Raw genomic sequence first — 270,344 nt, 5'->3', positions numbered from 1 at the left:
TATATAAACAGCTCATGCAGCTCAATATTAAAAAAACAAACAACCCAATCAAAAAATGGGCAGAAGACCTAAATAGACATTTCTCCAAAGAAGACATACAGATGGTCAAGAAGCACATGAAAAGCTGCTCAACATCACTAATTATTAGAGAAATGCAAATCAAACCTACAATGAGCTATCACCTCACACCAGTGAGAATGGGCATCATCAGAAAATCTACAAACAACAAATGCTGGAGAGGGTGTGGAGAAAAGGGAACCCTCTTGCACTGTTGGTGGGAATGTAAATTGATACAGCCACTATGGAGAACAGTATGGCGGTTCCTTAAAAAACTAAAAATAGAATTACCATATGACCCAGCAATCCCACTACTGGGCATATACCCAGAGAAAACCATAATTCAAAAAGACACATGCACCCCGATGTTCACTGCAGAACTATTTACAATAGCCAGGTCATGGAAGCAACCTAAATGCCCATCGACAGATGAATGGATAAAGACGATGTGGTACATATATAAAATGGAATATTACTCAGCCACAAAAAGGCACGAAATTGGGTCATTTGTAGAGACATGGATGGATCTAGAGACTGTCATACAGAGTGAAGTCAGTTAGAAAGAGAAAAACAAATATCGTATATTAACGCATATATGTGGAACCTAGAAAAATGGTACAGATGAACCGGTTTGCAGGGCAGAAATTGAGACACAGATGTAGAGAACAAACGTACAGACACCAAGGGGGGAAAGCAGCGGGGGTGGTGGTGGTGGTGGTGTGATGAATTGGGAGATTGGGATTGACATGTGTATACTGATGTGTATGAAATGGATGACTAATAAGAACCTGCTGTATAAGAAAATAAATGAAATAAAATTCAAAAATTCCAAAAAAAAAAGTTATTGTATAGATTAATGACCCAAGAGAATCTCATGATTAAATCACTTGTGCTAAAAGCTCTTACAAGTAAATTTCCCCAAATGAACAGTCTATTCTCCGGCTTCTCTTAGTTCTTAACCACAAGTGGTTTTCCATATTTTGAAAATAAGTTATAAAGGTACACTGGAAAGCACTCAGTTCTATATCATATACAGGTCAAGAAACAGCTACGCAATAGTGAGAGTTCCAAAGCAGAGTCAATCACACTTGTCTTTACGAATTCTGTAAGCCTCAATTAAAAAAAAACCTCTACAAAATCAATTCTTACAATGATTTGCTCTCAACACTAAAGGTGCAAAATTCTTACATTATAGTTTTACCCATTACAATGTAGCACAGAAATAAGTTTGATTTAGAATATGATCTCATCAAAATGTAATGAACATAAATACATTTCCAGCTAATAGAAAATGAAATGTGAAGAACTTATTAGTAATGTTTCAGAGCATTGCACAATAAGCTACCTAACAACTATACGACAGCATGCCAATGCTATCATGGTAGTAAGCAAATGCTAAATTTTAACTTCTCATATGATTATACTACTTAAATATTTCCAACTAATTTAAGGAGAAAAAGTAACCATACACATTATGGAGATTATAAATAAGTCTTCTAACTTCCCCATGCATCTACTTACAGCTCAACAGCCTCTATTATACACAGGCAATAGGAATAGGAAAAAGGGGGGCTTCCTGCTCCACTTTTAATAAATTGCAGAGGCATAACATTTTCTCAGCATCATTTTATTAACAAAAAGTGCAAACTGTTTTGAACAAAAGCAAACCATGAATCACAGCATTCGGCAAGACACTACACATGGAAAAGGGAACAATATTCATTAAGTAAAAAATAAGCAGATGAGATGCCTCTCACGTGTATATATTCATGCTTTTTCAATAGTCTCTTAGTCAACTTTCAGTGTAATTTTCACAAATAGTATAGCAGCTCAGAAACAAATGCAAGAGCACAATGATAAAGTTTGGCAATTATTTTGGACTAATTCTGAGTATGAAAGTAAACTTTATACCACAGTTTCATGTAAGCCACAGTACAATATGTAGGAATCTTTAAATGTATTGACACTGAAATCAATGTCCAACTAATGAAAATAAAGGAGAAAACAGGGTTTTAAAATACTCGTTACATTATAATTGTTTAGTAAGAAGCAGAAAAAACGAAATAATTTTAAATGTTCTTACATGTGTTCATACGACCAGGAACATAACCAATCCATACTAACTTAATTCATTTAAAATTACATTTGTAAAAGTCACACAAAAGAAAGCTTAGGTGTCATTAATCAGTGTGCCTGCACTTGAAGAAACAAGAAAAGATAAATAAATTAACCTCAGTCAGTCAACATATTCCAAAGAGGAGATTCAGTCTCGTGTTACTTCAGTTATTCACATAAAGTGTCTGCAGGGAAGAATCTACACATTAGTAATATTTCTGCCCACTAATCTACAGGCACTAGTGAAACTATAAACTATAATTAAAACCCAAAATATAAAGGTGGTCATTTAAACGCAACTGAGTGTCTAGCCAAGACAGAAAAGCACCGATGCTGAGCAGGTTACTGAGTGCGTGCACTGTCTCCAGGTACGTTTCCTGGCAGTTAATTGCCCTTCTGTTATAGTAGACAAACTGCCTTTTATGAATATACTATTTACTAAATTAATTGAGGCTACACTGTTATTTCATTACATTACACAGAATTCTTCCCACACAACTTTTTCCTGTGTACTAATGTCTTACACTAGAATTGTGCTACTTTCTAAAGTTTCAGAATTACTATTTCAAGTAGAGATGATGAAAAAAATAAGACCAAATCTGATTATCTGACTGTTGATAAATTTGAGCACCAACTACAGCAAAATTCAGGGTCAAGGTAGCTTGCAAGTCAGTTTTCTTGATTTGAAAATTACCTTCCACTGTTTTCATCAGTATTGAAGCTGAGATCTTCAGGGCCTATTTGTTCACCATCAGGAAAACTGGAATGTGTATCTAGGAGAAAAAAAAAAGAGTTAACATTTTTAAAAGACCAGTATTTTCTTTTCCTTATCTCTAAATGATCTTACCAAGTGTGTTATTTAAGTGATAAAGATGTGCTGGGGTGTGAAATCTCTATTTTTAGAGAATTTTTGATCTGAGTCAAGTGTAAGCAAACTCAAAGGGAAAATAAAGGAGAAAAAAACAAAATGTGTAATAGACGCCCACAATTAGAAGATGAAAGGCATTGCCTGACTTTGTCGTCCTTGGGACACTATGGGAGCAGCTAAAGAAGGGAATAGGAAACGATGACGATGTACACTCTAAAGACTGATTTTGTAAATATAAAATGTATTTCAAAGCCAATTAAACTGCACATGCAAATATCACTACAAAAACTCATCAGCACTCAAAATAACTTGCCTGAAGTTTGGCTGCTTCTTTTATAAACAGAGAAGATTGCTAAGAGTACCTTAATACTTAAAAAATCATCAAATGACTGAATCTGTACTAAAAAAGACACTAGAATATCAGGGAAATATGTAAAATATAAAGCTGACAATTAACATAAGCCTGACAATGTTGTTATTCTAGGAACTCTTATAGAGGAATGCTCAGATTGACCATTAAGGTCTCTGGATAAAATATTAACAATGGGTGATGGATGTTAAACTTATTGTGGTGATCATTTTGCAATGTATACATATATCAAATCATTATGCTGTACACCTAAAATAAAACAAAACAAAACTACTAACAATGGGTTTCTCTCAGTGAGTTTTTTCCTAAGACTTCTTTAGGAGGAAGTGGTAATAAAATCAATGATTCCATAATCAGCATGCATTTCTGTAAGTCAGAAAGAGTTATCTTTAAAAAAGCGACCTTATTAGCTAGGCTACAAATATCTCCGAAAAGAAAAAAAAAAAAATCTGAAACCTCCCCAGGGGCTGGCAACATTTTCTATAAAGGAGCAGACAGTAAATATTTAGGCACTGCAGGCCACAAATGGTCTCCGTTGAAAATTCTTTTTTGTTTGGCTTGTTTTCTTTTTCCATTCTCAGGTCATAGGCTGTACCAAAGCAGGTTGCCAACACTTGCTCCACCCAGTAAGCAGCACGCATCAGATGGTGTCTGACCAGGCAAATACTACCTACCAAATGTTTTCAGTACTCACCATTTAGTTTACCCCACAGAATGTCGTCTCACAAATGACAATAGTTTAAAAAAGAAAAAGAAGCAGAAGCAGCAAAGCAGAAGAAGCAGAAGCAGAAAGAGAAGCAAAGGAAGCAGCAGCAGCAGCAGAAGAGATGGTTTTATTAATCCCCGTGAAATGACATCACGTGTTGCACCTTCATCTGGGGGCTGTGCCATGAAAGCGTCGCTAAATCTGCCCAGGCTGGTGTGCTCTTCCTGCTCCTCGTTCTCAGTGTCACATTCAATATCACTGTCGCTACTCATTCCTGGCGGGAGAGAAGGGGAGAACGTGTTTCTGACAAGAAACCACTGCAAGAAAAAGGCAATCTCCCTATCCTAAATTGAGATTCCTAGTGAATTTTACACTGAATGCCAAGAAAACAGAAGATACCAAGCAAACAAAACAAAGAAAAAAGTAACCACACAAACCTAAGTTCCCTTAGTTATTTAGAGCAGTATTTATTTTTGTTCTCAAAAATTAAAACTGCCCTTTCCACAGTACCTGAAAAGTTATAATTTGAAGCCAGTATTAATTTCATTATACTGAGAACACTTTTTCCAAGGCAAACATAGGTTTTTTCCCCCCCTAAAGAGTCATAAGAGATAACAGCTCTTTTAATCCTGATTCGACAGTTTCTAGCCTAAAACATATATAAATATAAACACTCATAAATACAAATACACATTTACACTTATATCTAGCTGTGTATATAAAAAAATTCCAGTAATTTTAGCAATAAATGAGTTACTATCCCATTTGGGCCTCCAATTTTGTTTTTCTGCATATGAGTAGGTTTTTAAAAGTAAAGTTCTATAGAATTTTTATAGTACAGAAAGTACTTCTGTTTCAACAAGACAGTGATCAAGAAAATCTGAAAATCTTTCTGCTACAAACCCTTATAAATGCTAGATAAAATATAAACTTAAAAATTTTAATGAACAGCTATATTTAAAAGAAAGAACGGAAATCCATAGGTATAGAGACAAAAAGGATAAGGAAAACTAGTGGGGTAGATGCAGTTGCCCCAGAGAGCTTGATGCGAAAGTCTTTAATACTCTGTTGGGGATAGGAAAAAGAACTTTGGATCCACCATAGAAAGGGAGTTGAAAGTGAGACTAAAACTGCACTCCCCGCCAAAAGCTAAAACTCTTACTGAAAGAATAAACTAAATAATTCTGTCTACTGTCACAGGAAGACAGCAGGGAATTTTGTCTTGTTTCTGGACTCAGCTCACCTCAGAATTCAAACTAAGGCCTGTGTGCATAATTTAAGTTTGGGATTAAGGTTGAGGTTCAAATCTTAGGAAAGTAACATAAAAACTGGTCAGGAGCTAGTGTGATCCGAATAAAGCAATTTAAAATTGCTTTATCCGAATAAAGCAATTTATTCCTCTAGAGGGAAGGTTCTAGGTAAGATGAAGCAAGCACATTCCACCCCATCTTTCCCACTGGATGCAGCTATAAAACCTGGACAGAATGCATGAAGTGGCTATTTGAGGATTCTGAAAAGTAAATAGGGACAGGCATATTGGTGTAGACAAGAATTAGAAGTACCAACAGATTGGCAGATTTAAACAAGACCCAGAGTCTCATAAAATCATATTAAAAATGTCCAGGATACAATCCAAAACAGCTTCACCGTATGAAAAACCAGGTAAAGACAAGAACGAACATCAGTGCTGAGATGACAGAGATAATGCTGAAATTACCTAACACAGACTAAAGCAGATATAAAAATGCTCATGAATAGTCTTGAAACATATTTAAAAGACCTCTCTGGTGGGAAGCTTCCACAATCCAGGTCACAACAATTATAGTGGCGGGCCGGGGGGGGGATGATTCTCACAAGGGGTAGAAAAAGTCTCAAAAAGTTATGTTCCAATCAAAATTTACAAACAAGGCAGACAATCTACTTGAAGTAAGAGTCAGCAGATATACAACATAGGACAATACCACAAATTTTTTCACAAAATAAAATAAACTGAGAGTACAAAATTCTGTTTAATGTGGAAAAGAAAAGGATAGATTTTTTTTTAATTACTAGACTTTTCAGATATAGTCATTAAACTTAAACTATTAATAGATGAATTTAGGCAAGGTTGAAAAACTTAAAGACAGAACTGAGAAAATTAACCAGAGTTTTAAAGAACAATGAGATTGCCATTATAAAAAAGAGGTTAAGAAACACAGGGATAAAAAAGGAATGGTTCAAACTGTGTCAACTAGACAGCCATAAAGACAGCAAAGGAGAGACAATATATTAAGAGAAAATGGCCAAGAATTTTCCATAATTAATGAAAAACATTCTGAATTGAATGGAAATAAAAGTACCACATATCAAAAGTTTGGGGATGTGGCTATAGCAGTGCTTAAAAGATAAAGTTACAGCATCAAATGCTTATATTAGAAGAGAAAAAGGCCTCAAAGTAATGGTCTAAGCATTTACTTTAAGAAACTAGAAAAAAAAAAAGAGTAAATAAACTTGGGTAAAAGGAAATAAAGAACAGAAATTAAATTAGCAGGAAAACAAAAGAAAAAGAAATCATTGAAACAAGATAGTTGCTTGAAAAGGTCAATAAAACTGAAAAGCTTCTAGGCAGACCAAGACAAAAGAGAGCAAAAAAAAGGAATAAAAGAGGGGACATCACTAGAGATTCTACAGACATTAAAAGGGTAATAAGGGAACAGTATAAAAAACTTTATGCTTTTGAAATCAAGAACACTGATGAAATGGACAAATTCTTTGATAGACACAAACTACCAAAATTCATTCAGGTAAAAATAGATAACCTGAATAGGTATTTTAAGTATTAAAGAAACAGAATTTGTAGCTTAAAAAACTATCAACAGGGACTTCCCTGGGACTTCCCAGGTGGCGCAGTGGTTAAGAATCGTCCTGCCAATGCAGGGGACAGGTTCATGCCCTGGTCCGGGAACATCCCACATGCCGCGGAGCAACTAAGCCCGTGCGCCACAACTACTGAGCCTGCGCTCTAGAGCCCGTGAGCCACAACTACTGAAGCCTGCGCACCTAGAGCCCGTGCTCTGCAACAAAAGAAGGCACTGCAATGAGAAGCCTGTGCACCGCAACGAAGAGTAGCCCCTGCTGGCCACAACTAGAGAGAAAGCCCGCTCGCAGCAACGAAGACCCAATGCAGCTAAAAATAAATAAATAAATAAATAAATTTTAAGGGGAAAAAAAAAAGATCAACAAAGAAAACTGTAGCCCCAGATGGCTTTACTGGTGAATTCCTCCTATTCTGTTTTCAGTAAGAGTTTGTGTAGTACTATTTCTCCCTGAAATATTTTGAAGATAGGCTGGATGTATGGACGTTTCTGAAATTTCCTTACTAAGCAAAGGAAAAAACTTTCCTGCTCTCAAGAGTCAAGAGTGATACTTACTGTTTAGAGACTAACCCAGCCACTTGCATGAAGCACCACCTCCACCTTCTGGCCCTTCATGGAACTGCTGCTGAAAACCCTAAAACCCACATGAGTTACCGAAATTCTAGGCACAAATTTGACCTCTTGGTACTAGTGTTTCTGAACTCCTGACATATATTAACCTCCAGGATTCACAAATGAGGAACTGGAATTCTCAGGAATTCCCCAAATCTCAAGTTATTCTTTAAACACTTACAATATTTTTCAAACTCTAATAAATTTATATATCTTTTAAAATTTTTGGTTTGTAGTATTTACAAGAACTGTAGCCTACAGTGAATATTCAAATAATGGAAAATGCTGTGAACATTACTGGGTAATAGTTGAATAATGTACACTTAGAACTCTTAGTAAGGTTTATAGCACTACATGGAATCACATCAAAAATGCCAATATGGGGACTTCCCTGGTGGCGCAGTGGTTAAGAATCCGCCTGCCAATGCAGGGAACACAGGTTCGAGCCCTGGTTCGGGAAGATCCCACATGCCGCGGAGCAACTAAGCCCATGTGCCACAACTACTGAGCCTGCGCTCTAGAACCTGCGAGCCACAATTACTGAAGCCCGTGCGCCTAGAGTCCGTGCTCCGCAACAAGAGAAGCCACCGCAATGAGAAGGACGTGCACGAAGAGTAGTCCCCGCTCGCCACAACTAGAGAAAGCCCGTGCGCTGCAATGAAGACCCAACGTAGCCAAAAATAAATAAATCTATTTAAAGAAATGCCAATATGAGGAATTTTGCTTTTGAAACTTCCTGTTTCTTGGAGCACCACTCACAGGATTCCTGTATAGCATAGACTCATGAATATTTACACAGCAGCAGACAGGGCCATGAACACGTACTTATAAAACGGCAACAGCTATAGCCAGGACTGATTTGACTGCAATTGCTTCTTTTCAAGGTGCTCCCATTGATCTTAACCTTTGATTCTAGGTACCAGCATTTCCAGTTTATACTTTCAACTTGCCATTAGTGGATTCTTCCAAAGCAGTCATGTTTCTGTGTTTTTTCTGTTTTGTTTTGTTTTTTTTTAATTCATTTTTTGGCCACGTCATGCAGTATGTGGGATCTTAGTTCCCCGACCAGGGACTGAACCTGTGCCCCATGCAGTGGAAGCGTGGAGTCTTAACCACTGGACTGCCAGGAAGTCCCCATGTTTCTGTGTTGACTGTTAAGATTAACTCTAACGGGAGAACTAGAATAATTTTTTCCAGTTTTTTGATTTCTTGACTTACTTTTCTTAGGATTCAGAAAAACATGCATTTCCCAAGAAGTGTTGGAAACAAATTCCTGCATGAAAACACTACTTGGTTTTTTATCAAGTCCTAAGATCTGAAGTTCCCTAGCTCTGTGAATGTAATGAGAAAAACAAATTGGTCTCTTGACCTCTAGCTTAATAGTTGACCTATGGGGTCACCAGGTCCTGTACAACCCATTGACATCAGTGAGAGCAAGTAAACACAACATAAGGTCAAATACTTTCATTTTTTGGAAATGAAAGTAGCTACTGTCAAGCAACAGGTCACAAGCTATTTGCTATGTGCCTTGCCCCATACATTGCAATGTCTACCCACTGCATTAAGTAAAGGTTAAAGCAAACTAGTGATATTTCACCAACTATAAGAAATTTGAATACAGGACCTTTCTTAATCTCACCAGAAGGTGTCAACAAGTTTTCACAAAACTGGCTGTCAATGATAATTATTGTAAGATACCATTAAATGGAAGATGCTTCAGAGAAGTTCATGTGGGGGAAAAAAACCCAAAATCAACCCTGTATCTTAAAGTAAAATGTGAAATAGGGTATTTCTATATCAATCACCTACCATATTTTTTGAGTATCCGCTATATGCTCAGTAGTCCAAAGCTAACTTTTGAGTTATAACGCCCTTATTCAGGGGTGCTCAAACTTCAGCTGCTTGGAAAATACATTAACCACCTGGTAGACCAAACACTAATGCTTCACTTGCCTTCCTCCTTTCCAGCAGAACCTCAATATTGTTCAGCTGGCTTCCCTTCTCCAAGTAGCCACGTGGAATGGATAAGGGAGGGGAACCAAATGTTTAGACTTTGCCAAGTTTCCTTTTTTTTCCATTACTGATTAATGAGATGTGCTCTCATTGATAAACACTGATAAACAGAGACATATAAAATGAAATAACCCTCCCCTACTCCCAGAATGTTTTTCTGACTCCACATAAAGTTTGGAGCTGCAGCAACCACCTTGCCATCCTGAGGGGAGCTAAGCCAACTCACTTAGAATGGCAGAGCAAAAGATGGGGGGATGGGGTTGGTGGGAGGAAATGAGTTCTTGATGACATTAAGCAGCTAAATTTTCCAACCTTGAAACTGCCCTACCAGAGTTAGGTGAGACTTCTTGTTAATACAAGACAGTAAATCTTCCTATTGCTTAAACCAGCTGATTGGGTTTTTGTAACTTATGTCTTCATTGATATACCAAAATGGATCAGCAATGCTGGAGCATCAGACTTGTGTATTACTCTTAGATAGGGTGCCAGTAAGGTTTGCAGTAGGCATGCCATGGCTTTCCCTGGGATGGGTGACACCCCTGACTTATTTGAAAAGGACTGTGCTAATTCAGCAGAACTCAATCGCATAGTCTCCAGTTTTAGATAGAACAAGGAAGAGACCAGTCTACCTAAGGAATTCTGTATTGGGGGAGGGGGGTTGTGAGGAGGAAATCAAGATTTTTGCAATCCAGCCATTAACTAGGAGATTAACACAAGGTTGTCCCATATGATCCCAGTTAGAAAGGAAAAGGCCTGCTGATGACTGTCAAGTCTAAGAAAAGTCACTTTTTATTGACTCTCAGGAACATTTAAGAGACCACTTTAGTTGTCCCAAATTCCCAACTAGTAACACAAAGAATTTTAAAGTTTTAAAAACTTTAAACTTTAAAACTGGAAACTTTAAAAAAAATTTTAAAGTTTCTTCAAACAGCCTGGCAGTAGGGAGGGAGGGAGGAGGAGGAGAGGAGAGAGAGACCAATTTACAGTGACCTACCACAGAAAATTTTCTTTTAGGAATTCTGCTTAAGAATAAAGAGGCTCGTTATTCCTAAGCACAGATGTAAGACAACCCCACTCAACTTTTCACCAAGGCTTACCAGTGTGAAAAATAAAGGTTTTCTTGAGAACTGGCTCCTGCTGATGACAGAATATACCCACAGCAGTAAGTAAGGCCCCATTCTCCTCTCACAAAGCAAATTTCAAAAGGCACAGAGCTCCTTTAGTTTACCTATTCCCCTCTTCCAGCCTTATCAATTAGTCTCCTCACTGCCTATCCTGGGACTCTAGTGGTAAATAAGCTGTTTAGATACCAACAAATTGCAATAGTGGACTTTCCTGGCACTACTGATTTGCATGTTTACAGTAACTTTTCTTATTGAGTTCTAGGTGCTTTGCATCACTACAACGTTCCTTACATAAGAAAAAATGTGTTACTGAGTAACACTGACAGCACTAAATCTCAGATTCAAAGACTTGAAAGTGCAGAGCAGATCCTAAATGTGGCCAAGCAAATGCCTTTCTCCAGTTTAGGATAAGCTGTTAATGATTAGCTTTAAAAAAAGAAATGGAACTAATGTCAAAACGTATGGGGTTTTTTGGTGCTAACTAGCTATTTCCATAGAAAAACTGCTGAGAAAATGTGAATTTATGAGATGAAGGCTGAAATTTAAAAGTCCAAGTTGAATTTAACATGCTTCTTTTACCAGTCTTCCTGTCCCCAGAGTTCCACACCCCATTCCCAGTCCCCAACTCAGCTAGAGTAGGAATTTTAAAACATAAGTTTATTATTTCTCTCCTTGCTTATATTCCATTCAAAGGACAAAGTCCAAATTCTAGCTAGACATACAGTATAATTCCTCATGATCTGACCTCTGCCTCCACTCTGGCGTCATCTTTCACCAGTCTTCACAACTCATACTAACTCATACTCATCCCTTAGGATGATCTTTCCAAGTGTGGACTAGGTTAGTAGAGAGGTGACAGTTAAGAGCACTGGCTCTGCGACTTTGAGTAAGGTAAGTTACATCTCTAGGCCTCAGCCTACTCACCTGTAAAATCAAGATAATAAAGTAACCATGTAGGTCTGTACTAAGAAAACGTAATACTGGTAAAGTCTTTAGCAGTCTTAATACCTAATGAGGGCTTGCAAATATTATCTATTATTTTTATTATTACATACCTGTTAGTTGAGCTCCCTATATACCCCATCACAGCACTCATCATTCCATATTATAATTGGCTATTAACTGGTCTCTAACACCTGTTTTTTGGTTTTCAATTGCTCTCCCTCCTCCATTCCCACCACCACCAACACATACCCAGCATACTTGAGAACAACTGGCTCCCATTTGTAACTATGACCCACTCTGGCAAGTGATTCTTAAGGAGTGTCACCCCTGGTTTGACTTTTCAACTCAACCAGTGGTTCTCAACTGGGGATGATTTTGCCTCCCAAGGGACATTTGGCAATGTCTTGAGACATTTTTGGTTACTGTAATTCAGAGGAGGTACTACTGGCACCTAGTGGTTAAAAGCCAAGAATGCTGCTAAACATTCTACAATGCACAGGGCAGGCCCCTAATACAAAGAATCACCTGGGCCAAAATGTCAATGGCACCAAGGTAGAGAAACCCTGAACTAAACAGTAGGTTCAGGAATTACTTTATCACCAGCATCAAAACAATGCCAGGCAAATTAGAAGCATTTCACAAATGGTGCAAAAATAGAAGGAGACTATAATTCCAGCACATGCTATAACAATTTAAGCCACTACAATCTATAATCAGTATGTATAAATACATGGAAACTAGCTAATCCCTACTAGCTAATCCTTATAGGTCCTTTCTATAAAGATCAATCATAATATATTTTTCCTGTTGTTTTAACAATCAACACTTCACTTTAAAAATCCTTTCCATTTAATTTCTACTGAAATAATGCTGCCCACCACAGGAGCACCAACTAAGATGGAAGACCAAAATGTTTAGTGTTCTTTAACTGAAAAACCTGAAAATGCCACCACCCACACACACTCACAGAGCAGCCAGAGGTAGATGCTGGCACCTTTTATATATGCTTTGAGCTACAATTCATCAATCGTTGAAATTCAAATAAGTGCAGACGTGGTAGGTGGCAGAGTTTCACTAAGAAATGAAAAATCTCAGTGTCAAATATCATTAATAAAGTTGACACGCTTTTCTGCTAACATATAAAGGACAAGCAAGGGCAACACACATAGCCTTGTTTCAAGCACCTTCTGTTAACTCAAAATTACAAAAAAGTCTTCTACGCTTTCAGATAAAGAATAATGGACCTGGAAGAACATGTAGACAAACACTAGAAATGTAACTGAGAATGAACTGGCAGAGTAGAAGTCGGTTACCATAAAGGATTTTTTAAATGGTTAAAGTTTGGAATCCTTCTAAAAGAGCAAAGTAATCTACAAACATTAATCAAGACTGACTTTAAAAGACGAGGTACTTAACATTTAATATTCTAATTAGTTGTTTTGGGGCATGTTTTTCCCATAAGACACTGAACATATCCAATTTAATCTTTTCATATCTAGCAAAACTTCAATGCCTATCATGTAGGTAGCATAACACATTTAAGGAATGAGCACATGAAGTATCTGCAGACTTTCCCCCTGTAAATGCCTGTTCTAGTAAGATGTCCTTTTATGTAGTCAATTATCCATTTTGCCTTCCGTCGTGCTTAATGTCCTAGTAAATCAAACTCAGTGGCACAACGAATGCTGTTTTCAGATCAAGCATCTCAGATAGTAGATAACATCTCAGTAACTGTTTTATTAAACCAACCACTCCCGACCACCACCAAAAAAAGATTATTATTCTGCCTCCCGCCAACTATGACTTTATCATTCCTTACCTTCCTCTGGGGCAACTGAAGCTCCTTCAGGTAGTATAGGTTGTAATTCCCCAGTTTCAGAATTATTTTCCAAATCAGTCATTTGCATTCCTTCCAGACGACCTCCTTTAACACTAGTCCTCAAAGAGGGAGAAAATAACCTGATATTTTTGTATAACTAGTCACTGATACAATAATCTAGATTTTTTTCCTGTCCAGAAACTGAGCAAACTAAGTAGGGTATAGGGCACTGGTGTTTAATACTAAATTTCAAGTTTTACTTTTAGAAGACTCACTAGAAGACTCACAATGAAAGGTTATAAAGTGGTAGATTGCATCAATGTCAATATCCTGGCTGTGATAATATATCAGCGTTTTGCAAAATGTTATAATTAGGGGAAACTGGATAAGGTACACAGGCTCTCTCTATTCTTTCTTATAATTGCATGTGAATCTACAATTATCTCAATAAGAATTCCAATTTAAAAATAAATATAAATAGAAGTCCTTAATAACATGTTCTCACCAATATGGAAAGACTTTTGAGGTATACTGAGTGAGAAAACAAGGTGCACGTTTTGTATTAAAAAAGCTATATGGTCACTTAAATATTGCTTAAATATGCATGAAAGCTGAGAAGACAGCATATACAAAAAATTAAAAACAGCAGGAATGTGTGTGGGCAGAAGGCTGGAAAACAAAGCAGATGGGAGACAAAGATGGGGAAATTTTAACTTAATATTCTTTTTTTTAACTACCATTTTTGAACCATTTATTACTAGCATTTAAAATTTTTGCTTACACTACCTTAAATCAGGCAAGGAAAAAAAACACAAGCTGGAAAACACCACATGACCTAGGTTGGCAGTATAATTAACTGTAAAATGAGGGTTATAGCTATGAGCTTTACACATTTATACAGGATTTTACAATCTAGAAAAAAGTGCACATTCGTACATATTTAATCTTTATGACTAAAGGCGGACATAAATCTTCTTAAAAAATATAAAAACTAGTTGCAGCTTCATCTTGAAAGGAACATGTATAAAACCAGGCTAGGAGATGGGGAGGACAAGACAATCTCCAATGATTATAACGCCCTTCCACTGCTTAAACTTGAGCTAAAACAGAAAACAAAGCCACCAGTTGTCCTATTAGATTCGGTAATTATCCAGATCTTAAAACTCTATACAATTAAGTAAACTTAAGGGATATTAATCTTTCTCTAAATTTAATTCAAAGTTCTTTTCAAAGCCTCCAAGGTAGAATTATTCCATTGTTTAAAATTAGAAATGTATTTAATATCCATACAGCAGATGGATATTAATGGCTCACTTAGCACATTCACAGACAATACATTCCATAATCACTCTCTTTTAAATGGATGGAAGTTTAATTGACAATGTCGACTGGGTGACATGACTGGGATTTGAGTTTATGTTTCCTGGGAGAGAGATAAAGGTACTGATGACCATATATATATATCCTTTTGGGAAACTCCAACTATGTGTTTTGAGGACACTTTCATAAAAGGGAAAAAAAAGGTGAGATGAAAGCAGAAAAGCAGTTTTAAAATAAAATCGCCAGAAGTGCTTTGTTCTATACAAAATTCATGTAAAAGACCTATGGGACATAATATATAGCATAGCACAAATGTCTTTGAAAAATATGGGACAGATGGAAAAAAAAGTTGACCCAAAAATCTCACAAGGCAGAGGTCACCCAAGGTTATATAACATTATTATCCTAACTTCACTGAAAATGAGCTCTAATGTATTTAAACTGAACTTCTGGTACTATCTCATTCTGTTAAGAAAGAAAAAAGTAAGGTCTCTGATGCTTTAAAAGTTACATTTTAATACAACAAATAAACTGTCTGCTAAAAAATTAACAAACTAGAAATTTATTATGTTCATTACGTTGTAGACTTGAAGTGCCAAACAAAACTATTAGCTATTATTCCATTACATAAATAAAAGAACTTAATTTACCCCAAGGTGACTGTTTTTCTCCTTTTTTCAATAGTAGGTAAGCCACTGAAAACTGCAACCACAACAGCATCTGAATCCAAAGCCTGACACTGCCGGTCTTCAGATTTTGGCAGAATGTCACCGATACTGCCATGTGTCAAGGCTCGGGGAGAACTGTGCCTGCTCCCAGACTGAGAGCTTCCTGGGGAGCCTACAAAAAACGAAGGGGATATTCAGAAAGAAGGCAAACAAACAAAAAGTTCTCTCTCTAGTTTCCACGTTAGGAGATCTCACTATACATATATTTTTAAATTGCAGGAAAACTCAAAAACAATTTTAAAATATATCCTAGTCTTCTTGATGCCAGCTATTTAAAATTCAGGGCTCCAGAATATGGAGTCTAATGGCTGCACTTCCTTACTGACGGGTCTGTTCTGCGTGATCAAGGAATTTTCAAACTGAGTTTCAGCATTTTTGGTGCCTTTAGAGGTCTAAAGCTATACCATAAGATCAATTTCGAGTAACAGACATCTACCCACCAAAATCACATTCTGAACTCTCCAAACTTACCTTCAGACAGAGTTTGACAGTCTCCCTTTGAACGGCTATTTTCCCCAGAGTCTACTGCTCTTCGAAGTGACAGACTACCTGCTATACTGGACCGAGCTGGTTTGGGTGAATTACTCTTCTTATTTGTGGCTGTAAAGACATTTTAAAACATTTCTGATTATGATAAAATAGCACAAAACTTATTACCTAGGCAGTCAGAGAAAGATTTAATCTTATCATCCATCAGAGGTATTCCCATCTACTGTGTCCAAAAATAAACAGAACACTCTGGTCCCAACTGGTTTATTTGGGGTTTTATTCCAAAGGTATTCCTATTTTGCTGCTTGTGGAACAGCCTCAACTTACAAAAGTAGAAAATTATCAGTGAACTCCAAAAGAAGAATCATACCAGACATGAACTCTAGTCTCAGTTTAAACTAAGTATTAACAACAGAACAATAACCACCAAAACACTTGGAAACTGTAGAACATTATTGGATTAAAAAGAAATGAATGCTGAATTAGAAACAAGCCACAATTATAATACTTCAAGATGTTTGTGGCTAAAACAGTAATCAGAGGAAAATGTATAGCCTTAAAATGAATTAATTAGGGCTCTCACTTTCCTGCCGGGGTCCTGCACTTCCCTGGCGCTGGGGCATCTCAACCTGCCGGCTCCACTGCCCCTGGTGATCTGGCATGGGATGGGAGACAGCTGTTGTAATCCCTTAAGCACGGGCGCTATTAAACAAATGGTCGAGAAGAAAATACCTGGAATTTACGTCTTATCTTTACAGATTGGGAAGATCCTGGTAGAGGATGTGGAGAACAGCTTTTTTTGAATGTCAACTCCCAAGTAAAAATGGTGTGTCAGATTCTTGCTAAGGATCCTAAATTGCAGCAAGGCTACAATGCTATGGGATTCTCCCAGGGAGGCCAATTTCTGAGGGCAGTGGCTCAGAGATGCTCATCACCTCCTATGATCAATCTCATCTCAGTTGGGGGACAACGTCAAGGTGTTTTTGAACTCTCTCAGTGCCCAGGAGAGAGCTCTCACATCTGTGACTTGATCAGAAAAACGCTGAATGCTGGAGCTTACAACAAAGCTTTACAAGAACGCCTGGTGCAAGCAGAATATTGGCACGACCCCATAAAGGAGGACATAGCAACCACAGCATCTTCTTGGCAGATATTAATCAGGAGAGAGGTGTCAATGAGTCCTACAAGAAAAACCTGATGGCCCTGAAGAAGTTTGTGGTGGTGAAATTCCTCAATGATTCCACTGTGGACCCCGTGGATTCTGAGTGGTTTGGATTTTACAGAAGTGGCCAAGCCAAGGAAACCATTCCCTTACAGGAGAGCACCCTGTACACACAGGACTGCCTGGGGCTAAAGGCAATGGACAACGCAGGACAGCTGGTGTTCCTGGCTCTCGAAGGGGACCATCTTCAACTGTCTGAAGCATGGTTTTATGCCCACATCATACCCTTCCTTGAGTGAAACCCTTGTAGTTTGCACCAGAGCTCAGGGAACCCTCACACTTCCAAACCAGTTCCCTCCATGCCCAAACCTGAGCTCAGATCCAGCTAGCAACTAATCCTTCTCTCGTCACCATCTAACATGCCCTGCTTGGAAAGATCCAAGATTGGAATCTTATACTTTGCCTCATCCTATCAGCATATGGTGTTGAATGCAAGTTTAATTAGCTAATAACCATGGAGATTGTTTTACAACCCTTTGATGTGGTCAGACTGTTTTAGGAATTAGGAGTTTGCTGCAGGTCAGTGGCAGAACTGTGCCCAGGCCCAGAAGAGACTGAACAAACTAAACCAATGAGATAGAGTCTAAGGCAGATGCCTTTCTCAGGAAAATCTAGCCACATCTCAAACCAAGAGGCCAGTACCCAGGCCTGAGGTATTCACGTAAATGCTTTCTCAGTTGTGCTGGTGGAGATTTGACCAGTGCTTGGAAAAGTATTACTTGGATGATGTGTCCACATTATTTCTTGAGGCTGTCCTCCTCTCTTTGGGTGTGCTGCTTTCTGTGGTGTCTTAGCTATTATTAGACAAATTCCGGCAGCCCACCATCTTGCCTTGGTAGCACTTTTTTTTGTCTCCTCAGGTAGTGATGAATTAGTTGCTCTGTCACAAAAGGAGGGAAATAGCACCCAGCGATTGCTTAAGGGAGGAAGTGTACGTATTGCTTAACTTAGACGGGGAGGGGGAGGTTTAAAGAAAAATGTAAAATGAAAAAGGAGGAGATAGTTGGTTCTTTCCATTCCATCCTTGATGAACCTGTCCTTTCTAAATATGACTAGTGCTCTGGATTCTAGAGTCACTCTATTGCTGGCATTAGCAAAGAATGGGAGGAAAAATGTGAAGAGATCAGGCTTTCTAACTTCCGTCTCAAAAATTTGAGATTACTGCGCACTTCAAACTGCTTCTGCTGTGTTCTGTGAAAAAAAAAGATTGTTTGCTCAAAAAGCTTCGGGAGTATTCCACATCCCTTTTCTCCTCTTGAAGATCAACCCACCTTAGAATATTAAGGACTCTGAGAATTCCTGTTACAGTACAGAACACTAACCTTAATTTATGGTTTCCCACACTATTTGAGCATGGACGTCTTAGCCCCCACTCCCTTATCCCATGAAAACCTAGCAACACTTTTTGGAAGACTGTTCTGCAGGATGACAGTTTGCGGAAATGGTTAGCTATACTTGGAGGAAGCACTTTGTTACTGCTGCAAAGTTTACCCTCTGTGATTTTTCTTTCACCTCTCTCAAGACTTTTCAACTAAGAGGATGAAAGGTAAGAAGTGGGGACGTGTGCAAATAATTTTATGAAGTTGTCTAAAATAAAGAGTAGTTTCTTAAAAAAAAAAAAAAGAATTAGAAAAAACTGAAACTAAATGGCCTAACATGCATAAACTCAAGGAGATGGAAAAATGATAAAAAGAAATAAAAAGAAAGCAGAAGAGATGCATTAAAAGGTAATAAACAGGTTCAACAAGGTAGTAGGATATAAGATCAACAATCAACTGACTTTTTATACATCAGCAAAGAACAATCCCAGAATGAAATTAAGAAAACAATTCCATTTACAATAGCATCAAATAGAATAAAATACTTAGGGAAAAATTTAACAAAGAAATGTTAAGACCTGTATATTTTTGAAAGAAAATAAAGAAAAAAGGAAAAATATTCTGTGTTCATTAACTGGAAGACTTAATATTGTTAACATGGCAATACTCCCAAACTTGATCTACAATACAGATTCAGCACAATCCCTATAAAAATTCCAACTGTCTTTTTTTTTTTTTTTTGCAGAAATTGACAAGCTGATCCTAAAATTCATAGAAAAATGCAAAAGATCCAGAATACCCCAAAACACTCTTGTATGGAGGAATCACACTTATGATTTCACAACTTGCCATAAAACTACAGTATTCAAGATTGTGGTACTGGTGTAAAGACAGAAGTATAGACCAATGGAACAGAACTGAGAGTCCAGAAATAAACTCTTACATTTATGGTCAATTAATTTTTGACAAGGAGGCCAAGATAATTCAATGGGCAAAGAAAAAGAAAAGATGGACAATAACAAGTGTTGACAAGGATATGGAGGAACTGGAACCCTATATACTGTTGAAGAATGTGAAATGGTGCAGCTGCTTTGGAAACAGTATGGCTGTGCCTCAAAAAGTTAAATATAGTTCTCATATAATCCAGCAATTCCACTCCTAAGCATATACTTAAATAAAAACATATGTCCCCACAAAAAACTGTACATGAATGTTCATAGCATCATTATTCATAATAGCCAAAAAGTGGGAAAAAAAATCCAAGTCTTCATCAGCTGATGAGTAGATCAAACAAAAAGTGGTACCCACATACAATGAAGTATCATTCAGCCATAAAAAGGAATGAAATAATACATGCTACATTACAGATGGCCCTTGAACACATTATGCTAAGCCAGAGAAGCCAGATACAAAAGGCTTCATATTGGGTGATTCCATTTATATGAAAAGTCCAGAAGCAAATCCACATAGACAAAATAGATTAGCAGTTACCAGGGGGATGGGGGAAGGGGAAGATGGGGAATAACAGCTCATGGGTATGGAGTTTACGGGAAGAGTGAAAGCAGCTCTTTTGCCCCTTTCCTGTTTGCCCATTTCTGTTCCCCTCTAACCTTAAAAGAATCTAATTATAGGAATGAGATCACTAGGCAATTTAACCCAACTCTTGACTTTTGCTCTCCTGAATGCACACCATGCCTTGTTGATTCTTTTCCTAGAAAAAAAGAAGTAAGAACGAAGAATTTAGCAGTTTAAAAAAATGACTAGCTTTCTACTCCCAACAGCCCCCCTAAGCAATCCTGCTTGGGATCCCTTGGGCAAGATAACATCTGAAGGGAGAGTCAGCCAATGTGCACACAGACTGGAGAATGATGCAGAACCCAACCTCCTGCCTCGATGATTCACTGAGGTTCCCCCCCACCCCCCCACGCCATTTTTCCCCTTAAAAACTGTCATGGCTAAGCACGATCTTCGCACTTGGGCTCTAGACACAAGTCTACTGTCCCCCCAGACTGCCGGCTTTTCTGACTAAAGCACCTTTCCCTTCTACTGACACTTGCCTCTCAAATTATTGGCTTTGGAGCAGCAAGCAGCCAAACCTAAGTTCGGTAACAAGAGGAGGGATGAAAATGTCCTAGACTTAGATAATGGTGACTGTCACACAATTCTGTAAATATACTAAAAACTGCTTAATTGTACATTTGGGGAAAAAAGGTGCTGTGAGAAAAAATTATGACCAATTTCTCCACTGCAAGGTATACATAAACTATTGGTTAAGGGAAAAAAATGAAGAAGAGACGCATTAACAGAAACAAAGGCAGAAATTAACATAATAAAAAGAAGACAGTAGATGAAATAAATCTAAGAACTAGGTCTTTGAAGACATGAATAAAATGGACAAGTCTCTAGCAAGTCAAATCAAGGGAAAAAATAAAACACAAATAAGCAATGATATAACTGAAAAAGTTAATATCCCATATGCAGAGGAAGTTTCTAAAATTTAAGGGAACAGAATAAATGACTTTATACCAATACATTTATCTAATAAAATTAATTTTCTAGGAAAATTAATTATGAAAACTGATTTAAGAAGCAGCAGAAATATGAGACCAATAAACACACAGAAATGAAAAAGGCTGTTAAAGTTTTATCCCTAAAAGAACCACTAGATAGTTTTATGGATGAGTTTCATTACACTTTTAACGAGCAGATAACATGTTAAAATAATTTTACAGCATAGAAAAGGACAAAAGCTTCTGAATTTATTCTATGAGATTGGCATAAATTTGGAACTCAGATGTGTTAAGGATAGTAAAATGAAACTATAGCTCAATTTTACTTATTGACTACATAGTCAAGAATCCTAAGTATTAGCTGGGACTTCCCTGGCAGTCCAGTGGTTAAGACTCCACACTTCCACTGCAGGGGGTGCAGGTTCGATCCCTGGTAGGGGGAACTAAGATCCCGTATGCCGCACAGCCAAAAAAAAAAAAAAGAATCCTAAGTATTAGCAAACTAAAAACAGCCAGTACAGTTAACTCTTGAAAAATAGGGGATTAGGGGCGCCAACCCTCCGCGCAGTCAAAAATCCAGGTATAACTTTTAGAGTCAGCCCTCCTTATCAGTGGTTCAGCATCTAAAGACTCAGCCAACTGCGGATTTATTGAAAAAAAAATCTGTGGATAGGAGGACCCACACAGTTCAAACCCATGTTGTTCAAGGGTCAATGGTATATTAAAAAACTACAAACCAAAACCAAGTAGAAAGACTCATGCTAGAATTTCAAGAATGGTCAGTATTAGATAAATAATATAATTCTCTGTGTTCACAAAGTAACAGGGCAAAATAATGATTATTTTGACTGACAATAAAAAAGCATTTGATGTAATTCTACACAACTTCTTGACTTAAAAAAACTCTTAGTAAGTAGTGTTGACTGAAAAAAATGCACACCCTAAAAGTTGAGAATTATGTTTTATTTGGCAGAGTTTCTGAGGACTTCAAGCCTGGGAGGCAGCCTCTCAGAGAAGTTCTGAGGGACTGTTCCAAAGAGGCAACGGAGGAGCCAGGATATATATGGGTTTTTTCAACAAAGACCAGGTAGTTGGCACATCAAAAGATTACAGTTAGTTACAAAATATCAAAAAAACAAAAAATCCCACAGATATCTCAAGTTAATGAATTAGCACTTTTCTACATGTGGGAAGATGCAAGAGTCTGGGCTCATTGAAATCATTCCTTTCTTTCTCATCCTGAATTCCTTCAGGACTCTTTCCCATTCTGAATTTCCTCAGGCAGCTGCAACATCCTTTGTTTACTGATATGGCATGCAACATATTTTCATTCACAGTAGGAAAAGAGGTAGTTTGGTGTAATGGTGAAAGCCACAGGCTTTAAGGTTCAAGTTCTTAGCTCTGCAATTACCGCTGTGAAACTCTAGGACCCTTTAATGCCCTGTGCCTCAGTTTCCTTATCTGTAAATTGGGGATAAAAATAACTTGCCTCATCGAATTGTTGTTGGGATTAAGTGAGTTAATACATGTGACTCAGAATAGTTAGAATGATACCTGGTACATAATAAACACTTAGTAAATGTTAACCATTATAGTAAATGTTAACCATTATTGTTGTTAGGAATAGAAGGATATATTTTTCAACTTGATAAAAACTACCTTTTGAAACATATAGCAAAATTTGAACTTAATGAGATTAAAAACTAAAGGAATTCCCAAATAGAGTTGAAAACATTACAAAAATTCTATTATTGCTATTAGTTAACATTGTTCTGAGGTCCCAGCCCAGGCAATGCAATATGAAAAGTAAATAAGCAGGAAAGGAGTGGATAAACTATGACTATTTCCTGATGATATGATTGTCTACATAGAAAATTCAATATAATTGACTAAAAAACTTAACAATTTAAAAAGTTCACTAAGTGGGTTGAATACATATTAAAACCAATAGTCTTCCTATATGTCAGTAACTAATAATTAGAAAATATTATGGGGGGAAAAAGAGATCCCATCACAACAGCAACCTAAATTATAATATACCTAGAAATTAATAACAAGACACATGCAGAACTTATATGAAGACAACTAAAACTCTGAAGAAGTATATGTCCATAACAGACAACTTGAATAAATGGAAACACCACATTCCTAAATTTGAAAGTTTTAGTACTGAAAAGATGTCAATTCCTCAAATTAAATGTTAATTAATGCATTAAATGTAACACAATTCCAGTCAAAATTAATTTCTGGAAGAGTAAACATCAAAGACATTGTGAAAACAAAAATAAAATGAAGCCTACAATAGCCACGAATGGAAGCAACCTAAATGTCCGTCAACAGAGGAATGGATAAAGAAGATGTGGTACATATATACAGTCAAATATTACTCAGCCATAAAAAAGAACAAAATAATGTCATTTGCAGCAACATGGATGGACCTAGAGATTCTCATGCTGGGTGAAGTAAGTCAGACAGAGAAAGACAAATATCGTACGATGTCGCTTATATGTGGAATCTAAAAAATAGGCTACAAATGAACTTATCTACAAAACCGAAATAGAGTTACAGATGCAGAAAATAAACTTATGGTTACTGGCTAGTGGGGCTGGATAAATTGGAAGACTGGGATTGAGACATACACACTACTACATATAAAATAAATAACTAACAAGTACCTACTGTATAGTACAGGGAACTCTACTCAATACTCTGTAATGGCCTATATGGGAAAAGAATCTAAAAAAGAGTGGATTATATGTATTTGTATAACAGATCCACTTTGCTGTACAGCAGAAACACAATATTGTAAATTACCCCCATAAAATTTTTTAAAAAAGAAGGCAAACATATCACAGTATTACAACTATAAAACTACAATGGTTAAAAAAGAGTGTGGGTCTGGTAGACAACAAAACAAATATCTGGTTGAACAATATCAAATTGCTGTTTTTATATGTTAAAAAAAAGTCTCATGGGACTTCCCTGGTGGTCCAGTGGTTAAGAATCCGCCTTCCAATGCAGGGGACGCGGGTTCGATACCTGGTCGGGGAACTAGGATCCCACATGCTGAGGGGCAACTAAGCCCGCGTGCACAACTACAAAGCCCATGCACTCTGGAGCCCACGCGCCACAACTAGAGAGAAGCCCGCATGCCACAACAAAGAGCCCGTGTGCCGCAACTAAGACCCGACGCAGCCATAAATAAATAAATAAATATTAAAAGAAAGAAAGAAAGAAAATGGTTTCTTGGGAATTCCCTGGCAGTCCAGTGGTTAGGACTCTGTGCTTCCATTGCAGGGGGCACAGGTTCGATCCCTGGTCGGGGAACTAAAATCCTGCAAGCCGAGTGGTGTGGCCAGAAACAAACAAACAAACAAAAAGTCTCATATTGGCAATTTCACCTGGTTCAACCTCTGTGAATGAATTTAAAAACAGAACTATGTAAATACAGCAATTTGGTCTATAATATAAAGGATGAGTTCCATATTGTTGAACAGAGTAGATTCTTCAAAAAACATGTTTCGTTTGGGTGGGTGGGTGGGCAGGGGGGTGGATCACTGAACTTACCTCACACACCATCATGGAAAAAACAAATTATATATGGAATAATGACCTAAATGTAAAAAAGTTAAAAAACAAAAATAGAACCAAGAAAATAAGTGTTGTTTTTATAAACTTGGAGTTGAAAAGGCCTTCCAAATAAAAACATTAAATCCCCAAACCATGAATACTATTAATAGATCTTGAAATTTAAAAATTTAAAACTTCACGTTTAGCAGAAAACAAAAACAAGTGACAACAGGGGAAGTATCTGCAGAAATATGTAACAAAAACTTTTTGCAAAAGTCCATCCAAAAAGCATTATTTCTTTTGGTTTTAAATTTTCATTTCCTTGACAACTAAATATGGTTGAGTATCTTTTCATACATTTACTGACTTTTTGTAGTTCTACTTATGTTAACAACCTAATCATAACCTTTACTCATTTTTCTATTATATTGTCATCTTTATTTAAGAGAGTCCTACGTATCTGGCCATTATCCCCTTTCCTATTCATCTCTACTGTATTATTGCCATCAGTACCAAGCATTAATATATCCCATTTTAATAAACACACATATGGAGAGCCCAGAAATAAATCCTCATATACATGGTCAACCCAAGTATCCGTCAAAAGATGAATGGGTAAACAAATGAGTATATACACACACAGTGGAATATTATGCAGCCATAAAAAGGAAGAGAATATCAGCATCCCACAAGATATTCCTTGTGTCTGTTCTAGAAATATCTATTCTTGAACAGATATTTGCACTGAATGGTACGACATGGATGAACCCTGAGAAGCTTATGCTAAGTGAAATAAGCCAACCACAAAAGGGAAAATACTCTTACGTTTTCACTTATATGAGGTACCCAGAGTAATCAAATTCACACAGACAGAAAGCAAAATGGTTGCTGCCAGGAGATGGGGGGAGGAAGAAGGGAGAGCTACCATTTAACAGGTATAGAGATTCAGTTTTGCAAGATAAAAGAAAGTTCTGTGGGTGGATGGTGGTGTTGCTGGCACAACAACGTGCGTGTACTTAATGCCATTGATAGGTACACTTACAAAGGTGAAGATGGTAAATTTTGTTTAACAAAATGTGGTAAAATTTACCATGATCTAAAAAAAAATTTTTTTTAATTAAACACAATTAGCATATGAACCAGCAATCCCACTCTAGGTATATACCCAAAAAAATTGAAAGCAGAGACTTGAACAGATATTTGCACACACGTGTTCATAGCTGCATTATTCATGACAGCCAAAAAGTGGAAACAACCCAAATGTCCATCAACAGATGAATGGATAAACATAATGTAGAATATACATACATACAAGGGAATATTACTTGGCCTGAAAAAGAAATGAATTTCTGACACTTGATACAATATGGATGAACCCTGAAGAAATTATGCTAAAGTGAAATAAGTCAGACACAAAAAGACAAATATTGTATGATTCCACTTATATGAGATATCTAGAATAGTCAAGTTTATAGAAACAGAAAGTATAACAGTAGTTACCAGAGGGTAGGGGAAAGGGGGAATGCCCAGTTACTGTTCGAAGGATATAGAATTTCAGTTTGGGATGATGAAAAAGTTCTGGAGGTGAATAGTGATGATGGTTGCACAACAGTGTGAATGTACTTAATTTAGCCACTGAATTGTACAGTTAAAAATAGTTAAAATGGTAAATTCTATGTTATGTATATTTACCACCAAAAAAACCCAGGTAAGAAAAGCATATATGTTTAAGAAAATGAAAGAAAACAACACACAGATAACAAACTCTTTCCTGACTCCACAACCCCTCCAGGGACCACCCAATTTATTGTGACAGTTCTTGAAGGAGCTGCGCAGACATGCTCTGCTTTCTCACCTCATTCACTTCTGCTATACCCCTCCATGGAAATGGTTCTTAAAAGGGTCACCCGCCCTTCATTTTGACACCTCTCAATGATACAACCACTCCACTGTTTTGAGATGCATTTAAAAATTTTTTTGAGATTTCATTTCTTCTAGTTTTTCTCTGCCCTTAATGATTGCTCTTTTCAATTTCCTTTGCTGGCTTCCCCTTCATTACTAGGTCTTTAAATATTTAAGTGCCCAGAACCAAAATTTCTCTATTTAAATTCCCTTCATACTTGATCCCTGGCTTTAAACAACATCTGATACTGTTGACTTCCAACTGTTTATATCCAGCTTTAACCCCATATCCTTCAGACTTATGTAGCACTCAACTGCCTATGAGATATTTACTAGAGTATCTAGCAGACATCTCAAACCTAATATGTTTAAAAAAGAATTCCCGACTTCCTGCCCCTATGGCACAACAATCCCCACACCTGCTTCTTCCTTATTTGATTTGTGTCTCAATTAATGACACCACCCGTCACTAAGTTGCTTAGACCAAACACTGAAACATCATTCTTAGTTTTTTTCTTTCCCTAAAACCTTTCTTACCAGGTTTGTGGGAAAGAACTGAGCCCTCCTGGTCTAAAATATCTATTGTATGTAATAGATTAACTTCTGTCCTATGTATCTAGAGTAGTACTAGTTATATACCATCCTTGGGAGAATTAAGAAAGGCTGGAAGACTATGAGCAAGTCCACCTACCCAGTGTAGTAACTCCAGAATAAGTCACCGTATTTCACACAAGCTATTGTTACAGGCTGTTTACTGGTCTCACAACTCCTACTCTCAACCCTTTTCAGACCCTTCTCCACACAACAAAGAAAGTAATCTCTGTAAAAAGGTATATCAGATCATAAACACCCCCCTGATTTTTATTCTCTAGAGACTTTCTCCTAAAATCAGAATAAAACTCAAACTCCTTATTGAGGTCTTATAAGACCCTACCTGATCTAGATCCTGCCTACCTCTCTGACTTATTTCCTGTCACTCTCGCCTCTGCTTAGTTCACCATGTTCAGCCAAAATGGTCTTCCTTCGAGCCTTCAAACATGCAGAGCAAATCCTTTATATGGGACTTGGCATTTTCCATTCTGTTCACCCTGAAGAATGCTTCCCCCAGATCTCTGCATGGCTGCCACCTTCTCAACCTTCAGATATCAGTTCAACCGTTGCCTCCTGAGACACTTTCTGACTACCCTAACGAAAATAGCACACACCTCACTTGCTCTGCCCATCTCACTCCTCAGTTGTTTCCTTACGTACTTTTTACCAACTGAAATTATCTTTACTTGTCTACACATTTTAATGTCCAATTCCTATCACATGAATACATGAATGCAAGATCCACGAGGTTAAGGATTTTGTCTTGTTTGTTGACCCATATAGAATAAGCAACCAAGAAATGTTAGCTCTATTACACAGCAGAAAATATACAGAGTCAGTTATGGATGGGAGAAAAGGCTGTTTGCATTTGTAGTCTTAATTCATTGTGAGGGAGATGTTTGGATATTATTATTCTGAAAATAACCTGTCCTCTAGCTTCCCAAATGACACATGGAGAAATAAAACTAATAGGATCTTTTTCACTTACAGTTTCGTATGTAACAACTGGCAACTGATGACTTTGCCAAGAGCTCCATTCCCAAATCCTGTAATCTGCTAGAGTTTTCGGTTCCACATGCAGCCAGAGCTGCCTGGTCAGCAGAAAGAAGGCTTGCCGCCATGTCTCCAGAAGCAGCATTGCTGCTTTTTATTTCTGGAAGTGTATTCTTTACATCAGTTTTCATACATCGAACTTCAGCTATTTGAGTTTTGAGTCTTTTTAGCATCTTTAAATCAGAGGGAACTCGCCACATTGCCTGCTGCTTCCTTTGGTCTTTATCTTTTCGAGAATATGATGCTTCAGAGAGAAAGTGACAAGTCATGTTAATATAGACTTTAACATTCATGAAACCATTCTATACTGTGACTATAAGCAAATTTGAGGTGTAAATAACTTAAGGTGCTTTAGGTGGTATCAACATAAAAGCATGCATTAAATCCCATTAATGAAAATAAAAATAGACACAAGTATCCTAACTCTATTCACACCTACAAAGTTAAAATCTGGGTCACATTATAATCACTCAAATCTGAATTATGTATTTACTTCTAAAAGTTTTAAAAGCTGCCCTACTGCCTGGGCTTTCTCCTTTACACTTTTCCACTTTTCTCAAATTTTCTATACTGAGCTTTTATTATGTTCACAATAAAACAAACAAACAAAACAGAAAAAACATAAACCTAGAAGCCACTTAGTCTAATATGCTATACATAGTATATAAAAAAAAATATTCTAACTGAATTTAAAAAATTGATTTACTGAACTATCATCCAATGTAGATACAGCTATTAAGTGCCATGGAATATCATAAAAAACTAGTTCCTTGTCACTGAGTCTTTGCAGCCACTAAACTAACAATGCTTTTCTCTTCCAAGAGAAAGTAGTTAAAGTTGTTTTTAATTTCTTTTCGCCCACCCAAATATTAAGAAGAGAGGAATGAGCAAGGAAAACGCACACTTTCTATGCAGGAAGAGCAAATGAGGTAGATGTTTTGGAAATCAAAGAACATTATGACTGACTCAAAGCAAAAAGAAACCAAGTTCCCTACCCAAAAAAATAACACCCCCCCCCCAACAAACAGGGGACCAACAGGTACCCTAAGTAGACAAAAGAACAATTCGGAATGACAGCTGAACCTGCTTACACACTGTAACAATCTACTGCCACATAACAGGGCAAAGGTAGCATCGTAGTGTGTCCAACAGCTATCCCCCCACTTCTACCATGCGAAAAGAACCCAGATTGTGTTCAGGTATTAGGTGGGCAGCAGTGTGCTCTGGACAGTTAGGTCCATCCTTTGTTCGGCCCCAGAGGATATGAGTCTAGGACTGGTCTAAGCTCATTCCTCTTTGAGCATTTAGGGTGGGCACATGACTCAGAGTTTCAGCCAAAAGCTGGGCGGAGGGGAGGCAGAGATTTTCTATCCTGATAGGGAGATTTTATTATGTTGGGTGATACAGATAATAAGTAGAGGAGCTTGAATTCAAACGAAGGAGTCTACCTCCAAAGTCAGTGATCTTAATATTAATAACTTTGCTCTCCAGCATCACGGAATAAGTCTCTTTTCCATCCAGTCTTTTCTTTCCTGCTAGTGACACATTCTTGTGAATAAATGATGTATGAAGCTGTGGCAGTCATCTTATTGCCATGACAGAAGAGGCAAGAGAACTGCAGGAAGACCATCCCTTGCCCTGCCTTTAAATACCTGATGAACCTGGAATCACTTACCTCCAGACTTAATATGCATAATAAAGTGCCTTTATTATTATTAGTTAAGCCATGATTAGCAGCATTTTGTTACTTGCAGTTGAAAGCAAGAATAAGAGAGAGGTTTTAGAAATCCAGGATTTGGTCGCAGATCTACCATTTAGTTGCTGTAACTTTCTTTAAGTCCTCCAACTTCTGAGTCCACTTATTTATTTGTAAAATGAAGACAATAATATACATGTAACGGGACTGTTGTGAAGCTCAGAAGATTCAATGTCTGTGAAAACACTCCGTAGCACATTCCCATTCAACCCATTGTCCACCAAGATGTCAGGGCAGTTTTCTAAAACCCAAATCAGATATTACTTTCCCGCTTAGATTCACTGAGGAAAGCACCAGCATGGCACACAAGGCCCTACATTATCTGATTCCACCTTCACTCTCAGTGGCTTTATCTTCTGCCTCTATCCCAAACATATCCAATCTTTTGGAACTGTTTGCATCTCTAACATACCAGCCATGTTCTATCTCGCTTTCATCCTTTTCACACGTCCTCCTTCCTTTGCTCTACTAACCCAAACTCATCAGGTATAATCTGAAATGTCTCCTTCTTCAGGCACCTAAACCACCAACTGCTCCCCTTCTTTCAAACCAATTCTCACCTAATTTTGTAGAGCACAGGGAGTCCACTTCTACTGCAGCACTTATCACATTACAGTAAGGAAGACACACATGTAGAATGTGAACAACTTAAGGCCTGAGATTACATCTTAGTGATCTTTATATTCCAGGCCGAGCAGCCTATGGCACAAAATACTCAAAACGTTTTGCTAAATAAAATCTTTGTGGCTCCCATTTCCCACCCCACATCTACCTGGACTTAAATATGAAAACCTGTATTAAACCACATGGTTCAGTTTATTATTACTAGAAACTGACAAGAATTTTTAAAAGTAGGAAGCCCAAATGGGAAAATACAAAACAGACTTAAACAAACCTCTATCATCTGAAAAATCAGTTAATAAACAATCACTGAGTTTGTTTCAAATGCTAAGCACTGTGCTAGGCAGGGGATATAACAGCGTACAAGACGAACACCCAGTCTTTGCCCTCACAAAGCTCTCAATCCACTTCAGTACTGTGTGGTTAAGTGCTAAGACAGGAGAGTGTAAGGTGCTGTGGAACTTCACCAAAGGAACCTGACAACTTAAGGATACTTACTGCACTGATGATGAGAAGCCTTCCTGAATTTGCCAAGTTATAAGGTTAATAGAACTGAGAGTTTCATCTATAACACTTCTTTCATATCATTCAGTTGTACCTTTCAAGAAAGACAATTCTCTACAGCTTCTCCTCCAGACTTCAGTATCTGTCAATGCTGCCACCCTTCTCCTGGTCACCTAAGCCACTTCAGAGTCCTCTTTACCATGTTACAATTAGTTGCCAAGCCCCATAAAATCTACCTTTACAAGCATAACTGTTTGCTATAAGTAAAATCTTAATTATACATTGCCTAGGTTAATCTGTTCCCTAGAGGTTAAGTAGAACTTTTATAATGTCAAAAGATTCTGAAGACCTTATCCCAGCTCCACATATTTTTAAGCATATAATGATTGAGAAAATACAAAGACATGTAGGAATTTGTCCTCTCATACTAGGAACCACAAATAAACTTCTACAACTGTACCCTGATTAGATTTTCATGTCTGATAGCTTTCTCAGCCCTGCAAGCTTTCTAAAATACAGTTTGAATCAAACTATTCCTAAACTGAAACAATGGCTCCCCACTGTCCACTATGAATACATTCCTCAGGCAAGCATGAAAGGCCTTCCACAGAACAGATCCAACTTGACTTTCCACTTCTATTTACCACCACATGTACCTTAAAATCTAGTTCGGCTACATTATCTGTTGTTCAAACCCTGATGCCCCTTACGATGTTCTTTTTATGGCACAGTGGTTAAGAACAAAAACCTGCAGTGAGTCTGATACGTGATAGGTGTTCACTCAATATGTGTTGAAAGAAACAAAAGGATAATAAAGGAAAACTATGAACAACTCTATGCCAACAAATTTGATAATCTAGATGTAATGGACCAATTCCTTGAAAGGCAATCTGCCAAAACTCACACAAGAAGAAATAGACAATATGAATAGGCCTGCATCTATTATAGAAATTTAATCAGTAACGGATACCTTTCCAAAACAGAAAGCATCTGGCCCCAGATGGGTCCACTGGTGAATTCTACCAAACATTTAAAGAAGAAATTATATAAATTCTCTACAATCTCTGCAAGAAGCAGAGGGAACACTTCCTTACTCAATCTATGAGGTCAGCATTACTCTAATACCAAAACCAGACAAAGACATTACAAGAAAACTACAGACCAGTATCTCTGATGAACACAGATGCCAAAAACCCTCAACAAAATATTAGCAAACTGAATTCAACAACATATTTAAAAAATCATACACCACAACCAAGTGGGATTTATCCCAGGTATGCAAGGCTGGTTCAACATTTGAAAATCGGGGCTTCTCTGGTGGCGCAGTGGTTGAGAGTCTGCCTGCCAGTGCAGGGGACACGGGTTCGAGCCCTGGTCTGGGAAGATCCCACGTGCCGTGGAGCAACTGGGCCCGTGAGCCACAATTACTGAGCCTGCGCGTCTGGGCCTGTGCTCCGCAACAAGAGAGGCTGCGATAGTGAGAGGCGTGGCGCGCGCACCACGATGAAGAGTAGCCCCCGCTTGCCACAACTAGAGAAAGCCCTCGCACAGAAACTAAGACCCAACACAGCCATAAATAAATAAATAAATAAATTAAAAAAAAAAAACATTTGAAAATCAATTAATGTAATCCATCACATCATATCAACAGATGCAAAAAAAAGCATTTGACAAAATCCAACAACCATTCACGATAAAACCTCAGAATAAAGGGGAACTTCCTTAACTTGATAAAGAATATCTATGGAAAACCTACAGGGCTTCCCTGGTGGTGCAGTGGTTAAGAATCTGCCTGCCAATGCAGGGGACACGGGTTCGATCTCTGGTCTGGGAAGATCCCACATGCTGTGGAGCAACTAAGCCCGTGTGCCACAACTGCTGAGCCTGCACTCTAGAGCCCATGAGCCACAACTACCGAGCCCTTGTGCCACAACTACTGAAGCCTGCGCGCTTAGAGCCCGTGCTCCGCCACAAGAGAAGCCACCGCACTGCAATGAAGAGTAGCGCCTGCTCATCACAATTAGAGAAAGCCTGCGTGCAGCAATGAAGACACAACGCAGCCAAAAATTAAAAATAAAATAAAATAAAATAAATTTATAAAAAAAAAAAGAAAACCTACAGCTAGTACCATACTTTACGGTGAGAAACTTGAAGCTTTCCCATCAAGATCAGGAACACCTTTTCACCACTCCTTTTTAATCTCTACCGGAAGTTCTAGCTAATGCAGTATGACAAAAATAGGAAATGAAAGTATACAGATTGAGAAGGAAAGAATACGCAAAGAATCAAAAATGAGCATCGAAATCCAAGCAATCTTTTTAATAAAAAGAAAGCTGGACCTTTTTCTAACATTAGCCTTTAAATATCCTCTCATAGAAAGGTTATTTTCATTTGGCTTCCATGACTCTGTTCTCTCTCCTTTCCAAAGCCTCTTCATCTGACTCACCTTCCACACACTCAATAAAAATAGACGTTCGCCATGATTATGTCCCTAGCCCTTTTCTTTGAAAAACTTTCTTGAAACTCACCCCTTTGCAATCTTACTCCCTTAGTTTTAATTAGCCAGTATCACTTCTAGGCAAATAACTGCCTGTATTCCAGTTCTTAATTTTTAGCTGTCTACTGGGCATCTCTACTGTGATATCCCACTGGGATGTCAAACTCAAGATGTTTAAATCCAAGCCTTGCTCTTTCTCTCTACTATTTCCCCCATCCTCCTTGTCGTCAGCATTTTAATCACCTGGATTTGAAACTCAAGTCATGTCATTTATATTATTAATTTTAACAGTAAGCTAAACTTTCAGAGAATCAAGGTCTTACTCTGTTTATGAAGTCTGCATTCTTTTTTTTCCGATGACATTGAATATTTTTCAAAAACATGATTTTACCTGCCTATAAAATATGCTATTCCATGGCAAAACTGTAATTTTTCAACCATAACTGTATTGTTGGATATTTTCAACAACTCTGATTATTTTCTCTTTGGAATATATTCCTAGAAGTGAAGTTACAGGATTAAAGGATAGAGGTATTTTACACCTACTACAAAATTTTCCTTCAAAATGGTTAAACCAATGTATACATCTACCTACAGAAACAGAACTTGTCTGTTTCACAAGGTCTTTGCAAACAACACTGGTTATAATTTAAGCAAAACCTCTGCCAATGTGATTTTTTTTTTTAAGGGTATTTCTTTGTTGATCACAAGAACTATGTGTAATTTTTATTTTCTTCTTTACAGTTTTCTATATTTTAAAAGTTTTCTAAAACAAAAATGCCTCAGAATAAAAATGTAAAATTATATACAATGTGGTAAGTACTACAAGAGTACAGGCATAATACAAAATGTACTTGGACCATAGATAAAACGCAACTGTTTCATAACCTGATTGGAGACAGTCAGATTGAGGACCCAGGCTTCCAGGAAGTATACCTTAGGAAAAAAGAGGCCTAAATAATCCAAGCTCTGATCTATCCCCCACTAGAGCAGCTCTATTTCTCTGTTTTCTACACTGCCTTAAACTCTACTTGAAAAATGAGTTCTGCTGCTTTAAAGAAGCATCAAAATCACTGTTGTAAATCATTGATTTAATCTGTACAGTAACTGTTGTTTAGGAAGGTAGAAAAATGTTCAGTAGGGACTTCCCTGGTGGCGCAGTGGTTAAGAATCCGCCTGCCAATGCAGGGGACACGGGTTCGATCCCTGGTCCGGGAAGCATCCACATTCTGCGGAGCAACTAAGCCCGTTTGCCACAGCTACTGAGCCTGCGCTCTAGAGCCCGCGAGACCTAGCTACTGAGCCCACGTGCCACAACTACTGAAGTCTGTGCTCCTACAGCCCGTGCTCCACAACAAAGCAAAGCCACTGCAATGAGAAGCCCGTGCACTGCAACGAAGAATAGGCCCTGCTTGCTGCAACTAGAGAAAGCCCACACACAGCAACAAAGACCCAACGCAGCCAAAATATAAATATTCCTTAAAAAAAAAAAAAGAAAGAAAAATGTTCAGTATATTTTAGGAAGCTTTCCAACAAAAACGGTTTTTAACATGTGTCATTTTAAAGTAAATGCCTATGTCTAAAAGTTTCAGAAAGTCCAGGGTTGACTATACATCTAAATTGTGTATGTGTATACATTGTATTACAGTAACACAAATGTAACTCCTCTTTAACAAATAATTTTTCAAAAAAAATACTGCTAACTGGTATACATTTTTAGGCTATTAAACATCAAAACATGAGTAAACCTTCTTTTTCTATTTTTAACTTAGACACAGTTCCACTAAGAAGTTAGTGTATTCATGAAGCCTGCAAAACTTGAAGTCCATTCAGAAAGAGGACAACTGTACTTCATATGGATCAAACTGTCAATCAGTCACAATCTAAAAGGCAAATCATATAAAAACCTTCTTACAGGCATTTTGCCATTATTTTTGCACAAAACACCTTTGAACAATAACAACAAAAAATTGATTTGATTGACATATTTTTATAGCATACAATGAAAAATCAATTTGCTACAGAAACATATCATGTTCCAACACTTAAGATACTTGGGTTCAAATTTAAGAGTTCTTTTGGAGAAGCACAGAAAAATGGGAAATTATTGTTAATATTTTACCTGTGGGCTGCAAAAGTGAAGCAGGCGGGTGAGGCTGTAAGCCCCACAAATTTTCCATACTGCTCCGGTCCTTAAGGTCCAACAAATGTATTAATATTAAAGGATCAATGTCTAATAAACTACTGGTAGCAGCAGAGCAAAAATGTGCTCTTCTTGACATTCTGCTACTGGCACCCATATAGCCATGGTTACTACCTGCAAAAGAAGGAGATGTAGAAAATGAAAGCTATATAATTGGACAAATTTAATAAGAAAGAAAGAAAGAAAGAAAAAGTAAAATGGCTGATGTTGTTTGAATACTTGTCTATGGACCTCTGAGGAGTTGGTGTTCATGGTAAGAAGCACAGAGAAGAAACCATATTGCCCAGAGAGGTGTACAAAGAACAGTGACTGACGACTGGCCTCATTACTACTCAAAATTCATGTGTAATCCTCAACCCCATCCTGAACCCTAGAAATAAAAAGGTGACAATGTGTACAGTATATATGGTTACGGGTATGAGGGTAAGGAAAAGAAGAATATATCGCATAGCCCAGTGGTCTTGGATAAAAGTCAAGCTCCCTGGTATAACAGATCCCAAGAAACTAGACACCAAAATAGCAGAAGCCTTCTCCGGTCTCTGGACAGCAAAATGCTCAGGTCATGACGGTTTGGCAGACATTTTTTCTAGTTTGATTAAATACTGAAGTACAATTTGAAGATTTCAGACTTACCTTGTTAATGACTGATGCATAATATAGACATCTGAAAAATAATGTCATCTCTGTATTACCTGTATTGAACTAATAAGCTCCTTAAGCCAAGGAAACCATCTGACTTCTCTCCAGCGCCTAGTACAACGCCTAACAAGTATTAGGTATGGAAATGTTGGTTAAAACTGACCTCCTTAAATAAAGCTATTTAAATATATTCTAAAGAAACACAACATTAAATAATGTTACACGCAGCAAAGTCTTAAAGTAGATAATATAAAAATAGCATGAAATAATCAGGTTCTGACTATTCATGAGTGTTTCCAAAGAGATATGGGGGGGAAAAAAAAAAGAAAAACTTAGGAGAGAAGTTTAGTTATTCAGAAGCTTCAGGCTAGTTATTTACTTGTATGTTTTTCATCTATGTTCACATTCTTATGTCCTTACCTTCTCCTACTTCTTCATTCTCTTCCTTTCTTTTTTTTTTCTTAAAATTTATTTATTTTATTTATTTATTTTTGGCTGCATTGGGTCCTCGTTGCCGCGTGCGGGCTTTCTCTACTTGTGGCGAGCGGGGGCTTCTCTTCGTGGCAGTGCGCGGACTTCTCATTGCAGTGCCTTCTCCTGTGGCGGAGCACGGGCTCTGGGCACGCGGGCTTCAGTAGTTGTGGCTTGCGGGCTCTAGAGCGCAGGCTCAGTAGTTGTGGCACACAGGCTTAGTTGCTCCGCGGCATGTGGGATCTTCCTGGACCAGGGCTCGAACCCGTGTCCCCTGCACTGGCAGGCGGATTCTTAACCACTGCGCCACCAGGGAAGTCCCCATCCTCTTCCTCTTCTAAGGATTATCCCATTGCCAATTTTTCTTTTAGCCCCTGTACCCACTGCAACTCCTATTTTAAAAGGCAGAAAACTATCCCCCCTCCACCTCGAAACTGTTTCTTAGCCCTTTTCCTTTACTAGGGAGTTCCCAAATCAGGCTGCATATCAGTCAGTTGGAGGAATTTTTAAAATTCTTGGCCCTACTCCAGATGTACTGAACGAGAATATTAGAGTGGGATCCAGGACCTTTTTCCAAAAAGCTACTCAGGTGGTTCTGATTGTTTAGTAAATAAACTCAGTAGCCCAGAGTATGGTATCTACCACCCGGATATCTAGTTCTTCTTTAAAAACAAAATTTGCTCATTCTCCTGTGTTAAATGGATCCCCAGTACGGAAAGGAGCATTAACAGTCTTCTGTTTCTAACCACTCGTCCAGGTCACTACTCTCGCCAATGAACAAAAACTCCCTTCCTTTGTGGTTCATGCCCTTCAGCTACTCCCTCCTCCCATGTTCCCATCCTTTCTACTCACTATCACATTCATCCACGGGCATCAAAGACTTTAGCATCTATTTCAGTTTCTCTCTCTCAGAGCTAACACTGCCATCATTCTGGGTGTGTGTGTTTGTGTGTATGTCTGTCTCATACATAAGTATACAGCCTAGTGTATGGTCACAAATTAATGGCACCCCAAAATTCCTCCATGCCTCCTAAAATTGCTCACTAACCTTCCTCCTCAAAGGTAACTTCCATCCAGAGTTAAACACCATAGATTAGTTTTGCCTGTTTTAGAACTTTACATAAATGTAATGATAGAGTTGTACTCATATCCTGCTTCTTTGCTCAACATGATATTCATAAGATTCATCTATATTGCTATATATAGCAGTTTATTCATTTTCATTATTTCTGTGCAGGGCTCCAAAATGTGAATATATCCAGTTTCTTTCCTTATTACTATTAGGAAAGAATTTGGGTGGCTTTTAGCTTTTGGCTACTAGGAATAAAGCTACTGAACTTATAAGCCGATATCTGCTCTTGAACTTCACTCGGAAAAAAAAAAAAAACACCACCTCATAAAAAAGAAAATGGATCCTCTCCTCCTAAGCCAAGCCAGATTAATCCTGCTAAAATATTACATTGATCTAAGCTCTGTGCCTGTATGCATTAGCATGACATTCAAGGTTCTACACAGTCTAGACCCAAACTACCTTTCTAGTCTTCTCTAGTTTTTCACATCCTTTCCTTTGTTATAAATTACATTTATATTTTTTAAATTAAAAACACAAGAAAACAAAACCACCTGAAAAAGAACAATGCTGCTCTAAATTATCTTGTAAAATTCGACTGGCAAACACCACCTCCCACTCTGTTGGAACTGGGAAAGCCATAGGATGTGTTTGTTCAGCTTCAGCCCATATTGCCCAACAGTTTTCCAAAGGAGTGGTATCAATTTTCATTCCTACCAGCAGGCTATGAGAGTTTCCATCTCTCCAAATGCTTTCAATATTTAATATTGCCAGTTTAAAATGTATTAGCCATTACAGTGGGTATGCAATGGTATCATAATGTGGTTTTTATCTGGCATTTCCTGAAAAAGAGAATGAACAGAATCTCAGAGACCTGTGGAACCCCACCAAGTGTACCAACATACACATAATGGGAGTTAGAGAGGAGGAGAAAGAATATTATTTGAAGAAAAATGGATAAAAATTTCCCACATATAATGAAATCTATTAATCTAAACATCCAAAAAACTCAACAAACTTCATGTAGGACAAACAAACTCAAGAGATCCACACTGGGACACATCACAATTTGTGTTTCTCTGACAAAAGAGGCTGAGCACCTTTAAAAATGTGCACTGGTCATCTAGACAGCCTCCTTTGTGAAGTGTCTATTCTTGTCTTTTGTCTTTTTTACTAAGAGGTTGTCTTATCTTTTTCTTATTGATTTGTAAAAGTTCTTTAAATATTATGGATAAATCTTTTGAATAATATTTTTAATTAATTCATTTATTCTAATGAATAAAAATTGATACTTATTTTTAAAAAGCAATATACATTAATAGACCAGACTGAACACCTGTGGTCTTCTAAGCAGCCAGTTATACGGGTCTGGAGATCAATACATGGGGGTCCCATAGGCCTCTCAAGATCAACATGGATCAAACGGAATATACTATCTTCTGCTCCTTGACTCATTCGCTTATGTAATGGCACGGGCTAACCTAGAAACATTAAGGATCATCCCCACATCTCCACCAACTCCAACCAATCCAGTAAGACACTCCCAAGTTGTGTAGATATTATTTAACATCTCTCAAAAGGTTTCTTCTTCTTTACCTTGTCTGCTATTACCTTATTTTAGGCCTTGAAAATTTCTCTCCTGGAATATTGAGGTAGTTTTTTTCTTTTTCTTTCTTTCCTCCTTTCCTTCTTTCCTTCCTTCCTTCTCTCTCTCTCTCTCTCTCTCTTTCTTTCTCTCTTTCTGCCACACAGCTTATAGGATCTTAATTCCCCAACCAGGGACTGAACCCGTGCCCTCAGCAGTGAAAGCACAGAGTCCTAACCACTGGACTCTCAGGGAATTCCCGTGGCAGTTTTCTTTTTTTTTTTAATTTTATTTATTTTTTTATGGCTGTGTTGGGTCTTCGTTTCTGTGCGAGGGCTTTCTCTAGTCGCAGCAAGTGGGGGCCACTCTTCATCGCGGTGCACGAGCCTCTCACTGTCGCGGCCTCTCTTGTTGCGGAGCACAGGCTCCAGACGTTCAGGCTCAGTAATTGTGGCTCACGGGCCTAGCTGCTCCGCGGCATGTGGGATCTTCCCAGACCAGGGCTTGAAGCCGTGTCCCCTGCATTGGCAGGCAGATTCTCAACCACTGCGCCACCAGGGAAGCCCACCATGGTAGTTTCCTAACTAATCTTATCTCATCCATTTTCCACTATAAAGACAAATCTGATCATATTCCCTTTTAAAGACCTTTAGTGGGGACTTCCCTGGTGGCGTAGTGTTTAGAATCCACCCGCCAATGCAAGGGACATGGGTTCGAGCCCTGGTCCGGGAAGATCCCACGTGTCGCGGAGCAACTAAGCCCGTGTGCCACAACTACTGAGCCTGCGTGCCACAACTACTGAAGCCTGTGCACCTAGAGTCCATGCTCCACAACAAGAGAAGCCACCGCAATGAGAAGCCTGCACACCACAACAAAGAGTAGCCCCTGCTCTCTGCAACTAGAGAAAAGCCCACGTGCAGCAACGAAGACCCAACGCACATTTATTTATTTATTTAAAAAAAAAAAAAGAAAGAAAAGACCTTTAAAGCCCAAACTCCTTAGTCTGGCAAATAAGACTTTCCATTACCTAATCTTGTTCCTGCTTACCAATCTCACACTGGCCTGCCCCCATATAAACTAAACTCTCAAATATTTGAAGTTCCCAAAAAGGACAATGCTGCGACTTCTGCCTAGAATGCCTTTGCTCTTTAATCTCATTATTTCCCTGTTCGCCTAATGAACTCTTAGCTCATCTTTAAAGAGCAAGATCAAGCATCACTCTTTCTCTCTGAAACCTTTTTTCACCCATTTCCAATTAGCTGTTCTTTCCATTTTTGGTGTCACCCTGTATCTATATTTATAACCACAAAGTTTTACAATGACTAGTGCTGCAAAAGTGATGCTCATTCATTTTATAAACCCAATGAACAACACAATGGCTGATACCTAGTGGATATTCATTAAACATTTGTGGAACAAGTAACCTTAAAAATCTTTAACCTGAAATATATAACAGATGTTTTGGGTAATAACTTTATACAATGTCAATTTGTTTTACAAATGTATTATACTGCCAAAACTTTTTAGTTCTCAAATTAGAAGTATTATTGCAGTGTTTCATAAGTTACACATGGCAGGCAATTATAGCGACAGAATAGATTTCTCATACTCAGCTGATTCAACTAGCTAATGTTCTACATTAGAAAAATATTTAAAACCCTTTTCAGCACATATTATTAAGCCTAAATTCTCTTGCAACTAAAAGAAAATAACTGAATAAACTAAAAGCAATTCTTATGGGAATGAGGCCACATGAGTCACTAAATATTTGTTTTAAGCTATATCATTATTTAATACTGTCTAAAAAATTAAATTTAGTAAATACTATTTTACTATATACCTAGGCTTCTGTATAAGAAAGATCCCCTGTTTAATGGACATCTTAACATCTTAATTGTAGTAGATCAAACACTTATAAGGCAAGTACGAAGGATAAAAGCTTATTAGGTCCACAATAAGCAGTTAAGAGGTACACAAAACAAAAGAGGTAAAATATAACATAAAAACATTAAACATGGAGCGGGGGTAGGGAGGGGAATAAAAATTCAGGGTTGTTAGAATGTGTTCAAACTTAAGAAATCAGCAATTTAAAATAATCATGTGTCTGTATGTATGTGTGTGTGTGTTACCTCATGGTAACCACAAACTAAAAAGCCATAGATACACACACAAAAAAGAGAAAGAAATCCAAACTAACACTAAAGATAGTCATCAAATCATAAGGGAAGAGAGCAAAAGAAGAATGGAACAAAAAAGAAATACAGAAACAGAAAACTATTAACAAAAAGGCAGTAAGTACATATCTATCAGTAGTTACTTTAAACGTAAATGGACTAAACCCACCAATCAAAAGACACAGAGTGGCCCAGGGGATACAAAAACAAGACCCATATATATGTGCCTACAAGACTCACTTCAGATCTAAAAACACCCACAGACTGAAAGTGACAGGATAGAAAAAGGTATTCCATGGAAACGGAAATGAAAAGAACCTGGGGTAGCAATATCTACATCAGACAAAACAGACTTAAAACAAAGTCCATAACAAAGACAAAGAAGGTCAATATGTAATGATAAGGGGATCAATCCAGCAAGAAGATATAACAATTGTAAATAAATATGTACCCAACGTAGGAGCACCTAAATACATAAAGCAAATGTTAATAGACATAAAGGGAGAAATTGACAGTAACACAATAATAGTAGGAGACTTTAACACCCCATTTACATCAATGGATAGATCATCCAGACAGAAAATCAATAAGGAAACACTGGCATTAAATGACACATTAGACCACTGGTCTTAAATGACACATTAGTCCATCTATTAGATGGACTTAATAGAGATATATAGATATAGATCTCTACATACAGAACATCCTACCCAAAAGCAGCAGAGTTCACATTCTTTTCAAGTGCACAGGGAACATTATTCTCCAGGACAGATCACATGCTAGGCCACAAAACAAGTCTCAGGAAATTTAAGAATGAAATCATAACAAGCACCTTTTCCGACCACAACACTAAGAGACTAGAAATCAACTACAAGAAAAAAACTGCAAACAACACAAACACGTGGACGCTAAACAATATGCTACTGAACAACTGAAGAAATCTAAGAGGAAATAAAAAAATACCTGGAGACAAATGAAAACAGAAACACAGTGATCCAAAAATCTACGGAACACAGCAAAAGCAATACTAAGGGAAAAGTTTACAGCAATACAAGCCTACCTCGGGAAGTAAGAAAAGTCTCAAATAAACAACATAACCTTACACCTAAAGGAACTAGAAAAAAAAAGAAAAAAAAAACAAAACCCAAAGTTAGTAGAAGGAAAGAAATAGTTATAACTGACACAACAGAAATACAAAGAGACACATCAGATCATAAGAGATTACTACAGACAATTATATGCCAATAAAATGGACAACCTAGAAGAAATGGATTATTACTAGAAATGTACAGTCTCCCAAGACTGAATCAGGAAGAAATAGAAAATTAGGAACAGACCGATTACCAGTAATAAAATTTCAACTGAATCAGTAATAAAAAAACTTAACTCCCAACAAACAAAAGTCCAACACCATATGGCTTCACAGGTGAATTCTACCAAACATTTAAAGAAGAGTTAACACCTATTCTTTTCAAACTATTCCAAAAAATTGAAAAGGAAGTAATGCTTCCAAACTCATTATATGAGGCCAGCACCACTCTGATACCAAAACCAAAGACACCACCAGAAAAGAAAATTACAGACCAATATCAATGATGAACGTAGTAACAAAAACGCTCAACAAAACTTTAGCAAACAAAATTCAACAAAACATTAAAAAGATCAGACACTGTGATCAAGTGGGATTTATCCCAGGGATGCAAGGATGGCTCAATCAATGTGATACACCACATTAACAAATTACAGAATAAAAATTGCTCATCTGAATAAATGCAAGAAAAGCTTCTGACAAAATTCAACATCCATTTATGATAAAAACTATAAACAAAGTGGGTATAAAGGGAACATATCCCAACATAATAAAGGCCATATATAACAAGCTCACAGCTCACATCATACTCAACAGTGAAAAGATGAAAGCATTTCCTCTGTGATCAGGAACAAGACAAGGATGTCCACTCTCACCACTTTTATTCAACATAATACTGGAAGTCCTAGCCACAGCAATTAGACAAGAAGAAAAATTTTTTAAAAATCCAAATTGGAAAGGAAGAAGTAAAACTGTCACTGTTTGCAGATGACATGATACTATACATAGAAAACCCTAAAGATGCCACCAAAAAACTACTAGAACTCTTCAACAAATTCAGTAAAGTTTCAGGATACAAAATTAATACAAAACAAAAATCTGTTGCATATCTATACTATAGTAACAAACTATCAGAAGAAGAAATTAGAAAATAATCTCATTTACAATCTCATTAAAAAGAAAAAAATACCCAGGAATAAATCTAACCAAGGAGATAAAAGAGTTGCACTCTGAAAACTGTTAAGACATTGATGAAAGAAACTGAAGACAACACAAATGGAAAGATACACTGTGCTCATAGATAGGAAGAATTAATATTGTTAAAATGACCATACTACCAAAGGCAATCTTAATATTTGTATGGAAACACAAAAGACCCTGAAGAGCCAAAGCAATCTTGAGAAAGAACATAGCTGGAGGTATCATACTTCCTGATTTCAAACTACACTACAAAGCTACAGTCATCCAAACAGTATGGGGGACTTCCCTGGTGGTCCAGTGGTTAAGAATCCACCTTCCAATGCAGGGGACACGGGTTCGATCCCTGGTTGGGGAACTAAGATCCCACATGCCGCGGGGCAACAAAACCCACGTGCTCTGGAGCCTGCGTGCCACAACTAGAGAGAAACCCACACACCACAACTACTGAGCCTGTGTGCCACAACAAAGATCCGGCGTGCCGCAACTAAGACCCAACGCAGCACCGGTAAAGTAGAAGCAGTACAAACTAGCTGATAATTGTTCTAGCCGAGATTCCCATGCTTAATTAAATAGGTCCAAGAACACAAAAGAAACATCTACTATTTAAGTAAGGTTATCCTAGGAGGAGCAGTGTACTTTGGCAAAAAACTGGGTCCACGAAGACGATGTGAGGTTCTAGTCTGGCTATACCAACAACTACCTATGTGATCTAAGCAACTAAATCTCTGAGTTCTTTCCACATATAAAATGAGTTCTCAAAAGGTCCTTTGTAAGTCAAAGATTCAACAATTCTATTCAGATTATTCTTATAATTGAGATAGATATACAAGTAAGACTTATGTATTGTAAAAAGACAGTTAAGTATATAAAAGTAGATAAGATGATGAGCTTTGGATTCAAATAAACTGAAAACTCTAATTCCTCTCTTCCATTTACTTAATTGTGAAAAGACAGCAAGTTGCTTAATTCCTTTACACGTCAGTTTCTACAACTATAAAAAGAAGATAATATTAAGACCTATCTCCAAGAATTTTATAGGCAAATGAGATAAGGTACACATAAAGTGCTTCTGCACAGTGCCTGGTACATAAGAACACATCAAATTTTAGCTATTATTACTGTTTTAAATACTATTTAAATACTATTCACTCTAAAATCCATACATAAAATATAGTCCTTCTAACACCATGAACCATGTAGAGCAATGGCTGCCACATATCAAAATATGATACATTCAGAGAAGAGCAAAGAGAAGGCAGAACAGCTTGTGGGGCCTGGCCTCAGTACCTGGAGGTCCTGCTGCAGCTGCTTCTTCCATGAGTTCTCCCTCTTCCAATTCCATGTTGTTGTATTCCACATCATTTTCTCCAGACCTAAGAATATACAAAATTCATCATTCCACATAGTAAGTACAATTAACATTACTTGTCACACCTCAGTGAACTTCGTAACAATTGTGTATAGCTTTCTCCTGTGAAGTAATAGAATATTTCTAAATACAAAATTGAGGGAAAAGATTTTTGTCATTATCACATGTATGGGCAGTATTATTAATGTTCAATCTACCTTTTTAAAATACCAAGATACGTTGGCAACATTTAATTTTTAAAATAGAAAATCTGAGAACCATTGTAAGCAGAAGAGATTATAGCTTCAAAGAATTCGTAACTTAATGGTAGTAAATTAGGCTTAACACAGTACACGTTAAGGTTAAGAAAGATGTTTAAATTACTGTATGTGACTAAACACTATTTTCTTAAAATACTATTTCAGAAAAGAGGGTGTTGTCTATCAAAACACAATCACCTTATTTTAAATGACAAAGTACTATACGGAATAGCACTAATCAATGCTAGTTTTGAGTATTTAAAGAAGTCTTAAAATCAGTTCCCGGACTGACAGCACGAGGAGCTCTACTGATCTGCTTTCCAGTGACATTGGTGAAAATTATTTTTTAAAGCAACCATTTAGAGACTCTGGAAATGGTTCTAAGAGCATATAGCAAATGAAAACATTTCCTCAAGAAAATGTACTAAAATTTGGTAACAACAGTGAGTCTGTGGTACTTGAACCAAGACCACTCCCCACCCCATTCAGTGATACAGATATTCCACTTCAGACTGGTGCAGCCAAGAACATAGGGCTCCCACTTCCCACAGCTCCCCAATAGAAGGGCTATATTCCCAGGAGGAGCAAGACATCAGCATTTCTCATCCTGTTCCCAGCTACCTGTGGCTGAGGCTAAAGTCAGGTGTATGTGGCCAAGAGGTAGGGATTCCCTTCTTCTACCCAGACCCAAGGCTCTACCTTGGATGCAGCATGTTGAGGTAACTGGGGCCCAGATCCCCATTGCCCCAATTCACTCATAAAGTAGAAGTCCCAGGCCTGAGAAGACAAACTGAAAAGATCTGAGGTTATAGCCCCCAACTCGCCGATCCACAATGGGTCAGCATCTAAAGTGGGAGAAATAAGCACACCTTTGTGCTCACTCCAGCTTCAGAGCTCTGGCTCAGAGATTTTGCCTGCAGGAGGAAGCAGGCTCTAAAAACAGAGCCACAGAGAAAGGTGTAACACTATTAAGAACATAAAAAAATACTCTCAAATGGAATCCAGCAAAACATAAAAAGAATTACACACCATGGCAGAGTAGAATTTAACCAAGGAATACAAAGTTGGTTTAGAATCTGAAAATCAACTAATGTAAAACACCATACCAACAGAATAAAAAAAAAAAAAACTACATGATCATCTGAATAGATGCAGAAGGAGAATATGACAAAATCCAATACCCTTTCATAATAAAAACACTCAATAAACCAGGACTAGAAGGGCATCTATGGAAAACCCACAGCTAACATCACACTTAATGGTGAAAGACTGAATGCTTTCCCTCTAATATCAGGAACAAGACAAGAAAGAATGTCCACTCCCCGCAGTGGTTAAGAAGCCACCTGCCAATGGAGGGGACACGGGTTCGATCCCTGGTCTGGGAAGATCCCATATGACGTGGAGCAACTAAGCCCCTGTGCCACAACTCCTGAGCCTGCGCTCTAGAGCCCACGAGCCACAACCACAACTACTGAGCCTGCGTACCACAACTACTGAAGCCCGTGCGCCTAAAGCCCATGCTCCGCAACAAGAGAAGCCACTGCAATGAGAAGCCCGTGCACCGCAACAAAGAGCCCCGCTCGCCGCAACTAGAGAAAGCCCACGTGCAGCAACAAAGACTCGATGAGGCCAAAATAAATAAATAAATAAATAAATCTATTAAAAAAAAAAAATGTCCACTACCACCAATTCTATTCAACATTCTATGCAGTGAACTTATGCAACAAGAGATAAAAGGCACCCAAATTGGAAAAAAAGAAGTAAAACTAAATCTATTTACAGATGTAATACTGTATATAGAAAAACCTAAAGAATCCATTAAAAATCTATTCAAACTAATAAACGAGTTAGCAATGTTGCAGGATACAAAAGTCAACTGGATTTTCATGTAGTTGCAAAAGAACAATCCACAAAGGAAATTTAAAAAGAAAAGTCAATTGCATTTACAATAGCATAAAAAATAATAAGATACTTAGGAATGAATTAAACAAAAGATGTGTAAAACATATACTCTGAAAATTACAAAACACTGTTGAAAGATTAAAAACTTCTGATTGGCAAAAGACCCTGTTAAGAATATGAAAAGACAAGCTACAGAGTGGGAGAAAGTATTTGCAAAGCATGTATCCAAATCCAACAAAGGACTGGTATCTAATATGTAAAGAACTCTCAAAACTCAACAGTAGTTGCTAGGGGGAAAGTGAACGTTATTGTTTAATGGGTATAGAGTTTAGTTTGGGAAGATGGAAAAAAGCTCTGAAGATAGATGGTGGTGATGGCTGCACAACAGTATGAATACTTGGGACTTCCTTGGTGGCGCAGTGGTTAAGAATCCGCCTGCCAATGCAGGGGACACAGCTTTGAGCCCTGATCCAGGAAGATCCCACATGCTACGGAGCAGCTAAGCCCGTGCACCACAACTACTGAGCCTGCGCTCTAGAGCCCGCGAGCCACAACTACTGAAGCCCATGAGCCTAGAGCTCGTGCTCCTCAACAAGAGAAGCCACCGCAGTGAGAAGCCCGCGAACCGCAACGAAGAGTAGCCCCCGCTTGCCGTAACTAGAGAAAGCCCGCAGGCAGCAAGACCCAACGCAGACAAAAAAAAAGAATATTTAATGCCACTGAACTGCCCTGAGAAATGGTTATGTAGATTTTACCATCAAAAAAATTCCAATTAGAAAATAGGCAAAAGACATGAAGAGAAATTTCACCAATGAGGATATGCCTATGGCAAATTAAGCAAATGAAAAGATGTTCAACATCATTAGCCAATAGGGGAATGTAAATTAAAACCACAATGAGATATCACTACACACCTATCAAAAATGGCTAAAATTGGGACTTCTCTGGTGGTGCAGTGGTTAAGAATCCGCCTGCCAATGCTGGGGACATGGGTTCAATCCCTGCTCCGGGAAGATCCCACGTGCCACAGAGCAACTAAGCTCACACGTCACAACTACTGAAGCCCACACGCCCCAGAGCCCATAGGCCACAACTACTGAGCCCACATACTGCAACTACTGAAGCCCGCGCCTAGAACCCGTGCTCCACAAGAGAAGCAACCGCAACAAGAAGCCCGCGCATCACAACAAAGAGTAGCCCCCGCTCACTGCAGCTGGAGAAAGCCCACGTGCAGCAAAAAAAAAAAACGACTAAAATAAAAACTACTGGCAACACTAAATGCTGCTAAGGATTTAGAGAAACTGGATCACGCATATATTGCTCATTGGAATGCAAAAACTAGAAAACTATTTGGCAGTTTTCTCAAAAACTAAACTTTCAATTACCATACAATCCATCAGTTGCATTTACCCAAGAGAAATGGAGACTTTAATGTTCACATGAAAATCTGTACATGAATGTTTACAGTAGCTTTATTCATAATAGCCCCAAACTGAAAACAATCCAGATATCCTTCAACAAGCAAATGGTTGAACAAATTGTAGTACATCCACAACACAGACCACTACTCAACATTAAAGCGAGCGAACTACCTATACACATGATAACCTGGATGAATCCCCAGAGAACTATGCAGAGTGAAAAAAAGCCAGTCCCTAAGGGTTACATACTGTATGATTCCATTTACATAACATTCTTTAAATGACAAAATTATAGAAATGGGGAAAACATGGGTAGTTGCAGGGGAGGAAGTTAGGTAGGGGGAAGTGGGTGTGGTATAAAACAGCAACATAAGAGATCCTTGTGGTGACTGAAATGTTCTGTATCTTGCTTATGTCACATCAATATCCTGGTTGTGATGTACTATAGTTTTACAAGATGTTACTTACTACTGGGGAAAACTGGGCAAAGGGTATATGGGATCTTGTATTATTTCCTCCAACTGCAAGTGAATTTACAATTACCTCAAAATAAAAAGAAAAAAACAGCAGGAAGAAAATATAAAATACTATCATAGAAAGACTGAGGTGGAGGAAGAGAAGAAAGGCCTACTTGATAAATGTGTTCTAGTTAACTAAAAGCTGTTTATAATAACCATTATCCAAATCAACTGTGTATCTATTTCCCCATCTGTACAAGGAACTGACCTTAATTTGTAAGAGCTAACAATTTATGATTCCCTAGATGCTCAAATTAGCTCAAGATTAACTGTGCTGTTTCTATGAATTATATAAAACAGTTTGGATCAAGATATTATTGTAGATGTATGTATATAAGGGGAACATAATCAAACACCTTCTAGTAGAAAAAGCATTAAAAAGTCAATCTAATGAGATGCTGTGAATCCAATTTTACGTAAAATCCAATTGCCCTCAAAACTACCTTGAAAAGAGTCAAGAGACCTAACAGTCAAAGGAATTAATTCAGATAGAACCATATATTTAAGCTATTATCAAGGTGGATTCCACTTTATAGAATCACCATCTAAAAGAATTTTCCATGTCAATTCAAATTAATCAGTTCTATTCTATATATTTAAAAATATCACTAATAATGATTTCTGATTTGGTGACTTAAAGGCTTCACATTTTAACTAACCTTTTTACGCAATTTGCCACGTATGCTAAAGAGGGAACATTAAATGAAAAAGGTCTATTTTTGAGGAGCTAATTTGTGGAAATGGGGGTGAGGTCAAATAGGGGGTTTAAAACTCTCACCTGACTCTTGTGAAATGGCTGGTGCCAGGGCTGGGACAGAGAAAGTACAAGATGAACCTGGAATGTCTTGTAGTGCCAGAAAATAAGAAAGTGCTTATAAAATAATGAGGACATCTAGAAAGGACACAGGAGTTTTTAAAAGGCTGCCACTGGCCAAATCTGGGACAATCTGAGCAATAAATTATGATAGTAAGTGGATTAAATGATTTAAAAATATGAAACTCCATGAGTCTATACTAATGAAATTAATTAGTTAATTAATGAATGGGGCAGAGGGGAAAGTTCTTCCTTAGAATTCCAATTAATAAACGTAGAAGGAATAATGGCATTAGAAAATCATCATTCAGCAATCAACACAGTAATCTTGTTCAAGCAAGAATCACCAATGAATGATAAAATTAGTGGACTAAAGTACAACAAGAAATAAGATATTTACAGTCTCCAAATATGTCCCCACATGATACTTATTAATTACAAAGGGGAAAAGTAGAGAGATCTGGCAGACATCACCTTAACCAAGTATTCTAAATCAATCAGCCATAATGGGACAGATTGAAGACATGCGCCCTCCACTGTCCCCTCATATTGATGCGCTGAAAAAGCTACATCATCACTTCTGTCTTATTCCTGCCAAAAGTGCATATGAGGAAATATCAGACTACTCCAAATTGAGGGACTTCCTACAAAATAACCTCTCTGTATTTCTCTGAAGTGTCAAAGTCATGAAAAACAAATTAAAAAAAAAAAGACTACACGAACCAGACTGAAGCAGATTAAAGAGTCTTAACAAAAAGCAACATGTGATCCTGAATTGGATCCTAAACCAGACAAAGGACATCACTGTCAAAATTTCTATAAGGTCATAGATCATAGCATTACATCAATGTTAACTTCCTGATTTTGATAATGGTACTGAAATTACATAAGAAACATACTTGTTTTTAGAAGTACACATGAGAAGTATATTCACTTAATCTCAAATGTCTCACAAAAAAATTATATAGAGTGAGAGAGAGAAAAGAAACATAACAAAGCAAAATATTAAATTTGGGGAATTAATCTGGGCAAAGGAAATACGGGAATTCTGTTAATTTTTTTGCAACTTTTCTTAAATATGAAATAATTGCAAAATTAAAAGCTAAAGCAAAAACTAAAACTCAGTTTGGAACCCAGAGATGAGAGGGAGGAAATTAGTTCACTCTTCCCTTCAAGTTCCTTTATTTATTTATATAAGATACTGTAGATCAAGAAAAAAAAAAAATCCTTAATATCCACACTTTTAGGCCTAACTTAATATGCTTCTAATAATTACCACTTAGATGATTTATACTGGTAGTTAATGTGAAACACTCACATGGTTTCTTCATCAATGTCATTTTCTTCCGTGTTACTTGTTGCTGTGGAACTGGCAGAAGAACTGCTGCCATCGAGATGATTTACTTCATCTTCACCAACAAGATCCAGATCCAGATCTCCATCTGAAAGCTCATGCTAGATTAAGGCAAAGAAAGAAGACTTCTATCTCAAATGTTTTGACTCAGCCCATGGCCCAAGCACCAGCACCAAAGAATAAGGTAATCATCAGAATTCTCCGCTCCTGTGCCTAGACTGCTGCGCCCTGCAGAGATAACTCACATAACCTCACTACCTGGTACCACTAATAAGTTATTTCTGCCAGTGTCAGCTGGGCCTTCGATATGACTAGAAATGCTTCATAAAGTCCACATCAGCTTCCTCACAAAGTAACATTTCAAACCATCACTCCTTGAGACCTATCTAACCTCTATTATCCTCAACGTGATTATAAAACCCTGTCACCCATCTACACAGAAAAACATATTGGCTATTAAGCATAAATGCCCACAACTTTCAGCTGCCCTACCTGCAAACTCCACCCTACCTTTAACTGATTCTATCAAAGGTTAACTGCTTCACCTGAGTGATCCATTCCAACCTCTATTATCTCCTTAAATAAATGGTTTTGTTAATACCTGGACCTTACTTTCAATCTTTCTCCCCACTGGCTCCTTCATTATAACATATACCTGAAGCCTCAAAAAAAGCTTATCTCTCCATCTCTCTCTCACCTTAAACAATAACAACACTTCTTGAAATCTCATTCCAGTTGTAGTTTAGCTGGGACAAAACCTGGCTATCTCCCAAAACCTAAATCATCCTATCTACATAGGCAATGATAAGGTACTTTAACTAGATTCAGTGAACGGAAAGCGGACACCTTTTTTTTTTTTAAGATTTTTTAAAAAAATTTATTTATTTTTGGCTGCGCTGGGTCTTCGCTGCTGGGCACAGGCTTTCCCTAGTTGTGGTGAGTGGGGTCTACTCTTCGTTGCGGCACGCGGGCTTCTCATTGCAATGGCTCCTCCTGTTGCAGAGCATGGACTCTAGGCATGTGGGCTTCAGTAGCTGTGGCACGTGGGCTCAGTAGCTGCGGCACACGGGCTCAGTTGCTCCGCGGCATGTGGGATCTTCGCGGACCATGGCTCGAACCCGTGTCCCCTGCATCAGCAGGTGGCTTCTCAACCACTGCGCCACCAGGGAAGCCCCAGGACACATTTTAAAAATCCACAACTTACACAGCTTCTAGAATGTACATCACAGTTTGTTTTGTAGAATGTACAGTTTTCTATAATAAATTAATTTTTAGAACCCTGAAATAATTTTGATGCAACAACTTCTGACTTATTAACAGTTACAAAAGGGCATACACTAATAATGAAAATATAAGTGGACAAGATTTTCAGCACATTGATTCCCCCTCTCATATGTTGGAAACCATGATATCATTTCTCTTTTCAAACACAAAATGAATCTAAAATAGGTCTAATTATTACATGATAATCTTCATTCTGAATCTTCTCCTCATCTTCTTCATCCTCCTTGGCCTCTCTTACAGAAGGTGTAGTAGGACCACCTTGGAGAAGCATGTCAGCACATGATCCAGACTTCTTAGCTCGTGTCTCAGGAGTGTCATCATTTTGGGGGCTAAGATGATTATCTGGTGGTGACAAATCTCTTGATTTCTGAGTTCGAGACAACTCAATAGTAAGTCTCTTTTAAAACAAAACAACACAAACAGAGTCATAAGCAGTCCTCCACTTGTACAGTAAAATTATTTCAAGCAAAAAAAAAAAAACAAACCATATATCCAGATGTTCATAAAACCATTTCCTGAATCATCTATCTCATACCTTCCTGACTTCTGCTTATGGAAAAATCTATGACAAAGAAAAACTGCCCAATTTATTTTCATCTTTCTTCTCATTTCTAGCCCAAGCTACACAATTAGCAAACCGCGTAGTAAATACAGGCAGTTTAACTTAACATGAAAATTTTTGAAAATATTCATCTTTTCCTCTCTCATATATTAACCACTCTCAGCACTTCAAACTTCTCATCGCATCCCCATATCCACTTGTAGAAAGAAACATTCCTTACATAATTTAGTTTACCATTGTAAAATAAAAATTCATTAATCTGATCCTCCCCAGCGCTCAGTTCAACAATAGTGAGACTTCAAGATAGGGCAACATTCAATTGTTCCATAGCTTATAATCCTCTAAATTCAAAACAGCATGGGGAAGAGAAATACCCAAGTCACTGAGAGAAACACAGAGTTTGCCTCAACTAGAGAAGACTGCCCAATACAATTTTATGCAATGATGGAAATGTTCTACATCTGCAATTCCCAATACAAGCTAGCTACTGTAACTAAGGAACTGAATTTTTAATTTTAATTATGTCTACACAGCCACATGTGGCTAGTGGCTAGTGGCTACTGAATTGGACAGTCCAGAGTTAGAGGTTCAAAGGTAGTGAGAATAAAGAACAAGTGGATTTTTCTACAAAATTACAAACAGCAATAATATCCAAAATCTAATTACAAATGTAATACGCCGGTAAGACAATATTAAACACTAAAACCAAAATATACGTTTTTTTGCTTACCTCTTTAAGGTTATTTATTTGTTGGATATAGCTAGTCTGTGCAGCTTCCAATTGAGTAATATACCAATGCTGGTCCCGGCATTTTTGAAAGAAAGTTGGTGAACGAACCTGAAACCTTAAAAGAATAACTGCACATGAAAAATAATCCAAACAGTAAAATATTATGAACCAAGCCTTAAATCTATAACTATAAATTCTAGAATTTTAAGTTTACTTGATTACATTATAAGGCCAAAATTCAGAACTCAGGGCTCCTGGTATTTGCCATTTATATATGTAGTCCACAAATTATAATGACATATGGTTCTGAAAAGTCAGTTGTCTAAATTCAAACTGTATTTAACATTACACATCACAGTTAAACTTCCAAACTAATCTACTAAAACATATTTACTATAATAATCTAGCTCAAATACAGTGTTGATCATAAGCTGGGAAGAAGAAGACCATACTATGCAGGAAGGAGACAGCTAATGCCTTCCTTCTCCTTTCTTGCCTAGGTCAGACCCTAGTAAAATAGGCGAAGTTTGTTTTAGGCACTGCTCTTTTTCATTCCTTTTCTATCTCCCGTTCCCATATTTCCTACTCCACAGCAAAAAAAAAAAAAAAAAAAAAAAAAAAATCACGTAAAGGGTCAACTACCCAGGACTGCTTTACTGTCCCTCAAAGAGTTACATGCTCTGAATAACCTACATTCCCAACCCCATCCAGATAGCAGTTTAAAATCAAAACTCTCCATATATCACAGTATGGCATATTTCAGCTAGGGTCAGGAAAAAAACAAGTATCTCTATATATTAAAGCATATAAATGGATACACGATAGAATCTTGATCTCTTCAGAGTTATCTGTACTTTAAAAAAACTAATACTTATTAAAGCAAAAAAAACCCGTCCCTACCTTTGTTAGACAGCTGAACATAACTCCATTTACATTACTATGACTCCAATAAAGAGATGACTAAGGTCATAAAAAATGGCTCTTTTGCAGGCTGGTAAAATTGGTATTTGAATAATTTTACAATCCTCTCTGGTTAAAGTGTGAAACAGGAACAAATTATTGATATTTCTCTTAGTGAATAATTTAAGAAAACCTAAAAGATTATAAAATGATACTAAAATAATCCCCCAAAAGAAGAGATGACAAAAACATGAATTTTTCTCTACACTCAAAATGCAATAATCTCTTTTTATACTTCCTTATTCTCCCAGAAAAGTTATGAAGAACACAAATAGTAAAGGGTGATATAACTGCAACTCGTCCAGCATGCTCAAGGACAAAGAAATCAGAATAAGTGAAATTTAAGAGTATATTCAAATCTCTTTTAAGGAAAAAAGCTTTTAAAATTATTTGATGGAAACTTACTAAACTGTTAAACATTCTGAAACCACTCAGTTCAAAACATATTTGAATTTTTTTTTTTTTAATTTTTAAATTTTTAAAATAAATTTATTTTTGGCTCCATCTGCATTGGGTCTTTGTTGCCGCGTGCAGGCTTTTCTCTAGTTGCGGCGAGTGGGGGCTACTCTTCATTGTGGTGCATGGGCTTCTCATTGTGGTGGCTTCTCTTGTTACAGAGCACGGGCTCTAGGCACGCGGGCTTCAGCAGTTGTGGCTCGCAGGCTCTAGAGCGCAGGCTCAGTAGTTGTGGTGCATGGGCTTAGTTGCTCCACGGCATATGGGATCTTCCCAGACCAGGGATCAAACCTGTTTCCTGCATTAGCAGGCAGATTCTTAACCACTGTGCCACCAGGGAAGCCCCTGAATTTATTTATTTTTTAATACTCAAGCTCGCATTTTGATCATCAAATTAAACCATGGTGCAACGATGCCCCAAAACTGAATTATAAGGGTTACCCCAATATTAAATAGGGCTGTAGCTTTATAGTCACTGTTTATGTTCTGTCCTTTCTTGCAAATAACACACCAACTACCATCACTTAGTTTATTTTCATCAGTTTTCATCTCTATTCCCTTACTTTTAATTTGCTGTTATCTAGAAGAAACTGAAAATCTTTTTGTTAAATTAAGCTTTCAAAACCAGTCATCCAAATATAATACACAATGTCAAGTGGAAAAAAATAATCACTTGATCCCACACTATTCTTGGATTTCCAAATGGTGAGGTTGCTAGAAGTTCAATAGATAAATGGGACATTACCACATTTACTGGAAGTAGGAGTTTACTTTTTTTTTTTAATTTATTTTTGGCCGCGTTGTGTCTTCGTTGCTGCACACGGGCTTTCTCTAGTTGCGGTGAGTGGGGGCTACTCTTGGTTGTGGTGCGTGGGCTTCTCATTGTGGTGGCTTGTTGCGGAGTATGGGCTCTAGGCACTTGAGCTTCAGTAGTTGTGGCACGTGGGCTCAGTAGTTGTGGCTTGTGGGCTCTAGAGCACAGGCTCAGTAGTTGTGGCGCACGGGCTTAGTTGCTCCGTGGCATGTGAGATCTTCCCAGACCAGGGCTCGATCCCGAGTCCCCTGCATTGGCAGGTGGATTCTTAACCACTGCGCCATCAGGGAAGCCCCAGTAGTTTACTTTTTATGGAACTACTAACTAGATGTCAAACACATTTCTGACTAACTTATTCACTGACCACACAGGACTTCTGAAATTAAATGGTTAAGAACATGGTAAGGTTAGAGTTAGTATGAATTTCGATATTCATCTTTGTTAAGTGAAAAGACTTTAAAATTCTGATGACATTATTCCCTGTGATAAAAGCCATGATATAAATGTTTCCTGTTACCTTAAAATCACTGTATCATTTTGTCGATTCAAGTATCCTTCATTTGCAAGTAAGTCCAAACGGAAAAATCGATTATAACCCCAACATTCTCCAACTTCAAAGTCAGATGCAAATTCTCGAATGATATTTTTGGTAGGATCATTGCAGGACTGATGAACCATCTCTACACGGTATTCGTATCTAAAATTGAAAAGACTATTAATATAGAGTTAGTAAAGCAAGAATAAATGACATCAAAACATTAAGGTGATTAAGTACCTAAGAAGAAACTTATTGACATACACAGCTACATGTCTTTCAGAAAGGACTGTCACAACAGTATTATAAATGGGCTACCACAATATGATTGGCACTAGGTCCTTCTTCCCCTTTAAAAATGTTTACCAATATAGCAGGTATAAAATACCACCTCAAATAATGAATAAATTTTGTATAAAATAGTACTTTCAAAGTTACACATTTTAGCAACACTATGTATTTTTCCATATATTCATTACCTATGTTTCCTCACAATGTTCTGCCATTTTCTTTGAGGTAAATAAATAATAAATTTTGAATACTCTGCTATATTTTTCCAATTCAAGTTATCATAAATCAACTGTGTATTCAGCAATTCAAGCCTATAAAATTTTCTAATAGAAAATAAGTACACAATGGGAAAGCCAGTACATTTAGATTTCCGTATCTTATATAGTATAAAACTCTCAAGTCTTCAAAGTCATTTTTACTAAGAAAGTACTGCTATTTCAAGAAAGAGAAGTGAAAAAATAAAGGTCATCAGAAGGAACATCCAACAGTAGCCATAAAGCTTCTTTTTTAGTGGAGATAAACTTTTAAAAGAAAAACCCAATACCTCAGTCTGCTATTTCTGCTTGCAAAGGCAAAAGAAAAAATTACAGCTCTTTATCTACAAATAAACGTAAGTACAGGTGACCCTTGAACAACCTAAGTTCAAACTGCAATGGTCCACTTAAATGTGAATTTTTTTAAAATAGTAAATACTACAGTACTACACAATCTGCAGTTGTTTGAATCCAAGAATGTAGAACCATGGATATAGAGGAACCCAGGATACGGAGGGCCAATTATAAGTTACATGCAGATTTTTGACTGTGTGGAGGGTTGGCGCCCCTAAACCCTGTGTTGTTCAAGGGTCAACTGTATTTAAGTACTGTCAAATGATTTTTATATTAGTATCTCTCACAGTGCATTACACAGATTGATGGCACAAACTAATACAAAAGCTGTGATATTTTGTCTGCCTAACTATTATGGCAGTTGTAAGGCAAAGGGTGCCATTAAATGCCCAGAAATAAACCCCAGTATCAGTGTGCAATTGATTTTTGACAAGCGTTCTGATTCAACAGGGAAAAAAAAGTTTCTTCAACAAACAGTGCTGAGGGAATTCCCTGGTGGTCCAGTGGCTGGGACTCTCTGCTTTCACTGCTGTGGGCCCAAGGTTCAATCCCTGGTCAAGCAACTGGGATCCCACCAAAACAAAACAAATCAAAACAACAAAAAACCCAAATGGTGCTGAGAAAATCTGATTGCTACATGCAAATTTCACATACAAATTTCATATGTATATTTCATATACAACTTTCTAATTTCATATACAAAAATTAACTCAAAATGGATCAATGACCTAAATGTAAGGGCTAAAACTATAAAACTCTTAGAAGAAAACACAGGGGTAAATATTCATGAATTCGAATTTGGCAATGGATTCGTAGATTTGACTCCAAAAGTATGAACAAGTAAAGAAAAAATAGGTAATTTGGACTTCGCAAAAATTTTAAATTTTTGTGTATCAGAGGACACTATCAAGAAAGCAAAAATACAACCCACAGAATGGGAGAAAGTTTTCGAATCATGTCTGATAAGGGTTTAGTATACAAAATGTAGAGAGAATTCTCAGAACTCAACAATTAAAAGACAAGCAACCTAATTTAAAAATGGAAAATAGACTTGAATTTCAGACATTTCTCCAAAGAAGATATACAAATGGCCAAAAAAACAAATGAAAAGATGTTCAATTTCACCGGTCATTAAGGAAATGCAAGTCAAAACCACAATGAGATACCACTTCATATTCACTAGGATGGCTATAAAATGTAATCTGAAAATGGTAGGAACAGAGAATGGTGCAGCCACTGTGGAGAACAGTTTGGTAATTTCTCAAAATGTTAAAAACACAGAATTAACATATGCCCATATAGAAACTCATACATGAATATTTATAGCAGGATTATTCGTAATAGCCAAAAGATGGTAGCAACCCATATGTCAATCAACAGATGAATTGATAAAACGAATGGAGGTCTATACATACAATGGAATATTGTTTAGCCATATAAAGGAATGAAGTTTTGATATATGCTTCAACATTCGGTGAACCCTGAAAACACTATGCTAAGTAAACAGAAGCCAAATATAAACAATCCCAAATTGTATGAACTTTTATATGAAATATCCAGAAAAGGCAAATACACAGAGAAAGCAGAGTAGTAGTTGTCTAGGATTGGGAGAAGGAAGGGATGGGTACGAGGTGTGCTAGGATGATGAAAACATTCTGAAACTAGAGAGAGGTGGTGACTGTACAACACTGGAAATGCACTAAGTTCCACTGAATTGTGTATTTTTTATTTATTTATTTTTGGCTGCGTTGGGTCTTCGTTGTGCGCGGGCTTTTCTCTAGTTGAGGCGAGTGGGGGCTACTCTTCGTTGCGGTGCGCGGGCTTCTCATTGTGGTGGCTTCTCTTGTTGCAGAGCAAGGGCTCCAGGCGCACGGGCTTCAGTAGTTGTGGCGCACGAGCTTAGTTGCTCCGTGGCACGTGGGATCTTCCCGGACCAGGGCTCGAACCCGTGTCCCCTGCATTGGCAGGCGGATTCTTAACCACTGCGCCACCAGGAAGTCCTTAAATTGTGTATTTTTAAATGGTTAATTACATATTATATGAATCTCACCTCAAAAAAAATTTTACTTTTATTTTAAAAATGAGCAATAAAAAAATTCAAAATTCAGAGAAACAACCAAGAATATTGAAAATCTAAGAAGAAAGACATTAATGCAGATGGTTAAATACATCCAGGATCAAGACAGGTTAAAGTTTAAAATCAATACAGAACACTTTTTGAACAATCAGTTTTTTATATGAAAAAGCATATAATGTTTGAAAAAAGATCATTGTTTCATCTGCATTAGTTCTTTAAAATCATGACAGAGATATACCTATGTTTCTATTAAATACAGCAATTAATCCAAGTTAAATTATTTATACAGCATCTCAACCCTAATCTTAGATAAAACTAAAACCTCAAATTTGAATATTCCAACTTAAATTCCCTTCTTTTATCACACTGAAAGTCTGAATGAATTTAACAATTATTAACTTAAAATTTTAGTCTCATTAATATTACTCCCCAAGGGAAAGTTCTACTCTTTGCTTAAGCAACTCAAAGAAATTTCCTTCTCTAAAATAAAAGTCAGATCAGTAAATACTGTTAAGAGTCAATTCAAGGATGTCACTCATGCACAAATTTCCTCAGAAAGCCTACACAGGTGTATTATAACACACACAGTGAGAAAGATATTTAAGTATAATGAAATTATGAAAGTACTTCTGCAGGGTCCCAAGTGTTATTAAAATCTACTAGATAATACAATGATTTACATTTTTATTTCATATTTTGACAGTAAAACTACCTCACTGTTAAACTCTCAATTCCGTAATTGAATGACGTTTCAATAATTAATAAGAAAGTATTCAAGACTCTTCTCTAGGCTTGCCCAAGTGTTAAGAGAATTAACAGGTAATAAGGGAATTCCCTGGCGGTCCAGTGGTTAGGACTCTGCGCTTTCACTGCCGACGGCGCGGGTTCAATCCCTGGTCAGGGAACTAATATCCCACAGGCTGCGTGGCATGGCCAGAAAAAAAAAAAAAAAGATGATAAGATGTCTGTTTTTATCCAAATAGAACATTCTTATTAAGGTATTCAGATAATATCTAACAAATACACAAATTCTAATCTCTTTCAACCTTAGTATCCTGAATGATAATATTTCATTACCACTGATAATGTTATTACTGCTTATAAGACAATGTAAACTTTAAGTTCCCGAAGTGTATATGTCAACAATAAAAGCACCCAAGATGAAACCTGTACCAAAAACAATAGAAATGTCACAAAATCTACATATCAGTAAGAGAAGGAGAATCTTCCCAAGGCAAGAAACAGAGGTACAGACACATCTTGTTTTATTGTGTTTTTGCTTTATTGTACTTCACAGATTTTACATTTTTACACATTGAAGGTTTGTGGCAACCTTACATCAAACAAGTCTATTGGCTCCACTTTTCCAACAGCATTTGGTCACTTCATGTCTGTGTCATTTTGGTAATTCTCACAATATTTCAAACTTTTACATTATTATTGTTACATTTGTTATCATGATCTGTGACCAGTGACCTTTGATGGAATTGTTTTGGAGCGCCACAAACCACATCCATGTAAGACGACAAACTTAACTGATCAATGTTACGTGTGTTCTGATTGCTTCACCTATCAGCCATCTGTCCCGCCTCCCCGCCCATCTCTTTCCCTCTTCTTGGGCCTTCCTATTCCCTGAGACACAACAATACTGAAATTAGGCCAATTAATAACCCTACAATGGCCTCTAAGTGTTCAAGTGAAAGAAAAAGTCACATGTCTTACTTTAAATTAAAAGCTAGAAATGATTAAGGTTAGTGAGGAAGACATGTTGAAAGCCAAGACAGGCCGAAAGCTAGGCCTCTTGTGCCAAACAGTTAGCCAAGTTGTGAATGAAAAGGAAAAATTCTTAAAGGAAATTAAAAAGTGCTACTCCAGTGAAAACATGATTAAGAAAGCTAAACAGTGTTATTGCTGACATGAAGAAAGTTTTAGTGGTCTAGATAGAAGACCAAACCAGCTACAACACTCCCTTAAGCCAAAACCTTAGTCCACAGTAAGGCCCTAACTCTCAACTCTACGAAGGCTGAGAGAGGCAAGGAAGCAGTAGAAGAAACGTCTGAAGCTAGCAGAGGTGGTTCATAAGGTTGAAGGAAAGAAGCTGCCTCCATAACATAAAAGTGCAAGCTGATATAGAAGCTGCAGCAAGTTATCCAGGAGAAGTAACTGTCTGGATCCGAAGCGTCCAAGGACATGCTGACTCTCTTGTCAGGAGCTAATGTAAGCTGGTGACTTAAAAGTTGAAGCTAATGCTCATTTACCATTCTGAAAATCCTAGAGCCCTTAAGAATTATGTTAAATTTACTCTGCCTGTGCTCTATAAAGAGAACAACAAAGCCTGATGACAGCCCATCTCTTTACATATGGTTAACTGAATATTTTAAACCCACTTGAGATTTACCGCTCTGGAAAGAAAGATTTTTTGCAAAATATTACTGCTCATTGACAATGCACCTGGTCACCCAAGCGCTCTGATGGAGATGTACAAGGTTAATGTTGTTTTCATGCCTGCTAACACACATCCATTCTGCAGCCCACAGATCAAGGAGTAATTCTGACTTTCAGGTCTTAGTATTTAAGAAATATATTTCGTAAGGCAATAGCTGCCGTAGATAGTGATTGCTCTGATGGATCTGGGCAAAGTAAATTGAAAACCTTCTGGAAAGGATTCACCATTCTAGATGTCATTAAGATCATTCATGATTTGTAGGAAGAGGTCAAAATATCAACATTAAGAAGACTTTGGAAGAACTTGATTCCAAACCTCACAGATGACTTTGAGCAGTTCAAGAACTCAGTGGAGGAAGTAACTGCAGATATTGTAAAAATAGCAAGAGAATGAGAATCAGAAGTAGAGCCTGAAGATGTGACTGAATTGCTACAATCTCATGATAAAACTTTAACAGATGAGGAGTTGCTTTTTATGGATAAGCAAAAAAACAAAAAAAAAAAACAGGGTTTCTTGAGATGGAACCTACTTCCAGGTGAAGATGCTGTGAAGATTGTTGAAATGACAACAAAGGATTTAGAATATTACATCAACTTAGTTGATAAAGCAGAGTCAGGGTTTGAGAGGATTGAATCCAAATCTGAAAGAAGTTCTCCTGTGGGTAAAATACTATCAAACAGCATTGCATGCTACAGAGAAATCATTCATGAAAGGACGAGTCAATCAATGCAGCAAACTTTACTGTTGTCTTGTTTAAAGAAATTGCTACATCCACCCCAGACTTCAGCAACCACCACCCTGATCAGTCAGCAGCCATCAAACATTGAGGCAAGACCCTCCACCAGCAAAAAGATTATGACTCAGTGGTGGTTAGCATTTTAGAGCAATGAAGTATTTTTAAATTAAGGTACGTACATTGGTTTTTTTTCAGACATACAGCTAGTGCACACTTAATAGACTGTAGTATAGTTTAAACATAACTTTTATATGCACCAAAAAAGCAAAAAGTTCATGTAACTTGCTTTATTGTGGTGGTCTGGAACCAAACCTGCAATATCTTGAAGTATGCCTATATATAGGAAATAAATTAATCAAGAGACAAAAAGAGAACCAAGATTAACGGTAGCAACGGGGTTATGAACAAAATCCTATAATCACTAAACTTTTTATAATTCTGCCCAAGATCAACCACCTTCCCAATCACAAGGGCTGATTTCAGGGAATAAAACAGAGCTTGGTGGTTAAGAACAAAGAATACAGAGAAAGAAAAATCTATGTTAAAAAGACTGCACCTTAACAATGCTGAACTTGAGTGAATAACTTAGCTATGATATTTCCATCTGTGAAATGGGAGTGATAAATAACATTTAACAGCTCATGAGGTGGTAGTAAAGCAAAATGAGTTATACAAGGCACAGTGCATAGCACAAAGTATATATTCAGCAGATGTTAGCTGTTATAATAACAATACAGGTAAGTCCACTGTTTCAGATCACACAGGAGATTTGGAACAGAGCTATGACTAAAACATACTTACAACTCAGAGGCCAGAATCCTTTCCGTATTACTAGCATTATTCATAGATTGACTCACCAGTCATGGCAAGAATATTCTGCACTAAGGTTAGTCTATGTCAGAAGTTGTGTCACTGGGGGTCAGTTCCCATGATCCTTTCAGTGATCCAAAAAGTCAAAACTATCTTCATGATAACGTTAAGATGTTATTTGCCTTTTTCGCAGTGTTTGACATTTGCACTAACGATGCAAAAGCAACGGTAGTTAAAATTTACCAGTAATCATTATATTATTCACTGCTACACACTTTCAGATGGGAAAAAATTTTTTCAATGTCTCTCAAGAATGTCTTTGGGCTTCCCTGGTGGCACGTGGTTAAGAATCTGCCTGCCAATGCAGGGGACACGGGTTCGAGCCCTGGTCCGGGAAGATCCCACATGCCGCGGAGCAACTAAGCCCATGCACCATAACTACTGAGCCTGAGCTCTAGAGCCCGTGAGCCACAACTACTGAGCCCACGTGCCACAACTACTGAAGCTTGCACGCCTAGAGCCCGTGCTCTGCAACAAGAGAAGCCATCACAATGAGAAGCCCGTGCACCGCAACGAAGAGTAGCCCTGCTCGCCGCAACTAGAGAAAACCCATGCGCGGCAATGAAGACCCAACATAGCCAAAAATCAATAAATAAAATAAATAAATTAAAAAAAAAAAAGAATGTCTTTGAAGAAGTAGTAAAAATAATAAATGTTATTAAACCTCAATGCTTGGTGTCACAAATGGGAAATATACATAAAGTACTTATGCTGCATTGTGATATGCAATGGTTGCCTTGGAAAAATCACTTTGTTCAGCTGAGTTCCAAGATCATCAGTCACTTTTTTTGTGAAACCTCAAATTCAGAGAACTGACAAACAATGGTTATTTGGTTGTGGATACCCAGCAGACATTTTCTGTGCCAAAACAGCTACGGAAAAGAACTGTCAGTGTTTGTTGCCAATGATAAAACACACTTTCAAGTGAAAAAACATAATCCTGGAAAATCTGTATGTACCACATGAGCTTAAAAGCTTTCCAATACTTCAAGACTTTCATTGTGAAAACGGTGATATCAATGAATGTGACTGATACTGCATAATGAAATGTGTCAACACTACTTAGTAAGTCGTTATTTTCCAAATGATTAATCCATGTTGTTACAAAATCACGCATGAGTAAAAGATCCATGCAAAGTATAAGACAGACCAATGACGTTTTAGTTGTTGTTTTTTTGAGTAAAACAACTTTAATGAAGTGTAACTGAAATGTATAATTTGGTAAGTTTCACACATATTTATATATACCCATAAAACCATCATCATTATGACAATCAAGATACTAAACATATCCATCATCCCCAAAGTTTCCTCTGCCTTTTGTAATTCTTCCCTCTTACCTTCTCCCTCCACCCTCCACCCAACCTTAGCCCAGCCTGTCCCATCGCTAAGCAACCGCACACCTGCATTCTGTCACTATAGATAAGTTTGCATTTTTCTAGAGGTTTATATAAGTGGAATCATATATATGTGCCCTTTTTTATCTGGCTGCTTTCACTAAGAATAATTAATTTAAAAGTCATTCCTAGGGACTTCCCTGGTGGTGGGTAAGACTGCGTGCTTCCAACGCAGGGGGCCTGGGTTCGATCCCTGGTCAGGGAACTAGATCCCACAGGCATGCTGCAACTAAGAGTCCGCATGCTACAACTAAAAGATCCTGTAACTAAGACCTGGCACAGCTAAAATAAATAAGTAAATATTAAAAAAATAAGTCATTCTTATTGTTGCACGTATCAACAGTTCATTACTTTTTATTGCTGAGTGTTATTCCACTGTACAGACACACCAAAATTTGCTTATCCAGTCATCTGTTGGTGGCAATTAGGGTTGATTTTATTTGGCTATTCCAAATAAAGTTACCATGAACATTTCTGAAAGTCTCTGAATGGACATCTAGTTCCTTTTCTCTGGGGTGAATATCTAGGAGTGGTTTAGCTGAGTCACACAGTAAGTGTATGTTTAACTTTTTAACAAATCACCAAATGGTTTACAAAAGTGGTTGTATCATTTTACATTCCCACCAGAAACATATAAGACTTCAAATTTCTCTATATTCTTGCCAACATGTGGTATGATCTTTGTAATTATAGCCACTCTAATAGGACACAGTGGTATTGTAGATAAATTTCTTTTTTTTTTAATTTACTATTTTTTAAAATTTCTTTATTTTATTTATTTATTTTTGGCTGCGTTGGATCTTCGTTGCTGCGTGCAGGCCTTCTCTAATTGTGGAGAGCAGGGGCTACTCTTTGTTGTGGTGCACGGGCTTCTCATTGCAGTGGCTTCTCTTTGTTGCAGAGCACGGGCTCTAGGAGCGCGGGCTTCAGTAGCTGTGGCGCGCGGGCTCTAGAGTGCAGGCTCAGTAGTTATGGCGCACAGGCTTGGTTGCTCCGTGGCATGTGGGATCCTCCTGGACCAGGGATCGAACCCGTGACCTGTGCATTGGCAGGCGGATTCTTAACCACTGCGCCACCAGGGAAGTCCTGTAGATAAATTTCTGTTTCCCTAATGACTTATACTATTAAACATCTTACACAGGATTATTTTGCCATCCATAAATCTTCTTTAGTGGGGTGTCTGACAAACTATTTGCCCTTACGGAAAAGAGACCTTGTTTATTTTTTTATTGTTGAATTTCAAATTCCTTATATATTCTTGATACAAATCCACATAATTTGAAGAGAACTTTGCAATTCTCATGATGTCTAATTTACAAATGTGTTTCTTGATGGATTGTGTTTTTGCATTGTAACTAAACTATCATTGCCCAACCCAAAGGAAAATTTTCTCCTATGTTGTCTCCAGTACGTTTTATTGTTTTAGGATTTAAATCTAGGTCTACGATCAATTTTCAGTAAGTTTAAGTATATAGTGTGAGGTATGGATCCAAGTTCAATTTTTTTGCATATGTATAGCCAAATGTTCAAGCACAATTTGTTGAAAAGACTACACTTTCCCCATAGCACTGTCTTTGCATCTTTGTCAAAAAATAGTTTCCTAATGAATGTGTGTTTATTTCTAGAATCGTAGTACAGGTATCCTCCATTTTCGAACATTCTCTTTATGCCACTTAACTTTTACAAAAGGACCTACACTAGTACTTGTTTTTGCTAACCAAAAGAAAACTGAACAGAAATTTTGTTTCTACAAAAAAAGCTGAAAAGTGAAAACAGCATTCAGTGCTTATTTTGTAGAAAGCCATTAGAGAGGCATGCTCCAAGCAGCAAGAGTGGCACCGCCAAGCTCCTTCCCTGGGAATCATACCCAGCATCTCAGTATCAAGCCGCCATAGCTTTGAACTGTGTCTCTGAGTATCTATGCTTTGTCCTGATATATTTTGTGCATCCATTAGCAAGATGTGTCCAAAGGTAATTGTTCCTTCACTTTATGCCATTTCAGTCTACAAAAGGTTTCATAGGACCGTTCTACTTTTGGATAGTGGAAGAAATCTGTATATTCCATTCTTCATCTGTCTATTCTTATGCTAATACTATGTTGTATTATGCTGATACTGTGGCCTTATTATAAATCTTAGTCATATAGTATTAGCCCTCAAATTTTGTTGTCCTTTTGATTTCAATGATTTTCTCTACAGCATTTGTTTATTTCATTGCACTCTTTGATCTTTATTTCCTTTCTTCTGTTTACTTTCCATTTAACTTCTTCTTCTTTCTAGTTTATTAAAGTAGACATTGACATCACTGATTTAAGGCCTTTCTGCTTTTCACTTAAGTAGGCATTTAGTGCTGTAAATTTCCCCCTACCTACTGCTTTAGCAGCATTCTACAAATTCTGGTATGTTGTGTTTTCATTTTAATTCAGTTTAAAACACTTAAAAAAACCCTCTTATAATCTCCTCTTTGACCCAGGGGTTATTTAGAAGCATGTTATTTAACTTTAAAATACGTCGGATTTTCAAAATATCTGTTACTAACATCTAAATTAATTCCATTATGGTAAAAAAAAATCTGAATGATTTGAATACTTATGAATTTATTGAGACATGTTCTATGTTCCAGAATATGGTCTTTCTTGGTAAACATTCTGTGCACACATAAGAATAATTTGTATTCTGCTACTGTTGGATCACATGGTCTATAAATGTCAATCAGGTCAGGTTGGTTGATAGTGCTGTTCAAATGTACTATATCCTTGATGATTTCTGCCTACCTGTTATATCAATTGAGAGAATAGTTTTTGTCTATTTCTCCTTATACTTCTATCAGTTTTTGTTTCATGTATTTTGAAGATCTGTTATCAGGGTATAAACAGAAATGTTTATAGTCGTTATATGTCCTCTTCATTAACTGATCCTTTTATTACTATGAAATAAACTTCTTTATCTCTGGTAATATGCTTTCCTTTGAAAGCTACTTTGATATTAAAACAACAGTTCCAACTTGGTTTTGATTAGTACTAGTATGGTATATCTTTACATTTAAAGTATGCTTCTTGGGGTTAGCATACACTTGAGTTTTGCTTTTTTAGGCAACCTGACAATCTCTGCCTTTTAATTGGGGGTATTTAGACCATTTATAGTACCGCGTCTTGGTATCTGTCCCATCTGTTTTTTGTTACCTGTTATCTTTTCCTGCCTTCCTTAAGATTAGGATTTGTTTCAATTTTATCCCCTTTGTTGCTTTATAAACTAAATGTCTTTGTCATTTTAGCAGTGGCTTTATAGTTTATAGTTGTGGGAGGCTGAACAGTGTCCCCAAGATATCAATATCCTAATCCCTGGAACGTGTGAATGGGAATATACAGTTGTGATTAAGCCAAGGATCCTGAGATGAGGGGACTATCCTGGAACATCCATGTGGACCCAGAATGTAACCATGAGTGTCACTGTAAGAGAAAACAAGAGGAAGATTTGACAGAGACAAAAAAAAGATAAGGCCATGTGACCAAAGGCAGAGACAGGAGTGACATGGTCACAAGCCCAGAGATGCTGGCAGTGAGCAGAAGCTGAAGGAGGCAAGAAATGGACCTCCCTTAGTGTCTCTGGAGCTAGTACAGCCCTGCTGAAACCTCGATTTTGGCCTAGCAATAGTTTTTGGATTTCTGGCCTCCAAAACTGTGAGGGAAATTTTTTCTATTGTTTTAAGCTGCCAAATTTGTGGTAATTTGTTACAGCAGGCAACAGAAAGTAATAGGATAGTACATATCTTTAACTTATCACAGTCTAGCTTTAATTGTTATTCTAACACTTCACATATACTGTCAGAATCTTACATTATACTTCCACGCTCTACTCTTTTGGCCTTTATACAGCTGTTGTTATCATGTATTTTGCTTCTACATACGTTAAAAATCCCAAAATACAATGTTATAATTTTTGATTAAACAGTCAATTATCATTTAAAATTACTTTGGTAACAGAAAAAAAAATTTTATTTATCCAGGTAATTTCCATTTCTGATGCTCTTCATTTCTTTGTTTAGATTCAGAGGTCCAACTGGTATTATTCTCCTTCTATCTGTAGCATGCACTTTAACATTTCTTATAGTCCAGGTCTGAAAATGTCTTAGTTTCACTATATTTTTTAAAATATATTTTTGCTGATTATAGAATTCTAGGTTAATATTTCTTTCTTTCAATCCTTTAAAAAATGTTGCTGTATTATCATTTCACTTGTATTGTTTCCAGTGAGAAACCTGATTTCACCCTTATCTTTGTGCCTCTAAATATAACATCTTTTTTTTCACTGCCAGTTTAAGATTTTTTATCACTGGCTTTGAGCAATTTGATTATCATGTGCTTTGGTGTTTTCTTCATGTTTCATGTGCTTGTAGTTCACTGAACTTCCTCGATCTGTGGATTTAAAGCTTTCATCAAGTTCGGAAAGTATTTACTTTTTTCTTCCCATCCCCTCCTTTGAGGACTCCAGATATCTGTACATTAAGCTACTTCAAGCTGTTTTTCAGTTTTGGAATTCATTTTTCTATGTTCACATTTTGAATAGTTTCTACTGCTAACGCCTTCAAGTTCATTAATCTTTTCTTCTGCAATGTCTAATCTGTCGTTCATGCCATCCAGTGTATTTTTCATTTCAAATATAGTTCATTCTCAAGAAGTTCAATTTGGATCTTTTATATCTTCCATATCTCTATTTAACTTCTGAACAAATGGAGTGGTTATAAAAACTGTCTTAAATATTCTCTCATAATTCTCACATGAGAATTCAGTTGTCTTTTTTTAAGCCATACAAAGATTTCCAAAAACGCAAAACAGTACAAGTTTTCTCATCAAATATTATTTTGTTTTAGAGAAAGTTAATATTCATTGAAATGTTATTTATGTTAATATGCAACAAGTTTATTATTATAAGTGAATTAATTTTTAAAATTTGTTTCAATTTCTAATTCAGAAAATACCAATAGATATAACCCACATTAAAAAAACAAGCAAAAAAACAGTTCTTGCTCAATTTAAATTGACTGATCACTCTCCTCAGTATTGGTTATGTCTTCCTGCCCCTTTGCATGCCAATTAATCTTTGACTGAACAACAGACATTGTAAACTTAACTTTGTTGGGTGCTGGATATTTTTGTAATCTTATAAATTTTCTTGAGCTCTCCTCTGGGATGCAGTTAGGTTACTTGGAAACAATTTGATCCTTTCAGGTCTTGCCTTTATTTGTTAGATGGGTCTGGAGCAGTGTCCAGTCTAGGACTAACTGTTCCCCACTAGTGAGGCAAAAATTTCCTGAGTACTTCACCCAGTGTCCCATGGATTACAAGTTTCTCCACTATAGTGGTAGGAACAGACACAGTTACTGGCACCAGGCACCACTCCCTCTAATCCTTTCAGATGGTTATTCTCCCAACCTCAGGTAGGTTCCTTCACGTGCATGCCCTACTCAGTACTCTGCTGATATGTGAAGAGAACTCTCTACAAATCTCTGGAGTTCTTTGTGCAGCTCTCTCCTCTGGTGTTCTGTCCACTGCACTCTAGGTGTGCTGGTCTTCCTAGACACTCAGCACTGTCTCCTCAACTCAAGGAATCAGCCAAACTCTTGCAGTCTGCCTCCACGTGTTACAGCCTGAAAACTTTCTCAAAGTTAAGCGAGGCAATCATAGATCTGATTTATTTATTTCTTGTCTCTAGGGATTGCTTTCATTTGTTGTCTCATGTCCAGTGTCTAGGAAATGTTGTTTTTCTTTTTAGTTGTTGCAGAAGAAACGGTTACTTCCATTACTCCATCATAACTGGAAGCAGACATCTCATACCAAACCAACAGATTTTAGTGTAACAGAGTGAAATAAATTCACTGATATGGTTCCAGATTTCATATTGCAAATTACATTTAAGAAACAACCACTTGTTCAATTTTGGGGTAAAATCAAAGATAATTCATAACTATCTAAAACTGCCTTTTAAAGTGTTCCTCCCTAACAAAAAGATTAATGGTTGTCAGGGACTGGGTGGGGAGGGGAAAGGGAAGTGACTGCTAATGAGTACAGGGTTGCTTTGTGGGGTGATGAAATGTTCTGAAATTAGATATTGGTGATAGCTGTAGAACTCAGTGAATATACTAAAATCTACTGAATTGTACACTTATTTATAAGGTGAATTTTATGGTATGTGAATTGAATCTCATTTAAAAAAAACTTTTCCCAACTACATATGAAATCCAAAATCCCTGAGGCCAGATTTTATACATATACTTCAACCAAAACAACTTATTACAGTAAATTGAAAAGCCATACATTAAGAGATTTTTTTAAAAACATAAAACAATAAGTTTTCTCACCAAGTATTATTTTGCTTTAGAAAAACAGTTATTCTTCAAGAAAATGTTATTTATGTTAATATGTAATAGGTTTATTATTACTTTAAACTGAATTAATAAAAATTAAAAAATTTTTCTCAGTTTCAATTTCTAATTCAGAAAATATCAATAGATAAAACCCACATAAAGAAACACTCTTTGGGATTCCCAATAAAATTTAAGAGTATAAAGAGTCCTGAGGCCATATAATTTGAGAACTGTCAGTCTATGCCATCATACTATGCCAGGGATTCCATACTAGTATACATCTTGGGCTTCCCTGGTGGCGCAGTGGTTGAGAGTCTGCCTGCCAATGCAGGGGACACGGGTTCGAGCCCTGGTCTGGGAAGATCCCACATGCCGCGGAGCAACTGGGCCCGTGAGCCACAATTACTGAGCCTGCACGTCTGGAGCTTGTGCTCCGCAACAAGAGAGGCCATGATAGTGAGAGGCCTGCGCACCGCGATGAAGAGTGGCCCCCGCTTGCCACAACTAGAGAAAGCCCTCACACAGAAACGAGGACCCAACACAGCCATAAATAAATTAATTAATTAAATTTAAAAAAAAAAAAAAAAAAGCTTGCCTTCAATTAAAAAAAAAAAACAAAACTAAGAAGGTATGTAAACACACACTAAAGTTTGTTACTTAATTGCATGTCTTACTTGGAAGTTTCTGGCAAGCCAGCTGAGAGTTCCAGAAACACAGATAAGTAGTAACCACGAACAACTCCATTTCCATCCTTAAAAAAAAAAGAAAAAGATGTTATACAAACTCCAGATCAATTTAAATGTAAAAATTTAAGCCACAATGAAACAAACAAAATACAGATTAGTACCTGATATCTGGATGGCAAAGTAGTTTTAAGCTTAAAAGCAATAAGAGATAATAAAAAGACCAAGAAGTCTGAATCTGTAACAATTTAAAACTTTTGCAATTACAAAAAAATATTAAAGCATACAAACTATAAAGAAAATATCAACTACTATGAAAAGAGTTAAGAGTTTTAACACATGCAGAACTCTTAAAAATGAGCCTCCAAGAAAAATCAAAACCCCAAAGAAAAATGCCAAAAAAAGAAAAGCCTCAATTTCACTAGGAATGAGACAAAAAAAAAGATATATAAGATCAAAAGAGAGTAAAATAGAAAAAGGTAACACTTGATTGATGTTGAAAGTAATTAAATATAATTTCTATGTTTTATATGTTAGGATTCCACATAAGATTCTGTCTGGAGATTGAAAAGCTGTTTAAATTTCTGTTACAGAGATTTTTATGAGTACAATTATTCCCCTCTGTATTTCTCCAGTACTGTGTGAGAAGATTACATTTGTTATAACTATGTGTATAAAGATCTGTTTCCCCAACTAGACTGTGAGGGCTGAGGGCAGGAATATGTCTATAGAGGGGTACATGCACTTCTTAACCCCTTCATTTCTAGGCTACTTTGCTCCAAAATGTCCTGAGGCAGCTTTCAGGGTTTGACATGATAATCACTCAATAAATACTACGAATAAATGAATCATCACTTAAGTGAAAAAAGCTGGACACAAAAGATTATATGTTGTATAATCCTACTATATGAAATTCTGGAAAAGCAAAACTATAGTAACAAAAACAGATCAGTGGTTGCAGAGGGGCCAGGAAAGGAGAAAAAAGGATTAGCTGAAAAGGATAAATTACGTAACTTCTGAGGGTGATAAAAGTTATGATTGTGACAATGATTATACAACTGTATATATCTGTGAAAACTTGCTAAAATTAGTGAATATTACTGAACATAAATTATATAGCAAATTACACTGATTTTTAAAAATCAACCAATATCCTTGTTCAAATAGCTGGGGGTTTTTCCTTCTTTTAAATTATGTTCCTAAAACGATTTCCCTGGAATGAAATCCATTAATAAAAGATAATGAACATTTTTCACTCCTAATTTTAACAGATAATAAGATTAGATATTTCTTTGACTTAATTTTTATCATAATTTTTTTAAAAAATAAATTTATTTATTTATTTTCGGCTACATTGGGTCTGCGTTGCTGCGCGCGGGCTTTCTCTAGTTGCGGCGAGCGTGGGCTACTCTTCATTGCGGTGCGCAGGCTTCTCATTGCAGTGGCTTCTCGTTGCGGAGCACAGGCTCTAGGCGCACAGGCTAGTATCTGTGGCACGAGGGTCTCAGTAGTTGTGGCGCACGGGCTTAGTTGCTCCGTGGCATGTGGGATCTTCCCAGACCAGGGCTCGAACCCGTGTCCCCTGCATTGGCAAGCGGATTCTTAACCACTGTGCCATCAGGGAAGCCCTATCATAATCTTAAGGAACAAAATTTTTACTACTTTTATTGACATGCCATCTGTACCTCTAACAAAATACTAGCTTTAAGAATTTTCTTTTCTTTTCTTTCTTTATTTTTGGCTGCGTTGGGTCTTCGTTGCTGCATGTGGGCTTTCTCTAGTTGTGGCGAGCGGGGGCTGCTCTTTGTTGCAGTGTGCAGGCTTCTCATTGTGGTGGCTTCTCTTGCTGTGGAGCACGGGCTCTAGGCGCATGGGCTTCAGTAGCTGTGGCACGCGGGCTCAGTAGTTGTGGTGCATGGGCTCTAGAGCACAGGCTCAGTAGTTGTGGCGCACGGGCTTAGTTGCTCCGCGGCATGTGGGATCTTCCCGGACAAGGGCTTGAACCCATGTCCCCTGCATTGGCAGGTGGATTCTTAACCACTGCACCACCAGGGAAGTCCCTAGCTTAAGAATTTTCAATAGGCAGAGGATTCTGGAAAGACTGCCACAATGCCAGCATAGTTTTTACAACTCTCTAAATCCAAACATAAAACAAAACAAAACAACTGAACAACCAAACCAAAAGCTCACAAACAACATTTACAACAAAATTAAATGACAGGTTATCTCCACAGCCCCCAAAACACAAGCAGGTAAAGACATACCAATTATAATCACAAAGACCTGCATGATATCAACAGTGTGGGAGAAAGGAGAGAGAAGCAATGGGACATCTAATGGACCAGAAAGAAGGAAAACCACAAAATGGCCAAAAGTTAGTCACTGAAAAGCATCATAAGCCACATACGACAGCTGAAACTGAAGAGTTGCTCAATATAATACCAACTGAGTATAAGGGGGCCTAATATAAAAACGTCTGAAAACTAAATGCAGTCTAGTCACCCTAAACTCTTAAAAACGAATATGTAGGCCTTTTAGGACAGGTCAAAAGACTGCAAAGGAAATGCTAGGAGGAAAATAAAAGATAAACAGCATAGAAATAATACAAACAAAGGAAGGAAAAGGTCCAGATGAGAAGGGGAGAAGAACCAGGAAATCTCTCAGAAAGCAAGGCACCAGATTTCTGATTGTTATCACACTGGCTGGCTATCCACATGCAAAAGAATGAAGTTAGACCCCTACATCATAAAAAAATTAACTCAAAATAGATCAAAGATCTAAATATAAGTCCTAAAACTATAAAACCTTAGAAGAAAACATAGGGGAAAAGCTCCATGACATTGGAGTTGGTAAGGATTTCCTGGATATGAAACCAAAAGCAAAAATAGACAAACTGGACAACAACAAAATTAAGAACGTCTGTGCATCAAAGGACACAATCAACAGAGTAAAAAGAAACCTTACAGAACAGGAGAAAATACATGTAAATCAGGTATCTAATAAGGGGGTCAATATCCAGAATATATAAACTCCTACAACTCAACAAAAAACTTGATTAAAAAATGGGCAAAGGACTTGAATACACATTTCTCTAAACAGGATATACAAATGGCCATGAATAAGCACATGAAAAGATGCTCAACAACATTAATCATTAGGGAAGTGCAAATCAAAACCACAATGAATTAGCTCACACCCATCAGGAGGGCTACTATCAAAGAAACAGAAAACAAAAACTACTGACAAAGATATGGAAAAATTGGAACCCTTGTGCATTGTTGGTGGGAATGTAAAATGGTGCAACCATTGTAGATAACAATATGGTTCCTCAAAAAACTAAAAACAGAATTACCGTATGATCCAGCAATAGTATTTCTGGGCATATATCTGAAAGAATCAAAAGCAGGATATTGAAGAGATATTTGCACACCCATGTTCACAGCAGCATTAGTCACTATAGCCAACAGGTAGAAACAACCCAAGTGTCCACTGACAGATGAACGAATAAACAAAATGTGGTATATACATACAATGGAATATTATTCAGCCTTAAAAAGGAAGGAAATTCTGACACATGCTACAAAGTAGAGGAACCTTAAAAACATTATGCTAAGTAAAAGAAGCCAGTAACAAGAAGATGTTACTGTGTTACAATTCCACATATATGAAGTATCTAGAGTAGTCAAATTCATAGAGAAAGTAGAATGGTGGTTGCCAGGGGCTGAGGAGAGGGGGAAATGGGGAATTACTGTTTAACGGGCAGAGAGCTTCAGTTTTGCAAGTTGAAAGAGTTCTGGAAGTTGGTTACAAAACAATGTAAATATACTTAACACTACTAAATGTACACTTAGAAATGATTAAAATGGTAAATTTTATGTTATGCATCGCTTACCAAAATTAAAAAAAGAGAAAATAAAGAGCAGAATAACATCCCTACAGACACTGAAAGTACCCTAGAAAAACATACTCAAAGATCAAAATTGTAACCTATTTCAAAACAACCTAACAGACACTAAGAAAGTAATATGATGGCCCACAGGAAGAAAAGAAAATAAAATTATATGAAAGAATAACACAAATCAGTATTAGAAAAACTCAGAAATCAGGTAATAGGACTAAGGAAAGAGAAATAAAAGGAAAAGTTATTTAAGAAATAAAGACTGAACTAAAAGGAACACAAAAGCAAATAAGCACGACAGTTTATATCTTTCAAAAAATAAGTGAACAAAAGAAAATTGTAAAAATTAAAAAGAAACGAAGAAAAAGCTGAAAAGATCAGAGAGAAAGTGGTAAATATTGAAGACAGGCAAGGAAGATGCAAAATGAAGATAATACAAGTCCCAAGAGAGAAAACCAAAGATAGAAACAAAGTAAATATTTAAAACTATAATTCAGGAAACGTTTTCTTTAAAAAGCCTAAAACTTCATATTGAAAGAGCCCAGCATGTAACTGAGAATACTGACCGAGAACAACCAAAACATATAGTAGTAAATTATTGGACTTAAAAAGAATTAGATTATTTGGGCATCTAGACAATATTAGCAAATGACTTTTAAGGATCAGTTTATCATCAGACTTTACCAAAAGAAAATGGAATTGAATATTTAAGATAGCCAGTGAAAGAAAACATGAGCCAAGGATTTTGCATCCAGCAATACTGGCTTTAGCTTATAAAGGATACAAACTATTTTCAACACACAAAAATTCAGGAAATATTGCTTCCATTAGCCCTTCCAGTTGAATTTACTAGAGAACAAGCTTTGAACACCCTAACTGTTGTCCAGACATGGCATAGTGAAATGTGGAGAGTATATTTCCAAATAAAATTTTAAACATTTCTCAGTAATCAAATCAATGATAGAATTAGAGTTCCCCTTCTGAGATTTTTGTGTTTGTAAGGTGAAATAAGGCAAATAAGTGATTGATTATGAGATTATAATTCTATCATTTCCTATGGCTTCAAAAAGTAGGATTCCTAGAATAGAAGAAAGGAGATACAGGTGTAATGTAAAGAGATTATGTTTAAAAAACTCTATAATCCTTAATTTGAATTGTAAACATGAGCATTAACTCAGGAGTTATTTTATCTCTAAAAAATACATACATACATGTGACACCCCGATATTCTACAATTATATAGCAATTTTAAAGTGTTCATAAATATTTTTTCTCTATTAAGATGGCTGGAGTTTTTCCACTTCAATTTTAAGCACACTCCTACCCAGTTTTTCTCAAAGTATGGTCTTTGGGCTAAAAACAAACAAATAAAACTTATAAAATGTATAACACCAAGAATGAACTAGGACTTTGGGTGATAATGTGTCAATTCACCAAGTGCAAAAAATGTACCACTCTGGCACAGGGCATGTTGATAGTGGTGGAGGCTGTGCATGTGCGGGGGCAGAGGGTGCGAATAGAGCTCTCTGTACCTTCCACTCAATTTTGCTGTTAACCTAAAACTGCTCTAAAAAATACAGTCTATTAGATAAATCTTTAAATACATACATACTTACATATTAACCCCTCCCCCCTCCCAAACCCCCACATACATTTGCCTATGTAATTCCCTAGTTCTGTTCATGAAGAAAGCCTAGAAACAGCGACTAACCTGGTAGAAATGAGCACCCTTAACGCCCAGTTTGGTCTTGAAATACAATTCTCCCACTAAAAGAAATCAGGGCTTTTTGGATAAAATGACCAATTTCAGGTACAGAGTAGGAAATGTACAAGATGAGACTAGAACATCTTGCCATGGAAGAGGACAAGAAAGCTAACTACTAAAGTCACTACTAGACTATTAGGGTCAGAGCAAAGTGACACAGAAGCCAACTTAGAGAGACTAAATATGTATAAATCCATGAGTTCATAATGATATTTTTTTAAAAACCTAGTTAATTACTTTCAGAGAATAAGGAAAATCACTAAATAACAGGAAAGAATCTTGCCTATTCTATATGAACTGTAATACTGGATAACCAAACAATAGGTAAAGGTAAGCATCTCTTTATAAAAGCATTACACCTAATAAGCAAAAAAGAAACAAAATGAGAATCACTATTCTGCAACTTCCAGTGAATTAACAGATGTAGGCAATGCACATCAATATGACAAAAAGATATGCAACTAGATATGATGTGATAAAAGCACACACTACTGCTTATATTCTTGCCACAGGAATTGACTATGCATCTCATCATACTACTGGGTCCAGATGCCAATATGCAGCAAATCTACAGGTCAAAGAAACATACTGGAATGCACCATGAGTATGCAGTCAGCACACATGTGTTTTTGATGACCATCTGTGAATGTATTTTTTTTAATGATTTTTAAAATAAGAATTTTAAACATTTCTTCTAAATGTTGTTAGTGAAATAAGATTCAGTAATATGTCAGTGTTTACACTGTTTATATTTAACTCATTTTTTTCACAGATTTAGCAACATACCCTATAAAGAAACATAAAATTGTCATTAATTCCTTTCTCCACTAAAAAAGTGAACCAGTGTACTATAAAACCCTGAAAGAAAGATCATGGTCTCAAAATTTATTAGAAATAATGAAAAACTTACTGGGTAAACTTTTAACCTCCAACAAAGTCCTGAAACTTGAAGAGGTAGACTGTAGACAGGATCTGCTCTCTGGCGCAAAGTACTAAAGTAAAAGAAAACCAACTGAATCCCAAAATCAAAACTGCTGTGAGATAGCAAACAGGCAAAACCAAAACCCAACCACTTTATTTATGTTACTTATTTGAAGTCCTGGACCAGTAAATGAAGGTGACTGAAAAAGTCAAGATTCCACTGTATAAATTTGTATACACTAACATTCTGAAATAAAAGAAACTTTAATGATACAGAAATATTCAGCAGTATCTTTTAAGTTTCAGGTTGAAAAAAAAAACCCTCAAAATTTCGTCATTTAAGGGAAAAGAAAAATATAACTAAGTGCCTTGAATCTAATTACCACTTCAACAAGCAGTCTTCCACCGTTAAAGGAAAAAAAAAAAAAAAAAGTTTCTTCCTCACATCCCGCAGTATAATTATCCTTTTTTAATATGGAAAAAAAATGTGGGGTAATCCTCGGTTTATATTTTAGCCACAAAATTACCCCATAAGAAAAAACAAATTAAATGGGGAGTGGTATAAATTCTCAGTTTGGCCTTAGTTTGATGGTTATCACCTCTTGGGATTTTCTCTTCCCAAGGCAAGACCTTTTATATTCTTCATTCCCCACTTCCATGCTGCCCTTTAAGACAAGTCCCTTAGGACCTTTGTGTTTTAATATCTTGGCTTCTAATCTTAGAGAAAAAGCAGTAAAAGCTAATGAACTTAGCATGCAAGTTACAAAGCTTACAAATTTCTTACAATAATACCCTCTCATCCACAATTTCTTACTTTGCACTGAGATAAATGGACCCAAATGGACTTCTGAGGATGGGTAGGAGGGCTCATTGCTCTATCATCCCATTCACCTTACCTTATTAGCAAAGGCTAAGTAGACACTCTTCTTTAAAAAAAAAAAAAAAAAAAGTTCCATTCCCCACCCTAGAGAAGCAATCCATCTAGAAGATATAAAACAATCCAGACAAATGACCTCTATGTTTCTAATACAAAACTTGTTTCTTCTAAGACTACACGCTGAGTGACAAAGTTCATTAGGTCTGTACGCTACCCAGGAACGACACCTACCTGGCTCTTACTTACGTATACATACAAAAAAACACTAAAGTTGTCAAAAACTCTTACCTGAAATTCTCTAAAACAAAAGTAGCTGAATCATAAGATGGTACCAATTCACTAAAAAGAAACAAAAGAGAAAAAAAATTATTTGGCTTATACAAGTTTAACATTTCATTTAATTAAGAAACAAAGTCAGACTTCCCTGGTGGTGCAGTGGTTAAGAATCTGCCTCCCAATGCAGGAGACATGGGTTCGATCCCTGGTCGGGGAAGATCCCACATGCCAGGGAGCAACTAAGCCCATGCGACACAACTACTGAAGCCCGCGTGCCCTAGAGCCTGCGCAGCAACTACTGAGCCCACGTGCCGCAACTACTGAAGCCCACGCACTGCACCTACTGAAACCCGCGCTCCTAGAGCCCATGCTCCGCAACGAGAAGCCCGCGTACCGCAACAAAGAGTAGCCCCCACTCGCCACAACTAGAGAAAGCCCGCACTCAGCAATGAAGACCCAAGGCAGCCCCCCAAAATAAATAAATCTTAATTAAAAAAAAAAAGAAACAAAGTCAAATCTCTCAGTAACATCTTGAAAATTTTATTAAACTAAAATAAGGCCTTAAGAAATATTTTTAAAACTTTATTAAACAACATTAAATCAAATGAATTCATAAAACCATCAAAAGCTGACATCAAAGGTTTGTAATTAAATTGGAGACTCAACAAATACTTTATAAAATAGCTTTTTTAAAAAAAGGCAATATATGATTAAGTATTAAAATAACCATAAGAGATATTTAAAAAGTAATATGGAAATAGGAAAAGAAAGAAATTAGGTGCTTAGGCTGGACACCTGAAATAGAAAACATATAAACTGTTTTAAAAAATCAAAAGAAACAACAAAAGGATAAAATATTACAATAAATCCCCAAACTTCCTTCTTCGGAACAAATTATGAGGAATATTGACAGACCCTAAATACTTTGAGACTATTTACTAGCAAATAAATCTATACAATTTTATAGGATAAGAATACATAATCACATAGGGGTCAAGCAGGATAAGCACATTAACAGTTTCATGGCAAGGCAAGATTACCTAGGGAACTTTAGTTCCATACAGTCTTCTCCAAAGAGAACTAAACTACATCCACAGAACTAAACTACATCTTCAAAGAGAACTAAACTACACCCACAGCACGCTAATAGTCTCTAGCACTGTCATTAGAACACCTCAAAAGTCAGAGATAGTAAAACATTTATGATAAAGACACTATCACACATAGTGTTGTAATACAGTGTAATATATTTAATATATAAAATTATAAATTTACCAAAAAGATAAACTGCAAGCCATTTCACCACATATTCAGATATATTTTCTAAAGTTCAATTCATGAAAATGTGTTATTACCAAAATAAGATATAAAATGCATCTAAAGCATTTTCACACTGTGATAGTACCTGAAGAAATTAGTGGTTTGCCAGTGAAAATATAGTATACATTATTAAAAATACATCAGTCTTATTTTATGGTTAAGTATATGTAGCTAAACAGCTCACATCTTTTTCACGAGTAGGTGTGGTTTGCCTTGCAACTATTAACTGTATAGCTATTATCCAATTGTCAAGCACCCCTAACCATAGCCTTAGGCAGTAGTTACCTTTTCTCACATTCCTCATTCCTAGATCCTTCTGTCTGGTTAATCCTTACTCTTCCTTCAGATAACAAATTAGAAGTCACATAGCTTTGGAGGTCTGCTCTAACTTCTCCCCATGATATGCTCTCTTAGCATTCAATATACACAAAACTCCAATTATCAGGACCAATGCAATTAATGCCTGGGAAGCCTTCCTGGAACCAAAAACTTAATCAGAGCTCCAAGGAATCTCTCCAGGATAGTCTTCAAATTTGGTCAAGTTATAATATGCTTTTGGCTATAATTTTGTGCAACTTCCAATTGCACAAACGTTGTTCAGTTCTCCCACTAAACATCTTTCAAAATGTCTACAGACATTATGCACGCAATCCTCAGTTGCCTGCTGATCTTCATACTGTTTCTTCCACCATGTCCTTAATATCCAGTGTGATATATTTCCTTTGTCGTTATAGTTGTTTTTGTTCTAAGACCAGACTATCACTGTCATATTTTTAATCAGCTCTTGAAGGCCAAAGAGCTCACCAAGACACAAAATAAACAGAAGATGAAGAGGACATGTTTAACTTAGAACAGTGAGATAGAAAGCTTACAAGTTAAAGCATACAGGTCGCTAAAGCTTACTAACCAAGAGGGTACAGTATGGCTCTCACTTGCTGAGAATAAATGTTAACATTCAGAGCACAGAAAACAATTATCAATCCTACTATGACATACTCCTACATATGTATAATTTTTTAGCCAAAACTTTTCAGACACAAATAACATTATAATAAATTAGTGCTATAGGGAAGCATTAAAACAGGATACATATACTTCCCCTATCACCAGTCATCACATTTTATTTTATTACTGCTTCAATCACCTATCTTTTTCACTAAATCATAATATGAGGAAACAAGAACTCTCTATTGTGCTCTCTACTTGTACCTGGCACATGCCTGGAACATAGCTGGCATTCAAATATTGACTGAATGAATGGATATTTACAAATATTTGCTGGAAAATTCTTGTAATTTGGTAGAAGTATTTACTCAAAATTTCTTTTGCATTCTTTACATATATACACAAAGCCACAACAAATGCTAAGCCATCTATCAACTCTACCATCCTTAAGTATTTATTAACATCTCTACATTATGCCCACTTGTTCAGAAGTTATCTATAATCAGACTGGTGTTACCACTCTGTGCCTGCAAATAAGGCACAGCTTTATGTTCTCAAACTTTTCTTTATTTCTATACCTCTTCTACGCTGGTCTTTATGATGACTGGATTCATCTCACGATGGTGTCAGTGAAGCTTCATGGAATATGGAGAGGCTAGCCTCAAAACATCTCTAGCCCAGTATTCTGAAAAATACTGATTTGCAAATCTTTAGACCAGAGACTTCATCATGACTTAATGAATGAACAGAAGAAAAATAGGATAAGTATCCATTGTTCCCTTGAGAAAACAGACTGGTCAGCTACATAAAAACTGGTTTTCCATCCCAACTTGACCATTCTCCCAGAAACTAAAACTCTTTATGGACTGAGAACTGTACTTTTCTGCTATTTGAGTCCTCCCTGAGAGACTTAAATGCCCCAACAATACAGCCCTTCAAATTCTGGTTGAAATGATTTCTCTGCTGACTTCCAAATATAGCATCTCTTATCACATCCCCATATTTTTGTTCATGTATACATATCCTATTCTCATCTGCATAATGAAATTCTAAGTATCTTTCAAGGTCTTCCACAATTCCTTTCTAGGCTATGAAGTCATCTTGACCACAGCAGTCTACCCTGACTTCTCAGAATTTGTGATGTAACTAAGTAACAAATATTCGATTTTAATGCACAATTCTCTACCATTTCATGTGGAATATATATCCAGTAAGATTACTTCCTCTTCCATGTCTCCTATGCAGCACTTACAACAGTGCTGAGCATATAGATGATCTTTAATAAATAACATTACTTTGTTTAATGACCTTTTATTCGCCATTGTGGCTCTATCACAAATCATCAACTGATGGGATATAAGGTAATCAGTTCCATGATCTCAAAGCTTAGAAACAATCACCACTGCTTTGCACATCTAAACTTTGGCCTGTAACTTAATGTCCATAAATGCTAGCCTTTCTTTCTTCTTTTTTTTATGTATGTATGTATGTATTTATTTATGGCTGTGTTGGGTCTTCGTTACTTCACGCGGGCTTTCTCTAGTTGCCGCAAGCAGGGGCTACTCTTCGTTGCGGTGCACGGGCTTCTCATTGCAGTGGCTTCTCTTGTTGTGGAGTGTGGGCTCTAGGTGCACGGGCTTCAGTAGTTGTGGCTCCCAGGCTCAGTAGTTCTGGCACACGGGCCCAGTTGCTCCGCAGCACGTGGGATCTTCCCGGACCAGGGCTCGAACCCGTGTCCCCTGCACTGGCAGGCGGATTCTTAACCACTGTGCCACCAGGGAAGCCCCTAGCCTTTCTTATTTGGCCCTCTTTTCTTTGCTGATCAATGAATCAACAGATGGAACACCTGCTTCCTCTATACTGCAAATCATAAACTAAGTTTCTAATAAAAATTACAGTTAAGTTATAAGGCAAGTTTTCCAGTAAGACAGTAAGGTTTACTAGAGAGGGAGAGGGCCCTAAGGTGACCTTTTCCCAGGGAAATCTCCTTAATTATCAGACTTTTATTTATTTATTTTTGGTGGTTTTTTCTTTATTGATGTGCCTACTACCTCCCCCATCCCAACCCCAGTTTCAGTCCCTTCCATCTATACCCAAAAAAGCAGGTAGTGAAAGGAAGGTATAATTGGGGTTCTGAGTCCCTTGGGCAATTAGAAAGAAAAAAGAAATCAAAATAGGGACTTCCCTGGTGGCACAGTGGTTAAGAATCCGCCTGCCAATGCAGGGGACATGATTCGAGCCCTGGTCTGGGAAGACCCCACATGCCGTGGAGCAACTAAGCCTGTGCACCACAACTACTGAGCCCGTGTTCTACAGCCCATGAGCCATAACTACTGAGCCCGCGTGCCATGACGACTGAAGCCCGCACACCTAGAGCCCGAGCTCCACAAGAGAAGCTACCACAATGAGAAGCCCACGCACTGCAACGAAGAGTAGTCCCCGCTCGCCGCAATTAGAGAAAGCCCGCACGCAGCAACGAAGACCCAACACAGCCAAAAAAAAAAAAATAAGTAAATAAATAAATTTAAAAAAAAAAGAAATCAAAACAGTCACTGGATGTGACAGAGACTGACACTCAAGAAGTCAAGCAGAGGGACTTCCCTGGTGGTCTGGTGGCTATGACTCCTCGCTCCCAATGCAGGGTGTCCGGGTTTGATCCCTGGTCAGGGAACTAGACCCCCACATGCCTCAAGAGAAGATCCCACATGCCACAACGAAGATCCCACGTGCGGCAACTAAGACCTGGCGCAGTCAAATAAATAAATAAATTTTTTTTTTTAAAAAAAGAAGTCAAGCAGAGTTGCCTGCCTGATAACCTGTTGCAAGTAGTATCAGTATAGGAGTTTACCTCTATCAATGGTACCCAAACTTTACTGCAGAGTTACTTGAGGTGCTCAAGATTCATTTTCTAGATACCATCTCCAAAGACTGTCAGGGAACAGGCCTGAGAATTTTCATTTTGGAACAACACTCCTGCTGGCTCTGATACAGGAGATCCATGTACCCTATTCTGAACTGTAAAACCCTTATCGTCATATATGGTATTTATATCAAAACTCGTTTCATTCCACTGGTGATGGACAGAGTAATTCAGAAAAGGTATCTTCAAAACTGAAATGGCTGACCACACTATCAAAGAGGCAGCCTTGGAATATTAATGAATATCCTTAGTTGACTCAAATCTATTTAACAAGAGCAAATACCCAGCCCTTCTATTCATATTCAGTGCTTGAATAAAATATAAATATTTTATCTGGTTTGTTAATTCACAAATGAAGACTTACCTTATTGGTCAGGGAGAACTACCTGAGTTCTAGTTGTCAGCAATAGCTTTCTTTTGAAACAAGTATACGCATTTGCACATAAACTTCAAAAGAAAATGAAGTAAAAAAAAATGTGTCGTACCTGGTAAAGTCTGGTGGAACAGGAGTGGTAACAAAGGACGCCATGGGCTTTCGATGAACTTGCTGAAACATCATGAGGATCTCTGAGCTCTTAGATATCAACTCACTCTTACTACAAGATCGCAACTGTTTGAGGAAAAGAACTGTCTGAATAAAAAAATTACTATGCATTGGCACCCCCAAAATCCTTAATAAAGAAGGAAAATGGAAATTATTCTGGTTATATACTGAAAAAACTGAGATAAAGAAAAATATTGGGTTGGCTAAAAGTTTCGTTCGGTTTTTTCTGTAAGATGGCTGTAGTAGCACTTATCTTTAACTTCATTCAAAACAGTTTTGTTAGATTGTATGTGACAGCTGTCATATCAGGGTGCATTTAAAGAAAGATTTCTCAAAATTGGTGAATTTTTGTGTAGCCATTTTAATACTGAAGATGGAAGAAGAAAAGCAACATTTTCGGCATATTATGCTTTATTATTTCAAGAAAGGTAAAAACGCAACCAAAATGAAAAAAAAGATTTGTGCAGTGTATGGAGAAGGTGCTGTGACTGATCGAATGTGTCAAAAGTGGTTTGCAAAGTTTTGTGCTAGAGATTTCTCGCTGGACAATGCTCCACGGTCGGGTAGACGAGTTGAAGTTGATAGCGGTCAAATCGAGACATTAATTGAGAACAATCGACGTTATACCATGCGGGAGATAGCCGACATACTCAAAATATCCAAATCAAGTGCTGAAAATCCCTTGCACCAGCTTGGTTATGTTCATTGCTTTGATGTTTGGGTTCCACATAAGTTAAGTGAAAAAAACCTTCTTGACCGTATTTCCGCATGTGATTCTCTACTTAAACGTAATGAAAACATTCCGTTTTTAAAACAAATTATGACAGGCGATGAAAAGTGGATACTGCACAATAATGTGGAACAGAACAGATCATGGGGCAAGCAAAATGAACCACCACCAACCACACCAAAGGCCGGTCTTCATCCACAGAAGGTGATGTGTATATGGTGGGACTGGCAGGGAGTCCTCTATTATGAGCTCCTACCGGAAAACCAAACAATTAATTCCAACAAGTACTGCTCCCAATTAGACCAACTGAAAGCAGCACTCGACAAAAAGCGTCAACAGAAAACGCATAATCTTCCATCAGGATAACGCAAGTCCGCATGTTTCTTTGATGACCAGGCAAAAACAGCTTGGCTGGGACGTTCTGATTCATCTGCTGTATTCAACAGACACTGCACCTTCAGATTTCCATGTATTTAGGTATTTACAAAATTCTTTTAATGGAAAAAATTTCAACTCCCTGGAAAACTGTAAAAGGTACCTGGAACAGTTCTTTGCTCAAAAAGATAAAAAGTTTTCAGAAGACGGAATTATGAAGTTGTCTGAAAAATGGCAGAAGGTAGTGGAACAAAAGGGTGAATACGTTGTTCAATAAAGTTCTAGGTGAAAATGAAAAATGTGTCTTTTAATTTTAGTTAAAAACCGAAGGCACTTTTTGGCCAACACAACAGCTTCTTTCAAAGTGGGTTTGAAAGTTAAGAATCTAGGTTTATTAATTTCCATTATAACAGTAAAGTTATTGAGTAAATGTATTTGATTTTAATGTATTTTTCTCTCCTTGTATATTAGCATAAATCCAATTCTAAGCAACTACAAATGTATTTTAGACTGGTACAGTGAAGCCATTATGTATATAAATGAACAAACCCCTAAAAGTCAACGACCTTCAAACAAGGATTTCTCAAATTGCACTCCAGGGAACAGAGAAATGTAACGACCTAACACACAGAAAAAAGTCTTAACCTCTATCAATCTAGGAAACATTAAGTTATACCAAAGGTAAAAAGTGAGAAATCCAACTTTAGCAAAATAAGCATGGTAGTTAAAAGACTACTGATTTTGTACTCAAGACAACCAGTTTGAAGTCCTAGTCCTGCCACACACCAATTATGTGGCTCAGAGTCTGTTAATGTGTAAAACTGGAATAATATCTACCGCTGCTTGCTTTGCTGGTTTGTTAGATCAAGCATGAAGCTGTACGTGAGACAGCTTTGTAAACTGCTATGGGCTGAATCGTGTCCCCACCCCAAACTCATTTGTTCCAGTCCCAACCACCAGTACCTCATAGTGTAACTATATTTGGAGATAAGCCCTTCAGAGGACAAAACGAGAAGGCAGCCACCTGCAAGCTGGAGAGAGAGGTCTCAGGGAAAACCAAACTGCCAATACTTCGATCTTGGACTACCAGCCTCCAGAACACTGAGAAAATAAATTTCTGTTGTTTAAGCCTCTTAGTCTGTGGTGTTTTGTTACAGAAGCCCTAGCAAACTAATACACTATCAAGTGCCATACAAATGATATTCATAAAACCCACTACAACTGGGTTTATGTCTTTTAAAAGATAGTTGCTTATAGCTCACCAAGAATAACGATATAACATAACTGGTATCATATGATAAATACCAAAATTTATAGCTTTCATTCAAACATTTATTGAATGCTTACTATGTGTATCCCTCCTTGACCTTATTTCCTCCAAAGGTAGACTTTTAAATAGATACCTTTAATAAAGTTAAGGTAGTTCCTTTTACTCTTAGTTTGCTGAATAATTTGGCCATGAATGAGGATCAAATATAATTGAATGTTATTTTAAAAATTAGTATTATTCTATTCATTTCTACTTATATGTTCATGTGGTTTTGCCCTTTAATCTCGAGTTACAATCAAGAGATTTTTCTGATAATGAAATATTCCTTTCATTCCTTTGATTAACCCTACCAAGTCTTGCTTTCTTGTTTTGTTTTAGTAAGTATCCTACTAATTTTGATTTGTCAGTATTTTAAGATTATGGTATTTATGTTTATAATAGAGTTGGGCTTTAATTTCGTTTTCTTATAGTGTTCTTATGCTGACTGGTTATTAACATTACATCAAAGACTGAGATGTTAGCTTTGGTACATTTTGTATTCTTTAAGGAAAAAAAAGTGCTTATGATAGATAACAGATATTTAAAGATCTGGTAAAAATTTTCCATTAGTCTGGATCTGATGTTTTTTGATGTCTTTTGACAATATACTTCGAATATAATTTCCGTAATGTTTCTTAGTTTAAACTATATTCTTTCTTAAGTCATTTTTGGTAATTACAATTTCCTGGAAAATTACCTTCTTCATGTAGATTCTACCTGAATAAAGTTGCTCATTTTTGTAAAGCACATAGAATAGTGCCTGGTATATAGTAAATGCTATATCCATACTTACTTTTAAAAATATTTTTATTATTTAAATTTCTACTATATTTGTAGTCATGCCCCATTTTTCTTCCCAATATACTGTCGGACATTTTCTTCATTTTTCTTAATCAACCTTGTTAGAGTATCTTCTATTAAATTAATTTCTTCAAAGATCCAATACTGGGTATGTTGATCCTCTCAACTATTTCATGGCACTCTCTTTTGTTATTTCATCACTACCTCTGTGATTTCCTTCCATTTTATGCTTCTATACCATTGTTCTTTTTCTGTCTTTTTTCACTTATTCATAATTTCTTAAACTGCATTTTAGACTAAAAGTTTCCTTCTAAATATCCTTTAGCTACATCTGACTATTTTAATAATTTATCATTTCAATGGCAATGTCCTCCTTCACTCAAGAACTATGTAGATATTTAACATATATTTAAATGCATACTTATATACATATATGTAAATTTTTAAACTGTGTTTTTATTTTTGATGTCTATCTTAATTATACTGTGGTCACAGAACATGTTTATATAAGTTTCTTAAATTTCTTCAGAATTCTATATACCTTAGCATGTGACAAAATGTTGAAACTGTTCCATGTGGACTTAAAAAGAATATATATTCTTCAGCTTGGGATTCAGAATTCCATATACCTTTTAAATAAAGCTCTCAATTCTCTTTTTCAAAGATCTTCTATTCTTACAATCTTTTGTTAGTTGGAACTATTAGTTTATCAGATTTAAATAAAATAATTTATTTTTAATCACTCACTACAGATAGTAATTTTATGAAAATCTTATAATTCTGTCAGCATCTGCGTTATATATAATGAATTTATGTTTTTGGAACACAAAATCATAACTGTCCTATCTTCCTAAGGTAGACTGTTCCCTTTTTATCACTAGTAATATTTTCACTTTAAATTTCTCATCATTCTCTAGATCTGTCTTAAGAAGTTCATCATGGGATTTTTAAAACTTCGACTTAATCCATTTACATTTATTTTTATTACTGATGTCAGTGTCATCCACTAATGACAATAGACAAAATCCAAAAAAATACTCAACCCAAAAATAACCAAAAAAAAAAAAGGAACAAAGAGCAGGTGGAACAAACAGCAAGATATTAGACTCAAACTTCACCCTATAAGTGAGCACACTAAACAGCCCAGTTAAAAGTCAAAGATTGTCAGACTGAATTAAAAAAACTAGAGCCAATTGTATGCTGCCTACAAGACACACACACTTTAAATATTTAGGAAAAAATTTATTAAAAATAAAATGACAGAATAAGATATGACATAGTAATACTAGTTAAAAGAAAGCTAAAATGGCTTTTTGACATCAAATAAACTAGATTTCAAAGCAAACAGAAGGTCTTTTACACTGATAATGGAAACAATTCATCAAGAGAATATAACAGTCCTTGGACTTCCCTGGTGGCACAGTGGTTAAGAATCCGCTTGCCAATGCAGGGGACATGGGTTTGAGCCCTGGTCAGGGAAGATCCCACATATCGCGAAGCAACTAAGCCTGTGTGCCACAACTACTGAGCCTGCGCTCTAGAGCCTGCGAGCCACAACTACTGAACCCTCGTGCCACAACTACTGAAGCCCGCACGCCTAGAGCCCATGCTCCACAACAAGAGAAGCCACCGCAATGAGAAGCACACCCACCGCAAGGAAGAGTAGCCCCCACTCGCCACAACAAGAGAAAGCCCACGCACAACAACAAAGACCCAACGCAGCCAAAAATAAATAAGTAAAATAAATAAATTTTTTAAAAAAAGTTAAAAAAAAAAAGAGAGAGAATGTAACAGTCCTAGATGTTTATGCCCCTACTAGTAGGGCTTCAAAATTTATGACGTTGGGGACTTCCCTGGTGGTTCAATGGTTAAGACTCCACACTCCCAATGCAGGGGGCCTGGATGTGATGCCTGGTCAGGGAACTAGATCCCACATGCTGCAACTAAAAGATCCCATGTGCCACAACTAAGACCTGGTGCAGCCAAATATATAAATAAATAATTTTAAAAAACAAACAAACAAAACCCAAAATATATGAAGCAAAACCCGATAGAACTGCAAGAAACAGACAAATCCATAATTATTGCTGAAAATTTCAATACCCCTCTCTCAATAATTGATAAAACAAGGAGACAGAAAATTCGCAAGGATATAGTAGACTTGACATCATCATCAACCAACTTGACCTGACATTATAGACTATCAGAAAAATCCCCAAATATTTGGAAACTACTTGAGTCAAAGAAGTCACAAGGGATATAAGAATGTATTTCAAACAGAAAGGTCTCAAATCAATAACCCCAGCTTCCATCCTAAGATTTTAGAAAAAAAAGAGCAAATGAAACTCAAACTAAGCAAAAGAAAGAAAATAATTAAATCAAAATAAAACTCAATAAAAAAGAAAGAAAAACAACAGAAAAAAACAAAACCAAAACCAAAACCTAGTTGAGAAGATCAACAAAAATCAATATCCTCTAACCAGACTGATCAGGGAAAAAAGATAGAAGACACAAATTACCAATGTCAAGAGAGAAGTGACATCATTGCATTCTACAAATGTTAAAAGGATAATAATGGAATATTATTAATTTTATGCCAATAAATTTAGCAAATTCAAATAAAATGGAATAATTACTTGAAAGACACAAACTACCAAAGCTCACTCAAGAAGTAGGCAGGGACTTCCCTGGTGGCGCAGTGGTTAAGAATCCGGCTGCCAATGCAGGAGACACAGGTTCGAGCCCCGGTCCGGGAAGATCCCACATGCCGTGGAGCAACTAAGCCCCTGTGCCACAACTACTGAGCCTGGACTCTAGAGCCCGAGAGCCACAACTACTGAAGCCCGTGCGCCTACAGCCCATGCTCCGCAACAAGAGAAGCCACTGCAATGAGAAGCCCTCACACCACAACAAAGAGTAGCCCCCGCTCGCCACAACTAGAGAAAGCCCGCATGCAGCAACGAAGACCCAATGCAGCCAAAAATAAATGAATGAATTAATTAATTAAAAAAAAGAAGAAGAAGTAGTAGGCAATATGAACTGCCCTATATCTAATTTTTTTTTTTTTTTTTGGTTGCACTGCGCAGCATGTAAGATTTTAGTTCCCTGATCAGGGAATGAACCTGTGGCCCCTGCAGAGGAAGCATGGAGTCTTAACCACTGGACTGCCAGGGAAGTCCCAAGAACTTCCCTGTATCTATTAAAGAAACTGAAAACTTTTTGTTTTCCTTCTTTCTTTCCACAAAGAAAACAAGGCCCAAATGGCTTCATTGGTGTATTCTATCAAACATCTAAGGAAGAAACATTATCAGTTCTACACAACTTCTTCCAAAATACTGAAGAGGGCATAATTTAAAGCTCATTCTTTAAGGCCAGCATTACTCTGGTAACAAAGCCAGACAACGATTCTTTGAGAAAAGAAAACTACAGTCTAATATCCCTCATGCACAGAAGTGCAAAAATCTTACACAAAATTTTAGTTAATCAAATCCAGTAATATATTAAAAGGACAATACATCAATCAACTTAGGGTTTTTATCCCAGGATAAAAGTTGGTTTAATATTTTTCTTAAATGTTCATCTATTTTAAGAACTAAAAAGAAAAACCATATGATCGTCTCAATACAGGCAGAAAAACAATTTGACAAAATCCAACATTCAATCCTAATGAAAACTCTCATCAAACGGAATAGAAACGAATTCCTAAACCTGATGAAGGACATCTACAATAAACCCACAGCTAACATCATACTTAAATCAACATTATACGAGAAGTTCTGGGCAGTAACACCTAACAAGAAATAAAAAGCAGCCAGATCAGAAAAAAATCTGTCTTGGACTTCCATGGTAGTCCACTGGCTAAGACTCTGCGCTCCAAATGCAGGCGGCCCGGGTTGAATCCCTGGTCAGGGAACTAAATCCCACATGCCGCAACTACGAGTTCACATGCCGCAACTGAAGATCCCATGTGCCGCAACTAAGACCCGGCAGCCAAATAAATAAATAGATAGAAACACAGAAAGACAGGAAAGGAAGGAAAGGAGGAAGGAAGGGAGGAAGGGGGAAAGGGGGGAGGGGGGAAGGGGGAAGGGGGAAGGGGGAAGGGGGGAAGGGGGAAGGGGAGGTAGGGAAGGAGGGAGGGAGGGAGGGAGGGAGGGAGGGAGGGAGGGAGGGAGGGAGGAAGGAAGGAAGGAAGGAAGGAAGGAAGGAAGGAAGGAAGGAAGGAAATCTGTCGTTATTCAGAGATGACATGACTATCTGCAGGCAATCCAATGAATCTACAAGATAGCCACTAGAACTAATAAATGAATTTAGCAAAATTGCAGGATACAAGATCAATATACAAAAATCAATTGTATAGATACAAGTCAGAAATTGGAATTTTTTAAAAACATCCTTTATTATAATATCAAAAATTCTGAAATACTGAATAAATCTGACAAAAGATGTGAAAAACTTGTACCTTGAAAGCTACAAAATACTGCTGAAATAAAGTCTTCTTCATGAAATGAAGACTCAGTATTGCTAAAATGTCACATCTCCCTAAATTGATCTATAGATACAATGTAATTCTAATCAAAACCCCAAAACTTTTTTTGGCAGAAATTAATAAGCTGATTCTAAAGTTCATATGAAGATGCAAAGGATCTGGAATAACAAAAAACAACTCTAAAAAAACGAAGAGCAAAGTTGGAGAGCTAACACTGCCTTTTATTATAAAGCAACAATGATCAAAACAGTGCAGTAGTGACATAAAATAAATCAACAGACAATGTGTATATGGACTAAGTTTTGAAAAAGATGCAAAGGCAATTCAGTGAAGTAAGGCTAGTCTTCAACAAGTGGTGCTGGAACAACTAGATAGCCATATATAAAAAACAAAAACAAAAAGACTACCTTGGATCCATACCTCACATACAAAAATGGACCAGGGACTTCCCTGGTGGTCCAGTGGTTAAGACTCCACACTCCCAATGCAGGGAGCCTGGGTTCGATCCCTGGTCAGGGAACTATATCCTTCATGCCACTAAAAGATCCTGAATACTGCAACTAAGACCTGGTGCAGCTAAATAAATAAATTTAAAAAAAAAAAGGATCAAAATGGATCATATGCCTAAATATAAAACCTAACACTACAAAACTTCTAGAAGAAAACACAGGAGAAAATCTTTGTCACCTTGGGTTAGGTAAAGATTTCTTAGCTATGACAGCAAAAGAACAAATTGATAACTTACACTTCATCAAAATTTAAAAACTTCCCTTTAAAAGACACTTTCAAGAGAATGAAAAGACAAGCCATAGACTTGAAGAAAATCTTTGCAAAGTACCTATCTAATAAAGGACTTCTATCCAGTTTTTTTATAAAGAACTCTCAAAATTCAGTAAGAAAACAAGTCAATAAAATGATGGGCAAAAGATCTGAACAAAAACAAAGAAAAAGATCTGAACAGACACCTCAACAAAGAAGATATATGGATGGCAAATAAGTTCAAGAAAGGATGCTTAGCATCATTAGGTATAAGGCAAATGCAAATTAAAACCATAATGAAATATTATTACACTCCTATGAGAACAGCTAAAATTAAAGATTGACTATATCATGTGTTAGCAAGGATGTGGAGGAACTGGCACTCTCAAAGACTACTGATGGAAATATAAATGGTACAATCTCTTTGGGAAAACAGACAGCATTTATTGAAAACCTAATCATGTATCTACCACGCTATCTTAGGAGGACCCAAGAGAAAAGGAAATATATGTCCATGTATAGATTTGTAAATGAATGCCACTTTATTTGTAAAACCCAAAACCAGAAAGCAAACCAAATGACCATAAACAGTTGAATGGAAAAACAAATTGTGGTATATACATACAATGGAATACTACTCAGCAATTAAAAAGGAAACAACTATTGATATATGAATGAACTGCAAAATAATTCTGCTAAGTAAAAGAAGTCAGACATAAAACAAGTATATAATGTGTATGATTCCAATTACATAAAATGCTAGAAAAGGCAAAATTATCTATAATGACAGAAAGGAGATAGGCGGATGCCTGGAGAGGGAAGTGTTGGGAGAAGCAGAAGGAGAATTTATAAAGAGGCACAAAAAATTCTGGAGGAAAAAAGTCACTACTTTGACTATGGTGATGGTTTCACAGGTGTATACATTTGTCAAACCTTATCAAATTATATACTTTAAATACATGCAGCTTATTTTTTGTCAATTATCCTTCAATAAAGCTGTTAAAAGAAAAAAAAAAGTGCACAGATCCCCAGATCCCACCCCTACTCCACTTATAGCTGGTTTAAATTTGTCCTATCACTCCAGCAGAAGGCTGCTAGTTTATTCTCTGGAAGGGATAAAATAAAATCTCTGGACTAGGAGAACAACATGCACAATTAAGAATGGGAATATTGGGGAATTCCCTGGCAGTCCAGTGGTTAGGACTCCGAGCTTTCACCACCGAGGGCTCTGGTTGGGGAACTGAGATCCCGCAAGCCATGCAGCACGGTCAAAAAAAAATACTGAAGAGAATAACAAGAATATATAAATACTTATGTACTGAACTCTACCAGCCAAACTATCAACCAAATGTAAAGACTGAATAAAAATATTTTCAGACATGCAGTCTTGAAAAATTTATTCTGATTACCCTTTCATGAAAGCCACAGAGGAAGTGTGATACCAAAACAAATGTGTAAATCAAGAGCATGGAAGCCATGGAAATCAGGAAACATGGGATTCAACCCAAGAAAGAAATGAAGGGGATCCCCAGGATGATAATTAAGAGAACAACTGCATGAGACAGCTGTGTATCAGGCATAGAGAGGAATTTGAGAATTCCAAAAACCAAATTCAAGACAGATAAAATTATCAAATATTTATGTGACACTATACATTTTATTTATTCATTCTCTATGTACTTTATCCCCACCTACCCTGAATCTAAATTATAAACTCTTTGAGGATTTTTTTGCCATTGTGTCCACTGTTGTGTTCCAAAGCACCTAAAGCAATGACTGCTATCTATTTGGTATGTAATAAAAATTTCCTTAATAAATAAAAATGCTAATTTTACCCTAAGAATCATTATGTGTAAGTAATTGGCAATAATATTTTATCTCGAAGTCACCACTTAAGTCACAATGTCAGAAGATTTTAATCTTTTAAAGATTTATAGATTCCTACTGGCTATTATTCCCTGTAAAAATAATTCTGTTTTTTGCAAAAACAAAATTAGTATTATTTTATCTAGTTCCCATACATGATGGAGAAACCTTGAATCAGCCGATTCCTATTTCATAAAAATCCCTAGTATAGCACACAGATCCCCAGATCTTTTGATCTTATATAATCTGCCAAAAAACAAAAAAACAAAAAACTTTTAAAGTACATGAACAGAAAAAGGATAAAGACTTTATCTCATTTCATTTAATATTTCATCACCTGGTGCTCTACTTCCTGAAGTAAGGATTCCAACAGTTCTGTTTCTTGTGTCAGAGATGTCTTCTGACCTATTTAAAAAATGGCAGAAGACCAACACTCAGGCTTCTTACTGGTTCAAGAATGAAATTAAATTTCATTGAACATATTCAATAACAAGGAATCAATCTCAAGTAAGCAAAACTTCTTCATTACAGCTACCCTAAAAAATTTTTCCAGAGTTTTAATTATAGTAGCTTTGACAAGAGGATTTCAGAACCAACCCTAACTACAGTTACAGACAAAGGACAATGCAGGTCTATTAAATACTTCTAAGAAATATAGTGACAGTATACTGTGTAATGAAATTAACATTATTGTTTCTTCTAAAGGAATATAAAGCTATAGAAAACTAACATTTTTAATCAATCAACTATTCTAAAATAATTCCTCCCCCAAAATTTAAATTTGGCCTAAAAAGAAGAATGTATAAGTGGGCCATTTGTTTATATTAAATGTCAGCAAGAGGTATGTGCTTTGAACATAATAGGAACCTGTAAAAAAGAATGTCCAGAGAGGAAAACAGTCTCAAAGAAGCTGGAAACACAGAGGGATAAAGGAATTATTGTTACAGAAATTATTATTATAGAGAAGGAAGAAAGAAACTGCTTTACATGACACAAAAACAAAACAAAACAAAACAAAAAAAAGATAGGCACGCTTGCCAAATCAGACCACCTACTTTGTAAATCACAAAGTCTGAAGAGCTGGAAGCATATCCCATGAAGTTAGCAGAAGTTATATCAATTTGGTGTAATGTTAATTGATACAGAGGAACAATTAACAGGTAGAACTTCTATTTTTTAAAGCAATCTTTTCCTAGCCTATAATAACTCACCAACCACTGAACCTCAAGGAGGTTCAAAGCACCATGTACACAAGCAGCATAGAAAAACTCACCCATCAGTGTTATAAGCTTATTCTTCAGCTGTGTGTCTAACCGTGCAATCATCATCTCCACTGCATTTCTAATTTCCCGAACACGCTCATCTTTTGCATTTCTTACAGCTTCGACATTTCTTTCCTAGAAGATAAACAGGTAAAAAAATTTTAGGACTCCTCTGGTGGTGCAGTGATTATGAAACCGCCTGCCAATGCAGGGGACACGGGTTTGATCCCTAGTCCGGGAAGATCCCATATGCCACGGAGCAACTAAGCCTGTGCGCCACAACTACTGAACCTGTGCTCTAGAGCCCGCGAGTCACAACTACTGAGCCTGCGTGCCACAACTAGTGAAGCCCGCGTGCCTAGAGCCCATGCTCCGCAACAAGAGAAGCCATTGCAATGAGAAGCCCACACACCGTAACGAAGAGTAGCCGCTCGCCGCAACTCGAGACGGCCCATGCACAGCAACAAAGACCCAATGCAGCCAAAAATAAATTTATATAAAAAAAAATTTTAATTGAAGAATTTTTTAAATGGAAGTAAATAGACATTAATGCAATCACTGCAATTATTCTTAAAGTCAGTTGAATTCCTGAAACTCAGAAAAAAATTCTTAAACAATTAAAGCATAATAAAGTACACAATATTTTAACAGTTAAACAGAAAGGTATGTAATTACAAAAAAAACTGCTTTAGGTAACACATACAAAACACATACTCAAAGCCCCAATCATATAGGAAACCACTGTTCAAACCCAAAAACTTACACTAAAGCCAGTTCACATCACACAAAACTCTAAAACAAATGAAAAATTTGAAAAACCACATCTACTCCAATTTACAAAGTTTTAAAGTTTTTTCAGAACCAAACAAAGAAAAAAATAGGGTTTTTAAAGATTGCAGAGTACATAGTTTTTTTAATAGCATACTACCAAAAATAAAAAGCAATCTTTCCTATACTTACTATTATTATAAGCACAAGCAGTGAAAATCTCAAACTAGAACGACCTCCCTAATGCCCAAATTAAAATGCTGTCAAGAGAAAATAATAGAAAAAAAGGTAACTAAACGAAGGCTAAATAGAAGCCATCCAACTTGTTTATATTCCAAAATGAGTCTGTGTAGCATACATGTAACTCAAAAACATTATTTTCTGTATAAAGAATGTTATAAATGATGATCTCAATCTTGATTCCTACATGAGTAAAATAAAGACAACATTTTGAGTTAGGAATGGTCTGCAAACCTCAGGAATAACTGTCATTCTGGTAACTTTAAACAAAATATATTCCAAAAGTATATTTAGTACTTAAATGTTTGATGCTTATTACATTTTCCCATAGAAATAATATTACAAATGGTAAATAGCTCACCAGAGCTCTTTGACCCATACAGTATCTAAAGAGTAGTGTTAAATATTACTCTGAATTCTTCAGTTTTAATTCAGGACATCAGAAATAGTTCATTCCCTGGTAGCAGAAACTCTCCCAAAGAATGAATGACTTAATGACTGTAAAAGTCAATACTGATTCTGTTTAGGAGTCAATTACTGACTATGTAACAAACAGGCTTATTTAACTCATTCACTGATTCTCTATTTCTGCATAAGAGGAGGCAATTCTCTGGCTCCAACTTCAGAACAGACAAGGGGTTTGGATGCAAATTCCTCAGCTAGTTTGAAGTTGGTGAGAACAATTATAAATATATCTTATCAAAATTTCAAATCTTGAGTTCAACATCTGATTGATTTATATTATAAAAAATATATATTATAGACTATAAAAGGGATAATGATCTTTCAGTAGTAGTCTTACCACTTCTTGAACTAAGCTGATCAGTTCCATGAGACGCCGACGAAGTTTGGCTACCTCTTCATTCACTTTAGTAACATGCTGCTCATAAATTTCCGCCAAAGGTTTAAAGGTATGTCCACCATGCTATTTAAAGTAATGAGTAGTTTTTGAACATTTTCATATATCTCATCTGCATTTACATTCCTTCCTTAACACTCTATGGATACTAATAAACTGGTAAATAATTTCAAATGAATTTTATCTTTTGGCTGCCTTTACTTTGTTAAAACAGGCCAGAGTTTGCTTAAAATCGCTTGGCCCATATAGGAAATCCTTCAAGATTTTAGATAATGGACTTTAGCAAAATGTTTACTTATCTAGAAGTCTTCACTCATTAGAAAGAAGCAAAATCCTTAATAATGGCCCAAACCACCTGACAACCTTATTTGTCACTCTTCTTTTGGTCAGTACTAGCCTTCTTCCATGACCTCAAACCTCTTCCCACAGCCCTTTGCAAAAGAAACACCTTATTCAAAAATAATTCTCTTTCATCCACCCTGTCCAAATTCTCCACCCACTTAACTCCTACTCAATCCTTTGGAGCTTAACTCAGGGTCGGGTTCCATGGTTATTCACTCTCATCAGCACTGTATAATTATTCCTAATATTTATCACAACAGTAATTAAGTACAGCTCTAGTTGTTTGATATCTGCCGTGTTCATCTCTGAACCCCCAGTCTCTAGCACAAGTGAATAAATTAGAAAGGTACTTGAGGAAGAAAGATTAAAAAAAAAAAGAAAATCCTAAGAACTAGATGTCTGCATTCATATTGTTTCACAAATGTCTATAAAGTTTTTGTTCCATTTTAAAGAAACTAAAATTGGAAATCACAGCCAGGATATCAGATCAACTGATATGAGTAGACATTTTACAGGTTTTCAATTAAAATAAAATATTTATGTAAGGGATGCACATCATACATCAAAATCTCCAACAAAAGAAAAAAAAAAAAAAAAAAGGTCACGAAGAACCTAGGGGTAAGACGGGAATAAAGACACAGACCTACTAGAGAATGGACTTGAGGATATGGGGAGGGGGAAGGGTAAGCTGTGACAAAGTGAGAGAGTGGCATGGACATATGTACACTACCAAACGTAAAATAGATAGCTAGTGGGAAGCAGCCGCATAGCACAGGGAGATCAGCTCAGTGGTTTGTGACCACCTAGAGGGGTGGGATAGGGAGGGTGGGAGGGAGGGAGACGCAAGAGGGAAGAGATATGGGAACATATGTATATGTATAACTGATTCACTTTGTTATAAAGCAGAAACTAACACACCATTGTAAAGCAATTATACTCCAATAAAGATATATAAAAAAAAAAAAAAAGAAGTTTCTCTGGAATAAGAGAAGGTACAATACCTTCTGCTATAAAGCAGATACATTTAATTTTCATTCTATAAACAGAGTAAAATGATATTATTTTCTATCTAAATCAAACAAATATTTCAGTGCTTTCTACATTCTAATTAAAAATAATACGCTGAATTTGTTCCGCTTACCATTCCTCCCCAAAGTGCACACTGATGGCAGATACACTTCTTACAAGTCCAGCAAAATACACTAAGTTTTTCATGGTGATTTTCACATCTATACATTATGAAAAAAAGTACAGTTATAAATTAAATAAATTTAAAAACTGGAACATAGTTACCACACCAAATTCCTAAGTTTGGGCAAACAGGTCAGTCAATTTTAAATGACTATCTCTCAGGAAATATAAAATGTACTCCATGGCTTCTGTGAATTAAGCTGAACAATTACATGTAGAGACAATTTTTTTTAAGTATTGTTTTCATCCATCTGTAAGGACTTTAAAATCACATGAAAAATGCAGACTAGTTTCTATTTAAAGTACAAAGATAACATCATTTCTGAGAAACTGTATAGACGATAAATTCTATCCTATTACTACATTCTGGGCAAATCAGATTATGTGTCCATGCCTACATGAGCATGTATGCATGCACACTTTTTCTACATGTGACCAAAGTCAGCAATAACCAAGACACAGGTGATTAACTGCACAATACCAGATCCTCATTAGAAATGAACAATTCAATTTAAAAAAGTTTTCCCTTAAACTGAATAACCACAAGCAAAAGAATAAAGTTGGACATGGTTATTAATTGAATTGTGTACCCCCAAATTCCTACGTTGAAGCCCTAATGTAATTGTATTTGGAGTTAGGGCCTTTAAGGAGGTAATGAAGGTTAAATGAAATCACAGGGGTGGAGGCCTACTCAATAGGACTGGTGTCCTTACAAGAAGAGAAAGAGACAGCAGGAGTGTGCACTCACAAAGAAAAGGCCACGTGAGGATGGAGTGAGAAGTAGCTATATCCTAGTCAAGGAGACAGGCCTCACCAGAAACCAACCCTGACAATACCCTGACCTTGGACTACCAGCCTCCGAAACCATGAGAAAATAAATTTTGTTGTTTAAGCCACCCAGCCTGTGGTATTCTGTTATGGCAGCCCTTGTAGTTAAATACCTTTAAGTTAAATACCTTTAACTTATACCATATTAAAAAAGTAACTGAAAATAGATCAAAGACCTAAACATAAGACCTAAAACGATAAAACTCTTAAGAAAACACAGGGGAAAAGCTTCATGATACTGGATTTGGCAATGACTTCTTGAATATGACACCAAAAGCACACACAACAAAAGCAAAAATAGATAAACTGGACTACATCAAAATTAACAACTTCTGTACATTAAAGGACACAGTAAACAGAGAAAAAGGGCAATCTATGGAATGGGAGAAAATAGGAACAGAAAGTAAAATGGTGGGAAATAGGAAATTATTGTTTAATGAATTGAGAGCTTCAGATTTGCAAAATGAAAAATTCTGGAGATTTGCTGTACAACAACGTGCATACACTTAACACTACTGAACTGTACACTTAAAAATGGTTAAGATAGTAAATATTATGTTATGTTTCTTTTGCCACAATTTAAAAAATTGTTTCTCTTGCCTAAAAAGGGGACACACTGTTGCAATTTTAAAAAGCTTTTCACTGATAAATCACACTGAGCTTACAGAAAATACCTAAATAGGTCGACATTTTGTATTTCTCATTTATAAGTAATCTGAATATCCAAAAGTAAATTAATAAAAGCATGAAGAAACAGCATATTAGATACTGTCCCATTTAGCATGATTTCCACACTACCGAATTTAGAATATAGCTTTTACAATATAGGAAATTTATCAGAACCATTATTAATCAATGGCTTATATATAGGCACCTTTAGCAAACCCAAGGGGGGGCCAGTAGGCATCAAGAAGCAAAGAAGAGAGATTAGTAATTAGCAAATTGTGGCAGTTCTAATCTTTTATGAGAGGCTTTAATAAAAGAAGTGAGAGTTAGAAGGGTTTTTCCAAATAGAGACACCCACGCCATGCCAGAAGAAAATTGTCTTAGTGTTCACCTACGAAGCTTAAACTTTCAATAATGTCATTAAAATACTATGTGGCACAATCTATGAAACACTTGAACAAAGAAACTAAGGACATACTTGTCCTTTTCATTTTCTTCATGTTTGGTGAGACTGCAGAGTTGAAGAGTATCAAGCTGCTGTGTTACTTCTTCTGCCCAACGACAGTTTACTAGTTCTCGTAGCTGGAGTGGAGCACTGGAGAGAAAATATACATACATATACTCTCAGTCAGGAATTTGAGATCATTTTCTAAAACACATTTCAAAGGTAAATGACAAATGTGTTAACTCAATGGGGGGAATCCTTTCACAATGTATATGTGTATCAAACTATCACATTTTATACTTTAAATACCTTACAATTCTGTCAATTATACCTCAACAAAGCTGGAAAAAAAAAAGGAAATTATAAATCAAGAAAAAATAAACACTCCTCAAAATAGGGCTCACAATCATATTTATACCATATTACTATCAAAATAGTAACAAAGACACAATGAAAAGTATGGTTTGTAACTTATTTTTACAATAATGTATCATTTACAAAAAAACTGAGTAAAAAAATTAGCAATTCAGATTACAGACTGAATTCTTAATTCCTTAGTCTAAAGCTACACTCTCCAAAATGACAGCCACTACTCATATGTGACAATTTAAATTAAAAATTCAAATTAGTTAAAAAAAAGAAAATTTCATTATAGTTACACTAGGCTTACTTCAAGTGCTCTACCGCCACAGTTGACAGCAAGGCTATAGAACATTTCCATCACACAGAAAGTTCTATTTGATACTGCTGATCTTCTTAAAAGTCAGTATGAAAAATGTGAACAGTACATGAAGAAAAATGGGCAAAAGATATGAAGTAGTTTAAGAAAAAAAGAAATTATAAACGGCTAAAAATGTTTTAATAGATGCTCAATTCCAATCATTTTTTAAAAAAGCAGATTAAAAACGAGATACCATTTTTCACTTAGCAGAATGACAAAAAAATAAAATGATTGGTAATATCCAGTGTTGGCAAGAATGTGAGGAAGAAGCATTTTCAATATCTATTATTAGGAACATAAAATGGTAAAAAACCTTTCCCTTCAATGCAATCTGGCATCATTTGAAATAACCGAAAATGGAAACAACCTAAATGTCTCTCAATATAAGCATAAAAAAAAAAAAAAATCAATGTATAATCTTACAGGGGATTATTATTCAAACACTGATTTTAAATGACATATATGTACATATGATCAATAAAGGCACCACCATATTTTACATGGAAAAAAAAAGCAAAGCAAAATAATATTACATCATTTGTGCTTTTTAAGAAAACATTTATATGTATACATCAGTACGTATATAGAAAAATGTCTAGAAGAACAGGTACCCAAACCTAACACTAACAATTTCTTCTGAAAGTGTTAAATCATGAAAAAATCAAGTCGGGTATCAGAATCAGAAGCCTTTTTATTACTATCTGGATTTTTTTTTAACAGAAACTTTATTTTTTTTTAGTTATAAAAGGTAAGTTAAGAAGTTACACAATGATTTTCCAAAAGAAGGTAAACAATGTAATGTATTCTACATAATTCTAAGTCAGGTAAATCAGTCTGCATTTCTTTATCTAGATAGATTGCTTATTTTCTTTTCAACTGTATTTGCAAAGAGTAGAAATGTGGCAGGTTGCAGAAAGAATGTTATGAGTATTAGGACACACGCTGACCCCATCACCTTACTACTTTCCAAATTCACAAATAATCATAGTAAAACACTTACCGGCAATGAGGACATTGAGCTCTCTGCTCTGTCAGCCAGCGCTAAGGAGGCAAAAAAATTAGATTTTGATTGCAGATAACACCACTAATTTGTACATACTGAAACCTTACATACCAAATTTAATGAGTTTAACTCTCTAGTGCCTGCATTAATTATAGAGATACTTTTAGAATAGCAGGCAATCTGTCTCATTATCATCGTGACAGGAATAAATTTTCAAAGGCACAGAACTCATTCCAAAATAATTATTAAGAAGCTATTCTCTCACAGGTAAGAAAGTGATCCTAGGACTCTGGATCTCACAGGGAAGGTGTGAATAATCTGCACAAAAATAATAATGATATTGTTACTACCACCCCCCCAAAATAAGCCACTATGATGATTTACTTCTAACTAACCCACCATAAAATCTCTGAGGAATTTTAAGGTACTACTAAATTCCTTTTTGAAAAGCAATCTAATTGTAAGGTATATACATTATGGCTATATAAATTAGACAGAAAAACATAAATAAGCAATACAGCAAAACTTTGTCTTAAATGAGTTCTACAGTTCAGTCATTTAAACATCTACATAACCTGGTTTCCTCATAATTATAAAAAGTTTTACAAGAGAATAATATCTCTACTAAACCTCAAATTCTATTAATTTAACCATTTTAGTTATTATTGGATAGGGAGCAGTTTTACACCATATACAAAGGAGATGCTAATACCTTTCCAAAAACAATAGCTCCATGGTTAAATATTTTAACTGTCTGGTAAATAGGTTTTGAGGTAAATAAATATATAATCCAATAGCTATGTACTCTCAATATCTGTTATTTCTGTTTATCCCTTCCTATTTCTATGAAAGAACCTAAGCTTTTACCTAAAGTCAAATAATTAACTCAGAAATAAAATTCCCAAGGAATCCTTAAAGAACAATAGAAGATTAAATAGGGGGAAGTGTACTTCATAGCACAGAAAATAAAGCTGTAAGAAAAAAAATAGATGGAAAAGGATTCCATTCTTAACAACCTTGAACATCATTTCTTTGGTCCCTGAGCAAAGCAAGATTTAGGTCAGGTTTCTTTCCCTCAAACAATGCTCTGCTGAAGTCATAGCACTCCTCCAGGACTGGTCTCAGCCCACACCTCTCTAGCCTCATCTTCTACCTCACCCTAGGGGATCCAGCAAGATTAAGTCTTTAAATATGTTTCCCCTCTCTGCCCAGAATATTCAACACCTCTCTTTAACTAGGTTATTCCGGCTCACCCTTTAGATTTCAGATTATATGTCACTTCCTCCAGAAAGCTCCCTGACTGTCTATAGACTATTTAAATACCATTGTCATGCTTTACCACAGTAACGTATACTTCCCCTTTCATTGTACCTATAACACTTGGTATACTGACTTATTTGTTTGTCTCCCCTGCCCTACTAAACTAAAAGCTCTATAAAGGTTGGGACCATGGTAAGGAATGACCCAGTCTATATTTTTTATTATGCCCCTCCCTTCCAGTCAAAACAGGCTTATTGCTATAATATATACCACTCTTGGCATCCTATTTGTGTATTTGCTTACACTGTCCCTCTATCCACATGCTGTCCCATGGGAATGTCCACTGATTATGTCCATAATACTTTCCTGCCTATCCTAGGCTAGTGATCTTTCCCTTCTCTTATTATTTGTGGCATTTTTACCTTGTATTCTATAATCTAATTTAATCACAAAACAAATATGGCAATTTTAATACTTTGAGGAAAAACAATGTTTCTACCAAACCAAAACTAAAGGTAAGAACCAGTGATACAATATTAGTACTCAAGTAATATTAAAGAAACACCTTTGTAGCAATTCTCCCACATTCAATTTAAGAATTAACTTCTCGGGCTTCCCCGGTGGCGCAGTGGTTAAGAATCCACCTGCCAGTGCAGGGGACACAGGTTCTAGCCCTGGTCTGGGAAGATCCCACATGCCGCGGGGCAACTAAGTCCATGCACCACAACTACTGAGCCTGCGCTCTAGAGCCCACAAGCCACAACTACTGAGCCTGCATGCCTAGAGCCCGTGCTCCGCAACAAGAGAAGCCACTGCAATGAGAAGCCCGTGGACGGCAACAAAGAGTAGCCCCCGCTCGCTGCAACTAGAGAGAGCCCGCGCGCAGCAAAGAAGACCCAACACAGCCAAAAATAAATAAATTTAAAAAAACAAGAATTAATTTCTCTCCTTCATTAAATGGAAGAATCACAAGCTTGAGACATTATTCAAACCTGAGTCTTATTCCTAGCTCTGGCACTTACTATGCGACACCAGACCTCAAGTTTCCTCATATGCAACAAGAGAATCAGCATTCCTACTCTGCAAAGTTGTTCAAGGGAAATCCTCAACAAAAACCTAGCAAACCAAATTCAAAAAGAGTATACACCTTGACCAAGTGGGATTTATTCCTGGGATACAAGGATAGTTCAACCTACAAAAATCATTCAATATAATACATCAATCACATTAAGAAAATGAAGGAAAAACCCACATGATCATCTCAATGGATAAAGAAAAGGCATCTGACAAAATCTAATATCCTTTCATGACAAAAGCACTCAAGAAACAGGAAAAGAAGGGAACTTCCTCAACTTGATAAAAGTTCATACATAAAAAACCCACAGCAAACGTCATACTCAATGGTGAAAGACTGAAAACTTGTCACAAAGTTAGAGGACTCATATTTCCTGATTTCAAAGTTTACTACAAAGTTACAGTAAATTAAAACAGTTTGGTACTGGCATAAGGACAATGAAATGGAATAGAGAGCCCAGAAATAAACAGAAAGGGACAAATATTCTATGATTCCATTTATACGAAGTAGTCAAATTCATAGAGAAGAAGCAATAGTGGCTACCAGGGGTTGGGGGAGGGTAACGGACCAAAGTAATAAAAGTACACATCCTTGTCTTTTTCCTGATCTTAAGGGAGAAGTATGTACTACTACATACCTATGAGAAAGGCTAAAATTCAAGACTGAACATACCAATACCAAGTGTTGGCATTAACATGGAAGAATCGGAACTCTCATACACTGCTGTTGAGAATGTAAAATGATACAATTATTTTAGAAAACAGTTTGACAATTTGTTAAGCAGTTAAACATACACCTACGATATGATACAGCCATTCCACTCCTATTTACCCAAGAGAAATGAAAGCTTAAGTCCATTGAAAGACTTGTATACAAACATTCATAGCAGTTTTCTTTGTAAATGCCCAAAACTAGAAGCAACCTGTATGTCCATCAGCAGGTGAATGGATAAACAAATTACGGCATATGCATAAAATGGAATGCTACTATGTAGCAATAAAAAGAAATACTTTTTTTTAAATTTTATTTATTTTTTTATACAGCAGGTTCTTATTAGCTATCTATTTTACACATATTGGTATATATATGTCAATCCCAATCTCCCAATTCATCCCATCACCACCACCACCCCCCGCCACTTTCCCCCTTGGCGTCCATACGTTTGTTCTCTACGTCTGTGTCTCTATTTCTGCCCTGCAAACCGGTTCATCTGTACCATTTTAAAAGGGAATATTATTGATACAACAACATAGATGAATCTCAAAATAATTTTGCTGAGTGAAAAAAGCCAGACCATTAAGAGTACATATTGTAAGATTCCATTCGTATAAAATTCTAGAAAATGCAAACTTATCTATAGTAATAGAAAGCAGATCACTGGTTGCTTGAGAACAAGACAAGAGGAGGTAGGGACTACCAAGAGGCACAAAGAAACTTTTGGGGATTGGAGATATGTTCATTATCTTGACTGTAGGGATGGTTTTTCAAGTGTATACATTTGTCAAAACTTATCACACTGTGTACTTTAAATATGTGCAGTTTATTGTATGTCAAATATACCTAATTTTAAAAGGCTGAAAAATTAAAAACAAAGTCAATAATTATTGGCAAATTGCTACCAATACTAAAAATCAAGAGGGGGTAAGAAAAAACTGGATGAGAAAGATGTGGGCAAAATAATGGGAAAAATACAAAACAGGAACAGATACTGAGAGAAAATCAGCTGAGTGTAGCTAGATGAATGAAGACCTGGCCTGAAAACACAGCCAATGTTCCTGCTTTTGGGTATGCCTGTGGAGGCATCAGGGAGTCGTGGGTAGAGTGCTGGCCTGGGGATAAGTTTAGTCTTGGTCTGTTGCCAACAACTAGGTGACTTTGGACAAGTCTATTCATGCGTCTGGGCCTTAGTTTGTTAAAATGACACAAGTATCTGGACTGTCAAAGATAGTTCAATTTCTGTGGACAAATGAACAGAGATGAGATGGAAGAGAAGGCAAAGCATTCAAATAAACAATATTACAATGTGGTTGTGTGGAGTGCTCAGCGTCTCAAGGACCTTGCTCCTGTAATTACCCCTCGTCTCTCTAGCATCAATTATTCTCTACTGGTTCAGTCCCAGGAAGATATAAACCTTCTCCTAAAAGATGACTCTCAACATCCCCCTTCAACCCACTACCTTGTTTCTCCCCTTTACAACAAGATTCTGTGACAGTTTTTATACTTGCTGTCTCATTCTCTTCCCACTCTCTGACATCAAGTTTTTGCCCCCACTGTTCCACTGAAACTACTTATCAGGGTCACAATAACCTACATATTCTCAAATCCAGGGGATTTCCCTGGTGGTCCAGTAGTTAAGACACTGCACTTCCTGGTCGGGGAACTAAGATCCCGCGTGCTGCGCAGCGCAGCCAAAAAAAAAAAAAGGAAAAAAAAAAAAAAATCAGATCCAATGGTCAATTCCCAGGCTAGAACCATATGACACAGCTAAACTACTCTTTTTTTTTTTTTAGTTTTTTATTTTATTTATTTATTTATTTTTGGCTGTATTGGGTCTTCGTTGCTGTGTGTGGGCTTTCTCTAGCTGCAGCGAGCAGGGGCTACTCTTCTTTGTGGTACACGAGCTTCTCATTGCAGTGGCTTCTCTTGTTGAGGACTCTAGGCACGCGGGCTTCAGTAGTTGTGGCACGCGGGCTCAGTAGTTGTGGCTCGCAGGCTCTAGAGCGCAGGCTCAGTAGTTGTGGCACACAGGCTTAGTTGCTCCGCGGCATGTGGGATCTTCCCGGGCCAGGGATTGAACCCGTTTCCCTTTCATAGGCAGGCAGATTCTTAACCACTGCGCCACCAGGGAAGCCCTAAACTACTCCTTTTTGAAACATGTTTTTCAGTTGAATTCTGTGATGCCTCACTCCTGGCTCCTTCTTATTATCCTCTGCTGAATCCTTCTCCTAACATCTAAACATTGAGTGACCCAGAGTTCAGACCTAAAAATCTCTTCCCACAGGAGGTAATCTGATGGTCTCATCTAGTCCCCTGGCTTTAAATACTGTCTATATGCTAATTATTCAATCTCTCTAACGTCCCCTTCCTCAAATCCAGGTTCATTCCCCTTCCTCAAATCCAGGTTCATATTTCCAACTGTCAACCTCTCCAATTAGATGCATAATAAACATCTCAAACTTTACATATTAAAAAAAAAACTTTATACATTAAAAGGGTGAATTTTATGTTATGTGAATTATATCTAAATTTTTTTAAGATTTTAAAAATTACAAGTATTGTAATAAAGTGAACTAGTCCAAAATTTTTAACTGGAGTATCACAGAGTCACAAATTTTTTTTTTTTTTTTATTTAAAAGAAAGAACTATATTTAATCATACCGCGGGCTTCCCTGGTGGCGCAGTGGTTAAGAATCCGCCTGCCAATGCAGGGGACACGGGTTTGAGCCCTGGTCCAGGAAGATCCCACATGCTGCAGAGCAACTAAGCCCGTGTGCCACAACTACTGAGCCCGCAAGCCACTACTGAAGCCCTCGTGCCTAGAGCCCGTGCTCCGCAACAAGAGAAGTCACCGCAATGAGAAGCCAGCGCTCCACAACAAAGAGTAGCCCCCGATCACAACTAAAGAAAGCCCACGCGCAGCAACGAAGACCCAATGCAGCCAATAATAAATTAATTAATAATAAAAAATCATATTGCTCTCACTAGCAAAAACAATGGTTTTCTGTAGTTACTAAGTAAAACGTAATTTAAAAGTAAAAAAAAAAAAAACACTTTTACATCTATAACCTACCCAAATCTGTTCTTCCCTCAGTTTTTTCTATTTCAGAATGGGAAACCTTTCATTCACCCAGATGCTGTAAAAAAACTTTCCTCACATCCCATCTGTATGAAAATCCATTGATTCTACCTTCAAAACATATCCAGAATTGCCCTATTTTTCACCACCTTCACTGTTACCATTCTGGTCTAAACCACCATCCATCTTTCACTAATAAAGCACATCCGAACTGCTCTCCTCACTCTCCCCCCATCTGCCTACAGTCCACTTTCCACACAGTAGCCAGAGTGATAGCTTTCAAAACATTAATTACTTCAAATCACTCAAAAGCTTTCAATGGCTAGCAGCACACTTAAAATAAAATCCAAGGTCTTTACCAAGGCCTCTAGCTACATCTTCAAACTCATTTCCTTTCCCTCTCTCCCTCTGTCCACTTTGCTCTAACCACACTGCTTCTCTGGTATTTCTCAACACACTAAACATATTTCTTTCTCAGGGCGTTTGCCCCTTCTGATTTCTCTGCCTGGGACTTTCTTTCCCTACATATTCCCATCACTCTCATCCTGGTTTCTGCTCAAATGTCATCTACTCAGAGAGACCTTCCCAGACTACTCTATCTAAAATAGCTACCAACCTGCCAGTTACCTCTCAAAGTCCCTACTCTATAACCTCAACCAGTTTCATTTTTCTTTATGCTATGAAGAATATCAAACATATAGCTATTTACTTTATTGCCCATATCCCAACTAGAAAACAAGTCAATTCCTTAAGAAGTCAGTGCTTATCTCCAAGTCCACAATTAATATTTGTTCAATGAACGAACAAATGAATGGTGAATTCAGGAACCAAAACAACTCTGAAAAAGAAAGGTTAGAACCAGATTATTCAGATGGTCTGAATATAAGGCTAATGTTCTTGGACTTTATCCTTCAGGCAATAAATCTCTGAGGCTTCTGGGAGGAAAAAAGAATGACATTACTGGAAAATATCAATACGGCAGCAGGATACAAAATGGACGAGAGAAGAAAAGACACAAGACAGAGAGATCAGTTAGATAGTAACTATAATTATGTAAGCATGAGGTAATAGATGTCTGTATTTCTCTATTAGGATGGTAATAATAAGAACGGAAAGGTAGGACAGATATAAATGACACTAGGAGATAACTGACAAGACTTAAAAATTATTGGTGTCAGAGGTTTCAAGTTTGATTAGTAGAAAAGAACAAACAAACAAAAAGAATTCAAAGACTCAATCTGAGAAAATAATAGGAAGAATTTGATCTAGAACAAAGTTCAAGATGCTGGAAGGACAATCAGATAAGACATTTACAGGTCAATGCTGAAGGAATAGATTTAGGAGCCATGCACACAGATGATAGTTAAACCTGCAAAAGTAAATCAAATTTCTCAAAGTAGATAAAAATTTCCCAGAAACTTCATAATACAGAATGCCAGCGCAATATTTAAGAAATAAATACTTGTAAGGAACAGGAGGAGGAAGAGGAAAAGTGAAGAAAAGAAGAATCAATGAGTGGACTTCCCTGGCAGTCCAGTGGTTAAGACTTCGCCTTCCAATGCAGGGGGTGTGGGTTTGACCCCTGGTCCAGAAGTTAAGATCCCACATGCCTCAGGGCCAAAAAACCAAAACATATAAAACAGAAGCAATATTGTAACAAATTCAATAAAGACTTTAAAAATGGTCCATGTCAAAAAAAAAAAAACTTAAAAAAAAAAAGAATCAGTGAGGTATAAGGTAATAACCAGAGATCATATGTATGCTGAACCTTCATCAAAAGAGCTGAGTCCAGATCTACTCTACCAATAAATTAACTACAGTGATAGAGGCCAATTACTTAATTTCTCTAGCTTCATTCAGCTTTACCATTTATAAAACATAATGATATGTATGAGTTGCTATTTTTACAATAGAATAATACAACACCTTACAAATGAAGAGTACATTTTAGTTTTTTTTTAAAACAAGTGTCCACCATCAGCCTTTTTTTTTTTTTTGATGTGGACCTTTTTTTTTTTTTTTTTTAATTTTTAATTTTGGCTGCATTGGGTCTTCGTTGCTGCGCACAGGCCCTCCCTAGTTGCGGCGAGTGGGGGCTACTCTTCACTACGGTGCGTGGGCTTCTCACTGCAGTGGCCTCTCCCGTTGTGGAGCATGGGCTCCAAGCGCGCAGGCTTCAGTAGTTGTGGCTCGCGGGCTCTAGAGCACAGGCTCAGTATCTGTGGCGCAAGGGCTTCATTGCTCCATTGCATGTGGGATCATCCCGGACCAGGGCTCGAACCCGTGTCCCCTGCACTGGCATGCGGATTGCTAACCACTGCGCCACCAGTGAAGTCGCGATGTGGGCCATTTTTAAAGTCTTTATTGAATCTGTAACAATATTACTTCTGTTTTACGTTTTGGTTTTTTGGTGGAGAGGCATGTGGGATCTTAGCTCCCCAACCGGGGATCGAACCTCCCACCCTCTGCATTGGAAGGTGAAGTCTTAACTACATTTCAGTTTCTAAATTACCTTTTAGCTTATCTCATTTAACACCACAACCATCCTGTGAGAAAGATCTTGTTATTCACATTCTATTGTTTGAGAAAACAACACTAAGAAGATCAAGTCTCTCAGTTTATGAGTGGGAGAACCAGCATGGTGTGTAACTTAGGCCCTCTGTAGACATGTAGTGCCAAAGAACACAGACTCTTGACCCAGGCTTCCTGGGTTCAAATCCAGCTCCATCATTTGCTAAATGTGTGACTGGAAGCAAATGACTTAAGTGTTACAGATATTACTCTTGACAGAGGGATATTTATCTTCCTCAGGCAGGAAAAAGGAACCACAGAGAAATTTTGAGATGATGAGCGTGTTAGATGACTATGACTTTCTCAATAAAGGAAATAATCGACTAAGAGTCATGTGGGCCAGGCAGTTTTCAACTATGGCCTTCAGATGTGCGACCGAATCCCCACACACAACCAAAATAAGCTCTTCTGCTTTACATCTTAAGCTTCCTCATAATTTTGTTTCTGGGGGTCACCTACATTCAATTTTTAAAGCCACTGGATTATACTCATCTTTAAGGTCTCTTTTAACTATAAGATTATATGATTTTATTATGTGCCTTTTAACCCATTACTAGCTTTTTCTCTATCTTACCCATCAAACAAGTATAAACTCTCCCTCCTGAGTCTCATAGCACTTTGTGAGTGCCTCTTTATGACACTACACATTCTTCAATATAAACACAGAGTCCATTCTCTCAATTAGATTTAAGCTCCTGCAGGGCAGGCACTTCCATCACTTATCTTAGTATCCTCAACCCCAAACACAACGCAGGTAAGCACTTCGTAAGTACTTGTTAAATGTGCAGTGATTTAATAATGTAAATATACTAAAATTACACTGGGCTTTGGTTTCCAGACACTTCATGGCAATTATGACTTGATGATTATTCATCTCCATAGTACTAAACAATATATATTGATGGTCTCCCTATTAAGAAACAATAATTTAAGACATTTTTAAAAGGGCATAAAATGTAAAATTAAAACAAGATAAAGAAAATGGTTTTTACAATACACCCTATATATACTAAATGTATGTAAAAAGAGATACAACTTACCCTGATACAGCTGAAACAACAAAGCTTGGAGCAATGAGGACACAGGCGTGCATCCCGCAATTTCTCCATACAAATGAAACATCGGAAAACCTCAGCAATGCTCTGAAAATAATAAAAGATATAAGGTTCACCAGATTACGCTACTGAATCATGAGTAAAAAGCATGCTTGCAATAATTCACCTGACAATTACATTTATTTTGGGTTGATAACATCCCAGTTTTAACTATATTCCATATCAGGACTTGGTTAGTCAAGGTCCAGGGTACCTCAGAACATCTCCTGGGAAAAAATGCTTCCTTTTTTCTAAGCTTCACAGTGGTTCTAGTCTAAGAAAAGAATATGGAATGCAAACATAGACATGCACAAATATTTTCACGGAAACATCAATTATAATGGCAAGAATCTGGCTATAGCCCAAATGTCAAAATATTAAGTTACAGGAGTTAACATAGACTATGATAGTCACAGAAATATTTTTGAATTGTTTAATGATCAAAAAAACCCCTTACGATGTATAACAGTAAGGAAAAAAAAGGCAAACTATGACTGTATGAACACTAAGAACTTGTGACTTTTTCTGCAATTTCCCCAAGAGGGATGGATTGCTTTTATAATTTAAGTATAAAAAGATACATTAATGGCAGCATACTTTGATCAAGAGAGAAACAATGTAATTCAGAATCCAGAAATCTGAATTTCTGCTCTGAATTTCTGCCATGCTGCTGCAACCAACTAGCTACTTATTTGAGCCTGAAATTCTGTCCGTATGGAGAATTTTGGTGGTAGCTCTATGAAGGCTTTGGGAAAAAAAAAATACGTCAACAAAAGAAGCAGTATTATCTTTGCCAGCCTCGGATGAATCCATTTAGGAAGTATCTGACAAGAAAACAGATATAATTAAATGTAGGTTATTATATATTTTAAGTTTATTTTTACAGTACTCACATTTATTTTTACTCCATTCCAGAGGAATTAAACTCTTCTAAAACCAAGGTAAGGTTACAAAACTTTTATAATACTTTTACATGAGGAATTAAGGAGAAAATTACTCATGAGTCTAACCATGACTCTGCAGGACCAGAAAGAATCTGTGAGATGCAGACGCTGGGGGATGGGGCTACGGCGGGGGACAATACGACCATTGGATGAACTAGTTTCAAGTGGAGTGCCCAGGTAATATAGTTGTTCCTTATCAAGGATTTAGTATTTTAGTAATTGCAAGGTTCAAGTCTTGACAATTATTATACAATTACGTCCAATAAGCAATCTTTTTTAAGTTCCTAGTCTTAACGTAAATACCCCAAACGTCTGAAATCATCGTTTACAAGAGTCATATATAAAAAGAATAAGTTGCTCTGGAAAACTACAGTCAAACAGGATAGTAAGATTATATCCTCATTCAATCTAGGAAGGGCAGATGTCTACAAAATGTACCGCTGGGAGGGAATGATTATCCATTCGGAGGGAGATTTGGATCCGCGCAAAAACTCGTAATAACTGGTGGCGAGTCGCAGCGCACGTCCGTCTAAAGAATCTGCAGTTCTGCTCTGAACAGGCTGTAGTTTGCAGAAACCCTGTGGGGATGAGTACCGGTGCCAAGACATCCTGAAAACGCTAGAATACGCACCACCTGACTGCGGGAACGGTCAGAGCAGGGTAGCCGGAGGGCTGCAGAACGAGCACGGCGTCCTCCGCACTGGGCCAGCCCCTCCACAAAGGCAGCGGCGGGGTGGGGGGACTAGGGCAAGGCGCCCTACGAGAGGGTGGACTAGGGCAAAGCGCCTCGAATAAAGAACGCTCAGCGGGTGGCGAGGGAGACAGCACCACCCTCCTCAAGCCCCCTCACCTCCACGCTCTGTTCATCCATTGCCTCCGGCTCTCGGCGGGGCGCTCGGCGACCCGCGGAGTCCGTGGTCTGACCTATTAGGCGCCGGCCTGAGATCACCAAGTCAAATCGCCGCGGAGAACAGCCGGGCGCCTACATTAGGGGTCTCCGACCACCGCCCCACCTGCGCGCCCCATCGCTTCGGGTTCGGCGCCAGCTACCCCCACTTCGCCATTTTTATCCGCGCGCCAGCCCTAGGGCGCAGTGGGAGAGTGAGCGGTAGCCACGAGCTTCTTTCCTCCCGGCTGAGCGGCCCGCCAGCGACCGAGTAGGAGCCTTGCCCACGTGACGCGGGCGCGCGCCTATCAAACCGCAGCTGGAGCCCGGCGGCGCTGGTCTTCCGCGACGAAGTTGCCGCAGGGAATTCGCAAACACCAACGGTAACCAGGGTAGCGGAAGGTGCGGTGTGAGAAAAGGCGCGGCCCGCGTGCACGCATGCGCGCAGGCCGCAGCGCTAAGGGAGCGGACCAGCGGCGGGCGCCTAGTTCCCGCGGTGCAGGGGAGCACACGAGATTTGGCCGCTGGCTGCTGCAGGGTTGCGTGCCTTCGGCCCGTGTTAGCGCAGGCGGAGGAGGGCGCGGCGCTTGACCACGCCCCGTCCCCCTCAGGGGAGGGGTGGCGGTCCACCCGTCTCAAACTTTTGCGCGCCAAAGGCTGGAGCCACCTGGAGGGTTTGTGGGAAATGCAGACTCCGGAGCCACACCCCTAGGTATTCGGACTCCGTGATTCTAGGGTGGGGCTCCACGAAATCATCGTTTTCAACAAATTCTCTCGGTGATTTGGCTGCAGGTGGCTTGTGGCCCGCACCTTGAGACTGTGGTGTAGAGGATTCGTGGCTAGTGCTTCTTTCTCGGGGAGCAAGCCCAGACTCTCAGGTTTTTAAGACTTCCGCCCCACGTACTGAAGCAAAGCTCCAGATTGTGAAGCCTAGAGCGGTCATTTCAGAGTCGGGAGTGGGAGGACGGGACCACGGACGGTGTAGACGTCAGACCCACACCCAACCACACTCGCCCTGCATTGCTTGGGGCTTGAGGTGAGCTATCGCCGTGAGCCTGTGGAAAGTGCAAGAGTATCAGCTGTATTCAGCTTTCCCATATTGGCGTCTGCTTTCTACAGTTTTCTAGCGTAAGAAATGTTTAAAGATTGCAGAAATTGAAGGTGTGAGGCAAAGGACGTACATCAAATTCTTAATTTGAGTTTAGTTTTTCCTTTCCAGTTTATTGCAAACAACTGTTACACTTAACCGAAATTGAATGCACCTGAAGAGAATCAACAATTATCTAGGAAGAATTTCTTAAATATCAAAGCATTTGGACTTTCTTATAAGTAGTGGGCATAACAATTTTTTTAAACTACACGAGCCATGGACAAAGATATAATTTCGGAAGAATTGTGCCTGAAAAAATTCTTTCAGCAAAAATTATTTATGGTCTTGGAACTACATAGAGGTGACAGTGCACATCTTTTATACTAAAATGCCCTCAGTTGTACATTTTAATAATGGCAAATGGTTAATTTTATGGTATGTGAATTTTACCCCAATCTAAAAAGTTACTTGTGAAACACGGTACTATACTACTTGGGATTCAAAGGGTAATGAGAAGCAGTCTTTGCAACCCAGCATAGCAGAAAGCAAATAGGTAAAATTACAATGTATGATAAATATTAAAATAGGTTCTTGTACTAATAGATATATTTGCCCAAGAGCCCCAAAATGTTTAAAGATTTATTGCAATAGTTCATAACAGTGGAAAATTAGAAAACCCGTACAACTAATTAGGGGTCATTGCTTGCAAGCACTAAGTCAGATTCTGGCTAATGTAAGCAAAAAAAGAATTTAGTTGGCAGGATGCTAAACTGCTGTGTGTCGTTGAGAATCCTGTCATGTGCTCTATTAGAATTCCTTAAGGAAAGGCTGACCTTGCCGTCCTCCTTTACCCACCCTCCAAATCTCCTAACTTGTGTATTATACAGCTTAAATGCCTATAAAAGAGGAACTGGTAAAAATTATGGTAAATTCATATATACAGCTGTTCAAAAGAATGACACGAAGATACCAAAAATATATTTAAGATAAAAATAAAAGGGTGCAGCTGCAGTACAGTGTATGGTATCAGCCTATTTTTGTTTAAAATGTTTTTAAATTTGTATACATGTAGAAACATCTGAAAAAGTTGCAGTTATTTGGGAGAATAAGCATACTTATATTTTTTTAATTTCTCAAAATTAAAGCTGTATTTAAAATACAACCTAATTAAAATTAATTTGTATCACAACTTAAGACATAAAAACACTAGTAGTCACATAGGAGAAAACAATTATCCAGATGAGAAATAAAAAAGGTCTAAATTAGGTAGTAAGAGTGAAGGTAAAGTGAAGGTTGGATACAACAAACATTTCAAAGAATTATAGATTATAGAATTATAGATTTTATTAACTAAGAAGATAAAGGGATGCAAACTTTAATTCCAGCTAACAGAACAGTTGCTGTTAACAAAATAAGAAAATCAGTTAAATATTCTGGACATGCTCAATTTGAATATTCAGGTAGAGGTTTTTATTGGAAATTTGGATCTAGGTCTAGTGAAATAAGTTATACTTGGGAATCATTCCCCAAAAGGGCAATAAATGAACCTTGGGAAATAAATGAATATATAAACAAGAGCAATTTTAAGAGGGATGAGGGGAAGAACCAACATGTAGAAGGTAACTTGTGAAGGAAGTCATAGAGGAAAAACAGTACAATCTAGTTTTTTTTTCTGATTGAAAGCAAAACCCTTTAACACCAGTAACTTGTTAGGACCTCTTCATGATACCACCATTTTTCAATCCCACCATCACCATCACCATCACATCCCAGAGCCATACCATGACAGGAACTTCCTCAATATTAACTGCCTGAGTACTGAAGAAAAATAATATCTGTTACTAAGGTGTGACTTATTTATCTGTAATTTAAAAGGGGGGAGGGTTACTTTCTGTTCTCCAGATATTCAGAAGAGACAAGACAATTTTAACTGAAGCTACCCTTCCAACCCTGTCTGTCAGCTATTATAAGTTTGTTAATAACATAACAGAAAAAATTCTTTTAAAATTACATTAAAGTATAATTCTATAACCTGTAAAACTAACATTTGATACACTTTTCCTAATCTTTCAATGCCTTGTTTTTATGACATATATAGAAATATTTATTGAAGGATTACTAAATATCAAACCCTAATACTTTACCATCTTATTGTGCTTCCAGCCATCCTGACACACACAAGTCAAGTGGTTTGCTTAGGGTCGTACAGCTAGAATTTAAAACCTGTGTTTACATCTCCGGTATGAGTCCAAAGCCCAATCTTGACGACAAAGCTACAATATCTGCTTCTCCTCTTACCTATTTAGCATAGCTTTAGCATTTCCCAGAACATTAACAGTAATAATTTACTGGTAACTTGACCTTCTGTTGTATAGATATACCATGATTTACTTTCATATTTACTTGCCATTAGTTTTTTTCTTTTTTTTAATAAATAGGGAAGTTGACGCGTGTGCATACACACACACACAAACTGGCAAGTAGCGGTTGCCAGTGATCCTCTCATTTCAGTTTCTTAGCTTTCATATACAGTAGAATGAACAACTACAGTAATATAGACCAGAGGAGAACAAAGGTAGTATTGAAGTATAACAGGGACAATCTAAAACAGCGTTTCAAAGCAGAGCTCAGGCTGCTCAACATTAGCAGGAAGAAGGAATAGGACAAAAATAAAAGTGAGCCTGTCACAGAAAAGCCAGCTTATTACTAAGTTAGGTTTTATGGGAGACTGTTAAGTCACACATTAGCAGTCTCACCAATAATGTGACCACATCTGCAATCAGAATTTTCAATAATAAAATTATATACATATGTATAACAGAATACAAATTTTTTTCCTATCCTTTAATTTCCAAAGCATGTTCATTCACATTTGACTGACTGATAGTACATAATTTTATTTTACAATAGTCCAGGACATCTGTGTTATCCTGATTATACAAAAACAGATACAAAATGGTGTTGAGACTTACTTGCCTGAAATTACAAGACTAAGTGTATAAGCATATATTTTTTAAAAACTCTTTATTTCCATTCCATCCCTTTGGCTGAACATTATGAGTACAATATCTGCCCTTCTTGTATTCCCCTCTCTTGTGGAAGGCATCACTATCCAGTAACCCAAGCCAAATCTCCTTTGTCATCCCGCCACCAACAGTCATCAAATGCTAACAAGACAGCTTCCTAAATCTCTCTGGAATTGATCTCTTCTCCATTAGAGTTTCCTTTTGCAAGTCCATTTCTTCATCATAAGTCTGACATGTGAGCTCTTAATTGCTCTGCCGCAGTTTTCTCTTCTTCAGTCAGTGGTAAAAGCTACAAAACAAATGACAAAATCTTCATTTCAAAAACCCTTAAAACGACAAGGTCCTACTGTATACCACAGGGAACTATATTCAATATCCTGTGATAAATCATAATGGAAAAGAATATGAAAAAGAATGCATATAACTGAATCACTATGCTGAAGAGCAGAAATTAGCACATTGTAAATCAACTATACTTCAATAAAATAAATTTTTAAAAAATTTAAAAAAATCTTTAAACACTGCTAAATTAACTTCTGCTTTGTTACACCAATAAATGTTTCCATAAGTTCATACTATGTATGTAATCACAAATTTAGGAAGGCAAGGAAAAAATACATATTGGCTATCTATATACAAGCTACTTTGATGTTTGAGTTTCCAAAGAACTTGCAATTAAATTGAAGAAACAAGACCAAGAAATCGAACAATTTAAGGACAGTAATTTAACAGAACCAAGGAAGTCACGTTTGAGCACCATATTCTAAAAGTATTTTGAAAAAGAAGTGGGAACAAAAATAGTCTGGAAATTTCTTCAGAAGTAGAGATTTGGGTTAAATTTTGAAGGATAATTTAGATGCTTTTATCTGCAAGTAATAGAGACACATTTGAAAATGGATAAATAAGAAAATGTATTATCATTGCACAATAAATACAGAAGAAGGGCAGGTTTCAGGGCTGGTTTATGCTCAACAATGTAAGGACTCAGTTTTTGCCATCTAACAGCTCTGATATCCTTGATGGTGGCTTTATCCTCAAGCTGACAGGAAAGTGGCTCTAGCAGTGCTAGGTATCACATCTGTGCACAATGTTTAGAAGAAGTAAAGCTTTCTCTTTCCAGGGGTCTCTCAGCAGTGAGGAAACTCTTCCTAATTTCCTACTTTCAGACTTTCCCTCCTCATATGTCATTTGGGTTACAAACCTATTTCTGAACCAATGTTAGTTAAAGGAAAATCCATTCCCCTTGCAAATCAGGCACACCCCTGAAGCTGAGGATAGCAGCAACTTTACCTCAGGCCTGAGTCTGAGGAATGGCACACATCTCAAGAGAGTCAGTAATCTTTTAGGCAGGAAGAGAGAACAGATGCTGCGAAAACAACCAGTGAACAGAATTCACAAAAGCAGGTAGGAGCAGCAAAAGCAAAGGGAAGGGGACTTCCCTGGTGGCGCAGTGGTTAAAAATCTGCCTGCCAATTCAGGGGACACGGGTTCAAGCCCTGGTCTGGGAAGATTTCCACATGCCGCAGAGCAACTAAGCCCATGCACCACAACTACTGAGCCTGCGCCTAAAACCCGTGAGCCACAACTACTGAAGCCCGCCCTCTGCAGCAAGAGAAGCCACCGCAATGAGAAGTGTGCGCACCGCAAAGAAGAGTAGTCCCCGCTCACCGCAACTAGAGAAAGCCCACGCTCAGCAACGAAGACCCAACGCAGCCAAAAATAAATAAATAAGTAAATAAATTTATATATTAAAAAACAAAAAACAAAGAAGAGAAGCCGAAGGCAAGTTGTAAGGGGCTTTCACAGAGCACCAACAAACAGGCTAGCTGAAACATAGGGTTAATGAGGAAATAATAGGAGGTAGGACCTGAAGAATCACTCAAATAGTTACAACTCTGCTTAACTATATAGGTCATCTCTAGAGAGACTGCCAAATCTGGAACACCTCATACCTACAGAATCAGAATCTCTAGGGCAACGCTGTCCAATAGAACTTTCTGTGATGCTGGAAATATTCTGTATCTGCACTGTCCAATCAGTAGATGAAGGACTGAATTTTTAATTTTATTTAATTACTTTTAATTTTAATTTATATAGCCACATGAGGCCATTGGACACCCTACCTAGTTTCGTTTATCAAGCCAACATTTGCCCAAAATGTTCACATGGATAAAATGAAAAACAATCATAGGCCTTACCGCAGCCCAAATAGTAACAGAATTTCCCTCTTCTGTCTCAAAAACAGGAAATGGTATTATTCTGGCAAGACTTTGTTCTGCATGAATCCATGTTTCTCATTGTTATCTCTGAAATTCAAGAGATTTCAGACCATCTGTTTATAAAATAAAACTTCAAAGAGTTTTTCCAGGAGTTAACTAGTCTAAGATGTGTAGAAATTTTTCTTCTTTAATACAAATGGTTCAGAGCATGGATGGAATACCATACATTCTATCTTTAATGCCTTTTTAATTTTCTATTTATTGCTATACTTTTGTTTGGGAGGGGTTGTTTTGCTATTTTCTATTTGGAACAAGTTTAGTCCTTTTTTTTTTCTTTTGATGGTCACCTTTACAATTAACTATATTTAAACCTCAGTATCTTAACAGCAACTAAAAAGATCAGGAAATTAATATGTATTCCCTTCCTTCCACCTCCTTTTCTGTTCTTATCTCCCTATTTATTTTTTAATATTACCAATTCAAGTTTTTTTTAAGTATTATCAATTCAAATATACATTTTCTATCCTTCCAAATGAAAAACCACTCAACTTGATAAAAATCATAGCAAGATAATAACTGAACCGTTTTACATTGTTTGCTTTCTGTTGTTTATGAACAAAGGACCATTTGCCCTAAGTAGACATCCCCTTCTTGTTCTTCATGTTCCCAAAATAATTTTAAAAGCCCTTTTGGTTATTTTAGAAGTTTTCAGAATCCTCAGCTCAATCTAGCCTTTGGCTTTCTTAACTATTCTCACAGTTCTGACTGTATGTCTAATATGCCTCTTTTTGTACTTGAAATTCCTTTACACGTCCTTTACACTCTGGGCTCATAGAACTATTTTTGGTTATATAATTCTCTATAGATGCCATTCCCTTTTCTTCCACATTTTGATCATAAAAATCTTCTCTTAACTTTCTACTACTATCTCATTTTTAAACTAGTGGGTACAAGACCCACTATACCCAACATTTCCCAACTTGGCTATCATTGATTCTAAAATATGATCTCCTTTTTCAAGGTTTATAACCTGCCTTTCAGTCATTTCTCCTTATTTGTCATCATCTGATCCAAAGTGAAAACCCTTAGCTTCCTACCTTTGATATAATTATTCCTCATTTCAGATACTTCTTTTAACTAAATGAAGACTTTTATAGATATTTAAATGATTTGGCATCCCCTATCACTATCATAACTACTTTTCTGTACCACTTTTTTAATCTCAGAAATATGCCATCTATTTATTGTATCTAACGGAGACAATTTTTAGTAAATATTCAAAAAATCATTTTTCTCTTTACTCACCCCAATTTATTGTGCTTCAATAAATTCATGGATTTCTATACATATATGTTGATATATACATCCAGAACCACTCTTAGTCTCTCTTCAAGATTTGTTTCCTTAGAACAAGTTTATGTGCTTCTGTTGTCAGGCTCTGATCACATGTACAATGAAGAATATGTGACTTGATTTTATTTATAAAGGTTATTACATACATCTTTTTTGCATTTTATTTATTAGCAGGTGACGCCACCCATACTGTTTAAATTCCTGCTCCCTGTTCCCTCTGTGCTCTTTTTAATTGCCCTCCCCTCTTCCACTATTCATTTCTCCATGACATAACACATACATTTAAGGTGTCATTTTACGATTTTTACCCAGGCACTGTTCTCTTTTCCTCCATTGGTAACATAAAGAATTCTTGATCAAATTAACCTGGGTAATCAACCTTTGAGATCTACTCTTGCTACAAGCCTATAATTCAAGTAGCTTAAGCCATAATTTAGTTCGGACTTGGCAAATAAATACCATGTATGCTGCCCCTAGCAGCATGCCACAGCAGATAGCTTTTTTGCCATGCCCAGACACAGCTCCTTGATACAGCATTCTAAGCAGGTATTACCAGTTAACCAATTGGAGTTAGCACCAGAAATTAAAACCTATTGGACATCTTTTGTCCAGATAATTAAATTCAACTCTATGATTCCATCTACATTAGGCTATCTTTTCTTTCAAAAGCCCTCACCTTTGCATTGTAAATGAAAATGCGACCAAACTCTTCAATTGGCTGTTCAAGATGTTAGTGCCTAGGTCAGCAGTTCATATTCTTTTTCCTACTCCAACATATCTAAAGAGTTTTACACATCAGTGATAGAGGATTACACTAAGTAAGATTCTTACAGTAAGTGAGAAGGGGGTACAGAATGGAGGAAGAGGATGAAGGTCAGGCTTACCCAAGCCCACCAACCCAACTGAAGAAAAGAAGAACTAAAAAAAAGTCACTGGTATAGATGCTTTCTAGATTTCTCAGTCTCACTAGTTCTTGCAGGAACCAGCAGAACTGGTAGATTTAATAAGTATTAGGAAGATCTCTCTTCTGCCATGGCTACATAATCCAAGACAGCAAACCTCTTCATTAACCATGTCAAGTCCACCTGCTCATCTTAAAATAAAAGGAGGGAGACTTCCCTGCTGCCAATGCAGGGGACATGGGTTCGATCCCTGGTCCGGGAAGATCCCACATGCTGCGGAGCAACTAAGCCCACGTGCCATAACTACTGAAGCCCGGGTGCCTAGAGCCCGTGCTCCGCAACAAGAGAAGCCACTGCAATAAGAAGCCTGCGCACCGCAACGAAGAGTAGCCCTGCTCGCCGCAACCAGAGAAAGCCCGCATGCAGCAAAGAAGACCCAACACAGCCAAAAATAAATTAAACTTATAAAATAAAGAAGATGAGAGCTATTATACTTCAGGGAATCAGGAAAATCTCATTTCTATCAACAGTTCCAACTGCTGAATTTCAAAATGAGAGTTACTGGGGATTTATCTTTCAAAGAGAAATTCAGAATTAAAATTCTACAAATCCAACTGGTCAATTGAAAGCATTACCTTCAGGTCTGTTTGCTTTTGTAGTTCTTGTATCAAGGTCATAGTCTTATTGAAAGTAGCACACATGCGCCTCTTAGTCTCTTTATGCTCGACAGCAATTGGTTTAAAGCGTGCATGCAAAGTTTGATAGCGAGACTTTATTGCTGACAATTCCTTTAAAAGTGTAACAGGATTTTTCTACATCAGGAAAAAAATTAATATATATTAAACCTGGAAAGGAAAAATTAAGCTTCTTTTAAGAATTAAAATATATACAGCACATTCTACCATCCATTTAATAGAACACTGTATTTAATTATGCAACTATGGGACAGAGGATGGGAGGAAGGAAAAAAGAGAGAGGTATAAGACCTACATCCTATTCTCAAGGAATTTAAAGCCTAGGCACAGAAATAACCCCTCCCCTGCACTCACACACACACACACACACACACACACACACACACACACACACACACCAGCAAATAAGGTCACATTAGATATGTAATATTTGATGTATTGCTCACAATAATTACACCATACTTCTAAAATACAATTCTAAATGTTATTATACAGAAGGTGATTTAAGGAACTATTTTGATTTGTTGAATAAAACAACTTGAAACCACTTATGATGAAATTCTTTTTTTTTTTTTTAATTTATTTATTTATTTTTGGCTGCATTGGGTCTTTGTTGCTGCGCACATGCTTTCTCTAGTTGCGGAGAGCGGGGCTACTCTTTGTTGCCGTGAGCGGGTTTCTCATTGAGGTGGCTTCTCTTGTTGCAGAGCACGGGCTCTAGGCGTGCTGGCTCAGTAGTTGTGGCTCACGGTCTCTAGAGTGCAGGCTCAGTAGTTGTGGCGCACGGGCTTCTTTGCTCCATGGCATGTGGGATCTTCCCGGACCAGGGCTCGAACCCGTGTCCTCTGCATTGGCAGGCAGATTCTTAACTACTGCGCCACCAGGGAAGTCCTGAAATTCTTAAATATACTGTCATGGGGCTAAAGTATGTATGAGCACCAATTCACTGACCTCACTATACAAAATGCATGCCAACTCAAGCAACTATATTTATAAATTACATTAGTTTTTCAAATTCATTTTGGAATATAAATAACCACTACTCCATAAAAGACATTTCAACCGGGTGCTTTCTGCCACTTGGTAATTCTTTTCATTCCCTGGTAGTTTCTTAGCAAACCCTCCAATACTAGCTATTCCAAACTTTCTCCACTCCCTCCAGTTCCCATCCACCCCTTCTTGGCAAAACACCTCACCCCAACTACTTTACTGAGAAGACAGAAACCATCTAGGAGTTTCTACTCCTGCCTTTTCACCTGAAAATGAAAACACTATGGACATTCTGATCCTTACTTAGCCCCTAACACTACCACTATTTTTTTTTAATAAATTTGTTTATTTTATTTATTTATTTTTGGCTGCATTCGGTCTTCTTTGCTGCGCGCGAGCTTTCTCTAGTTGCGGTGAGCGGGGGCTACTCTTGGTTGCAGTGCGCAGGCTTCTCATTGCCGTGGCTTCTCTTGTTGCGAGGCACGGGCTCTAGGGGCACGGGCTTCAGTAGTTTTAGCACGCGGGCTCAGTAGTTGTGGCTCTTGGGCTCTAGAGCGCAGGCTCAGTAATTGTGGCGCATGTGCCTAGTTACTCCGCGGCATGTGGGATCTTCCCGGACAAGGGCTTGAACCCGTGTCCCCTGCACTGGCAGGCGGATTCTCAACCACTGTGCCACCAGGGAAGTCCCACTACCACTATTATTGTTGTGTCCTCCCCATATCCTCCAGAACCTTAAATTTCCTATATTTCAATAACCTTTTCATATCTCCCTCTATACAGACCTCAAATATATAGAGATTTTTCCCTATACTGAGGGGAAAATTAACTCTTCTCTTGACTCTGTTGTGATTCAAAACCAGTTTCATTTTTCTCACTCCATTTGCCACCAACCTTCTAGGTCCTATAATAATACACTTCCTAGGCCTTTTAATAATAAGTGGCCCTGGGACTTAACTGGTGGCACAGTGGTTAAGAATCCACCTGCCAATGCAGGGGACACGGGTTCAAGCCCTTGTCCGGGAAAATCCCACATGCCATGGAGCAACTAAGCCCGTGCACCACAACTACTGAGCCTGCGCTCTACAGCCTGCGAGCCACAACTACTGAGCCTGCATGCTGCAACTACTGAAGCCCGTGCCCCTAGAGCCCGTGCCTCGCAACAAGAGAAGCCACGGCAATGAGAAGCCTGCGCACCGCAACCAAGAGTAGCCCCCGCTCACCGCAACTAGAGAAAGCTCTGCGCACAGCAACGAAGACCCAAAGCAGCCAAAAATAAATAAATAAATAAATAAATAAAATTTAAAATAATAATAATAATAGAAGACCCCATAGACTACAGTCCTTTGCCAAATTATTTTAAACAATCAAAAAGTCAGACTTGCCATATAATTTTGATATCCCTCTTTTTGCCTCTCCTTATTTCTTTCCTATTCTAATCTTCGTAAAATGAACTCTTGATTTCCATAAAACTATACTATCTTGGTTCTCTTCCCACTCTTCAAGTATCTCCTTCAAGGACCCTACCTCATGGCTATAGTCAGAGGCTCAGTTCATGGCCCTCTACTCCCCTCTTCTTTGGAGATTGATAAATAAAGATGATTCTAACAGGAATGAATAAGAACAGAAAATCTAACTTAAAGACTGTTAAAATAACTCTGCAGAGAATGATCAAGACCTATGGCATGAAGAGTAGAAGCAGGAAAAGGACAAAAGAGAGACACCATAAAACAGTTAAGAAAACTTATAGTATGTTTGATATGGGCAAAGAAATGATAGATGACACCAAATGTATAGTCTGGCAAATAGTGTATATTAAGATGCCTTTTGGGATATCTACTCAGTAAACACCCCAATGACACTGAGACCTGCACCCTAACCCTTCATTTCTCATAATGTATCTAGATATTCTAAGAGACTGCCAGTAGAAAAACTGGAAAATACAGTCAAAAAAATATCCTAAAAAGGAGGGGGGAAATAGACAAAAATGAAAATTGAAAGAAAAGATAAGAAAAATAGAGGATGGATTCAGGAAGTCCAATATTTCAGTAATGGGAAAGGCCACAAAAGAAGATTTCTTTTCTTATGAATATATAGGTAAGAAAAGTTATATGACTTTAGATTCACGTGTTTCACATTTAAAGAGCCCCACCAAGTGACAGCACAGTTAATGAAAAGACCTATATCATAATCATAAAATAATTATAAAATTTCACAGCATAGATAGAATATTCTTGAAGTTCCAAGACAGATAGGTGTGATGCAGGAGTTGGGGGTGGGGTGGGGGGGGAACAGAAGGTGTAAAATAAGAAGGAAGACAAATACAATGGATCAGGAATTAGAATGGCATCTATTTCTCAACAAGGACACTGGAAGCTAGGAAACCACAAAACAATGATTTTAAAATTAAGAGAAAATAATCTCTAGAATTCCATACTCAACCAAACCATCCATCAACTAAAGGATTAAATAAGGGTTAAATAAATACATTTTCAAACATCTGACATCTCAAAGAGTGAAATATATGATCCAAACTAAAGGGAGTAAAACAAAGGGAATTACCAAAATTATGGTAAAGAAATTCCTAGCCATGCAGGAAGGCTGTAGAGCTGAAGGTTAGATTGGAGCAGAAGGACAGACAGCACACAAGGGATGTGGAAGAAAATGAAACTTAGGGATCATGTGATGTGTCTGACAATGTTGACAGGAGTTTAACAGTTCTGGTAGAAAAGCCTGAGGCTGAATTAATGATAAATGCATAGAAAAACTAAGAAAATTGAAGGGGAAAAAAAAGAAAACAATTATTAGCTCCAGAAAAACAAGGTGTGTAAGAAAGGAAAAGCAAACATAGTATATTGCGTGACTTGGATAAAAGCAATATTTGCAGAGCCATAATTACTGTGGTCTGAATGTGTCCCTGCAAAATTCATTTGTTGAAACCTAACCCCCAAGGTGATGGAATTAAGAGGTGGGATCTTTGAGAGGTGATTATGCTAAGAGGGTACAGCCATCATGAATGGGATTAGTGCTCTGATAGAAGAGGCCTTAGAGAGATCTTCCCCTTCTGCCATGTAAGGATACAACCAAAAGTCTGCAACCCAAAAGAAGGCCCCAACTTGACCATGCTGGCACCTAGATCTAGCACTTCTAGCCTCCAGAACTGTGAAAATAACTTTCTGTTATTTAAAAAGTACCCAGTCTAGTATTTTGTTTTAGCACCCCCAAAAACAGACTAAGACATAATAATATAAACAAATACTGAATGGATATATCCAGAAATTGTGAAGATGAGGATACTTATGGATAGTAAAGTATTTAATCTTTATCTTCAATAACAGGAAGTTATTAATAATAACAGCTAAAATATATCGCATATTCTGGACCAAACAGTTCTAAACACATTATGTATATATATAATTTTATTCTCTCTTAACCTACAAAGTAGGCAGTAATAAACCATTTTATAGATGAGGAAACTAAGTACAGAGAGGTTAAGTGACTTGCCTAAGATCACAATGCAGAGCTGGGATTTGAACTAGAATAGTCTGTATCCAGGAAATCAGTAGATATTTCAGATCAGAGGAAAAATAGCAATACAAGCATACTACTTAGAAATATAGAGGTAAATACAAGAAGATGCTGAAATAAAAGTGTGAAACAAGGAATTACTGTTTGTAACTATGTACTTCTGTGACTTTTCTAATTATTTATAAAAATTAATTTGACAAAAATAAAAGTTTCAGGTTGGGAGGAAAATTGATTTGAGGGTAGAGGACATCAACTGTGAGATGGCAGGGGATCAGGCAAGTATAAATGGTCTTTAGAATGGAGCTCAGTAGTGAATTGACCAGAGAACTGTACATATAAACCATAAGAATAACGAATTCCCCAAATATTGATACAAATTTATAGGGGAAAAAAATGTGTTAAGAACAAATCCTGATGATCTCCCAAACTAGGAAAAAAGAAGGAATTGGTGAATAAGGTGTAAGGAATAAACAGCCATAGAGCTAAGAGTTAACATAGGGTAGTTAGTCAATTACCCATACTACATGTTTTGTGACAGTAACTGGATCTAGTAAAATTGAGATGGCAATGATTAATTCAGGAAACGTGATTTTAGGACTTAGCACCACACCACAGAGGAAAACATTATTGTGCACACAGCCTATTTTGAGTGACTGGCTTCCTGGGAGCCACCGTGTTCTTTTGTTAGTGTTTGCAAACTATTCTGCACTTTATTTAATTTTGTGCCTATAACATTTCAATTCATTTTAGGGTTTTATTTATTATACGTGGGTGATCACTTTTGGTAGCTCACAAAAATATACAAGAAGTGCTCTGGTTATGACAGTGCTAGTGATGAGGAAGAAGAAAAGCCAATATGTGAGCAAAAAACTCAACTAAGTCTTTTGAAAGAAACAAAAGGAAACATGCCATTAATTGTGTTACTAAATTTAAAAGAACCTACAGGACTTCCCTGGTGGCACAGTGGTTAAGAATCCGCCTGCCAATGCAGGGGACACGGGTTCGAGCCCTGGTCCAGAAGATCCCACAGGCTGCAGAGCCAATAAGCCCGTGTGCCACAACTACTAAGCCCACATGCCACAACTACTGAAGCCTACGCGCCTAGAGCCCATGCTCCCTCTGCAACAAGAGAAGCCACTGCAACGAGAAGCCCGCGCACTGCAACAAAGAGTAGCACCTGCTCGCCGCAACTAGAGAAGGCCCGCGCGCAGCAACGAAGACCCAATGCAGCCAAAAATTAATTAATTAATTAAAAAAAAAAAAACTACAGAGAAAATTCTTGTAAAATAAAACAAACTTAGCTTTCTGGAACAAATACAGGTGATAAACATGGTAACAGGAGCTTGTAGTTTACTGCATCTTTATATCTACCTACATCTATTTTAAAAGTCTATTTTAAAATGTTGAGTTTTATACAGAATTACTGACAGTCTCCAAATACACATCACAGTCGTTGGCACATAGTAATGTTCAATGAATATTTACTGCCATTTTACTGTGTAGAAGTATTAGAAGATAGTGCTACTGGATGTTTACTTTCTTGTTCATTGATACATATATAATCATTAGAACTAATGCCAGTGAAATCTACAAAGACTAAGTTCATGGTTTTCTTCCCAAACATAACACACAAAAAAGGAGAATTATTAGATAAATATTACAGGTGTTTAAAAAGTTATAGTTCCTCAAAAGTTAACATAGAATTATCGTATGATCCAGCAATTCCATTTCTGGGTATTTATACAAAAGAATCGAAAGCAAGGAATCAAACAGATATACATCAGATATATATATATACCAATGTAGAATCATTTTCACAATATGCAAAAGATGGAAGCAATCCAAGTGTCCATTGACAGATGAATGGATAAACAAAATGTGGTATATTACATACAATGGACTATTATTCAGCCTTAAAAAGGAATGAAATTCTGACACAGGCTACACCACGGATGAACACTGAGGACATTATTCTGTGTGAAATAACCCAGTCACAAGAGGACAAATATTGTATGAGTCCACTTATATGAGGTCCCTAGAGTAGTAAAGTTCATAGAGACAGAAGGTAGAATGATGGTTGCCAGGGGTTGGGGAGAAAGAGAAATGGGGAGTTATTGTTTAATGGATGCAGTTTCAATTTGGAAAGATGAAAAAGTTCTGGAGATGGATGGTGGTGATAGCTGCACAATGATGTAAATGTACTTAATACCATGGAACTGTACACTTAAAAACGGTTCAAATGGTGAATTTTATCTTGTATATTTTACCACAACTTAAAAAAACAAAAAACTAATAATGTAAAATGGTACAACTGTTTTGGAAAACAATTTAGCAGTTCTTCAAAATATTAAACATAGGGTTACCATGTGGCCAGGAATTCCACTCTTAGGTATATACCCAAGAGAAATGAAAGCAAATGTCTATACAAAAACTTGTGTGTGAATGTTTAAGATACTATTATCATAATAGCCAAAAGGAGGAAACAACCAAACTGTCTATTAACTGATTGAATAAATAAGAAAATGTGGTGCAGCCATACAATGAAATATTATTCAGCTGTAAAAAGGAATGAAGTACTGATTCATGTTACAACCTGGATGAACCTTTAAAACATGCTAAGTGATATCCAGAAAAGATGAAAACTCTAATTTGAAAAGATGTTCATAGCAGCACTATTTACAATAGCCAAGACATGGAAGCAACCTAAATGTCCATCAACAGATGAATGGATAAAGAAGATGTGGTATATAATGGAGAAAAGACAGTCTCTTCAGCAAGTGGTGTTGGGAAAGCTGGACATCTGCATGTAAATCAATGAAGTTAGAACACTCCCTCACACCATACAACGAAAATAAACTCCAAATGGCTTAAAGACTTAATATAAGACATGACACCATAAAACTCCTAGAAGAGAACATAGGCAAAACATTCTCTGACATAAATTATACCAATGTTTTCTTAGGTCAGTCTCCCAAGACAACAGAAATAGAAGCAAAAATAAACAAATGGTACCTAATCAAACTTATAAGCTTTTTTCAGCAAAAGAAACCATAAACAAAATGAAAAGACAACCTACGGAATGGCAGAAAATATTTACAAACGATGGGACCAACAAGGGCTTAATTTCCAAAAGGTACAAATAGCTCATACAACTCAATATCAAACAAACAAACAACCCAATCAAAAAATGGGCAGAAGACCTAAATAGACATTTCTCCAAAGAAGACATACAGATGGCCAACAGGCACAGGAAAGGATGCTCCACATCACTAATTATTAGAGAAATGCAAATCAAAACTACAAAGAGGTATCACCTCACACTGGTCAGAATGGCCATCATTAAAAAGTCTACAAATAATAAATGCTGGAGAGGGTGTGGGAAAAAGGGAACACTCCTATACACTGTTGGTGGGAATGTAAACTGGTGCAGCCACTATGCAGAACAGTATGGAAGTTCCTCAAAAAACTAAAAATAGAGTTACCATATGATCCAGCAATCCCATTCCTGGACATATATCCGGAGAAAACTCTAATTCAAAAAGATACATGGACCCCAATGTTCATAGCAGGACTATTTACAATAGCCACGACATGAAAGCAACCTAAATGTCCATCGACAGGTGAATGGATAAAGAAGATGTGGTATATGTATACAAAGGAATACTACTCATCCATAAAATAGAATGAAATAATGCCATTTGCAGCAACATGGATGGATCTAGAGATTATCATACTAAGTGAAGTCAGAAAGAGAAAGACATATCATATGATATCAGTTATATGTGGAATCTAAAAAAAAATGATACAAATGAACTTATTTACAAAACAGAAATAGACTCACAGTCATGGGAAACAAACTTATGGTTACCAAAGGGGAAGAGGCGGGGGAGGGATAAATTGGAAATTTGGGATTAATGGATATACAGTACTGTATATAATATAGATAAACAACAAGGACCTACTGTATAGCACAAGGAACTATACTCAATATCTTGTAAAAACCTATAATGGAAAAGAATCTGAAAAAGAATATATATATATGTGTGTATGTATAACTGAATCACTTTGCTATACACCTGAAACATTGTAAATCAACTATATGTCAATTAAAAAAAAAAAACATGCTAAGTGAAAGAAACCAGACATAAAAGGCCACATATTGTATGATTCCATTTATATGAAATGTTCAGACAGCAAATCTGTAGAGTTTACAGAGACAGAAAGTGGATTAGTAGTTGTTGGGAGCTGGCCAGGGGCAGGAGAAGTGGTTGTTAATGGGGAGAAATAGCTAATGGGTATGGGTTTCTTTTTGAGGTGATGAAAATATTCAAATATTTATTGTGATGATGGCTGTACAATATACTAAATTACTAAAAATTCCAATGAACTAAATATACTAAAAACCACTGAACTGTATACTTTAAAAGAGTGAATTTCATGGTATGTGAATTATAGGTCAATAAAGCTGTTTAAAAAAAAAAAAGTTGTAGAAGAAAAACAACTGGAAGTGTAACTAAAATGAGAGATGGAAGGTGGAAGAAAAGGGGAAGCCCCACATGAAATGTCTTCCACATGGTACTCAAAAGATACCGACTCAGATGAGTGCTTTGGCCAGTCAATTAGGTGGTACCACTGGACCAGAACTGGTTGGTTGTTCTTCAGTAAAAGAGAAAAGAGGAAAAGACAAAGAAAAAGTCAAGTCAGTTAAGGAGGTAGAACAGTTAAAACTGTACTCCCATAGAATCCTGGCATTCCATTATTTCATGTAAAGCAGTAAAAACCGAACATTCACAATGCTTTCCCAATTTTATACAAAATGTTATTTTAATTTGCACTTCCACTCAATTCCCCCCAAATTTTAATTGTATAAATTTTTTGAGAAACAGTAAAATATGGTATTTCTTGTCTGCTAGCAAATGCTATAAAAGATAAACATTAATGATTTAAGTGGTAAATTAATGTTTTAAGTGCTAAATTAATGTTAGCAGACAATGCTTAAAAATTGTCTGCTTTATCTCTATAGAGATAGGCGTGTGTACATGTAGTCATAATTTATGGCATATAAACAGATAATATTTCTAATCAACCTAAACTTAGAAATAACTAAGTACATAATTTTATGCAAAAATCACAGTTCATATAACGAATTTAATAGTATATCATCATCTTCCTCAGAGAATATCATGACTGCTAGGATTCTCCCCTCTTATTTAACCGCTGCCCTAGAGGTATCTGTATCTCTCAGAATTTCAGAGGCTTCCATGGTGGTTTACACCTCTGGACTCAATAATTCTTATTTATGGGTTAAAAAAAAAAAAGGAGCCACAAATTTCCTTGACTATGGGTACAATCTCTCCAATATTCTGTGACCAAGTTTCCAACACAAAAAAGATTCTATAAATTTAATACTTAATAATTAATTGCTATAATCTACTACTATTAGAAATACTATCAGAAAATCTTTTAATAAAATATTCTGTTAAAAAGACATTTCTTTTTCAGATTACCTTGCCTGCTGAATCAGGATAATTAGTCTTGATTTCATATTCCAGCCTGTACTGAATGTAATCCAGATCAGAGTCAGCCTTCTGGAACTAAAGATCAGCACAAATAATTATTTCATGAACCAAAAGACGTATTACTAAACATGATACTGTAACTATTCTTTTTTCTTTATATTTTCACATATTTTAATATGATATACACTGATTTTGAAAATATGGAAATAGAAAAGTATATAAAACCTCCATCATCTAGAACACTGGTCCCCAACCTTTTTGACACCAGGGACCGGTTTTGTGGAAGATGATTTTTCCACGGAATGGGGGGGTGGGTGGGGGTGGGGATAGGGGATGGTTCAGGCTGTAATGCGAGAGATCGGCAGATGAAGCTTTGCTCGCCCACCGCTCACCTCCTACTGTGCTCACCTACTGTGCAGCCTGGCTCCTAACAGGGGGTTGGGGACCCCTGACCTAGAATACCCATGCTCTATTAAGAACTAGCAATGGCTTCAAGAATTCCCTAAGGTTACCAACACTCTCATCAAATAGGCAGTTTTTCTACCTCTGGTAGGATATGTAGTTTCAAATTAAAACACTGAACAAACTTATTTTCAGGGATACTCCGGCTGTTAACATAATTTGCAACCCCATTAACCAAACAACTACAAATATGTGCCACACAGACCAAAATTGGAAGGCTTAAAGAGTCATAAATTACACAAAAAAAGCTACATTAATACAGGAGTAGCAGTCTGAATAACTCCAATTTATTTAACCTGGGTCCTAGCGTGGGACCTTGATCTGCAGTAAACTTCTAAGAGAGAAAAAAGCAGAAAACTGCCATAGGCTGTAAAATACATGTGCGTACATAGAGAAAAGTTGGGAAGGATATATATCAGGGTGTTAAAAGTGGTTTATTTTTGAATGTGATATAATCTACAAATTATTCTTAATTTAGGGGAATTCTACATCTTTTACAAGATCTTAAAGCATGTACTGCCTTGAATTTGTCAGGGAAACAACCACCATCTTTTGAGTTTACTGTGAAAGGCAAAACATGATTTCCTTAAGGAAGGTCTCCCGTTCATAGCCCACAGCTGAGGAGACTTTCAGACCTTTCTGTCAACTTAAGCTCTGGACTAAAGATTGCTTCTTGAAAATTTGGAGCCTTAATGGAAAGAGTATAAACCAACAAAAACTGTTAAAAGTAGTTCTCAGATCTAATGAGAAGCAGTATACAGATATTTTTATTATACAAAAAGTAAACCAAGGGTTCTACTTTGGAAGGTAGAGTGAGGGAAAAAAAATGGTTCTCAGAAGTTAAAATGCTTCTGAAGTCAGAAGCTGTCACTATTGAACAGAATTTCAGAAAGAGATAAACTAAAGCTTCCATCACTAATAATTTCTCTCATCATTGGCCTAAATTTGATTGGAAAACTTTGCAATTAATAAAATTCTATCTTTATAACCAAAAACTTTTAGAGTAGAAATTGAAGAAAAGAGTCAGACTTTGTTTCTAAAAATTTTCCAAGAATCAGTATCTGATTTGCATCTCTAACAGCAAGGAGCTGCTATGAGCCAGAAAAACAAATGTAGAAGTTCTCTATTTAAAAAGTGTTTAAAATGTTTTCCAAAAATGGAGGCATTTCATTTGTCATATATACTTGTTCTATTAGCTGCCATGATTAAATCTATCAATAATTAGGCTTCTTTAAGCATATTAGTAATTACTATATATGTATGTGTATATATATAAAGAAATTCCCACATTAAAATATGCTCAAGATTTATCTTTTCCTTTATATAAAAAAGTACACTAACCTGTATGACATGTGGATGGAAAGTAGGGGGAGGGGATGGGGTAGAACAAATCAAATTAAGCAAAGGCTCTACACATTGAAGACCTGATTTGTTTTAATTATTGAAGTAGACCACAATTCTGTAGCTTTAGGTATAATTCAAGGCCTTGTATAACATGCTAAAGCATAATTTTAAATAAAAGTTTTTAAAACTTATTAAGTTACCACAAAATTCTTAGGATTATGGGATTTGTTGCTCTAGGGTTACCTTAAAATAGAATCTCTATTCTAGGAGCCCTTGTTTATGGAACAGATATTCTTAAGCCTATATGTTTTTTAACTTGATATTTTAGTTCTGCTTAAATTTATCTAGTATAATCCCATAGTCCATTTAACAATGTCTTCTCTTCAAGAGAGTGGTTTCAGCTATGGCTTCACGTAATACCTGGGGGTCCACAACGTACTAATATCACCAAATAGTACCAAAAAGAAGTGGTTCCTTCTCTTAAGTAATTTATATTTTAATAAGATACCAGGGGCTTCCCTTGTGGTCCAGTGGTTAACACTCTGCGCTCTCAATGCAGGGGGCCCATGTTCAATCCCTGGTCGGGGAACTAGATCCCACGTTGCACAACTAAAAGATCCCACATGCCACAACTAAGATCCCGCGTTCTGCAACTAAGACCCAGCATAGCCAAATAAATAAATATTAAAAAAAAAAAAAAAAAAGGTACCAAAGAGTGTGCTTCCAATCAACGGCATCATGGAGCCGGCTAAATTTTTAGGAATTTTTGCAAGCCAATTGTTAAACACAGGCATCACTAAAAATTAAATTATTAAATTTACAACTAAATAAATTATTAAAAACAAATATATACACAAAAACCATAACTTCCTAGTTATTTTACTATATTTTACTCTTACCTATGCTCTTGAGGTCTATCATATCTATACAGTAGAAATATATCACATGCTACTATTGCATGTCTTTCCAACTCCATTTTCAGTGACATCATGCTGATAGCTTAAACTCAGCTAGGGTGGAAATATATACACCAGGGAAATTGGCAAATGCTAAAATTCAGGACTTCCCACTTTCTCACAACAGCTGCACTTATATGTATACCACTGCTTTCAAAAGGTTTTTAAAAAAATTTCCATCCCCCCTTTAAGTAATATACCCATACTTCTATTTGGAAAATATTTCAGAGAACAAATAGAATTTTAAACAGATTTTAAAAGACAGGGGGTACAGGGAATAGGGAGTTATTGTTTAACATGCGGAGTTTCAGTTTGGAAAGATGAAGTTCTGGAGATGGATGGCGGTGATGGTTGCACAATGATGAGAACGTACTTAATACTGCTGAGTTCTTTACATTTTAAATGGCTAAAATGGTAAATTTTATGTGTATTTAAACACAATTTAAAAACTTTTTAAAAGAAGAAAAACAGTTTGAGAGTAGAATGTTATCCTCCTTGAAGAACTGAACAGAGCATTTTGTGATGAAACCTAGGGGAAGTATTTACTTATTAGCGAAGTCAGTGGGCTGTGGATTAAGCAGGGGACAAAAAAGGAAAAAGGGTGCCAATGCAATGTTGACAAACAGAAAAACAATGAAGATTCTCTGATCTGAACCCCTCATTTTATAAATGAAGAAATAGTCTAAGTGACTTCCTTCTAGTTCTATTTTCATTACTCTGTTTTTATGTAGACCAAAGTTATACATGACATTAAATCCAATAAGAATCACATAGACGGGGGGAAAATGTAAAGACTTTACCTAATATTAAATTTAAACAGTTTTTTTAAAGTTTTAAATCTAATATCTCTGCAGTTAGTCCATTAAAAAATTCTCTCTGAATATAACCTGGTAGTATGGTACAGAAGAAAAGAAAATAAGAGGATTGAGATATGTGGCAGAAGTTCTAGTCCTGGTCTCACTAACCAGCTATGTGGCCTCCAGTATCTTCCCTCTCTCTGAGTCTCTCCTGTTAAATGAGAGAGATGGAAATCTAGTCCTTTTCAACACTAAACTTCTATTATTTCATTATACTACAAATAAACCAAAGTTTAATTTGTCAAAATGTTAAAATTAAGGAAAGTGTTTCTTTTTTCTAATATATAAAAATTTGGGGCTTCCCTGGTGGTGCAGTGGTTAAGAATCCGCCTGCCAATGCACGGGACAGAGGTTTGAGCCCTGGTCTGGAAAGATCTCACATGCCTCAGAGCAACTAAGCCCGTGCGCCACAACTACTGAGCCTGTGCTCTAGGGCCCGCGAGCCGCAACTACTGAAGCCCGCGTGCCTAGAGCCTGTGCTCTGCAACAGGAGAAGCCACCGCAATGAGAAGCCTGTGCACCACAACAAAGAGTAGCCCCCGCTGGCCGCAGCTAGAGAAAGCCCGCGCGCAGCAACGAAGACCCAACGCAGCCAAAAATAAATAAAAAAAGAAAAAAATTTGACCTTTGAGTTTCAGATTTTAATGTATGTATTGAAAACTAGCTTCTACTATTCGTTTTCTTCCTAAACAAAGATGACTGTTGCTTCAGTTTCAGCTGCATCATTTCTGCAACCTGCCCATTGTTCTTCCCAAACACCAAAACCCTATAAGCAATATTGCACTACTCAGAACTATTTATACAGCAGAGACAATATCGATAGGGTTCTAGGATCTGGTGATAAACAGGAAAATTTTTAGTTACACGGTAGGAAATTTACTGACCAATTATGACAGTCTCCAAAACTCATTACTGTCTGATTAATGGAACAAAATGATATTGCTAAACTTCATTCACATTGGAAGCCTTGTAAACAACGAGGCTGCTGTTTAATTAGTTTTAGCTACCTGTCTTATTTTTAGGCATATTAGAATATTTAAAATAAAACTAGTGAATTTTTTAAAGCCCAAGACATTCATATTTCATATTCGCAGTTTTTCTCTAAATCAGTAGTAAAAATAAATGGGAAAAGTTTTATATTAATCCTAAGAGTGGTAAATAAAATATGCAATTTAGCTGGGAAAAGTCCATGGAAATCAATGTTAAAGCCCCAAAGACCACCAAATTACATTCTGCCAATTGGACATCCTTGGAAGAAGACTGGGATTGTAAGGAAGATACTGTACAAATGGGAAAAAAATACTTCAGGAAATAATTTAGAGTTTTAGAGAGCATGCCACATATTTCACAAACACAACATTCTGTCATACTAGTTTTTATTATGATAAGCTTAAGGCTTTAGATAAAAGGCACACTGTATGACATACCACTCAAGTATTTGGCAGCAAGGAGAAAAGAACATAATTGCAGTACAGTTTAAAAAAACATTTCCTCTTTACAAAAACCCATAGATTCCCACTGCCACAATAATGCTCCCTTTCAAAAGGACCAGCTCCAAACACATCCTCTTCTGAGAGAGCCTGTCTCAACAACATCAAAACACAGGGAAATGAAGGGGGAAAATATGGCAGCCTTGCCTATGGTGAGAGGAGTTGGTAGAGGTATGTTCTGGACTCAGTAGCTAGGCTTAGAAATACATTTTCCATAGAAACATTGTTTTAAGGGCAAATTAGGTATCTTAATACTCCTAGATCTAGGTTAGCTGTATTATCAACCAAAGAATCTACTTAAAGCACCCCTTACATTCCCATCTCTCCAATACAGGTTTAGAAACACCTTTATCTACTCTCATCTTATTTTTTTCATGGCTAAGGTTTACCAAGTCATGTCTTATATTACAATCATTTGTTTGCATGGTAGTGTCACCATTTGATCTCAAGTTTCTTGCTGGCAAGAGCCTTGTCTTTTCACTTCTATATCCCTGGTTTTTAATATGCAGTGAAAAAAGGGAATAGATTAAAGAACATTTATTCATTTGAAAGAACAGCCTGGGAATCCAACCACATTCTAAAGCTTGTTTTAATAAATATTTCAAGCTCTTAACAAGTTGAGCGCCACTTCTAATGTCTACACAATCACAATTGGTTTTCTGTATATTTCTGCTAGAGAGTTGACTATTATCCACTCTCTTCCAGAGAGAACAAACACATGTCTATGCTTGTCTGAAACAGATAAGCAGCAATATGCACAAGCACCCAGTTACAGACATGTTATTTCAGGCAAATAACAACATCAAAGCAGAAGAAAGTGTGAAGTTTCAGGTTCATCAGTTCCTAATCTGCAGGCTTTTATGTAACAATTAAGAGAGTAGTACACATGAGCCTGACTTTATCAGTTAAAGTAGTCTTTTTTTTTTTTTAAGCTTTCAGGATCTTAGGTTATTTATGTTAACTGTGCTATGGACATATAATAGACTACAGGGACAGATTTAGATTTTCATAATATATAGAATGAACCTGGTTTAGAAAAAATAAAAATATACCTACAAAAGAATCTAGAATAGGGACTTCCCTGGTGGCGCAGTGGTTAAGAATCTACCTGCCAACGCAGGGGACAAAGGGTTCGATCCCTGGTCCAGGAAGATCCCACATGCTGCAGAGCAACTAAGCCCGTGCGCCACAACTACTGAGCCTGTGCTCTAGAGCCCACGAGCCACAACTACTGAGCCCACACGCCACAACTACTGAAGCCCACGTGCCTAGAGCCCAAGCTCCAAAACAAGAGAAAAACCACCTCAATGAGAAGCCCACGCACTGCAACGAAGAGTAGCCCCCGCTCACCGCAACTAGAGAAAGCCCACACGCAGCAACAAAGACACAACACATCCAAAAATAAATAAATAAATAATAAATAAATTTTTTTTTTTTTTTTTTTAATTTATGCCTGTTTTGGGTCTTCGTTTCTGTGCTAGGGCTTTCTCCAGTTGCGGCAAGCGGGGTCCACTCTTCCTCGCGGTGCGCGGGCCTCTCACTATCGCGGCCTCTCTTGTTGCGGATCACAGGCTCCAGACGCGCAGGCTCAGCAGTCCCTCAGACCTCCCTTGGAGGTCCCTGTTATTTATGGTATCCTATGCCTTATAAATAAATAGGGCAATAAAGAGTGTAGAACACAGAAATCAATATATAATTTTATCAGAAGTCATTAAATTCCCCTACATTTTATCCAAAACCTTAACTGGGTGTTTATATGGAAGATTTTTTTTTTAAATTAAGGAACATAGGTTCATAATTACTACAGAACATGAATATTTACAATAATTTTAAATGTTCAGAATGTAATAAAGGAAAAGTGTGGTGGAGGTTTTCAACTTAATAGCTAGAATTGATGTTACTGGTTCTTCATCTCAACCCCCCTGCCCCCCATCTCAAAACTGTACTGAACAACTTGCAGTTTCCCCCACTTGTGCAACACCTCTGGACTTTCACACGCACTGTTTCCTTTACCTGGAACGTTTTCTGTTTCCTTCACTGGCTAATCCCTACTCATCCTTCCAGTCTCAGATTATATCTCACCTCTAACAAGAAACCTTCCCCAGGTTAGGTGCCTCTTTCCAATGTGCCCCCCACAACAACTGATATTTACTTATCCCATCATGGCATCTGTCTCAATGTATTTATCCATGTCTCCCAGATAAGTTCCTTAATATCTCTAGCCTCTGGTACCAGCCTGCCCTAGTAACACTTACCAAAAGAAAGTATGAAGTACTATCATCTAAAATTGGAGAAATGAAAGAGAGGAGAGGAGGAATTAATAAGAACTACTACAACTCTCACATCTCCTAACAAAAATAAATTGTTCTGAAACGCTAAATTTATTTTACAGTCACTCATCACTATATGAAAATCTTAAGTGAAAACTGAGATTATTTCCTTATTTATAAAATGAAAACAAAAACAATGAATTAAAGAATCAACAATTGACTTATTTAGGACTTCCCTGGTGGTGCAGTGGTTAAGAATCTGCCTGCCGGGCTTCCCTGATGGCGCAGCGGTTGAGAATCTGCCTGCCAATGCAGGCGACACAGGTTCTAGCCCTGGTCTGGGAGGATCCCATATGCCGCGAAGCAACTAGGCCCGTGAGCCACAACTACTGAGCCTGCGTGTCTGGAGCCTGTGCTCCGCAACAAGAGAGGCCACGACAGTGAGAGGCCCGCGCACCGTGATGAAGAGTGGCCCCCGTTCGCCGCAACTAGAGAAAGCCCTTGCACGGAAACAAAGACCCAACACAGCCATAAATAAATTAATTAATTAACTTTTTTTAAAAAATTCAGAAAAAAAACTGATAAAAGGCCAAATTAAAAAGAAAAAAAAAAAGAATCTGCCTGCCAATGCAGGGGACACAGGTTCAAGCCCTGGTCCAGGAAGATCCCACATGCCGCGGAGCAACTAAGCCCGTGTGCCACAACTACTGAGCCCAGGAGCCACAACTACTGAAGCCCATGCCCCTAGAGCCCGTGCTCCACAACAAGAGAAGCCACTGCAATGAGAAGCCCGTGCACCACAACGAAGAGTAGCCCCCGCTCGCCACAACTAGAGAAAGCCCACATGCAGCAACGAAGACCCAACACAGCCAAAAATTAATTAATTAATTTTAAAAAATCACACTAAGCAGGTTATAAAAAAAAAATAAGTAAGACCTATAAACTGAAAACTGCAAAACACCGTTGAGAGAAATTTTAAAAGACCTAATTAATGGAGAGATAATGTTCATGTATCAGAAGGCTCAATATTGTTAAGATAGCGATTCTCCCCAAATTGTTCTTTATATTCAACAGAATCCCAACCAAAATCCCAGTACACTTCTTTTTTTAATAGAAATTGACAGAAAAAATATTTGGAAATGCAAATTAATTTAAAAGTTTTAGAAAACAAGAGCAATGGGTGATGCCTTACACTAGATGATTTCAAGGCTTCCTAACAAAAATTAACTCAAAATGGACTGAGATCTAAATGTAAAAACTAAAACTATAAATCTTCTAGAAGAAAACATTTGTGACCTCAAGTTAAGCAAAGAATTCTTAGATAGAACACAGAAAGCATAAACCATAGAAGAATAAAATGTATAAACTGGACTCCATCAAAAAATTTTAAGGGAGAAGGCAAATAGATAAAATTAAAGGACTCTTGTAATAATAAAAAGACAACTCAATTTGAAAATAGGCAAAAGATTTTAACAGATATTCACTAAAGAAGATATACCAACTTCAAATAAGCACATGAAAAGATGTTCAACACCATTAGCCATTAAGGAAATGCAAATTGAAACTATAATGAGATACCACTACACACCTACTACAATGGCTAAGATGAAGAAGACTGACAATAGTACAAAGTGTTGGTGAGGACTTGGAGAAACTGGGACCCTTATGCAGAGCTTTGAAAAAGATTTTAGCAGTTTCTTTTAAGATCAATCATACTTTTATCATGCTACCAAGAGAAATGAAAACATTTTGTCCACATAAAGACTTGTATTATAATGTTGAGAACAACTATTCATAATAGGCAAAATCTGGAAATAACAAAGTCCATAATCTGGTGAACAGACAAACAATCTGTGATATTCTAGACAATGGAATACTACTTATCAATAAAAATGGTCCAACTCCTAATACATGCAACAACATGGGTGAATCTTAAAAGCATTATGCTAAGTGCAAGAAGCCAGACACTAAAGACTAGAAGGTTTGTGTATATGATTTCATTTTTATGAACTTCTAGGAAAGGCAAAACTAGAGGTCTGTGGTTGCCAGGGAGTTTGGGAGGTTTACTGCAAAGGGTCATAAGGGAACTTTTTATGGTGAGGGAAATGTTCTGTATCATGACTGGTGGTGGGGGTTACATGACTGCACACATTTATCAAAACTCATGAAATTGTACAACTAAAATTGTTGAGTTTTACTCTATGCAAATTATATCTCAAACTGATTACAAAAAAACAAGTGATGGAGTCACATTTTATTATATTTCATAATTACAAAAAGAACATTAAAACATGCATTCTAAAGTTTTAAACTCAAGCATTTACTATACAATACACAAAATTAACACCAATTAAGATTTGAGGCAGGTTACCACAGGAAATATACAGCAAAGATTATATTCATCACATACTAATTCATCTTCAAACTCAATTGAAGAAAACCTGAGATTTGTCAGAACCTATCCAAACCTGTAACAGAAAGAAGCAAATGACAAAGTACTACTTGTTTAGACAAGCCATAACAACTTCAGCTATAAAATGCATCCTCTCAATATGTTTCATAATGCATTACAGTGGTGAATTTTTAATTAGTTGAAAACATTTTTTTTTTCAAATTATAACTTTCTAAAACATATGCTTTGTAATAAAATTATATAGTTTTCAGCAACAAAGGTTGTGGTAAATTACTCACAGACATTGAAGAAAGATGTAAGGCAAGAACCAAAATTCTGTTGTACGTTCTGCTTTCAGATGCTTTGACAATACTATTGCACTGCTAGCTGTAAAGTACAGTAGTGCAATAAAGTCAGAGCATTCGTTAGCAGTAATAGGTAGGAAAGACACACAAGAGCATCTTGTATCAGTTGAAGCTTCAGTGTGAAAAGAATACAAAGAAGGGTTGCCTCTTTGGACAGAAGACATCCAAAACCTAAGAACATTTATATCAATGTTAAAAAAAAAAAAAAAAAAAAGACTAGGATTTAAATATCAAAGTGGTATTGTTTTTTGACGACAAACCTATGATTAATATGCAAACTGAAAACATGCATAGATGCAGAAAGGAATTTTGTAAATATGTTATAAGCTGTATAAGTTATTCACATGGGTATTGTTAATACCTCAGGACTGGTATTAACAAAACAGGTTACAATTACTACTTAAGGCAAAGTTGTGAAAATATTTCTGTTCTGCTGAGATGTGTTGGTTAGCTCCTCCATAGCAACTGACTGATTAACTGCCATATAAAATTAGCTTTTTGAGTAAGATTACCAAAGAAAATAAATGAAAAGTGAAATAATATTTCCCAATTTCTATAAACCCCATCTATCTCTCTCGAATCTAAACTACAGTATAAAAAGCACTTACCATCTTATCTCAAGAGTTCACAGACTTCCAGGGAATCAATGTGTCGTAAACAGGATACCATTAGCCCTACTTAACTGCATGCTATGAAAGGGGATTTTAAAATTTCAGATAACCCCTAAAACATCTTAAATATAAGAGGAAACATCTCCATTTCCTTCAAGCGCAGAAAAATCAAAGAGAAAATAATAGTGGGAGGAGGAGAGGGCTCTGAGATTTAAGAGGTTTCCTTGGATTCAAGCCAATTAACATTCTAACCTTTTAACTGGTAAGAAACCATTGTGAAATCAGATATCAACACAGAAATAGAAATAGTATCATAGTATCACATTGCACTACCTTTTGTGTACAATCTCTAGCTGTATCACAAAAGAAAGACACTAGACAAATACCACTCAATCAATTAAGTGAAGGGAAAAAAGTTATAGAACAAAGATTACCCTACAATGAGTTTATTCCTCCATTAATAATGTTGACTGATGCAAAAACACTTTCCATTATTTTCACCAACCTTCCTTTAAATGATCCAGTTCAGCTACTTGGTTGGATTGAGCCTACTAAGAAATGAACTCAAATTCAGGACATCTGGAACATGAGTGTCTTGACCTCAAATCCTAGGCCACATAACTCAGATATTAGAATATTTCAACTCTGCTAGCCAAGGATCAGGTTTTAAAAACAAGTATTAAAAAACAAATGTTTAAAATATCGTACATTAATGCATATATGTGGAATCGAGAAAAATGGTACAGATGAACCTGTTTGCAAGGCAGAAAGAGACACATGTAGAGAACAAACATATGGACACAAAGGGGGGAAATGGGGGGGTGGGATGAATTGGCAGATTGGGATTGACATATATACACTAATGTATAAAACAGATAAGTAATGAGAAAAAAATAAAACAAAATAAAATTTAAAAAAACAAATGTTTAATTTTCTGAATCAGGGGTTAAAACTAGAAAAAAATATGAAAATTTTAAACTTAAGAGGATCAGGAGATTTGTCTGATATCTTAAAAAATTAAGATAAGTACTTTCTTTTCAAAGTTAGATAACAGGTATTGTATTTCACTTATTAAATATTCAACATTGGTTCCTCAACAAATCCTTTATTCAAGTAATATAAAACCAAAAATCAGAGGATTGTACAGGAAATCATTTACCTTTGGAATCTCAGAAAATAAACCAGTTCACAGATATAACATTTTTTTCTAAAAGCACATGGCAAATCTAAAGGTGAGATGTATGGTCTTATACTACCCAATCAGTACAAAGCAGTAATAATAAAAGTGTTAATTGTTCAAATACAATTTTTAAACCCTAATGATTATGGAAACAAACTAATAATTTGAACAGGAAAAAAAAAAGTTATGACTAAGTTAGTTAAAAGGAATTTAAGAAGAAAGACCTGTTTTCTTCTCTTCCTCTCATAAAAAGAATTTTTAAAAACTACCCCATCATTCAAACACCTAAAAGTTCGAGTCTGGCTACCTCATAATTTTTTAAAACCTATTTTTTTTCAAGATGTACACGTAATTGCTTTCCCCTTAAAATAAAATGTGTTCAATCTTAAACATGTCCTGTGAGACTATTGACTCTAATGCAAACTCCAGAAAAGGCTTCATTGGTACCTCAAAATTAAAAGCCAACTTGAGAGGGAAAAAAAAAAAACTGTTAAAAGCAAAATTAGTATCATTTAGCATCTTACAATTAGGCAGAAATATCCATCTGGAGGGAGGAATTCATAATGGAGGAGATGGGCAAGACAATGTTAATATCTGTGCCTGTTGGTGGAATCAAATTACAATACTTAACACTGTTACTTTCTTTTGTTTTTTGAAAGACAGTTAATGATAAGAATAACAAAACTTTGAACTAAAAGTTCATTATTTAGGGTTTGGAAAGCTGCAGAAAATTCTTCCTTCTTTGCTGCCATTTCTCACCTTCCCAATTCCCACACACACCCCCCACAAAGAAAATCAAAATTCAAAACGTTAGAAGCAAATGAAAGTCAATTTTGTATATGAGAGCCACTACAATTCATTAATACATCAGAAGAAAACAGTAATAAGATATATCAAGGTCTCGCATTTTCTGGGGGTGAGGATCTTCCAAGATCACTACACGTTGCAGATATTAAAGAGACCCGAGGTTCAGCTTGGAGAAGAGTAGCACAGGCACAAATGATACTTAAAAAGTAACGCCAAGGAATGGCAGAGAGAAGAGGAGGGGATTGTGATGGAGATTTTGGCTTTTTTACTTAATCTTGTTATTTTTCTTTAACAAAAAAACGGACAGGAGTTCAGTGATGGGTGCGTCCTCCAACTTCCCCATTTTAAAGGAAGCCAGCCCAATCCAAACACTCGTAATGCATTGGGGGTAAAGGGACTTAAGATAGAACAACGGAACTAAGAAAAAAGCGCGGGCGATCAAGCCGGTAGTCTACGGATGGGAGGGAGAGAATAAAGAGGACAAGTGAGGGAAGAATCCAAAGAAAAAACTAGGACGGCCCTCCAGTTTGGCGCCCTCGAGCAGGCCAAGCAGCCGCGGGAGTCCTTCCCAATTATTCGCCCCCGTCCCCTACTTTCACAATGAATGAAACTAGGCAACTCCAGAGCAGCGGAGCCTCCCACGTCCCAGGTCCCGCCCGCGCTCCAGGAAAAGAAGCTCGTGGTTGAGATTCCCAAGGCTCACACCTCTCTCCCACCGAAGGGCCAAACTGGTCTAGGGGCTTCCTTGGCCGCTAGGAAGTTGTGCACGCAAGTCTCGCATCCCTTCTCAGCCTGCGCTGGGCTGAATATGAACGCTTCAGCCCTAAAGGGATTTCTCTCCCCCCCCCACCCCTGTTTATTCCCCACCCTCCATTCCCCTTTCTCGGACTGTGAACAACCTCTCCCCTTCTTGGGGCGTTTAGAGACCATTACAGTCAGGTCTTTTTGGTGGAAATACACAGAACGCTGTTTGCACCAGCCACAGTTCCTTGAGAGGCGGAAAGGTGAGGGCAAGGAACAAGGAATTCCAAAGGCCCCGGACCCCCAGCATCTCCCGCCATTTCCCTCACGAGTTTCCCGGATGTAACCCCTTCCCCCCGCGGCGGTTAAGAGACCAGGCGGCGGCGACTCCTTTTGGTGCAGGAGGAGGAGCTCGAGTCTAGTCCAGCCTCCTCCGCCCAGGGTTTCCGGCGACTCCAAATTGCGTTCCACTTTGGAGGCCATCGGGGAAGAATAAACTACCCAGTAGATCTCCTTCATTTTACACTCACCATCAGTTCCAGCTTATCGACCTCCGCCTCCATGTTGAATAGTTGACATTCCTCAGACCGCGGCGGCGCTTAAGCCGCAAACCGTACTAGCACTGAGGGTCCCTATTGGACAGCTGTCATTCAACGTCTCGTGCTCATTGGTTCCTCTGCTTCACCGGCGCCCGCCCATTGGCGACTGGGAAACGCCCCTCCGCATGAAACACCTTTTCCTGTTGGGCAAGGACACAAAACGCCGCAGGAGGATTGGCTCCTGTACCCTTTTTTCTTTCCATTGGCTGCACCTTCATCTCTACTTTCCATTTCACAGTTAGAGTTCAGCAGAGAAGAGCTTGCGATTGGTGCAATCGGAAGAAGAGCCAACCAATTACACAAAAGCTTCCAGAAACAGCAAAGGGGACGTGACACACCTTTCCTCTCCAGCTTCCCCTCCACTTCGCTCCCGCCTTCCCCCATATTCATACAAGAAGCGCCTCAGCTCTGATTGGCCGGAGTGTGGTTCTACCTCAGCCAATCACAAGCCAGGCTGTGATCCTACACTACACGCAGAGCGAATTGTGCAAAGACCAAGGCTACGATTGGTCCCTCCACGATAAGGTTTTAATTTTGAATTTTTCTTTATGGCGAGGGAGAGGCCACTGCCGGGACTCCATCGTATCCCCGGACTCTTAGCCTAGTAAGTGCAGGGGTATCTTCCTACGTTACCTGGGCTCGCATCTTCCGTAGCTGGGCCTGTTGCTGCTTGTGTTCTTACGGCTTACAGAGGTGGGAAGTTTGGCTGGACTCGGAGGGGAGACGGATCAGAAAAGAGGAGGTTTAAGGCTGGGTAAGAAGTGCTCCGCCTGGCTCCACTCTAATCATACTTCTATTTAATTAACGCTCTGCAAAAATATGTTTTGGAGCAAAGTCGCCTTCCTTTTGCACAGTCCTTTACATATTTGCTGCTCTAAACGTGGTTCGCGGGCCAACAGCATCTGCATCACTAGGCTGCTTGTTTAAAATGCAGATTATCTGGCTCCACCCAGACCTACTGAATCAGAATATGCATTTTAACAAGACCTCCCTCCCCCCCCCCCCCGTGATTCTCATGCACTTTAAGTTTGAGAACATACATTTTTTGATAGGGAGTAGTACTATGTTCCTTAATATAGTCTTAATATCGTCCAACTTTCTGTGAGAGTATCAGTTTAAAAAGTGTGTCCTGTTTTCTATGTGCCTAGTACTGTGCTGGACTAAGCTTTAGGGAACCGCAATCTCTAGAGAAACAAGACAGGAGCTAACAAAGCAATGCTGCACAACATAAAATGTAATTTAGATATAAGCAAGTACCAGCAATAGCCCTATGGATGTTCAAGAGGAATCAGTTGAACTGGTAATGGAAAGTGATTAATTGACAGAAAGCTGTTTGTGGGAGTGTAAACACATTTTTTCCATAAAAATGTGTTTTAGGACAATATTAAAGAAATGCAATTGTCATTTTTAAACCAAACAAAGGGCTCGTGTGCCCACAGTGCAGAAAGCCAAACTCTGACAGCGGGAGTTTGCAGCAAAGATTTTATTGCAAGGAGCCAGGCAAGGAAGTGGGAGACAAGTCACTCCAACTTGGTCTCTGAGTTAGGGGTTTTTAAAGGGGAAGAACAAAGGAGCTGAGGTTAATCATCTTAGTCATCTGTGGTCTACCGTGTCTTTAGTCCAGTGGTCTGTGGCCCCCGGGGTCTGTGTCAACATAATCTATAAAGGTCATCTTACCCTGGAAGATAATTCAGAACAACAGATAGACAGTGATGTTTATCTGAAAGTTGTGCCTTAAGGCACCTGACTTTCATTACTTATTGTTGATTAGGCAAACGTGATCCAACAGGTATGGGCTAGGCCAAAAGGGAACAAAAGAGGAAGAAGAAAAAGAACAAAAACCCGGGCATTAGTTTTCATTATAAATTAGACATAGGACTTGGTTTCAATTTCTGTTGCTGCCACAGCTTTGTAAGTACCCCCTGACCAAAAGCTTTTTTTTTGTATCACAGGGTGGAGTTTTAATAGAAGCAGCAGTGCCAACTCATGCAGAGGAGTGTAATTCTTACTCTTATTATTTATTGCATCTTCCTACTGGAAATAGTTTTGAACCCATCCTTTAACCATATGAAGGTGCAGTATGATTTGAAGAATTAAAAATCTCCCTCACCAAGAGATTTTCCAGAATTGTATTAAAGCATATTCCTTAATCAAAATAGAGAACACTTGCTATTCTTTCATTCATTTATTGAATGAAATGGTATTTAATGCCTGCTATACTCCAGGTCCTGGGGAAACAGAGATGAATAAAATTCATCCTACCCTTGAAAAGCTCAAATCCAGTGGGGTGACAAACATGCAAACAAAAATTACAATACAATATAATAAATGTCACAATAAGGGTGTGTATAAAGTGCTATAGAAGCACAAAAGAGATGACGTATCAGCCAGTAAACATTCCATAAGGACAGAGACTATGTTGTATCCTAGCACCTACCATAGTACCTGGAGGATTATAAGCACTCAACAGAAAGACAAAGAGAGACCTCCCTGGCGGTCCAGTGGTTAAGACTCTGCCCTTCCTTTGCACGGGTTCAATCCCTGGCTGGGGAACTAAGATCCTGCATGTTGCAAGGCGTGGCAAAAAAAAAAAAGTAACTGAATCTGGAAGGCTACATAAATTGACCTGGAGGAGGATACCCCAAGCAGGGGGAAAGGCTGATAACACTATAGAAAGTATCTGGTGTTTGGTATGCCTGAAGTACAAACTGTTAATCATTAGAAGAGATGAGGCTGCAAAGGGCTGTTAGAGCTAAATTGTGGAAAGCTTTGAAAGGTATGCTAAGGAATTTGGTTTATCCAGTGGGTGATAAGGATCCTTCAAATGCTTTTAAACAGGGAATATCAGGGTCATATTTTTGTTTTAAAAGACTAACTCCAGATGCAACTAGAGATTATCATACTAAGTGAAGTAAGTCAGAAAGAGAAAGACAAATACCATATGATATCACTTATATGTGGAATCTAAAATATGGCACAAATGAACCTATCTACAAAACAGAAACAAGACTCAAAGACATAGAGAACAGAGTTGTGGTTGCCAAGGGCAGCAGAGCGGGGTGGGGGTGGGGGGATGGTGATGGACTGGGAGTTTGGGGTTGGTAGATGCAAACTATTACATTTAGAATGGATAAACAACAAGATCCTAATGTATAGCACAGGGAACTATATTCAATATCCTGTGATAAACCATAATGAAAAAGAATATTAAAAAGGAAAAGAATGTATGTATGTGTATAACTGAATCACTGTGCTGTACAGCTGAGATTGACACAACATTGTAAATCAACTATACATCAATTTAAAAAATAATAATAATTAAAGAAAAAAAAAAAGACTAACTCCAGAACAGTGTAGAAAATAAACTGGCAAGGAGAAGGACTGAAGGTAGGAAGATCACTGGAGGAACACTCAAACCCAGACTGAGGAATATTTTCCAAAACAACTACTGGAATTCTTCAAGAATATAAATATGAAGAAAGGCAAATACTTATATAAAAAGGCTGAGGAACTGTTATAAATTAAAGGAGACTGAAGAGATACTACAGTTAAATGCAATGTGGAGAGGGACTTCCCTGGTGGAGCGGTAGATAAGAATCCACCTGCCAATGTGGGGGACATGGGTTTGATTCCTGGTCCAGGAAGACCCCACATGCTGCAGAGCAACTAAGCCTGTGCGCCACAACTACTGAGCCTGCGCTCTAGAGCCTGCAAGTCACAACTACTGAGCCCACATGCCACAACTACTGAAGCCTGCGTGCTTAGAGCCCGTGCTCTGCAACAAGAGAAGCCACTGCAATGAGAAGCCCGTGCACCACAAGGAAGAATAGCCCCCGCTCGCTGCAACTAGAGAAAGCCCATGCACAGCAATGAAGACCCAACACAGCCAAAAATTAAAAAAATTAAAAAATAAAAATTAAAAAAGACGGAAAACAAGGGAGAGCCCAGGGAAAGATGGTGAGGGCAACTGAAGATATAAGACAGAAAGGGGAGGGATGGTAAGGAGAAGGGACAGGATGAATTAATCAGAGAAATATTTCTGATTCATGTTTATGAATAATATATAATTTTAATATAGTCTATTCTATAATGGAGTATTCTAATTTCCTCACTTACCTTTTTCTTTTTTTTTTTTTTTATTGTTGTGGTACAGGGTTTTTTAAATTGGCCTTAGACTCTTTTCAAAACAAGGCAAGTAAAAAGAAAGGAAGTATATTTTTCAATTTAAAAAATAGGAAAAATGCTTTGAGTAATCATGAAAGAATGAGCTTCTATCTAGTGTTAGCAATTGGAATCCCACCTAATCTAGCAAAAAGAATTTGTATGTCTCATTACTCTTTTGGAAAGGGGACTTTACATGTCTCACCTAGATAAAGATTGCTATATACTCTTTTTTTAATTGGACAGTTATCCTCTGCAGAGTATCTAAAGCTTTTAGTAAAGCAGTGATAATAAAACCAACCTTAGCTTGCTGTGTCCTCTGTCCTGTTTGAGGTAGGAATTCATTATCTTTCACTTTTGGAAGAGCTATGATTATTTTTTAATATAACGTTAATCTAGGAATTATCTCAGACTGCGTCTTTCTATCCTGACAGATTTGACATATTCTCTTAATTCTCTGCATGTATCAATTACTGTATTTAATTAGAAGGTTATTAAATAGTAATAATGACCCAGGGCCCAGGACACCCCCCCACACACACACATACAGAAGAGAGAGGAGAAAATATGATTTAGTTCCTAGATTTTTTTGCATTTAAAAAATAATTTCTGGACTTCCCTAGTGGTCCAATGGTTAAGAATCCGCCTGCCAGTGCACAGGACATGGGTTCAATCCCTGGTCCAGGAAGATCCCACATGCCACGGGGCATCTAAGCCTGTGCGCCACAACTACTGAGCCTGTGCTCGAGAGCCCGCGAGCTGGAACTACTGAGCCCACACGCCACAACTACTGAAGCCCACGTGCCTAGAGCCCAAGCTCCAAAACAAGAGAAAAACCACCTCAATGAGAAGCCCACGCACTGCAATGAAGAGTAGCCCCGCTCGTCACAACTAGAGAAAGCCCGCATGCAGCAACAAAGACCCAACACAGCCAAAAAATAAAAATTTATAAATTTAAAAAAAAGAAAAGAAAAGAAAAAGCCTTCACAGAGCAACGAAGACCCAGGGCAGCCAAAAAAATAATGATGATAATAATAATAATAATAATTTCCAAAATGACATACATTGGCTTATGTAGAACTCTTTAGAAATTTGAAGGCATGGGTGCTGGAACAACCACCAGGAAAGGGCTAGAAAAAGATGAGCCAGTTTCAGAATGGTGGTACTCTTATTTTTCCAGCTAATAGTACATACCAAAGGTTAACTGTCCAATACTACCGGAAGGCTTATTATACTTAGAAAGAAACAAACAAGAAACGATAGTCCTCTGAATCCTCTCTCTATAATCCTGACTCCCACTCGCCAAAGGCAACCCTATCCACTTTTGTAACTGTTTCTGGTGTTTACCTCCATGTTTCTAAGTAACATGTTTATAATGCTCTTCCTTTTTTCTTCCCCCCAATGGGTTAAGCATTATATAAATTTAGACAACTGCTGATTTCCACTTTCTTTCCTTCTGTCTTCCCAATATATCATAATTTTTAGTTAAATAAACATTCAGTGTTTATAAAATATTGTGTAACAGCTGAACATATAGTGTTACTATGATTTCACTTCTTTTCTCGTAGAACTTTTTTCCTAGACTTTTTTTTTTGGCCACGCCCTGCAGCTTGTGGGCTCTTAGTTCCCCAGCCAGGGATCAAACCCAGGCTATGGCAGTGAAAGCACCAGGTCCTAACCACTGGACCTCCAGGCAATTCCCCCTCCTAGACTTTTTTTTTTAATATTTTATTTATTTATTTATTTATTTTTAAACACAAATTTTAAAAAATATTTATTTGTCTGCATCGGGTCTCAGTTGCGGCACTCAGGATCTTTCATTGCAGCACAGAGGCTTCTCTAGTTGTGGCGTGGGCTCAGTAGTTGCGACAGGCAGGCTCTCTAGTGGTGCGTGGGCTTAGTTGCCCCGCTGCATGGGGGATCTTAGTTCCCTGACCAGGGATCGAACCTGCATCCCCTGCATTGGAAGGCGGATTCTTCACCACTGGACCACCGGGGAAGTCCCACCCCCTCCTAGACATTTTTAATATGCTTATTTTTTCAAGCTCTTATCAGTAACTTGGCCCTAACTTTACAGAAAAACAGTAAATTCTGCTCAGAATGATCAAACACACTAGGTAATTTATCCATTTCTTTTTTTTTTTTTTCCCTACTGAAGCCCTCTGTTATACTTGCTCACTTTGCTGGCTGTGCACTGAGTGAGGGGTCAGGAAATTACTGTTTTTATAGGTCTCATGAGCTAAGAATGGTTTTTACAATTTGTAATAGCTGGAAAAAAATCAAAAGAATAATATTTTGTGACACATGAAAATTCTGTGAAATTCAAATTTCAATGGCCATAAATAAAATATATTGGAATACAGCCACAATCATTTAAGTATTGTCTGTGGCTGTTTTGGTGCTGTAGTGGTAGAGCTGAGTGGTTGTAACAGAGACCAGATGGCTTGCAAAGCCTAAAATATTTATTATCTGGTCCTTCACAGAAAAAGGTTTGCTGACCCCTCCTCTAGGCCTGCTGCAAAGTTGTCTTCCGAGGACTTGTTGTGATCACCATTATCCTGGAAATTCCCATTGTTTGTCTTCTGTTCTCACACTTGACTGAAATTTTGGCCAGGTCAAGGACTGTGGAATCCCCTCAGAACTGCAGAGCAGCTGTTGAAATCCGGTGTCATTCTCTTCTCAGTCCTCTATATCTAGACTGTATTTTCTCTCTGGAAACTTTTAGAATCTCCTGTTTATTTTTGGCGTTCTAAATGATGGCATGCCTCAATGTGAATCTTTTATTCATTACATTGAATGGACCATTTCAGTCTGGAAATTCAAGTCCTTCAGTTCTGGGGAGTATTTTTGTACTGTTTATTTGATAAAATTCTCTCCATTTTCTCTGTTCTCATCTAAAACTTTAATATTCCAACTGTTCTATTATATTTTAAAAATTTGTCCTATTTTAATTTTAAAAATTGTTTCTTATCCTTATTTCATGAATGCAGTATCTCATTTTCTGAAGATATTTTCTTTTCTTTTTCTAATTTTTCTTCTGCTTCCTACATTCTTTCCATTTCCTTTGATTTGGATTTTTTTTTTTTCTCCCTGTTTATTTTGGTCTCTGCTTTTCATGGTAAAGACTTTTCCTAAAATGATTGATGATCCTTGCCTGTTATTTGTCAAAGGAATACACAAAAAAGATAATTGATTGGCAGCTCAAAGTAGTGGAGGTGGGTATTGTCAACCTGTGGGCACCACAATGGGTAATTGATCATCAAGGACTTGGCCATTTTGGGTAGAATCTTGGGCCAGTCAATTTCCCAGGAGAAGAATCTTCTAGTCTTCGCCAGGAGGAATGAGAGATGTGGGGGTTTGAGGCTGGGAATTAAATTTGGTGGCCTGTAAGACTTCCCTGGTGGCGCAGTGGTTAAGAATCCACCTGCCAATGCAGGGGACACGGGTTCAAACCCTGGTCTGGTAGGATCCCACATGCCGCGGAGCAACTAAGCTCCTGCGCCACAACTACTGAACCTGCGCCCTAGAGCCCGTGAGCCACAACTACTGAAGCCCATGTGCCACAACTACTGAAGCCCACACGGCTAAAGCCCATGCTCCGCAACAAAGAGAAGCCACTGTAATGAGAAGTCCACGCACCACAACAAAGAGTAGCCCCCGCTCACCGCAACTAGAGAGAGCCCGCGCGTAGCCACAAAGACCCAATGCAGCCAAAAACAAATAAATAAACAAATAAAACAAAAAACAAAACAAACAAACAAAAAAACTTGGTGGCCTGTATTTTGGGAGCAGAACTGAGGAAGGGGATTGAAAGTCTCACTTTTCAGTTAGGATCATCCCCTATCTTCTGTATAGTGACAGAGACATGACCCTGCTATGCTTGGTGACCCAAATTCATCACCTCTAGGTTCAACTTCTCCAGAGAATAAACCTGTCCATAGAATGAAAGCCAGGACACTGCCTGGCTGTAAGGATGGGAGGGCAGAAGTCAAAGGCCTATCCAATTCTTAAAAAGACTTTTAATCAATCCAATTTAAGCCCTACCCCAAACCTTCAAAGGAACTAGGTGCTTTCAAGTCCCGAATCTTCTCAGAGTTCTGGGAATGGTCTTGCTTCCTGTTGGCTTCCCTACCAGACAGGCAAGCCTCAGCTTTCCTCTGCTCTGCCAAGTCAGTTACTACTACTTTTAGATGATTTAGTTCACATCTATCATCTATTATAGGGTCTACTCCCATTCTTTGTCCTGTGGGTTTATGCCTTTTTTATTCCTTTACTGCCTTTTTCATGATGTTTTCATGATGCTCCACCAGTAGTGTGCTAATAAATATATATAAATATATATACATAAGTTTATTATAAATTTACTGATATTATATACTGTTACGGTATATAACATTATTATAAGCAATGGTAAAATATATAATACTCTTTCTTATAAATTTCATAGCCAATTGATTCTCACAAAATGCCATTATTGATTTTTATAGACTTCTTTTATTTGTAACCAACCTGTGGTTGCAATTTATGAACAAGCTTAGTCCTGATATGAATGTTGGTTGATATTTTCATTTACTCTGTGAAGTAAGACAAAAGCAAAACACAAAGATTTATTTTGGAACTTCACTTCAGTAAGCAACATCTGATGAATCAGATAATCATTTTAAAATACTGGAATAATACTCCTCAATTTTTTTGTGCTATTCACAGTGTAACTACAGACAAGATACACTTTTAAGTTTAATCTGTACTATTAGCATTCTTTTCATCACTTTCTTAACAATCAACAAAATAATAAACCAAACCTTAATTTGTAGTGTTTTATAACAGCTGTGGTGTAAATTCTCCCATCATGGGCAGTTTCAAGTTTCCAATGTGAAGTCACTGAATGTGCAGTTGGGAAAAAATGAGCATAATACACCATTCTAAAGCATTTTCGCTGTATAGATACAATCAGGTAAAAAAATTAAAAAAAAAAACCTCAAGAGCATACATAATAGTAAAATCATTAGGGAGTGGTGAGTTTTGTGTATTGATTATCTTTTAAAATATAAATTACCTAATTGTAAGTTTATATAATTTAATTTAAATGGTAGATTTGTTTAACAACTGGCTCACAGACTTCCTAAAAATGTAAAAGTCAGGGCTAATCCCAACACACCATTGGAGTGGAGGTTAAGGTATAGAGTCAATCCACTGAGTTTAACCAGAACATCCAGCTCCTTTCTAAAGTCTGTTTTCATAACTGAGGGATCGATTGGTGAATATAGGAAAAAGGGGGGCAGGAGGCCAGTTCTCTGTGTCAGTTTGCTCTCTAACAAAAGACATCAAGGCAGGTGAGAGAGGGAACAGGAACAGAATGGGGGAGGGCTGTGAAGGGGCAGACGGAAGACAGGAAGGGGAGGTTACTGGGGAAATCTCAGATTCTGGGGATCCCAACCAGTGAACTCTGGGCCTTGGATAGAGGTTTCCAGTGACATTTCTTCACAGATAGTCTTGGCCATGGATTTGATGAGGTTTAACTTCTTTTCCAGGCAACCATAAGTTTTTTGTTGCTTCCTGAGGCTTTCTTAAATATCTTCATTCAGAGTATTTTTGTTTTGTGGGTTTTTTTTTTTAATCCTGTAGATATCCCTTGTGTTTAATAATCCGCACTTAGCCTTTATTCATTATTTCAGTAGAAAGGAAAGGTGATACAATAAAGGTGAAATCAGGTATCTTGGGGTATGTCTCCCAAGCCTGTAAGAACAGTTAAGAAATAGCTGTTAATTTGAGGTCTGGCAATTTGTTAAATAAGATGCTATCAAGAAACTTTACTCCTAGACCAGTTGTTGATATACGTTCTGTCACCCATTGCCATGGAGGGTGCCCTCTGTGAGTCCAATGCTCTTGGAACTAAAACATTTCTTAGTTTGTACTACCCACATTGGAGCTGGGGGAGGTTCTTCAGCCCTTGGAATCTGAGAGCTGAGCAAGCATAGAGCTGCATACCAAGTGCTGGAGGGTTACAGGGTGAACAAAAGTGGAATGAATGTGTATTTTAAAGACCAATTGTTCCTATTGAAATGTAAGTTTGAAGAGAAGGAGGCCCAGCCCTTGAGACCATTTTTAGTTCTGCTACTTGAATAAGGACATCTTTGTTCCTCAGGTAGCAAAAACTGAAACCGGCAAAGCACTTCTTCACATCAAACCAGCTCTGACTTAATTTTCTTCAGAAAAGGATCTGGGTTAAAATCTAAATATACTAGTTAGTGTTTAAAAGTGCTTTAAAGTAAATGTTTTGAAACACCCATGTCTTAGATTTGGGGTAATTGTTATGTTGTATATCACCTATTCTACTATTGCATCACTGTGTATTAGGAAGAACGTGGTCTTTGGAGACTTACGAATCTGGACTTCATGCTTTATTGCATTACTTCGGATAAATCATCTCATCTTTCTAAGCCTCAATTTATTCTTATGTAAAAATGGGAATAAAAATCCTCTTCCTCAGGAAAAATACCTTGCACGGTAATGATGATTCACTGAAAAAATGTATGTGAAGGTGTCTAAAAGTAAATGGGCATTATATAAATGGTTAGTTTTGTTTTTCTTTCACTACCAACTCAAGCTTGTACATTGGAATCTCAGTAAATGTTACCAGCAAAGAAATTTACTTCCTTTTAATAACTGACATAACCCAACTGTAGCCATCTTCTCTGTTATTGTTACCGAACCAAACTCAGGCCCACTTGCCCAACTCAGAGCAAAGCTGATCAACTGACACCAGGTTGTGGTGAAGGAAAGTACAGTGTTTATTGCAGGGCACCAAACAAGGAGAAAGGGCAGCTAGTGCTCAAAAGCGCCAAACTCCTGGATGGCTTTCAGGCAAGGATTTTTTTTTTTTTTTTTTGGCTGCACTGCACGGCATGCGGGAGTTCCCAGAACAGGGATCGAACCCACAACCCCCTGCAGTGGAAGCGTGGACTCTTAACCACTGAGCCACCAGGGAAGCCCAGGCAAGGATTTTTAAAGGCAGCATTAGGAGTGAGGGTAATAGGATGCCTGATCAGCTGGTGGACTTTCAACTTTTTGGTTGGTGGTAAGGTAACAGGGTGATGTCTGGGGAATCTTAATCATCAACATTTATGGTTCTAACCAGTCTGGGGTCTAAGTACTGGTGGTCAGCATGTAGTCACCATCTTTCACCTTGGGGGTGTGGTCTTAGATTCTGCAGGACAACACAAAGATATTCATCAGATCATTATATATATCCCTTGAGGAGGAACTAGGAGTCCTGTGACTCTGTTTTATCTCTGAACTATTGTTTAACCTATCATTGTTTCTGCATTCCCTCACTTCTCTAATTAGTAACTGCTTGAGTCTGCTCTTTGGAACTTGAGGAAGGCTTAGGAGACTGAAGTCTTTTTTCTACAAACAAGAGAAAGGGAACAAAAAGGGCTTTTGTACTGGGAAGGCCCTGAAAGGTCCTGCTTGATTTCATTATAAAGAAAGGGAAATTCACTTGACTTAATGAAGAAAAGCAAAACAAGCAAAACAAAAACAAAATTAGAGAGTAATATAATGCCAAAGCCAAGGTATCTCTAGAGATAGTTTAAATCTGGGTTTAAATTTTCCTCCAGTTCAGGGTGATCTTGGGTGGCTATGAGGTGGCTGCAGCCTGCGGTGGCTTGAAGTGGGACCTCAGTTCCCTGACCAGGGATTGAACCCGGGCCACAACGCTGCCCTGGTGCTTGTCTGCTTTGAAGAGAGAATTCGGCAAAGAGACAAAAAGTAGTGAGGCAAGTAACATGCTTATTAGGAGAGAAGATATGTGCAGAGAAAGCACGGGTGGACTCAGAGAGCGAGAGAGAGAGAGAGAGAGCGGCACACACTTTTGGGGTGGATTATGTTACTTATATGGGGGCAGTTCTGGGTTACCTCTGGCCAATCATCTTGCTTTGTCTGACTTTGAGTCCATATTTGGTCTGGCACAGGGCCCTCCCCTGTGTGCATGCACATCTTTTAGCCAAGATGGATTCCAGCGCAAGGGTCTCTGAGGAGTTAACAGAACATATTATGGTCTGGTCCCCCTCCCCAAGGATCGTTTTTGCACATGTGTCGCTTAGGGGTCTCCTTGACCTCAAGAATGAGAAATATGTGGTCTCTTTATCTTTTTATCCAAACAGGACTCAGCTCCTTCTTGCTCCTGCCATTATCTTCATCTTGAAATATCTGTCTACAGGGGACAGATTCCAGCTGCTCAGCCTGGGGCCCATCTATCTCCTGCCTCAAGGGGACTCTGGGTTGCTGGTGGTGACCTGTTTCCTAACCAAGGTGGCGGTTACAAGGATGTGTTCACTTTGTGATAATTCATTGAACTGTAGTTAAAATTTGTGTATTTTCTATGTATATATATTATTCCTCAATAAAAAATGTAAAAACAAATTTTCTCTACAGAAACCATGCCCAAGTTCAAGCAACGAAGAAGAAAGCTAAAAGCCAAAGCAAAAAGATTTTTCAAAAGAAAAGAAACCTCTCACTTTCAGTCTAAGCTAGTTACACCTCCCCCTCCACCACCCTCACCAGAAAGGTAAGGCGTAATATGGAACAGAGAAAATATTAAAAATCTGATCATTTTAGGAACAAGTTACCAGATTTAGCAAATAAAGATACAGAACACCCAGTTAAATTTGAATTTCAGATGAACAATGAATGATTTTTTGTATTGTCCCATGCAACATTTCTAATATACTAAAAATTATTCACCCTTTATCTGAAATTAAATTTTAACTGAGCATCCTGATTTTATGTGGCAACTATAGCTTAAGAGTTCAAACGAAGTAAAAATCACAAGGAATTGTGTTTGAGGTGCACAGTAACTATTTTCTACTTTCCTAGTCGATTTAATTGTATAAACCTGGTAACCAAGTGATGAAAGAGGGGTATATGACTAGAACTTAAATCTTTATTTTGGTAAAGTTTGATCATTTATTCTCTGGGACTCAGGGCTTAAATGTGTTATTAAAAGAGACTCTAAAATCTAAGAACTCTAAGGCAGTAGGTTTCACAATAACATATTTATACATTTTTTGTTAAAGCTCTCTTTACAGAAAAAATTTTAAAACAAACAGACCCTCAAAAAGCAGTAACCATGATACCATCCTTGACTCCTCTCTCTCCCGAATGTTGCAAAAGCCTTGTAACTGGTCTTACTGCTCTGCCCTTGCCGCCTCTGCAGTGTATTTCAACACAGCAGCCAGAGTGAGCCTGTTAAAATCATTTCATATTGCTCCTCTGCTTAAATTCTCCAAGGTCTTCCTCTATCAGAGTAAAAATGAAAATCCTTTGTATGACCAACAAGACCTTTATGGTCTGACTCACATAATCTGTTAATCCTCTTCCTTCAATCTTTCCACCCTAGTCATCTGGCCTCCTTGCTATTCCTCAAACACCTCAGACAAACTCCCACCTCAGGGCCTTTGCACTTACTATTGCTCTTGCCAGGAATGCTCTTCTCCCAAACATTTGCTCTGCTAGTTTCTTCACTTCCTTGACGTTTGTTCTCAAAAGTCACCTTCTCGGTGAGACATTCCCTGGCTACCCTATCTAAATTTTCACCTCCACCCAACATTTCACATTCCCTCTCTTGCTTTATCTTTTTCTCCTTAGCATTTGTTCACTACCTAACAACCCACATATATTATTCATTTAGTTATTTTTACCTTTCTTCCATGAAACTGTAAATTCTATGAGGGCAGGATTTTTATCTATTTTGTTCATTACTAAATCTCTGATACCTATTTGTTTACTATGTTATTTATTACTATTTATTTACTCAATAAATATTTGTTGCATAAGTTAATCTGGGAATTCTAGAAGTAAATGAAGAATTTGGCTTTAGATAGTCTCTGCTCCTGAGTCATACTATAAAACTAGCTTGTTATTTAATTAGAGGCTGTTAATTCCAACTTAGGAGTTTTTGCTTTGTTTGGTTTTGTTTTTCCTACAGAGTGGTTATTCCTTCAACAGATACACCCCTTAGCAGAAGCTGGCTAAGACCATCCTGGAACTTCAAATTTCCCAATTTTAAAGATGCAGTAAAGCTTTGGACAAACAGAGTATGGTCTATATACAACTGGTTTCAGAACTGCATGGCCCGGGTATGGGTTTGACATACACGTTTTCAGCATTATGGTTTTTCTACATACTTGGTGTGTGTGTTCATGTGTGTGTGTGCTCAGGTCAGCAGACACTCAAGCTAAACTCAGATAAGATGAAATTGTGTGGTCATGTCTGCCCTCAATTTTTTTTTCAATAAAAAAATTTTTTTTAATTGAAATATAGTTGATTTACAATGTGTTAGTTTCAGGTGTACTGCAAAGTGATTCAGTTACACACACATACACACATATTCTTTTTCATATTATTTTCCATTATAGATTATTATAAGATATTGAATATAGTTTCCTGTGCTATACAGTAGGTCCTTGATATTGCCTTCACTTCTATAAAACATACATCAAACCACTTTCTTGTCCTTATCATATTGCTCATTGGATTCAGGCTTGATTATTTTTTAATTTCAGAGTTTGGAAGTATTGAAAGACACCATCTTTCCATCCTGTTTCTGCCACCAAGAACTTCATAGTCTAAAACAACGGTTTTGCATTTTGGAAAGTGAATTACGCAAGCTCCAGGAAGCATTGAAGGTTAGTATTATCAAATGAAAAACAAATCCAGAATTAGGTAAGGAGGGAAGGGGTTGTCCCCCATTGGAACCCCAGTGTGCTTTTACTAGAAGGAGGAGTGGCTACAGGCTAGTGCTAGTTCTGGGCATGTCTGCTCTCAGGTCTAGTCCTTAAACTTCAGAGGCTCTGCTCTGTATTGGAGGGGGGCTGACCCCTGCAGGCTACATTTCCCAAGCTCCATGTCATCTGGCTCCTGGTGTGCTGGACTAATGGGAGACACTGATGAGAGATTAGAAGGAGGGAGAGGATGGGGTATTTTTCCCCTTTGTTCTCTGTGTTGGGCAATTTCTCCAGCAATGGTTGTTGTTGCCTCCCTAACTCCAGCTCCCACTAGGTAAGTCAACTATGTTTCTAGATTCTCTGGGTTAACCCAGCTCCAGAGATCTGGTTACACTGTCCTTCTCTTTGGCCATGCAGTGTCAGGGTGTTCATGGCTTTATGCTGTTGCTAATCTCTGGGATGCCTCACTGTCCCCTGCGTGTTTCTCAGCTCTTCCATCAGCAGTATAACCAACTCACTATATTACATGTCCCCTCTTCTAAATACTCAGGGTGGTTTCTATTTTCTTGACTGATATAGGCAGGAAAAATCTATAAATATCCACTCTCTCCGAACTCCCCTAAGCAGGACCCCTATTCTCAGTGTCTAAAACCTAAAGAATAAACATTGTGCACATTGGTTTGGAGAGACGCTTCTGGGATTACACCCCTACTCCCAGAATTTGTGCCTCAAGATGAGCTAACCAGAGGAGGAAAGGCAAATCACCTCATGACCTGGACTTCACAACCTGGACCTCAGTTTCTTCATCTATAAAGTGGGGAAGATACCATCTGTAGTGAGCTGAATGATGGCCCCCCAAAAGATATGTCCAAGTCCTAATCCCTGGAACCTGTAAATATTACCTTTTTTGGGAACAGGGTCTTTACAGATATATAATTGAGTTAAGGATTTTGAGATGAGGAGATCATACTTTATTATCTGGGTGGACCCTCAATCCAGTGACAAGTGTCCTTATAAAAGACACGCAGAGTAGAACATACAGAGAAGAGGAGAAGCAATGGGACCACAGAGGCAGAGACTGGAGTCATGGGGCCTCAAACCAAAGGATGCCAGTAGATTCCAGAAGCTGGAAGAGACAAGAAACAGATTCTTCCCTGGAGCCTTGATAGGGAGTGCAGTCCTACTGACACCTTGATTTCAGTCTTCTAACCTCCAGGACTGTGAGAGAATGAATTTTGTTTTAAGTCACCAAGTTTGTGATACTTTGTTACAGCAGCCTGTAGTATGCCCCCTTACTTCATAGGGTCGTTGTATTCATTTGCTAGGGCTGCCATGACAAAGTAGCACAGACTGGGTGACTTATACAACAAAAATTATTTTCTCACAATTTTGGAGGCCAGAAGTCTAGGCTCAGGGTGTTGGTAGGGTTGGCTTCTTCTAATGCCTCTCTCCTCGACTCGCCTTCCATGTCCTCAGATTGTCTTTTCTCTGTGCACGTGCATCCCTGGTGTCTCCTGTTTGTTCAAGTTTCGTCTTTATAAAAGGACACCAGTCACATTGGATTAGAGCCCACCCTAATGGCTCCTTTTAATTTAATCACGTCTTTAAAGGCCCTATCTCCAAATACAATCACATTCTGAGGTACTGGGGGTTAAGGGTTCAATATATGAGTTGCAATGGGGGAGAACAATTCAGCCCATAACAGTCATGTTCCAGGCCCTTGACCTTTTTTATCAGTTCCTTGAATATACTATATTCTTGGTTGCATTTCTTGGTTGTTTTTCCCTCTGCCAGGAACTCTTCCCCCAGTTTTTATCTCCCTTCTTCACCTGGTAAGGCTAAATTCATCTTTGAGATCATGGCTAAATATCACTCCCCAGACCTCTGACTATTCATGCTCACAGCACACTTCATGGCTCTTCTTGAAGTATTATTTTGGTTTGTTTTGAATGTGTTTTTTGTATGTTTAATGTCTTGTCTTCCTCACCGGACTGTCAGCTCGATGAGGTGACAGACAGGGCTCATATTGTACCCGCAGTGCCTGGCATATAGCACACACAAAACAAATATATGAATGAATGAATGAGCTTGTGATAAATAAGAAAATATTACGGAGCATATGGTATACTGAGAAAGCATTCAATACATGGTAGGTATGGTTTTGATGACTCTCAGCCATAAGAACCAAATAAATCTGTTCTTCAGTAGCCAACTGTAACGTTTTCTTCCAGGCCGTCTCAGAAAATTCTTCCTGTCCAAGCTGTGGTCAGATGTGTCACATGCGTGGTAAACTTACAAATGTGTCTGCATGTGCTCTAACCACTCCTGGAGACTCCGAGGCTGTACTGGCCGCCTCACTGCCACAGCCAGCCAGTCGTCTTCCTCCGCCCCCGCCTCCGCCTCCGCCTCCGCCTCCGCCCCCTCCGCCTCCGCCGCCGCCCCCTCCGCCTCCACCACTGACAGCACCTTTGCTGCTCAGAAAATCTGATCTCACTAAAGCACATCAGGTAAAAAAACAATCTAGTAAAGGTGTGTTTTGGTCAGTGTGTAATGAAGGAGTACAGCCAGGTGTCCTTTTAAGGCTGGTCTAAGGGCTTTGACAGGAAAGGCTGCATTTTGTTCTGTTTCCATATCTTAATTATGTCAATTATTGTTTTTAAAGACACAGTCCTCTGGGAGATCACGAAGTGGGATTTAGAAATGAAAGTGATTTTTTTTCAAGGATAAATGAATGAAACCCAGCAAGGTGGGAGATTCCTGTTGGAGTCTTTATAAAAAGGGAAATCTCTCTGGGAAACCAAATTAAAAACAAAGATAGCTTAGTGAGTGAAGTCAGAATAAAAAGAATTTGTGGATCCTAAAGTATAATGCCATTAGGCTGGAGAACCAGTCTCCATTAGAGTCACTTATCTTCCAAGGGGACCAGAGTATTTGTGAATCACTAAGATAGGCATGGCCCTATTTAAAAATCTGCTGAATTTTCACTACAGATATATTTGGTTTAAAATGGCTGAATTAAATGCAGAGCCTATTGTTATATTTGCCCTAATATATACCTCTGAGTATACGTCCTTGCTCTATGGGAACTGAGTCATCTTTTTAGGTAGTTCAGGCAAAACTTCACTTTTTTTTTTTTAACTTGCTCTTTAAAAAAATTTTTTTAATTAATTAATTTATTTTTATTCTTGGCTGTGTTGGGTCTTTGTTGCTGCGCGCGGGCTCTCTCTAGTTGTGGCGAGCGGGGGCTACTCTTCGTTGCGGTGCACGGGCTTCTCATTGCAGTGGCTTCTCTTGTTGCGCAGCACGGGCTCTAGGCGCGCGGGCTTCAGTAGTTGTGGTGCACGGGTTTAGTAGTTGTGGCAAGCGGGCTCTAGAGCGCAGGCTCAGTAGTTGTGGTGCACGGGTTTCGTTGCTCCATGGCATGTGAGATCTTCCCGGACCAGGGCTCGAACCCGTGTCCCCTGCATTGGCAGGTGGATTCTTAACCACTGAGCCACCAGGGAAGTCCCCAAAACTTCACTTTGATTTGAGGAACTCCTTCATCTCCTGTCCTATTACAATGACTCCTAAAGAAGATGCATAGTTGCAAGGAACTAGCCCATCTCTTACTATCAAAGCCTTACATTTTGGTGAATACTTTTCAATAGCCTTAGCATCCATGGATACTGAAAACAGAATTGTTCTTGGTTGAATGGAAAGAATTTGATAGGCTCCTAGGGGAAATAAGAGTTAATTTTTAAGTTAATTTTTAAAGAGTCTTTAAAAACTAGATTTGGATTTGCATTTGACTAGATGTCCTGGTTCCAATTTGAATTCTAACCTCTCCATGTATTTTAAGGCTGGACCGTTAAAAAAAAATGGACCCATGCATATAACAGTTAAAGATCTCCTGACTGTGAAATTAAAGAAGACACAGAGTTTTGATGAAAGGAGGAAGGTAAGATGTCATTGACCAAACACGTGGTCTTTTGGCTTTTAACCTGGTTGTCCCTTAATGGAAAATAAGCATAAGTCTTAAATATAGAAACCATTCTGAGGTAAGTATTTGATTTTTTTTTTTTTTGAGTAATTTTGGATCTCCTCAACAAAATATGTAAATCCCCAAATTATTTAATTAGGCAGTTTTATCTACCAACCATTAGTTTGAAGAGGTAGAGATATACTTTGAAGATTTGGAATAAAAATTGAATAGATATATCTTACACATATTCAGCACTCAAATATTTATTGTTTTAGTATGTTTACATTTTGAATGCTATTTTTAAATGTGTTTTTAATAGTGTCTCATTTTGTGATTAAAGCTTGTACCATCACCAAAGGCACAGAATCCACTAGTTACTGTCTCTGACCTGCAGTGCGTTTCGCTGAAACCGAAGTCCAAAGTGTTATCAACTCGAGTTACAAATGTCTTAATGTAAGGAACTACACAGTACTACACTCTACTGCTACTTAAAATAATGATTTCTTGCTTATTTCTAACTTTAAAAGTTACATATGATCACTGAAAATTGAAATCTACAGAAACGTTTCAAGAAGAAAACAAAAATCATGCAAATAATCCTATCTTTGGAGATAGCCACATACTGTTAACATACTGTTGTTTATCATTCTAGTCTTTCTCTGGACATATACTCTATTATTTCCATTTCATGATGCTGTTTATTACAAAATACACCATTGATTTAATAACAGATTTGGGGGGGAAATATTATCAGGAATTTTCAAAGCAGCACAATTTCAGAAATAATAAGAAAACTAGTTTTCTTGGAATTAATGAAATATGATATGTTTTGGAATCAATGAAATATGATATGTTTATGTGTGTACCTGTGTATAATCATATTATACATACAGATATGGATTTTCCCATTAATATGTCATGAACTTTCCCATATCTCATTAAAAATTAGTTTAAACCATCATTTTGACTTCTTCAATAGATGCAGTTTTTTAATATGTGAATTTCAAAGATAAAATCCTGTTTTGAGACATTTAGGTTGTTTGTGATTTTTTTTTCTATAACTCTTCAATAAACATCCTTGTCCATCATCTGTATGCATAGCTGAGCTTTGCCCTAAGATGGATTCTTACATGTGTAATTACTGAGTCAAAAACTATTACTTATTAGAATCACTATATCACTTTATGCTCCTATCAGCATCTACTGCTATTTTTAAATGTAATAAATAGTAACAAATGTAACAAACTACTTTCTAGGATGTTGCCTATAGAAATGACTGCTTTGCTTTGGAAAAATTATAAAATCTGGCAAGCTCTAACTTTTATATCTTTATTTTATCAGTACTCCTGGTAAAAGCCAGTTAGATCTGCGGAAACTACTCAGAAAAGTCGATGTAGAGAGGTAATCCACTCTCCTATCTTTATGCTTTCTAAATTCATTTGAAAATTCGGCATAAAACACAGCTCCTAATATTTTCAATACCTTTGCAGGAGCCCAGGTGGAACCCCACTTACCAATAAAGAAAATATGGAAACAGGAACTGGGCTGACCCCAGTAATGACCCAGGCCTTGAAGAGAAAGTTTCAGGTAAGCCTTTAGGAAAAAAAAGACTTTGGATCCTTTTCTTCAAATGAATTTATTTAGAATCATAATCTAAAGCATCTTTCTTAATAATAGTAATTTTAAAGCAGTTCCTTATGCTTTATAAAGCACTTTCATATTTAGGCTTCAAGAAATTCTATGAGATAGCTAGGATTACCATCTCCACTTTAGCAATGAATGTCTGGTTTTATTAATTTCATTAATAAGTATTTATTAAGCACTTCCTATATGCCAGGCACTGTGCTGGAGTACCAGGGGTATAGTGGTAAGCAAAAACAGACACAGATCTGCTGTCTTGGATCTTTCGGTGTAGTGGGGAAAGTAGATATTAATCATATAATCACAATTTGTATAATTTTGCACTGAAGTAACTTCTGTGAAGGAAAGGAACAAGATTCTGTGGGGGGAACTTGATCTAGCCTGGATGATCTAGGAAAGATTCCCTTAGGAAGTGATGAGGTAAGACTTGAAAGATGAATAGGCATTAACTGGAGAGGGTACCTGTGGAGTGAGCCCACCTTGGATGTCAGGGAGGAAAGCTCCAGGAAAAAAGAACAGCAGGTGCAAGGGTCTCATGGTGGTAGGGATCACAGTCTGAGGAATTGAAAAGTGGCCGGTGTGACTGTAACAGAAAGATAGGAATAGAGATGGGGACAGGAGTCAGATCATGCAGAGCTGATAAGAAAAGGTCTTGGCAGCTTTCTTCTTTGTCACCTACATGTAAGACCCATACACCAAAATCCAGTGCATCAGCTGGCCCTTGTGTGATTTCTTCCAAACCCTATTTGTCTCATCTCCCTGATCACCTCTATCATCAGATCTGTGAGAAGGAGCCATCCTTCCACCACCCCTGCTAGAGTGCTGGGGCACAGGGCTGCTGGCCTCTTTGGCTATGAAGCTTATATTTCCATCTCCCTCTGGGCCAAGAGACACACCACAAACTCCACTGCAGACACTCTTCCCACCCCAGCACTGTCCTCCCTTCCTTCATTCCCTCGTTAAGAATCAGTGCCTTTTGCAAAAGAAATAAAAGCAAAAATAAACAAATGATAACTAATCAAACTTACAAGCTTATACACAGCAAAGGAAACCATAAACAAAATGAAAAGACAGCCTACAGGGACTTCCCTGGCAGTACAGTGGTTAATACTTCACCTACCAATGCAGGGGGTGTGGGTTCAATTCCTGGTCGGGGAGTTAAGATCCCACATGCCTCTAGGCCAAAAAACCAAAACATAAAACAGAAGCAATAATGTAACAAATTCAATAAAGACTTTAAAAATGGTCCACATCAAAAAAATCTAAAAAAAAACAAAAAAGACAGCAGAATACAACCTGAATTAAAAAAAAAAAAAAAAAAAGGCAACATACAGACTGGGAGAAAATATTTGCAAACAATGTGACTGACAAGGGCTTAATTTCCAAAATATACAGACAGCTCATGCAACTCAATAACAAGAAAAACAAACAACCCAATCCAAAAAAATGGGCAGAAGACCTAAATAGACATTTCTCCAAAGAAGACATACAGATGGGCAACAGGAACATGAAAAGATGCTCCACGTTGCTAATTATTGGAGAAATGCACTGGTCAGAATGGCCATCATCAAAAAGTCTACAAATAATAAATGCTAGAGAGGGTGTGGGTAAAAGGGAACACTCCTACACTGTTGGTGGAAATGTAAATTGGTGTAGCCACTATGGAAAACAGGATGAAGATTACGTAAAAAACTAAAAATAGAGTTATCATATGATCCAGCAATCCCACTACTGGGCATATATCCAGAAAAGACAAAAACTCTAATTTGAAGAGATACATGCACACCAATGTTCATAGCAGGACTATTTATAATAGCCAAGACATGGAAGCAACCTAAATGTCCATCAACAGATGAATGGATAAAGAAGATGTGGTACACACACACACAAGCACACACACACAATGGAATAGTACTCAGTCATAAGAAAGAATGAAATACTGCCATTTGCAGCAACACAGATGGACCTAGAGATTATCATACTAAGTGAAGTTAGGCAGAGAAAGACAAATATTATATATCACTTATATGGAATCTAAAAAAAATAATACAAATGAACTTATTTACAAAACTGAAATAGACTCACAGACATAGAAAATAAACTTACGGTTACCAAAGGGGTGGGGTGGGGGGAGGGATAAATTGGGAGCATGGGATTAACAGATACACACTACTATATATAAAATAGATAAACAACAAGGATTTACTGTATAGTACAGGGAACTATATTCACTATCTTGTAATAACCTATAGTGGAAAAGAATCTGAAGCTGTACACCTGAAACTACACAACATTGTAAATCAACTACCGTTTAAAAAAGAGAGAATCAGTGCCTTTTGCAGGACAGCTTTGTTTCCCTCTTGCCCATCAACTTGGTCCTCCTGGGCACTATATGTCCTGCTTTGGAGGTGTGACTGGATTCCTCTTTCCTCCTTTTGGAGCATCCAATAGGAGTCCACCCCCAGACCCTTGGTAATACCATAAATTGTGATGGGCAGAGGGCAGAACCCTCACTTCCTTTCTTTGTTTAGCTCTAGGATCCTTTTTGTCCCTGCCCTACCCCATAACTACTATAGTGGGTTGGGTAATGTGGAAACAATTAAAAATATAATGAACAATAAACCCATATATTGAGCAATGACATCAAAAATCACACATAAGACCTATGCCATATGTTGTGCTCCTCAAAATCCACTTACTAGAGAGATATCTAGTAAAAACTGTTGTTAGACATGGAATGACTTTTCCCACTCCTTAGACTTCCTTTTTCGTTTAATTCTGAAGCAACTATATTAGTTAGGCTTTGCATTTGGCTACTGGTAACAGAAATCTGACTATAGTGACTTAACCAAATAAGGCCTTATTTTTCTTTTCTGCATATTGCCTTGGGAAATAGGCAGTGCATAACGGGTACAGCAGCTTGACCATGTAATCACCTCTCTTCCATCCTTAATATGTGGTTTTTATCCTTATGGTGCAGAATATCAACACTTCCTGAAGCCTCATGTCCACATTGTAGGCAAGATAAGAAGGGCAAAGGGCAAAAGGGTGTGCTAGCTAAGCTGCCCTTCATCTCTTTAAACAGGGGATATCCAGGAACTTCTGATAATATCAGGGAAGCTGGGAAAAAGTGGTTTTTAGAAACCGGATGCATTGCTGCCTTGCATAAAATCTGGGTTTTGTTAGTGAGGAAGAAGAAGAGCTCTGCTGGCCACAAGAACATAATTCATATTATACTTGGGACCTTTGTTTTTTTTCATAGCTGGCTCACCCTAGAAGCCCAACTCAAACTCTGCCACTTTCTACAAGCAGCTTTGATGAACAAAACTGATGCCACCTCTGCCTGACTCCATATGATGATCCATAAAATATACAGATAATATTATCCCAATCCTTTTTTTAATGTAGTATGTATAAATAATTATATTAATATATAATTCATTCGAAGAATTAAAATATGTATGGAGCCCATACATACTGTAGCATAAAGCGAGTATTAGGATATTTTCTAGTTTACATGATCAATAATAGAACAGATGGGAAAAATGCAATCCCCAAAGTGATGTTTATCCTGGAATTACCGAATTTAGGTTGGGGAGGTTATTCAAGTTTAACTAGATAACTCTAATTTTTACTCTAGAGGTGCAGTTATGACATTAAGAAAATAACCTGGTGCCCATTCATCTTGGGTAGTCTCAGGTAATTGAAAAGCAAAGTATTTCAGCCTGTAAAGCTCATGCACTCATTAAGTGCTACAAACTTAACCATAAAAAACAGACCCTCTAGATTTTATTTCTATTCCCTATAAGCAATTAAGAAGTAAAACCATCCCCCTTTCAAACCTAACTGTTCCAAAAGAATTTGAAACAAAAACTCCAATGTGACCTAAAAATTAGAATATCATGGGACTTCCCTGGTGGTGCAGTGGATGGGACTCCGCTCTCCCAATGCAGGGGGCCCGGGTTCGATCCCTGGTCAGGGAACTAGATCCTGCATACATGCTGCAACTAAGAGTTCGCATACCACAACTAAGGAGCCCACATGGTGTAACTAAGGAGCTGGCGAGCTGCGACTAAGGAGCCTTGGAGCCACAGCTAAGGAGCCTGCCTGCTGCAACTAAGACCCAGCGTAACCAAAACCATAAATAAATAAATCGTTTTTTAAAAAATTAGAATATCATTTCTAGCATCTTAGGTAGGTAGTTATATCTGGCTTACTGAAGTCTGAGATATTCCTCACTTTGGTATCTGCTATCCACATTCATGATGCTAAATATAAATTTCATGAAGACCTCAACAGGAACCTTGTGTTTTCCACAGTGCCCCACCAAGGATTCTCTGAAGTCCATAGCAGGTTCACTGTGAGATCTGATTCCCTGTCCTCAACCACCTGTTGATTCAATAACAATAATCATGCACACCTCACTGGATTTTGCTTTTTCCTGACAGCACAGGGTTGACAGGTTTAGCAAATATAAACACATGACACCCCATCAAAGTCTAATTTCAGATAAACAACAAATAACTTTTAAGTATAAATATGTCCCATTAAACAATGAATAATTTTTTGAAGTTTAAATATGTCCCCAATATTGCATGGGACATATTTATACTAAAAAATTATTCGTTGTTTATCTGAAATTCAAATTTAACTGAACAGCCTATATATTATTTGGCAACCCTATCAGTCAGTCTTCTACAAAGTTGCCAATTTCTGGGAGCCCCCAGTTTGTCAGACATGTCTACTTAGCAGTAGACACTACTCTAGCTTCAGCCAGGACCCCTAATCACTAATGCGATAAATATCATGGAGGAAGAGGAACTCTCATTAGGGTAAGTGTGACTCTGAAGGCACAGGGTTAGCTTTGATGCTGATAACTTACGCTGCAGTTCCAAGAATAAGGATTGCAGCTCCTCATGGAGGGGAAACAAGGAGTGGCAGTTTTTCACTGAACTTTCTAGCCCGACAGGAAACAGCTACATAAGATGATATCCCTGAAATACCCCCTGGTTATCTCAGGCTAGAAAGATATTTTAGCAATTTCCCCAAAATGCCTATATTTCCTTAGATAAATATAGCTTTGAGATGCCAAACACAGTGTTGTGGAAAGTCACCAAACTGGAAAGCAGACGTGGGGACAGTGTTCTTTTTTTCATGAGACCCACATTTATATTTACATTTATGGATGCAAATTAAACAGATAATGGAAGTTAAGAAATATGTCTGTTTCTGGGATTCTCTGGTGGCGCAGTGGTTAAGAATCCGCCTGCCAATGCAGGGGTCACGGGTTCGAGCCCTGGTCCAGGAAGATCCCACATGCCACGGAGCAACTAAGCCCATGTGCCACAACTACTGAGCCTGCGCTCTAGAGCCCGCAAGCCACAACTACTGAAGCCCGCGTGCCTAGAGCCCGTGCTCCGCAGCGAGAAGCGACGCAGCGCAATGAAGAGTAGCCCCCGCTCGCCGCAACTAGAGAAAGCCCATAAGCAGCAATGAAGACCCAACGCAGCCAAAAATTAATTAATTAATTAATTAAAAAAAAAAAAAAAACAGTAACCACTGATCTGCTTGCTTTTTTTTGCTTTGCCCTCTAAATATGCACCCCTAAATGCTATGGTTTATTTTGCTCGCTTTTGAACTCTGTATAAATAGAATCATACATTATATATTCTTTTGTTTTTGGCTTCTTTCAATCTACATTTAAGATTCAACCATATTATTGTGCAATGCTATAGATAATTTATTTTTGATGTATGAATATAGTTATTAATTGATTCTGTTGTCAATGGACATTAAGGTTGTTTCTAGTTTTTGGCTATCATGAACTATGCATGCCATTTTGAACATTCTTGAACATGTACATTTATGCAAGAGTTACTTTAGTGTGTATATCTAGGAGTGGAACTGCTAGGTTATAAAGCGTGCCTATTTTCTAGATACTGTCAAACTGGTTTTCCAAGTGGTTGTACCAATCAATCTATGGTCTCTTCAGCAAAGTATGAGAGTTGTTACTCTTGTTTTCTTCTAGAGAGTCTTTTTTTTTTTTACATCTATTGGAGACACAGACCTACTAGAGAATGGACTGGAGGATACGGGGAGGGGGAAGGGGTAAGCTGGGACGAAGTGAGAGAGTAGCATTGACATATATACACTACCAAATGTAAAATAGATAGCTAGTGGGAAGCAGCTGCATAGAGAGTCTTTTCAATTTGGTTTTTCAACATTTTGTTTACTTGGGAAATCTATACAAATGTATGTGGTTAATATACACTATTTTTCCTGGATTTGTAAGTCAAAGAATTGTTAAAATTATAGCAGCAAAGTCACATACTAAACATAACAAATAATCTACATGATGAGGATCACAATATAATTTATGCGGATAAACATGTACAGTTTCTTATCTTAGTTGGCTTTTAGAAGAGAGATAGAATCTGGACATATAGAAGTAGAGAAGCGAACAAGTAAAAACCAAATAGACAAACAAAATTTTTAAAAATACACTTGAAAGCCCACCTCTGCTCCTTTCTAAATTCTTGTTAGTAAATAAGTGTTGATTGAGAAGAATTTATGGAAGCCCAACACAGCTTAATATATTAAAAACACCATCACCAGGACTTAGGGCCCCTCCCTTCCTTTGAGAATTAAATGATAATTCTTCCCCCTAACCACTTTTCTTGCGATATAATGGACATATAACGTTGTATTTGTTTAAGGTATACAACATAATGGTTTGATATATGTATCTATTGCAAACTGATTTCCACAATAAATTTAGTTAACATCAGTCACCTTATATAGTTATAATTTTTTTTCCTGTGGTGAGAACTTTTAAGATGTATCTCTTAGCAACTTTCAAATATACAATATTGTTAACTGTGTAGAGTCACCACGAAGTACATTACATCCCCAGAACTTACTTACCTTATAACTGGAAGTATGTAATTTTTGACCACCTTCATCCATTCCCCTCCTACCCATCATCCACCCCACTACCCCACCCACCTCCTCGTCTGACAACCACCAATTTGTTCTCTGTTTCTATGTTAGGTTTTTTTTGGTTTTTTTTTTAGATTCCACAGATAAGTGAGATCATGCATAAATGAGATAATTCTTGGTAAGGACTTAGCACAGAGCCATACACAGAGTAACTAATCTGTTTGATTTTTATTATGATCATTTTTTGACATCCAAGTAAGAGCTCATTAAACACAAATTAATCTCATCTCTACTTTAAAGCCAGAGTATTTTTTTAAAAGTAATAAATCTAACTATTTGAACTTCCAGACAGCTAAATCAAACATTGAATTACGGCTTTCCACATTTCTTCAAGGAAGAAGTTTTTTAATATTACAAATTGAAGAAAGTGTTCATTGTAGAAAAATTAGAAAATAGAGATATAAAAATAAGAGTATGTCCATCCAAAAACCTGCCTACAGACGTTTATAGGAGCTTTATTCATAATTTCCAAAACTTGGAAGCAATTAAGATGTCTTTCAGTAGGTGAATGGGTAAATAAACTGTGGTACATCCAGATAATGGAATATTATTCAGCACAAAAAAGAAATGAGCTAGCAAATCATAAAATACATGGAAGAAACTTAAATGCATATTACTAAGTGAAGGGAGCCAATCTGAAAAGGCTATGCACTGTATGTATGATTCCAACTATATGACATTCTGGTAAAGACAAAACTGTGGAGACAGTAAAAAGATCAGTGGTAGCCAGGGGTTTGGGGGAAGGGAGAAATGAATAGGTAGAACGCATAGGATTTTTAGCGCAGTGAAACTATTCTATATGACACATTAATGGTGGATACATATCCAAACCCAGAATGCACAACACCAAGAATAAACCCTAATGTAAACTATGAATTTGGGAGTGATAATGATTTGTCAAAGTAGGTTCAGAGATTGTAACAAATGTACCACTCTGGAGCCTAGTGTTGATAGTAAAGGGAGCTATGACTGTGTAGGGGCAAAGGGTATATGGGAACTCTGTACTTTGTGCTCAATCGTGCTATGACCCTAAAACTGCTCTAAAAAAAAATCCATTTTTTAAAAAAGCAGGGAAAAAAGGAGTAAAGAAAAAAAATTAAACAAATCCTAACACGTTTTAAACATTTTGGTATATAGTCTTCTGAGTTTGATAATTTTTTATTGTTGTATTCCATAAACCTTTCAAAATCCCTGCCTTTTTTTCCATTGATACGAGTCAAGAAAGAAATCTGTTCACCTTGCTTTGAAAGATGTTTTTAAAGTGGTGCTTCTCAAACTATAAAGTGTGTACAAATCATTAGGATTTATTGAAATTCATGTTCTGATTAGTAGGTCTGGGGTGGGGACTAAGATTCTGCATTTCTAACAAGCTCCTTTGGGCTGCAGACTACACCTTGTACAACAAGGTTCTGGAGCTTAAAGTGAAACAGTTTCCTACTTTTAGAAGAGTCATTTGACACTCTTTTTTGTGGAATTTTTTTATTCCTTGAACTGCAAACTAACTGCTTCCAAGATGCTCGACATTGCTAATTATTAGAGAAATGCAAACCAAAACTACAATGAGGTTATCACCTCTCACCGGTCAGAATGGCCATCATCAAAAAGTCTACAAATAATAAATGCTAGAGAGGATGTGGGGAAAAGGAAACACTCCTACACTGTTGGTGGAAATGTAAATTGGTGCAGCCATTATGGAAAACAGTATGGAGGTTCCTTAAAAAAAACTAAAAATAGAGTTACCATATGATCCAGCAATCCCACTGGACACATACCCGGAAAAGATGAAAACTCTAATTCGAAAAGATACATGCACCTCAATTGCACTGTTTACAATAGCCAGGACATGAAAGCAACCTAAGTGTCCATCAACAGATGAATGAATAAAGAAGATGAGCTATATATATATCATATATATGTGACATATATATGACATACACACACACACACACACATATAATGGAATATTACTTGGCTATAAAAAAGTAAAATATTGTCATTTGCAGCAACATGGATGGACCTAGAGATTATCATACTGAGTGAAGTAAGCCAGATAGAGAAAGAAAAATATTATATCACTTATATGTGGAATCTAAAAAAAAATACAAATGAACTTATTTACAAAACAAATAGACTCACAGACATAGAAAACAAACTTATGGTTACCAAAGGGGAAAAAGGGGGGGGGGGATAAATTAGGAGTATGGGATTAACAGATACACACCACTATATATAAGATAGATAAATAACAAGGATTTACTGTATAGCACAGAGAACTATACTCAATATCTTGTAATAACCTATTATGGAAAAGCATCAGAAAAAAATATGTATAACTGAATCACTTTGATGTACACCTGAAACTAACGCAACATTGTAAATCAACTATACTTAAATAAAAATAAAATAAAATCACTACTGGTAGTGGAAAAAAAGTTGGAGGTGAGATGAGTGGGTGGGTGAGTAGTTGTATGTCAAAGAAAATACGATGTAGAAAGGATTAAGAGGTTAAATGTGGTGAGGACAATAAACCTGTCGTAGATGCTCTATAAATATTTGACAAGAATTAAATCTAGCATAGTGTGAATATAATTCCTTTTCAAAACCACTTCTGCCTTTATCTTGCATGTAATTTTAGAATTGTCACAAACACAGCTCTCCTTTTCACTAAAATGATTTTGTAACTTTCAACATTCATTAAACGTTTTGTCTATCAAGAAGAACAAACAAACAAAAAACCCTAACTGCTTCTAAATGTCTTTCTGATATTTCAATTCCTACAGTCTCCGGTTAAGGAAAATCTTAAATCAGCTGTGCTGTAGGACTAGGTAAAACCTTGGTGAAAAACTAGGACGGGAGAAGCGAGAGGCGGAACCTAAAGTGAGAGGAAAGCAGGAACTGAAGAAGCGGAGGAGGGATTTCAAACTTGGACGAGAGCCGGTTCTGTTTACCGGAGGGACCGGAAGAACGCTAGAGTAGTCTCCGCAGCATGGCGGGTCCTGTCAGCTTGCGAGAGCTTCTAATGGGCGCTTCAGCCTGGACAGGCTCTGAAAGTCCCGAGGGGTCCCCTACAGAGGGTGGTGGGAGCGCGGCTGGCGGACCGGAGCCTTCTTGGCGGGAGGATGAGATCTGCGTGGTGGGAATCTTCGGCAAGACGGCTCTGCGCCTGAATTCCGAGAAGTTTTCACTTGTAAACACGGTGTGCGACCGACAGGTTTTTCCCCTCTTTCGCCACCAAGATCCTGGAGACTCGGGGCCTGGAATCAGGACCGAGGCTGCGGTCGTCGGGGAGGCTGGTGGAGCCGGGGACCCTGGCGCCGGGTCCGGGGATCCAGTTCGGGGAGGTGTAGCTGTCGCGGAAGGGAACCGAACTGAGCCAGGTTCCCAGGACTACAGCCTTCTGCAAGCCTATTACAACCAGGAAAACAAAGTTCTGTATCTTCTTCTCACTTCCATCTGTGACAATTCCCAACTTCTCCGGGCTTGTCGGGCCCTTCAGAGCGGGGAAGCAGGAGGTGGCCTCCCTTTACCTCATGCAGAAGCGCACGAGTTCTGGAAGCATCAAGAGAAACTGCAGTGCCTCAGTCTCCTTTACCTTTTCTCCGTCTGTCACATCTTGCTTCTGGTCCATCCCACCTGTTCCTTTGACATCACTTATGATCGAGTATTCAGAGCCCTGGATGGACTGAGACAGAAAGTACTGCCCCTCCTCAAAACAGCCATTAAGGATTGTCCAGTTGGCAAAGACTGGAAGCTAAACTGCAGACCTTGCCCACCTAGACTCCTTTTCCTCTTTCAACTCAATGGAGCACTCAAGGTGGAACCCCCTAGGAACCAAGACCCAGCTCATCCAGAGAAGCCCAAGAAGCATTCTCCCAAAAGGAGACTGCAGCATGCCCTGGAAGACCAGATTTATAGAATCTTCCGGAAGAGTCGTGTCTTGACTAATCAGAGTATCAACTGCCTCTTTACTGTGCCTGCCAATCAGGCGTTTGTGTACATAGTTCCTGGAAGCCAGGAGGAGGACCCAGTAGGCATGTTGCTGGACCAACTTAGGAGTCATTGTACTGTGAAGGACCCCGAATCTTTGCTGGTCCCTGCACCCCTTTCCGGGTCCAGGCGATACCAGGTGATGAGGCAGCACAGCCGACAACAGCTTTCTTTCCACACTGACACTAGCAGTTCCAGTTCTTCCGGGCAGCTAGTGGATTTCACTCTTCGGGAATTCCTATGGCAACATGTAGAGCTAGTACTAAGCAAGAAAGGTTTTGATGACAGTGTGGGCAGGAACCCACAGCCTTCCCATTTTGAACTTCCTACTTATCAGAAGTGGATCTCAGCAGCTTCAAAACTGTATGAAGTAGCTATCGATGGGAAAGAGGAGGACCCGGGCTCTCCCTCTGGGGAGCTAACGTCTAAGATTTTAAGCAGTATTAAAGTCTTGGAAGGGTTTTTGGATATTGACACAAAATTCTCAGAGAACCGGTGCCAAAAAGCTTTACCCATGGCCCATAGTGCCTACCAGTCAAATTTGCCTCATAATTACACAATGACTGTCCATAAGAATCAGCTTGCCCAGGCTCTTCGAGTGTACAGTCAACATGCTAGGGGTCCAGCCTTTCACAAATATGCCATGCAGTTACATGAGGACTGCTACAAGTTTTGGAGCAATGGCCATCAGCTCTGTGAGGAGAGGAGTTTAACTGATCAACACTGTGTACATAAATTTCACTCCTTACCTAAATCAGGTGGCTAAAATTTTCTCAGTATTTTGAAATCAAAACTTTGAGCTGTGTTTTTATTCTTGTTTTAAGAGAGTTTGTTCATTATGTATTGACATTTTAAAAAGAGGGCCCTGCAGAAATTTAGGTACATCAGATTTAAGTTTTTTCTCCTGCTGTGAAAAGAAAAATCAGCTATGGCTACTAATTATGTTCTTGTATTTAACGAATGAACCCTAGGGGATTAGTAAATGAGAACTATTAAATAATACAAAGTTTCAGGAATTTCATATTAACATTTTTATCTTTTGTTTAACTGAAATGAATATAGTGAAATGTATGGGCACTATGATGATGATAAAATTTACTTAGAGACCCTAAAAGTTTAGATTAAAAATATGTATTATGTCATGTGTTTTCACTTGCTTCTTCTGTTAGGTGTGTTTAGTCAAGTTTTTGTCTTTTGGGTGTTTTTTTCCTTCTCATTTCCAAAGAACTGTTTGGAGAAATTTGGGGGTTAAGGTGCAATTGAATGCAAAATAAATTTGGGTCTGCATTGTGTGTAAAATTAATAGTGACTTATATTTTCCAGGAGAAAAACCAGAGCCCGATAGAAATCCTCCTGTGCTGTATCACAATAGCCGAGCTCGATCCACTGGTGCCTGTAACTGTGGAAGGAAGCAGGCACCTCGAGATGATCCCTTTGATATCAAGGCAGCTAACTATGACTTTTATCAGGTAGACTCTACATTTTTTCTTCCTCTTCTCTCTCTTTTTTTTTTTTTTTTTTTTTTTGCTAACGACCATCTGAGTAAAAATATATTTTTTCAGAAGCAAAATATCTAGATAAGTAAATGTGACTTGCAGTGTGATATGTAACAAGGGAAATTTCTTTATATATACTTATTTGCTTACCCATTAACTGTTGATCTTGCTTTTTAATGTGAAGCATGTGTTGTTTTCAGTGAAAGGTTCACAGGATTAGTTTGTTTGTTTTTTTCCTTCTTCCATAGCTTCTGGAAGAAAAATGTTGTGGAAAATTGGATCACATCAATTTCCCAGTATTTGAACCAAGTACTCCAGATCCTGCTCCTGCCAAAAACGAATCATCTCCTGCCCCTCCAGATGCAGATGCTGATAAACTTAAAGAAAAAGAACCTCAAACCCAAGGAGAGAGCACAAGCCTGAGTTTAGCTTTGAGTTTAGGCCAATCCACAGATAGTTTAGGTACCTATCCAGCTGATCCACAAGCAGGAGGAGATAATCCAGAAGTTCATGGTCAAGGAGAAGTAAAAACTGAGAAGAGACCAAACTTGGTTGATCGGCAGGCATCCACAGTTGAATATCTCCCAGGCATGCTACATTCAAATTGCCCCAAAGGTCTCCTACCCAAATTCTCCAGCTGGTCTTTGGTTAAACTAGGCCCTGCTAAGTCTTATAACTTTCATACTGGTTTGGACCAACAGGGCTTCATTCCAGGAACAAACTATCTTATGCCTTGGGACATTGTCATCAGGACTAGAGCTGAAGATGAAGGAGACTTAGACACAAATTCTTGGCCTGCTCCAAATAAAGCTGTTCCTGGAAAGAGAAGTGCAGTTGTAATGGGAAGAGGAAGACGGCGAGATGACATAGCGCGAGCATTTGTGGGCTTTGAATATGAAGACTCTCGAGGACGAAGATTTATGTGCTCAGGACCTGACAAAGTAATGAAAGTAATGGGAAGTGGGCCCAAGGAATCAGCTTTAAAAGCCCTGAATAGTGATATGCCCTTATATATTCTGTCATCATCTCAGGGTAGAGGGCTAAAACCGCATTATGCTCAACTTATGAGGCTTTTTGTTGTGGTTCCTGATGCTCCTTTGCAGATAATACTAATGCCTCAGGTAAGAAACATAACCCTTTTTGTCCTCAGACAAACAAAAAATGCCGATGCTTGTTTTTTTTGTTTTTTTTTTGTTTTTTTATAAATCTGCGTAGGTTATTTATTTGTTTATTTATTTATTTATTTTTGGCTGTGTTGGGTCTTTGTTTCTGCGCGAGGGCTTTCTCTAGTTGCGGCAAGCGGGGGCCACTCTTCATCGTGGTGCGTGGGCCTCTCACTATCGTGGCCTCTCTTGTTGGGGAGCACAGGCTCCAGACGCGCAGGCTCAGTAGTTGTGGCTCACGGGCCCAGCTGCTCCGCGGCATGTGGGATCTTCCCAGACCAGGGCTCGAACCCGTGTCCCCTGCATTAGCAGGCAGATTCTCAACCACTGTGCCACCAGGGAAGCCCCCGATGCTTGTTTTGATTGTGTGAAAAAAGTACAGGGTATCAAACTAAACAGGTCTTAATTTTAAATACCTCTTATAGCTAATATTCTGTTTCTTGAAAAATAGATTTTAGGTGTGTTAATCAGTTCACACCATCAATTCACGTCATCTGGTTAGAGGCAGAACTAGAAGTTAAAAATCTGTAGAAAAGCAGGATAATATTTGAGATTATTTAATGTAATATCAGATATGATTGGAGTTAAGAATGTACACATTACCTGCTTAATCTTATGTGCTCTGTGAACTTATCCTTTGTTTAGGCACTTATCATTCAGGTGTTTCTTACTGAAATATGTTAAAATAATCATATAACCTGTGTTTTTCAGGTTCAACCAGGCCCACCACCATGTCCAGTATTCTACCCAGAAAAACAAGAAATCACTCTCCCACCTGATGGCCTCTGGGTTTTGAGATTTCCGTATGCCTACGTGACTGAGAGAGGACCTTGTTTCCCTACGAAGGAAAATGTGCAGTTGATGAGTTACAAGGTGCTCCGTGGGGTTCTTAAAGCAGTAACACAATAAGTGTTTTCCAGTCAGTACAGTCCTAAACTGGAGCTGATTTTTGGTTTTGTTGTGTATGGGGTGTTTTTTGGTATGTGATACTATGTTTTCTTGAACCCAAAATATGTTTTGGTTACAGGAGTTCAGTATTTGGACAGTAATTGTTCCACTATTTCATGATATTGTTGATACTTATTGTAAATGGGGGTACAACTTCCTAATAAACATTGTTTATTCTAGAAAAGGACATGAAATACATGGTTGATACCTCTATTTTCTCTTTGTTTCTGTTTCACTGTCCATAATAAAACATATTTCTATTATAACTGAATGTTGCATTATCATGTTGAGCCAAAGCTTTGTTATTGCTAAAATGATGTTTTAGCTGGGATTTTCCTTGAAATGCTGCTCCTGAAATTATCTTCAAAACAAGATGATCCAGGGCTTCCCTGGTGGCACAGGGGTTAAGAATCCACCTGCCAATGCAGGGGACACGGGTTTGAGCCCTGGTCCGGGAAGATCCCACATGCCACAGAGCAACTAAGCTCGTGCACCACAACTACTGAGCCTGAGCTTTAGAGCTCGCAAGCCACAACTACTGAAACCCGCACGCCTAGAGCCCGTGCTCTGCAACAAGAGAAGCCACCGCAATGAGAAGCCCATGCACCGCAACGAAGAGTAGCCCCCACTCACCGCAACTAGAGAAAGCCCGCGCACAGCAACGAAGACCCAATGCAGCCAAAAAATAAATAAATTTAAAAAAAAGAAAAGGGAGAGAGAGAGAGGCAGAAACCACAGTATCTTTAGAAAAAAAAAACAAGATGATCCAGTAGGTTATCTGGTAATTGTATGAGGACTTAATTGCAAAAAAAATGTCCTACTGTTTGGCTCACAGTTCTGGTACCTGAGTTACATTGTTTTGTTCTCACCATTTTATTCTTGGACTGATGAGATACCATATTTTAAATGAATGCTCTCTGAACTAAAACTTATTTATCCAGGATATTAGTACACACTTTATTCTTTGAAAATTGCTATACTATGAAACAATTTGCTAAGTGATACAAATTTTATCAATTCATATCGATATTAACTTTCACCAACATCAACATGGTGACACTGATATATCACTAATTAGCTAAGTGTGCAAAATAAGTTAATATGCTAGAATTCTAGTGTAATTGATTATATTTTCCTGGACACACTGATTTTGAAATGCTGAGCAAATAGAATTGGAGATTTTAGTTGCAATATATATGAAATGTAGTATTTGTTTTATTTATTTATTTATTTATGGCTGCGTTGGGTCTTTGTTGCTGCCTGCAGGCTTTCTCTAGTTGCGGCAAGCGGGGGCTGCTCTTCATTGCGGTGCGCGGGCTTCTCATTGCGATGGCTTCTCTTGTTGCGGAGCACGAGCTCCAGGCACGTGGGCTCAGTAGTTGTGGCACACGGGCTTAGTTGCTCCACGGCATGTGGGATCTTCCTGGACCAGGGCTCAAACCTTTGTCCCCTGCATTGGCAGGCAGATTCTTAACCACTGTGCCACCAGGGAAGTCCCATGAAACATAGTATTTGTTTAACACATCTTGCTACCAGCTTAAAAGTTACTTAGGTTTTGATTTTTAAATCTATATAGAGAATCACATAACTGGCAGCCAATTTAAAACTGTAATTTAATTAGGTGTATTTTTATGCCTATTTTACTGTAGTTTAATTAGGAAGAGAATCTGAGCCAATATGAAAATTAGTCTATATTCTTCTTTCATCTCAGCCTTGTTTTTCATCCTTTTCCTTTATATCTTTTATTCCTTTTATATCAGTTTTAAAAATCACAATTACTTTTGTATTAAGCATAGTCTTTGGTAGTTGCATTTGGGAAATATAGCTAGATTGTTCTGTAGGACATAAACTAATAGTTGTATTGTTTTTTAATAGCCTCTAAGACTTGACTAACAAGTTGTGTAAACTTGTAGGTCAAAGGAACTGTAAGAAAGTAGTTTATGAGAACAAATAGATTTCAGAAGAGCAAACCTGTGTCTTTTTTTCTTTATTTCCTTTTTGATATCATTGTACATGGAACAACTTTACATCACTGCTTAAATTAGTAAGTAATTTTCCTTGATTATATTTGGTTACAGAAGCCACCTTAATTTGAATTTCTATAGCATTTTTAAATACAAAACTTTTTTTTTTTTAAGTATTTACAGTGTTGTGTTAGTTCCTGGCATACAGCAAAGTGATTCAGTTATATGTATATATATACATATTCTTTTTATTTTAATATACCCTTGTAGCTTATTCATTTTGTGCATAATAGTTTGTTCCATTTATTTGTTTGTTTGTTTATTTATTATTTGGCTGCGCTGGGCTCTGTTGCGTTGTGCGGGCTCCAGAGTGCACGGGCTCAGTAGTTGCGGTGCACAGGCTTAGTTGCCCAGCGACATGTGGGATCTTAGTTCCCGGACCGAGGTCAAATCCGCATCCCCTGCGTTGGAAGGCGGATTCTTAACCACTGGACCACCAGGAAAGTCCCTATATATACATATTCTTTTTCACATTCTTTTCCATTATGGTTTATTACAGGATATTGAATATAGTTCCCGGTGCTATACAGTAGGACCTTGTTTATCTTTTTTTTTGTTGGCCGCGCCGTGTGGCTTGTGGGATCTTACTTAGTTCCCCAACTAGGGGTGGAACCCGGGCCCTCAGCAGTGAAAGCGCAGAGTCCTAACCACTGGACTGCCAGGGAAGTCCCTATCATTTTATATATAATAGTTTGTATCTGCTAATACCAAATTCCTAATTTATTCCTCCCCCACCCCCTTTCCCCTTTGTTAGACATAAGTTTGTTTTCTATGTCTGTGAGTCTGTTTCTGTTTTGTAAATAAGTTCATTTGTGTCATATGTTGGATTTTACATGTAAGATATATGGTATTTGTCTTTCTCTTTCTGACTTACTTCACTTAGTAAATACAAAATTTGTATGCTATTTGTACTTATAACTTGCTTAAGACACAATTGCAGCACTACTTCATGCTTGTTTTTATCCATAAATAGGTTTACAGGGTGTCACATTAGAGAAATGTGGACTATGCAGTCTGTATTGCTTACTACCTTTCTCTTTAGTCCTACAAACCTTATTTCAGCAAACTTCAAAAGTGATGGTTTTTTTTAAAGAAATTATATTTCTTCTGTAGCAGCATTTGCATTGTCCTTTGCTTAGTAGATTTTTTTTTTTTTGAGATATAAGCAGATGTTTCAAATTGATTCTTTTTTAAGAATCACTAGGACAGAAGGGCATCCTTTGGCCTATTGGTAAGTCTTTTGATGTGTCCTTGAAGAGTTGTATAGAATTAAAATTTTTAGGAAGTAAATCATATTTTATTCAAGAGTGCTTACTAGGGCTTCCCGGGTGGCGCAGTGGCTAAGAATCCGCCTGCCAATGCAGGGAACACGGGTTCGAGCCCTGATCCGGGAAGATCCCACATGCCGCGGAGCAGCTAAGCCCGTGGGCCACAGCTACTGGGCCTGCGCTCTAGAGCTCACGTGCCACAACTACTGAAGCCCGCGCGCCTAGACCCCATGCTCTGCAACAAGAGAAGCCACTGCAGTGAGAAGCCCACGCACCGCAACGAAGAGTAGCCCCTGCTCGCCGCAACTAGAGAAAGCCCGCGTGCAGCAACAAAGACCCAACGCAGCCAAAAATAAGTAAATAAAAATAAATTTATAAAAGAGTGCTTACTATTTAAAGGACTACTATGATAAACCTTATAAAGTAAATTACATTAATCTAATTTTTTAAATGGTTTCATATGTTGGTTTACTTAAAATTAAGGCTCCCCTGCACTACTTAAACAGTGAGTTTCTTAGTTTAAAAAATTAAATTAAAAATTAAAAAAGACTTTAAAGGAACAGGAAAAAAATTAGAAAAATGGAACTAGAGAAGCCTGATTCATAAAAATAACAATAGCTACTGTGTACTGAATGGCACACAATAATAATAGCTATTTCTTGAATATCCTCTTGTTAGGTAATTTAGTAAGCATTTTGCATACATTGCCACTAATCCTTAAAGCACTGCAAGGTAGATATCATCCATGTTATCAGGAAATTAAAGCTTGAAGTGATCAAATAATTTGTCCCAGGTCACATAGCTAGGAAGTAGCAAAGTCAGAATTTAAATTGAGGACTCTGATTTCAAAGCTGTACTCTTCCTATGTTCTGCCTTCTTAGAAAATATAAAAATAAAAACTGCGTGTCAGTTTCTCCAACTGAATATTTTGATTCTGGTCTTAAGACTTGTGAATGGGTGAGTGTTTTTTGGCTGTGTTGGATCTTAGTTGTGGCGTGCAGGATCTTTGTTGAGGCGTGTGGGATCTTTTGTTGCGGCATGCGGGTTTTTTCTCTCTCTGTAGTTGTGGTGCGTGCGTTCCAGAGCCCGTGGGCTCCGTAGTTTGCGGCACGTGGGCTCTAGTTGAGGCGCATGAACTCAGTAGTTGTGGCATGCGGGCTTAGTTGCCCCGCGTGGGATCTTAGTTCCCTGACCAGGGATCAAACCCACGTCCCCTGCATTGTAAGGCGGATTCCTTACCACTGGACCACCAGGGAAGTCCCCTGGGTGAGTTTTTAATGTCAGAAAAATGAGGTATGGTACCCTTCAGACATCTTAATTTCTTTTAAGAGTGTAAATCTTGATTCTCTCTAAAACTGTTGAACCTCATATTCTTATACCCTCTCTTGTTCCATATTATCTTCTGTATAAAATAGTACTATAGTAGATTGAAGCCAAAAAGAATTAACTCCACCACTTAAGAAACGTGACAGTTTACTTAATCCTTGAGTGTTATTTTCTCTAGAATGGTAGTAATTGTTATTTATCACAAAGGGTGGTTATGAGGATTGAAGGACTATATATAAAGCACCTAATTAATAAATTCTTCATAATAATTATAATTTATCTTAAATTTACTTTTCAAAGGTATCCCATAATTCTAATAGTTTGGGAGTCTTGATTAGTTTTAGGTCTACCTTTTATAATCAGGTAAACAGTGCCTAGTACATGTACCTGTGGTAAGCACCATGACATATAGCAGTTTTGTAGACTTGGCTTGCACCTTTCCTCTTGTATCTTTCTGTGGTCTTTTTAAAACTAGGTTTAGTTTTTGCTAGTCTGTTTATGCTTTATATAAAGCAGCCTCTCAAATTCTTGACCATTTAATTGCCCCTTTTCTGTTCTGTCTCCCACAACTTTGTTCCTGTCCTAAGATGTGGCAAATAGTACTGCACTCAGTTTTTGGAACACTGCATAATTTTGCATAAATGCCAGCTAATAGTTTGTTTAATTTTTAATACTCTTTTTTAAAAAATTAATTAATTTATTTTTGGCTGCTTTGGGTCTTTGCTGCTGTGCGCGAGCTTTCTCTAGTTGTGGCGAGTGGGGGTTACTCTTCATTGCGGTGCGCAGGCTTTTCATCGTGGTGGCTTCTCTTGTTGTGGAACTCGGGCTCTAGGCATGCGGGCTTCAGTAGTTGTGGCACACGGGCTCAGTATTGGTGGCTCGTGGGCTCAGTAGTTGTGACTCGCGGGCTCTAGAGCACAGGCTCAGTAGTTGTGGCGCATGGGCTTAGTTGCTCCGCGGCACGTGGGATCTTCCTGGACCAGGGCTTGAACCTGTGTCACCCACACTGGCAGGCAGATTCTTAACCACTGCGCCACCAGGGAAGTCCCTTTAATACTCTTAATAATGTTTATTGGCCTAAGTTGGCACGGCAGCTCATTGTGTTGTTGTCTTGAGATAATTTACTGCATCTCCTAACATTGGAGCCCATCTAAAGCTTCAGTGTGTTGATTTGTAAAATGGAGGTATCAACTCCCTCATCTACCTCAAAGGATAACTGTGGTTCAAACACTTAAAGAATGCGTTAATTGAAATCCTTTACAAACTCTAAACTGTTTTATAAATATAAGGGAGGGTTATTATTCCTTGTTTGTAGCTGATAGCTTTGATCCAATCATCTTTTAAATACAGTTTAGGTATTTTTCCAAAACCTTTCCATACCGAAAATAATCCTGCCCATAGGTATAGCAATGGTAATAATTTTCAATTTGACTAGATATAAGAAAAATTTCTAAAATGTAAATTATATCTTGTGGTTCCTTTTTCTTCCAGACACTCTTAGAGGACTATATTACCACAGTTGCTTATTACTTCCTTTCTCCTACAAAGTTACACGTACTTGAGGATCAAGTGACTTATTTATTTATTTATTTATTTGGCTGCCGGGTCTTAGTTGCAGCACGTGGGATCTTCGCTGAGGCATGCAAACTCTTAGTTGCTGCATGTGGGATCCAGTTCCCTGACCAGGGATCGAACTCGGGCCCCCTGCTTTGGGAGCGTGGAGTCTTAGCCACTTGACCACCAGAGAAGTCTCGAGTATTGAGTGACTTTTATCCTTTATATTATCCTGGCTATTTTCTCAATATAAAAGCAAGACTCCCTAGTTTACAATCCCATGTAAAACAATTTTTGTTTTTGAGCATACCTTTGTTGTTTTTGTAAAACGAATATGTAGTCATTGTATCTGTTATTGTTTCACAGTTTTTTTTTAAACAAAGATAAGAATAAGTTACCTGAAGTTCCACTGCTTTGCTAATGCTCTGCTAACCAGTGGCAACATTTTAGTGAATATCCTTCTAAACATCTCATGCAGACAGGCATATGTGGATATGTATTCAATTTTACATAATTGCAATCATAGACTACATCTTGTTCTGTAATCTACTTTTTTTCACTCTACAGTATATGGTAGACATTTTTCCTGTCAATAAATGAATGTATTATTAATAGCTGCATTGTTTTCCCTTATCATGATTTATATAATCTGTCCTTTATTGTTTGATATTTAGGTTCTTTTAAATTTAGGGCTTCTATGAACGATGGAATACCAGGGTGCATACATCTTTTATTAATACTTGTGACATTTTCTTTGCAGAATAAACTCTTAGGCCTGGGATTGATGGGTCAAGGGATATACACATTTTACGTTTTGATATATTTTTCTAAATTGCCCTGAAGACAGTTGAACCATGCTCTAACCTAGTATCAGATTCCCACTGTTAGAGTTGAGAATCCTAATGGCAGTCTGCCAATCTGTCTGCACACTAGCTGTTTATTACAGCAGTTTTCTTATTTAGAATAGTATCACACTTTAATTTATGGGTTCCTTTAGAACTCTTGGGTAAATGCCTTCTGGTCCCAGTGATCTATGTTCCTAGTCAATTGCATCTGCTATCTAGAACCCTAATAATTTGGGCAATACAGTTGTAGATGGGGTTGAAATGACAGGTTAAGGAAACATTTGACTAGCATGAATGTTCTTTTCACTATACTGTATCTTGGATCTGCTACCTCTGATATGCTTCCAAGGACACTTTTTAAGTGGGAATTTCCTTAATGCTATCTTCTATGAAGAGCAAGACTATTTTTCAAATCTTTTAGTTTTCATAAGATCAGTACTATCTTCTCCAACCCCTTGAACTGAGTTAAGATTGATGACCTTGTTGTTATATCAGCCACTAGCTGTACAGTCTTGGGCAAACTACTTAACCTCTCCAGATATCAGTTTTCTCTTCTCAATGAAACAGGCCAGTGATTTCTCGTATTTTTTTTTTAAGTTTTTATTTTTCCTTATTTTTAACATTTTTTTGGCCATGCCGCACAGCATGCAGGATCTTAGTTTCCTGACCGGGGATGGAACCCATGCCCCCTGCAGTGGAAGCCCAGAGTCTTAACCACTGGACTATCAGGGAAGTCCCAGGCCAGTGATTTCTGATACTCTTTCAACATTTTCCCCCTATGATAATTGATTGCCTATGCTAATTGCCTTTCTTGGCTTAAATAATGTCTTATTAACTTTGGAGCCTCATAAATTTCCCGCAAAATATGGCCTTCATCTTGGAAGATATCTCTCGTCATATAAGTGCAATTTTTTAAAAGATGCTTTTCTACTGTTATACTTCACCTGTTCTTTCATTGGTGTTAATTTTCTTGGGCCTGCACTAAGGCATGTGTGCTCCTGCTTGGTTACTTATTTTGAATAATTCTGTATACTTTCCCCAACTTTGTTGCCGAATCCTAACCACTAGGCCACCAGGGAATTCCCTAGGATACTTTCAGTGCTTTCATTTTACTAACTTAGATCCTCAAAACACTGCTCTGAGGTTAAATACTATTATCCCCCATTTTACAGATGTGAAACTGAGGCTTAAACTAAGTGATATGCCCAGAGTCACTCAGTTTGTAAATGGCATAGCTATATCTATGGGTTCTAGGGACTTCCCTGGCAGTCCAGTGGTTAAGACTCCGTACTTCCAGTGCGGGAGGTGTGGGTTCCATCCTTGTCTGGGGAACAAAGATCCCACATGCTGCGCAGTGTGGCCAAAAAGTAAATAAATAAATAAATCTATGGGTTCTGCATTTAGAGCTCTGTCTGCTACGCCACTGGTGCCTCTATAGTTGAAGATTAAATATTCTTAGTTAAATTTTTTTTCCTGGTAGTATTTATCATATACATATGTCTATACTAATCATAAAGTAGTCATCAAATTTAAAGTTGCTGTCAAGAGAGATTTTGGAAAAGGGAAACAGAACCATGAGCACAGCTAATCTATAGGATATAATTTGACAGCCCTAAACAGATACTTTCCTTAATTCCTAACAAGTCAGTATTTTTCAACTTGTGAGTTCCCTTTAAATGTTTTTAATTTTAAGTTTGGTTGTATGTGGAAATTTTTATACTTAGTTCTCTTTCTTCTACAAAGGCTTTATCATTTCTTTGCGTATATTGGTGTTAGACCAAGAAATAAGACTACTGTGAGGGTAAACGGATGCAAAAGTCTTTTTCTGCAACTTTTTAAAATCTAATGAAGGCCCTTGTTTTCAAGAATCCTCTAAATTTTATTTACTCTTCTTAAAGGAAGCTAGAATCTTTGGGAAGTCATTATTAACAGAATGTGTGAGTTGGAAGTTATCATTTAGTAAAAAATTCCTCATTTTACAGATAAGAAAACAGAAGAAAGAAATTTGCTTAAGGCCGGAGTCAAGAATCACATGGTTTTCAATAATCACTCTGCATTCTACTTCTGTGGGAGACCTGTTCTTCTGGCCAAAATTTCTCCCTCAGCCCTGGGTTAATTCTTTTGCACTTAAATGTGGCTCTTAGAATTAGTAGTTTGTGTGGGATGAAAGGAAATTTAGTTTCCAGTCTTCCCAAGACTTTTAAGTTATAACCTATAACCTTGTCAGCGTTTCCTTATTTGAAACGGACATGTAAGTCAACAAACATTTGACTGCCCATCGCGTACAAGGCATGAGGTTTGCATTTTAACAGTAAAATGAGAGAGGAGAGGAGCCATCCCTCAAATACTTGACTGATAAACTAGTACCTTTTATGGTATGTGTGACAAAAGGGAAAATTCTCTCTTGGCTGGACAAATGGGTGTGCTTATTATTTGTTTTCAGTAAGCTTTAACTCCTCCATCGTTAAAGAGTTCTTTGCATTTCTTCGACTAGGGCTAAAGACGCGCCCAGGAATCATCCCTTTTTGATGTGAACTTTCTCATTATGTCAGGCCTTCCTGAAGGCTATCCTTGAATAGCCTTTTCGGTCCGAGTGATGGCGAAGCCACTGGCGGGTTTCCAAGCATTCGCCTCAATTTGCGCTGCGAGTCGGACCACAAAGCTAGGTGACAAAAGCCGGCTCCGGGACCTCCGCCGGCTCCTACCCTGCAGCCGGAGCGCGCCTGCGTGTCGGAGCCCCTTTGTTGCTTGGCTGCCAGAGTCCGGCTGCGCCTGCGTGGTGGGCCGGCGCCGGCAAGTGCGCTGCACCGCTGGCACCGGCTGGGGGCGAGCAGACATCCCCAGCAGCTGCCGCCGCCGCTGCAGCCGTTGCGACCGTCTCAGCGGAGTTCAGAGGGCCAGGCGGTGGGAGACTTCCCACAGGGTGGCTGAGATGTCGTCCACCGCGGCTTTTTACCTTCTCTCCACCCTGGGAGGGTACTTGGTGACTTCCTTCTTGTTGCTCAAATACCCGACCTTGCTGCACCAGAGAAAGAAGCAACGATTCCTCAGTAAACACATCTCTCACCGCGGAGGTGAGAGGGGTCCCCAGAACCAGGTGGCGGAGGTGGGGGAGGCTCCCCCCCCCCTTACCCCACCACGACTAGAGCTGAGGGTCCTCCGCAAAAGGCAGGCGGGTGGAAATACGTGAGAGTTTGAGGAAGGATGGGCGTGTGTGAATAGAGGGCTCCCCCCGGAGGTGAAGGCAGTGTGGAGGGGAGGTCGCCTGAAGGAAGGAAAGGGGTCTTGAGACAGAGCCAAGGTGGGGACCTCTCGAGTGCAGCGATGTCAGGGGTTCTCAGAAGGAGGAAGGACCAGGGTGAGAATGAGGGGTAGATGGAGGTTTCTCGGAGGAGGGAAGGATGATCGCAAGGTACCTTCCTAGCAGCGAGGCACAAGTGGGAAGCACCGGGCCGAGCCGGGGGTACCCCGCAGGGGGGAACCGGGAACAGACTTGTTCCGAGACTGCCAGTGGCTGAGCTTGTGGGAAGATGGGGTGAACTGCTTCCAGGGCTGAGGAACTGCGTGAACCTGGAGCGTGGTGCAGCCTGGGCATCTGCAGTCCCTGGGGGCCGGTCCCAATTCACCCCTCCATCCCCCCATTCTAAGCATGATAATTGAGAAGAGGGGGAAACCGAGTCCCTGAGCCGGGGACACGTCCCAAGGTCACAGTTATAGCTTGGGCTGGACTGGGGCAGAAACTGGAGCGTCCTGGTTCCCAAGGCTGCAAACCTCGCACCTGTTTTTTTTTCCAACCCCACCTTGCACCCCAGCAGTGACCGGTGGATTTCCAAAGACAAAAAGATGATTTAGTTAATGACAGGACTGTATTGTTTGACGAAAACAAATAAGTTTCTTTTGGAACAGTGTCTTGCCAAAAGGAACCTAGATGAACCCTATCATTTCCCAGACAGCAGGCCAAATCTTTGCCTCTTCATTATTGTGCAATAATGTCTTTATTTCATTTCAAGCATGATGTATAAAATGTTGTGAGATTGGATTATTTCAATCAATTTTAGCTTGTTCTTTAGAGATGAATGTTAAACTAGGTTAAAATTGCTTGGAGTTTACAGTCTAATACTTGAAATGGTAAAATTCTAGGAGTTTACAGTCTAAAATTTGATTTACTACCATGACTCCTTTGCTAACAAGAATTGGCCAGGAATAAGGGTTTTTTTGTTTTTTTTTTAATTTAATGAATTTATTTATTGGCTGCGTTGGATCTTTGTTGCTGCCTGCGGGCTTTCTCTAGTTGCGGCAAGCGGGGAGCTACGCTTTGTCGCGGTGCGCGGGCTTCTCATTGTGGTGGCTTCTCTTGTTGCAGAGCACGGGTTCTAGGCGCACGGGCTTCAGTAGTTGTGGCACGTGGGCTCAGTAGTTGTGGCACACGAGCTCTAGAGCGCAGGCTCAGTAGTTGTGGCACACAGGCTTAGTTGCTCCGCAGCATGTGGGATCTTCCCGGACCAAGGCTCGAACCCTTGTCCCCTTCATTGGCAGGCGGATTCTTAACCACTGCGCCACCAGGGAAGTCCTAGGAATAAGGTTTTAAATATCACAGAAGTACATTAGCATGCTTCTGTAAAATCTGTATAATTTTATCAGTTACACATAGTACTAAAGAGTGACTTCAATTGTTACGCTAGTCTCCTACTCATGAAAAGTGTGAAAGGTTTTAAGGGATCTATCACCAGCTAAATGCCATGTTATTTCTTATTTGATTTACCTGTATTTTAATAGATACAAAGTTAAATTGTAGGATGACATATGACTACTAATGTGCCTTCAACCACTACAGCCAAAAAACAACTTTTAGTGTTTGAGTTGTTGCCATAGAAGTATTTTCGATGGTAGTAGTCCTACTCTGGAGATAGTCAGTACCTTCTGCAGTTGTGTTTACTGATTTTAAAAAAAAAGTGTGCTTACTAAAAACCCAAAACAAAACTAGGTCCTCTAAAAAGCTATCTAAATGGTCATTATGGGTGATCTAGATTTTATTTTAGAAGAAATAATCTTAACTCTGTAGGCTTGAAATATGTTTACAGTCCTAAATCACTGTAGTAAATTCCTGGGTGTTAGTGCTTAATATGCTTTTGTTGAGTATGTATGCCAAATAATACAGTTGAATCCAGGGTGATAGAGGATATATTTACTAAAAAACACTTTGTAACTCAAGATACTAAGTTTCTGGAAAATAATAGACTAGGAAGCAGTCAGCTTCTGCTTGCTTTTTATTTTTGTCTTGGACACTGATAACAGCAATCAGTGTTATCTGTGCATACTTTTCCATGCATGTCACTAACATTTGGGCTAATTCTCTATTGCCCTAACTGCAAATACCTGATATTTCATGAAAACCAGATGTATGATCATTCCAAGATTGAAACATTGATCATTATATATGTATAAAGTATATACATCTGAATTGCTTTAACTTAAAACTCTTAATGTGTACTATATTCTGTCTGCTATGAAAGCATTACCACCTGAGTCAGATTCTGGACCTATCACTAGTTAACCTTGGGAATAAGCCTTGGTTTTAGTTTCCTTATCTATAAATGGAGACCATTTACCTTGCTTCTCTTTGGGTTGTTATGAGGATTAGGTGTACAGAAAGCACTTTGAACACCATAAAATTGTTTAGAAATATAAGCATGGATGCAGGGGTCACATTTGTATTTTGCAATAGGACTTTGAGTTGAGTGAGAAGAAATGAGATCACCCTATACTTAATGTTTTCAAAGTTTTAATGAACACTTTTGCCTTTTACTGATTGATTGTCCTTGAAAGTAGAAAATACTCTAATGTTTTAAAAATTAAGTGGTGTAGGCCTGCTTTGTTCTTACCTCGTTAAAGCATACATTGTATTACATTATATTGTAATAGGATATCTGCTTCCCTTATTAGACTATGAGGTCCTCAAGGACAGATTTTAGATTTTATTAATGCTTGGGTCTCTAGCCTCTAGTACAGATCCTAACATACACTTAAAATAATAGCTTATTGTCTGCTAATTATCTATTGTGTGCTAGGTACTTTCCATGTCTTTCCTTATCTATTTGACCAAAGAACACTTTTTGTAACTACAATGTATTGATGAAATACCAATAGGACCAAAGATGTACCCTTTGGGTTAAATCGAGAGCAAGTCATACTCTCAAAGGCTATTTTTATAATTTATCTATGAAATTATGAATTTTATTAATATTTTTACAATTGCATAAGTAACTCATATTCATTGTAGAAAATTTGGGAAATATAGAAATGAAAAAAGAAAAAATAGTTCCTAAAACTCACCATCCAGACATAATCTCTGTTAACATTTTGAAGTATGTCTTTTTTTGTTTTAATATTTATTTTTATTTATTTATCTGGCTGTGTCAGGTCTTAGCTGCCGCACGTGGGATCTTCGTTGCCATGTGTGGGATCTTTTAGTTGTGGCATGCGAACTCTTAGTTGCGGCATGGGGGATCTAGTTCCCTGACCAGGGATTGAACCCGGGTGCACTGCACTGGGAGCGTGGAGTCTTAGCTACTGGACCACTAGGGAAGTCCCCTGAAGTGTATCCTTTACGTACGTATTTTACTACATTTGGAATCATACCGTATATACACATATTTCAGCTGCCCACTGAGTTAACTAGAATTAGGATAGCAGGGAAATAACTTTTTCATACTCCCTAAGCTATCTCTATGGGCCAATTGAATTAAGCAACAGGCTTTTAAAAAAGAGATTCATTTATTAGGGTTTGGTGGCCAAAGAATTAAAAAAAAATCATCAACTGATAAAATCCTCACTTAACCTTTTAATCTTTCACCCTTGGTTGCAAGGCAAAGTATTGCCACAATCTGGGCATTTTGCCAGATTGATTTCGGAGGTGATAAGTTTGAGGTTAAATATTGCTCATGGACACTGGCTGCTTCTGAGTCCTAAACTTTGTTTGCTCAAGGAGGAAATTGAGGCATCAGTTTGAGTCTCAGAGTGTCACTGGAAGTATTTTTGTTCTGGTTTTTTATGAGTGTGTAAAGGGAGGGTAAAAGCAGGGGTTATCTGTATTTCCCTGTATTTAAAAAAAATTATACATATTACGAACTTAGAAAAATTAAATATCGTTACAGAAAAAGTTGAAAGTATGACAAGATAGCAAAAACCACTTGTTGAAAAGAGCACACATATGGTGGTTAGTTCGTAAATGCTGCCGCTGTATCAATATACACTTTGAATATCATCCTTCTATGCTATTGATGTGTTTAATTTTTTTCTTATATCTGCAAATATATATTTCACTAATATTTTCCCCTTGAAATATAGAAACAATTCCGCAGTGTTCCAGGGATCCCATATTGAGAAATTCTCTTTTGTATATACCATCTCTAGTCCTTAAAGCTCTTCATGCTCTTGTAGAAATCATATATAGTTTCCAAGGTGCACTATAAATGTTGAATGAACAAGTGAATTTAGAAGTGGAGAATGAACTTACTTTGTTGCTTGATTTACTGAATAACTCCATTTTAAGTTGATGTAAGATTATGTCTTCAAACATTAAAATATGTTTTATTTGCACTAAGCTGTCTTTCCCAATATCAGAAAATATTTAATTTGGAAGTTGTTCTTTTGTGGCTGGTGCACATTGTCATATTTGTCATTGGTTTTATAAACATCACACACACACACGTATAGCATGTATACAAAAGATGTTAATGATAGTGGTGGTTGGAGGTTAACTGTAAAACAAGTCTACAATGTTTGTTGAATGTTTATTGGTATATAAAACATTTGGGAGGTAAAAAGGAAACTGACCAGACATTTCTTTCCTTTACAGCATTTAAATCTAATTAAAGATACAAAACAGAATGTTTCCTTTACTTTTCCTATCCTAACAGAAATTAACCAATCACAAAGTAATTATGAGGCACTATATAAGAGAGGAAAGTTAACATGGAATGAAAAATTGGGAAATATAGCTTTGTATAGTATTAGGAAGTGAAGCTTTCTCAAAGAAGTGAAAAATGAGAACTGGCGGAGAGGGAGGCAGGGGAACATAAGCAGAGAAATTATGAACAAATTATAGTAGGACAGCATGTAAAATCTATGATACTCATTCTCATCCACATTTCATAATTAATTTCATAACTAATTAACAAACTTTTGTTTACATGTTGAATGGTTATTTGCAAAGCCAGGCATTAAGCTGCTTATTGAGGAAAAAGAAAAATTAACGGCAGGTGTGCTCTATGAATGATATGATGATAATTGAAAAGAGAAGGAATTCAAACCATTTCATGAGAGAAGAGCTATCACCAAATAATTCCTTGGAGAGGAATGGCATACTTTTAAATTAGTCCCTTAGTTACTCTCCGGGCTTTCACCATATGAATCTTAACAAGTAATTTGTGGGTATTATCATTGTGGGATTTATCTTCAAGCTTTACAAACAAGTATAAGAATATGGAAATAAGGACCAATATGAGTAACTTATCTGTAAAACTGAAATAAGGAGATATATGAATGGCAGCATAGGAACTGCAGCATAGTTAGTGGTAAAAAGGGTGGGATCTGAAGTCATACTGCTTTTGCTCGAAATTCAGTTCCCCTTGTTGGCTATGTGATCTTACTCAATTTTATTTCTGGAGATGCCAGAAATCTTGCCATGGTTGTGGGCATTTTAATGAAATAATATATAGAGTGCTAAGCACAGTATCTATCTTCTATTAATTATTAATATCTTGACCACCTTTTCAATATTTTATTTTATTTAATACTGGCTATTAATTTCATAACCTTATAAAGTAGATCAAAGATCTTAAGTAATAATGTTTGCATGCTTAAGCTCTTAGGTTTAAATGAATTACAAATAAAATTAGTATGGAAAGGAGACATAAAAGACAAACAGGTAGACTTTGAATGTAAATATTAGTAGTAAAAATTATATTAACTGTGGGGAAATTTATTTCAGATTTCTGAATCTCTATTTTATATTTTTCCTAACTCCTTTCCCTCAAAACAAAAAGAGCAAACTATAAGTATCTTTTGAACTTTTTATTATGGCACATTTTAATCATATACAAAAGTAGTAAGACTGTATCACCCAGATACAAACAATTATCAACTCATGCCCCATGTTGTTTCATCTGTATCCCTGCCCATTCTTCTCACCTGTATTATTTTGAAACAAATATCGTATCGTTTCACACTTAATAAATATTTGTTGAACACTGTTTTGTGGAATATTCTAACACATGTATATTACAAAGCCCTTGCTATTGAAATTTGAGAAGGCTTACTTTTCCATCCCAACTTTGGAACCAACTTAGAAATAAAATACATGCGTCAGAAAGATAGAGGTATGGGACTTCCCTGGCAGCCCAGTGGTTAAGACTCTGTGCTTCCACTGCAAGGGACTCGGGGAACTAAGATCCCGCATGCTGCGCTGAGAAGAAATTTTGTTCCTTCTGAGGGTGGGCCACTCCAAATTAAGGGGACTATGCAGGGTTGAGTCACAGATGGACGGACAGCTCTTTCTCCTATGTCGCTTCTGCTCCCATGGGGAGGAGTATATGAGGGAATAAAGAAGGGTTAAAAGTGTTCCTTCCATTCTTTTCCCTCCTTGCGGACTAGAGTGGAATTTTCCTTCACTAGGTGGGAACAGGTAGCTGGGGATAGATGTTCCTCTCAATACTTGCCTTCAAAAAGCCTTCTCAGGGTTTAGGTGGTGTACCAGAATATAAAAAACATAGGACTTAGAAATAAAGGCTTTTTAAACAAACATTTAGGGATAGCATACGTGTGGTAGCACTAACCTTAAGTGTACAGCTTAATATCTTTTTTAATATATGTGTACATCCAGGTAGCCATTTACTCAGATCAAGATATAGAACATTTCTAGAATCCCATAAGATTCCCTTGGTTCCCTTCCCAGTCTATCCTTCTCCATCCCCAGAGGTGACCACTCCTCTGACTTTTCTGATCATTGATTTTTTTAAAAATTTATTTATTTTATTTGTTTTATTTTTGGTTGCGTTGGGTCTTCGTTGCTGTGCACGGGCTTTCTCTAGTTGCGGTGAGTGGGGGCTACTCTTCCTTGTGGTGCGCGGGCTTCTCATTGTGGTGGGTTCTCTTGTTGCGGAGCACGGGCTCTAGGCACTCAGGCTTCAGTAGTTGCGGCACGCAGGCTCTAGAGTGCAGGCTCAGTAGTTGTGGTGCACGGGCTTAGTTGCTCCGCAGCATGTGGGATCTTCCTGGATCAGGGCTCGAACCCATGTCCCCTACATTGGCAGGTGGATTGTTAACCACTGTGCCACCAGGGAAGCCCTGATCATTGATTATTTAAGACAGTGGTTTTCAAAGTGTGGTCTGTGGACTCCTGGGAGTCCCCAAGACCTCTCATGGGTCTACAAGGTCAAAATTATTTTCATAAGACATTACTTACCTTTTTCACCTTGTTGACATCTGCACTGATGGTGCAAAAGCAGTAGTCGGTAAAACTGCTGTTGCTTTAGCACAAATGAAAATACTGGTACCAAATGTACTAGTAGCCATTGTATTCCTCACCATCATGCACTCACATTTTTTTTAAAAAAGGCAGTTTCATTTAAGAATATCTTTGATGTATTAGAAAAATTATTAATTTTATTAAAGTTAAATCCTTGAGTACACGTAACTTTTAATATTCTGTGTGACAAAATTGGGAGTACACAAAAAACAGTTTTGCTGCATACCAAAGTAGGAAGATGATTGTCTTGAGGAAAAGCACTTGTGCAATTGCTTGAATTCTGAGCTGAATTAGCCTTTATTGTTTTCCACAGAACACCATTTTTACTTAAAAAACTGACTGACGAAGTGGTTATTCAGCCTTGAGTATTCAGCAGATATGTTCTTGAAAATTAGTAAAGTGAGTCTGTCATTAGAAGAAAAATAATCTAGCTGCCTTCTATTAAAGCAATGCCAATGATTAAATTTGGGCTTTCAAGCAAAATTAGACTTCTGAAAAACTTGTATCATCCACTGTGAGCTTGGTAGCTTTCCAACTTTTAAAGATTTTCCTGATGATATCAGGTATTAACAAATGTGATTTTTAAAATATATTGTCTAATGAAATGTGTCAGTATTTAGAAGATCAGCATAATTCAGTGAATCAGTATTTTCCAAAAAACCATGCATGGGTGAAAGATCCATTCAAAGTTCAAGACGGGCTAATCGATTTTCATGTAATAGAATATGAAGAGGTCATTAATACAGTTCAGATTCCACATTGCAACTAACTTTTAAGAATCTGCCATTTGTTGAATTTTGGTGCAGTATCAAAGAAGAATCTTTCTTTTCCAACTATCTGTGTGAAGGTTGATATGTACGTATGAAGCAGATACGAGAATCTAGCTGCCTTCTATTAAGCCAGACATTAAAGAGATTTGCAAAAGTGTAAAACAATGCCACTCTTAGCGTTAAATATTTTTGTCAGATCGTTATTTTTCATAAAATGTTATGTTAACATGTAATGGATTTATTATTGTTATTTTCAAAGTTTTAAAATTTAGAAGTCAATTTCTAATATGTAATTATTAATGGATATAACCCACATAATCAAAAGCTCTTTGAGGGACTTCCCTGGTGGCGCAGTGGTTAAGATTCCTCCTGCCAATGCTGGGGACACGGGTTCGAGCCCTGGTCCGGGAAGTCCCCCATGCCACAGAGCAACTAAGCCCCTCCGCCACAACTACTGAGCCTGCATGCCACAACTACTGAAGCCTGCGCGCCTAGAGCCCGTGCTCCACAAGAGAAGCCACCACAATGAGAAGCCCGCACATCGCAACGAAGAGTAGCCCCTGCTCGCCACATCTAGAGAAAGCCCGCGTGCAGCAACGAAGACCCAACGCAGCCAAAAATAAATAAATTAGTTAATTAATTAAAAAAATATATGCTTAAAAAAAGAAAAGCGCTCTTTGAGGTACTCAGTAAGAATCCTGAGACCAAAATGGTTAGGAACTGCTAGTTTAAGGCATTAACTCTTGACTGTAATAAGAATCATTGTAATCTGAAGTAATTTTTTAAAAAAGTGCTTCACAGAGGAGTTGAGAAGTGAATTTTTCCCCCCCACTGCACGCGGCTTGCAAGATCTTAGTTCCGTGCTCTCAGCAGTGAAAACACGGAGTCTTAACCACTGGATTGCCAGGGAATTCCCAAACGAATTGTTTATTGTACCAAAAAGCAAAGAAATTAAAAGGACACAGAAGTCAGCTTGAAGGAGCTAATGATGTTGACTTTGATTACTTGGTGGAAGTGGTATCTGCCAGACTTTTCCGTTGTGAAGTTACTCTTTTTATCTTTGTAGTTAGTAAGTATTTTTGTAGGAAAGTACTTTGAAACCACATAAACACTCCATTCCTTATCAAACTTTTGGTCCATTTATTAAAATGAATTCAGAATATCCTATTTTGTTTAATGGTTTAAAGTTTGTTACTATCATTATTTTGATGCTAACATTGTCTCAGGTTTGGCCAGTGAGAGCTCCTTCAAACTGGCTTCTGTGTCCTGTTAACTTCCTTGCTTTTTGGTACAACAGTCAGTAGTTTAACCTAATCTACAAGTAACCATTTTAGCACTCTTTTCTTTTTGGTAGTATTCTAGAGTGCTTTGTTCTTGAATATTGATGATCTGTTTATAACATATTTCCGTAGTTTTTGACTAAAACAAGCACTGACTGGACTTTCAAAAGTCATTTAATGTCAAAAGAGCACTTACTTTTGAAAAAACTTTAATCTCTGTATTTGCTTCATCTGTTTTCTATTGTGCATTAACTCTAGTAATTAAAGTCAACCTAAAGTCAAAGTAGTAGCTTTTTAAAATATATATTTACTTATTTATTTTGGCTCCACCGGCTCTTAGTTGTGGCACGTGGGATCTTTAGTTGCAGCATACAAACTTCTTAGTTGTGGCATGCGGACTTCATAGTTGCAGCATGCGGACTCTTAGTTGCAGCATGCATGCGGGATCTAGTTCCCTGACCAGGGATCAAACCTGGGCCCCCTGCATTGGGAGCACAGAGTCTTACCCACTGGACCACCAGGGAAGTCCCCAAAGTAGCTTGTTTCACATAGGTATTCCCTTTCTCTCTGCTAAACTGATGGAACTTTTAGAACATTAGGTTAATATATTCATTTCTTCATACCTTGTGTTTCTATTGATTATTAATTAGGTTGCCATAAAAATACAATCTAACAATATAAAAGAAGAAAACTTTAATACTCTTGCAAATATGTTCAGATGTTATTGTATGTAAGACATTTTAATTCTATTATTTGAACAGTACCTTGAACTTGAATTGCCTCTTGTTAAGAAGAAATTGTCTGTTTTTCCAAGTATTTAGAAAAGTATTTCCAAAATATTTTTCCTGTGCATTCCATTAATTATTGGGCTGGCTAAAAAGTTCATTTGGGTTTTTCTTCTCTTTTGTTTTTTTTAAAAAATATTTATTTAGGCTGCTCCAGGTCTTAGTTGCATCATGTTGGCTCTTAGTTGTAGCATGCATGTGGGATCTAGTTCCCTGACCAGGGATTGAACCCAGGCCCCCTGCATTGGGAGTATGGAGTCTTAGCCACTGGACCACCAGGGAAGTCCCTCCTCATTCTTATAGATAGGGAAGCTCAACCATAGAAAGATGAGGTAATTTTCCCAAGGTCACACAAGTATCAAACAGACTTGAGAGCAGAGATCCTAACTCCAGAGCCCCACCCTCAACTACTACACTATACTACCCTCAGCCAAGATGATTAAAACAGTCACTTCTTTTAAGTAATTAATGGGAAAGGGAGGAAAGAGATGGGTAAACACTTTATGCTATAAATATGATAAATGCCTTAGTAGAGAGATGCATGAGAGACTGGGGGGATCCAGAGGAGAGACATTTTAACTCTGAGGAGGTGTGTATGTGCAAGTCCTCCTCTGTCTTTTCTATTATAGCTTAAAAATCATGTTTAGGTTCTTGTAACCCTCCTGCATTGCTGTGGCTGTGTTTTGATCTTTGATTCTTCTTGGTGCAGCTAAAAACAATTCAAAATACCACTACGTTCTTTAAAACACTTGTAATGTCTACATAATATATAAACATCATGATTCATTTGATGTATCTTTTTTAGGTGAATTTCTGGAAAAATAAAATGTTCAAATTAGCTTCAATTTAATGTTTTCACAGGTGCTGGAGAAAATTTGGAGAATACAATGGCAGCCTTTCAGCAGTAAGTATATAAAAAGGTGTTCTTTTCTTTTACAGTTTATCTTTAAAGTGATGATGATTCACCAAGTGAGGATAGTACACATGTAGCATCCACTTGTGATAGTTGTTTCTATTTTATTAAAATGGCTTTTTTTTTTTTTTTTTTTTTTTTTTTTAGTTAGTCTGAAGTGTTACAAAGAGTGTTTGGCTTCTGCATAACTGAAAAACTAGATCAGAGTTTTGGGTAATCAAAAGATACTATAGTTCCAAAGCTGAAAGAAGACATTTGTAACAAGGCACATACTGTGTGTAATGCTAATTAGCCTCAGAGAGAAAGAGAAAAGGAGAAAATGAAAACACTGTTACATTGGCTGTTATTTATGAGTAGGATTATGTGTCTACTCAGTAATTCTTCCACAGATCAGGTCGAGCTGTCATCTGGTCTTTCTTCTTTGAAGCCTTATGAGTGTTGATCTTATTTTTTTAAATAAGGTAAATTATTTGTTTTCAATGTTTAAATTATTCGTATTTCATATAGATGTCTTTTAGAGCACCTCACAGAGAAGCAGCAGGAGACACAGGAATGAAAGCTGATTGACACCTTGTTCTTTGTCTTAGAGTGAATGATTATCATCAGTCTGTGGTAATGGTGCGAACACTGTTTTCTGTTCCCTGAAAAGTAAGACGGGGAATGTGATAAGTTAACTCCCATGAAAAACATTACCATCCATATTTAGTAAGAAAAATATTTTCTTACGTAATTTTTGAGCCATTTTTATGTATATAATTGGGGCCAATAAATCAGGATAATTTGGCTTAAGTTTTTGTTCTGCTTCTCATCATTCAAAGACACTTTAGAGATTATTTTTCCTGTTATCAGGTCCCAAGGTACTGCTTTTCCATAGTCTAGTTTCGTCTAAATCCTATCCTCCTATATTTGTCATTGCTTATTCTTTTTGTTCTATAATATGATGCCTTTTGACTGTAATCTCAAGTCTCTTACAGCTCTAAAATGCAAAATCTTTCCTCCTGTCACTGACTGTGAAACAGAATAATTTAATTTAAATTAGTTTGTTATCTTCTCTACTGAGATTATGTAGCTAGCTCCTATAGCAAAATATATTTAATTTTATGTGAACAGTTTTCACTGTGATATACACACACATATGCATACCCACGCACACCCTCATTCACTGTCATTTATCCAATATTTGTTGCCTGTGATGTAGTAATATATATTGCTTGGGGAAAAACTGCTCATAACTTTGAGTGGTTTTTAGCATTCCTTTATGTAAAAGTATATTATTTTGTAAGTTTTTCTCCATATTTTTTTTTTGCTAAATCTTTACCAAACACCCTTATTTATGAAATTAAACTATTTCTAAGGATGGTACGTTTGTATAATACATTATTTCTAAGGATGGTACCTAAATGTTTATCTTTGAAGACTGATCCTCTGAAAAATTTTTTGGTATTCAAAGAATAATTTAGATGGTTTTTACTTGCTATATATAAAATTTCATTTCCCGTCTTCAAGCAGTTTGTTTTTATATTGTTTTGTTCAAGCAGTAACTATTGAAGAGTACCACAGCCTTCTCTATCATGTGGTAGCTTTCTATAACTTTAGTTTTTTGGAGGTTTTTCTCGTACTTTAAAAGAAGAAAGCAACTCTTCCGTATGTTATTATTAGTGTTTATTGGATATATTTATTTGTAAGGCTGTTTGCTAATTGACTTTGAAATTTATAGAAAACCTAAATCAAATAGGCTTTAATTTTAAACTTAAATTTTTTTGCTGTTGGTGGTGGTGGTGATGATTTTGTTTTTTGTTTTGTTTTGTCTTATGCATCAGTGCTCTTACTTTCAATAAGTAGTTTTTTAAATTGTACTTTGTTTTCATTTATAAATATTCTATTTAACTGCTAGGACACTTAGAAAGTTGTTTTTTTTTTTAATATGCCTACTTCATGAACAACAAGAAAAAAATTGTTTAAGCGTACTATTTTTAAGGTACTGTATACTAAAAAGATAAAGAGTTATAATACATAATTGGCAAAAGACAGACACTGTGCTTAAGTATGGTATATGCTTGAAAGGATATATAGTTGAAGGAGAGATAGTAAAAAATACAATGAGCAGCTAAAACTTAGATCTTATTTATATATATGGTTAGACATATACTTCACAAAGCATGTATATTATGACATGGAAGCGAAGATGATATTAGAGAAAGTATAAATAGTTGGTGTGGGAAGCCTAGTTAAGATTAACCAGAAAATTGAAAAGATACCAGGGTTAGAAGAGCTATCATTTGGTGGAGAGGAAGAAGCTATTTTAAAAATGTGAAATGTTTGAGGTTAAGATGTGATGGTATGTGGACAAGATACATCTAGAAAATTGAAAAGACCTTAAGAATGCATGGAAAATTAATTCATTATATGTTCATTACATTATAGTAGGGCTAAAGAAGTAATTAGTACTGACACAGAGAAATAGTTACATCTCACAATTTATAAAAGTTCTTTAATGTGCTTTATAAAATAATTTCACAGACACCTTAAGTTGTGAATGTGGCTCTTCTGGGATTCCTTGGAAGCCAGAATCTTTCCTTATTGATTTCTCAATCCCTAGCATTTAGCTCTGGTGCTAATAAGTTCTCACTAGTCGCTTACTGAATGATATATGGAATGGGGCACTCAAGAACAAAGCAGAATATTGGGGGGTAGGATAAATTGGAAGATTGGGATTGACATATATACACTATTGATACTGTGTATAAAATAGATAACTAATGAGAACCTACTGTATAGCACAGGGAACTCTACTCAGTGCTCTGTGGTGACCTAAATGAGAAGCAAATCCAAAAAAGAGGGGACATATGTATACGTATAGCTGATTCACTTTGCTGTACAGTATAAACTAACACAATATTGTGAAGAAACTAAACTCCAATAAAAAAAAAGAAAAAGCAGAATTTTAACAGAAGACAGAGACAGAACCCCGTTCATAATAAACATGGAACCAAAAACTAAGGAATTGTACTACAAGGATACACACACACACACACACACACACACACACACGCACATACACAGAGTCACTAAGCCCCTGAGTATGTAAAATCTGGTTCTTAAGAGCTAATAAAACTAGGTTATTAAACCAGACTGCCTTTGTAAATACCCATAGGACAATTTGATCCCTGTGGTATTACCACGAATGCTTAGAGAAAGAAACAAGTTGTATTAGCAATAGCTGCAAGTATAAGTTGGCAGACAGTCAGAGTAATTAATCAGTGACCTGATTCTCATGATAAAATTCTTTAGAATGTCTAATTAATACAATACTAATTATCTCATCTCTGAAATGGGAATAATACAACCTCAATGTTTTGAGGAATAAATGAGATTCAAATAAATTCTTTAACATAGAGTCTGTTTTAAGTTATGATGCATTGTTTTTGTGAAGTTTGAAGTAATTTCACTTCTTTTAGAGCTAGAGTTTTTATTTCTTTTTCCGGAAATGTTGAAGCCTTGGCTTCCCTAGCTTTTTTCTGTGTTTATCATCAGCTTATCAGAAATGCAACTATACAATGTTTGGTGTTTCAATTGAAGTAGATGCATATTGTTATTTATGGAAAAATTTGAAGACCAAAGTGATAAAAGAAAAAGTTTTCTTGCTCTGTTCTAGCTATTTGTGTATCAAATTTGAGATAATTTTATTAGAATAATTTACAAATTGTCCTAGATACACTTACTATTGTTCTAAATTTTTACTTATTAGCTTGTTAATAAGAGAGAAACATACTATAAATAGAAAATTTTTTTTTATAATTCCTAAACATTTCTAAAAATATCCAACATTTCAGCTAAAGGCAAACTTCATACTTAGAAAGATTTTAGGTAATATGTATAGTTTTTTTTAAATACAGGAGAATATAGATAACCCCTGCTCTTACCCTCCTTTACACACTCATACAAAACCAAAACAAAAATAAAAGAAAGACATGTATGTGACCAAAAATCAGCAGTACCAACAGTACCAATTTTTTTTTTTTTTAGCTATATAAAGAATCTTAGAATTTTATTTTAAAACTGTTTGCTGGCTCTATACGTCGCTTACAGTGTCTACATTTTTTATTCTTTTTTTAAAAAAACTAAACACAGTTTAACAATATACAAGGAAATTTTAAAATACAGAAAAATAATTCTATCAACCTAAAACCTGTTTTTATTTGCCTATTTGTGTTTTTTTTAAACATTTTATATTTATTTATTTATTATTTATTTTGGCTGTGCTGGGTCTTAGTTGTGGCATGCATGTGGGATCTAGTTCCCTGACCAGGGATTGAACCCGGGCCCCTTGCATTGGGAGCATGGAGTCTTACCCACTGGCCCACCAGGGAAGTCCTTATTTGCCTATTTTTGGATTTTATTTTTACACATTTGTGGTTCTAGCAAACACACAATTGGCAAACAAATAATCTCTTTTAAAGGTGGATGTCCTTTAGAAGAGGACATGTACAGTTAACAATTATTTACATCTTAGTAAGAATTACATTAAGGAGCCAAGTTTGTTTGTTTTCCTCTAACAACTGGTGATAATCAGAACACTGAAAGGGAAGATTATTTAAGGAGAAGTAAGGGAGCAGTATGAGACTTTGGCACAAGGCAGCAAGTGGCCATTGGGTCTTTTGGAGTGGGATTCTGATGGGCTTGGATCATCAGAAGAGACCAAGTATGAGAAAATTCCGAAGTGGTTGGCTTCGAAGATAAATTTTGCCAGGTCCATATATATATATATACACACACACACACACACTTTATCAATGGGATCATACCATACCTACTTTTTTTTTCATTTAGATTCAACAATGACATTCCATTGTTGGAATAACAACTTCATTGAATAAAGTGAATACTTGATTCTTTGAAGTATGGTACTTACTATGGCTATGGATTATCATTGATGAACATTTAGGTGCTAGCTGGATGATAATTAATTAAAATTTAAAATGTTCATAGACATTGATAACCAAAATATGGCTTCATTCTGCTCATTTATTTATTTTTTTTTAATTTATTTATTTATTTTTGGCTGCATTGGGTCTTCTTTGCTGCATGCAGGCTTTCTCTAGTTGCGGCGAGTGGGGGCTACTCTTCGTTGTGGTGCACGGGCTTCTCATTGCAGTGGCTTCTCTTGTTGCAGAGCACGGGCTCTAGGTGCACAGGCTTCAGTAGTCGTGGCTCGTGGGCTCTGGAGCGCAGGCTCAGTAGTTGTGGCGCACGGGCTTAGTTGCTCCGCGGCATGTGGGATCGTCTCGGGCCAGGGCTCGAACCCCTGTCCCCTGCATTGGCAGGCGGATTCTTAACCACTGCACCACCAGGGAAGCCCCTCTGCTCATTTAGAAATGTGTGAATACCTGCAATATGCCCAACATCGTGAACGTTGGAAAATATGGAACAGATAGATACCTTCCTCACTAGGAATTTAGTATCTAGTTGTAGAGACATGACCTTATATGAAGTCATTTCCATTTCAAATTGTTTCCACCTTATAGGAAACAATTTGAATGTATAGGAATATATTACACAAACTGTAATTTATCTACTTTTACATTTTCTCATTCCTGCTTTCTCACTCTGCTCACCCCAGCTCTTATTCTTTCCATTCCTGAATTTTAAAAAAGTAAAAGTTTCTTTCTAAAACTCTCTCCCTGCCGCACCCATGTTTACTTTTTTTTTCATCTTGAAATGTCATTGGTGGTAATTGATACATAAAGTGCGTACAAAAACAAACAAACAAACAAGGGACTTCCCTGGCAGTCCAGTGACTAAGACTCTGCTCTTCCACTGCAGGGGACACAGGTTTGATCCCTGGTCAGGGAACAAAGATCCTGCATGTGGCGCAGCCAAAAAACAAAAACAACAACAACAACAAAACAAACAAAGTGCTATGTAAGCATTTTACATATACAGAGAGCTATCTCTTTTCATTCATTAATTCAATATTTAACAAATACATGGGACTTCCCTGGTGGAACAGTGGTTAAGAAATCCGCCTTCCAATGCAGGGGACGCAGGTTTGATCCCTGGTCGGGGAACTAAGATCCCACATGCCGCGGGGCAAGTAAGCCCTCGCGCCACAACTACTGAGCCTGCGTGCCACAACTAGAGAGCCCACATGCCACAAACTACAGAGCCCACGTGCTCTGGAGCCCATACACGACAACCAGAGAGAGAAAACCCGCATGCCACAACTAGAGAGAAGCCCACGTGCTGCAATGAAGGGCCCGCGTGCTGCAAAAAAAAAAAAAAAAAAGATCCCACATGCCTCAGCGAAGACCTGACGCAGCCAAAAATAATAATAAAAAAAAATATTAAAAAAAGTAAAAAAAAAAATACTTATGGAGTACCTGTTTTGCCCAGCCCCATGCGTAGGCACTTGTTTATAATAGTAAACAAGCCATAGTCCACAAACCCTTTCGTCAAAGAGCACCTGTCTAACTGGGCAAGTAGGGGAAGATAAATAGACGTATTCAAAACAGTGTGGTAAGTACTCTGACACAGTAAACACAGGTGCTACAGGAAGTCCTGGCAATTTGGCAAATAACTGGTAGATAGGCTACAAAATCCAGACTGGGGTCGGGGGATTAGGGAAGGTATCCTGAAGTGGTAGTTTTTAAGGTTACACCTGAAAGATGAATAAGAGTTAGCAGATAAGGGGAAGAAGAAAGACTTTTTAAAAAACTGCTGTTGTAGTATGTATAATATACATTCAGTAATATGCACAAATCTTAAGTGCACAGCCCAAAGAATTTTAATATATGTATACACCTTTGTGACCACCACCCGGATAAAAATATAGAACATCTCTAGCACCCCTGAAGGCACCCTTGTGACCTTTCCCAGCCTGTACTCCTTTCCCCTAGATGACCATTATTTTAGTTTCTATTACAATAGATTGATTTTGTCTGTTCCTGATAACATAAATATCATCATACCGTATTTACACTTTTGTCTCTGGCTTTTCTTTCTTTCAGTTTATATCTGTAAGATTCATCCATGATGTGTGAAATAATCTTGTACATGTTTTTTAATGGTCAAATGCATTCATCTCTCTCAGGTATATACTTAGCAGAAGTTGAATTGCTGTGTCATAGGGTAGGTGGATATTTATACTTTTCAAAGGATTGTACCAACTTAACTCCCACCAGCAATGTATGAGAGTTCCATTTGCTCCACTGTCTTGCTAACTTACTGTCAGTCCTTTTAATTTTAGGCATTCTGATGGTGTATAGTGCTGTCTCATTGTAGTTTTAATATCCATTTCCCTGTAGAATTTTTTTTTTTTTTTTTTTTTTTTTTTTTTTTTTTGGCTGCGTTGTGTCTTCGTTGCTGCACGCGGGCTTTCTCTAGTTGGGATGAGTGGGGGCTGCTCTTCGTTGCAGTGCGCGGGCTTCTCATTGCGGTGGCTTCTCTTGTTGTGGAGCACGGGCTCTAGGGTGTCCAGGCTTCAGTAGTTGTGGCTCACAGGCTCTAGAGCGCAGGCTCAGTAGTTGTGGTGCACGGGCTTAGTTGCTCCGAGGCATGTGGGATCTTCCTGGACCAGGGCTCGAACCCATGTCCACTGCATTGGCAGGCGGATTCTTAACCACTGCACCACCAAGGAAGTCCTCCCTGTTGAATTTTGATGTTGAACTTCTGTTCATACGTTTATTCGCCACTTGGAAATTCTCATTTGTGAAGTGAGAAAACAATTGTATTGTTTTTCTGTGAAAGACATTTCAGACAGAGAAAGTATTTAGAGAGCATGGGACTGCTTGGAGTGTAGGTGCAAGGTGGGGAGGAGGTGAAGAGAACTAATATTATCATCACTGTTTTGCAAATAAGGAAACAAGCATAAAGAACTTGCCCAACTGTAAATGGAATTATTTCATGATTTCCTTTTCAGATTTTCATTATTAGTGTATAGAAATAAAACTCATTTTTATACGTTTGTTTTGTATTCCAGAACTTTACTGAGTTTGTTTATTAGTTCTGACAGTGGTGTATATGGAACCTTTATTTCTACATATATGATTATGTCATCTGCAAATAGAGATAATTTTACTTCTTCTTTTCCAATTTGGATGCTTTTTTTTTTTTCTTACTCATTTGCCCTTCTAGAGCTTATAATCCTATGCAGAATTTAAGTGGCGAAAGTGGGCATCCTTTTCTTGTTCTTTACGCTTTCATTTTATAGATGTGGAAACGTGGGCCCAGAGAGGGGCAGTTACTCACCCAAAGTTACCCAGCAAGTTCATAGCAAAGCAGGAACTAGTGCCCGAATGTCAACTTCTAGTCCAGTGTTCTTTCCTTTATACTGGGTTGCCAGAATTAAGGATTGCTAGTTATGGAAAGCAGGCAACATGAGTCTCTTATTCTAAGTTCAGTTAGAATATTTTTATATCAATTATTCATAATAGATAACAGTCTTGAGGAGAAATTTTAGTATTATGGGATTTTCTACTATTTTGATTTGTAACTCTGAACTTTTTCATCTAATGTATGTAACCTAAATGTTTGCTTATGTTTCAGAATGTCATTATTCTTCTTTGTATTTCTTCAGTGCAGTTACAGTTGGAACTGATATGTTGGAATTGGACTGCCATATCACAAAAGATGAAGAAGTTGTAGTGTCACATGATGAGAACCTAAAGAGATCAACTGGAGTCAATGTAAACATCTCTGATCTCAAGTACTGTGTAAGTGAAAATGCATGATAAACTAATAATTAATAGATATTAGGGCCTGTAGGATTTTTAAAAACAGTGAGTGCCAGATAGCGCGTCCATAAATAATAATAAAAAAAGATAATGTTTAAATAATGAATGTCAAAGGAAAGTTAAAAAACTATTCTGACTTACAGTGAGGATTTGTATTCATTACGTACATCTGTGGAGACTTATTTTGATAACTATTTCAACAAAATTACCAAAGTCCTCAAATGTAAAACTACTGGAGTTCAACTTGTTTGACGTATTCTACAATTTATTTGATTCAGATTAAATATATGAATTAGTTTTAGTCTTCATGTATAGGAAAGAACCCTTTAAATATCTGATGTTAGTAGTTTACATGCTCATTATAGTAAATACTGATAAATGGAAGAAAAATAATGCCTAATTCTACCACCTAAAAAAAACTTATGTTAACAGGATACTATCTGTATGTATACCCTGAATGTTTTTTACATAGTTATGTTCTCATTGTATATTATTTATATTGTATTTTTAAACACTCTAACATTATGGCATGATATACATTTTTTCTTTTTCTTTTTTTTAATAGACTTTTATTTTTTAGAACAGTTATAGATTCACAACAAAATTGATCAGAAAATATAGAGATTTCCCATATACTTTCTGACCTCACATAGGTACAGCCTCCCCCCACTATCAACATCCTGCACCAGAGTGGTACATTTGTTACAATTGATGAACGTACACTGATACATCATCATCACCCAAAATTCATAGCTTACATTAGGATTTATTCTCAGTGTTGTACATTCTATGGGTTTTGACATGACATTCATGAAAATGACATGTATCCACTAATATAATGTCATACAACATAGTTTCACTGCCCTAAAAATCCTCTGTGCTCTGCCTATTCATCCTTCCTGCCTCCAACCCCCTGACAATCACTAATCTTTTTACTGTCTCCATAGTTTTGCTTTTTCCAAAATGTCATATAGTTGGAATCACACAGTATTTAGCCTTTTCAGATTCTATGCTTATTTTTTATAAACATTTCAAATGACTGAAGTTATTCCATTGAGTGGATGTATAGTTGTCTTTAACCATTCCTCTACTGTTGTGCATTTGAATTAGTTCTCAGTTTTCACCATTATAAATAACACTGCACTGAACATCTGTATGTGTAAAGATCAAGTTTTCTCTGTATTTAAAATTACTTCCCTATATTAACTCTCAGCAGGGAAATTATTGGGTAAAAGATTAGGAACATTATAGTTTCTTGATATATATTGAAAGTTGCTATTGCCAGCTTGCTCTTTTAAAGTGTTTAAAAGACTTTTTATATCTGATATTAAAAGAATTCCAAGTTTGCCACACCCTTACCATTTAGGGGCATTATAATTATACCAAGAATTTCCTAATTTGCTAGATTAAATTTTAATTAGCATTTGCTTATTAGTGAGTTTAAAGATTCTTCTTTACAATTTTTTTCCCCTTTGAATTGTCTATTCCTGACATTTGTCTACTGAGATCTGTGTGTATTTATTATTGACAAATGGTCCATATTAGACAGTACAGATTTCTTGTAGGTCATGAAAGTAAGTAATTATATGGTCAGTTTGCTGTTGGGGATGTTCTACTAATGAGTTCTCTATATAAACATTTGTAGTGTTTCATTTTTGTATTTTTCAAGAAGCAAATCTTTATGTCTTAATGTAAGACACTAAAATACTTTTATTTTTTGAGAGCTAACTTTTTTCAGTCATATCTTTTAAAGGAACTCCCACCTTACCTTGGAAAACTGGATGTCTCATTTCAAAAAGGTAATAATTTACATTTGCAGATTAAACATTTACACTAAAGTGTATTCGTTTATGCTGAGAATTAGAAATACATGTGCATTATCTTGTGATAAGAAGTTCCAACTAAAAGTATTACCCTCAGAGCTTGTTTGCTCAGGCCTACAAATCTGAAATCTTGATGGTCATCTGACCCTGAGATTATGATGCCCAAAGATTTAACTGACTCATTCTATCTAAATTTATATACAGTTCATTTAAGCCTGAATATTAATTACGAGAAACCCAGATATTATTAGGGGTACTGTATACTTCTAAAGGTTCAAATTCTAGAATATTACTATAACTTGTAGTAAATAATCCATCATAAATAAGAAGAATAAATGAAAAGAAATTGAAGCGACCCCTTTCAGATCCTTACTGATTCTATAATTTTTTCATTCTATGTTATTTAGCTACTCCATATTTTAAATTATTAAGAGTATTCCATTACTCAAATAAACCATCCATTTCTTAGTCATCTTCACTTTTTAATCACCAACATAGCAGTTTTTTTTTTTTCTTTTGAGGGAACATTTCCCACAAAGAGATATGTCCCTTGGCCCAATGTGTTAGTTATGTTAGGATGGAACATGTTAGGATGGAAAATACACAACCTCGAGATACAGGTGCTGAGCTACCTCACCTTCACAATTCAGCCTCATGTTTTGAATGATTTACATGTAACTCAGGAAAAGTGCAAAATGCTCATGTTGTGGTCCTTGGTATGGCTTGCATATAGTTGAAACCTTGGTTAAGCCAAGGATATATTGATATTAATTTTCAAAAGAACTGTAACTGCTCTGTGAGCTAAATTTAAAATTGGCTGGTATAATTTCTCCTTGATTGAGAAACCTTAGAAAGCCAAATAAAAATCAGAAAACCGTTTGCATCAGTTATCTCTACAGGACGTTTCGATCTGATATTTGTTTGACTTTGCCTTCTAGATAAGTATTATTAAGCTTTTATTGATTTGAGGAAACACCTTTCATTCTTATAATTAGTAGGATTATACTTGCAAAGCTATTCAATGTTGGTATCAGTTGTGGACTTGGGAAGGTTAAGAAAATTTCAGAAGTGAAGTTTTTCCTAGTTTTCCCTTTGTAGAGAGCAAAGCCAAAGCCTCACAAAGATTATAAGATGCTTTGAGAAAAAATATTTTTTAATTTTTTTCCTGGTTTTATATCTACCACATAAAGTCATAAAACTTTTGAACTTGAAGAGACCTTTGAAACCATCTAATCCTGTCTCCTCCTGTTACAGAAAGGAAACAGAGTCCTAAAGATGTAAATGAACTTGATTAAGGTTGTACAACAAATAAATGACAGAGCTGGGATTTGAAACTAGGTCTTCTCCTTACCAGGCCAGTGTTCAGCTATCTATACTGCCTCTCTATCTGCAGAATCTCTTCAAATCCCATATTAGTGGCAATGCCACATACTCTCAAATTTAATAATTAACTTTTGTTCATATTGTATTCAACTCATATCATAATTAACTTAAAGACTATGCCTCCAATGTGAAGTTTACTGCATCTGAAACAGACTAATATATAGTACTGTAAAAACTTGACTCAGATTAGGCGGAAAGTTGTTCATTTTTTTTCTCTTCTATTCCCCTGCTCGGAACTCTTCTTTTCTTTAAATACTGGAGGGAGGAGGAGGAGGAGGAGAGAGAGAGAGAGAGAGAGAATCAACTCTCAGAGGAATACAAATTTCAGGCCTCTTGCTTTCTTTGTGGTTCACAACTTAACTGGAGAAGAATTAAGTGTTTTCTTTTAAAAGATGCTTCGATGTGCCACAGGCTACATTAAAAAGTAAACTTAAAGAAGGAACATAAAAATGTGTTAACCAAAGGGTTTGTTATTATTTATCCTGCTTACTTGAAAGCAACCTCTTTTTCATGGAAAATACATAATTTGGATAATCAGAGTTGACTATGGTGATAAGTTTTAAAGTTCTAGCATGCTCCAGAGCTACTTCACTTGTTCCATCACCCAACACATCCTATGGCATACTCCTAGTCTAGCGTTCTTGTTTTCCTGTTTTTTTCCTCTTTCCCTTTTGGTAGTATTTCCCAGCTGGTTATTCTCTGCCCAAAACAATACTGGGGACAACTTCTTCCTCCAACTCTTTTTCTGTATTCTCTGCTGGCCGAGTCATCTAATTTAAATACCTTTACATCACTTTAGCACACATTTTTCTCTTAGCACATTTTTATTTCCTTGTTTCCCCCACTGTTTGATGCAATATTATTCTTATTGTGTAATGTGTCATTTTGCTGTTCCAAAGTTAGTTTTGTCTGTTTGACCTTTTTCTAAGTTGATCCTTGCATACATCTTACTTGGGTGTGAATAGCTATTGCCCATGGTAATTCTGTTGACTGCAAAATTAATTTTTCCACACTTAATAAGCTAACAAAATTTTTATTTAACTAGAATAGCATCGTCTAAATAGAGCTCTCTATAGTGATAGAAATTTTCTACATTTGCACTGTCTGATACAAGAGTCAATAGCCACATGTGACTATTGAGCGCTTGAAATGTGGCTAGTGCACCTGAGTAACTGAATTTTAAATTTTATTTCATTTTAATTTAAATAGCCCTGTGTGGCTAGTGGCTACCCTATTGGACTGTGCAGATAGAACATCATGTTCAGACTTTTTAGGTTATAAGTAACAGAAACCAGTTTATGCTAGCTTAAGGGGAAAAAAGACATATTTTATCATTAACTCTCTAAGATGTGGTGGATCTGATATTAAACATTTTTGGATCCTTGGGTACAAAAAAGGACTCTTCTGGCTTTATTCCATTGTTCTGCTTCTCTTGGGTCTTATCGTCTTTTACTGTAGATGGATTTTGGCCATGTGGCAGGAACATGATCACTGATAACTGTAAATTCACATCCTGCCTGTACTGTGACCCCAGGGAAAGGAAAAGTTCTAGAGAAATACACTGATTGGCCCAACTTGGATCATGTGTCCATCTTAAACTATTCACTGTGGACAAAGAGATAGGCTATTATGATTGGCCAGACCTAGGTCATATGCCTACTGTGAGAGTAAGTGGGGAGTGGGTCCTGTTTTTGACAGCCCAACCAGAACAATTTGGAATGAAGGAGATGCAGTTTTCCAAGGGAAGGAAGGATGCTAGGTAGGTAAAAACAATAGCTAAATTTTTTTAATGTATATAAATTTATTTATTTATTTACTTTTGGCTGCATGGGTCTTCGTTGCTGTGCATGGGCTTTCTCTAGTTTCGGTGAGCGGGGGCTACTCTTCATTGCAGTGTGCAGGCTTCTCATTGTGGTGGCTTCTCTTGTTGTGGATCACAGGCTCTAGGTGTGCTGGCTTCAGTAGTTGCGGCACTCGGGCTCAGTAGTTGTGGCTCGTGAATCTAGAGTGCAGCCTCAGTAGTTGTGGCACAACGGCTCAGTTGCTCCACGGCATGTGGGATCTTCCCGGACCAGGGCTTGAATGCAGGCGGATTCTTAACCACTGCGCCACCAGGGAAGTCCCAATAGCTAAATTTTTATGTATTAACAATAATTAACTTTTATAGTTCAGGGACTTCCCTGGTGGCGCAGTGGTTAAGAATCCGCCTGCCAATGCAGGGTGACACGGCTTCGATCCCTGCTCCGGGAGGATCCCATATGCCGTGGAGCAGCTAAGCCCCTGTGCTACAACTACTGAGCCTGTGCTCTAGAGCCTGCAAGCCACAACTACTGAGCCCGTGTGCCACAACTACTGAAGCCCCCGCGCCTAGAACCCGTGCCTCACAACAAGAGAAGCCACCACAATGAGAAGCCCACACACCGCAGCAAAGAGTAGCCCCATTCACAGCAACTAGAGAAACCCCGCGAGCAGCAAAGAAGACCCAATGCAGACATAAATAAATAAATAAATAAATAAATAAATAAATAAATAAATAAATAAATAAATAAATAAATTTAAATTAAGTTTTATAGTTCAATTCTGTAGTTTAAGTCCAAACTCTTTGAGTTTTAAGTACTTGAAATCCATCTCAAGATAGTTTGTTGTGTTTTTTTTAATCTGGTTTTTTTTTTTAATTTATTTATTTTTAGCTGCATTGGGTCTTCGTTGCTGCACATGGGCTTTCTCCAGTTGCGGTGCGTGGGCTCCTCATTGCGGTGGCTTCTCTTGTTGCAGAGCACGGGCTCTATGTGTGCGGGCTTCAGTCATTGTGGCACGTGGTCTCAGTAGTTGTGGCTTGTGGGCTCTAGAGCGCAGGCTCAGTAGTTGTGGCACACGGGCTTAGTTGCTCCGCTGCATGTGAGATCTTCCCGGACCAGGGCTCGAACCCGTGTCCCCTGCATTGGCAGCCGGATTCTTAACCACTGCTCCACCAGGGAAGCCCTCAAGATAGTTTAAGAAAAGTTTATTAAAAAGAATTTATTGGTTCTCATAACTAAAAACTGTAGAGGTTATATGCCTTCAAACATAACTGATTCCAGTTGCTCAAGCAATAATTTGTCTCTCTTATCTCCATTTCTTGGGTCCACCTTCATCGATGTTAGCTTTGTTCTCAGGCACACCTTCTCTACGTAAAGATGGACCTCTGATAACATCAAAAGTACATGGTCCATTCAGCTGAGGATTTCAGACAACATCACCTGTGGTCCATATTGTTATGCTTAAAAGGTCATGTGCTTTCTCTGTGGCCAGGGAGGCGAAGCCAAATGATTGACAGTCCCATCAGAATGACCCAGAGCCCTATCTGAATTACAAGGGGTAGTAAAAAGGCAATAAGAATAGAATACAGAACAGGCAAAACAGTAACAGATTTTTTCTTTTTTTTTCCCCCATTAACATCCTGCTTTTCACATGAGTCTTTATTAAAAAAAAGTTTTCTGACATGGATTTAATTTACTTTTTTTTGATATGCTTCTTTGTTTTGATTTGCCATACAATGAGGATGAAATAAAGGGTCTTTCACCATTTTGTTATTCACAGATTAGTGGAATTGACATTTCAGGTGGAAGGGGAAATTTTATAATCATTATATAGTATGTATAGTATATAAGTGATTAGAGGCAAAAGGAACTAGGGAAAGAATAAAGAAAATGACCCTCAGGAAATAAAAAGAATGATTAAAATCCTCTTCTGATTTTTTCATGACTCAGTTTTCTTTGAATAACTGCATTGATATAATTCTTCAACCCATTACTGATTAGCATGTATTTCCCTTGCCTAAACATATTCTCAATCTCTGAAAAATTCAGTGATGATGTCATAGCAAAACTTTAGAAACAATCTCAGTATCCACTAGTAGGGTCAAGGGGATGAAAAAAAATTTTTTTCTTCTATCCTTTTAGGTTCTTAGCTGGACTCTGTAACAAAAAAAGAGATTAACAAGAGAAAAACAGAAGTTTATTAATATGTATGTGTCGTAGGAGAAACTCAGGGATAAATTATTCAAAGGCGTGGCTAGAACTTGAGTTTATATAGCATCTTAAACAAAAAAACAAAACAAACAAAAAAAACCAATAAATTTTCAGAGAAGTAACAAGACAAAGGAAAAGTACTTTGAGTGTCCAGGGTGGCAAATTGTGGAAAGGTAAATATATAGGGGATTAATGGAAGATAAAGGCTAGTCAGTAGTTTGCTATGTAGAGTCCTTTGGTGCTGACAGGGGTCTAGGGTTGCTGTTGATTAATTTTTGTATAATTTAAGTCTTATTTTTTGGCAGATAGGGGAAGGGCAGAGAGCTTTTCTTGTATCTGCTGCTTCTCAATTGCCTTCACTTCAAAATAATCCTTATGCCAAAATGGCATATTTTGGAGTGGCAAACTATGTTCCCCTTCAAGGGGAATGGTTAAATTTTAAAAATTAAATTGTTGTATAGCTGCTCAGTGGAGTATTTTAAAACCTTTTAAAATAATAATTACAGAATAGGATCAGTGGATTATATCAATGTCAATATCATGGTTATGATATTGTACTGTAGTTTTGCAAGAGGTTACCATTGGGGAATCTGGGTAAAGCCTGCACAGATCTCTGTATTATTTCTTACAACTGCATGTGAATCTACAGTTATCTCAAAAAATTTAATGGAAAAAATTTTTAATCATAATCATAAATACAGCATATTAACATGCAATACTTATTTTTACTTATGTGAAAAAATCAGCTTAAAATGTGAAGGGACCCTATATTATAACTCTATTAGATTATGCATAGGAAGAAAAGAGGAGAGAAAATACACCAAATGATCACAATGGTTTTATCTAAGTTGTTGGATTTTTAGATGATTTTTCTTTTCTTCTTTATATTTTTCATCATTTTGTAAGTGTCCTACTATGACCACATACTATAACTTTTCTAATCATCAAAAAACTGTAAGTTATCTTTTAAAAATACATTTAAAAATCTTGCTTTCTCAGCATGCCAATGTGAAGGAAAAGATAACCGAATTCCATTACTGAAGGAAGTTTTTGAGGCCTTTCCTAACACTCCTATTAACATCGATATCAAAGTCAACAACAATTTGCTGATTAAGAAGGTACTTAAGGCATTGTGTCCTCTGAGTGCGTTGCATCCAATTTCATCCAAACTAAATAAGGCTAGAGTAGGTGCCTGCATAGATTGATAATGTTCAAGGAAATGTGATACTCTAGGGATTAGTATTGTTTCAAATACTGCCCTGGTAGAAGACATCACTGTACTGTAAGAAAGCCTGTTTCAGAGTGACTTGTCATGTCGCAGTCATGGATAAAAGTGAGCTTCTGTGAACCCATCGCTCTGGCATTTACGTAATTAACTTCTTCTAGTTTCACTTGTTTCACTTGTACTTAGTTTATAGCAAATTACAAAACAGTTGTATTCTATTAAATAAATCATATAATGGTAAAATGTAATTTCTTGTACTTTATAAAATAATCTGAATTTATGTATCAGTTCTTCCAAAATTTTATAGTATGCACTGGCAGATAGTCAGTTGTAATCCATTTTTTAAGTGAAATCATGTAAGTGGATTTACAAATAGGCACATGCATAAAATTTTGAATTTTCACATGTAGGTTTCAGAGTTGGTGAAGCAGTACAGACGAGAACACATAACAGTGTGGGGTAATGCCAGTTATGAAATTGTAGAAAAGTGCTACAAAGAGGTAAGCTTCATAAATGATACAGAATGATCTATTTTTGTTGTTGTATATCTTTAAATGTTAAGTAAATACAATAATAATTTTTTTTTTAATATCTTATTTCATAGCCTTGATGCAAAGGCAGACGGTACTGGATGGAAGCAACTAACCAGAAATTTACTAATAAAGATGATGAATTTATAGATAATGGATTTAGTAGAGATAGTGGACCTTGCAATTTAAGTTCAATGTAATTGGACTGGCTCACGGAATTATTATTTTCACATGGTAATATTTGTTTGCCAACATTTTATTAATTTTATTATGTACATTATAAAACAAAATATGATTTCTATTTTTTAGTGTCTAGTTTTTGTTAGGTAATCAAATTTTTGCGGTAATTTTGAATTAAGGGAAGTATTTAGTCCTTCAACTCTATAGCTCAAGCTTTTCTTTACCCTACCTCCCAAATAGAATTAATCAAATTAAGCCAGGATCATGATTATCAGGTAGTATATAAAAGTAGGGCCATCCACCAACTGAAATTTTTCTGTTTGAAGAAAATATATCTATAAAAAATTAAGTTGATATATTTTGAAATGTACACTAAGCCTCTATAAGCAAATTTAGCTATATAATCAGCTAAGAGGATTTGAAATTCAAAGTGTTAAAAAACCTTAAACACTGAAGATTCTCTTTCAGAATACAAGTGATAGTGCAGAAGGAATATCATGAATCAAGTAGCAATTCTAAAGTACAAAGAATTCTTTTGAGAAGGCGTTCCTTCCTAGCAAAGAAGGCAAAAGCATAGATCCAAGAACCATTACAATTAAAAGTACAGTTAAAAGTAATGAGGCTCTCATTAAGGCAAGTAAGTTTTATTTATGTGCAGCAGGCTCTGTGAGATCCCAAGGTATCTGTGTACAAAAGGAGAGAACAGAATAATCAATGGGCTGAGCGGCTTCAGATCTCCAAGAATTTAGGACTAAGACTTCCATAACTAATCATTGTCTGATAGTATTTTCACATGTCATTAAAAGGGAGATAATATACTGGAGGCTTCATGACCTGCTGATCTTTTTACATCATTCAAGAATTTTTTTCAAATTAAAAAATAGTGATAATAGCAAATGCTAGAGAAGATGAGGACAAACTGGATCTCACCTGCGTTGCTTGTGGGAATGTAAAATAGAACAGTCACTCTCTTAATTAGTTGGGTAGTTTCTTACAAAACTAAGCATACACTTATCATATTAACCAGCAATCTTACTCTTGGGCATTTATCTCAGAAAAATGAAAACTATGCACACAAAAACCTATACATGAATATTTATAGCAGATTTATTCGCAATACCAAAATACTAGAAACAAGCCAAATGCCCTTCAGTGGGTACATGGCTGAACAAACTAACACATCCATACAATGTAATACTATTCAGCAGTAACAGGGAATGAATTATTGGCACATGCAACAACCTGGATGGTCCTAGAAGGCATTTTGCTTAGTGAAAAAAATTAACCTCAAATGGTTATATGATTACATTTATATAACATTCTCAAGACTACAGACATGAAGAGCAGATTCGTGGCTCCCAGAGGACAGGGACTGGGTGTGGGTGCAAATACAAAGAAGTAGCAGGAGGGAGTTTCTGTGTGGTGATGGAACAGTTCTGTATCTTGATTGTGGTGGAGGTTACACAAATCTATACATGGGTTAAAATTGCATCGAACTATACACATGCACAAATGAACACAGGTTTTAAAAATGGTGAAAACCGAATAAGGTCTACAGTCTAATTAACAGTAATATATCAATGTCAATTCCTGGTTTTGTTACATCTGGCTACATCAAATTTTACCATTTGGGGCAGCTGGGTTAAGGATATACAAGACTCTACTGTATTTTTATAACTTCCTGTGACTCTATAATTATTTCAAAATAAAAAGTTCACTTTTGGTCCAGAATCACAGAACTTTTCCCTTGATTCACATATTTTTCTAGAAGCCTCTGGCTTTCTGTCATTTTAGAATTTAAAAACTCCAAAATTTTCAGCAGCAATTTTCAAACACCGCAGTAAGAATGTCTCAACAATAATTGTCATTCGTATTATGAACATGCTATATAATTGTCATGTATCTTTTACAATTCTTAAAGTATGATTTATGAGAATTTCATATTAAGCTCTTTTTTTTTTTTTTTTAAAGGGCAAGGGATCTCTGTGGGGGTCTCTTTTTTTTTTTTAATTTATTTATTTTTGGCTATGTTGGGTCCTCGTTTCTGTTTGAGGGCTTCCTCTAATGTGGCAAGCGGGGACCACTCCTCATCGCGGTGCGCGGGCCTCTCACCATTGCGGCCCCTCTTGTTGCAGAGCACAGGCTCCAGACGCGCAGGCTCAGCAGTTGTGGCTCACGGGCCCAATTGCTCCGTGGCATGTGGGATCTTCCCAGACCAGGGCTTGAACCCGTGTCCCCTGCATCGGCAGGCAGATCCTCAACCACTGCGCCACCAGGGAAGCCCCATATTAAGCTCTTTAATTCCAAGATGCTAGAAACTAAAAATATAAAACTAAAAGAAAGTGGGGGACACAGTGGTGCTGGGAAAAATATGTGGCACTTATTCTCATCTAATGACTTTTTATTCACTCATACTTAATGCAGTTGTTTTTATCCTTGGCTGTATATTGGAATTACCGGAATTGTTTCAAAAAATACTAATACCTGGGTCCCATTCCAGATATTCTAATTTAATACAGGGACAACCAGTTATTATGCCAGTGGTATGCCAGCATACCGCTCCTAGCCCTCTCCTACCAGTGACCTTGCATGGCTCTCCAGAAGTACCAGTTAACTGTTTTTAGTTCTCTGGTTCCAAAGTTGCATAAGTTTTGAGGGTCAGCCCCTAGCCCTATTTCCTCCTATGAGCTCTGTTATTCTTAGTGTATGAATTTGCAGAAATCAAAGTTTTTTCAGGGACTTGTATACTGTGTTGCAGCTGGAACACCTGTATATAAATAAGCTGAAAATATTACAAAGCAGCATGTGAACTTAGGAGCAAAAGAAGTCCTCAAACTTATTTACTCCATTTTTAAAAAATAAAGAAGTAGGTAATTTAGAGCTAATATTTAAAATAAATTATGTTTTTGCATGATTTTTTCAATATATTACTTTTATACAGAAATATTCAAATTTATTATAATGTTTATTTGTTTTAAAGACAGACATAGGAAGAGCTGGAGGAGGCGGGTATGGGGAGTTGTTTACTGGGTACAGAGTTTCAGTTGTGCAAGATGAAAAGAGTTCACATATATATGAAGCTTGCAGTTGAAGGGTTTGGGGATCTTGATGAACACATTTTGTAATACAAACTTAGAAGGGTGGTTAGATTCTTGGACTAGTTTACAAAGTCCTATTTACATTTGAAAATATGTATATGTAGCTGAAAGGTGACATATTTGCAACACCATTAATATATATCTATATTCATATCTGTATCATATACTGTTTAAAAATTTATTATATATATGGTTATTGGATATATAGAAGGTTACTGAATATTTCATTTCTTTATCTTGTTCCATTAAATTTGGTATGTTTAATCTCTACTGATAAGGAGTAGCAGTAACAGACAGAAATGGTATTGCAAAAGCAGAGAGTAAGGAAGAGAGAAACTTGAGTATCCATTAATACTATAGGCCTCCAAGATAGATCCTGACCCATTTGTCAAGGACTAGTCATTTCTAAGTGTGGTGTGTTAGAAATGGATATTGATAATTCAGGGAGTACTTTTAACAGATGTCAAGATACAGTCTTGGGAAATTTTGAAGGTTGTGAAATGAACCTCTTTATTTGAACAGTTATAAAGTAACATACAATATTGTTTGTGTCTTTTAGAATTCAGAAATTCCTATACTCTTCAGTTTACAACGTGTTCTGCTCATTCTTGGCCTGTTCTTCACTGGCCTCTTGCCCTTTGTGCCCATTCGAGAACAGTTTTTTGAAATCCCAATGCCTTCTATCATACTGAAGTAAGTGGTTACCCTGTCTTCATCAATTCTCAATTACAGGAAAACTAAGACGAAGACTTGTTGATACCAGTGATAAAGAATAGATTGCTCTAGTTATTTCCATATTTGATATAATTAAGATGCATTCTCTAAAATGAATAATAAAGGTTTTTAAGTATTTACCTGACCCATTTCAGGTAACAATGACTTTCAGTGCCTGTGTACTCAGAAGTCAGGTAAAAAGAATGAGCTTAATCATTGAAACATCTAATAGCAATTGCCCTCCAACTTCCCTTACTTCCTTCTGCTTGATTGACAACTATACCCAGCTGAAATTCCATTAAGCTCCAAATTCACCACTAGTATTAAATCACCACCACCACCACCACCACAACAATGCAAAAAAACCTCTGGAGATGGGAGAAAGAAAAGGATAGAGTTAGTTTTTATAAGATAGTTCCATATTTATGTAATTTCTCTGCTGGGTATAAAGGCTTGCTTTTCACACACTAATTTACTACAAAGATAAAAATATATAAAACACTTAGCATTGCCTGGCAAATAATAAGCAGTCAATAAATGATAACTTTTATTGTTAAATTATCTTTTTTTTTTTAAAGTATTTGTTTATTTATTTATTTATGGCTGTGTTGGGTCTTTGTTTCTGTGCGAGGGCTTCCTCTAGTTGCGGCAAGCGGGGGCCACTCTTCATCGCGGTGCGCGGGCCTCTCACTATCGCGGCCTCTCTTGTTGCGGAGCACGGGCTCCAGACGCGCAGGCTCAGTGGTTGTGGCGCACGGGCTTAGTTGCTCCGCGGCATGTGGGATCTTCCCAGACCAGGGCTCGAACCCGTGTCCCCTGCATTGGCAGGCAGATTCTCAACCACTGCGCCACCAGGGAAGCCCAATTATCTTTCCCATTATTATTGGAGAGCTTCATCTCACAATCCCCTACCCTTATAATGTCATTCCTAGCTATACATTTCTAATAATAACTGAGCCATGACAAAGGAATTCAGAGCTTCTGAGGAGATCATTTAAATGTGATTTCACCTGCATGAAAACTCTTTTCATCCCCACAGAACTTCAAAAAAAATCAAGCTGAACACTAGTACATCAGTCATTAGGAAATATCATTCAGAGAAGCAAGTTGATCAGTACCCCTGTACTCAGCATCTATGTTTCATGCTTGTCTTCCAGTTTGAATTTGTTCGTGACTACTATGTTTATTTTGTCTATTCCCAGTTATATTTACTAGCAGTGTTTGTAGCTGTTTCTGAAAGGAAACAGCAGAAATCATTCTTGTCTACAAACAAACCATTTTTGTTTGCTAGATTAAAATAATTCCTAACCATTTATTCCTAAAGTACTTAGCTTTCCTCTGGTCAAGAGTGGACTGTTGTGCTCTCTAGATCATCTCCATGTGTTCCTTTTAGAAGCAAATATTATTAAAAAATAGACATATGAACAAACTTCATATAATTAATTTTTTTCTCTAAAAAATGATTATGGATTAAGACACTGGTAGGATATTATGTGTTTGTATGTTTTATTATTATTATTTTTAAAAATTTATTTTTGGCTACATTGGGTCTTCGTTGCTGCACGCAGGCTTTCTCTAGTTGCAGTGAGCGGGGGCTACTCTTCGTTGCGGTGCGCGGGCTTCTCATTGCGGTGGCTTCTCTTGTTGCGGAGCACAAGCCCTAGAGCGCGTGGGCTTCAGTAGTTGTGGCACGCGGGCTCGGTAGTTGTGGCTCGTGGCTCTAGAGCACAGGCGCAGTAGTTGTGGCTCGCGGCTCTAGAGCACAGGCTCAGTAGTTGTGGCTCACAGGCTTAGTTGCTCCGCGGCATGTGGGATCTTCCCGGACCAGGGATAGAACCCGTGTTCCCTGCATTGGCAGGCGGATTCTTAACCACTGCACCACCAGGGAAGTCCCTATTATTTTTTTTAATGAAAGACAGTGGGTACTTCCTAAGACAACATAATCATTTGTGTTTAATGAGGTAACTAGCATTTTGAGTTATTAAATTCTTGGGATTCCTGAAATTGCAATCAGGACTTTCTACCTGGGCTAGAGTTAGTGGGAAAAAACGAGTTTATTTAGAGAGCTTCAAATAAAAACTGAATTCAGAGAAAAAGACAAAAAATGAATTTAGTGTAGATAGGAGGAGTTAGAAAGGAAATAAGAAATGAAGATCTGGGGAGAATAAAAATCACTCTGTGCTGTTTAACTTAGAAGGAAGCTGAGGAATCTTCATAGTAGAGAGACTGACTAATCAGAGATGTCTCTGGACACAACCCAGAGTTAATGACACAGGTGCTGCTCTAGGCATCAAAGAGGTTGAAGAAGGAGCTCAGCTTAGGTCTAAAAGTCAAGTATACTCTTTCAGTAGGAAAGATATTTTAAAAGGACAGGGCCTAGGTCTTAAAACATTGACAGTGAAAGAAAAAAAATGCCTTTAGGGTTTTTTTAGTCTCATTTTTACCCCAAATATCTTTTAATCCATAGTAAAGTTTGGTTGTGTGTTTAAATCTACTACATACAAAATTACAGCAGACAAAGCAAAAGAAAGAGGCTTCACCAGAAAAGAGAAGAGACATGAGTTCTGGGCACCCAGGGTCTCTGGAAAGATAACTTATTAATTTTAACCTTTGAATTGTGGTAGCAAAAAATTAGCTCGAAATCAATGAAAATAGAAAACCCAAATGGGCTTTGTTCGAATTTATTTTTGTTCTTTTCCAAATATTTTTTAAACATATACTAAGTGCAGGCACTCTTTTTGTTTTTGTACTTGTTGTATTTTATCACACTGATATATTCCTGTGTTTCTAATTTATGATTTAAATTTTATTTTGCCTCAGGCTAAAAGAACCACACACCATGTCCAGAAGTCAAAAGTTTCTCATCTGGCTTTCTGATACGTAAGAATTTTAGTTTCTTGATATACAAATTATTGTTTTAACTCTATTAAATACGATGCTTATAATTTAGAGCAGGCTTTCTACATGTAATTTGTAACAGGGATGTGTTGAACATCTACTATACAAATGGATGATGTATGAATCATTTAGAACTAGCTTAATTGCTAGTCACAAAACCTTAAGAAGAGTTGAGAGATAATCTCATCAAACTCAAGAGAAAACTGAGCACCCACCTACCCGAAGTTAGATGATTTACAGTACTTGGCATTATGTAGCTGGTTAGTAGCAGAGCCGGGATATATACCCATCCCCTCTACTTAGTCACAATTTCCACGAGCCTGCAGTCAAAAATACAGTGAAAAGAAGTGTGTATAGCAATGCAATATATGTAAGAGTATATATTGACTAATGGCACATTTCTCAGGAAAATGGTGGGCATCTATATGGTGGGCATCTACTTTAGATAAAATGCCTTAAATTCTAAGACATGTTGAGTTTAATGTTAGGTAAAACCCACAAAGTTATTGTGCTATACTTTGCTTTAAAGTGGAACCTTGAATGCTTAAATAATAGTCATAAATCACAACCTTTTATTACTAGCTCCTCTTTCATAGAGTTGGAAAACTAGTTGTATCTTTTCTCTGTGCCACAGGGTTTCTTCTTTTTTGCTGTATTCCTGATTTAATTTCTAGTTTTTAAGGATGCATTTTTAATTGGTGTTAAATGCATATGATTTTTAGTTTCTGTTACTTAATCATTCTAATAGACATAAACAGAATAGAAATAATATGTATAGCTTTTCAGTACAGTAAGTTTCCATCTTGTTCAAGTGATTTGTATTCTAAAAGTTCACTTTTAAGTTAGTTATTTGGAACTGAAAAAAAAATGCTTTTTTTTTTCCTATATAAAGGATAGTGTAATTAATGGACATTAGGTTTCTTTTTTTTTTAATATAAATTTATTTATTTATTTTTGGCTGTGTTGGGTCTTTGTTGCTGCACGCGGGCTTTCTCTAGTTGTGGTGAGCGGGGGCTACTCTTAGTTGCGGTGGGTGGGCTTCTCATTGTGGTGGCTTCTCGTTGCGGAGCACGGGCTCTAGGCACGCAGGCTTCAGTAGTTGTGGCACGCAGGCTCAGTAGTTGTGGCGCACGGGCTTAGTTGCTCCGCGGCATGTGGGATCTTTCCAGACCAGGGCTCGAACCCGTGTCCCCTGCATTGGCAGGCAGATTCTTAACCACTGCACCACCAGGGAAGTCCTGGACATTAGGTTTCTAAGATAGCTCACAAAAGACTAATTCATTTTGTAAATGGACTGTGATGTTACAAAATTTGACCCAAGTTCACTGCCTTATTTTAACTTGGAAAGTTAGGGACACCGACGACTTCCCAGTTATTTCCCGCTCTCATTATGGTGCCAGCAGGGAAAGTGAGGAAGCCCCTTCTGCACTGAGCTGCTTCAATAAGAATACATCTCCTGGGGATCTAATGGCAGCAAGGAGTAGAAAGGAGATTCAGCAGCTATTATTGCTTGAGGCCGTTGGTTATATTGCCAAAACATTGGGATTAAGTTCAACTAGGAATTTTAAACTCTAAATTGACTAAATTAGGACTGAGGACTAATTTTAGTGCTTCTTTAGGGCTAAGGAGTACCTAAATCTGTTGTGCTTTTCTTTTCTAGTCTACTAATGAGAAAAGCTTTGTTCGACCACCTCACTGCCCGAGGCATCCAGGTAAGTTTTTGGAATGATGCATTTTAGAAACAGCATAGTTTAGCAGCTTAACACAAGTTTAAGGGGCAGGAACTTTTAACTGACTTAATACGGTCCTGACTCTGCTTCTGCTGCTTTACTGGTTCTCACATGAAGACCTTAAGCTCTGCCTTACAGTTAACAAGAAAGTATTGGCATTTCAGAGTTCACCTATGTATTGGTGAGAATAGCTGAAGCCGAGGGGTGGGACGGTCATATTTAATGAGCAAAGTGGAATTTGTTTAAAGGGCTCAATGATTTCTTAAAATCGCAGGTTATTAAAAGGTTATTTTTAAGTGTGCTGAGATTGTAGTGGATACATGCTACCGTGAAAACAATTTTCTATTTTAACATTTCTTCTCATATTTCTCATGTTTCTAATTTTCAGGTGTATGTTTGGGTATTAAATGAAGAGCAGGAATACAAAAGAGCTTTTGATTTGGGAGCAACTGGGGTGATGACAGACTATCCAACAAAACTTAAGGATTTTTTACATAATTTTTCAGAATAGAAAAGGAGGTACTCAGAAGCATTCAAAGAAAACATGAAAAGACCTAAGAAAAAAAATTGTTATTATTTCCCTAAGCCATTTCTGGAATGGTAAAAGGTTTAATCAGTTAAGTGTTTATTACCTCATTTTTAAGCCTGTCTGAGAATGTAGAAACTATATATTGTATATCTATTTTAAACAATATTGCATATTTTACATTTGTAAATAGTTTGTTTAGAAAGAAAACTGGTTATGAGATGTAAGTAGAAGATTATCGGTCAAGATTTCTGTATATGATGCAGTATTCTACTATTATAAGTAATTCTGAAATCAAAGACTGTTGGATAAATTTGACATTAGCCTTCACTGGAATAAGATCAACTAATTAGTAAGACAGAATTATTGAAGGCCATTACAGCTATCCAGTTATCTTCTTATTTCTAGGTACATCTTAGTTAAAGGGGAAAAATACAGTGAAAGGAGAGCTCGGAAATCAGTGATGTACTTATCTGACAAGTTGAACATTTTTAGCAGAAAGCAGACTCAAAGAAATAACTGAAAGTTTATTACATGATCAGAAATAAAATCTGTAGACTAAATTCGAATTTTTTGGTTGCTGTTGTCAATAGGGACATTCTATTTGGAATCTTTTTCAGGTATGTAACAATGCTACTGTGTCTTTTTTTTTTTTTTCGTAAACATTAAAATTGGACTTAATTGTAAATTAAGACAAGATGCAAATAGTCACATTTTTGTTTCCTCTAAAGAAATGTACATTTTCCGTTGTTGGCAATGACTAACTGTCTGGACCTACATCTAGATGTTAAATAACATCTTGAATCCTAATAATCATATGAAACTGATGAAAGTGCATATCACTGTGTCTAAAACTTATAGTATAAACCACCTCCTCCTGATCTTTAAGAATTTATTCTTCTGAATATTAGTGGAAACAGAATTTCCCAAAGCATTAGGCATCACTTTCTCAGATTTTCTGATGTGACTTCATGTAAATCTGTTTCTAATCTTTTTGACTTATTTTCGTTATCTCTCTGGGAGGTAAATATAATCTGGAACATTTGAAGTTTGCCAGCTAACAGCTACAAAGGATGATCATACTCTCCCACCTGTCCCTGGATGACATAAATGACATTTGTTTTTTTGTTTAAACTGAAATAAAATTTTCAAAAACAAAGTAAGGGTTCTTCATTGGTGGTGTTTTTGTTTTGCAGTCCTAATTCCAAATATGCTTTATAATTTTTTTTCAGAATTTAATGAGATGGTAAATTGATAGTGTAACTCAATACACCTGAGACTTCTCTCTAGTGTAAGGAAAATAAAACATAGAAACACTTCTATGGTAAAGAAATTGCCTCTTGGTATTTGAGTAAATAACTTGGGCAGGTAATCCATTAAATCCATCATTTTCACTTTCGCTTATAGTAATTTATGATTATAGTTGCTAGAGATCTTTTTGATCATCTTTGATATGATTCTTTTTGCAATTTCCCCTTTCCAAATTTTGCTTTGTTATGATTCAGTTATGATGCAGTTCATATTATAGGGCCAGCATATATTTTGTGTCAATCAGTAGAAGATAAAGTACCCAGCATGGTAAAGATGTTTAGAAAGTCATGTTTTAAAAGTTTGATGATTTTATAGTCAAGGTGACTTCAATTCATTTAATAAAAGTATAGTATCTATAACAAAAGAGTTATCAGATAACATCTGAATATTGCTTTTCTGATTGGGGCATCACGTTTTAAAAGAGGTTAGATACCCTTTCATTTTGAGAGAGATATTGCTAGGCATTGCATGGTAGGGAAGGCTAGAGAAGTGGTCAAAAGATGGGATTAGACCCTTTGCCTGGGATGAAGGTAGCACTATATTTGACAGACCCAAGGACTTCCCTGGTGGTCCAGTTGTTAAGACTCTGCACTCCTAAAATGCAGGGGGCACGGGTTCAGTCCCTGGGTGGGGAACTAAGATCCCCACAAGCCATGAGGCATGGCCTAAAAAAAAAAAAAAAAAAAAAAGATTTGATAGACCTATAGTCCAGCATGCCAGTAGAATCCTAAATATATGGCAGTGGACAGCAGTTGACAGGTAGGTATTTCAATAGGCAATTGGCATGAGGGAATTTTATTTTCTTACTATCATTTTTTTTTATTTTTTTTTGGCCATGTCGCATGGCATGCGGGATCTTCCACAGCCAGGGATTGAAACTGTGTCCCCTGAATTGGGAGCGTGGAGTCATAACCACTGGACCACCCAGGAAGTCCTGCCGGAATTTGGGAATTTTAACTTGAAGTAGTAAGAGTTTCTCTGTAGGACTAGGGTCCGAGGCATGTTACCAAGGCAAAACAGGACACAAGTTACAAGAACTAGGACCCAGATCTTGGAAAGAAGCTCATTTAATAGAACCGAAGAACAGAGTGATGACGCTGGACTAATTACAGTAGTAAGTTGACACTGAGTCCCAGAGCTGTTCAACCTCTCATTTCTGGCCAGGACTTGTTCTAGAAATTGGGGTGTGGCCCTGGCTACAGGTGGGCATCTAGTAGCGCAACTGTGGAGAAAGAATGGCTGCAGTGGGGTAGGAAAAGAGAACATAAAACATAAATCATCGTATGTTCTAGTACGGGAAATCATTGACACAAAATACAATGTGAACGATTCTGCTTAGAGTTGTGCAACATGGTGGGCCTGAAAAGGTTAAAAAAAAAATATCAAGGGACTTCCCTGGTGGCGCAGTGGTTAAGAATCCGCCTGCCAATGCAGGGGACACAGGTTCGAGCCCTGGTCCGGGAAAATCCCACATGCTGCAGAGCAACTAAGCTCGTGCACCACAACTACTGAGCCCGCACACCTAGAGCCCGTGCTCTGCGATAAGAGAAGCCACCACAATGAGAAGCCTGCGTACCGCAAACAAGAGTAGCCTCCACTCGCCGCAACCAGAGAAAGCCTGCGCGCAGCAACGAACACCCAACGCAGCCAAAATAAATAAATAAATTCAAAAAAAAAAAAAAATCAAGAGAGAATCTGCCATAGATTAAAAAAATTTCCTTTCCAATTAAGGAAAGCCATGAATGCCAGGTTGAAGAGTTTGTTCTGAATCAAAAGTCATGTGTCAATTAGGTGGCTAAACTTGAGACATTAAAAACAAGAACTGAAACTGCCAGACAATAATATAACATAATCATTTCAGTACCAAAGGGAAAATGTAAATAGCAGTCAGAGACCAGGCACCAAAACAAGATCAGGACCAAAGTGGTCAGATCAAAGGTCAAAGAGATCAGAATGCTGGAGCATACCAAAATAATTCATAAAGCCATTAGTGATGTTTAGCTTTTTCTGCCTTTTTTGTATAACACTGACAAACTATTGTTTGGAAAGTTGGATCATCCTATAAGCTGAAATAAAGATATAAGCCTAGACCAGAGAATAGTCCAGAAACCAGGTCAGAAGTCTATACAGATCCAATTAACATTACATTGCATAAAAATTAATTTGGCAATAGTCTACAAGATGGAAACTCTTGCAGCAATCCAGGAATGAAGTAATGAGTGTCCAGATGATAGCAGTGGCAATGTAAGTAGGGAAACAATGAATCTAAGCGTCTCTGTAAGGGAAGAATTAATAAGAGTTGGTGACTAGATGAGCTTAAAAGAAGAAGAGAAAGTTCACTACTAACTCCAAAGCTGCAGGAAAATGGGGAACTTGGAGAGGGGTCCGGTTTGGTGGTAAAAATAATGTATATGGGTACTCTTTGAAATGACAGAAAGGTGTTCGAGTTTAGGTATATTAGCCCTAGGATGAAAGGATAGGTCTGGAAGAATAGATTTAGGAGTTTTGTGTACTTTATACGTATTGCAAAGCTAACACTTTATTTTTTATTTTTTAGCATAAATTTCAGCTGTTTTATTTACTTTTTAATGTTTATGTTTTTAATTTATTTTTTTATTTTTATTTATTTATTTTATTATTGGTTGCGTTGGGTCTTCGTTGCTGCGTGTGGGCTTTCTCTAGTTGTGTTGAGCAGGGGCTACTCTTCGTTGTGGTGCGCGGGCTTCTCATTGTGGTGGCTTCTCCCGTTGCGGAGCACGGGCTCTAGAGCTCAGGCTCAGTAGTTGTGGCACACGGGCTTAGTTGCTCTGTGGCATGTGGGATCTTCCCGGACCAGGGATCAAACCCATGTCCCCTGCCTTGGCAGGCGGATTCTTAACCACTGAGCCACCAGGGAAGTCCCGAAGCTAGCACTTTAAAGGTGATATTAGTTCCTTCTCAGTATTCTACTTGCAATTTGAATAGGTTGCTATGCCACCAGATGCCTACGTTGTGAATAGCATGCTTCATACCACAGTGAGACTGAATGATAACATTTTCCCCCATTCATTTATGCCCTCTTCTTTCAAAAGTAGAGAAGTCTATAAAAAAAAAGACATAATTTTAACTCATTGCTTATGAAAATAATACAAATACATTGGTCTTGTTTGCCCACTAGTTTTAAATTTTAGTTCCTTGAAGCCCCAAGACGGGGCCTAGGCAGCTTCTGCTGGGTGAGTTGGGATGGTTATGCTAAGACGGGGCTGAGCAGGTATAGCTGGGTGTTACCCCTTCCCAGTTGACAAGAGCTGCTTCACTTTTTTCTGTTTCATATGTGAGTTCCACATAAAGTTTGACTTAAAAAAGGAGTTTTCTGCAAAAAAATTTTTTCTTTGCTTCTGTAATCTTTGATCTAAGATCTTTTCCCCCTTCAGCCTTGAGTAGAACCTCTCTTTCTTCCTTCCTTCCTAACTCACTCTAATCCTTTTTCATTCAGTCAGTTCCTCAAGGGTTTATGGTCCTTTCTGGTCAAAAACTTTTCAAGAACAATGAGTTGGGGATATGAACAGGTAATCCACAAATATAAAAAGTCAACAATCAAAAAATGTTTCACCTCACTAGTAATCAAAGACCTATAAATTAAAACAACGTTGAGTGAGATACCAATTTCTAACTCTTAGAAGGGCAAGAGTGAAAGCATTGGTGAGAAGCATGGGGAAACAGGCACTCATGAACTGTTGGTGGGAATATAAATTGGCAGAACACTTTGAGGATTAATTTGACAGTATCTTTAAATATATCCTTTCACTCCGAAGTTCCAGTGCTAGGAATAATATCCTAAGAAAATAGCAGGACAAGTACCCAAAGGTACATATGCATAGTGAAAAGTTAGAAACAATCTAAGTATGCAACATGAAGGAACTGGTTACATAAATTATGATAAATCCAAATAATGATATTATTAAAATATTAATGTTCTCTGTGTACTGATGTGAGATATTATTAAGTAAAAAGACTAAGCCATAAGACCATATATTCTGTAATCAAAAAATATTTATATATATTCATTTAAAAAGTGAATGATAGCTACCAAAGTGTTAGTTGTGGTTTTTATGATGATGGAATTATGAGTGACTTATTTTTACTTGTCTATGTTTTCTAATTTTTCTACAATTAATAGAGATCAATTATTTTTAAAAGAATTTAAAAATAAAAGCCTTTCTAGCTACCACAGATTTGTTAGATGTCCAGGGCCTTAGCAGGTGACTTTTTTCCAAATTCTTGAGAAGAGAAACCTTTAACTGCCAACTTGGAGTTGACCAAAGAATCCAGCTTTTCTGCTTAACCACTTCTTTCCAACAAATCAGGAAAGAGGGATTATGGCTTTGCTTTGGATATGATCCAGAAATTATCTGGACCTTTTAAAAAAGTTCATAATTCCAGGGACTTCCCTGGTGGTGCAGTGGTTAAGAATCCACCTGCCGATGCAGGGGACGTGGGTTTGAGCCCTGGTCCGGGAAGATCCCACCTGCCACGGAGCAACTAAGCCCGTGCGCCACAACTACTGAGCCTGCGCTCTAGAGCCCGCGAGCCACAACTACTGAGCTTGCATGCCACAACTACTGAAGCCCGCGTGCCTAGAGCCTGTGCTCCGCAACAAGAGAAGCCACTGCAACGAGAAGCCTGCACACTGCAACTGGAGTAGCCTCCGCTCGCCGCAACTAGAGAAAGCCTGCGTGCAGCAACAAAGACCCAATGCAGCCAAAAATAAATAAAATAAATAGATTTATTTTTAAAAATTCATAACTCCACAACTCAAAGACATTTACTTTTTATTAATTTTTTGCTCTATTTTCTTCTATCTTTTTACAGTGCATAGTTTTTGGGGTTTCTACATGGTAATGATTACACTGTTATATGTACTTTTACATTTTGGGTTTTTTTCCACTTAATATTACATGAACAGTTTCCCATGTTATAAATTCTTTTAAAAAGGTAGAATGCTATTTAATCGAGTAGATGTGCCATGATCTACTGAACCATTTCTCTGTCATTGGAAATTTGTTTCCAATTATTCATCATTATAAATAATGCTGTGATGGACATTCTTATGTATACCTCACCCCCTTATACCCAAACAGTCATGAAATCCTAGATAGCAAATCCATTTATTGATATTTCTTTTCAACCCCACTGCCACCATCCTAGTACAAGCTACCATCATCTATAGACTGGAACAATACAACTGCCTTCTTTTTTCTAAATTTAATGTAATTTATTTTGAATAGGTAATATACTCACTGGTTCATAGAGTGCAAAAGGGTATATGGTGAAATTTCTCTTTCCCATTCCTATCCTCCAATCACTGAATTCCCTCTCTGGAGGAAGTAGGAAATCAATATGATCACATATTTATGCAGTGGGTATTTATTGAGCACCTCCTGTAGGTCAGTCACTTATTAGACCTGGAGGTATAATGGTAAGCCAGATAGACATTGTATATAGACTCATGGATCTTACATTCACTTTGAGAATACAAACAAAAAAAGTGAACAAATGTTCATTTCAAGTTGAAGCAAATATTAGGGACATAAACAAGGGACTGAGATAAGGAAGAACAAAGTCAAGCTTATTCTAGGTAAAATGGTCAAGGTAGGCCTCTTTGAGGAGGTGGCATTTATACTGAGATCTAAAGCAAGAGGAATGAACCAATCAAAGAATAGGAGGAAGAGCGCTCTAAGCAGATGGAAGAGCTTATGCAAAGGTCCTGAGGCAGGAGAGAGCTTGGTGGGTACTATGAATAAAAAGAAGAGGCGGGACTTTCCTGGTGGTCCAGTGGTTAAGACTCGGCACTTCCAAAACAGGGGGCGCAGGTTAGATCCCTGGTTGGGGGACTAGGATCCCACAGGCCGCCGGGGGTGGCCAAAAAATAAAAATTAAAAGAAAGGAGGAGCGGGATGTGACATAGTGAAGAGCTTAGCTATTCATGGGAAGAAGGACACTTCCTCCATTGTAAATGAAAAAAATAAAGGTACAAATAAAAGCAGGGCTTTGTTCTTTGTTGGTGGGAAGATTAGAGTTTTCATCCAATGGTTTCTAATTTCTCGATGACAGGTGAGACAAGGTCTTTGCTAAAACTGGGAATGGAGAAAGGGGTGCAAAAGTTTTGAGGAAACAGGAGCCTTTCTGTCATAGTCACCTTGGGAAGTGGGAATGTGTTCCTGTTAGAGAAACATAGTGGGGTTCTTGGGATGTGCTGAGTGCTAATTTGAGGCTTGAGATTCTGCATTTAAAATGAAATCAATTCAGCTGTGATTTATCAAGAGTCAAACGTGTTGATAATTTGAATTAGGAGAGTAAAAAAACTCTTGAAAAAAGTGAGTGGGGGAAAAGAGTGAGCAGAGAGTTAAGCCTTAGAATACGCTCAAAGGAAACAGAGAAGGTGTGGCCTGAGAAGTAGGGAAGTAGAGTGTCCTCAACCGCATGAAAGAAGAGAGTTTAAGAAAGTGGTTATCAGCAGTGTCCCTAATAGGACATTGAGGTCAAGGAAAGCAAGGGCTGGAAAGGATGAATGCATCTCGTTTAAAAGGAGGCCTCCTTAACTGGGGTTTATTTATCCCTATAGTTGATGGAATTGATACCAGACTGCGAGGGGGAAGAGGACTGAATGGTACTAAATGAGGTTAGTAAAAATCAGCCACTTATTCAAAGAAACTGGAGAACCAAGACATTTGAAAAGGCAGCAGTATCAAGTGAGTTGTGTCCTAAATGGGGAGGCTTATAAATGTGTGAAAATGTGAAGGAGCTAGTGGAGAGAGACTGGAAATATTGGAGAGAGAAGAATGTGGGCAAAGATCCCTTTCAAGACTGAATAGGTTGTAATTTATCCAACAAATATTTATGAATGCCTGCCAAGCCAGGTGCTTGGGTTACAGATGTATGTAAACCATACAGAACAATTCTTGCCCTCCTTGGTATGTATGGCCTAGTCAGTAGGTAATCGAGAGCTGAGAGAAGAGGAGGAAGAGGTATCTTTCTTTCTTACACTCCAGGGTAGACTGGGAGTGTACAACACTGGCATGTTTTTGCACTTGGAAGAAAAAAGTAGAACTAAAGGTAGTGTATTAGTCTGCTTGGGCTGCCATAGCAAAATACCACAGATTGGGAGGCTTAAATGACAGAAATTAATTTTCTCAGTTCTGGAGGCTAGAAGTCCAAGATCAAGGTACCAGGAGGGGTGGTGTCTGGTGAGACCTTTCTTCCTGGCTTGCAGATGGCTCCTTCTTGCTATATCCCCACATGGCCTTTTCTCTATATGCACACAGAGAGGTCTCTGGTGTCTCTTTCTCCTATAAGGCATCAGTCCTATCAGATTAGGGCCCTAGTCCTATGATCTCATTTAATCTTAATTACTTCCTTAAAGGCCCTAATTCCAAATGCAGCCACACCGAGGTTTAGAGCTTCAACATAGGAACTTGGAGGGGGGACACAATTCAGTCCATAACAGGGGGGGATGGGGAGGTCAAAGTGGAAGAGCTGGAGATTGGTTACCTGTGGGAGGAGGTGGAGATAGGACGGGTAAATTGAGGAAATCTGAGACAGCTGGAGCAGGAAGCACTTGTAGCTGACCATGGAGGGGCTAAAATAGGAAATCTAGTGTGGCTTGGAATTGTCAGAGAGGAGCCGCTGTGTATTTCTTAGTTTCCTAGGATACCTACTTGGAGATTTACATAGACAGATGATACCAAACAAGCCCATAGGTTGTTAGAGAAGGAGAAAAAAAAAAAAAAAAAAAAAAACCCAAACGCCTTTTCAAACGTTTAAATTCAAATTAAGCTTCAAGTATCAGTGGGTTCAAAAGTTTTGGTATTGCTGAATAATGGTAATATGTTACATTTATATAGCTATTTCGATTTTATTCACTTTTACATACATTCTCATGTGTTTCTCACAAAAACCTGGTAGAGTAGTTGATATTATCACATCCCCGTTTTTCAGATGAAACTAAAATTGGGGGAGTTTATAAGGTCACCCGGCTAGAATTGGTGTGATTGGGTCTTCTTAACTTTTACACTCACTCTGATTTTTCTAACTTGTCTTCAATTCACTATTCAGTGCTGAGAGAAATATCAAAAACCAGGTAGAAGGGGAGGTCACAATGTGATCCTATAAAAAGTAAAATTTCCAAATAAAAGCTACAGAAGAGAAAATTCCCACATGTCAAATGTATGTACTGTTCTCTGACATGACAATTTTTTTTTAATTGGAGTATTGTTGATTTAAAATGTTGTGTTAGTTTCTGCTGTACAACAAAGTGAATCAGTTATACATATACATATATGTACTCTTTTTTAGATTCTTTTCCCATATAGGTCATTACAGAGTATTGAGAAGAGTTCCCTGTGCAGTAGATCCTTATTAGTTATCTGTTTTATATATAGTAGTGTTACTTAAACAATGTTGACAGCATCGTGGAGATGGGACTCAATGGTTGATATTCCATCACTGACCGAAACCATTAAACATGGAAAACTACCACCACTTTTCTGAGAAATTCAGAAATCTCAGATAAAAACAAAAACTAATATTAAACATTTGTGAATCTAACACCCAGAATTGACATTATATTTTATTTTATATGCTTTAGTTTTTTCTAACAGAAGAAATAAAACCTTACAGGTAAAATGCTATCTGATCCCTAACCCCAGTCAGAATCTCCTTCCGGTTTGGCCAGTGGGGAGCCCTAGTATGAGTTGAGACAGAGAGAAGAGAGAGAGAATGGTATTGCTTTTCTCAGGTTCCTTTCTATAAACTCAGTTTGGGCTGACTGAGTCCTTTAACTGAAGGGCAAGCTTATTTCAAGGTGGCTCTGTCTCCAGGACACTCTCCTTCCAGGTTCCAGTAACAGCTCCCAAACTTTCTCCATTCTATGGGTGGTAAGAGCACTATTACTAGTCCTTGGACATTTTATTATCCTTGTGATTTTCTCATACCGTTGTAGATTATGTGTTATTAAATAATACTCAAACTAGTCTAATTTGAGTATGCATCTGCTTCCTATTTATTCCCTGACCGATTCACTGGGGAAGCTAGCCAAAATGTAGATTTTCAAGCCTTTGCCCCCTTTCTTTTCATTAATTCACTTAGTTATTCATTCATTCAACAACTCTTTAAGTGCCCCATGTGCCTGGCACCAGGTAAGATGTTATGGGAACAAAGGTAACAAGACACAGTTCCTGCCTTTGAGAGAAGACACACAACAAGGAAGCAACTTAATCATGGCTAATAATGATGTGATAGAGGATTAAGGGAGCAGGTGGTAACTTTAGATTCAGTGACCAGGGAAGGCCTCTCTGTGGAGGTGGCATTTCAGCCTGAAACATGAGATAAAACCTGAGAGAAGGGCATTTGAGGCAGAAGAAACCACAAGTGCAAAAGGTGGGAGAGTGCTTGGTGTTTTCAAAGAGTAGAAAGGAAACCAGTGTGCTTGGAGCAAAGTAAACTGGAGATGCCGCATAAGGCTGGAGAGCTAGGCAGGAATCAGATGGTGTAGGGCTTTCTGGGCAGGCCATGGTAAAGAATTTGCATTTTGTTCCAAGGGCAATGAGGAACCATTAAGTATTTTAAGCAGAGGAGGGATGTATATGTTTAAAGATTATTCTTGCTGCTGAGTAGGAATAGATTGGAAAAGGACAAGATGGCAGTAGAACCACAAATAACAAATGATGATGAGGTTGTGGAGAAAAGGGAAGCCTTGTATTACATGGTTGGTGAGAATGTAAATCGGTGCAGCCACTGTGGAAATTAGTATGGAGGTTCCTCAGAAAACTAAAAATAGAGTCTGATTGGGACTTCCCTGGGGGTGTAGTGGATAAGACTCTGTGCTCCCAATGCAGGGGGCCTGGGTTCAATCCCTGGTCAGGGAACTAGATCCCACATGCATGTCGCAACTAAGAGTTCACATGCCACAACTAAGGAGCCCATGAGCCACAACTAAGGAGCCCGCCTGCCGCAACTAAGGTGTCAGTGCAACCAAATAAATAAATAAATAAATATTGAATAAATAAATAAATAAAAATAGAGTATGATCCAGCAATTCCACTCCTTGGTATATATCCAAACAAAAACACTAATTTGGTAAGATACATGCATCCCAATGTTCACAGCAGCACTATTTACAATAGCCAAGATATAGAAGCAACCTAAGTGTCCATCAACAGATGAATGGGTAAAGAAGATGTGGTATATATATATACACAATGGAATACTTCTCAGCCATAAAAAAAGAAGGAAATTTTGCCATTTACAACAACATGGATGGACTTGGAGGGCATTATGTTTAGTGAAATAAGTCAGAGAAAGATACTGAATGTTATCATTTTTATGTGGAATCTAAAAACTAAACTAGTGAATATACCAAAAAAGAAAAAAAAAGATGGAAATAGAGATACGGCAGTGAGAGTGAAGATGGAGAGAACTGGCTGGATTTGAGATGTATTTTGGAGGTAGAACCAGTGGACTTGGTGGAGCAAGAAAGGGGAAAAACTCTAGGCTGACTGGTAGATTTGACTTCTACAACTGGATCACTGAATGGTGGAGCCCTTTACTGAGATTGGAAAGAAACATATTTCTGGAGGGAATATGAAAAATTCTGATTCAAGTCATTCTTTGAGAAACACTATCCAGAGCCCGAGTATGCATGCTTAAAGCTCTACAAAATAACTAGACAACTCCAACCCTACTGTGGAAAAAGGAATGAAGTTAACATTTATCCAATATTTTTTGTATGCCAGGTGCCATCATACCTATCATCTTATTTAATTTTTATCATAGTCCTGTGATGTTATCTCTGGTTTACAGATGAGGAAACAGAAGCTCAGATGGGTTAAGTGACTCATAAAAGATTGCACAGCTAGTGAGGTGGTAAACTCGATATGCAAGCCTATTTCTTCAGAGACCAAGTCCAAAGCTGCTTCACCACAGAACACTGCTGTTAACAGGTGGGTTCTTTCCTCACAACTTTTGTCACTGAATTTCTTAAATATGACCATGGAAAGAGTGTGGTAAAAAGAATTAAATTAGCTCTTATGTAATTGTTTTCCTTTTTTTTCCAAGTAAGACTTTTTTTTGTTTTTAATTTATTTATTTATGGCTGTGTTGGGTCTTCTTTTCCGTGCGAGGGCTTTCTCTAGTTGTGGCAAGCGGAGGCCACTCTTCATCGCGGTGCGCGGGCCTCTCACTATCGCGGCCTCTCTTGTTTCGGAGCACAGGCTCCAGACGCGCAGGCTCAGTAATTGTGGCTCACGGGCCCAGTTGCTCTGCGGCATGTGGGATCTTCCCAGACCAGGGCTCGAACCCGTGTCCCCTGCATGGGCAGGCAGATTCTCAACCACTGCGCCACCAGGGAAGCCCCAAGTAAGACTTTTGATTAAACAAATTCATGTTTGATATACATCAGTGCTGGTCCTCTTCCAACTGTTGTATGGTGTTACACAGGAGATTTTTTTTCATTTCCTCATTCTAACCATTTTCACCATATTATGAAATAAAGAAATTTGAGTTTTAAAAAATTCAGGAATTTCACCATTTCTCTATTCTGCGATCTTTGAGGTCAAATATTAAAACTTACCAATGAAGAAACTACAGTTCTGTGTACTTAAGTAAAAGTTCAGATGAACTGTATAACTCTACAAGTTTTGCCCAGTGCCTTCTCTGTAGCTGATTTATTTCCCCTTTTCTTGGTTATATTCCTGCAGTCATCATTTTTAGGTCATGTGATTCTGAAATAAGAAACCTTTAGGCAGTTTTGCAAAATGTAACAGGATACACTTGGTCCTATTAACCACTAACAGCGATCCAAATGTGATCTATCAAAAACTTACATAAATGATATCATCTTGGAAGAAAAATACCTCTTGGCTCAATTGGGAAATGTTGAGAAGAACTATGGCAATTCTTTTCTCAAGAAAAAATTGTCATTTTCCAAATTCACCAGTTTTTGAAATAACTTCACCCAAACAACTTGTTTTAAAAAGTTATCATAAGAATCCGCCTGCCAATGCAGGAGACACGGGTTCGAGCCCTGGTCCGGGAAGATCCCACATGCCGTGGAGCAACTAAGCCCATACACCACAACTACTGAGCCCGTGTGCCACAACTACTGAGCCTGCGCTCTAGAGCCCGTGCTCTGCAACAAGAGAAGCCACTGCAATGAGAAGCCCACGCACCGCAACGGAGAGTAGCCCCCGATCGCCGCAACTAGAGAAAGCCTGCATGCAGCAATGAAGACCCAACACAGGCATAAATAAATAAACAAATAAATAAATTTATTTTTTAAAAAAGTTATCAGAACCACCTCATAATCATTAGAATGACTACTATTTAAGAAAATCCAGAAAATAACAAGTAGTGAAGAGGTTGTGGAGAAATTGGAACCCTTGTGCACTGTTGGGAATGCAAAATGGTGTGACTGCTATAGAAAAAGAATAGGGCAATTCCTCAAAAAATTAAAACTAATGTTACCTATGATCAACAATTCCATTTCTGGCTAAATATACAAAAGAATTGAAAGCAGGGACTTGTCAAGATATTTGTACACCCATGCTCACAGGAGCATTATTCACATTTGTCAAGGGGTGGAAGCAACCCAAGTGGCCATCAAGAGATGAATGGATAAACAAAATGTGGTATATACATACAATGGAATATTACTCAGCCTTGAAATGGAAGGAAATTCTGCAATATGCTACAACATGGATGAACCTTGAGGACATTATGTTAAGTGAAATAAGCCAGTCACAAAAATACAAATACTGCATGAGTCCACTTAATATGAAGTACCTAGAGTAATCAAATGCATGGAGACAGAAAGTAGAATGATGGTTGCCAGGGACTGGGGCAGAAAGGAATGAGGAGCTTTTGTTTAATGGATAGAGTTTCAGTTTTGTAAGATGAAAGAAGTTCTGGAAATAGGTGGTAGTGATGGATGTACAACAATGTGAATAGATTTAATGCCACTGAACTGTACACTTAAAAATAGTTAAGATGGATTAAATAAAAACGTGGTTTTAGAAAATAAGTTCAGAATAGATTTGATAAATTTTGGGTGGTGGATAAATAGGGTTTTCCATCTACAGAGTCATCTCCAGAGGTTACAAGGGAGCCTGTAATTTCTGCTAAAGTATACTACCTCAATCATTTGAAAACAAACTGTGAAAGTTTATGTGTGTGTAACTGGCCAACTGACATTTTATTAAAACTCCATCCAAAACAAACAAAAATTAAGATAGCATATGTTATGTTATGTGTATTTCATCACAATTAAAAAATTAAAAACAATTTTTAAAGTTATTTAGTAGGCCTAATAAGACCTTGACAATTTGGGAAGATAAATGTTTATTTCATCTGTCTTTTTTTGGGGGGTTGGGGGGACATGTCTTGCGGGATCTTAGTTCCCCAGCCAGGGATTGAACCCAGGCCCTCAGCAGTGAAAGCACCAAGTCCTCACCACTGGACCACCAGCGAATTCCCATTGCATCTGTCCTTAAACAAAATTGGAATAAATGGAAATATTTTAGATTTTTAATACTTTTAGAACGTTAGCATTTACTGATCATCTATTCTAAACTTACCCAAACAGAAATACTTCTATCCCTGATAGAAGAGTATTTACTCTCCAGTCATGTTCTTCCAGTGATTGAGAGCTTTCATAACTATGGGAAGCAACCCATTTCAGCTCCTTGATGTCCACTTTGGTTTGCAACTCAAATTTCTTATGCTTTGCTGCTTTGTCCACCTCTAATCTACAAGAAAATCATTTTGTTGCACTAGAGTCTGTTCTATCCTGATACCACCATTTAAATGACTACACTTTATTTTTTTATTTTTATTTATTTATTTATTTTTATTTATTTATTTTTTTAAAGAAACTGTCTCATGAGAGTCTCCTAGGGGAGATGGGGAGGTGAGTGGGAGATGGCCTCAGAAGCCACTCATCCTCATCTTTGGAAGGATCACAAAGCTAAATGACTACACTTTATTAATGAATGTGCTTTCAGGGTCTGTGTTCTAACTTACATAACTTTTTTAGCATATGTTTTTTGGTCTTCAGGAAACATAATAGGGTAAAAATGTTATGTTTTTTAAATCCAACAATTACAGACACACGTAGAGTAAAAAAAATGTATCTCTCATTCTTTATCTAGCTCCACATCCCAAAGATGACAATTGTCTGTCATGTGTTTGGAATATTTTCAAGTATAAACAAATCATTCCATTTTTATCACACATATCACACTATTCATATTGTTCTATAGCTTACTTTTCTCATTTTGCAATCTAGTCTCGTTAATTATCCAAACGTATTCTATTCATGGGATATTTTGAGGCATTAGTGAAAGCATAGTGTAGGCTACAACAATGCATTGGGAAGGACTTTCATGATACTGCTCTGTCTTACCTCTTCTTTATTCAAATGTGAAAATTTTCTCACAAAACAAGATTGATTTGAATAATATCTAAACCTGAGCTCTGGTAAAACAAATTTAAAATCTGGCAAATTGCTTTTGAAGAGCTCCTATAGGAAACGATCAAAGTTAATGCGTTTTACTGTATTCTGAATTTCTGGTGTCTTTCTTTTGAGTTCTTTTTTTTTAAAATATTTATTTATTTATTTTGCTGCCTTGGGTCTTAGTTGCAGCATGCAGGATCTTCGTTCTGGCATATGGCTCCTCTCTAGCTGTGGCGCTCGGGCTCTAGAGCACACAGGCTCAGTAGTTGCTGTATGTGGGCTTATTTGCCCCGCGACATGTGGGATCTTAGTTCCCCAACGAGGGATCGAACCCAAGACCCCTGCATTAGAAGGCGAATTCTTAACCACCAGGCCACTGGGGAAGTCCCTCTTTTGAGTTCTTGAAACTATTAGCACCAATTCTTTTTTTATTTTTAATTTATTTATTTTTGGCTGTGTTGGGTCTTCGTTGCTGTGCGTAGGCTTTCTCTAGTTGCATCGAGCGGGGGCTACTCCTCTTTGCGGTGCGCGGGCTTCTCATTGCGGTGGCCCCTCTTGTTGCGGAGCACCGGCTCTAGGCTCGCGGGCTCAGTAGTTGTGACTTGCAGGCTCTAGAGCGCAGGCTCAGTAGTTGTGGCGCACGAGCTTAGTTGCTCCGCGGCATGTGGGATCTTCCCGGACCAGGGCTCGAACCCGTGTCGCCTGAATTGGCAGGCGGATTCTTAACCACTGCACCACCAGGGAAGCCCAGCACCAATTCTTGAAAAATTCCCGACCAACAGAGAAATCCTGTAGCCTCACTAGTACCCTGTTTTCTTCTGAGGATATTAATTGCTTCTTCCTGCAGGATCAGGCAGAGGTCACTTCTTTGCTCCATGTTCTTCCTCTAGATTCTCTTTGAAATGGTCATATTTTGCTCCTTAACGTCTACATTCCTATGCAACTGGTATTTATTTTAGGGTCAAGTCAGAGATTCTGCCAGGCTTGGTAGAAACATTTATGACACTCCTGACATATAATGATTCAAATTGTAGGTGGAAACATCATTATGTACTCCAGGAACAAACTCTCAAGGACTGGGGGAGGATCCCCAGAGACTTTACTGTACCAGTAAAGGTCTGCACTGTGCTTCCACTTCATCAAGTTTAAGACCCTTATGGGATATAACACCCAGATGTGTGGCTCTGGATTAAATCCTGTTTTTTGTTTGTTTGTTTGTTTTTTACATAAATGTATGTAGGTATTTATTTATTTATTTATTGGCTGTATTGGGTCTTCGTTGCTGCTCAAGGGCTTTCTCTAGTTGTGGTGAGCGGGGGCTACTCTTTGTTGCAGTGCGCGGGCTTCTCATTGCAGTGGCTTCTCTTGTTGTGGAGCACAGGCTCTAGGCCTGTGAGCTTCAGTAGTTGTGGTTTGCGAGCTCAATAGTTGTGGCTCGTGGGCTTAGTTGCTCCACGGCATGTGGGATCCTCCCAGAACGGGGATTGAACCCGTGTCCCCTGCATTAGCAGGTGGATTCCCAACCACTGTGCCTCCAGGGAAGTCCCTAAATCCTGGTTTTGATAAACCAGCTGTAAAGGCCATTTTGAGGTTGGTAAAATTTGTATATGGGTATTAAATGAGGTGAAGAATTATTGAAATGAATAGGTAGAGGTTAATAAATTGAAGGTCATAAAGCAACATGTATATAATCCTATTTGGTAAAAATGCATATATCTATATATCTTTCCATAGAAAAATATCTCAAAAGGATGTACAGGACTTCCCTGGTGGTCCAGTGGTGAAGACTCCGCGCTTCCACTGCAGGGCCGTGGGTTCAATCTCTGGTCAGGGAAGTTCTGCATGCTTGTATGGTGCAGCCAAAAAAAAAAAAAAAGAATATACACTAAGGTAATCTTTGGTTGTGTTAGTATAACATTTTTATATTTTCTACAATGCTCATAAACTGATTTTGTATAGTAAAACCTTATTTTTTATTAAAAAATAAAATAACTATAGGTTCTAGAAAAAATATAAATGTGAATTAAGTTCATTATAAAGATAATATTTCAAACCAGTGAGAAAATGTGGCATATTATATTTATGGTATTGTGACATCTGCTAATTACATGGGAAATAAAAAATAAAGAAGAATCCCTGTCACATATCTTATTACAAAATAAATTCTAAATTTATTTTAAATGTCATAAAATGAAACTATAAGAATTCTTTTTTTTAAAAAATAGGCTAAATTTATATGCTACCTCATATTTTAAAAGTCTTTTTAAAAAATAAAATCCAGGGGACTTCCCTGGTGGTCCAGTGGGTAAGACTCCACGCTTCCAATGCAGGGGACCCAGGTTCGATTCCTGGTTGGGGAACTAGATCCTGCAGGCATGCCGCAACTAAGACTTCGCATGCTGCAACTAAGAGTCCGCATGCCTGGCGAGGATCCCGTATTCCGCAACTAAGACCCGGCACAGCCAAAGTAAATAAACAAACAAACAAACAAACAAATAAATAAAATAAAAATAAAATCCAGAGGCTTGGGCCAAGAAGGTGGAGTAGGAAGACCCTGAGCTCACCTCCTCCCTTGGGCACTTCAAAGTTACAAGTATTTACAGAGCAACTACTGGTGAGAAAGACCTGAAGACTGGCAGAAAACAACTTCGACAACTAAAGATATAAAGAAGGAACTACAACAAGGTGGGTAGAGGAGCAGAGATTTGTATAGTCAAGACCCATACCCGTAGGGTGATGACCCACAAATGAGAGGATAATTACAATTGCAGAGGTTCTCTGCAAGGAGTGAGAGGTCCGAGCCACACATCAGGCTCCCCAGCCCAGGGGTCCTGCACTGGGAAGATGAGCCCCAGCACATTTGACTTGGAAGGCCAGTAGGGCTTACTTTTGGGAGAGCCAGAGGGCTGTAGGAAATAGAAACTCCCCTCTTAAAGAACTCACTCACAAAGTCTCACATGCTCTGAAACCCAGGACAGAAGCAGTAACTTGAAAGAAGCCCGAGTCAGATCCACCTGCTGATCTTGGAGAGCCTCCTATAGAGGCAGGAGGCAACTGGAGCTCACCCTGGGGACATAGATGCTGGTGGCAGCCATTTTGGGAGCTCACTCTATCACTGGTGCTGACAAGCCCCATTTTGGAGTCTTCCTCTAGCTTATTAGTGCTGTGACCTGGCCCCACCCACCAGCCTGTTGGCACCATAACTGGGACACCTCAGGCCAAGCATCTAGCCAGGTGGGGACATAGCCACACCCACGAGCAGGCTGGCTGCCATAGGACCCTGTCACTATTTGCAGATGACATGACACTATACATAGAAAATTCTAAAGATGCCACCAAAAATCTATAGAACTCCTCAATAAATTCAGTAAAGTTGCAGAGTACAAAATTAATATACAGAAATCTGTTGCATATCTATACATTTATAACTAACTATCAGAAAGAGAAATTAGGAGAACAATCCCATTGACAATTGCATCAAAGAGAATAAAATTCCAGGCTTCCCTGGTGACGCAGTGGTTAAGAATCTGCCTGCCAATGTAGGGGACATGGGTTCGAGCCCTGGTCTGGGAAGATCCCACATGCCGCAGAGCAACTAAGCCTGTGCACCACAACTACTGAGCCTGTGCTCTAGAGCCCATGAGCCACAACTACTGAGCCCACGTGCCACAACTACTGAAGCCCACGCGCCTAGAGCCTGTGCTCCACAACAAGAGAAGCCACCACAATGAGAAGCCCGCACACCGCAACAAATAGTACCCCCACTTACCACAACTAGAGAAAGCCTGCGTGCAGCAACGAAGACCCAATGCTGCCAAAAATAAAGAAATAAACTAAAAAAAAAAAAAAGAATAAAATTCCTAGGACTAAATCTAACTAAGGAAGTAAAAGACCTGTACTCAAAGAACTATAAGACAATGATGAAAGAAATTGAAGAAGACACACAAAAAATGGAAAGATATTCCCTGCTTATGGATTGGAAGAATTAATATTTTTAAAATGACCATACTACCCAAGGCAATCTACAGATTCAATGCAATCCCTATCAAAATACTAATGACATTTCTCACAAAACCAGAACAAATAATTCTAAAATTTGTATGGAAACACAAAAGATCCCAAATAGCCAAAACAATCTTGAGAAAGAACAAAGCTGGAGGTATCACACTCCCTGATTATGAACTATACTACAAAGCTACAGTAATTAAAACAGTTTGGTATTGGCACAAAAACAGACACATAGGTAAACGGAACAGAATAGAGAGCCCACTTGAATGGGTAATTAATCTATGATAAAGGAGGCAAGAATATACAGTGGGGAAAAGAAAACCTCTTCAATGAATGGTGTTGGGAAAATTGGACAGCTACATGCAAAAGAATAAAACTAAACTATTTTCTCACACCGTACACAAAAATAGATTTTAAATGGATTAAAGACTTAAATGTAAGATGTGAAACAATAAAAGTTCTAGAAGAAAACATAGGCAGTATGCTCTTTGACATTGGTCTTAGTGATTTTTTTTTTTTTTGGCTATGTCTCCTCAAGCAAGGGAAACAAAAGCAAAAATAATCAAATGGGATGACATCAAACTAAAAAGCTTTTGCACAGCAAACTACAACAAAACAAAAAGGCCACTTTTTAATGGGAGAAGATATCTTCAGATAATATATCTAAGAGGTTAATATCCAAAATATACAAAGAACTCATACAACTCACATCAAAAAAATAAACAACCTGATTAAAAAATGGGCAGAGGATCTGAAGAGATATTTTTCCAAAGAAGACGTACAGATGGCCAACAGATGCATGAGCATCCTTGCTCAACATCACTAATCATCAGGGAAATGCAAAACCACAGTGAGATATCACCTCATAACTGTCAGAAGGCTGTTATCAAAAAGGCAACAAATAACAAACCTTGGCAACAGATGTGAAGAAAAGAGAACACTCATGCACTGTTGGGTGGGAATGAAAATTTGTGCATCCACTATGGAAAACAGTATGCAGATTCCTCAAAAAATTAAAAATAGAACTACCATATAATCCAATAATTTCACTACCGGATATTTATGTGAAGAAAATGAGAACACTAATTAGAACAGATATATGCACCCCTATGTTCATTGCAGCATTATTTATGATAGCCATGATGTGGAAGCAACATAAGTACCCATCAATAGATGAATGGATAAAGGTGTAGCATATATATACAATGGAATATTATTCAGCCATGAAAAAAGAATGAAGTCTTGCCATTTGTGACAACATGAATGGACCTAGAGGGCATTATGCTAAGAGAAATAAGTCAGACAAATACTATATGATTTCACTTATATGTGAAATCTAAAAAGTAAAACAAATGAACAAACATAACAAAACAGAAATAGAGTCATAGATACAGAGAATAAACAGGTGGTTGCCAGTGGCAGGGGAGGGGAGGAAAGAAATAGGTGAGGGAGATTAAAGGTACAAATTTCTAGTTGCAAAATAAATGAGTCACGGGTATGAAATGTACAGTGTTGAGAATATAGTTTATAACTACGTAATATCTTTGTATGGTGACAGATTGTAACTAGACTTATTGTGGTAATCATTTTGAAATGTATAGAAACATGAAATCACCATGTGTAACAGGAACTAACGTAGTGTTGTAAGTCAATTATACTTCAAAAACAAACTCATATAAAAGGAGATCAGGGCTTCCCTAGTGGCTCAGTGGTTAACAATCCGCCTGCCAATGCAGGGGACACGGGTTCAAGCCCTGGTCCGGGAAGATCCCACATGCCATGGAGCAACTAAGCCTGTGCGCCACAACTACTGAGCCTGGCTCTAGAGCCCACGAGCCACAACTACTGAAGCCCGTGCACCCAGAGCCCATGCTCTGCACCAAGAGAAGCCACCGCAACAAAGAGTAGCTTCCGCTCGCCGCAACTAGAGAAAAGCCCACGCGCAGCAACAAAGACCCAATACAGCCAAAAATAAAATAAATAAATAAGAAAAAAAATGGAGATCAGATTTGTGGTTACCTGAGATGGCGAGGGTTGGGGGGAATTGGATGAAGGTGGTCAAAAGGTACAAACTTCCAGTTGTAAGATAAATAAGTACTAGGGATGTAATGTACCACATGATAAACACAACTAACACTGCTATATGTTATATATAAAAGTTGTTAAGAGTGTAAATCCTAAGAGTTCTCATCACACGGAAATTTTTTTTCTATTTTTAAAAATTTGTATCTATGTGAGATGGTGGATGTTCACCAAACTTACTGTGATAATCATTTCATGATGTATATAAGTCACATCATTGCTGTACACCTTAAACATACATAGTGCTGTATGTCAATTATACCTCAATAAAACTGGAAGAAAATAAATAAAATCAAAAAGCAAAGAAGAAAATTGATACTTTTGACTGAATAAAAATCAAATCTTCTGGAATTGTATGATACATGAGTTATATCCCAATGAAGTGTTAAAAATTTAAATTTCCTATGTGTCCAAAAATACCCTCAAGTCAAACTGTGAAAAATATTTGCAGCACATATGGTAGTTTAAGGATTAAGTTCTTTAGTGTACACAGAGCTCATACAAATGGTGAAAAAAAAAAAATCCAAAAGAAATAGCAGCAAATAATATAAATAGACAAGTTAGAGAAAATCAAAAAACGTTGGAAGTAAATTTTTTGTTTTAAACAAAAAGTTTTGAAGGTATTTGATCTTTAGAATTTATCCATGCTGCTTTTCATCCCCAGAGCCTCCAATCCTACTTGATCTTTTAATTGCCTGATATCTTTGCCATTTTACTCTCTGGTTAGTTTAATTAATTGGAACCTGAGTTAATGAGATGCCAGTGTGACTTTGAGCCCCATCAGAATTTGCCACTTGTTGAGGAGAAGAACTGTTTCATATCACTGAACTCTGGCAAGCTGCTTCACAAGTGTGTGCCATTATTCTCAGAAAATCTGAGAGAAATGTGGCTGGGTCGTTGCAAACTGCTGAGAAAGCTCTAAGCACAATATCCAACTGATATTGTTATAAAATTATCTTCAAAATAATAGGCATCAGCACTATCAGCCTGGGAGTGACATTTTTCCTTAAAAGCGCACATTCAATTTCCTTTATTTATTTATTTAATTTTTTTTTTGGCTGCACCACGCAACTTGCAGGATCTTATTTCCTCAGCCAGGGATTGAACCCGTAGCCCCTGCATTAACTCTTGACTGTAATAAGAACCATTGTAATCTGAAGTAATTTTTTAGAAAGTGCTTCACGGAGGAGTTGAGAAGTGTATTTTTCCCGCCCACTGCGCGCAGCTTGCAGGATCTTAGTTCCCAGCCTTCGGCAGTGAAAACACGGAGTCCTAACCACTGGACCACCAGGGAATTCCCTCAATTTCCTTAATTTAATACACACATGTGGAGTGTCTAATGTGTATAAAACTCTGTGGTTGGACCCTACCCTCAGGAAAATCATATTTTATTTATTTATTTATTTAGGTTTCTGTACCTTTAATATTTTTTTAATGTATTTTTTTATTGAAGTGTAGTTGATTTACAAAGTTGTGCTAATTTCTGCTGTATAGCAAAGTGACTCAGTTATACACATATATACATTCTTTTTTATAGTCTTTTCCATTATGGTTCATCCCAGGATATTGGATATACTTCCCTGTGCTATACAGTAGGACCTTGTTGTTTAAGGAAAATCATCTTATAGAGAGAAAGACTCAGAATAAGAGCTTAATGGTCCAAGGACAGTTTCTAACTTGGCATCTTATATTCGGTTACTACCTTGTTATTAATCCACAAACTATAGTAAAAGTTGCTACATGATAACTGATATTTATATAGTAAAGTATTCCTTCAGTCAAAATTAAGTGTCTTCTACATACCAGGCACTGTCCTAGACATTGGGGATTTGATAAGGAGTAAGATGCAGTTCTTACTCTCAAGGGATTGGTGAGGAATTATAATTTATAAGGCATTTTTATATACGTTGTCTTCCTTGATTCTCACAGAAGTCCTGTGAGGTAATCATGAAGAGACAGAGGCTCAGAGAGTGCCAAGAATTGCCCAAGGTCGATGATCAAATAAATCACAGAGTATTCACACCGAGGTTTTCAAAGGCAAAGCTCATGATATATACAATAAGGATTTAGTATCTGAACTTGGAGAGAATCTGGAGATCTGACTTAGTTCTCTGTATTTCCTGTCTTGTTATGGTAGGCAAAAGGAAAATTTTTATTCTTAGCTGGTAGTGCATTTGTACTTAATATTTTGGAGGAGCAGCAGTGTTCTGGCTGTTTATCTCTTGAGACTACTTAGACAACAATCTTTGAAAGGTCTTCAATGATAGCATAAACGCTCCAAAGTGCTCTCGTTGGAATTTTTGTTGATGTCATAAAACTAAAGTAAATTCTGTCCAGGGGAGTAGAGATTTCTTACATTTTTCTTTTTGTCTGCAACGTGTAGCGAAGGCATATATTTCACTTTCCCTTGGAGTTACAGCCACACACAAAAAACAGCTTTTATTGCCTTGAGCTTCTGGAGTACAGGAAACTCATCTCATTCACCTCTGCTATTTACCTCTTTCCCAACTTGGCAAAACGCATAGGAGGTACATGATAGATCTTTGTTAAAACGTCAAGTTGAAAAGAGTTAGGAAAGAGAAACTGAATTATGGAAACTCTCTTTTTGAGTAGACAACAACAACAACAACATTCTTCAGGGTTAATATTTCAGATAATTTAGTTAATCCCATATCTGCAATTTAAAAAAATTAGGTAAGGGATCTATGAATTTCTTTCAGTATTTATTGAAGATAAAATGGCTTCCTGTGTGTTAATAAGAGCATTCTGGTTTGGGTTTTGTTTTGTTTTGGTCTTTGAAAAACTCTTCAAGAAGGAAAGAGCTTTGACTGCAGGAAGAGGAGGTATAGAGCTTGAAAAGTGTCGTCAACATGACTCTGTTTATACTGGCCCAAGGCTTGTCTGATGTTGGCCAACCCAGTAAGTTGGAATCAGAAATAAATCTTCCTGTGGAGACTTCACTCAATAATAACTATATTTGCCCTTTGACATAAGCACAGAGAGGGAGACAAGGGGCCACTAGGTTCCTGAGGACTCTAATCCTGAAACTGAGCAGAGGTCTCAAGTGTTGCTGGTTCAGTTTCCCCAAAACAATCAGAAGCCAAGAACCAAATGGCTCATTTGTTGCTTGAAGAAAGTATGAGATATAGTAGCCAAATTTCTTCATAAGTATGTGCAGATATTTGAGTGCTCACAAGTATTTGACAAATATTGGAGTGCTCACATGTAAAGGTTCTAGTGTACCGTAGTGAAAAAAGACAGGCAAGGTCTCCGTTCTGAAAATCCATTCTAAAATTTTAATCCACCTGTGTGCATGTTGACTGAATCATCATTGTCTATTTTCTGTCTCTAAGCACCCTTTTGTCTTTTACTAACTCACCATGGAAAAGAACAATCTGAGAGCAGAAAACATGAATAGTATCTGATTCTAGCTGATTAAATGGATTAGCATCCCTTTCCTTACTTGGAAAAGTGATCACTCTCCTTTCTACTGCCTGGAAAGAATGAACACCAAGTGCTGCAAGTAAAAGCTATATACATGCAACATTAAAGAGTTTTGTTTCTGTGCTTTTCCATTTCTACGATGTGTCCTCAATTGCATTTTGGAAATATAAATTCCTTCAACTGTGATTTCTACATTGTATATACCAGTGTGATCTCGAGTAGGTAGTTGGCAAACTTTCTGTAAAGAACTAGATAGTAAATATTTTAGGCTTTGCAGGCTATAGGGTCTCTGTCATGACTACTCAACTCTGTTATTACAATGCAAAAGCAACCAGAGAGCCTACCTAGATGGATAAGTAAGATTGTGTTCCAATTTAAATTTATTTATGAACACTGAAATTTGCATTTTATGTAATTTTCCCATTTCACAAAATATTCTTCTCCTTTTGATTTTTTCAACCATCTAAAAATGTAGAAACCATTCTTAGCTTGTGGGCTATCCAAAAAAAAAACCCAAAATAAACCCCCCATAAAACCCAAGCAATATTTAGCCCATGAGTCATAGTTTGCTAATCCCTGATATAAAGGACTAGTTAGTTCAGTTAATTAGGACCTGGTGATGAGGCCTAGTCTGTGGATTTAATCCTCATGTGAATGATCAAACCAGCTTTGCACTGGTGAACCTGTAGCAATCTCAAGTTCCACCCTCAGTTCTGGCTGCTGACTTGAAGATGTGGGCACCAGGACAAGCCAGCAAAAGATGCCATTTCCTCATGCTTTCATTTCTAGTGTAGCTTGCTGATGATTATTCACACTTTTCCTGTCACTTGAAAGTTTTTGAACTCCACTTTTTCAGAGTAGGGTGACACAAATTGTAGTGTGCACTTATCTTACCCCCTTATTAAGGCAATAAAGACAGAAATCCATGGGGTTTTGCTGTTGTCATGTAAGAAAACTGGCTCATAAGCATTTTGGATAATTTTCTGAGAAAGCCCAACAGCTGTGTTGTGCATATTGAATATTAATCTTGAACTTTTTATTGACCAGGACCATTTCATTCTGTGAATGCCCTAAGCAATTCCCTTAATTTTGCTCTTGCAGTAGGAAATAAGAGGGGTACTTCTGTTTCTTGTTTAGGTCATTTTTGAACAGTTTTGTAAGACCCAGAGTTCTATTTACCTTAACGAAGCATTGCAGATAGCTTTGCCCTATTTTCTTATGAGACGGCATTAGCTTTCCTGACCTAGATTCTCATGCCTCTTTCACACCTCTTAATTCTCTGTTTTTGAAATGGCTTTGTAGTTGAGGTGAAGCAACTGGCCATGGGGGATTTGTGAAGCATTTAGAGCCCTTGGAGGAGACATAAACAAAGCCACTTTTTGTCAGTTATAATTGTAAACTGGCTTAAATTCCTCCAGTAGAAATGATTTTTTTGATTATAGGTGTAAGTAGGTTCAAGGCTATTACAGAAAAGTTTTCACATGGAATATTCAAATGGAATAGTTCCTAAACTTTATGTTACTATTTTGAGGTTTGAAGGATTGACTCCTGCCGGGTTCTCTGTGTGATCAATTATACCAAAAAGTTTGCGCAAAAAATCTGGAACCATGCTTGATACTCTCTTTTTCTTCTACCCCAATCCCATGAAAGAACCCTGTCAAATCTACCTTCAAAATGTATGCAAAATCAGATCCCTTCTGACTTTTTCCTATATTGCTGCAACCCTGACCCAAGCCCAAACCATCCCTCTCCTGGATTACTGCAAAAGCTTTCCCTGCTTCTTCCCTGCTCTGCTTCTTCCATTGCTCTTCTTCAGTCTTTTCTCAACAGAGCAGCCAAAGTGGTCCAGTTAAAAACTTAAGTTAGGGTCTTAATCAGAGGAGTGTCAAGATGGCAGAGTAGGAAGACACGGAGCTCACCACCTCCCATGGGTACACCTAAATTACAAATATTTACAGAGCAACTATTGGTGAGAAAGACCTGAAGACTAGCAGAAAACATCTTCTACAACTAAAGATATAAAGAAGGAACCACAATGAGATGGCAGGAGGGGCGGAGATGTGGTATAGTCAAGACCCATACCCCCAGGTGGACGACCCACAAACGGGAGGATAATTACAATTGCAGAGGTTCTCCATAAGGAGGAAGGGGTCTGGGCCACATATCAGTCTCCCCAGCCCAGAGCCTCCAGAACATTTGGCTTTGAAGGACAGTGGGGCTTACTTTGGGGAGAGCTGGAGCGCTGTAGGAAATAGAAACTCCCCTCTTAAAAAACTCACTCATGGGGAGTTCCCTGGTGGCCTAGTGGTTATGATTCTGGCCTTTCACTGCCATGGCCTGGGTTCAATCCCTGGTTGGGGAACTGAAATCCCACAGGCTGTGTGGCATGGCCATAAAAACAAAAACAAAAACAAAAAACAAAAAAACTCACTCACAAAGTCTCACATGCTCTGAGACCCAGGGCAGAAACAGTAACTTGAAAGAAGCCCAAGTCAGACCCACCTGCTGATCTTGGAGAGACTCCTATAGAGGCAGGAGGCAACTGGAGCTTACCCTGGGGACATAGATGCTGGTGGCAGCCATTTTGGGAGCTCACTCTATCACTGGTGCTGACAAGCCCCATTTTGGAGTCTTCCTCTAGCTTATTAGTGCTGTGACCTGGCCCCACCCACCAGCCTGTTGGCACCATAACTGGGACACCTCAGGCCAAGCATCTAGCCAGGTGGGGACATAGCCACACCCACCAGCAGGCCGACTGCCTTAGGACTCCTTGAGTGTCCTGCTGCCCCGGGACCCAGCCTGATCCACCAGAGGGCCCAGGACCTGGCCCTGCCCAACAGTGCACAGGCACTACCCCTGGAGCCTTCAGGGCCCTGCAGCCAGAGGCTCCAGGACCTGGCTTTGCCCACCAGCAGCCAGCAATAGCTCTGAGAACCCCTGGGCCCCTGCCCTGCCCACCAGCAGATGGACAACAGCCCCAGGACCACCTCAGCCCCACAGCCTGCCATGTCAGAACCCAGGCCACCCACCAGCAAGCCAGCATCAGCCCTAGGACCCCCTGGGCCCTGACCACACTTACCAGTTGGCCAATGCCAGCTCTGGGACATTTTGGGCCCCTCAGCCAGTGACCCTGGAATCCATCCCAACCCACCAGCAGGCAGAGACAGCTTCAGGACACCCCAGACCCCACATCCAGCCATGTCAAAACTGGCCCTGCCTACCAGCAGGCCAATACTAGCTCCAGGACCTCCAGGGCTCTGCAGCCAAAGACCCTGGGATCTGGCTCCACCCACCAGCAGCTGGCAGCCTCTGCACAAGGCAGGGCCTGGCAAGCAACTGGACTGGGGGCAGCCACACCTATCAGACTGCCACATTCTATGAGGCCGGCATCACCCTGTTACCAAAACTAGACAAAGATATCACACACACACATACAAATTACAGGCCAGTATCACTGATGAACAAAGATGCAAAAATCCTCAAGAAAATATTAGCAAGACAAATTCAACAGTACATTAAAAGGATCCCACACCATGATCAAATGAGATTTATTCCAGGGATGCAAGGATGATTCAATATGTGAAAATCAATCAATGTAATACAAAACATTAACAACTGAAGAATAAAAGATCATCTCAATAGATGCAGAAACAAGCTTTTGACAAAGTTCAACTTCCATTTATGATAAAAACTCTCCACAAATGTAGGTAGAGAGGTAACATACATCAACATAATAAAGGCCATATGTGACAAGCCCACAGCTAATATCATACTCAGTGGTGAAAAGCTGAAAAATCATTCCCTCTAAGATCAGGAACAAGACAAGGATGTCCACTCTCACCACTTTTATTTAAGATGTTATTGGCAGTCCTAGCCACAGCAATCAGACAAGAAAAGGAAATAAAAGAAATCCAAATTTCAAAAGACAAAGTAACACTGTCACTGTTTGCAGATGATGTAATACTATACATAGAAAATCCTAAAGATGTCACCAAACAACTACTAGAACTCATCAATTGGTAAAGCTCAGAATACAGAATTAATATAGACAAATCTGTTGTGTTCCTATACACTAACAACAAACTATCAGAAAGAGAAATTAAGAAAACAATCCCATTGACAATTGCATCAAAAAGAATAAAATACCTAGGAATAAATCTAACTAAGGAGGTAAAAGACCTGTACTCAAAAAACTGTAAGACACTGATGAAAGAAATGGAAGAAAACACATACACACACAAAAATGAAAAGTTATACCCTGCCCATGGATTGGAAGAATTAATATTGTTAAAATGACCATACTACCCAAGACAATCTACAGGTTCAGTGAAATTCCTATCAAAATACCGATGACATTTTCACAGAACCAGAACAAATAATTCTAAAATTTTTATGGAAACACAAAAGATCCCAAATAGCCAAAACAATCTTGAGAAAGAACAAAGCTGGAGTATCACACGCCCTGATTACAAACTATATTACAAAGCTACAGTAATTAAAACAGTATGGTATTGGCACAAAAACAGACACATAGGTCAATGGAACAGAATAGAGAGCTCAGAAATAAATCCACACTTAAACAGACAATTAATATATGACAAAGGAGGCAAGAATGGGGAAAAGACAGCCTCTTCAATAAATGTTGTTGGGAAAACGGGACAGCTACCTGCAAAAGAATCAAACTGAACTTTCTCTCACATCATGTATAAAAATAAATTTGAAAAGGATTAAATCCTTAAATGTAAGACCCGAAACCATAAAACTTCTAGAAGAAAACATAGGCAGTATGCCCTTTGATATCAGTCTTCTTAGGAAAAAAATTTGGGATATGCCTCCTTAAGCAAGGGAAACAAAAGCAACAATAATCAAATGGGATGACATCAAACTAAAAAGCTTTTGCACAGCAAAGGAAACTATCAACAAAACAAAAATGCTACCTACTGAATGTGAGAAGATATTTGCAAATTATATAAGGGGTTAAGATCCAAAATATACAAAGAACTCACACAACTCAATATCAAAAAAATAAACAACCTGATTAAAAAATGGGAAGAGGATCTGAAGAGATATTTTTCTAAAGAAGACATACAGACGGCCAACAGATGCATGAGCTTCTTTGCTCAACGTCACTAATCGTCAGAGAAATGCAAATCAAAACCACAATGAGACATGACCTCATACCTGTCAGAATGGCTATTATCAAAAAGGCAACAAATAATAAGTGTTGGCAACAGATGTGAAGAAAAGAGAACCCTCACGCACTGTTGGTGGGAATGAAAATTTGTGCATCCACTATGGAAAACAGTATGGAGATTCCTCAAAAAATTAAAAATATGGGAATTCCCTGGTGGTCCAGGGGTTAGGGCTCGGTGCTTTCACTGCTGGGGCCTGGGTTCAATCCCTGGTCAGGGAACTAAGATCCCACAAGCCACGTATTAAGGCCAAAAAAAAAAAAAAAAAAAAAAAATAGAACTACCAACCAAGCAAAGAAGAGATTGGTTCAAGATGGCAGAGTAGAAGGAGGTGTGATCACTCCCTCTTGCGAGAGCACTGGAATCACAACTAACTGCTGAACAATCATTGACAGGAAGACACTGGAACTCACCAAAAAAGATACCCCACATCCAAAGACAAAGGAGAAGCCACAGTGAGACGGTAGGAGGGGCACAATCACAATAAAAATCAATTCCCATAACTGCTGGGTGGGTGACTCACAAACTGGAGAACATGTATACCAAAGAAGTCCACCCACTGAAGTGAAGGTTCTGAGTCCCACATCAGGCTTCCCAACCTGGGGGTCCGGCAATGGGAGGAGGAATTCCTAGAGAATCAGACTTTGAAGGCTAGCAGGATTTGATTGCAGGACTTTGACAGGACTGGGGGAAACAGAGACTCCATTCTTGGAGGGCACACACAAAGTAGTGTGCGCATCGGGACCCAGGGGAAGGAGCAGTGACCCCAGGGGAGACTGAACCAGACATACCTGCTAGTGTTGGAGGGTCTCCTGCAGAAGCAGGGAGTGGCTGTGGCTCACCATGGGGACAAGGACACTGGCAGCAGAAGTTCTGGGAAGTACTCCTTGACGTGAGCCCTCCCAGAGTCCGCCATTAGCCCCATCAAAGAGCCAGGTAGGCTCCAGTGCTGGGTCACCTCAGGCCAAACAACCAACAGGGAGGGGACCCAGCCCCACCCATCAGCAGACAAGCAGGTTAAAGTTTTACTGAGCTCTGCCCACCAGAGCAACAGCCAGCTCTACCCACCACCAGTCCCTCCCATCAGGAAACTTGCACAAGCCTCTTAGATAGCCTCATCCATCAGAGGGCAGACAGCAGAAGCAAGAAGAACTTCAATTCTGCAGGCTGTGGAAGGAAAACCACATTCACAGAAAGATGGACAAAATGAAAAGGCAGAGGACTTTGTACCAGATGAAGGAACAAGATAAACCCCCAGAAAAACAACTAAATGAAGTGGAGATAGGCAACCTTCCAGAAAAAGAATTCAGAATAATGACAGTGAAGATGATCCAGGACCTCGGAAAAAGAATGGAGGCAAAGATCGAGAATATGCAAGAAATGTTTAACAAAGACCTAGAGGAATTAAAGAACAAACACCTAGAAGAATTAAAGAACAAACAAACAGAGATGAACAATACAATAACTGAAATGAAAACTACACTAGAAGGAATCAATAGCAGAATAACTGAGGCAGAAGAACGGATAAGTGACCTGGAAGACAGAATGGTGGAATTCACTGCTGCGGAACAGAATAAAGAAAAAAGAATGAAAAAAAATGAAGACAGCCTAAGAGACCTCTGGGACAACATTAAATGCACCAACATTCGCAATAGGGGTCCCAGAAGGAAAAGAGAGAGAAGAAGGACCCGAGAAAATATTTGAAGAGATTATAGTCAAAAACCTCCCTAACATGGGAAAGGAAATAGCCACCCAAGTCCAGGAAGCACAGAGAGTCCCAGGCAGGATAAACCCAATGAGAAACATGCCGAGACACATAGTAATCAAATTGACAAAGATTAAAGACAATGAAAAATGATTGACAGCAACAAGGGAAAAACGACAAATAACATACAAGGGAACTCCCATAAGGTTAACAGCTGATTTCTCAGTAGAAACTCTACAAACCAAAAGGGAGTGGCATGATATATTTAAAGTGATGAAAGGGAAGAACCTACAACCAAGATTACTCTACCCGGCAAGGATCTCATTCAGATTTGATGGAGAAATCAAAAGCTTTACAGACAAGCAAAAGCTAAGAGAATTCATCACCACCAAACCAGCTCTACAACAAATGCTAAAGGAACTTCTCTAAGTGAGAAACACAAGAGAAGAAAAGGACCTACAAAAACAAACCCATAACAATTAGAGAAAATGGTAATAGGAACATACATATCGATAATTACCTTAAACGTGAATGGATTAAACGCCCCAACCAAAAGACACAGGCTCACTGAATAGATACAAAAACAAGACCCATATATATGCTGTCTACAAGAGACCCACTTCAGACCTAAGGACACATACAGACTGAAAGTGAGGGGATGGAAGAAGATATTCCATGCAAATGGAAATCAAAAGAAAGCTGGAGTAGTAGCAATACTCCTATCAGATAAAATAGAATCTAAAATAAAGAATGTTACAAGAGACAAGGAAGGACACTACATAATGATCAAGGGATCAATCCAAGAAGAAGATATAACAATTATAAATATATATGCACCTAACATAAGAGCACCTCAATACGTAAGGCAACTGCTAACAGCTATAAAAGAGGAAATCGACAGTAACACAAGAATAGTGGGGGACTTTAACACCTCACTTACACCAATGGACAGATCATCCAGACAGAAAATTTATAAGGAAACACAAGCTTTAAATGACAAAATAGACCAGATGGATTTAATTGATATTTATAGGACATTCCATCTAAAAACAGCAGATTACACTTTCTTCTCAATTGCACATGGAACATTCTCCAGGATAGATCACATCTTGGGTCACAAATCAAGCCTCAGTAAATTTAAGAAAATTGAAATCATATCAAGCATCTTTTCCGACCACAATGCTATGAGATTAGAAATCAGTTACAGGGAAAAAAAGTAAAAAACACAAACACATGGAGGCTAAACAATACTTACTAAATAACCAAGAGATCACTGACGATATCAAAGAGGAAATCAAAAAATACCAAGAGACAAATGACAATGAATACATGACGCTCCAAAACCTATGGGATGCAGCAAAAACAGTTCTAAGAGGGAAGTTTATAGCAATAGAAGCCTACCTCAAGAAACAAGAAAAATCTCAAGTAAACAATCTAACCTTACACCTAAAGGAACTAGAGAAAGAACAAACAACACCCAAAGTTAGCAGAAGGAAAGAAATCATAAAGATCAGAGCTGAAATAAATGAAATAGAAACAAAGAAAACAATAGCAAAGATCAATAAAACTAAAAGCTGGTTCTTTGAGAAGATAAACAAAATTGATAAACCATTAGCCAGACTCATCAAGAAAAAGAGGGAGAGGACTCAAATCAACAAAATAAGAAATGAAAAAGGAGACGTTACCACGGACACCGCAGAAATACAAAGCATCCTAAGAGACTACTACAAGCAACGCTATGCCAATAAAATGGACAACTGGAAGAAATGGACAAATTCTTAGAAAGGTATAACCTTCCAAGACTGAACCAGGAAGAAATAGAAAATATGAACAGACAAATCACAAGTAATGAAATTGAAACTGTGATTAAAAATCTTCCAACAAACAAAAGTCCGGGACCAGATGGATTCACAGGTGAATTCTATCAAACATTTAGAGAAGAGCTAACACCCATCCTTCTCAAACTCTTCCAAAAAATTGCAGAGGAAGGAACACTCCCAAACTCATTCTATGAGGCCACCATCACCCTGATACCAAAACCAGACAAAGATACTACAAAAAAAGAAAGTTACAGGGGTCTCCCTGGTGGCACAGTGGTTGAGAATCTGCCTGCCAATGCAGGGGACACGGATTCGAGCCCTGGTCTGGGAAGATCCCACATGCCACGGAGCAACTAAGCCCGTGAGCCACAACTACTGAGCCTGCGCGTCCGGAGCCTATGTTCCGCAACAAGAGAGGCCGCCATAGTGAGAGGCCCGCGCACCGCGATGAAGAGTGGCCCCCGCTCGCCGCAACTGGAGAAAGCCCTCGCACAGAAACGAAGACCCAACACAGCCAAAAATAAATAAATAAATTAATTAAATTAAAAAATATATATATATAAGAATAAAAAAGTAAATTGTTAAAAAAAAAAAAGAAAGTTACAGACCAATATCACTGATGAATATAGATGCAAATATCCTCAACAAAATACTAGCAAACAGAATCCAACAACACATTAAAAGGATCATACACCATGGTCAAGTGGAATTTATGCCAGGGATGCAAGGATTCTTCAGTATATGCAAATCAATCAATGTGATACACCATATTAACAAATTGATGAATAAAAACCATATGATCATCTCAATAGATGCAGAAAAAGCTTTTGACAAAATTCAATACCCATTTATGATAAAAACTCTACAGAAAGTGGGCATAGAGGGAACCTACCTCAACATAATAAAGGCCATATATGACAAACCCACAGCAAACATCATTCTCAATGGTGAAAAACTGAAAGCATTTCCTCTAAGATCAGGAACAAGACAAGGATGTCCACTCTAGTCACTATTATTGAACATGGTTTTGGTAGTCCTAGCCACAGCAATCAGAGAAGAAAAAGAAATAAAAGGAATACAAATTGGAAAAGAAGTAAAACTGTCACTGTTTGCAGATGACATGATACTATACATAGAGAATCCTAAAGATGCCACCAGAAAACTACTAGAGCTAATCAATGAATTGGGTAAAGTTGCAGGATACAAAATTAATGTACAGAAATCTCTTGCATTCCTATACACTAATGATGAAAAATCTGAAAGAAAAATTAAGGAAACACTCCCATTTACCAGTGCAACAAAAAGAATAAAATACCTAGGAATAAACCTACCTAGGGAGACAAAAGGCCTGTATGCAGAAAATTATAAGACACTGATGAAAGAAATTAAAGATGATACAAACAGATGGAGAGATATACGATGTTCTTGGATTGGAAGAATCAATATTGTGAAAATGACTATACTACACAAAGCAATCTACAGATTCAATGCAATCCCTATCAAATTACCAATGGCATTTTTTATAGAACTAGAACAAAAAATCTTAAAATTTGTATGGAGACACAAAAGACCCCAGATAGCCAAAGCAGTCTTGAGGGAAAAAAACGGAGCTGGAAGAATCAGACTCCTTGACTTCAGACTATACTACAAAGCTACAGTAATCAAGACAGTATGGTATTGGCACAAAAAGAGAAATATAGATCAATGGAACAGGATAGAAAGTCCAGAGATAAACCCACACACTTATGGTCAACTAATCTATGACAAAGGAGGCAAGGATATACAATGGAGAAAAGACAGTCTCTTCAATAAGTGGTGCTGGGAAAACTGGACAGCTACATGTAAAAGAATGAAATTAGAACACTCCCTAACACCATACACAAAAATAAACTCAAAATGGATTAGAGACCTAAATGTAAGACTGGACACTATAAAACTCTTAGAGGAAAACATAGGAAGAACACTCTTTGACATAAATCACAGCAAGATCTTTTTTGATCCACCTCCTAGAATAATGGAAATAAAAACAAAAATAAACAAATGGGACCTAACGGAACTTAAAAGCTTTTGCAAAGCAAAGGAAACTACAAACAAGATGAGAAGACAACCCTCAGAATGGGAGAAAATGTTTGCAAACGAATCAACAGACAAAGGATTAATCTCCAAAATATATAAACAGCTCATTCAGCTCAATATTAAAAAAACAAACAACCCAATCCAAAAATGGGCAGAAGACCTAAATAGACATTTCTCCAAAGAAGACATACAGATGGTCAAGAAGCACATGAAAAGCTGCTCAACATCACTAATTATTAGAGAAATGCAAATCAAAACTACAATGAGGTATCACCTCACATCAGTTAGAATGGGCATCATCAGAAAATCTACAAACAATAAATGCTGGAGAGGGTGTGGAGAAAAGGGAACCCTCTTGCACTGTTGGTGGGAATGTAAATTGATAGAGCCACTATGGAGAACAGTATGGAGGTTCCTTAAAAAACTAAAAATAGAATTACCATATGACCCAGCAGTCCCACTACTGGGCATATACCCAGAGAAAACCATAATTCAAAAAGACACATGCACCCCAATGTTCACTGCAGCACTATTTACAATAGCCAGGTCATGGAAGCAACCTAAATGCCCATCAACAGATGAATGGATAAAGATGATGTGGTACATATATACAATGGAATATTACTCAGCCATAAAAAAGAATGAAATTGGGTCATTTGTTGAGACGTGGATGGATCTAGAGACTGTCATACAGAGTGAAGTAAGTCAGAAAGAGAAAAACAAATATCATATATTAACGCATATATGTGGAACCTAGAAAAATGGTACAGATGAACCGGTTTGCAGGGCAGAAATTGAGACACAGATTTAGAGAACAAACGTATGGACACCAAGGGGGGAAAGCAGCGGGGGGTGGGGGTGGGGGTGTGATGAATTGGGAGATTGGGATTGACATGTATACACTGATGTGTATAAAATTGATGACTAATAAGAACCTGCTGTATAAAAAATAAATAAAATAAAATTCAAAAATTAAAAAAAGAAGAAAGAAAGGTAAAACACAGGCAGAGGATAAGGAATACACAATAAAAAGTAATTTTTAGGTAAAAACTAAGGTAGAATTTAAGTGTCAGAATGTAGACATGAGAAATGAAATGGGTAGAGGATTTTGAGAAATACAGGAGCATGAAAACAGTGATAAGAAATAATGCAAATTTCTCAACTATAAGCTCAATTAGGGTAGGAAGTGGCACAGTTGGAAATAATGTTTATTGAGTACATACTATGTATTTGGTATTTAATAGTTTTTTTTCATATAGTACTTGCAACAAGTATTTAGGTATTACTGGCCTCATTATTTATTAGAGGTCAGGAAATTGAGGCTCAAAGAGCTACAAAATTTGTTCACAGATGATGAGTGGAAGAGCTGGGATGCCTACACAGATCTGACTTCAAAGACAAGATTATCCTCCTGTTTGGTGATACCTC

General features: G+C 37.7%; 5 protein-coding genes and 1 pseudogene across 10 annotated transcripts; 4 read left to right on the top strand and 2 right to left on the bottom strand.

Moving 5' to 3' along the window:
* Positions 1–1,705: 1,705 nt before the first annotated feature.
* On the bottom strand, positions 1,706–116,569 carry TRIM37 (tripartite motif containing 37). 5 transcript variants are annotated; one of them, XM_061176384.1, is made up of 25 exons: positions 116,137–116,569; positions 114,289–114,390; positions 104,544–104,584; positions 102,856–102,972; positions 100,834–100,921; positions 99,294–99,416; positions 97,495–97,618; positions 96,559–96,626; positions 85,834–85,958; positions 80,176–80,226; positions 79,000–79,081; positions 72,418–72,494; positions 56,938–57,117; positions 54,191–54,305; positions 53,077–53,295; positions 51,579–51,715; positions 45,285–45,370; positions 35,689–35,883; positions 28,124–28,432; positions 16,004–16,132; positions 15,455–15,644; positions 13,485–13,603; positions 4,280–4,390; positions 2,867–2,945; positions 1,706–2,357 (listed from the first exon to the last, which is right to left on the bottom strand). In XM_061176384.1, the coding sequence occupies exons 1-25, from the start codon at positions 116,155–116,157 to the stop codon at positions 2,345–2,347; spliced, it is 2,901 nt and encodes a 966-aa protein (XP_061032367.1). In that variant the 5' UTR covers positions 116,158–116,569; the 3' UTR covers positions 1,706–2,344. The 5 variants fall into 5 exon arrangements, with proteins under 5 accessions (XP_061032367.1, XP_061032370.1, XP_061032369.1 ...); XM_061176387.1 differs by lacking the exon at positions 28,124–28,432; XM_061176386.1 differs by lacking the exon at positions 35,689–35,883.
* Positions 16,492–17,511, top strand: LOC133080382 (palmitoyl-protein thioesterase 1-like; annotated as a pseudogene).
* An 8,981-nt stretch (positions 116,570–125,550) lies between the features above and the next one.
* On the bottom strand, positions 125,551–149,449 carry SKA2 (spindle and kinetochore associated complex subunit 2). The gene is given in 5 exon segments (XM_061175614.1): positions 125,551–125,574; positions 134,563–134,628; positions 135,480–135,557; positions 149,314–149,377; positions 149,380–149,449. Coding segments are annotated over 4 exon segments (249 nt in total). The 3' UTR covers positions 125,551–125,574; positions 134,563–134,591.
* Positions 149,450–150,094: 645 nt separating this feature from the next.
* Positions 150,095–173,437, top strand: PRR11 (proline rich 11). The gene is made up of 10 exons (XM_061175101.1): positions 150,095–150,169; positions 162,163–162,295; positions 163,715–163,865; positions 164,292–164,414; positions 166,685–166,960; positions 168,292–168,390; positions 168,755–168,867; positions 169,756–169,815; positions 169,905–170,001; positions 173,318–173,437. Exons 2-10 carry the CDS (start codon positions 162,168–162,170, stop codon positions 173,384–173,386), a joined length of 1,116 nt encoding a protein of 371 aa, XP_061031084.1. The 5' UTR covers positions 150,095–150,169; positions 162,163–162,167; the 3' UTR covers positions 173,387–173,437.
* A 6,599-nt stretch (positions 173,438–180,036) lies between these two features.
* Positions 180,037–184,699, top strand: SMG8 (SMG8 nonsense mediated mRNA decay factor). Of its 2 annotated transcripts, none has more exons than XM_061175099.1 (4): positions 180,037–181,799; positions 182,365–182,510; positions 182,786–183,658; positions 184,412–184,699. In XM_061175099.1, exons 1-4 carry the CDS (start codon positions 180,041–180,043, stop codon positions 184,607–184,609), a joined length of 2,976 nt encoding a protein of 991 aa, XP_061031082.1. In that variant the 5' UTR covers positions 180,037–180,040; the 3' UTR covers positions 184,610–184,699. The 2 variants fall into 2 exon arrangements, with proteins under 2 accessions (XP_061031082.1, XP_061031083.1); XM_061175100.1 differs by lacking the exon at positions 184,412–184,699 and having other exon boundaries at positions 182,786–183,152; positions 183,239–183,373.
* Positions 184,700–194,261: 9,562 nt separating this feature from the next.
* Positions 194,262–232,909, top strand: GDPD1 (glycerophosphodiester phosphodiesterase domain containing 1). The gene is made up of 10 exons (XM_061175989.1): positions 194,262–194,739; positions 205,890–205,932; positions 214,517–214,652; positions 216,427–216,472; positions 222,889–223,007; positions 223,525–223,614; positions 227,482–227,615; positions 230,457–230,516; positions 232,195–232,246; positions 232,653–232,909. Exons 1-10 carry the CDS (start codon positions 194,262–194,264, stop codon positions 232,773–232,775), a joined length of 1,281 nt encoding a protein of 426 aa, XP_061031972.1. The 3' UTR covers positions 232,776–232,909.
* The last annotated feature ends 37,435 nt before the right edge of the window (positions 232,910–270,344 follow it).

The sequence above is a fragment of the Eubalaena glacialis genome, chromosome 19, assembly GCF_028564815.1.
Source record: "Eubalaena glacialis isolate mEubGla1 chromosome 19, mEubGla1.1.hap2.+ XY, whole genome shotgun sequence".
NCBI classification, from domain to species: Eukaryota; Metazoa; Chordata; class Mammalia; order Artiodactyla; family Balaenidae; genus Eubalaena; species Eubalaena glacialis.
This window is presented reverse-complemented; position numbering and strand designations above follow the sequence as displayed.

What these genes read in the sequence shown, in the direction of transcription:
- GDPD1 (XM_061175989.1), top strand. Translation starts at nt 194,262, where the DNA reads ATGGCGAAGCCACTGGCGGGTTTCCAAGCATTCGCCTCAATTTGCGCT. An exon ending in ATGCCTTCTATCATACTGAA is followed by an intron (nt 227,616 to 230,456) that starts GTAAGTGGTTAC and finishes ATTTTGCCTCAG; the next exon opens with GCTAAAAGAACCACACACCA. An exon ending in CTCATCTGGCTTTCTGATAC is followed by an intron (nt 230,517 to 232,194) that starts GTAAGAATTTTA and finishes TTTCTTTTCTAG; the next exon opens with TCTACTAATGAGAAAAGCTT.
- TRIM37 (XM_061176384.1), bottom strand. Translation starts at nt 116,157, where the DNA reads ATGGATGAACAGAGCGTGGAG. An exon ending in GGAGGTTAAAAGTTTACCCA is followed by an intron (nt 72,495 to 78,999) that starts GTAAGTTTTTCA and finishes TTTTTTTTTAAG; the next exon opens with GATGGAAATGGAGTTGTTCG. An exon ending in GGCTTGCCAGAAACTTCCAA is followed by an intron (nt 57,118 to 72,417) that starts GTAAGACATGCA and finishes TTTCAATTTTAG; the next exon opens with ATACGAATACCGTGTAGAGA.
- PRR11 (XM_061175101.1), top strand. Translation starts at nt 162,168, where the DNA reads ATGCCCAAGTTCAAGCAACGAAGAAGAAAGCTAAAAGCCAAAGCAAAA. An exon ending in AGCTCCAGGAAGCATTGAAG is followed by an intron (nt 164,415 to 166,684) that starts GTTAGTATTATC and finishes GTTTTCTTCCAG; the next exon opens with GCCGTCTCAGAAAATTCTTC. An exon ending in CGAGTTACAAATGTCTTAAT is followed by an intron (nt 168,868 to 169,755) that starts GTAAGGAACTAC and finishes TTATTTTATCAG; the next exon opens with TACTCCTGGTAAAAGCCAGT.
- SMG8 (XM_061175099.1), top strand. Translation starts at nt 180,041, where the DNA reads ATGGCGGGTCCTGTCAGCTTGCGAGAGCTTCTAATGGGCGCTTCAGCC. An exon ending in CTAACTATGACTTTTATCAG is followed by an intron (nt 182,511 to 182,785) that starts GTAGACTCTACA and finishes CTTCTTCCATAG; the next exon opens with CTTCTGGAAGAAAAATGTTG. An exon ending in AGATAATACTAATGCCTCAG is followed by an intron (nt 183,659 to 184,411) that starts GTAAGAAACATA and finishes TGTGTTTTTCAG; the next exon opens with GTTCAACCAGGCCCACCACC.